The sequence below is a fragment of the Mesoplodon mirus genome (genome assembly GCF_964341445.2).
Source record: "Mesoplodon mirus genome assembly, chromosome: 1".
In the NCBI taxonomy this organism is placed as follows: Eukaryota; Metazoa; Chordata; class Mammalia; order Artiodactyla; family Ziphiidae; genus Mesoplodon; species Mesoplodon mirus.
The window spans coordinates 14,809,005-15,097,362 of NC_138976.1; positions in this window are offsets into that span (position 1 = coordinate 14,809,005).

A 288,358-nucleotide genomic window follows, 5' to 3' on the forward strand; every position below is an offset into this window, starting at 1 on the left:
CGCTGTTAGAAAAACAAAACACTTCACAGTCCTGACTTCAATTCTGGCTTCCTTTCCTAGGGACAGTTCTGGGCCATCTAGAAGGAGCCTAAAGGCAAGGTGCTCCCCATCTGTGGCCCACAAGAAGCCCAGCATACAGCTCCCTGTGTCCTCTAAACAGAGTTGCATTGTCTCCGCCCATCCCTAAGTAAATGCATCTCCTAAACTGAAGGTATTCCTGGACCAAAATAAGGCAGCACAAAGAAAAAGAAAAGACCTGTGCAGAGACCTTTAGGTACCATGGAATATATAGCTGAGAATATCTCAGCAAAGTATTTCAGAACTTCTTATCTGCTTCTGGATGTCTCATGCTCTCAGTCACTGTTCCATAGGCCCTGCCTCTCAGTCTTACTTCCTGCACCTAAGCAGGTAAGGAAAAAATGTTGGTTAAACCTTTATCCCAAGGATGAGGTAATTTTCTCCTTTTCTTCTTCCTCCTCCAACTGCGAAGACTGCCCTGCACTTACTTGATGATTACTTCTACCTTTATTAATACCATCTGATAATATAGCAATTAGGACCCTCATCCCTGTGGCTGTGGACCTTTGGAAATCACAGAGAACTGGTCCCAGGACCTCAATGGATACCAAAATTTGTGGATGCTCCAGTCCCTTATATAAAATGGCTTAGTAAATCTGCCCTCCACATCCGCAGGTTCTGCATCCACAGAGTCAACCAAGCACTAACTGAATTTACAGACGTGTAACCCACGGATAGAGAACCTGTGGATACAGAGGGCTGACTGTACTTGAAAAAATACAGACTGAACAAAATCCTAGGGGATTTTACTGGTTTTATTTGTCTCCCACTCTGTAGAACCAGACTGAGTCCTAGTCCAAGTTTGTCTCAAGAGACATTCTTTTACCATGATTTCTTAAATTAAACTTTTCGAGGCTCCTTTTCCAATTTAATCTTCCTCGAGACAAAATACTAGCATGCTCCTGAAGACAAAAAGATGGGAGTGGAGAAGGCAAATTTCTAAGGAGAGTTGGGATAATAACTTTTTTATTCTATTGTATCCAATGACATTTCAAAAATAAAAGCAATACACCCCAACGTTCATTGCAGCACTATTTACAATAGCCAGAACGTGGAAGCAACCTAAATGTCCATCAACAGACGAAAGGATAATGAAGATGTGGTACATATATACAATGGAATATTACTCAGCCATAAAAAGGAACGTAATTGGGTCACTTGTAGAGATGTGGATGGGCCTAGAGACTGTCGTACAGAGTGAAGTAAGACAGAAAGAGAATAACAAATATCTTATATTAATGCACATATGTGGAATCTAGAAAAATGCTACAGATGAACCTATTTGCAAAGTGGAAATAGAGATGCAGACATAGAGGACAAATATATAGACACCAAGGGGGGGTGGGATGAATTGGGAGACTGGGATTGATATATATATACTACTATGTATAAAATAGATAACTAACGAGAACCTACTGTATAGCACAGGGAACTCTACTCAGTGCTCTGTGGTGACCTAACTGGGAAGGAAATCCAAAAAAGAGGGGATACATGTATACATATAGCTGATTCACTTCACTGTACAGCAGAAACTAACACAACATTGTAAAGCAACTATACCCCAATAAAAAAATAATAAGATTGTTCATGCTAACCAAAGCAATTCATCTCTTACCTAGATTTTGTTCCTCATAGGAGAAAGCACGCATGCTTCCCCTTTACCACACTGTTTTCTTCACCAGGGTTGTATCTGGCTCTAAGGTTGGGGAACATGTCTATTTAATGGAAGAAGTTTATTCAATTAGCTGGGAAAGGAAGGAGCAGAGGGAGAGTTTTTGTATATATATGACCAATCTGAGCCAGAATCATCCTGACCTGAGAAGGGTAGCAGTTCAGAGTCCATTCCTCAAGCTATTAGACCTCCTTATAACAAGGATGGGTCTACAGGATTACTGATATTTTACCTCAAATGCTTCTTCACCTTTGGGGCCCTTTCTTGATTGCAAGAGTTTCTCTCTAATGAGATGGTATAAATAAATATGAAGAGAATTGACAGAATATTCATGTTATACCAAGTATTTACTGAATGCTTACAATGCAAAGGTGTCATGTTACGTAGTGTGTGTAATACGGAAATGATGATCACGTGCTTCCTGTTCTTCAAGAACATACAGTCCCGTTGGGAATACGAATAATGACCATAAATATGAAGTCAAGAAAGTAAAACAGATTCAATGCCATGTGAAAAGCTTACTTGAATCACTATGGAAATTCTGAATAAAAAGAGATCTTACTTAGCAAAAGGATCCTTGATATAATAATGAAGGAGGTAGTTTTTGCACTGGGACTTAAAACACGGATTTGGAGATGTGAAGGACATCCCTGGTTTTAAGAAAACAAACAGACAAAAGCAGCATGAATAAGGCTTGATGTTAGGAAATGCAAAGTTTAGGCTAGTATTTATTTTAGTTTCAACCAGATAGAATAGGAGGTTAGGTTGGAAGTGCAGATTGGGGCTAGTCACCTGATAATGAAGTTAAGGAATTTGAATATAATTCAGCAGTCAGTGAGACCAAAATAGAACTACTGGAAGAGCAGTATGAAAAGATCAGTTTGGCAATACTGCTTAATATGGATTAGAATACAAAGACTGGAAACGGAGATCCATGTTAGAATGGGAAAGGGAAGGAAAGTAATATTCGTGGAAGCCCTACTATGTACTAGGCATTTGGTTAATCACTTTGCTGTGTCCATTCATTTCATTGTTATGACAATTCTATGATATTTTTATTCCCATCTCCACTTCTATATCTGGGACAATTTTGATGCCAACAGAATTCACACAGTCGTAGTCAGTGTAAGAGGTTAGAACTCACATTGGGGGTTCTCGTCTTAAGTTCCCTCTACTATACTGATTTACTGAAAGAGAATAGGCAAAAGGAACTGAGCTCTGAAATAGGGTAGAAACACTAAGATGGGCATATAGCAGTTCTTCTGTGAGATAGAGATGCTCCCTGACCTTGGAGCTAGACACAACCCCCAGTGAACAATAACAGTATGGTAAAGCATATGTGATTTTCCCTATGGGAAATGAAATCTAGGTCACTTATGAATTGTTTTGGTTAGCATGGACAGTCTTATTATGGAGTCACATGAAAAAGACTTGACATTTGTTTGGATGTGAGAGAAGAAAGTAAAAAATAACTTTTAGCTACTAAAATGAGTTTAATCAAAGGAGGAGAGCAGAAATAAATAAGTGGGAAGCAGAGAAAGATGTGCAAGTTTTTAAGTGACTATGATCAGCTTCATTTTAGACATATTTGCAGTATCAGCCACACCCAGCAGGTTGTTGGAAATGTAACAATGGTGCTTAGAAGGATGGTCAAAGGTAGAGAAGGAGATTGCAGAGTCACCAGTACAGAGGTGATGATGGAAACCATGAAACTGGAAGAGATTTCCAAAGAAAAGAGTACTTAGAAGGAGAAAAATAATGAAAATAACATGCTTTGGGGAAGGCAATGAATTTAAGAGGTTAAAATAAGTAAAGGAATGAAAAAAGATGAGGAGGGAGTTGGGGTGAAAGGAAGGATTGCAGATTAACAATGTATATTACGGCTGTGGGAGAAAAAAGCTAAAGGGAAAAAAATTCTGCTACAAGGGACGTAATTGTTAGTGGCAAAATTTCAGAGAGGTCACAAAAAAGACTGGGAAAATGATTTTTGCTGTTGCAATTGGATGACTCTTGAAGGAGTTTTTCAGTCTTTGATAGCAATCTAGATATCTGGAGAATAAACACAATAAAATACTTTTAAAACATCTTATTAAAAATCACTAATTGCTGAGCATGAATATGAGGAGTATGCCATGCAGTGGACTTCAAATACCAGCCAAATTTCTACTGGAAAATGATAGTATTGCATTCATTTTCAGACGTTCCTGATGGAAGGCCAGCTGTTGTCCATGGTGCTAAAAGAGTCATCTGGCATTATAATACTGCAGCAATATGACCAGTATAGCTGGAGTGAATTAGGTGTTTCATTACATGCCTCTATTTGAGGGATTTATTCTTCACTGAGATGAGATTTTTCATATATATTTCCCATCTGGAAGGTTTTTCAAATTCCCCAATGGTTAACGTCTAGAAAGCAATTGCTTTTTATTTTTTTAAAGAAATCCCTTGAAACATGAGTATAAGAAATCGAGGTGAGGGAAAAACAGAAAGTTGAAGACGTGCTGAAAAGGTTATACAATTCTTTCTTCTTTCCAAATATCTGAAATCATTGACCGTCTACTGAATTCTACTCTTCCCAGTAGCACTCTCAAAGTTAAAAAAAAAAAAAAACTTAAACTATATGGAATCTGGGCATTCTACTGATGATCATAATTAAAAAATAAAATAGAGAAAATATAATTGTTATGAATAATCATAAACTATTAAAATGGCTGCTAATGGAGCCACAGTCATATTTCTTGCACATTCCTCCATAAAACACATTTTTGAATCTCTAGAGAAACAGGCAATGCAGTAATATTATTCTCATAACATTCTGGATGAAGTCAACACAGCTACTATTCAAGGTTAGGTAGGATGAACTGGGGAGAGTGGTCAATGAACTTGTGAGTTCGAGGCTGAGTAAATCAACATTTTTTTTTTCTGGTCAGAAGTTCAGAAATTGGACTGATTGGAAGACCAAGTTAATTGTCAAACAAAATGTTCAACTCTCATCACGAAATTGTTAACAACAAAATGTAAACAGTAAGTCCATGATGTGTTCACAATGGAAGGAAAATGATAAATAAAATTCACTATGAACAGTTGTAGGGTGTATTTTTAGCTTATCCAACAAAGGATAAGACTAACAATGAATGCACTAGGCATCCACAGTTGTTCCATCAGTGCTGGGTACTGAGTGTTTAAGGGGATGTGAACAGCTGCAGTTAGAAAGAATAGACATGACTGTTTAGGAAGATATATATGTAAAATTATATACGTTTAGAGAGGGGCTGGTGGTTGAATCAATCACCAATGGCCAATGATTTAATCTTCCTTTTGTAATGAAGCCCCCCAAAAAGAGGGGGTTTGGAGTGCTTCTGGGATGGTGAGCACGTGGAGATTTGGGGAGAGTGGTGCACCTGGAGAGCACAGAAGCACTGAGTCCCTTCCCCACATTTTGTCCTATGCATCCCTTCCATCTGGCTTCTCCAGAGTTATATCCTTTCATTTACATCTCATTTTACCAGCTTCAAACTCCTCAATGAAAAGCTCAAGATACTGAGCTCGGAAGGAAGCAGTTCTCAGTGGGGGCAGGCCTTACCTTGCACAAAGATGAATCCATCAGATGTCACTGGAAGCATCTTGGACCCAAGGAGCTCAGCACCTGCATTATACACAAAAAGGTTAAATATAAGCTGTTACAAGATTCTGAAGTCAAGATGTGCTCGTGGGCCCAGAAGTGCAAGCAAGAACAAGCAGTTACACCCACTTTGGTCAGGGTCTTACTCCCAGGGCATCCAAGATATCAGTGCAGCTCTGTTCCTCCTTCACTTTGCTGGACTCTCTGTGTTGGTTTCTGTGCATTAGGTGAAACAGCACTTCTCCCAGTCTGGAAGGAGTAGATGTAGGAGATGAACCCTGCTCTGCCCCTTGGGTGTCTCTCAAAGCTTTGTGATTGTGTAAGCAGTGTACTTCACCTCCGGTGGTGCCCAGTGATTGAGGGTGTGCAAAGTCCCGAGCACCTCAAAAGGGGATCTCAGTCTGCAGCAAGATTCAGGTTGGAAGCTGGATCCTCAGGCAGAACTATTAAAGTGTGTAAATCTATACAATGCCGAGGGACCCAGGAGCGTGATTCCCACGAGCCCAACAGAATTGGATGACCTACAAGCGGCCCCTGCTGGCAGTGCAAAACCCAGGGGGCCCAGACGTAAACTCGGGCCTGATGTAAACACCCCAGATAGACCCTGGGCCCAGACGTAACCCCACGACTAGAAGTCAGCCCAGGCCCACAGGTAAATCCAGGCCCACAGCTAATCACGGAGACCAGCGGTAATCAACCCTAAACCTCTCAGGCACAAACCCTCCCAGGCAAACCCCGCCCCCGGACGTAAACCTGGAGATCAGACGTAAACAAACACGCCAGTCGTAAACCAGACGTAACCCATGCGTCCAGTCGTAAACCCCTCCCGTCGTAAACGCCCGTGCGGTAAGCCCTCCCGTCATTCCCCGCTACGACGTAAACTCCGGTGCCAGACGTAACCCGGACCTCAGGCGCCGGCGAGACGCTAACGCAGTGCTCCGGAGCCAAGACGGAGCCCGCTAGGCCCAAGCGCCCAGCGCCTTCGTGCCTCAGACCCGATGCCCGGCCCTCTGCCGCCCCTCAGGCATTTCCGTGACAAGACGGCCGCCTGACGGTGAGTGTGCACGTCTCAAGCAGGTCTCAGCTAGATGTGGTGGGGGCGGCCGTCTGGTGTGGGTCTCCTGCGGGTGCGGCCCCTCCCGACTCGGGGTGGAAGCTGTCCACCGTTAGGTCGCTGCCTCTGGCCCCCAGGCCGCTAGTCCCGGCTTCTGGGAGGCCTCAGCCGGGTCCGGGCTGTTCCCGGCGCTGGTCCGCGAGGCCGTGGGTCCAGGTCCTCCTGCGGGGCCGGCTGCACCAGGGACATTGCGCGGGGTGCCCAGGGGGCCTGGCGGGGACGACTCTGTGGCGTTGGCCAGGGTACTGGTTAGGACGCGGACACCGGACCTCTCTGGCTCTGGTTGCTCGGACTTCCTTCTCTGTCCTGGACAGAGGAGTTAAATACTAAAGGCAGCCGTGCCCGGCAGGTTGTGGCCAGACAGCAGCGGGCAGTGTCAGGGCAGGAAGGATGGTCCCAACAGGAGAAGTTGGCTGAAAGTTCACAGTTCTATGATGTGATAGGATATGTCAGAATTTTATCAAGTGAAATCTGTGTCTTGCGGTAGAAAAGGATCCTATTAGGAATCTTTTCTGAAGCTTTTTAGATTGTCTAAAGAATATTTTTGATCCGGATTTCCGATGCCAGTAACCACTCTTTCTGCTCGTTGGTGATGGGGCACTGGCCGTGTAATAGGGACCACTGGCATTTCAGCTGGTGCAGAGTGGGGTTTGGGTTGCCCTTTAACTGCTCGGTCTGCAGCAGGAACGCCGTCCATAGTGTACTGGCGACTAAGTGATTTGGATCAGCACCTGGGCTTACTGCACATTCCCACTTAAGGTCTGACCTATGAAATAGATGCTGTCTTGCATTAAAAATAACGAGGACACAGAGGTTCTGAGAGCTTCAGTGATTTGCCTGAGATCACCCAATTAGCCAGTCAGAACTGCAGCCTGCGAATCTTCACTTAGAGGCCTAACCTTATGGAGAAGGTTTTCTGGCTCAGCTGGGAAGCCATCCCCTTCTGCGGGGACTCCTGCCTGGGTGTGATTCCATCTTCATGGATCCTGTTCCATGTAGTTTGTTTGGAAGCGTTGCATAATGGATCTTTCTCTTTTACCCATCCTGTCATTTCGGAAGTGTGTTTGGATCTTTTAAAAGGTAATACCTGAAGGATTTGAAGATGCGAAGGTGGGAATTAAACAGCTTGTGAGACTTATCTTAGCTGTACTTCCCGTTCCGCTGGGAGCATTTTCTTTCCAAATGGGCTAGTTGGTGAGGGTGGAACAAAACCCTCATCTCTTAGCACCCTGCCCCTTGTGGAGTGCAAATTTCCTCCCAACTTTTTTTTTTTATGGTGGATTGTGGTGTGTTCCTGTTTATCTAGGGAAGAACCCTTAAACAGAAGCATCTGTCAGATATCTAGTTGGGAAAAAATATATTAACATACCTACTCTTTTTTTTTTTTTTTTCTTTTTTTGGCGTTACTTGGGCCTTCCACTGCTGTGGCCTCTCCCGTTGCGGAGCACAGGCTCCGGACGCACAGGCTCACCGGCCATGGCTCACAGGCCCAGCCGCTCCATGGCATGTGGGATCTTCCCAGACCGGGGCACGAACCTGCATCCCCTGCGTCGGCAGGCGGACTCCCAACCACTGCGCCACCAGGGAAGCCCAACATACCTACTCTTAAGTGATGTATTTGATATTGTTTTTTGGTAGGATTATTACAAAGCAGAGTGTGTATAAAGTTGACTGACACATTATTCAAGTGTGTTTAGTGTTTATATGAAACATACCAATTATAACTGTTTGAAAACATTTTTTTTGACACTTGGGGATACATCAAAAATTTTTTCTTATTATAAGATATAAAAAAGTAAAATTATATATGTTTACATAAGTAATTACATGGTAAGGTGGTATGCTATAGGGTGTTATAAGGAGATAATCCCCTAATTCTATAGATTCTTTGGAGATTGCTCTGGGAAGTGATGTTTATGCTAAGACCTGAAGGGTGCAGAAGAAGGCAAAAGAGAGAATATTTTAGGCAGAAGGAACAGCATGTGTAGAAACACAGAGGCCGTTGAGGCATATATACTTAAGGAACAGAAAAATAGAAGGCCATTATGGCTGAAGAGAAGTATTAAATGAAGCAGGAAGGGTCTGGGGGTCATCCCATGCGGGTCCTTCTTTAGACCACATTCATGACATTGGCCTTAATGCATTAAGATAAAATATCAGTCAAGATTTGATCAGAGAAGCAGAATATTTCTTATAGGGATAGGACCTTATGCAATCTTGGGAGCTGGTTAAACAGTTTGTGTGAAGCTCTTCCTTTTGTGTCTGCTGATGGAGCCTGAAGTTAACAGGGCAGGCAGCTGGGAAGTAAAGATGAACATAAAATAGAGGAGGCAAGGACAAACTGAAACCTGTAAGAAAGAGTGAGGCTCCTGGTGGAGAGACTGGAAACCATGTTAGCCTCTCACAGCCCCTAGTCTCCATTTCTGATGGGAGAGGATGACATTCTTTGCCCCAGGTAACACAGACCTGTCCCAGGAATGGGAGAGGCTGGAGAAAGAAATTCATGAAAGCAGGAGGAGCTTGTGTGCCTGTCTGTGACCCTACACTAACCAGGTGAGCTGACAAGCACAACATGTGTGGGCTGTGTATTAGGGTTCTCCAGAGAAACAGAACCGTTAGGAGTATATGAACAGAACCATACGTGTGTATACATACACATAAAATAAGAAATTGAGTCATGGGATTATGGAAGCTGACAGTTCCAAGATCTACAGTTAGCAAGCTGGAGACCCAGGAGATGCAATGATATAGTTCCAGTCTGAATGCCAGCAGGCTCAACACCCAGGAAGAACTGATGTTTCAGTTTGAGCCTGAAAGCAGGAAAAGCCCAATGTCCCAGCTTAAGGCTATCAGGCAGGAGGATTTCCCTCTTACTCACAAGAGGGTCAGCCTTTTTGTTCTGTTCAGGCCTTCAACTGATTGGATAAAGCTAACCCACATTAAAGAGGGCAATTTGCTTTACTCAGTCTACTGATTCAAATGTTAATCTCATCCAGAAACACCCAGAATAATGTTTGACCAAATGTCTGGGTGCTCTGTGGCCCAGTCAAGTTGACACATAAAATTAACTATCAAAAGTTGCAAGAGCACCTTGGACCCTATAATGATCTTCCAAATATAAAAAGAATATGGATACATCTTAAATTCTGCCTCCCAAATTGTGCAAGATATATCTTCTGACCCATGTTCATCCTGAAGTATCCAGTAAAGGGAATTCTGGGAAATGTAGTGCCAGTTAAGTTGGCATAATACAAATCCATCACAAAGAGGTTTATCAGAACTGAGTATAGGAAATGCTATACTACTGGCAGTATGGAGACCTGATTAGAGTGGGTTAAAAGTGGATATCTCCAGAGACGGAGACAAGATGGCAGAGTAGGAGGATGCGAGCTCACCTCTTCCTACGAAAACACTAAAATCACAACTAACTGCTGAACAACCATTAACAAAAAAATGTTGGAAACTACCAAAAAAGATACCCTATATCCAAAGACAAAGAAGAAACCACAACAAGACAGTAGTAGGAGGGGTGCAGTCATGATAAAATCAAATCCCATACCCCCAAGGTGGGTGACCGAAAAACTGGAAAATAATTATACCACAGAAGTTCTCCCACAGGAGTGAAAGTTATAAGCAATTTGTTAGGCTCCTCAGCCTGGGGGTCTGGGAGGAGGAGCCCCCAGAGACTCTGGCTTTGAAGGTCAGGTGGGTTTGATCACAGGAATTCCATAGGATGGGGGGAAGCAGAAACACCACTCTTGGAGGGCATACACAAGGTCTAGTGAGCACCAGGACCTAGGGAAAAAAGCAGTGACCTCATAAAAGACTGGGCCAGACCTACCTGCTAGTACTGGAGGGACTCCTGTGGAGGCAGCAGAGTGCTGTGGCTCACTGTAGGGACAAAGATACTGACGGTGGTAGTCCTGGGGACTACTCATTGGCTTGAGCCCTCCTGGAGGCTGCCATTTTCTCTCCAAGACCTGGCCCCACCCAACAGCCTGTAGGCTCCAGTGCTGGGACACCTCAGGCCAAACAATCAACAGGGCAGGAACACAGCCCCACCCATCAGCTGACAGGCTGCTTAAAGTCTTCCTGAGCACGCAGTTGGCTGCTATACACACCCCTTGACACAGCCCTGCCCACCAGAGGGACAAGACCCAGCTCTACCCACCAGTGCACAGGAACCAGTCCTTCCCACCAGGAAGCCTGCACAAGCCTCATCCAGAGGGCAGACAGCAGAAACAAGAATAACTACAGGGCTTCCCTGGTGGTGCAGTGGTTGAGAGTCTGCCTGCTAGTGCAGGGGACATGGGTATGAGCCTTGGTCTGGGAAGATCCCACATGCTGTTCAGCAACTAGGCCCATGAGCCACAACTACTGAGCCTGCACGTCTGGAGCCTGTGCCCCGCAACAAGAGAGGCTGCGATAGTGAGAGGCCCATGCACTGCAATGAAGACTGGCTCCCACTTGCCACAATTAGAGAAAGCCCTCACACAGAAATGAAGACCCAACACATCCAAAAATAAATAAATTAATTTAAAAAAAAGAATATGTAACAAAGTTGATTTAACATTTGCCATGTCAGATATGTAAAAGGAGCCCAATTAAAAAAAAAAAAGAATAACTACAACCCTGCAGCCTGCAGAACAGAAACTGCAGTCACAGAAAGAAAAATTAGATGGCAGATGGATATGTCCTAGATGAAGGAATAAGATAAAACCCCAGAAGAACAACTAAGTGAAGTGGAGATAGGCCATCTACTCGAAAAAGAATTCAGAGTAATGATAGTAAAGATATCTGAGACCTCAGAAAAAGATCAAGAAGATACAAGAAATATTTAACAAAGAACTAAAAGGACTAAAGAACAAACAGAGATGAACAATACAATAACTGAAATGAAAAATGCAGGAGAAGGAATCACTAGCAGAATAACTGAGGCAGAAGAACGGATAAGTGAGCTGGAAGACAGAATGGTGGAAATCACTGCTGCAGAACAAAGTAAATAAATAAGAATGAAGAGAAATGAGGATGGTCTAAGAGACCTCTGGGACAACATTAACCACACCAACATTAGCATTATAGGGGTGCCAGAGGAGAAGAGAGAAAGAAAGGGCCTGAGAAAATATTTGAAGGGATAATTGCTGAAAACTTCCCTAACACGAGAAAGGAAATAGTCACTCAAGTTCAGGAAGTTCAGAGAGTCCCAGGCAGGAAAAGCCCAAGGAGGAACATGCAAGACACATAGTAATCAAGTTGACAAAAGTTAAAGATAATGAAAAAATATTAAATGCAACAAGGGAAAAGCAACAAATAACATACAAGGGAATTCCCATAAGGTTGTCAGTTGATTTCTCAGCAGAAACTCTGCAGGCCAGAAGGGAGTGGCATGATATATTTAAAGTGCTGAAAGGGAAGAACCTACAACCAAGAACACTCTGCCCAGCAAGACTCTCATTCAGATTTGATGGAGAAATCAACAGCTTTACAGATAAGCAAAAGCTAAGAGAATTCAGTAACACCAGACCAACTTTGCAACAAACACTAAAGGAACTTCTCTAGGTGGAAAAGAAAAGGCCACAACTAGAAACAAGAAAATTATGAATGGAAAGCTCACCTGTAAAGGCAAACATACAGTAAAGGTAGGAAGTCATCCACACACAAATATGTTATCAAAACCAGCAATCTTGAGAAGAGGAGAGCACAAATGCAGGATATTGGAAATGCATTTGAAATTAAAAGAACAGCAACTTAACACAATCTTGTTTATATATAGACTGCTATATCAAAACCTCGTGGTAACTGCAAATCGAAAAGCTGCAGTAGATACACACACAATAGAGAATCTAAACACAACACTAAAGTTAGTCATCAAATCATAAGAGAAGTGAACAAAAGAGGAAGGGAAGAAAAAAGACCTAAAAAAACAAATCCAAAACAATTAACAAAATGGCAATAAGAACATACATATTAATAATTACCTTAAACATAAATGGATTAAATGCTCCAACCAAAAGATATAAACTGGCTGAATGGATACAAAAACAAGACCTGTGTGTACACTGCCAACAAGAGACCCACTTCAGATCTAGGGACACATACAGACTGAAAGTGAGGTGTTGGATAAAGGTATTCCATGAGAATGGAAATCAAAAGAAAGCTGGCATAGCCATACTCATATCAGACAAAATAGACTTTAAGATAAAGACTGTTACAAGAGACAAAAGAAGCACACTGCATAATGATGGAGGGATCATTCCAAGAAGAAGATATAATAATTGTAAATATATATGTACCCAACATAGGAGCACCTCAATATATAAGGCAAATACTAATAGCCATAAAAGGAGAAATCGACAGTAACACAATAATAGTGGGGGACTCTAACACCCCACTTTCATCAGTGGACAGATCATCCAGACAGAAAATCAATAAAGACACAGGCCTTAAATGACTCATTAGACCAGATGGACTTAATTGGTGTTTATAGAGCATCCTGTCCAAAAGCATTCTTCTCAAGGGCACATGAAACATTCTTCAGGACTGATCACATGCTGGGCCACAAAGCAAGCCTTGGCAAATTTAAGAAAATTGAAATCATATCAAGCATCTTTTCCAACCACAACGCTACGAGATTAGAAATCAACTACTAGAAAAAAAACTTTAAAAAAACACAAACACATGGAGGCTAAACAATATGCTACTCTATAACCAATGAATCACTGAAGAAATCAAAGAAGAAATCAAAAAATATCCAGAAACAAATGAAAATGAAAGCATGATGATCCAAAACTTATGGGATGCAGCAAAAGCAGTTCTAAGAAGGAAGTTTATAGCAATACAATCTTACCTCAGGAAACAAGAAAAAACTCAAACAATCTAACCTTACACCTAAAGCAACTAGAGAAAGAAGAACAAACAAAACCAAAGTTGGTGAAAGGAAAGAAATCATAAAGATCAGAGCAGAAATAAATGAAATAGAAACAAAGAAAACAATAGAAAGATCAATGAAACTAAAAGCTGGTTCTTTGAAAAGGTAAACAAAATTGATAAACCTTTAACCAGATTCAATAAGAAAAATAGAGAGAGGGCTCAAATCAATAAAATTAGAAATGAAAAAGGAGAAGTTACAACAGACACAACAGAAATACAAAGCATCCTAAGAGACTACTACAAGAAACTCTATGCCAATAAAATGGACAACCTGGAAGAAATGGAAAAATTCTTAGAAAAGTGCAATCCTGCAAGACTGAACCAGGAAGAAATAGAAAACATGAACAGACTAATCACAAGTACTGAAATTTAAACTGTGATTTTAAAAATCCCAACAAACAAAAGTCCAGGACCAATGGCTTCACAGGTTAATTCTGTCCGACATTTAGAGAAGAGTTAAGACCTATCTTTCTGAAACTATTCCAAAAAATTTCAGAGGAAGGAACACTCCCAAACTAATTCTATGAGGCTACCACCATCACCCCGATACCAAAACCAGACAAAGATACCACACACACACAAAAAGAAAGTTACAGGCCAATATCACTGTTGAGCATAGACACAAAAATCCTCAACAGAATGCTAGCAAACCAAATCCAACAATATATTAAAAGGATCATACACCATGATCAAGTGGGATTTATCCCAGGGATGCAAGGATTTTTCAATATCCACAAATCAATTAGTGTGATACACCACATCAATGAATTGAAGAATAAAAACCATACGATCATCTCAATAGATGCAGACAAAATTCAATACCCATTTATGATAAAACTCTCCAGAAAGTGGGCATAGAGGGAACCTACCTTAACATAATAAAGGCCATATATGACAAACCTACAGCTACTAAATGGTGAAAAGCTGAAAGCATTTCCTCTAATATCAGGAACAAGACAAGGCTGTCCACTCTCACCACACAGTTTTGGAAGTCCTAGCCATGGCAATCAGAGAATAAAAAGAAATAAAAGGAATCCAAATTGGAAAAGAAGAAGTAGAACTGTCACTGTTTGCAGATGAATGATACTACACATAGAAAATCCTAAAGATGCCACCTGCAGACTACTAGAGTTCATCAATGAATTTGATAAAGTTGCAGGATACAAAATTAATACACAGAAATCTGTTGCATTCCTATACACTAACAACGAAAGACAGAAAGAGAAATTAAAGAAACAATCCCATTTACCATCACAACAAAAAGAATCAAATACCTAAGAATAAATCTCCCTAAGGAGGCAAAAGACCTATATTCAGAAAACTATAAGATGCTGATGAAAGAAATCGAAGATGACACAGAGGGAAAGATATAACATGTTCTTGGATTGGAAGAATCAGTAATGTCAAAATGACTATACTGCCGAAGGCAATCTATAGATTCAGTGCAATCCCTATCAAATTACCAATGGCATTTTTCACAGGACTAGAACAAACAATCTTAAAATTTGTATGGAGACACAAAAGACCCTGAATAGCCTAAGCATTGTTATGAAAGAAAAATGGAGCTGGAAGAATCAGGATCCCTGACCTCAGACTAATTACAAAGCTACAGTCATCAAAGCAGTATGGATGGTATTGGCACAAAACCAGAAATATACATCAGTGGAACAGGATAGAAAGCCCAGAAATAAACCCACGCACCTATGGTCAATTTATCTACAACAAAGGAGACAAGACTATACAATGGAGAAAAGACAGCCTCTCTTCAATAAATGGTGCTGGGAAAATTGGATAGCTATATGTAAAAAAATGAAATTAGAACATTCTTTAACACCATACACAAAAATAAACTCAAAATGAGTTAAAGACCTAAATGCAAGACCGGATACTATAAAACTCTTAGAGGAAAACATAGGCAGAACACTCTTTGATATAAATTGCAGCAGTGTCTTTTGCAGTCCATCTCCTAGAGTAATGGAAATAAAAGCAAAAATAAACAAATAGAACCTAATTAAACTCAAAAGCTTCTGCACAACAAAGGAAACCATAAACAAATGAAAAGACAACCCACAGAATGGGAGAAAATATTTGCAAACGATGTGACCAACAAGGGATTAATCTCCAAAATTTACAAAATATGGGGTTCAATATCAAAAAAATGAACAACCCAATCAAAAAATGGGCAGAAGACCTAAATAGACATTTCTCCAAAGAAGATATACAGATTGCCAACAAACACATGAAATGATGCTCAATATTGCTAATTATTAGAGAAATGCAAATCAAAACTACAATGAGATATCATCCCACATCAGTCAGAATGGCCATCATCAAAAAGTCTACAGGGACTTCCCTGGCGGTCCATGGTTAAGACTCCAAGCTTCCATTGCAGAGGGCACGGGTTCAATCCCTGGTCAGGGAACCAAGATCTCGCATGCTGAGTAGCATGCCCCCCCCAAAAAAGTCTACAAGCATTAAATACTGGAAAGGTGTGGAGAAAAGAGAACCCCCCTACACTGTTGGTGGGAATGTAAATTGATATAGCAACTGTGGAGAACAGTATGGAGGTTCCAAAAAAAACTAAAAATAGAGCTACCATATGATCCAGCAACCCGCTCCTGGGCATATATTTGGAGAAAAACATGCTTCAAAAGGATACCTGCACTCCAATATTTATTGCAGTGCTGTCTACAATAGCCAAGACATGGAAGCAACCTAAATGTCCTTTGACAGATGAATGGATAAAGAAAATGTGGGACTTCCCTGGTGGCACAGAGGTTGGGAGTCCGCCTACCAATGCAGGGGACACGGGTTCGAGCCCAGGTCTGGGAGGATCCCACATGCCATGGAGTAACTAGGCCCATGTACCACAACTGCTGGGCCTGTGCTCTGGAGCCCGTGAGCCACAACTACTGAAGCCCACACTCCTGGAGTCCATGCTCTGCAACGGGAGAGGCTACCACAGTGAGAGGCCCATGCACCCCAGCAAAGAGTGGCACCCACTTGTCACAACTGGAGAAGGCCTGCACGCAGCAACGAAGACCCAATGCAGCCAGAAATAAAATAAATGAAATAAATTAATTTAAAAAAAAGATGTGCATATATACCATGGAGTATTACTGAGCCATTAAAAAGAATGAAATAATGCCATTTGCAGCAACATGGATGGACCTGGAGATTATCATACTAAGTGAAGTAAGTCAGACAGAGAAAGACAGATATCATGATATCTATTATATGTGGAATCTAAAAAAAAAATACAAATGAATTTATTTATGAAACAGAAACAGACTCACAAACTTAAGAGATAAGAGAATGAATTTATGATTACCAGTGGGAAAGGTGGGGAGGAGGGATAGATTGGGAATTTGGGACTGACATGTACACACTGCTATATTTAAAATAGATATATGCACTGCTGTATTTAGATAAATAGCAAGGACTTACTGTATAGCACAGGGAAACTGCTCAATTTTCTGTTATAACCTTATTGGGAAAAGAATTTGAAAAAGAATAGATACATGTTTATGAATCACTTTGTGGTATATCTGAAACTAATACAGCGTTGTTAATCAGCTATACTCCAATATAAAAAAAAGTGGATCTCATCATCTTCCAGTGGGAGAAGGGTTGAAGATAGCATTATGGGGTAGTGTTCTCATGTAATGTTAATATGGCAAAGCAAAACCATAAAAGGAGTGTTTCAGTCAGAGATATCAGAGGCAGGAAGTGTCCCATCACTGAGAAGTATTCAAGCAGAGAAAACATCATCTCTTCTCAGAAATGTTTCAAGGTCATTTTTAACTTGCATGGGTATTGGGGCTAAATGATTGCTAGGTATTTTCTAACTTAAAAAGTCAGTTGTTCCTGTTCTTAAGGAAATTTCACATCTCACAAAAAGGCAAAACTATTACACTGAAAAATAACACAATATAAGATAGAATAATTTAAAGAATTGGGTTGAGGAGTGAAAAAGAGAAAAAAAAGGTGCCATGGAAGGTGATAAAGCTGAGATGTATGTGTGAAAAGGAATAGTTTTGGGGCTTCAGTAGGACTGGGGATCCCTAGTTGAGCATTGCACTAGGACATTGTTAAGAAGAAATTCTGAAATGCAATTCTGACCATGTCATTTTCCAGCTTAATTGCTTTACGTGCTCTAAGGGTAATGTCCATAATCATTAACAAGGTCTCTAAGGCTTTGATGGGTATAATCTCAACCTCAGTTGTGCCACTACACCGAGTACCTGCTGTTATCGCTATGCTGATTTCCTCTTATTTCTTGAAGTTGCCATATTACCTCCTACCTTAGAGATTTTCTACATGCTGCTCATGGCCTAGAATGACCTTGACCCCACTCTTGACCTGCATGAATCCTCTTATTCTGCAGTCTCAGGTTCAATATCATTTCCCAGGGATTCTGTCCCTCTATAGTCTCTCCCCACCTCTGAACTAGGCTAATCCCTTAATTGTACACTCTTATTGCCCCCTGTACCTCTCTTTCATCACACTGATCATATTTGTAATTCCAGTTATTTTTTAGATCTTTCATTTGTTTCTGACCCTGCTAAGCTGTAAGTAAGCTAAGCGAGGAGGTCAAGTGTATCCCCATCTCCTTACATGCCATTATAAGGTTGTTAGATATTTTTTGAATGAGTGAATGAAGGGAGAAGAGAAACTTTTTGAACAGCTGAATATTGGGATCCAGATCTTTGTAGATTAATCATTTAACTCAAAGGGCAAGGTGATTTCAGTTTTTGGTGCTGAAAGCATCATTATCTTGCACCATTCTCAGCTCTCTCACTATTGAAGCCAAAGCAGTTTTTATTTTGGATTTGCTAAACGTGGCCCAAGCGTCTGCAGCATGAGAATAAACTGAGCACCTCCCTTGGCATTTCATGTCTTCCTTGGGTTGCGCAGGAATAGTTCATCATTTTCCTGTTCTCATAGCTGAAGATTACTTTGCAAACATCTGCTCCGAATCCAAATTCCTAGGGGAACGGGACTTAAGACAATATTGCGTCTCTATTTCTGTGTTTACATCATTTCCTCACTGAAGACTTTTCCCATTGTGTTCCCATGAAGCTAAGAACATTCTGCAAATCCTCATCTGGGAGTTGCTTGCAGAAGGAATTCAGGGGAGAATTCTCTTGTCTGGGGTATTGAGAGATTGGCCTCACGCCAAGTACTTATGCTTTCTCTGGGAGAGATAGGAGATGCTTTCTGGATCTCTCTGGTTTAATCTGAAGAAAGAAAGTCAGGGAATAAATCGAGCAGTTAGTTGGTGAATAGAAATGTCTGTTCAGGTTTTTCAGGCTCTAATTCCTCTTTCAGCCAAATACAAATATAATATGGCATAGAGCAAGGCCGAGCATTTTGGACTCTGCATGGGGGAGCCAGGGAAGGATTTGCAGAGGAGGTGTCATTTGCGATCTTGGAAGATAAGAAGGAATCTGTCAGATGGCCAAGGGGAAAAGGAAACAATCAGGGTAAGAAGAAGGATGTGTGGTGTGTGTGGGATGGATAGGATGAGGTTATGGGGACAGTGAAAGCAGCGAGGTAAGACATACACATTTCCTATTACGGTTTCTGCATTGGGGATGGCGAGGACAGTTTCCAGTTATTGACACACTCACTGGCCATGTGAGCTTGGCTTGCCGGTAAACAGCCTCAGAAGTTAGATGCAGTCCAGACCCTCTGGACTCCCTTTTCTGTCTCTACTGAGTAAACAGGGAACACTTACTTCTGCAACATCACCCTTTTTCTCTCCTCACTTCCTAGTTTAACTCATTCTCTGATTACTCAGAATCAGATTCTTCCAGCATCTTTCCAGTATGAACAGGTCAATGTCTCTTCTTTTGTCCTTTTTGTTATTGCATTGTGATTGCATTAATTATTTCAAGCGTAAAGAAACACAGTCGGTCCTTTCGTGTTGATGTTGTATCAGGAAATTTTGCTGGGGTCCTTTGTTATTCTAGTGATTAGGTTATTGCATCCTTTGGATTTTTCATGTGAATTGTGAAGATAATCATATTGTCTGAGTAAGAGCAAATGCTTATGCATGCACTTATGTTTCAAGCATTTTATAGGTATTTAATACACACACAAATCTTATGAGTGGGTCCTATTATTATCATCATCAAAATATTAATTTTATAGGTGGAGCAGGTGAGACATAGAGGTTAAGAAACATGCCCAGGGTTTCTCAGATAGTAAGTGGGAGAGCCAAGGTTTAAATCTATTGATAAATGTGGCTTCATCATCCACTCTGTTTACCACTTAGGCCACTTTGCCTCTCTGTTATTATTTTGTCTCCTCCTTTCCAACATTTGACTCTTATTTTTCTCATAGTATTGCATTGGCTAATATCTTTCAGGATCATATTGAATATTAGGGGGTGCAACTAACCTTTAGGATTATTCTTATAAAGTTTCATTAATGATGAACGTATTATGTTTGCTATCCCAGTGGGATAGCGTGCATAATAAAACTTTCCTCAAAAAATCAAAACAAAAGAAGGTCAAGTTTTCTTCCTGATCACTGCAAGATAAGTCCATGAAGGCACTGCCATGGTTAAATCCACTTCTTTTATTTATCATGCTTTTCTGTTCCTCTGTGCCTGTTTTATGGCTTTCTTTTGTACTTAGTGAATATTTTTTAGTGTAATATTTTAAATTTTAAAATATTTTTTCTTAAATTTTTTTCTTAGTGTTTGCTTTAGGGCTTACCATATACCTCTTGTAGATGGCATATTTTTAAAGCCCATTCTTGGTTTAACATTCTCTTATTTAAAGACTATCTTGGTTCTGACACAGCAGGTGTGCAAGGTACAAAAGCACAAGAGCTTAAGGCTGACTGAGGTTCAGTCTTTGTGTGAAGTTCACCCTGATTTTGACTAAGAAAGTAGTCTCTTGCAATTATAAGCTATCAAATGCCACCTTTTAGGTTGGACCTGTAGATCTCACCCACAGTCCTGAGCTAGGACAGGGGATCCAACATCAGTGTTGCAGCAAGCCTGCATTGGGTATGGTAAAAGTTCTTATTTTCACTGTGATAACTAAAGGTTTATAATTTTTTTACACTGCAAGTAAAAGGACTTGCTAAGCAAATTTGTAAAGAAAGTGGCAAAGGAGACAGTTCACCCACTGACATAAACCAATGGCTTTTAAGAAACTGAGTACATGATTAGAAAGTAGATGGATGCTCTTCATTAAAAATAAGTCTTATCTATCCATTAAAGCAGTCTTGGGGGCTGGGGACCTATCTTCTTGGGCAGTTTTTCAAGGGCCTTCTCCAGAGCCACTTCCTCTGTAAAATCTACCATGATTATTAAGGTAGAGAAAAAAACATAGACTCTGGAGTCAGACCTAGGTTCACATCTTGTCTCTGCTCGTTGATAATTGCGTGAGTTTGAGTTAGTCACTTAAAGCCCTTGTTACTCAAAGTGTGGTCCTCAGACCAGCAGTATCAGAATCACCTGAAAACTTATCAGAGATTTGGAACCTCAGGTCCTTCCCAGACCCACTCTATTTTAAAATATCCAGTAATTCATTTGCACATTGAAGTTTGAGAGGTACTGATTTAAGTGCTATAATCCTCATAGGGTAGTTGGGAAGATTACATGATACAGTTTTATATGGTGCCTATAACAGAGGTTGGTACAGAGAGGTCTACCCCCAAATGGTGGTTATAACTAGCATTACTGTTTTCTGTTGTGGTCATTACTCTCAGTCCTTGTCCTCTCTAGTCCCATCACCTGGAGGTATGCCCAGTGGAGACTGGAACCTTACCCAAGCTGTGGCCAAGGGAACTTACAACCTTCTCTGAGCCTGTTTTCAAGCCTGTAAAATAGGAATGATGGTCCCCACTGAGAGGGCTGCTGTGAAGATTAAATAAAGTGATGCACGACATCATTTCCAGAGACCACGTGCTATGCTCAGCCCTTTGCATCCATTTTCCCATTGAATCTTCTTATCATCCCCGTGCAGTGGAAAAATGTTCAGAGAGGTGATGATGTGCTCAAGGACACACAACTAGTAAGTGGCAGAGCTTGTATGCAAATCTGGAGCAAGTCTGAACCCAAAGCTTTTATTCTTTTATTCTACCCAAAGCTATGATTCTGGGCATCTCCTGCAGCATGAAACTTGTGCTGCCATCATCCAGATGTCTTATCAATCATCAGGTGTCCCCTGCCATGAGGAATTATCAACAATGACTGAGTGGTGGGCTTTGCCTTTCCACCCTGTTGTGCTGCCCCCAGCCAGAGGCAGATATTTGCTTCCCTGACCACTTGGCAACACTGATCAACCCAGTTCCCTCCATCGTTCCTACTTTTATGTTTTTTCCTCCAAGGGCTCAGATGGCCAGATTCAGAGTCGGTTGCCTTGGAGAGTCAGGTGTGACCACTCTTGTTAAGGAGCCAGAGGCTGAGCTAATTATAGTAATTAAAGCTTCCTATTTACATAACACCTCTCAGGCAGAAGGAACACAGAGCTCTTTTCCAGGGCCGTGCAAAAGAAGCTGTCCAGCTCCCACACTGCCATGCTGCTGCTTCCCGGGAGACCTGGAGCAGAGACTTGGAAGTAGCATATGTCCTCGTCAGAGTGGACTGCCTCAGATGCAAGGAAGGAGGAAGCACTGCTGATTAAGATGAGCATCAGCCAGACCTCCAGAGAACCTAGAAAGTGACTTCTTCCAGGGCCCAATAAATCCAGTCTGAAGCTACGCACTACCATGGTATTTAGTCGCCCTTGTATAATGGGTGTCTTACATTACAACGACAAACGGTATCAAGTGTCCTATTGTTGCCACGTACCTCACATCTGTAATCTTTAATTGTTATGAGAGCCAGATGAGGTAGTGGTTATTATTCCCATTGTAAAGATAAGTAAAACAAGGCTCAGAGAGGTTAAATAATTTAATCAGTGTCATACAGCTAGTAAGTGTTATAGTTGACTTTTCCACCCAAAGTATGTGAATTACAAAACCCATGAGCAGTTGTACTATATTGCCTCTCTCAGGAACTTCTCCAATTACCTAGTCTTTTCACCATTGCTTACTGTTTATGATATGGGTGGATGTCATCTTCTTTTTGTAGATTAAATACTCATGCATGTGCATGCACACAAGCACACACACACACACACATCAGATTCATCTTTTCCCTGTTCATACCTCTCGAAAGTTGCTTCCATATCTGGATATCTTTCCACTAAGGCTTGCTGCTTCGTTTGGTCTCAATTTTTATTAAATTAGTATGGTCTTTTTAAAAAAATCAATAACTGGTTAGTGATGCCTTTAATAGATGTTGAATGAATACAAATCTGGTGTTATTTATCATGGAGGTGATACTTTAATTATTTATTCCCCTCAAAGTAACACTGGCTGTATCCAACATGCTTGATTTTTGGAAGCAGACCCCCATTACCTGATTCCAGGGTTAGGGGCCAGTCCACGATAACCTCTTACTCATCAGAGAAGTTATTTTTTCTCTGTCACCAGAGGATCATGAACAATTGACATAAACCTACATGTTCAGAATCACATAACTATCAAATGGAAAAGCTGGGTTTCTGAATCCATCTTTCCATTTACCTATATCTGAAATAAATATTAAATTTGATACTGACCTTCACTCAGCCAATAAATAGTTATGAGGGCCTGTTGTGCTCTGGATACTCTGCCAAAGTTTCTTTCTTTTTTTTTTTTAACATCTTTATTGGAGTATAATTGCTTTACCATGGTGTGTTAGTTTCTGCTGTATGACAAAATGAATCAGCTCTACGTATACATATATCCCCATGTCCCCTCCCTCTTGCATTCTGCCGAAGTTTTGTATACAGGGCTAAAAGGATTTGGCAGAGTGCTGACCATCCTGGGCAAGATAGACAGTAAGCAAGTAACCAAACACATATATACAAATCCAAGTTGGAATAAAGACTAAGAAGGAATGAAGGAGGGTTCAGTAACAGAGAATATGGACTATGGGAGAGGGAGCTACTGAGTGTGGTTAGAGAAGGTGTTTCCAAGGAAAGAACATTTAAGTTGACTCTAAAGGTTAAAAGAAGATTGGAGGTAAACCAACCCAGATTTAGGGAACCATATATGTGAAGTCCCTAAGAAGAAGGCTTTGGAAAGTTCAAGGAACTGAAATGAGGCCAGGGTGGCTGGAGCACAGCAAGAGAAGCACAGAGTGGGACAAGATGAGGGAAGGTGGAAAGATGCACGAAAGAAAAATTATATAAGGCCCTAGAGAACATGGCAAGGATTCTACTTCAAAGTAAATGTAAATTACATTTTGAAAAAGATAACTGTGGCTCCTTTTCTCTGGAAGAATACAAATTTCTTTATATTTTATATTTCACAGCAGAGAAGAAACCAGACTTTCAGAGTCAGAACGATCTAGGTTTAATACTACACCAGCCACTTATTTGCTGTATATCCTTGGTGAGTTACTCATTCCCTGCTGAGTCTCAGTTTTTCCCCATCAATGAGGTCAGGCTAAATTATGCTGCAGTAACAACAACAAAAATTACCCAGAATCTCAATGGCTTAATGCAACAAAAATTAATTCTCATTTGAAGTCCCCTGAAGACTTCGTACAGTCCTCCAATGCAGAATCCACCCTTGTTAGCTCAGCCGTCCAGGTTGCTTCCATCTTATGCACATGCACATCAGCGGGCTGTGGAGAGTTGGTCACTATGATTAAAAAGTTTCCTTCAGGGGCTTCCCTGGTGGCGCAGTGGTTGGGAGTCCGCCTGCCGGTGTAGGGGATGTGGGTTCGTGCCCCGGTCCGGGAGGATCCCACATGCCGCGGAGCGGCTGGGCCCGTGAGCCATGGCCGCTGAGCCTGCGCGTCCGGAGCCTGTGCTCCACGGCGGGAGAGGCCACGGCGGTGAGAGGCCCGCGTACTGCAAAAAAAACAAAAAGGTTCCTTCAGTAATGGCATTTATTACAAGCGCTCACATCTAAAGCAAGTCACATGGCCATTCTTAACCACGGCCACCTTAACCTTAAGAAGCAGGGCAAGGTTTCTTGTTTACTGGCAGCCAAGGGCATCCAGACTTCAGTGAATAATGGTAATAATATGTTCCTTGCTCATATGGTGGCAAATGTTAGAAATAATATGTGCAGAATGCCTGTGCCATATCTGGCACATAAGAAATGCTCAATGAATGGTTATGATTATTTGCTTCCTCTCTTAAATTCGTGGTGCTACTCCCCGGTTGGATCTTTCCCAGGGAGCGATATCTAGTTGGCCCTCTATCCACGGGTTCTGCGTGGAAGATATGTGGTTGGTTGAATCCGTGGATGTGGGACCGAGGATTCAGAGGGCCGACTGTATTGGATATGGTGATTGTCCAAACCTGATAGAATAGCCTATTTGGTAGGAGGGGAAAATGGAATCATTACTTACTTCAGATCATGGATTGGCCAACTATAGCCTGTGGGCCAAATCTGGCTGCCACCTGTATTGTTAACTAAATTTTTATTGAAACACAGGCATGCCTGTTCATTTATGTAGTGTCTGTAGCTGCTTTCATGCAACAGTGGCAGAGTTGAGTAGATACAACAGAGGCTGTTTGGCCTGCAAAACCCAAGATATTTACTATCTGGACCTTCACAGAGAAAGTCTTCTGACTGCCTCTCTTGATGATCTTTCTTATTGCTTGGCCCTCCCCAGTCATTCAAACTTTGTCTGGAATATTCTCAATCTTCTTCCTACCTTAGGGCCCTATGACTTTTTACCTGCAGTCCACACACTTGTCCCCATCCTCCCAATCCTAACTGTATTTTCATGTTGATTCTCTGCCAAATTTAAAAAGAAAGAAATCAACAAGGAACTTGAATTTTTCCTGGACTTGTAATTTTTCTTCTCGTTTCATTGGTGTGCTGGCTGTGATTCAAAGATAACATGTGAGTAATCAAAGCCAGTTGCCTCCATAACCAAATCATGCTCCCTCTTGTGAGTGGCTGGAGATAGCTGCCCCTCCCTCTCTTTTCTTTATCCGTGACACCATTTTCTATTCTTTATCTCTTGACATGAGCCCGGTTTGACGGAACATGGCTCCCGCAAAGATCCAGAGAGTTTGTCAGCAACTGTGTTTTGTTTTGTTTTTTTTAAACCATGTTAGTGGGGAAAAAACCTGTTGTAAATCCTGTCCAAAAAATACTTTATAGAGTCTACCTGTTCACAATGGATAAATCAGTTGCTCTAAATTAAATTCTCTAAACCTGAAAGGCCTGGGTCTGGTACTAGATTTATTCAGACTCTAGAAAAACAGTAATTTTCTAAGTCAACAGCCTGACCTCACTTGAGGCAACTACTGATCATTATAAAGCCTTTCCTTACCACTTGCTGCTCCCTTTGAAGGAATTGAACACATGTCCTGGGGAGAAAAGTACCCAAGTCCAAGTGACAGAAACCAATCAAGAAGTGTCAGCCAAGGTAGTAGGCATGCTGCATCACAGATGTTCACTGCCCGGTTCAGCCACTGCTGGACCCTGACCCTTGTGAGGATGTCACAGCCAGGAAGCTGCAGTGGTCCTGGTGGCTTCTCTGCTCATCTAGTACTTACTGATGGGTCATTAATTAAGCCTCATTTCGTCATTCTTTCCACTGGGCTTGAGGATATAATTGTTAGTCCTGTGGATCCCCTTGTGTCCTACTATTCAGTCTCCTTCCTTCCTTTCTTCCTTTCCTTCTTTCCTTCCTTCTTTCTTTCCTTCTTTCTTTCTTTCTTTCTTTCTTTCTTTCTTTCTTTCTTTCTTTCTTTCTTTCTTTCTTCATCTTTATTGGAGTATAATTGCTTTACAATGTTGTGTTAATTTCTGCTGTATAACACAGTGAATCAGCTATATGTATACATTATCCCCATATCCCCTCCCTCTTGCATCTCCCTCCCACCCTCCCTATCCCACCCCTCTAGGTGGTCACAAAGCACCGAGCTGATCTCCCTGTGCTATGAAGCTGCTTCCCACTAGCTGTCTATTTTACATTTCGTAGTGTATATATGTCAGTGCTACCCTCTCACTTCATCCCAGCTTACCTTTCCCCCTCCCCGTGTCAAGTCCATTCTCTACGTCTGCGTCTTTATTCCTGTCCTGCTCCTAGGTTCATCAGAACCATTTTTTGGGTAAGATTCCATATATATGTGTTAACAGCCGGTATTTGTTTTTCTCTTTCTGTTCAGTCTCTTTCTTAAACTTAGCATGGTCTGGCGTCTGTGACACGTGGTGGCAGCACCATCCAGTTCAAACCCTGATCCTTGACTCCAGAGATAAACTTGACATGAGTAGCCACTCATGTGAAATTATTTCAGCTTCCTAAGTGCCCTTACCTCCCACACAAATCCACTTTTCCAGAACAGAATCACAGCTTAGTTGGTAGATTTAATGTTTGATCATCTCCGTCTAAAGCTGGAATGGAGCTCCAAGATCATGTGACTTGCGTACTTTGCTATACAGAGAAGAAGCTGAAGCTCCAAGAGGTAAGGTTACAGTCAGTGATGGAAACATGTGTTTTCTTGTCTCCCTTTTCATGCTTCTTCATCCCAGTGAGTTTAAGTGTAACTGTTCCCCCAGAACTATGACTGTCTTTATCCCAGGGACCTTGAAGAGTGAAAGACTTTCATAGTGATGAGGAATCAAATCACTGCCAGGAACTTTTTAGATCATTTGGGGCCATACTCCTCCAGCTGGAAGATGAGTTCCCAACAGGAATCTGCATGGTGCCCCAGGACGTGGGAAGAGTCACAGGATGAGCTCGTTATGCCTGGGCTCCTGAGAGCTTCAGGGAGACCTGGCAAGGTTTTCTGTTTTTAAGGCCCTCACTCTTGAGGACATCCTAGTCTCTCAACCTCTGATTCAGGGAGTTTTAGGGACTGATGAATTTCCTTTGGAAGCTACTCTTGTGATGCGGTCTCACCTTATTCCCCTGCACAACGTTGCTGCTACACAGCAACCAAAATTTGAGGCTCCCTGGAACTTGAGCACCAGGCGAAATGGTCCTGCTGGTTCCTCCTCCATCACATCTATAGATGCTGGCCACCACTTCCTGAAACATTAGTTTTACTCAGTGCTTTGGGCACTAAGTTGACATATGCAGACTAAGACGTGTATATTCAAACAAGTGTATAGTATAGACGAGATGGCGAAATTCTCAGGGATTTCTTTTTTTTAACATCTTTATTGGAGTATAATTTCTTTATAATGGTATGTTAGTTTCTGCTTTATAACAAAATGAATCAGTTATACATATACATATGTTCCCATATCTCTTCCCTCTTGCATCTCCCTCCCTCCCACCCTCCCTATCCCACCCCTCTAGGTGGTCATAAAGCACCGAGCTGATCCCCCTGTGCTATGCGGCTACTTCCCACTAGCTATCTGTTTTACATTTGGCAGTGTATATATGTCCATGCAACTTTCTCACTTTGTCACAGCTTACCCTTCCATCTCCCCATATCCTCAAGTCCATTCTCTAGTAGGTCTGCTGCATCTTTATTCCTGTCTTGCCCCTAGGTTCTTCTGACCATTTTCTTTTTTTTTTTTAGATTCCATATGTATGTGTTAGCATACAGTATTTGTTTTTCTCTTTCTGACTTACTTCACTCTCTATGAGAGACTCTAGGTCCATCCGCCTCACTACAAATAACTCAATTTCATTTCTTTTTATGGCCGAGTAATATTCCATCGTATATATATGCCACGTCTTCTTTATCCATTCATCTGTCGATGGACACTTAGGTTGCTTCCATGTCCTGGCTATTGTAAATAGAGCTGCAATGAACATTTTGGTACATGACTCTTTTTGAATTATAGTTTTCTCAGGGTATATGCCCAGTAGTGGGATTGCCGGGTCGTGTGATAGTTCTACTTTTAGTTTTTTAAGGAACCTCCATACTGTTCTCCATAGTGGCTGTATCAATTTACATTCCCACCAACAGTGCAAGAGGGTTCCCTTTTCTCCACACCCTCTCCAGCATTTATTGTTTCTAGATTTTTTGATGATGGCCATTCTGACCGCTGTGAGATGATATCTCATTGTAGTTTTGATATGCATTTCTCTAATGATTAATGATGTTGAGCATTCTTTCACGTGTTTGTTGGCAATCTGTATATCTTCTTGGGAGAAATGTCTGTTTAGGTCTTCTGCCCATTTTTGGATTGGGTTGTTTGGTTTTTTGATATTGAACTGCATGAGCTGCTTGTAAATTTTGGAGATTAATCCTTTGTCAGTTGCTTCATTTGCAAATATTTTCTCCCATTCTGAGGGTTGTCTTTTCGCCTTGTTTATGGTTTCCTTTGCTGTGCAAAAGCTTTTAAGTTTCATTAGGTCCCATTTGTTTATTTTTATTTCCATTTATCTAGGAGGTGGGTCAAAAAGGATCTTGTTGTGATTTATGTCATAGAGTGTTCAGCCTATGTTTTCCTCTAAGAGTTTGATAGTGGCTGGCCTTACATTTAGGTCTATAATCCATTTTGAGTTTATTTTTGTGTATGCTGTTAGGGAGTGTACTAATTTCATTCTTTAACATGTAGTTGTCCAGTTTTCCCAGCACCACTTATAGAAGAGGCTGTCTTTTCTCCACTGTATATTCTTGCCTCCTTTATCGAAGATAAGGTGACCATATGTGCCTAGGTTTGTCTCTGGGCTTTCTATCCTGTTCCACTGATCTATCTTTCTGTTTTTGTGCCAGTACCATACTGTCTTGATTACTGTAGCTTTGTAGTATAGTCTGAAGTCAGGAAGTCTGATTCCTCCAGCTCTGTTTTTCTTTCTCAAGATTGCTTTGGCTATTCAGGGTCTTTTGTGTTTCCATACAAATTGTGAAATTTTTTGTTCTAGTTCTGTGAAAAATGCCAGTGGTGGTTTGATAGGGATTGCATTGAATCTGTAGATTGCTTTGGGTAGTTGAGTCATTTTTACAATGTTGATTCTTCCAATCCAAGAACATGGTATATCTCTCCATCTATTTGTATCATCTTTAATTTCTTTCATCAGTGTCTTATAATTTTCTGCATACAGGTCTTTTGTCTCCTTAGATAGGTTTATTCCTAGATATTTTATTCTTTTTGTTGCAATGGTAAATGGGAGTGTTTTCTTAATTTCACTTTCAGATTTTTCATCATTAGTGTATAGGAATGCCAGAGATTTCTGTGCATTAATTTTGTATCCTGCTACTTTACCAAATTCATTGATTAGCTCTAGTAGTTTTCTGGTAGCATCTTTAGGATTCTATGTGTATAGTATCATGTCATCTGCAAACAGTGACAGCTTTACTTCTTCTTTTCTGATTTGGATTCCTTTTATGTCTTTTTCTTCTCTGATGGCTGTGGCTAAAACTTCCAAAACTATGTTGAATAAGAGTGGTGAGAGTGGGCAACCTTGTCTTGTTCCTGATCTTAGTGGAAATGGTTTCATTTTTTCACCATTGAGGACGATGTTGGCTGTGGGTTTGTCATATATGGCCTTTATTATGTTGAGGAAAGTTCCCTCTATGCCTACTTTCTGAAGGGTTTTTTTTTTTTTTTTTTTTTTTTTTTTTTTTTTTTTTTTGCGGTATGCGGGCCTCTCACTGTTGTGGCCCCTCCCGTTGCGGAGCACAGGCTCCGGACGCGCAGGCCCAGCGGCCATGGCTCACGGGCCCAGCCGCTCCGCGGCATATGGGATCCTCCCAGACCGGGGCACGAACCCGTATCCCCTGCATCGGCAGGCGGACTCTCAACCACTGCGCCACCAGGGAGGCCCCTGAAGGGTTTTTATCATAAATGGGTGTTGAACTATGTCGAAAGCTTTCTCTGCATCGATTGAGAGATCATATGGTTTTTCCTCCTTCAATTTGTTAATATGGTGTATCACATTGATTGATTTGTGTATATTGAAGAATCCTTGCATTCCTGGGGTAAACCCCACTTGATCATGGTGTATGATCCTTTTAATGTGCTGTTGGATTCTGTTTGCTAGTATTTTGTTGAGGATTTTTGCATCTATGTTCATCAGTGATATTGGCCTGTAGTTTTCTTCCTTTGTGACATCTTTGTCTGGTTTTGGTATCAGGGTGATGGTGGCCTCATAGAATGAGTTTGGGAGTGTTCCTCCTTCTGCTATATTCTGGAAGAGTTTGAGAAGGATAGATGTTAACTCTTCTCTAAATGTTTGATAGAATTCACCTGTGAAGCCATCTGGTCCTGGGCTTTTGTTTGTTGGAAGATTTTTAATCACAGTTTCAATTTCAGTACTTGTCATTGGTCTGTTCGTATTTTCTATTTCTTCCTCGTTCAGTCTCAGAAGTTTGTGCATTTCTAAGAATTTTTCCATTTCTTCCAGGTTGTCCATTTTATTGGCATACAGTTGCCTGTAGTAATCTCTCATGATCCTTTGTATTTCTGCAGTGTCAGTTGTTACTTCTCCTTTTTCATTTCTAATTCTGTTGATTTGAGTCTTCTCCCTTTTTTTCTTGATGAGTCTGGCTAATAGTTTATCAATGTTGTTTATCTTCTCAAAGAACCAGGTTTTAGTTTTATTGATCTTTGCTATCATTTCCTTCATTTCTTTTTCATTTATTTCTGATCTGATCTTTATGATTTCTTTCCTTCTGCTAACCTTGGTTTTTTTTGTTCTTCTTTCTCTAATTGCTTTAGGTGTAAGGTTAAGTTGTGTATTTGAGATTTTTCTTGTTTCTTAAGGTAGGATTGTATTGCTATAAACTTCCCTCGTAGAACTGCTTTTGCTGCATCCCATAGGTTTTGGGTTGTAGTGTTTTCATTGTCATTTGTTTCTAGGTATTTTTGATTTCTTCAGTGATCTCTTGGTTATTAAGTAGTGTATTGTTTAGCCTCCATGTGTTTGTATTTTTTACAGATTTTTTCCTGTAGTTGATATCTAGTCTCATAGCGTTGTGGTTGGAAATGATACTTGATACAATTTCAGTTTTCTTAAACTTACCAGGGCTTGATTTGTGACCCAAGATATGATCTATCCTGGAGAATGTTTCATGAGCACTTGAGAAGAATGTGTATTCTGTTGTTTTTGAATGGAATGTCCTATAAATATCAATTAAGTCCATCTTGTTTAATGTATCATTTAAAGCTTGTGTTTCCTTATTTATTTTCTTTTTGGATGATCTGTCCATTGGTGAAAGTGGGGTGTTAAAGTCCCCTACTATGATTGTGTTACTGTTGATTTCCCCTTTTATGGCTGTTTGCATTTGCGTTATGTATTGAGGTTCTCCTATGTTGGGTGCATAAATATTTACAATTGTTATATCTTCTTCTTGGATTGATCTCTTGATCATTATGGTAGTGTTCTTCTTTGTCTCTTGTAATTGTCTTTATTTTAAAGTGTATTTTGTCTGATATGAGAATTGCTACTCCAGCTTTCTTTTGATTTCCATTTGCATGGAATATCTTATTCCATCCCCTCACTTTCAATCTGTATGCATCTTTAGGTCTGAAGTGGGGCTCTTGTAGACAGCATATATATGGGTCTTGTTTTTGTATCCATTCAGCCAGTCTATGTCTTTTGGTTGGAGCATTTAATCCATTTACATTTAAGGTAATTCCTGATATGTATGTTCCTATGACCATTTTCTTAATTGTTTTGGGTTTGTTATTGTAGGTCTTTTCCTTCTCTTGTGTTTCCTGCCTAGAGAAGTTCCTTTATCATTTGTTGTAGAGCTGGTTTGTTGGTGTTGAATTCTCTTAGCTTTTGCTTGTCTGTAAAGGTTTTAATTTCTCCATCAAATCTGAATGAGTTCCTTGCTGGGTAGAGTAATCTTGGTTATAAGTTTTTCTCCTTCATCACTTTGAATACATCCTGCCACTCCCTTCTGGCTTGCAGAGTTTCTGCTGAAAGATCAGCTGTTAACCTTATGGGGATTCCCTTGTGTATTATTTGTTGTTTTTCCCTTGGTGCTTTTAATATTTGTTCTTTGTATTTAATTTTTGATAGTTTGATTAATATGTGTCTTGGTGTGTTTCTCCTTGGATTTATCCTGTATGGAACTCTCTGCCCTTCCTCGACTTGATTAACTATTTCCTTTCCCATATTAGGGAAGTTTTCAACTATAATCTCTTCAAATATTTTCTCAGTCCCTTTCTTTTTCTCTTCTTCTTCTGGGACCCCTATAATTCGGATGTTGGTGTGTTTAATGTTGTCCCAGAGGTCTCTGAGACTGTCCTCGATTCTTTTCATTATTTGTTCTTTATTCTGCTCTGCAGTAGTTATTTCCAGTATTTTATCCTCCAGGTCACTTATGCGTTCTTCTGCCTCAGTTCTTCTGATATTGGTCCCTTCTAGAGAATTTTACATTTCATTTATTGTGTTGTTCATCACTGTTTGTTTCCTCTTTAGTTCTTCTGGGTCCTTGTTAAACATTTTGTTTTTTTTCTCTATTATATTTCCTAGATTTTGGATCATCTTTACTCTCATTATTCTGAATTCTTTTTCAGGTAGACTGCCTATTTCCTCTTCATTTGTTAGGTCTGGTGGGTTTTTGCCTTGCTCCTTCATCTGCTGTGTGTTTTTCTGTCTTCTCATTTTGCACAACTTACTGTGTTTGGGGTCTCTTTTTCACAGGCTGCATGTTTGTAGTTCCCATTGTTTTTGGTGTCTGTCCCCAGTGGCTAAGGTTGGTTCAGTGGGTTGTGTAGGGTTCCTGGTGGAGGGGACTAGTGCCTGTGTTCTGGTGGATGAGGCTGGATCTTGTCTTTCTGGTGGGCAGGTCCACGTCTGGTGGTGTGTTTTTGGGGTGTCTGTGGCCTTATTATGATTTTAGGCAGCCCCTCTACTAATGGGTGGGGTTGTGTTCCTATCTTGCTAGTTGTTTGGCGTACGGTGTCCAGCACTGTAGCTTGCTGGTCATTGAGTGGAGCTGGGTCTTGGCATTGAGATGGAGATCTCTGGGAGATTTTCACTGTTTGATATTACGTGGAGCTGGGAGGTCTCTTGTGGACCAGTGTCCTGAACTTGGCTCTCCCACCTCAGAGGCACAGCCCTGTCGCCGGGCTGGAGCACCAAGAGCCTTTCATCCACACGGCTCAGAATTAAAGGGAGAGAAAAAAGAAAGAAAGAAAGAAAGAAGATAAAATAAAATAAAATCATTAAAATTAAAAAAATTTTTTTTTAATAATTATTTTTTTAAAAATTAATTAAAAAACAACAGCAACAACAACAAAAAAAACCAGACACAACCCTAGGAGAAATGGTAAAAGCAAAGCTATACAGACACAATTACACACAGAAGCATACACATACACACTCACACAAAGAGAAAAAGGGAAAAAAACATAGATATCTTTGCTCCCAAAGTCCACCTCCTCAATTTGGGATGATTCGTTGTCTGTTCAGGTATTCCACAGATGCAGGTACATCAGGTTGATTGTGGAGATTTAATCCGCTGCTCCTCTCAGGAATTTTTAATGTAAATAAAACATGAGACTTCAAAGAAGCATCTGTTTGTGGCAGGCTACTTCGTTTCCTGACCTCTCCCCAGGCCCCCAGGAATAGCTTTCACTTATTCCCTGCAGTTTAGTGGCACTTTAAGAGAAACGTGAAAAACCTTAAACTGATGTAATCGTTTTGTTTGCAAATGAGGAAAAGGAGTCTTGGCATTTAGGTGGCTTGTCTAGGCCACGTTGGATAGTGGGGGAAAGCATGGGCTTTGGAATCCAGAAATTGCTCTTGATTTGTGTCTTTTTCAGCCATGTGACTTGGGGCAAAAATTTTAACTTCTTCCAAACAGTTTCTCCAAGTATAAAATGGCTTAAGACAAGATTGTATGGCTATTCAGTAAGATATTGCCTGTAAAATATCCAACATTTGGTAGTTACTTAGTAAATGCCAGCCACCTTTCCCATGTGGCACCGGCAGGGGTACAAGTAAGCTCTTAAACTCCTTTTTCCGTCCACTTAAGCCACGTCTCTGGATGCATATTTCTATATTTTTACATCACACTGCCCATCCTCACATTTAGTTCTTATTGGTTATTAAAAGTGGTGGAGTTTGCATTTTTATTTACCATGTAAACTAATCCCCTCCCTCCTCCTAAGAATTCTGCTACTGGTAAATTTCTAATCCTTCATTCTTTAAATTGCTTCTCAAATTCTAACGCCTTCACAAAATGTACCCCCTCTTTCTCCCTGGCACCAATTCCCCTTTGACATCACCCTCTCAGAGCATTTTATAAGTTTATCTGTTTTAAGACTTAGCATACTGTGTTATAATGGTTTGTTTATGGGTCTGTCTCCTCACTGGACTGTGAGTGAAGACTGAACCTATTTCCGTTCTGAATCTCCAGCTCCTGACACAGTGGCAGGTGTGTGTAGGTGTTCAGTAAACAGATGGCTTCATGAATGGATACACTGATGGAATGTATCACTTTGCCCTCATTCCCTACAAAGGAGAAATTAGTTTTAGATGCCCTCAGTGTCTAAGAGAAAGTGGACCCTTGACAGTAGGGAAAAACCTGGAGTCAAAAAGTAAATGTGCCTATGACTAGCCTCCCTGCCATCTTAGTAGAGAACAGCTCCATCACCACTATTCTTGTGACACATCCAGTCCCAAGTTCATTTCTGTCCCCACCACACACTGACCTTCAAGGTTGTGGCTGCCCGTCTGTCTCCCCTCTGTGTAACCCGCCATCCGCCATTTGCCAATTCACCTCCTCTGCAATTAGTACCGCCAACTCTGTCTCAGAATGCCAGCCAGGACCTGGAGTAATTGCTGCTTGAGATTTCTCCTGACACAAATGTTGACATTCTGTTGGCATAACTTGCAATAATGTATGCAGATTGCATCCTTCCAGGGCCGTAATTATTACTTCTCGTCAAGAAATAGGTTATTCCCTGGCTTGATTTCTAGGAGCCAATTTCACTTTTGGAGCTGCCTTGTTTACAAAAATAAGAAGGAAAAGGAGAGAAGAGATGTTGGAATGTACCCCAGGGAACAGAGCTGCAGGGTGGCCAGGTCTGGGCAGCAGTATGTGGCTGGAAGAGCAGTGGACTGGGAATCAAGAATCCTGGGTGACTCTGCTACCAATTTGCCATATCCCGTATAACTTCTGGAGTTGCATCTGGAATATGCATTTTATACGATCCTTGGATTATTCTGAAACACAGTAAAGTATCCCTTGAGAAGAAGGTCAAGACCCCCAACCTCACTTCACTTCCATGAATGAGGCACTCTGATATGGATTGAAGTCATAATGGAGTCCATAGGGACATAGGGTTGTACTGCAGTGCTAGACTAGAGATTTTTATAGAAGGAGTAAAACATTAGAAAATATTGGGTTTCATTGTTTACTCTCTATCCTGTAGCTGGAAAAATATGTCATCACATGTTGGAAAACATTATCACATCTTGGTTTTCCTCTTCCAGTTAAATCATTAACTCTTTGCATCTTTAGAATAAAGAAGTCTAGACTCTTGTACTCTGTAATTAGAAATAGGCCCATGTTCTGTATTAAAATAAAAAGGCTAAAACAGATCCCAATACTCCCATGAGGTCTGTTAGTATGTAAAATTGTTTTCAGTCTACTTTATGACTTTCTGTCAATATATCCTAGAATTGGAATTTTATTTGAACAAGCTGGACAATTTTTTAATTTTTTCAGCTCAGCTTGGGATTCATTGAGGTCTCCAGATCTCTTCCTAGTTTCTTTGTGCTTGACCAAGCCTTTATTACATCTTTTTCTTTATGTGCAAAAAGGTATGTGATGACATCTGGCTTGGTCCCTGGCGTATAATAGGTGCGCAAATATAAAGCCATTAGTTGAAAGTGAGTGGGACTTTGGCAGGATTGGATGTTAATTCCCTTAAAGGGTGGGACTGCTTTGCCTTTCTGAATTTGCATCCTATCTTGAGGCCTCAGGGAAACAATCTCTGTTTCTCTGTATGGGCAGTGGTGGCCAAACTCTGAATTATTCCTGGAGAAAGGGATCATTTGTCATCCATTCGTATTTTGGCCCCCTTGGGTCTTTGGAGAAAGAAGTGGAGTCCGAGAAGTAAGAATGATAAACAGCACCTGGCCTGTTTCCCCATTCTGGAGAAAATTGTTCCCAGCTGAATGTTTGGGCCACTCTAGTCCAGTAAAGACTTCATGGTTCCACCCATAAGGTGTGTGGCTTCTCCCAAATGGGGACTGAAAGATGGAAGTACATCAGATGTTCTCCTTCCCTTCTCTTCTAATTTTACAGAAAATTCACCATGAACTCTATAGGATGTCTCCCTTGGGGCCTTTTCTTCTCTTTCCACCTCCATCTTCATGCTGGCCTCCTGGGCTTCTGGCTGCCACTGATGCTGATTTGTTGTCCAGATGTGTGAGGCAGGAGGGCCAGAAGCCCTTACTATAGCTGCTCATAAATTTGTTTGATGGGCTGACTCCAGATGCAGCCTGACCCATTAGGAGATGATGGTTCATTTGGTGCTTCAGTCCCTCTGTAATGAAGCAAGAATTCATGGGCTCACATAGCCACCTGGATGGAGAACCAGGGAGTGGACAGCAGTTCCCACACCTCTAAGCCTCAGCTCTCTCCTTGAAATAGAACTGGAACCAGGGGTCCAAATACCTTTTTCTCAGAGTCATGCACATCATACTTCCAGAGAGAAAGACAAGAGTGTTTTCACCATCCATCCTCTAGCTGTGTTTGTTTCATACTCAGATACATCTGGTGGCTTCCCTGACCAACCGGAGAATAAAATCTGAACTACCAAGCATAAGTTGCAAGAACCTTCATGTCTGACTGCAAACTTTCTTTCCAAGCTCATTTGCCTTTAACTTCCACTCTCACTCCCTACATTACAGTCAAACCAGACTCCTTTCCTCCTCTAACACGGGACCTTTGCGTTCTTAACCATGTGCCTTTGCAAACCTAATTTCCTCAACCCAGAGTGCCCTCCCTTGACCTCACCATTTCGGTCTATGAAAATCTTACATTAAAGACCCAGGAAAATGTCATGTCCTCACTATAAAACATTCTTATTTCCTCTAATAGAAAGTAATTTCCCATTATTATTTTCCCTCTTATTCTGTTCAGCCTGGACTTGGAGTTGTATAATTGTGTTTCTTAAAAGTCTCCCATTATGGGATTGTGAACTCCTTGTATAGAGTCACTCCTATTTTATTTATCTCTGTCCTCCATGGTGCCTAATACGGAATCTTGAATATTTGAGGGGCTTGGGAAATGTTTCAATTTAATGTCAGCTTCTGCTATTCTCAGGACCTATTCTATATGATATACCATCCCAGGATTACTCCAAGGACTGATTCTAAACAAGTATATGTTTTCCTTAGGGTCACCACCTCTGAGGTTTGGAATAGGTTTAAGACCTTTCTAATTTCCACTGAACAATTCAATATGGATCACCAAATTGCCTTGAACTTTTTGGTAGACCCAAACTGAACTATCCTGCAGGGGATTTACATCTCATTTTTCAGCATCTTTGTGTGTTCTGTACTTAGTATACTGCTGCCTAATGCCTGAATTGTAGGGCAACACGTGAGGCCCTTTAATTTATCCTCTGCCCTCTACCCTAAGCAGCAGCTAAGCCCCAAAAGACAACCCACATTTATCCTCTAGAGCTTAAGCTACACCACTTATCCTCCCCTTTTCATCCTGTTCCAGAAACTATATATTAACACCAAACATGTTGTATCAGGAAAAATATTCCTGGAATCTCATTTTAATAAATCCATTTGTTCATTTATTAATTCTTGCTTTCAATAAATATGAATTAAACACATATCATGTGATTATTAAGTATCTAGTCTACTCATGCATTACTCTGCAAAAAACTATTTTGTGTCTTTCAATTATACACAGAATAAAATTAATTTTTTTTCTTGCCATCTCTCCAATCACAAATACATTGGCTCCTCTGCAATACACCCTGAACTACTCTCTGTCCCCATATTCTCTTGCCTATGAGCCAATACACTTGACATTCTCCATTCCTGAAATTTGTACCCAACCCATCTATCCCCAGTTTCACCATTCCTATGGGTGATTATATACTACTGTTTAAACTCCTATGACAGATCTTCCAAAAAGCCTCTTCTGAGTCTAAAGACTGGTTTAATGGTGCCTCCTCTGTGTTTCCAAACCCTTCAGATATTCAACGTTCCATATTAGGCACCATGAAAAAGAGAGATAAATAAGATAGGATTGACTCTATGTAAGAAGTATAATAAAGAAAAGATAGTTTCTAAAAATCATAACACTTAACCACAGGGTATTATACTTTCTGTTTACTTGTTTTTCTCTCCCATTGGATTGTAAGATTCCTGAGTCTAGTGATCATATTTTGTTTTTTTTTCTAACATTCTTAGAATTGAGTACCATACCTGTAAATAGTAGATGCTTAAAATATTTATGTGCCAGATGGATGGATGGTTTTAGTGCTATTCTAGCAAAACAAATATGGTAAATATGGTAATATCCTCTGCTTCAGGGAGTTCATATCTAGTGAGAAAGACAGAATGTGAACAGAGCAAGTATAATAAATAGTGGTAATTGCTACAATGGAGCCTGAATGAATGGAGGGCTAGCATGTACCTGACAACTTGTCAGGGACAGGGTGGAGAATCGCGGGTGGGTTGCATTCCAGCTCAGTGAGGATTCAGCACCACGAACAGCAACTCATATTCTTTAATGCAGCAGCCCTCAACCTTTTTGGCACCAGGGACCAGTTTCGTGGAAGACAATTTTTCCACGGACTGGGGGCGGGGGATGGTTTTGAGGTGATTCAAGCACATTCCATTTATTGCGCACTTTATTACTATTATTATTACATTGTAATATGTAATGAAATAATTATACAACTCACCATAGTGCAGAATCAGTGGGAGCCCTGAGCTTGTTTTCACTTGCCACTCACTGGTAAGGTTTTGATATGAGTCTGCAAGCAGTTGATTTATCATGGTCTCCGTGCAGTCAAACCTCTCTGCTAATGGTAATCTGCATTTGTAGCCACTCCCCAGCGCTAGCATCACCACCTCAGCTCCTCCTCAGGTCATCAGGTATTCGATTCTCATAAGGAGCACACAGCCTAGATCCCTTGCATACGCAGTTCACAGAAGGGTTCGTGCTCCTATGAGAATCTAATGCCGCCACTGATCTGACAGGAGGCGGAGCTCAGGCGGTAATGTGAGCGATGAGGAGCGGCTGTAATTACAGATGGAGCTTCCGTTGCTCACCTGCCATTCACCTCCTGCTGTGCGGCTCGGTTCCTAACAGGCCACGGACCGGTACTGGTCCGTGGCCCGGGGGTTGGGGACCCTCCTTTCATGGATGTCTGCCACAGAGCCCTGGTTCCTATTGCAGTTTACGTATTGGTCCACATCCACAGTTTTTATCCCTGTAACCCAAGTCTCCTTATGAGGTCATATATAGCTTTATGTAATCTTTATACACCCAAGGAATGGAATGATTTCCCCTGAATTCTAGTATAAGTGCTGTGACTTCGCCCTCTCATGCATGGACCCTCCTTCCCAGTTGCCTACTTCTATTCTGAGTATCCCCCTCCCTCTTCCAATGTCCAGGTATACAAAATGGATCTGTCCACTTTACTCTGGCTTCAGATATTGTTGTGGCATTTGGGCACTGTGTGCTGCTTACCTGGTTGTAACTCCACTGTTGGCATCAGTTCTCCCAGCAACTGAATGGCCATAGGAGAAGGTTTGGGAAAAGAGAGCCGTTTCTGAAGTGACAGCCAAGGTTTCTGAACCATGGTTTGATCTCATGGCCCTGAGGCTGCTTGTGACCCTGAGGCCTGATGGAATGAACAGCTACTGGTCACGAAGTGAGGATCCCAAAGCTACCACATATCTCATTGTCTGTGAGAAAGCGGATTCTACCTGATGGTAATCAAGAGTCTGCGTTTTAAGTGTTACTGAAATGATAAATCAGTATTTGGGGTGCTAATACACATTTAGCACCCCCAGACCAGTTTTCATTCCGGGACCATACAGGAAGTTCCAAAGCCAGAGATACTCAGTTTCTGCCATATATTCTAGAGAGGGGGAGATATTAAAAATAGGTGATTAAGATATAATGTGTTTATGACAATTATGGGCTGTGCATGGGACATTGTGGAGCACATGTCCTTTTTGTTTGTAGAGTGTATATTTACAGGGAAGCTTCACTGGGAAATAAAGGCAGAGCTAAGTCTGAAAGGATAAGAAGAAGTCATTCTGGCTAAGAGGAGGTAGCTGTTTCTCTATGAAGCAGGAAGTACAGCAGTTAAGGCACAGAGGAAGAAAGCAATGAGGGTGTGTGTGTGTGTGTGTAAAATACAAGGAGATCTGTGATATTGGACAGTACAGTGTGACTCAAGATATGGCAAGAAATGGGGCTGAAGAGGATGCTAGGAGTCAATTAATGGAGGGTCTTTAGTGTCAAGATAATTAGTTTGGAATTTATTCCAAGGGTAGTGAGGAGCCACTGAAGGGTTGCTCCCACTTGCAGGCACAGTGGCCAGATTTGCTTTATAAAGGTCACTAGAGGGTGAGCCTTGTGCTAAGTCCACGTCCCTCTCTTCCCTCTCTGCCTCTCAAAAACCACAGCTCCCTAGAATCAGCATAATCTCTCCTACACCTAGTCCCTAAATCCCCATGGTAGTTCCTCCCTTCCTGAGCAGAGAGGGAGAACAGCTGGTCACCATCCCACTTGAAAACTATTCTTGAGATGTTTCCCAAAATGTGCTATATGTCTCATTCAAATTGGATTTATTCTGGTTTCCACAATTAGTGCCCTAGTTAGCTGTTCCATCAGGGGTTACTTGATAGATGTAGCATAGTCTCGGGAGCTTGGGATGCATTGGATGGTGAAATGCATAGGATCGTTGTCCCTTAGGAATGGAATGCAATCATCCTTCTAGCTAATCAAAACTATCCCCATCATTACCTCTTTAAATTCTCATACGACCACTTGCATTTGTTTACTGTGCAAGAAACTTTCTCATTATCCATATAATACTGTTTCTCAGGGAAGGCAGAGTAGAGATATTATACCTGTTTAATAGGTAAAGAAAAGACACATATAAGATCACTGTGGGCAGTAGAAAGCAGACTGAATTGGGAAGCAGGGTACCTAAGTTCTGGCTCAGGCATCACCCAGCTGTGAAATAGTGGCAAAATGAGAGTATACGTTTATTCTAAGACTGCAAATTAAAGGAGTTTGGTTTTATTCACTTATTCAACACTTACTTATTGAATACCCACTTTGTGCCAGGAATTGTTCTAAACAGAAGTAAACCAAACAGAACTATTCCTGTGGAACATACATGTTAGCTAGGGAGGTAGACAATAAACAGATAAACAAGTGAAAATATAGTATCAGTTGTATAAATACAACGGAAACCACAAAGCATCTGATGGGACATTATGCTAGATGGTGCTATTTTATGTAGAGCAGAGGTCCCCAACCTTTTTGGCACCAGGGTCCGGTTTCGTGGAAGACAATTTTTCCATGGACCTGGGCAGGTGCGATGGTTCAGGTGGTAATGGGAGCGATGGGGAGTGGCAGATGAAGCTTTGCTCACTCACCCGCTGCTCACTTCCTGCTGTGAGGCCTGGTTCCTAAGAGGTACTGGTCCGTGGCCCGGGGGTTGGGGACCCCTGAGGTACAGCAATAAGAGATTGCTTCTCTGAAGAGGTAACTTTTAAACAAAGAACTGATGGAAGACAGACAGTGAGGCATGCATACACCTGGTGGAAAGCTTTCCAGGCTGAGCAGACAGCAAGTTCAAATGTCCTGAGGTGGGTACGTGCTTGACATGTTCTAAGAACAGCAAGGTCAATGTAGAGGCCAGGCCATGTAGGTCTTGCAGGCTAGGGTGGGGACTTTGGATTTTGCTCTAGGGTGATGGGATGTCATTGGAGGGATCTGAGAAGAAAGTTACCTGATCAGACTCAGCTTTTTAAAAACACCACTCTAGCTGCTGTTGGATAATGGGGCATTCATAGGAATGGGGGCAAGAATGGAAGCACAAACACCCTTCAGAGGCAGTTGCAGTAGTCTACGTGAACAGTGAGGGTTGTGGTCCCTTTAGGCCCTAAACTTCCCTATCGTGCTGTAGGCTATGTATGGCCAAGCAAGGATTTCAAATTCTGTTCTAATGTACTCTGTCTTCCATTCTACTCAGTATAGTTCAAAAGAGTGTTTTACTCTCCAACCTATCCTAAGCCATTAAGAGTTTCTTGTTACCAGGCTTTAACTTAGTCTTTTAGAAAAAATCCATGTACGTATTCCAGAGCCCTCATGTGTGTTTTTGGAAAGTGGTCATATGAACGAAGAAAAGCATTGTGGTTCTTACCTTTGCACCTTTGCTCAAGCTGTTTCTTCTGCTCAGAATGGTTTTCCTAATCCTGCTAATGCTTCAAAGCCCAGACAAAATACATTCTACATATTTAGGGAGCCCTTTTCCAATCATTGGAGACCACAGCCATATCTTTATATATCAAGTACCTGCTCTGTATCAGGTTCTAGGTGCTGGTCAATCAGCAGTGAAGGAGACAGGCATAGAATTTTCCTTCTTACAATAATACTGATAATGTGCAAACAAATAAGCCAGATAATAACAGACAGTGATATAGCAGGAGTAAGGAGTGTGTCATGAAAGAAAGTACCTGTAAAGATATCTTGAATGGTCAGGAAGGTCTTTTTCTGAACGAGATTCCTTATCTGTTTAATGAAAATAATATACACAAGGATGCATTGATTGAGAAGCCATGCTAAAGTTCCCAACCAAATTCCTCAGTACCTGGTGTGCAGCTGATAAATGTTATTAGGATCTGAGTGGAGGAGGAAAGAACAGGTAGAAACAGAGGGAAGAAAAAGAGGAAAGAGAGAGGAAGAAAAAGAGGAAAGGGAGGGGAAGAAAAGTGCCTATCTCGGTGTCAGAGGTATCTGAGAAGAGGACATATTGTCAAGCAAATGGATCCTATTTCTGCCTCTCCGAAATGTGTCTCTACAGCAGAGTGACAGTGAAGTGCAGAGTGAGCCCCAGTGCATGGGGCTGTGGAACAGGCTTTCAGTGTGTCCCCACAGGTGAGGTCCTCCTACACACCATGCGAGATGCAGATCAACCTTTGATGGAATGCCCAGGGGCTCTGCTGAAAGGGATGGGAAGAGGTCAAGAGGTCAGTGGCTCCTCAGCCATTTAAATTACCTGGGGTTCTGTATTCCATGGGCAAAGTCGTGGAAGTGGAGACTGATTTCCTCTAACAACGATTCCAGTTTCCAATTAACATGCTAGGAAGAGAGAACAGACACAGGCCTCTGGGGTAACCGTCACTACTCAGTGGCATTTGTTAAAATTAGCTGTTGGGCAGGCTTCTTTTCCTTAGTAGAGACCATGAAAAGCTCACATCCACATTCATCCCTCTGACCCTACCCCTCCCCCAAACCCCTGCCATTATGTTCCCTGGCTGAATAAAATGTGACTCTTCTCCTAAGTAATTGATGTTCTGTTTCTTTCCCTGAAGCAGTATAGGCTTAGTAAAGGAGATGGTGTGTCATCTTCCTTGTTACTGGTTCTAATGAAATCCTATGGTTGACAGCTTACAAAAAGGAGGATGATGATGCTGGGTCCCTGGTGTGCCTTTTGCTTGACCAGCCCTGACCCATGGTACTGATAACGTCTACTTAAAGAGAAGACATGAAGAAAACAGAGGATGGATGGGAAGGGAAGCCAGGCTGCGGCCATATTCACTCACTCACCCATGCACCCACCCACCCATCTATCCACCCATCTGTTTATTTACCTTTTTTTTTTTAATAACTCACCTATTTATTCATTTATTCACTCACTCACTTTATCTGACAAGGTTCTTTGCTTATAAGCAGTCCAATTATGAGTATTTTCAAGAAAACAAAAGAGGGGATATTGGAATGATGCCAAAAAAACTCAGTTTCCAAGAGCTAAAAAGATTGTTATGGGTTGAATTGTGTCTCCTCAAAATTCATGTTAAATTCTTAACTCTTAGGACCTCAGAACATGACCTTATTTGGAAATAGGATCATTGAAGACGTTGTTAGTTAAGCTAAGATGAGGTCAATACTGGAGTCCAGTGGTCCCCTAATCTAATAAGACTGGTATCCTTATCAAAAGGAGACATTTGGACAGACAGACATGCACAGAGAGAATACAACATGAAAAGACACGGGGAGAAGACAGAATCCACAAGCCAAGGAGAGAGGCCTGGAACAAATCCTCCCTTCAGAGCCCTCTGAAGGAAGTTCAGCCCTGTTGACACCTTGATCTTGGACTTTTTGGCTCTTGAACCATCAGACAATGTTTCTCTTGGCTAAGCCACCCAGTTTGTGGTGCTTTGTTCTGGCAGCCCTGGCAAACCAATATAATGATACATACAAGAATTAGCAAAAATTAAACCAAAAAACCCTGGAAGACAATAAGGAAGTTCCAGGGACTTGAGCAACTAGATTTCTGTGGTCTCCCTTGGGTCTTGCCATGGGAAGACTCAGCTTCAGCTGTCTTCCATTACTCTGTGTCTTCATTGTGATTCCCACAGCAGGAATCTAACTGGCCCACCTTTATCAGGTGTCTCTGCCTTTGTATCAGTTAGCCCTGGTCAGCAGAGAATGGAGTGGCACGCACATAGCCAGTGGAGAATCTCAGAGAATTTGACAAAAACGTGAGAGATCTACTGTATTCAAATTGAACACCTCCTCTGGTCCCAGTTCTGGGCTAAATTCTGGTGAAATTTAGATTATTGTCAAGAAATTGTCTTCAAGGCAATTTAACTTTGGAGGGAAAGACAACGCATATGCCCACTTAACTAGCTAAAAAGGGAAGCATGAGCTGTAAGTGATGTGGGCATAGGGACAGGAGTTCACAGATGACCTCCTTAGGAGTTCAGGTCAAAGTTTCACAAAGAGGTGGTACTAGGTTTAGACCTTGAGGTGTGGCTAAAATCTGGACCTGAAGATATTAAGAGAAAGGTTTTCATTTATAAAGAAGAGCACAAGCTGAGACTTGGAAGCAACAAAGGATTATTCATAATGGAGGGCAGGGAAATCTGTCTTGCAGAGACTGAGTGAGACAGAGCTGTGGTACATTCATTCAGAAACACTGGCCAGATCACAAAGGCTTAGGTACTGGCTTGGGGGCTTGAACTTCTCTGAGCTGATGGTGGGAGTCAGCATAGGCTTCTCACAAGGGCAGTGCCATCATTATATAACTGTGCTTTAGAAAGATAAGGCCAGCAGAAGTGGGTAGGATAGATCAGCTCTAGGGAAACTGAAGGCAAAGACATCAATCAGCCCAGGGAAATAGGTAAGATAAGAGAGGATGAACTATCATAATGAGTTCTGTGCACTTGACCCCCATTTTCCTGCCTCTGTGACATTGGTTTTGCTGCAACCACCATCTGGAAAGTTCTATCTCCATTTCTCTTCCTTCCAAGATTCCACGAGTCAACCTTCTCCGTTAAGGATTCTGTGAGTTTCTCATCTGGCAGGAATTTCTTCCTTCTCTGAACTCCTGGTGCTTTAATTGAACCACTCTTCATAGGCACTGGAAACTTTTGTTCAAGGATTTATTCATTAAACAATTAGCAAATGCCTCCCACATGCCAGGCAACGTAATAGGTGGTAGGGCTCAAGAGTTAAGTGGCCAGTCTCTGTTGGTGTATAGAAGCTCATCTTTCACGATTCCAACTGCTCCCATTAGACTAGAAGATCTTTGAAGAGAGAGACCACACCCAGCCCTATGCCCTGTGCCTCATGATGCCCTGTGCCTCACGATGCCCTGTGCACACAGTGTCAACTTCTTATGCATTGGCCAAACCGATGACTGATAGCAACACCTTTTTGTTTCCATCGAGTGCTTTATTTCACATTAAACATATAAATTATAGTCTATGACCTTGAATGCAGCCACTTGTCAATTGCTTGGGCTGAGCTTATAAAACAGAAAGGGTAGGTTCATTGATTCTTTATCTTAATTACAAATCTTTTTATGCTTTTCTGTGCCTTTAATATTATATTATATACCTGAAATGTCTGCATATGCGTATCTCTCAATGGTGATTGAACATTCACCACTGAGCTCGGAGGAGCGGCAAATGGCCTCATTATTCCTTACAGCATCTTGGAGAGACAGCTGAAAGACAGGCATCATTTTCTATGCTTTCTAAGCTAAGAAACAGGGACCCAGGTAGATCTGGTGTAGGAGCTGAGGGCACAGAACTACTTCCACATCGGAACCCAGAACCATTTCATGGTAGATATAGGAAGGTCCTGATAGACATCAAACTTAGCCCTCTATTTACAGATGGAGAAACTAAGGCCCAGGATGAGGGCATAACCCAAGGTCCAGAATGAGTTTTCACAACACCTGGGACGGAAGCTGTTCTCTTTCATCAGTAACGATAAAATCTTACTCCAGACTCTGGCAGTCAGAAGATAATAACTTCATTTCCTCCCAGTGAAAACAAATTGTCCAAAATTGCATCGGCCATAGTGTAAACTACTACCCTCTGTGTTGTTAATCTTTCAGTATCCCTTTACCCCACCCTCAGGTCCCCAGGGGTATCTTACTGCCTCCAGCTCCTAGTGCCAGGGAACGGCATGGAATCAAATAATTGATATTAAAGTATTGATGACCTCAAAGTCATAGAACTTTAAACGTTTAAAACTCTTTCATTCAGCCATCCATCTAGTGAAAGAATTCCTCCAATATCTTTCAGTGATTATCATCCTAGTTTATCATCAAGGTTCTGCTTACTTACCTCTAAGAAGATGAACACACTACCTTTGAATCAACTCATTCCATTAGTGGACAAATCTTGGCTTCTGAAACATTTTGAAGATGAAGCTGCCTCTTAGCAGCTTTTATCTATTGAATCTGCCTTCTCAGAACACATAAGAATGAGTTTGTTTCTAGTCTCCATGGAAGCTTTTAAGGTATTTGAAGACAACTTTCAAGCTATCTAACCAGCCTTTGCTTTTCCAGGCTAAACATTCTCAATTCTTTTAAGAGATTCTTTCTGGGAAAAGGGGTCTGTCCTCTCATTATCTAATTCACTTGTCAAGAACTCATTCTGGCCTTTCACAGTGTGGGCTCCAGAGCTGAATCTGTAACTCCAGCCTAGATATGCCTGTGGTTTCACCTCCTTTGTCCTAGCCCTCTGCCTATATTACTGTGGCCTAATGCCCACTTAGATTGTTTGTCTGTGGATTCATGTTTAGCTAATTATTTGTGAAAACTAGCAGTTCTTTTTCATAAGGGCTACTGCAAAGAGACATTTTCCACTTAAAGAACTTCTCCCAGGGATGTTTACTTTCTGAGGGACATCTGCATAGTTTGGATAATATTACACTCTAAGGAATGGCTTTCTAATGGCAGACATTTAGACATGGGACCCTGAGGAGAGGTGAATATTTTGAGACAGGAGTTGTCCTTTACTACTCTTTCTCCTACTTTTTCTCTCTTCCACCTCCATCCCACCCCCCGTTTATTTCCCCTGTACTCCTGTGGAATGATAGGAGAGCCCAGGAGGCATTGCAGCCTCTAATTCAAGCCTTCTTCTCAAACGTGGAAATACAGATTCCAAAAAAAATATAATTAGCCATAAATCCACGTAACTGTCTCCCAAGTGGCCTCAAGTTCTGCATTGCTTGCAGTCATGGATTTTTATGGATATTTCATTAACACTGGAAGATGGCACTTTTTGCTAATGATCACCTAACACAGCCCAAGAGTTTTACAACCTGTTAACTTGCAAGTGGCAGTGATTAACCAAAAATGGTAAATAATTAAGGCCTAATTACATGGTATCAGTCATTTCATTTTTCCAGCCTGTGCAGTAAGTGGGTTTGAACTGCCAAACAGTGTTCTTTCTCCATTTCTCTGTCATCGTCTGAGCAGGGCCCTGGGAGCACTGAGGCTATACATGCCTTTATGGGGGACATGAGAGGAAAGTTGGCTCATTAGATCAGTAATTGGACTGTTTCCCCGCCATGGCACGTTCCCATGGAATTGTTTGCAAGCTTTGGATTTGGAAGAAGAACAAATGGCCATACAAGCGATCCCTGGCTTCTCTGAGTGAGACTAAGGAAGGCAAAGGCTGTTTGGAGAAAGCAGTCTGTGAGACAAAGAAGAAAAAACATGTCCATGAGAGGCAGGCTATCTGAGCTCTCCTCCAAGAGACCATAGGGCCTCAGGCAAGACAACTTCCCTATCTGGACCTCTTACCTGTGCACGTGTGTGTTTGTGTGTGTGTGTGTGTTAAAACAAAGATGGGGGGGCACTAATTGAAAAGTCCAGAAGATAAACATTTCCTCATGTGTCTTATTAAAGGCTCCCAAAGAATGTCATCAGAATCTCTCTCTTCATCTCTCAAATAGGCCTACTTTGTGTTGACCTCATATACAGATGTCCCCTTGGAGTCACACATGACTTCTATCACCTTCTAGGGTTACATCATTCTAGTGCATATCCAGGGGGAGCTAGGTCAGTTTTCTCAAAATGAATAACAATTTAAATAAAGATGCTAATGGTGATGCTGATGATGGGAAGGTGAAACTGAAAACACTTTCTGAGTACTTCCTACAGTTCAAGCAATTAGATGAAATATATTACAGGCATAATCTTAACCCTCACGAGGAGACTATGAGATACCATTATTGTTCCCATTTTGCAGATGGAGAAACTAGTCTAGAGAGATTCATTCATAGCTACAAAGTGATGGTACTTGAACACCACCCTTGTAGTTATGCTTAGCAGCTTATAGATGTTACTGATCTTCAGGACCCCATCAGGGCCTCGACAAGAATCCTGTAGAATAGATATAAGTGTATCCATCCTCATTTCACAGATGGACCTACAAGCCCAGGAGGTTAAAACATTTGCAGGAGGTTATACACAAGCACCAGGTATAACTGCTTCTGCAAAATAAGGCGTTAAATCAGATCAGCAATTTTCAGACTGTCATCCCCAGGTCCTGAAGTTCCTTAGAGAAAGTTACCCCAGGGAAAAGGGGCTGGGAGCATATGATCCTTGAAGCCTTCACCCCTGAATTAAATCAGGGAAAATCAGCCTTTGTCAAATTTCCATTTTGGGGTTTTGTTTATGACTTTTGTTGGAAACTATTAAAAGAAGAAAAAGGTGTGGATGCCCCAACAGATGAAGGTCCCTTCAGGCTCCTGACTGCTGAGTCCACAGTCATTTCTTGAGCCTCTCCATTAGAGCAGACTCCTTGGGTCCTTGTCCCACCCTGAGAAGCAGCAGGGAAGGACTGTTGAATATCTGTGGTTTCACCATTAAATAAGTGGTATGCAAGCAGTAGAGTGGATTCTGAACTTTTTCCTGGGACACCACTGCAGGCGGAGGAGGACTGGACTCGGAATTCCTGGGGTGGGGGTGGAAGTCTTCCTCCAGGCATTTGTCTGATGATCACAGATGTGCTTTCTCTGAGTCTGTGTGGGGTTGTTACAGCCAACAGGTCAAAGTCTTGGCTCTATTACAGATTTACTCTAGGACACTAAGGTCATCATGTTGTCTCTTTGGGTTTCAACTGCATTATATTTAATTATTATTTACAGTAATTTCATTGAATGCGTCTCTTCCGCTCCTAGACTATGAAGTCCCATGAAGGAGAGGGGCTCTGGCTGTCGTAGAACTCAGTGTAGCACCCATAGTTAGGTAATACATAGACATTTATTGAATACTCATGACAAAGGAAGGGTTGTGTCGTGATGTCCATCTCAGATTCTCGTCCTCCTGGAGAGTGCTTGGATTTTACTGAGTATGGATAGGTCTTAGGATGAGCAGTTGGTGACTGCCAGGTTGGGGAGGAGCCAGACAAAACTGAAGGAGAAACTGGGGGCTCCATTCTATCCTCACCAGACAAAGGAAGAGGAAGGAACCCGGATGCAGCCACTGATGGTGATGCTGTTAGTTCTGTGGGGGAGTAAGAGAGATCAGAGTTCTGATCCAGAGAGGAGCATGTTCTGGGTGCTCCCAAGACTGGTCCCCACCTCCTCTCACCATGTTCTAGGTCAGGCTCAAGGCTGGGTGGAAGAAATTCGAAAGATGAGAACAGGCCTCCAGAGAATGAGACAGAGCATCCATCTGTCCGCTTGCCTCCCTGGGGGTCTTTGGCCCAAGAAATGCAAGGCTCAGTTGCCTATCATGTATCAGGGTTTGGAGGGATTGTGCTGTTTGAAGTAAACAGCGTCTGTTGCCAAGTTCATGTGAGGACTGTGACTCCTTCCTGGGAAAGAGGTCAGGAAATACTTGGCTTACCAAGAAGCTGAGAAAACCCACCACAAAGATCTCCCCTGGTTCCCCTCTCCCAAACATACCCCATCCCATCCCCTTAAGAGAGGACGCTTGGATAATGTAGAGTGGTACAGTTAGAACTGGTGCAGAGAATCCCAGATGGCCCCGGGAATCTGGCTCTGCCTCTATTAAGAAGGTGGTAGGTAACCTTGGGTGGCCTGCTTGACCTCTCTGGTGCAGTATTTGTCAAGTGAGAAGACTAGAGCTCGCTGTTCCTCTACCTTCCGGGAAGCTAATTAATAACTCAGCCTGGCAGAAAAAAAAGAAAACTTCCCCACCCACACCCCTGTTCCCTCACTCTGCTATTGTCAGCCTTAGCTTCTCCCCAGGGGAGTGGGGCTGACAGATGGTGGAAAGAAACAGGGAGCAAGGGGGGCTTAAATCTATTTTTGGTTCCTGTTTTAAAGTTCTTCAAGGAACTTCAGGAAGAGGCATTCTCTGCTCTGCTTTCTGCATGCTCCACACATCACGCAACTGTGAAGACATACTTTTCCAAGGGCTGGAAATATATGTGCACACACAGATGCACACAAACATTTCTCATCAACAAGTATATATTGACTTTAGTTATCATTTATTAATTCAAATTAAAAATCCTTACCTTGGCATTCAGGACCCTTTTAACTGTCACCTTGTAGATTCCCCTTTCATGCCCCCAGGGTTGTCTCTTCTTCTCATTGCATGGGAAAAGCCAAATGAGTAAACAGGTGATGACACTGTCAACAAATCACCCATCAGGATGGGACCTGGAAGCTGCTCCAGGAAGTCTTCCTGATTTAGCCCTGATTTATCCTTGTGCTCCCATAGCTATTTCCTTGTCTAGGTGCTGATTATGCTATTGATAATAGCATGGTAATTTCTGAGTTACAACCTCACTGGCCAATGGTAAGCTCTGTAATCACAGGGCCACATCTATCTTTATTCACTTTATGGTCCTAGCACTCATACAGTCTTGACCATATGATGGGTTCAAGGTAAACAGAAGCTGTTCTTAGAACTTTCCTGAGAGCTGCACCATCTGCTTCTTTCTGAATAGACTTCACTCTCCCAAATCCATATACCTGTAAAAACAATTGGAACCTCTCAAGGGACTGTTCATCTCACCCCACCTAGATTTTTATTTTGCTTTTACTGACTCCCTCAATGGTTACCATCTTCCAGCTATATAGTCTAATGCTGTATTTCAAATAAATTTTAAAGGTGATAATAAAAATACTATGTCTTGTCATTTCCACAGCAGTTTACATTTTGCAAAGCAACTCATCTATTCTTTTATTTAAGCAACCAACCTAGTTTCAAAGGAGACCCAGCATACCCTCAGAGAGATTGATACTTTTTGGACCTGTCTCTACTCCTGTTCCAACTCAATTGTCTTACTGTCTAGAGCATCCTTCCCTCAGCACACTCCCCACCGTTGTATACCTTGATGCTGCTCCATTAAATATTTATGCCAAGATTCATTATTTGTCCATTAAATATTTATCAGCTTGTGAGCCTGTACGAGACAATATGTATTTCCTTCTCTAGGAACAGTCTGATAATTAAGTCTGCAATCCATGAGTTTCTTCTAGGCAGCCTATATTTTTTCTTCTCTCTCCTGTCCCCAGAAGACTGGCCTGTCCTTCACAAAGCCATTTTACTACCTGCCCTAGCTTTTCCTTTCTGCCTGATTATTTCAGCCACCTGTGGATTCTTTACCAAACACAGATTATTTTCTTCTCCAAAGTGGAGTTTGGAAATAGGCAGACTGTGTGACATGCAGTCCCTAGTGTTTTTTGGGAAAGCTTGGAGGTGAGGTTTCTGTTTAAATGGTCTAAATACACACTGCCTTCTATGGGATTTAAGAACAGAGTCCAAAGGCAAGAATCCACAGGGGTTTTTTTGGCAGGGAGGCGGGGTCCACGACAGTAAAACATTGATTCATCTGATGATGAGCTTTTCAGGGAAAACAGGATTTCTCTTGAAGGAAGTCGTTTGGGTGGGTCCCTGCAAGGACTAAGTGGGCCTGAAGTCATCATTCCAATTTGAGGGTTATGGTACTCAGCCTTTATATCACCTCCTTTCCCAACTGTCACTTCATTTATCATACCCTTCTGGATTACATGGGAAAAGAAGATCTGGCCAAAGTCCTCTTCTGAGTGTATAAGATGTGCATTGTGAGTTGTGCATTGGGAAAGGGAGTCAGGATGGTGTGGGCATTCAGGGCATGGATTTGGGGTCGTGGACAATGGGTCACAGACAATGGGATGTTTTCATTGAATGGGTTGTCCCTTGATGAAATGGATTCCTGGACTTTGGATTTGTTCAGGGAGTGTCTATTCAAGATGATCACAGTAATTGGTAGGAGTTTGGTTAAAGACACTGAAGTATTAATCAGAAGAACTTTAAGTTCTCTCAGGCCTATAGTTCTATGATTCTAAGAAAGAAGCACTCAGAAAGTAAAATAGTGTAAGTAATTTTACCTTGGATGCCTTCCAGCAGAGGCAGTCCTCCAGGGAGGAAGTTTGGCACCAGAGCCCTCTTCTCGCACACAGCTACTCTGAGCACTTAAGTTGCCCTTTTTTGACCCAGGACTCTCTTCTTCCCTCCCCCAACCAGCTCAACCCCCTGCCCCCCCACCCCAGCATTCTCTACCCAGGGATCTATCCCTCTGCTTCCATTCCTAAGAAAGAAGAGCCCTCCCGGACAGAGGTTGAGGCTGAACCCTGAAGCCGAATTGATTTTTGAGTAATTGGTGTAATGATGTTAATGAAGTAATACAATCCCTGCCAAGTACTATATTGGGTTTTTGACAGGCATCCTCAAACATAAAGGAACTCATTTGGAAAGGGGGCCTTTAGTCTACCTTAATCACATGTGGATATTTGCTCTGTTTTGCATATGTGGCAAGTCAATTTATTTAGCAGTTTATTGAGTACCTACTATGTGCAAGAAGATACTGTGCTAAGTATTGGGGTTACAACAGTGAGAAATGAAAATTGAGTCTGACCTTCATGAAGTTTACAGTCTAAAGGGAAAGAAAATTCTCAAACAATTATGGACCCCTAGATGGTAACAGTCATGACATTTACTATGAGTAGGACTGCAGAGAAACCAGAGGGCCCAGGGCAGGCTGCCCCAAAATATGCCTCAGTGGCATATTGATTATTTTTTAATTAAAGTTGCTTAAGAAACAGCCTATGCAAGAGGGACACTTTGACCCTCCTTTCTGTCTCCCTAAAAAGTGGGAAATAAATCTCCCAAGTGAAAGATGTCCTCCCTGTACTGGAAGTTAGAGAGACATCCTTATCACCAGAGATAGGAAATTCAGGGCCAGAAGCCTGTATAAACAAACCTTGTTACTTCTTCACTAATTTATTATCTAAGTTCAAACTGTTTAGATTCTCCACTAATTAAGCACCCAAAGCCTAAGTTTCTTTGTCCTGTTAATTCCTCACAAATTTATTGTTTCCTTGTCTAAAAAGTATAAAAGCTGCTTGCTTTGACCACTTCTTAGGTTCCATTTCTGGTACCTCCACGCACGTGAATTAAATTTGTTTCTTTTTCACCTGTTAATCCGTTTTGTGTCAATTTTATTATTAGTCCAGCCTCAAAAACTCAAGAGGGAGACAGGGGGAAATTACCCCTCCCCTACAGTTCAAATGTATTAACGGTATACCATTCCTACTTGGCGAAGTTGTAAGTGGTGACATTATTCTTATCTTACAAGAGGGGTGACCCAGCCTCCTCTAATTACTTAAAATTGAATCTCAGGAAGCATGTAATATATATTTGTTTTAAAAACAAAATTCTCATGCAGATGGGTAGTGAGCATATGATATTTAACTCTTCAGTGAAGCAAACACATCTTTTTGGTTCCTTGGTTAATGAGTTGATTTCACTTTGACACGTGCCAATCTACCAGGTGTGTGTTGGGGTTAAGTGTGACAATGACACTATTAATAAGATCTCAAGCTCCTGGTAAGATCCTGGCTCTACTACTAAGTTCTTAAAAATATCAGTTCAATTCAATCTAGCCAACCCCTCCACCCTCCAACCCTGAAATTGGTGCCTTAACTATTTTCACTTATTAGTTGCCCTTTAGTCGGAACAACTTAAGGAACTGAGAATGTCCACATCAGTGGAGAGTGGTCCTTGGACCAGCAGCATCAAAAGCATGTGAGATCTTATTTAAAATGCAGGTTTTGGGGTCCCATCCTGGACCTACTGAATCAGAAACTCTGCTCTAACAAGCCTTCCAGTGATCCTGATGCAGGTTTGAGGTAAACAACCTCAGACTTATATTAAAAAGAAGTCCATTCCTTCTTAAAATAGATCTTCTTATCCCCTCCTTTCTCCCATCTCAACTACTTTGATCCCTTAAAAAATCAAGAGATTTTTTGGCAATAGCATTCGTGTGCCTTACAGAGGTGATAGAAGGCTCCTGGGTCATGCAGGCTGCTTCTCCATGATCGCATTGAAGAGGGATGTTCATGGAATTCAGAACCACCAGTCAACCCTTCGTTCTCTCTGTCCTTCAGTATATCAGGAAGACATTCATCATTCAGATAATGACCCATGTGTTTTCATTAGCTCTTCTGGCTCCACAAAAATATGAGTTGTGGTTCTAGTACTATATGCTTGGCTTGGGGGTGAGGGTTGGAAGGGAGAGGAGAAGGTGTGGTGGGGCCTTTGTTCTATTCAGCCGAATTTGTGTAGCTGTATCTACCTCATCCCACACAGACTTCTAAACATTGTCTTGATTACCATTGGATCCCAAGCCTCTACCATGATGCCAGACACATAGTAGGCGCTCAGTGAATACATGTGAATAAATGAACTGCACTGTACTTTTTTAACTATTAGCTTTAAGGAAAGACCAGTAGCACACCAAGAAGCTGCTAAATTGTTCTTGAGAAGAAAGGGATTCAACCATAGTAGCTGACCTCTTAAGATAAGTCAACCATTTTTAATAAATTCAGCAGGTGCCTATCACCCAAATAAAATACCAACTCCTGAACAGAAATGTCAGCATAGAATATCATTTACCAACTGTTGATTTATATAACTTATTGTACGTTTATTCTGATAAGGTAGAATTTTATCGTAACTAAGAACTCAACAAGGAATTGCAGATTCCAGTGTCATAAAAACATGTTTCCTTAGGTTCTCTAAGAGCAAAATAATTTAGCAAGTATAATCTGTCATAGTTTAGAAATAGGAAACTAGTGGTAGGAATAAATAGGAACTTTTCTAGTTTGAGAGGTAAAAGAAAGCATCCACCACCACGTGTCTGCACATCCACCTACCCACGCACAAACACACACACAAAGCCCTTTTCTAAAGAAGAGATGGTTGCTGGGAATGGCATTGTTGAACAACCTAGAAATCATATACATTCACAGTGGAATCTCCAGCTGTGATGCCATCAAGCCTTTCTAGCTAGCAAAATGCTAAGATTTTGAGACCCACTGCAGGAAGTCCTCATGGGATGGGAGGGGTTAGGACATGAAGTCACATGGGCTCCAGGGTAAGTAAATGTAAGGAAATGAGATTAGAGGAAGCACTGCAAGGGATGCTCTTGAGATGATGGGCTCACTTCTGACCAAGGACATAGCTGATCAGCATTGTTTCAGTATATTCTTGGGAGCACCTCTTCCTCCTTGAGGTGATCTGCAGCAAAAGGCTTTCTGGTTGATTGGATTTGGGAACCCCTTCCCATGTTGGATAGCCACAAGGTGCAGGTGCTTAATATAGACTCATAAGAAGTCCCATAGTAAAGAGGCTTGTTTACCCAGTGATTTTCAAATGTAATTTGTATCAGTGGAACCTTTTGCTTATGTATCAACCTGTTAACACTCTGCAGAACTGGAAGTCCACCAAACATACTTTGGGAAACAAACTGTATCCTTGAGACACAGATCTGAGTATCCTTGGTGAAAGACCACTTGTACTTGGAAAAGCTGTAGGGTTCCTGATTCACCTGTTTGTATCCTTCATGTGCAGAGACCTCAGAGAGTCAGGGCGGGGCCTGTATCAATTTTATGTTTGGAATTTCAGCATGGATCTCACAGTGCTTGATTCACAGTAGGTACTCGATACAGCTTGAAATGAATTTGGTAAGTGTTGGTCATGAAACAGAGACACTGAAGTTTTCCTTTGCACAGGGGACTAGTATGTCTCTGGAGCTCTGGCTTCTGCTCCCTGATGTGATAGTAAGATGGATTTATCAATATTTTAGAGAACAGGATTGAAATGGCCAAAGGGAGGGAGGGCATTAATTATATCTTCTGGAAGGAGGACACTTGGTTTCAGAAAGATGAAGACTGATAGAGAATAATGATTAATAAAATTGGGGAACACTGAGCACCTGCTCTGTTGAGGCACTGGGAGGGAAACCTAGATGAACAATTGTGTTCCTTGGTTCTCTGTCGTGTGTACTGCCTAGTGTCTATACGATTGTCAAGATGAACAGAGACCCATTCTCTAAATCTTGTGTTATAGTACCTGCTTACATTTGCCCAAAACCAAAGCTTTCATTTAAAAAAATAAACCATAACTGCCATAATTTTTAATATCTACCTTGACTTTATTTCCCCAATAAGTAGAGTGGGGAGAAAGGTTTGCTATGAAAACTTCATAATAGATAATGAGGGGGATTTGGGGAAAGGGTTCTGAGTTCTTTGAGTCATATCAGAGAGTACTTACATATTATCTTTGTGGACCCATCAAGAAAAGAATTCTAGAATGAAGAAAACATGGAACAAGGCTTATGCTCCTCTCATTACTTATCTTATGATAGAAGCAATTGTCATGTCACACCCTCATTAGAACTTCCTATTACCTGCAAATGGAAGGCATACAAGACCCTTGACTTAATTCCCAGAATCATCCTGTGATACCATCCTTTTCTCTTTACAGCTCTCTCTCATTATTTTGCATCCAAGACCCACTGAGCAAATTCCATTTTTGCCTTGACACATGATGTAAGCTTTGCCTGTAAAGCCCATCTGGTGAACTCCCCCCGTCTTCAAGACTTGGCTTAAGTGTCCTCTGCTCCACGAAATTATACATATTTTGTAAGACTCACACCTCTCCAGCCAGAGGGTATTTTTTTTCCTTCTCTGTCCTACTACAGCTCTTTGCATATGCCTTTATTCTGGAGTCATCTCAAGCACTGACCAATCAGAATGGTCACCAACCATACATCTGGAATAGGCTCCTGGAGGACCCATGCTGGTTTGTGAAGTCTGAGGGGGGTGTAGAGAGCCCAGGGTTGGCAAAGGCAGTGAGGATGAGGTTAGTGCTTTCTCATGGGCTCAGGAAAGCAGATATTTACCAAAGGGCTCAGACCCATTTTAATATTTTATCAACCTGTGTGGTCATACCAGTGCCCACCAGCTCAATGTTAGCTCTGCCGTTAGTGTTTCTCAGTACATAGATTTGGAATTATTTACTTGTCTGATTTACCCATTAGACTGAGAATTCTTCCAGGACAGAGACCTTGGGTCTTATTTATATTTGTCTCCAGAGCCTAGCATGGCTCCTGGCATGGAGAAAGCCTATTGATTTCTAGGAAGAACTTAAGGGCTGTCCCTAATGAATCAAGATGAAAGCATTTCCCTCCATCTCCAAGGAGGTGGAGCCCTGAATTTGATTGGTCATATGTAAATTTACCCATTGAGCTGTTTTGGATTTTTCTTTTGTTTTGCTTTGAGTGGGCACTTTTTTTCTACTATGCCTTTTTAAAAAATAAATGATTATGGTTGCGGCTCACTGTTTCATTTCTTCCTTCCCAGACTATACTGCAGGCTCTTCCCCTAGTCATGGGAGGGGTGGGCTGGATCAGCTTTTCTTCACCTCTTAGTGGTAAGATTCAGGGATTGGCTTCAGTAGTCGCAGGTAATGAAATACACAGAGCAGGCCCCATAGTTGGCTTTGATCTAAAACTACTTAGGACTAACAAGATGAGGAAAAAGAAACGACTGGGCCCAGGTTACTAGAATTTTTGACACTGGGGTTTGGGGCTAAAACCAGAGCTAACAGTAGTGTCATTTTTCTTCATATTGTGTCAGGCACTTAGTGATGGGAGCTTTGGGGCAGTATTTGAAGATTCCCAAGCTCCCTGGTCATAATTCCAGTCTAGCACTACTTTAATAGCACACAAATCTCACACCAGTTTTTAACACAGAATACTGAAGGAAGGAAAGAAGGAAGGAAGGATAGCTGAAAGGAAAGAAGGCAGACAGACAGAAGAAGAAAGCTATCTGTCCGTCATCAGTGAGCTAATGAACAGCCTGAAATGATGGTGGTGGGGGGTTGCAGTCTGAAAGTGTCAACAGCTACTGAGCTAGGTCTGATTTTGGAAAACAATGAAATCTGCAGTAGGGAAAAAAGTTTTTTTTTTTTTTTTTTTTTTTCCTGAGAAGCAGAGCATTGGTATTCCTCTCAGAATTTAGGAGCTTTTAGTTCTGTTACAGGGTAGTGTTTCTTTCACAAATAATATTTTCAACATCATAGCCCTTGGCTAACATTAACTGATCCAGATATCTCATTTTCATGTTGGCAATGCAGCCCCTCCCATGAAGAGCTAAAAGCAGGTCTGTTGAAGGGACATTGCAAAACAAACTCAGCCCTGTGGAGACTGGCTAATCTGTTTGCTTTGCAGGGTTGGCTGTGTGGCATGGAAATGCCACACTTCCCTGGAGCTTCATATGGGCAGGAATCACTTGTTGAGTAATTAATAATGAAAAAAGGGGAAAGAATCCAGGTATCTGACAGTGCATAGATGGGAAAGTTGGAAGCTGGGTTTTCATTTAAAGTTTCAAGTTTAGTAGGGAAAGTAGCGAGGCACACACATAATTCAAGGTAAGAAGAGTTACAAGTCATAATATAAATCCAAATAATGTACAAGGTTGATTCAGAGAAGAAGAGGAAGGATCTCACATTTCTGAAGGGTGGGAAGCGAGATTAAGGATGGACTTCAAAGAGGTAAAAGCATTTTGAGTGGACTTAGAAGAATAAAAGGAATTCCATTGAGTGACAGTTGGTGAAAAGGTCATTCTAGGTGGAGGGAAGAGTATGAACTAATGCATGAAGTTTGGAAAATGTAAAATGTGTTAAAACATTCATAATGATGACTTTGGCTTATGCATATGATACATGTTGAAGTGAGCAGGAGCTATTCTGAATGGTTTTTTCTCAGAAGAGTGAATAGGTAAGAACTGTATGTTGGAAGGTCCTTAAGTCTACCCAAGGTGTGAATCTGGAAACCAAAATGAATCTAAGGTAATTACTTGTAATTATCAGGAGATTCAATATTTATATGTTCCATTTATCTCCCTGTCTTTCTCTCTCTTTCTCCCTTTCTCTTTCTTTCTTTCTTTCTTTCTTTCTTTCTTTCTCTCTCTCTTTCTTTCTTTCTTTCTTTCTTTCTCTCTCATTATGGTTTATTACAGGATATTGAATATAGTTCCCTGTGCTATACAGTAGGACCTTGTTGTTTATCCATCCTGTATATAATAGTTTGCATCTGCTAATCCCAAACTCCCAGTCCATCCTTCCCCCCAAACACACTCTCCCTTGACAACCACAAATCTGTTCTCTACATCTTGAGTCTGTTTCTGTTTCATACATAAGTTCATTTGTGTCATATTTTAGATTCCACATATAAATGATATCATATGGTATTTGTCTTTCTCTTTCGACTTCACTAAGTATGATAATCTCTAGGTGCATTCATGTTTCTGCAAATGGCACTGTTTCATTCTTTTTTATGGCGAATATTCCATTGTATATATGTACCACATCTTCTTTATCCATTCATCTGTTGATGGACATTTAGGTTGTTTCCGTGTCTTGGCTATTGTGAATAGTGCTGCTGTGAACATTGGGGTGCATGTGTCTTTTCAAAGTATAGTTTTTTTCTGGATACATGCCCAGGAGTGAGATTGTTGGATCATATGGTAATTCTATTTTTAGTTTTTTGAGGAACCTTTATACTGTTTTCCATAGTGGCTACATGAATTTACATTCCCACCAACAGTGAAAGAGGGTTCCCTTTAGGAGATTCAAGATTTATATATCTCTATATCTCTATATCTATCTGTCTGAGAAGGAGAGGGAATCTATCACAACATAGGGAGATGGAATATTGAAAAGGGGGGCAGGTTGCTGCAGTGTAGCAGAAAGAGGAGTGATTTTTAGAAGATTCATCTTTAAATCCCAGCTCACTTTAACTTAGTAAGATTTGTTTTCTTCATTAATAAAATAAAGATTAAAAAATTTTCAGGATTATTTTGAGAATTTTGGCATGTGTTAGAGGATGACACCTGGAACATAATAGATAATTAACATGCTTTTTGCTTCGTCCTAGTCTAAACATCAGATGCTTAAATCTTATACATCAGGGATTTCAGCATTAGTAAGAGTTACACAAAAATTATTTACCATCCAATTCATTCCATCCATTCTTGGCAAACTAATTGAAGACAAAGTGGGCATTGAGTTCAGTTCTTCAGAGACTCAAGGTACTCCATGAGGAGGCCACCTAAGGAAGATAGGATTCCTGGAGGCAAATAAACTCATGGAAAATAGAAGCATAGAAAATCCCCTGGGTCTGCCTATTTCATGAAGACTGAGTAGACACACACTTTATGCATATAACCAAACTCAAGCAGACACTCGAGTCCACAGATTCATAATTAACATGTCTGGGGCTCTTTTAGCATTATTCAAAATGTCTTTGACTGAAAGACTCCATTTGATTCCATTTTTAGGTCCAGATGTGAGACCTTTCAGCTTTCAACCAACAAAGACCCAGATGCGTCTTTCCTTAATTAGTGTAATGAGGCCTTTGTCTCCTGCTTTATGACAAGTAACTGAATTTGCCCTTTTGGTGACAGGTCCTTCAGGGAATGATCTGAAGACTTGTGTCGCAATGCCTCTAATGTACTAGGTCATTAAGAATAGTTGTCCAGCTATGAAATTAGTTATTGATTAATATTGCAGCAGGAAGATCATTATGTTATAAAAGAAAGGGAAGTAACGTTTATGCTCTGGGCCACATCTTCCTGAGAGCCCTAAACATGGAAGCTGTGTAATTATTGCTACTTGGCAAGAAAAATGATAGTTCAAATACTCACATGAAATGATCATCTCCAAGAGTGATCATCTGAAATCTCAGAAGGGTGTGTGCTTGTGTGCAGACACATGTAAAATACTTAGTCCCATTCTGCCCTACCTTAGAGCTAGGTCTTGGCATTTATTTTAGTACCAAATTCTTTTAGAACCTGACTTTTTCTATCATTCTCTGTACCACCACCAAATAGTGTATCTTTCTATGGTACACTGTGAAAAGTTCTTTGGTCAAGGTTCTAATTTGTAGGATTTGTTGTGACACACAGGGTTCTGAATGTATTTCCATGAGAGCTCTAAAGGAGTAAGAAATAACCTTGTGGGATCAAGAAGGTTTTTCCTAAGGTGGTAACATTTGAGCTGGGCTTTGACAGCAAGTGAGAAAAAAATGCCTGGGAAAGAAGACTAGAGTATTTAAGTAAAAGAAATAGAATTAATCCATTCAATAGATTGTTTCAATAATGTGGAAGTATTACAATAGAAAAAGTACAAGAGCCATGAGGGCACACAGCCAAGGGACTTAATTTAGCCTTGGTTGTTAGGGAAGGTCTCCCTGTGTAGAATCAACTCAGGCAAGGGGTGGTGAGAGAGTGAGACTGCAGGCAGAGGGATCAGCATGTGGAGATCCAGGGGTGAGAGAGAAGTTATCTTGTCTGGGAAAGTGAAATTCTTTTGGCAAGGCTAGAGTATGCCATGTAAGGAAACAAATGATGCAGGATGGGCTGGAAGCAGTAGCTGAATGATAGAGCATGAAAGGTTTTGTAAGTCATATCAAAGAATTTGGATTTTGTCTTAAGGCAATGGTATATCATTGAAAAATTTTAGGCAAGAAAGACATGATTGGTTACACAATTAAGAAAAATACTCTGGTAGCTGTAAGGACAATGGATTAGAGTGAACAAAGACTAGGGGCAGGTTGACCAGTTAAGCAATCCTCTGAGTAATCCTATGAGGTGAGTGATGATGGTCTGGAATAGATGATAACAGTGGGATGGAGAGACGTGAAATATGGAGGTGGAAGCAACAGAATTTGTGTGCATATGAAACAGAAGAGCCTGCTGTGTGTGGAGAATGTCAAGTGGCTCGTTATAGATTGAACACAGGGTGCATGCATGTGTATAAGGAGAGATGAGCTTGAAAAGGCAAGTCAGAATCAGATTGTAAAGGGCCTTGACTCCTCTGAGGAGTTTGGCCTTATCATCAGGATTTACGAGCTCTGCTCTCTAACTTCCCATGTCTTGGTAACCTAAACTGTCCTAAACATCTATTATAGGATTCCAATTTCATTAGCATTTTAACACATTGCCACATTTCCACCCTTGAGCGGCCAAGCATGGTTATATCTTCATATTGGAGAGTAAGTCATAATCAGGCAATCCAATACTTTCCACTCCATAAGGTTTTTTTTCCCGACATTTCCCATTGTGTAATCGCCATCTATCTGCTCAGTTCATGTTGAGGTCTCACTTACCTGCACTGGCAATTTCCATATTGTATCATTGCACAACAGCAGTCAGCGTGGGATTAGAGTGTCAGAGCTGGAGGTGATCACTGAGAACAATCTAGTTCAATCTCTTCATTTTACAGTTGGTGCTCAGGCAGTTGAAATGATTGGTCCAGGCAAACACAACTATTTCAAGCCCAGAAAAGACTCACTTGAGTCTTTCTTCCAGCCACAATTCCTGGTAAAGACAATGTCATACATGCTAGGTCCTGCCTGGGACGGCTATCCACCTCTTCCCCAATTATCCGGGATCAAGGGATAATTCTGGTTGGATTTCTTTGGGCAGTTTTCATCCAGTCTACTTTGTTGTCCACTTTTCTGCTCAAACTACTTAGCTTGCAAACTATGCTCTATTTTCTGGTGATGGAGGAATTTTAAATGGGTAGTTGAGCCCTTCTGGGGGAGTATGGGAAGAACTGTTGAAGAATAACAATTACCATTAACATTTAGTAGGGCACTGAATGTGCCAACCACTGACTTGAAGTGCTTTTAGCTGTTACTAACATACATAATTCTTACAACAACCCTATAAAGTAGGTACTTTTATTTACCCACTTTATAAATATGGAAACTGAGGCACTGTCAACTGACCCCATGTCAAATTGTGACTACGTGTTGGTTCTAGGATTTGAGACTAGACGTCTGGACAGTGGAGCCTTAACCACCCTTAGCTACCACACTGTAGTGTTCTTAACTGCTATGCTGCAAAGCATTCAGATTGAACAGAACATTGAAAACTGAAATGCCAGTGTCATCTCATCATACATTTTTATAAACATTTGCCAATTTGTTGGCTTTTGAAGCTTATTAGGGTAGTATTTATTATCCACGATATTTCCATCTTTGGAATAGTTTTCTTTACCTCTGTGAGCCCACAGTCATAAGTGGGAGGTTTTGCTAAGTCGGGGTTGGGGTGGCTGTGCCTGGGTCAGATACAAGCCAAGAAGATGAAGGCAGTCTGCAGTGAGAGAGGCAATGAAGCTGACCCCAAGCCATGACCTCCTCATGGAGGACAGCCGCCTGATTTCTGATGGCCTTTCACTCTGTGGGTTCAGTCGTTCGTGAAGCCCAGTTGAACTTCCTCTTTGTAGCTTCTTTGGAATGTTGCCTCTTTTTTCTGGAAAGGTTCACCAACTCCTCCGAAACGTTCCCATTTCTAAACAGTGGAGTCAAGTGGGACAAAACTGGCATCAAGAGCCCTCCACAGGGGATTAGGGAAGGGGCCAATTATCTGATAAGGGACTTTGGATTGGGGGTGTCCCACAGTGGCTGCCCCCCCCTCATATGAGAGCAGAAATGGAAGAGAGCTGACATTTAGCTTACTGCCAACTGCTGCTGGAAATACAGATATGGTTAATTTATCTACAAATAACAATAAAAAGGCAGACCTTCCTCTTCAGGCCATACTCTGAATACAAGGGAAATTGATAATAATATTCATCAATTATTCTTTATAGTAGTATTTTAAGTGTTTTTCAGACATCACTTCCTGTTTCTCATGATAATCTTGTGATACAGACAGGTAGTTCTTTTGTTTTACACATGAACTAACCAAGCCTCAAAGAGGTAAAGTAATTATTCAAAAGTCATGAAAATATTGAGAATAATAAATGCTATCCTAAGAATTTTCAAAACTCAACAAATTGGTAGACGATGCCAATGTTAGTACAAGTGTGTACTGACATTGCTATTTGAGTTTTATTTTTTTTTCTGTTCAAAATGTTTTAATTACTGAACACTTAGTATTTCTACAAAATAACAATCAGTTTGGTCCAAACTTTCTTCTTTCTTTTTTTTTTTAACATCTTTATTGGAGTGTAATTGCTTTACAGTGGTGTGTTAGTTTCTGCTTTATAACAAAGTGAATCAACTATACATATATGTATATCCCCATAACTCTTCCTTCTTGTGTCTCCCTCCCTCCCACCCTCCCTATCCCACCCCTCTAGGTGGTCGCAAAGCACCGAGCTGACCTCCCTGTGCTATGTTGCTGCTTCCCACTAGCTATCGGTTTTGCATTTGGTAGTATTTATATATGGCCATGCCACTCTCTCACTTTGTCCCAGTTTCCCCTTCCCCCTCCCCATGTCCTCAGGTCCATTCTCTAGTAGGTCTGCATCTTTATTCCCATCCTGCCCCTAGGTTCTTCATGACCATTTTTTTTTTTTAGATTCCATCTATATGTGTTAGCATACAGTATTTGTTTTTCTCTTTCTGACTTATTCACTCTGTAGGACAGACTCTAGGTCCATCCACCTCACTACAGCTATTTGAGTTTTAAATGCCTTGGTCTGTGGGAAGTGTTAGCACAGCACATTTTGTCCCTGCTTTATTTGTGAAGATAATCATTATTTTATGTTATAATCTCAACTTCTGATCTGCTTTTGCTTAGGGAAATGGAGTTAATAGATTAAAAGTAGATACTTTATGAAGTCACATTATTCATGGTCTGGACATGGCTGCTAGAATTCCAAGCCTACCTGGTAATCCATTACCTCCAAATCTCATGCCCATTAAATAGAGCACGTCTAGTCTCAAATAGCTGACATGTACAAGATATTTATTATATGCCGGGCACTCTTCCTGAGTTCTGTGTCTTAAGCTGATCTAATCCCCTCACCCCCAAAACCACCTTCCCAAATTCCTCCCCTGGGTCATCCAGTATTCCTTATCCACGACTCACAATCTCCTTGATATCCACAATTTCTTTTTGGAATGTTCCTTGCACTCTCCTGCCTTAACTGAAATATGTCTGTTCCCTGAGGGTGTTCTATCCTCCACAGCCTTATTGAGAGGGCTATTTTTTGTCATATGCCACATACTTCCACGCCAGCAATTGGAATAACTAGATTTCTTCTATCCATTGCTGCTCCCTGCCTTTTGCAGAAGTTTATATTCTTCGGACTACACTAACTGCTTCCTGTTTTCTCATTGTGGTTATCTACCAACACTCTCATCACTCTCCAGTTAGGTTCCTGTGTCATAGTGTCTCTCTCTATGCTATGATCTATTCTCATTCCTGGAAATCTCAAAATCCTGATGGCCAACTCATCCAGCATTCTAATCTCTGTTTCTTGATGTTAATTACCTCCAATGAATTTTATTTCCACTCCACTTCAGCCACTTATTCCCATGACCACACCCTAGACCCACATTACTTGAAACCACGTCTTTTTCACAATAGTTAATGCAAACATCTGTTCTCGAGTCTTCATATCTTTCAGTCCATGGACCCCACCGCTATAACACCTCCTAACTTTGCTTCCTTTCTTGGATTCTGTGGGCCATCATTATCATTGCCGTATCACAAAAGCTCTCAGTGTCTCTGCTCCTCACTCCCTCACATTATCTGCTGTCTAGATGAAATTGATCCCGAATACCTCCTCAGTGCCTGTACATAGGCATCTGAACAAACCTAGGGAAAACCAGGCTCTCAAACCTCAAGTGTGCTCCAAACCCTGTGCCCCAGTCCTCCTGTGATTCTCTAGTCAGCTTGCTTCTGCAGACAAGGAGATAACTGCATTCAGACCCTCCATTCCTTGCGATAGAGTCACCCTCCATCTAATCTTCACCAATACTTCATCAATGAAGTGGAAAACATATACCACATCTATAAACCCACCTCTACCTGTGCTTGTCTTCTCCTTCCCTCCTGTTACATCTGAGAAGGGCTTTTCTTCTTTTCACATTAGAGGTCAATCCTTTCACAAGGTATCTCACTCAGTCTTCTCTCACTTCCTTTTTTCTCCTGCCATTCATCCACCTAGCTCCTGTCTCATCAGCCTCTCCTCTAGGGATCCATCTCCTCCCCACGCAAATGTACTCTGCCATCCCCTTTTCTCAGATAACTTTCTCCTGGATTCCACATCTCTCATAAGTTACCACCACATTTCTTGCCTTACTCACAGCCAACTTCAAAAACTGTTGTCTACTAACGCCAACTTTACTTCAACCCCCAAACACTCCTCAGTCTACTCCAATCTGGATTTTCCCCAACAATCCAAGGAAAAGGCTCTTGTCAGGGTCAATTATAACCACCTCAGTAATCCAATGTTAAATCCAGTGGCAGTTTTTCCACCCACATCTTATTAAATCTCTTAGCTTTAATCAAAGTTATTCACTCCTTTCTTCTCAAGCCACTCTTAGTAATCCCTCTTCTCTCTCTAGCTGCTTTTCCTTGACCTTCTTTGTATGTTTTTCTTCCTCTACCTGATCACTAAGTGTTGGAGCACCCCAGATCCATTCTCCTTTCTCCGTATACTCTCATTAGAAAAACCTTTCTTTTTTCATTGTTTGAATGCCATATATATGCTGATAACCTCTAAATGTAAATCTCCAGCACAAATTGCTCCTAAACTCCAGATTTGTGTATCTGCTTGCCTACCTGACATCTCTTTTTTAACATGCCCCAAATCTCCAAAGATCATGTTCTTTCTCTGTCCTTCCATCTCATTAAATGACACTGCCATCACCCAGTTGCTCAAATCAAAACCCTTAAAATTATGCTTGAGTCTTTGCTCTCTCTTTAACATCCAAATGCTTATCAAAAGTTCTGTCATTTCTATTTATGAGAAGTGTTTCAGATCCACAGACTTCTACCTGTCTTTCTTCCACATTCTCCCAAGGGCTCCATCATCTCTCTCTTGGACTACTGCAATGGCCACTGAAGAAGTGGCCTTCACCAAATCTCTTACTTTCACCAAATCTCTTCCTCGTAGAAGAGCCAGAGAATGCTTTAGATACATAAATCATATGAAGTCCGTCTTCTGCTTTAAATGCTCCCATGGTTTCCCTTCACACTTAAAGCTCAGCACCTTCCAAGCCTGCAGACACTATATAATCTAGCCCCTATTGACTTATCCAACATTATCTTGTGCCCTTCCTCTCTTGTTCCAGGACCACAAAGCAAGGGTTTGGCCCCAGAATAAATTTAGGGGATCCACCTGGCAAAGGTGAATCCTGTTATTCCTCTTCATAAACCTTGTCCATTTTCATATGTACTTACAAGTTATGATTTTAAATTGAACATTTGTTTATGTCCTTACTGTTTCCTTCTCTCACTAAATTGTAAGCTCCGTGACTTCAGGGTTTATGTCTGTTTTAACCACTAATACATACCAGCAGGTAGACAGTGAATGCTTTATAAACAACCATTGAATGAATGAGTGTTGATGGACAATAATTATAAGGTATAGATGTAGATAAATGGCATATTTGATATTTAGAGAATCAATATTTAGATTGTACTTTGGGTAACCTTAAACTTCTCAAGTGAATTCTGAGGTCCATGTGGCATGTACTGTATTAAACAAACGAACACTATTACTGGTGGTTTAATGCAGTCATCACCACTGTCGTGTTGTGGTTGCCATTGCAATCATTAGCAGTTTATTAAACATATTTACTGAATTCCAGGAATTGTGCTAGGCACACAGTTGAAAAGAGAGAGATGACACACTCTTTATGGGAGAGAAAGTAGAGAGACATTAAAAGGCAAACAAGTAAATTCAGAAAAGGCTTTGTGATTTGGACTTTCAATCAAGTTACCTTTGTTGACATAGGAATGAAGACAAGTGGTTCCAGGTACTTTTACATGCAAATATTATCTTTATGGACTCAAAGCAGCACTTGAAAACCAGAAAACAGAAATATAAGTCATAGTCTCTTGTCTCAAGGAATTCATATCCTGGAGAAATTAACTCTGGCATTCTTATTATATTAATCTGCACTCCAAATAGAGGACTTACTTCTGTTTTTATCCGTAACATTGTTGCCAGATTAGTAAGAATTTTCAAGACATTAATGGATTGATTTCAGCATAATTGTAACTATATTAATTCAGTGCAATTACCTCTCAGTAAAATTTAAATGCAGCTAAATTGAAGAAATTAGAAATATTTGAAATCTCTAGTTGGAAGCCTTGAGGCATTGTAATCTTGTCTGTTTTCATCTCAGTGTATTTGTAGTTAAGCTCTAGGAAGATGGTGAGTACCTTTCTTGCAAGTTGAAGAGTTTCAAACCCTAGCAGCACTTTAGAACTTGGATTTTGCAAAGCAATCAAAAAGAAATAAAGAAAAAACATACACACAAAGAAAACCAAACCCTGAGCTGCCAACTGGGACCAACGTACCCAATCATTCAGCACATTTTTGAGTACTTCATTACAAACAGTTGTCCACAAGAAAATATTTAGATGTAGGGAAGCTAATAAGGGAGCATAGCTGACGCTACAAGGGGAATTACAAAAAAGTTTTCAAAATGCAACATCTTAGTAAAGAACTCTGGCTTAGAGGGATCAACATCATGTGGTCAAAAAATGCCTGGGCCCAGACTTAGAGGATCAGCTCTGCCATTTATGAGTAGTTCTACTTTGAACAGGCCACTTGATCTCTTGCTTCAGTTTTCTAGTGAATCCTGCTCTTCTAACATTGCAGTGCAATTGTGAAGATCAAATGAATGTGGAAGCACTTTGTCAACTATTAAAAGCTTTGCAAATGTAACTAAAGGGGATGATTGGAAAAGCACTTCAGAACTGTATTTAAACAAGTAGAAGGAATCTGGTAGCAGAACTTCTGAGGACAATGTCCAATTTATGAAGATTGGCTCAAAAATATCCGCAAAGCCTCTAGTTTTATAAATATACTTTGTTCCATTTTTTTTGCTACTTAAAAAAAGAATGTTGACTCAGCTCTTTTAATGTACATCTACCCATGTGCAAGGCTCTGTGATAGGGTCCATGAGGGCTAGTGAGATACAGGATGTTGACATTTCACATTCTATGTAAGTTCAGAATCAGGTTGGAAGAGAAGGGAAGGTAAAGTAATTTTAAATGCTCCCATTGTGGTAGACGCTTTTCTTACTATATCTCATATATGTGTTGCAATAAATCAGGGCGAATTTTTTTTTCCATTTTATAGATGCCCAAAAGGTCCACAGATGCTAAGTGAGTGTCTGAGATTAGGGTTCTTGAAGTTCAGATTAAAGAACTCAAAACGATTTTTTTTAAAGTCATGTTCTTTCTATTATATTCAGTCCCCTTCTGTTAAGTTTAAGAGTTATAAACAAAAATATTTTTAAAATAGCTGTTAACTGTAAAGTTAGTTGTATAAACAGGAAGCTCTCTGAATCTCTGGTACCCCCTCCCGTCCCTTGCACGGCTGTTTTCCAGGTTTCTGCTCAAATATCACATTTTCAGACAGACTTTCCTGCTCACCCTGTCTAATGGCAGGTCACCCTCACCCACCTATTGACATGTGCTGTTGTATCACTGTGTTATGAATACCATGATGCTCACCTTTCTCCTCAATTATCTTTTTATTTATCTCTTTATTAGGAAGGTAATATAGCAGAATGTTTAGGAGTACAGAGTATAGACCAGTGCTCTCCAACAGAAAAATTACCCAAGTCACATGCAATTTTAAATTTCCCAGTACCCACATCCAAAAAAAGTCAAAAGAAACAGGTGAAATGAATTTTAATAATACATTTTATATAACCCATTATGTGTAAAATATTGTCAACACATAATCAGTATACACACATAAGCAAGAAGATAGTTCACACTATTCGTACTGTCTTCGAAGTTTTGTGTGATCTTTACACTTACGGCACACACCAGTTTGAACTAGCTATATGTCAAGTGCTCAGTAGTCAAACGTTCGAGCGGCAGTCGCACTGGAGAATGCAGCTGTAGAGTAAGTCTGCCTGGGTTCCACACCAGCTCTGGCATTCCTTAGCTGTTTAACCTAGAAATTAGACTCTGTTAGAAAAGGGTCATTGTTCACTCTATACATTTCTGTAATCCCAGCGCCTATAACAGAGATTGGCATGCAGTAGAAGTTATCAGTTATAGCAAATGTTCATGGTTAACATGCCGGAACAGGTAAGTTTGGAGTCTAATTTTGAAGTATGAGTTGGATTTAGACCTGCAAGAGGAGAGTGAAGACAGATCTAGGAGTTCAAGGGGCATGGGTATGATTAATGACAGATGGCTTGATTCTTATACAGAGAACAATATACAGAATCATCTTTTATATGAGGAGATGTAGTGGCAGAATGCTGAATAAAATGACTGTTCATAATCGACGCTGAAAATTCTAGTGAGTGATTGTGATTCTTAACAGGGATTTGGGAACCAGACAGACCTGATTTGGAATCCATATTCTATCTGGGTGATCTTGGTGGGCAACTTATTCAGTCTTTCTGTGCCTGAGTTTCCTCATATGAGAAATGGAAAATGTTCATCCTTATACCTTTAAGGATTAAATAAGATACTGTATGCAAATCCTTAGACATGTAGTGTGCATTCAGAAATGTTAATCACTATGGCTGATCTAATTGTCATTGTTGTTATTTTATTAATATTTATATGTTAGATGGGAGAGTAACTTAAAGCCTTGAATTCCAAACTGCAAACTCTGCACTACAGCCTCCGTACTCATGTTGCTATCAGTGCTTATCTGTCCCCATTGCTCCCCCGATTAAACCCTTCAAAAACTCTTCATCCCCTCTGTACTGAGGCCAAATTCCTTCTCAATGCACCAAGGCCTCAACAACATCATTTTCCCCTAACTCTTCACATATTACAGTCTAGCCATACTAAATCATTTAGAATCTCCCGAATAGCTTATACTGGTTCATGCAATTCTGTTTTGGAACATATCATTCCTCTGCTCTTGTTATTCACTTGTGTGTCGGGAAAATTATTGCATGCACTCCAAAATCCATCCCAGATTTCCTATCCTGAGGAAAGACAGGGATATTGGGGTGCGTCTTCTAGAGAGGGTTTTGTAGTGCAATTTCTTATTTACACGTCAGTTTCCTTCACTAGGTTGCCATATATTTGAGGGAAGGAGCCAAGTTCTATTTCTGTGTGTATCCCCAGTGTGCAGCACAAAATAGATGTTCAATAAATACTTGTTAATTGAATGAATGTGCTTTAGGCAATGGGAAACTCTTGAAGACTGCTGGGCTACCAAGGCTTTTGTTAATGTCTGGACTACTACACCTCAATTCCTATTTGCATAACTCTTGAAGTGATTATCTGGGAACCCCATCCTTTCTGAAACAACTGCTGTCAGTGCCTCACATATGAGAAAAAGATTAAAACCTGAACCAGCTTTCCTGGTATTCATCTTCCTCAGCAAAGCTTTAACTGCTGCTGGCTTATAAGGTGGATTTCCTAATTGTGTTTAAATCTCCTGTCTACTGCTGGCCATAGATGTACTAGTAAATGAAAGTTTCTGTGTGTGGTGGAGGTAGGGGGTGGAGGGGAGAAAGTTTTGCCTCTTATAGCAGGGAAATAGTTTGAGGCTATGTTTTAATTAAAATGAATATCTGCACTATCTTAATGTTATTGCCAGTTAAGTGTAACAGGGTGATTTAGAGTTCTATAACACAATTATACTCTGGTAATGAAGCTGTGCAGAATTATCCTCGGAATTTAGGATGCAGAAGGGAGCAGTAGCTCTCATTTGTAACCATGTTATGGCCTTTATTGTTACGGTATTTTCTGTTTTCTTCAAAGATTAACTCAGTCGTATTTAAGTCTCTGGCTACATTACAGAGAGACAGAGAAACGGGGCACTGAGGACTGTTTTACTGTCCCTGCAGCCCATCTTAATGTTCTACTGTGAGGACATAATAGCAGGGAAATTTCACCAGAGCATCACCATTCTTATTGTTCTTGCTCTAGCCCTCCTGACTAAGCCCCCCTTAGGCTGGTCCATGCAGTTCCTGGTTGATTCTCACTTGGGACTGTGGGATGGTCAGAACAGAGTTTAGAAAGCCAGCCAGGGATGGCTGCATTCCAAGAGGAAGGAGAGCAAGACCAGGAGGCTGTGCTGTCTTTGGTTCTGAATTTGAGGTGTGGTGAGGGCTGCTCTGGCTCTGAAAGAGGAGTAATAGTGGTTAAAAGAGTGAATTCTGGGGACAAATCCAGAATCCATCATATATCAGCTGTGAGACCACAGACAAGTCATTCAGCCTCTCTAGGTTGGTCTCAGTTTATTGATCTGTAACATGGGGTAATAGTAGAAACTACCTCATTGAATTTTTGTGACAGTGAAATGTTATACATGTAACTTAGAACAGTGGCTGGTATATGGTATGTGCTCAACAAGTAATAGCTATCTCAATTACTAGAAGAATATTCACTCTTTTTTTTTTATAGTGTTTATTTTTACTTGTTGACAGTTTGCTTTATTTATTTATTTATTTTTGGCTGTGTTGGGTCTTCATTTCTGTGCGAGGGCTTTCTCTAGTTGTGGAGAGCGGGGGCCACTCTTCATCGCGGTGCGCGGGCCTCTCACTATTGCGGCCTCTCTTGTTACGGAGCACAGGCTCCAGACGCGCAGGCTCAGTAATTTTGGCTCACGGGCCCAGTTGCTCCACGGCATGTGGGATCTTCCCAGACCGGGGCACGAACCCGTGTCCCCTGCATTGGCAGGCAGACTCTCAACCACTGCGCCACCAGGGAAGCCCCGAATATTCACTCTTGACCAAGTAGTTTGGAGCTCTGTTTCTCCCAAGTGGCATCATCTGAAGATTGGCAGAAACCAATTATACATGTGTATCTTCCCTAAACTCTCACTTCTTTGAAAAGTTCAAAAACAAATTTTGATTTAATTTAACCAATATTTAACACCTATTATGTATAAGATCTTACGTTAAGCATTTCAAGTAATACTGATGTGAAGCATATGTTGATTCTATCTTCAAGGATCTTAACAGCCCAGTAGGAAAAGGCAGGTATGCAGAATGAGACCATCTAAATAAAAGAACATGGGGAATAGTAATGCGAGGTAAGGAATCATTTACCTTGATTAGGGAGAATTTTAATGATGGAGTGCATTTGAACTGAACCTTGGGGGACAAGTAGGATTGTTATAGGCAGAGAATATTGGGAAGGGACTCCAGAGAGATCATCTGGACCAAGTTCAGATTTAGAAAAGTACAGGGAATGATTAGAGAACAGGAGAAATCTATTATGATTGTAGCATAGCATAGTGTGTCTATCTGGGGAGGGACTGTAACATGGAAAATTTTGCAAAGGTCAAAGTCAAATCACTTTCATTCATGAAAGGCAGGTGAAGGAGTTTTAACATCACTCTGTAGGAAGTTGAGTGTTTCTGAGGAGGACCAGCCCATGATCTGACTACTATACGTGCTTCTGGTTGACTTCTATTCAAGGATACAAGATGCTATAATCCTCTAATGCTGTCCTTACATCAACAGACTCAGCTTTGAGAGATGTGGCAGCCTCCTCTTCCCCTTGCTCCCTACAAAAAGACTTAAACTAAACTTTAAAGTGGCAAAATGTATTTTCTTTTTCTTCTCTTCCATCATAATAACTACCCTTTATTTAGCATTTACTGTATTTCAAACACTGTACTTAACTATTTTATATACTTTAAACTCATAGCAACTCTGTGAGCTTCCTTCTATTATTGTACCCATTTTTCAGATGAGAAAATTTATGTTTATAACGATTCAATAGCTGGCCTACCGTGAAGTCAGCTAGTAAGCAGTAACACTTGGGACAAGGTCTGCTTTCAAACTTCTTGAGTACATTTCTGCCCAACCATGAATAGAGTCAGGTAAATGATAGGTTGTTAGAGACTTGAAGGTAGCATTTTTTTGGCATTGACTTGAGAGCCAAGAGATGTGAACTGTACAGCCAACCAGATGACACCAGATAGTTCCAAGTCACTTGACCTCCCTAGGTCCTCACTTTCTCCAATGGTCAAATGAGATGACGGACCTAAAACTTATCGTATTTATAGACAACTTAGCTGTCTGTTCTTTCATGCCTGTTAATTTATTAGCTTTGACCCTCACAACTATCCATGACAAGGATATGGATTTCACATGTGACAGAACTCAGTCTTAGAGAAGTGACTTTTTCTAGTCCCTGCAGCTAGGAAGTATCAGGGCCAAGTGAGCACAGGTCTTCTGCCAACTAGCACAGTTTTTACCCCACCACTCCAAACAGAAGCTGTTCCCAGACCAAAATGTTTGCCATGCTTGCCCTACTATTCCATGTGACTATTTTTTAAAAACTCTGAATCCTAAATTTTCTCAAATTATTTTCTAAACCCTTGCTGACCCTTTTAAAATCAGCATATAGCACCATCCCTTCAAGTTATCTTTGCATAAGCAAAATAAAGGCACTCTAATGAGTTCATGCAGAATGCTTCTCTTCAATATGTATGCTCTGGGAGGAGAGTTATAACACATTTCTTTCTGCACCACTGAATAGACGGCATTAATAGTAATGCCCCTAGATATTTATATCACAAAGCTCCCTTGTGTCCACCCTCTGGTCAAATGCTATTAAGCTAAGATTCCCCACTGGTTCACAGTGATGTCAGAGGATATGGTCAAGACATAGTCAAATCCTAAGTTCTAAAATATCACCCCCAAACACCCAGGGCAGTGGCTGAGTAGAGCATCTCAGCCACAGAGCTGTCAGCAGCAGCACATGTAAATTCTGTTTCTTACGAAGAAACGTAAGCATTTGTCTGTAAAAATCTCCCTGGGCTCTGAAATGGTCACACTGTAAATAATCAGAACATTAATGAATTAAAGTGAGAATCTATCCAGCTTGTCAGGATTCCACCCCTTGTTTTCTGCCTGAAAATCACTTCCTTTATGGTGATTTGAAGAACTTAATCAAGTTGGTCTTAATTGATATGTAGAGTAGTTTACCCTGCTTGGGGTATCTGAAACTTTCCTCTTTCACATAGGAGGGGTCCTCTCTGCCTGGCTAATATTATATAACCTGGCTGCCTATGGCCAAAGATGATTGGACAAGTTAGGAATATCACTGGGGAACCAACCCAGAGGGTGGGCTGTGTCATTCTGATTCTTTCTCCTGGAAATTCAGAATTGGGATACGGACTGAGTCAGTGAGCTAAGAGTTAGCAGGGTCCTGTTCACAGAAAGGCTGAGACTGTCATTGTGTGGTAAGGTCATGAGGATGGTTGCACAAGTTGAAGAGTTGACCAAGGAAGATGGACTGAAGGAGAAGGGAATGGAGTGAACAAGTAGGAAGAAAAAGACATGAGAAGCCATGTTGGTCTCGAAGAGAAAAACAGAGAAAATATATGTCCTAGTCTGTGGCCCTTCTCTTATGGAAACAAGAAAAGGTTCTTCTTGTTCCTGGGTAAAGGGAGGCATCTTCCAAAGCTTTCCAACACTTCTCATTATTTGTGTGCCAGTTTGAGACACTGGCTTTTGCCCCTTGAAACCTTACAGATCCTCAAAATACAAGTCATTTAAGGTCAGAAATTAGGCACCATTAATTTGCATAACATTTCATGGCTTACAAAGAAATGGATGTTTAATTGGATTTCTATTCAGTTATCATTTGGGCCATGTAACTACACCAACTTGGTTTTGCTTTAGTTATTATGCCTTGTGCAGTGCTCTCTGTTAATAGTAATAGAAAAATTTGTGTTAATAATGTCTAATATTTATTGAATATTTACTATTTTTCAATGACTGGCCAAGTGCTTATATGAATTAGTTCATTTATTCCTTAAAATCACCCAATGAGGTAGGTATTATTATTACTCCAGTTTGTAGATTAGCAAACTGAGACTTAGAGTGGGTAAGTAAATTGCCTAAAAACTCGCATTTAATATAGGGTCTGGGAGTGGGGCAGTGAGACAAATTCAGCCAGACCTCAGAGTATGTGTTTTTAATGTCTCTACATACTGAATTATTTGAATATGTAGAATGGCCTGGTATCCTTTATTTGGGAGAAAAGTATTAGACACAAGTGAAGTTTCCTTTGAAGTGACTGGCCCAAAACTGTGTCCAATAAGAAAGCTTTATATTTAATACTGAAAAATAATCTAATGAAGTTTTTAGGGAAAGTATAAATACAGGGTTTACCACAGAGAGAAAGAATTTGCAAGTAAGTTACTATTCCAAGTGATTTTCAACCACTTTCCAATAAGCTTGTGTTGCATATGGTTAAGGGTATGTATTATTCTGTCGAGAGAATGCTGTTTTTGAATGTTGTAATGAACATTCATTAGCTGTAGGACTTTGGGAGAGTTAGACTGCGCTCCAGTTTACTCATTTATGAAGTGGAGATAATTGTATACCTACTTCAAAAGGTAATCGTAAAAATAAAAGAACAATACAAATAAAGTGCTTGGCACATAGTAGGTATTTAATAATGTGTCACTTAATACTTCATAAATGTTGATTATTGAGATGACTGGGGTCTCGGTGACTGTGCTGCTGATACAGTATTTTTTCTTTTTATTCAATATTCACATATGCCCTTATACTCCTTCTAATAAATAAGCTAAGTGTATGTACCTCCAGCATATGTCCCTGACAGACCAGATCAAGAAAACATGGTCCAACAGCCATAAATCCATTTGAATATTGGAGACAAAAGCCCTGTGAGTTAGAAACCATAATCCCCATTTTACAGATGAAGAATCTAAGGCTCAGAGAGGTCAAGGGAGTTTTCAAAGGTTGAACAGCAGGAAAGAACCAAAAGGAAGTTTTAATCAGGCTGTATAGATTGTTTACAGTCTTGACATCTTGTTAAGAGAAAAAAGCTGGGAGACTGGTGATATCTGGCCATGGAATGTGTGTTCAGAGGGAGGGGGGAGTGAGGAAATGAGGCACTGAGAGAGTGTGTAAGAATGATGGTGACACACTTTATTTCCTGCCTACAGGCATTCCGAGATACTGTCATCACAGAAATAGTTGTCAGCACTTGGGGCTGTCAGAAAAATTGTGAAAGACTTTGGAATGGGCAAAACAAATTATTGAGGGTCCTGTCTAGCCCACCCTTCTGGGGTATGTCTGCCTTTCATTGTCTTTGAGCTATTTTACTACTCGGTAAAAAGAAAACTGGTAATAATGCAAACGATTATTATTCGTAGAAATGAAAATTGTGTTCAGTGGAGAAGAATTGATTATTGCCCTATGGATATTGACCAGTTTTGCATCTATTTGTCATTTCTGTCATCCTTCCCGTTGCCTAAGTGTGTTCTTTAAACTCTCCTTTGAATGGGTTGTAATATCTTACTGGTTCCCTCATTAATTCATGAGTTAAATAAAATATTTGGCACATGTTCATTTCATATTTATATGGGAGTCATGATTTTATCTTTTGAAAAATTTTCATAAATAGGACAAAACTGTCCACTGCATTATACAATAGACCTCATCAGGTACAAGCTAGTGTTTCAGGGGAAAGTCAAAAGCCATCCTTTGTTTAGCATGTACAATCGGGCCAGAAACACCCCATTCATTAGATGGAAGGGAAGGACAGATGAGAGCTGTGAGGGACAAGGAGAAAAGGCTTCACTGTCTGTTTCCTGAGGGGCTGGATACTGAGAAGTAAATGCTCCAGCTGCTTTGGTGATAGCAGAGCAGCCTGAGGCGACGGCATGGGGGAGTAGACAGACAATGGGACCAGGAGTCTGGAGCAGTGGGCTCTAGGTCCAGCTCTGCCATTAACCAGCTGTGTGACCTTGGGCAAGTCACTTAACCCTCTGTCTCTCCATCTGCAAAATGAGAGGCCAGAACTAAATTATCACCAAGGTCCCTGGCTAGGGTCCTGTGATTCTGAAGACACTAGGTGGTCATGGCTCAATGCCTCCTGAATAATTCTTAGCCCAGAAATTAGCAGGCTTGTGATAGAAGCCAAGGACCTGATGGTCTGTGGAATCTGGAATGAACTTCTCCCTTGTAGTCTTTCCTTCCAGACGCCAGGAGTAATGGAGTCTGGCTAGGGAAAGCACATTAGGTAGGAGATACTGAACCATCTACGTAAAAGGACATGAACTTTAAAACTAGGCTTCTTACCGGAAACTAAAGCTGCTTATACCTCAGACTACTGTTGTAAGGGATGTATTTTAATTGTTTCTAAAAGTGGAATTGAAAACCATAGTTGACAGAAAATAATGCTTTTGAGAGCTTTTGCTACTCACTGTTTACTTTTACCTGAAGTTACCTGGAATCCCCCATTCCTAGTGTTTACGTAGGGTTTGGGTACCTTCAGGTGAAAAGATGACAAAAGATTAAGCGCCCACTGGAGAGCTGGTTTAGATGACTTCTAATTCCCCCTATACCACACCCAGACGCAAGTATTATGATTGGAAACAATTACTGTTTCTTCTTCTATTTCACCTTCAATTCAAATGGTTGTACATTATATGCAGTGTGCACGGGACTTAGAATTCGGAGACTTTTATTTGGAAAGTCACGTTATCTTTCTAAGCGTCATTCCTGTGCCTATGGAATGAGGGTATTGGCTTAGATGTTATCGCAGCCCTTTAGTTTCTGAATTAAATAAACTTAATTCTAGTAAGCACCTACAGTGTGCCTATGGTCTGATAGGAGGGCAGAAAACAGAATTTAAAAACAAGACTCTTGACTTCAAGGAGTTCACACTTCTCCAGGAACTAATTTTCCAGGAACGTTTCTGCCTATTGATTTCTGCCTGCAGATTTAAACGGCATGCAGGGTTTTATTTCATTTAAGAATCTACTTCCAGATATCTGGATTGCCTGGAAATTCTCCTTCCCTAATCCCAGGCAGGTATTTTTGAGATATGCAATTGATACATCTCTCCAAATGTTTCCTCCACATGACATTTGCTTCTTTAAGGTTCAGGACTGTATTCTATCCCATTCTGGGAAGTTCACTGGGGTGAAACCTCAGACTTCCCAGGGTACAGGCAGTGATGGAAGAATTTATAAAGTAACAAATGTCTGGTTTCCTCTCAGTCAGAAGCAGTAGCATGATTACAGTGAGGGAATGGCCTTGTCACCCAGTGTTGCATGGTAGTTAAACCCAGGAGGTTTGGAGTCAGCCAGAACCAGGTCACAGTCTCTGCTCCTCCCTCTCCTAGCTGTGTGACCTTGGCCCATTTCTTAAGCCTTGAGCTTCAGTTTTCTCATCCTAGAATTTTCTGTGAATTAAATGAGGGGGAAAGGGGAGGAGGGGAAGAGAGGAGTAGGGGGAAGGGGGAGAAGGAGAAAAAGAAGAAGAGGAGGAGGAGGAGGAGAAAGAAGGGGAGGGGTCTCTGCTTCGAGGTCTCTGCTTGGAATTGGCAATGCAACTCCCTCAACATTCTATCGGTCAGTCGAGTCACAAGGACAACCCAGGTTCAGGGAGTGGGGAAACAGATTCTTCCTTTTGATGGGATGGGCTACAAAGTCACATCGCAGAGTGCTTGGATACAGGGAGAAGCAAAGAATTGTCGTCCTTTTTTGGAATCAATCAACTATAAGGCCGTATAAAGAAAACAGGAGGGCTTCTCTGGTGGCGCAGTGGTTGGGAGTCCGCCTGCCGATGCAGGGGACGCGGGTTCGTGCCCCTGTCCGGGAGGATCCCACATGCCGCAGAGCGGCTGGGCCCGTGAGCCATGGCCGCTGGGCCTGCGCGTCCGGAGCCTGTGCTCCGCAACGGGAGAGGCCACAACGGTGAGAGGCCCGCGTAATGCAAAAAAAAAAAAAAAAAAAAAAAAAAAGAAAACAGGAGTTCATCCCAGACTAAGAGTCACTCCAAAGCCTATGCTTTTAACCATTCTGCTGTGTAGATTTAACCCATTTGCAATTAGTACTTGAATTTCTGGCAAGCCTCTTCCCTTCTGGGTGGGCCTAATTTCTATCTTTTGTTTAAAGCACAGCACAGAGAGTTAACTGTCAGCTCCAGCTACTCCAGTATAAGCCACCTGCTTGCACTGAGAGATTCTCCTCTATGTCTTTACTTCTCCAAGGTAAGAAAACAAAATAAAACAAAAACAATTGGCAAGAATCCCTGTTGTCTGGCGGAGCTCTGTGTGGGAGGACATCTGACATATTAAACTAAGGTTCAGGCATCCATGTAGGGAGGAGAGGCCCATGTGTCCTTTCAGTTGGTCTCTAGATTGAGAAACCAATCATCAGTCAATCTTAAACCTCACCCACTGAACTGGCCTGTCTTGAACCAAAGTGTTTACAGGAAACAGAAAAAACTATTGCCCGAAAAGAACCTTGTTTTTATTTTACCCTTATGATGGAACTAGCCCATTAGGAAGCACCAGATGCCCTCTGCTATAGGAAGCTAGGTTTCAGTGCCTCCGTCTGCAAGTGTTCTTTCAAGGCAGTTTCACTTGCATTATCTCACTTAATTTTCACAAACACTCTTTGAGGTACACAGAATAGAAATTAAGATTCTCACATGACAGTTGAGGAAACTGAGTTATGGGGGAAATGAAAGGGTGTACTTAACCTTGTACCATTAAAGATGAGCTAAATCAAAGAAACTTGTGATCTTAAACCCTAATTGGTGCTTTTCTTTTCTGCCCCACATCACCTAATAAAGATGAGTGACCCATTCTTACTAGTTCTTGTACGGAGACAGCCAGTTGAATAACAGGCTAAAATACCAGCATAGAAAAGATTTTGAACAGAGGTTGCAAAATAGCAACCTATGAGCCATATCTTCCCTGCAGATACTGTATTTGTGCCATACAATGTTTAAAAGTAAATACTTTAAAAATATTTTAAGATTATGAGGTTCCCTTTAGAAACCCAAATTTTGTATTCTCTTGAAAAATAAGGTCTAGAAACACTGGGCTCACAGTCCTATACATATGGTAACAGTATGTCAGAATGCAGAAGAGGCAGCCCCTTGGGATGGCCATCCCTTATCCAGTTTTTCACAGTCTCCACCTGGCCAGGTTTACCCTTATGGTGCCTGTGTGCCCCCCATAGGCATTTCCCTTTACAGCCTTTTGAACAAGTGACACTTTTTTTTTTTTTAAACACAATTATATCCTTAGTTTCCATTGTATTTTCTTGGGGATATACTACCTCGTTCTGTAGTTGAGAATTTCTTCTTTCACCTTAATATGAAGCTATCAGGGAAAATACACTCATCTGTGAATAACAGGTTATGTGTTTTTTTTTCATTTTGATCCTAACCTGAGGTATCAAGAAGGGCTCCCTCTAAGAGATAACCCTTGAACTGGGTCTTGAGAGGTAAGGAAGAGTCAGCTGGGTGGAGAAAAGAAGGTAAAGAAATTCCAGGTAGACAATCTGTGCTAAGTGATGCTTGCAATAAACTGTTATAAGAAGAAATACAAACCAGCTACTTTTGCTGGAGGAAAGGAATAGCAAGAATTGAGGCCTGGGCTTCCCTGGTGGCACAGTGGTTGAGAGTCCGCCTGCCGATTCAGGGGACACGGGTTCGTGCCCCGGTCCGGGAAGATCCCACATTCCGCGGAGCGGCTGGGCCCGTGAGCCATGGCCGCTGAGCCTGCACGTCCGGAGCCTGTGGTCCGCAGCAGGAGAGGCCACAACAGTGAGAGGCCCGCATACCGCAAAAAAAAAAAAAAAAAAAAAAAAAAAAAAAATGAGGCCTGTAAGGTAAGTGGTGTCTAGGTCCTAGAGGCTTTGTATGCCATGCGAGAGGGCGTGACAGTTATTTTATAGACAATGGTAAAATGGTTAAGTTTATTAAGCAGATGATGAATTTCACCACAGGATGACATGGTAATATGTACATTTTAAATAGATTATCCGGCAGCCATATAAAGGATGGATTTAATGGCAGGCAAAACTTGAAGGAGGGAAACCATATTAGAAGCTACTTCTAAAATCCAAGTAAGAAATCATGGGGGATTCATTTGAGAAATCCTATAGGAAGTAAGACAAGGAAATCAAGAGATATATTATTTTGACATCTATTGAATGCTAATTGTCTGCAGAATGCTTTGGGAGAAATTAACTGTCTAGTCCAACTTTCTGTGTAATGCTCCAATCTGCTTTACTGCCTCCCCAAGAAAGCGGTTCTCCAGTCTCTGATTGGTCACTACCAAATGATTCAATTCCCATTTTAGTTACTAGAAACTACTTCCTTATACAGCTTCCTTAAATTGAGTCCAAATTGTCCCCCCTCCTACAACTTCTGGTTCTGTCCTTTGGAGCTGCAGTGGCAAAGCTTAATCCCTGTTCTGCATGACAGCATTTCAGGTATTTGATGACAGGAATCATGTTTCTAAAAAATCTCCTTTTCTGCTAAAAAAAAAACCAGTTCCTTAGTTCTTTGGAAGAGTCAACATCCTCTACCTGCCCCAGAACACATCATGTTCAAATTCTACTCATTGTTAAAGGTCCAGGTTCAATGTCACCACCATGCCTCCAGGTTGTGTATCTATGGACAGACTCCAGCTTCCAGTGGATTTCTTAAAATGTAACACTCAGAATTGCACAGTCTTCAGAGCAACCTAACCAACGCAATTTGAACAAGGTTCCCTTCTCTTCATCTTTTGCATTTCGGGATATAGTGCCATTCCTGATGCACTTACCTACGAGAAAAGGTCAGAAGGTTCCGCTGGGACAGGATTGTCCTGAGACCAGCATCAGCATCATCTGAGAGCTTATAAAAATGCAAATTCTCAGGCCCTACCCTGATCTGATTCAGAATCTCCAGGGCACAAGCCCAGGAATCAGTATTCAGAAGTTTTCAAGGTGATTCTTACACATGCTAAATTTTGAGATGTGCTTTTGTAGAGGGTTTTTGATAGTTCATCTGAGGATCTTTAAAAAACCCAGGCACTTACCTTGAAACAAAATTCTTCTCCTTCTCTTGCATGGGGCCTTAAGCAACCTTTCTGAGTACCATGAGAAGTGTCAGCATAATTGCATGTCTTTAAATGCTTAGGGAGGGGACCTCAACTAGACTAATTAAGTTTTACAATCCAGTGGTTGTAGCAAAGATTCAGGGGGAAAAAAAAGAAGGAAGAAGGGAAGGAAAGAGGGAAGGAGGGAGGAAAGAGAGAGAGAAGGGGGAAGGGAAGGAAAGAGGGAAGGAGGGAGGAAAGAGCGAGAAAGAGGAGAGTGAATGAAAAAAAAAAGAAAAAGAAAACAAAACAGTATGCCTTTGGTCAATCCATTACAAAGAGGACTGAGCCGCTGACCTTTTCATTCTGCCTGTGCTGTGTGCGCAGCAACTCTGTAACCTTTTCCAGCTGGAATAGAAAGTTCAATTAAGTTTGTTGGCTCAGAAATCTGCCCGTGTCCCAGAGAGCAGATTAGGCATTTAGGGGCTGCAATTATCCATCTGCTGCTTCTGCAAAGCCGAAAAGAATGCACACATGCTGTACCTATCTCTGGGCATATGCAGAGGCGGGTACGTGTGTATCTGTATACATGTGCACAGGCAGGGGCGACTGGCAGGCAATGGCTGCAGCTGAGAAATTCATTTGTTTCCAAACGTGGGTTCTTTATGCATTGCTGGTGATGATTTTAAGTTAAACGAGATCCTGCATGTTGGAGCCTGCCCAGGTCTTGGCCACCACATTCATCCTATTTCCATATCTGGGTCTTTGGACCAGCGAGCACCTTGATCCTCTCCCAGGTTTGAGGGCAGAGTGTGGATTTGGTCATGGGTGGGGTATTTAAGAAAGCTACTTTCAATATTCAGGTGACTAAAACCTTGTCTGCCTTGCTTGGGGAAGCAATATGTGTAGTGGTTAAGCTGTAATGCACTATAGAATTAAAATAATAAAATAAAGTACACAATTCTTAAAAAAAAAAAAGAATACCAGCTGTGGAGATTATGTCTGAATCTCAGCACAGGGATTACAAACTGAATAAACTTGAACATGTCCCTTTAACTTTCTGATCTTTGGTTTCCTCATCTGTAGAATGCGGATAACAGTATTAACCTCGTAAAGTGATTGTGGAGATTCAACAAGGCAGCACATTTAATTGTCTGGCACAGTTTATATTTAATAAATGATAGCTGTGTTTTGATGATACTGAGAGTTACTCTGATGTTAGGCTGTGGTTTTGGTGCCTGGCTGTTTAATTTTCCCCCCTGACACTTATCCCATGTCTGGAAACAGGGCCACCATCTTCCTTTGCCTTGATAGCATCCGTAGTGCCTCATTCATTCTAGGACTGCACCTTGTATGGTTTTTCTGTCAGAATCTAGTGTCTTCTCTGAATTTCACATCCACTCTAGCATGTTCTAAAGGTTAGTCTTTGAAGAACAGGGAAGTGAGCTTTTAAAAAATGTAAGTTTGATAAAATCAGTACCTCCTACTCCCATCCCACCCTCCAGCATAAAGCTCTCCAGTTGCTTTACATAGTATTTAAATAAAATCCAGAGTCCTCACAGAAGCATATAAGGCTCAGTGGGACCTGGCTGTAGCCTAACCTCACTTGTATTCCTTGACTTCTGGCTCATAATCCTCAGATGCAGCAGCCTCTTATTCAGGCCCTTGAATATACCCAGATCCTTCCTGCCGCAGGACTTTTGCATGGCCGTTTTGTCTGCCTGGTGCACTCTTTCCCTAGGTCATATCATCAGTGGCTCTTCCTCACCATTCAGTGCCACTTCCCTGGAAGGCCTCCCAGGACTGCCCTTTCTAAATTCATCCACACAGTCACCCTCACCCTCCAGTCACTTTCTTTCCAGCCCCATGCTTTATTTTCTCAGTTTACTTGTTACATATTTACTGTCTATATCCTTGACACTAGATTGTGGAGATCATGAAAGCAGGGACTTGGCTATTGTGTGCAATACTATGTCTCCAACACTAGAACAGTCCCTGATGTTTAAAAGGTGATCAGTTAGCATCTGTTGAATTAAGTTAATGGGTCCAAGTCTGGGGCCTGAAGCCCTTCTTTGATAACATTTGCTTGGGTCTTAGATTGTTCTTTGCTTCTGAATCCTCTGTTGCTTGGCTCTAAAACCCATTGATCAAGGCCTATCAATATTCTTACTCAACCTCCCTAATCCCTACTGCCTCACTAGTTTATTTCCAGTTCTCTGTCATCAGTGCTTTTGGATGCCATGTTTTATGTGCTAGCTGTAATTTTACTTCTCTTCCATATGGGTGTCTGTAGGTCAAGCAGAAGACCAAGTCCAGCTGTCATGTCTGGAACAAAATTCTTAATGAAGTCTAAAATTCTTAAGGAGGTGAGATTTGCTTCTTGTCTACCCCTACAGCCTCACCTTGTACAATGCTGCCTGAGATACTGAATATATAAATGGACAATGACCAGACCATGTAGGACAATAGAACTCTATGAGGCCAAACTACCTCTGTAGCAAGTGGCCCCAAATAATTGGAACTTGATCAGTTACTGCCAGTTTCCTTAAGTTCTGCCTCTGCTTCCAAGTTGAGACCAACCAGAGAAAACCAAGTAGGGTCCCCAAACCAATCACATAGGATGCTCATCTCCAGCTTCCCATGCTAACACGTGAAGCCTTCTCTTTTCTCCACTGTAAGCCTTTCGCCCTCTCCTGTCTGCCTTTGAGTCTCATCAAACACAAGTGATGTTGACTGATTCCCATGCTGTATCAAGTTCTGAATAAACAGCCTCTGTTTCTTCTCATTTGGGTTGTCTCCATTTGTTTCCACATGCGGGTTCTGGTTATCTATTGCTTCAAAGCCATTCATTCCAAAACTTAATGGCTGAAAATATGCTCTTTATTTTGCTCATAATTTTGGAGTTAAGAATTTAGGAAGGGTTCAGCTAGGTAGTCTCTCTCTGGTCCACATGGCGTCAGCTGGGGCAGCTAGATAAAGGATTCACTTCCAATATGATTTTTTTCTTAGTCATGGGTGGGGCACATCTGCCACTTCAGTGTGCTTTGGCTTCTGCTCCACTCCATGGCGTCTTATGCTTCAGGGCCCCAACACATACTGTTCTCAGGGTTGGCACACTTCTTACATAGAAGCTGGCTTCCAAGAGGCAAGAAGCCTAAGTTACATGCAAAATGACCCTCTCTCATAGCCACCACTTGGTCAGATCAGTCACAGAGCCACTCAGATTGTAGTGGGTGAGGAACATCATATTATAGAAGAGCATTTGGGTAGGAGATGGGAGATAATGTCGTGGCCAGTTTCAAAACTACAGTCCATGCTTCCCCTTCCTTTTGGTGCTCCAGCCATGCTGGCCTTTTTTTGTTATCACACATACATGATGTTTCTTCTGTGCCCAAGTTTCAGGATTTTTGCAAACACTGTTACCTCTGCCTGGAATGCCTTCCCTCCTGACCCTTATCCAGTTAAATTTGACTTCCACTGCAAATTTCCGCTTCAGTGTTACTTCTTCATGTGTCCTCAGGGAAACATTTCTTGATACCCCACAAAATCTACACAGAGAATCTAAATCGGAGCTCCCTCATTTTCTTTCCTTCATAGTGTTCGTCAGAGTTTGCCGTTATATTCTTACACTATTCTTAAACTCATCTTCATCCTGCCACCCTTCCCCCTGCCATGGATGTAAGCTGGGGGCAGGGTCTGGGTGTGTTGGTCACTATTTACCCTCAGTGCTAAGTACAGTTCCTTACACGTGGTAGGTGCTTAATATATTTTTGTTAAATAAATCAATGCATTTATTTAAACTTTTCCACCCTAGCATATACGTATAATAAGAGCCTCGTGTTTGAACTTGCTGTTAGGGTCTTGAGCCCCCTGAAGAAATAAATTCATGTGGAACTTATACTTGCTTAGTGATATTAAAATGCAAAGATATTTTTATCAGTTGTTATTTTCCTTTAGTCCCTAGTGAATACCGACAATGCATGCTAAAGGCCCCAGTTCAGCCTAATATGGTAAAATAGCCTTGACTTTGGCTTTAAGAAAGCCTGGGTTTGAATTTCGACCTTTACTAGACTCACGGTGTGAATTTCAGTTGATTTATTTAACATTTCTGACTCTCCTAACGTCACCATCTGTAAAGTAGGGGTAATAATATATGCCTTATAGAATCTTTTTAAAGATTACATTAGATAATAATCACAAAATTGCCCAATTTTAACACAGTAATCACCCCAGTAGTTCAAAGTTTATACAAATAATTGGAAATAGAAACTTTCGCATAACATCTGATTCTTCCTCCTTGATAAGGTTTATTGCCACTGGATGATGTAATTTTTGCTTAATTCTGGTATCCCAGCTTAAGCCTGATTTAAATGTGCCTTTTAAGGTAACTAGAAAATAATTCATTGTTAGACTTTTTTGAAAATTCAAATTGACTTCGATTAAAGTCAGCATAATTGATTTATTAACACTTTAAGAAGAAATATAGGAAATATGTCCTAGATGGTTATATGAGTTGTTAACATATTTATTAACTTGTGATTTTTTTAACATCTTTATTGGAGTATAATTGCTTTACAATGGTGTGTTAGTTTCTGCTTTATAAAAAAGTGAATCAGTTATACATATACATATGTTGCCATATCTCTTCCCTCTTGCGTCTCCCTCCCTCCCACCCTCCCTATCCCACCCCTCTAGGTGGTCACAAAACACCGAGCTAATCTCCCTGTGCTATGCGGCTGCTTCCCACCGGCTATCTATTTTATGTTTGATAGTGTATATATCAATGCCATGCCACTCTCTCACTTTGTCACAGATTACCCTTCCCCCTCCCCATATCCTCAAGTCCATTCTCTAGTAGGTCTGTGTCTTTATTCCTGTCTTACCCCTAGGTTCTTCATGACCTTTTTTTTCTTAGATTCCATGTATATGTGTTAACATACGATATTTGTTTTTCTCTTTCTGACTTACTTCACTCTGTATAACACACTCTAGGCCCATCCACCTCACTACAAATAACTCAATTTCATTTCTTTTTATGGCTGAGTAATATTCCATTGTATATATGTGCCACATCTTCTTTATCCATTCATCTGTCGATGGACACTTAGGTTGTTTCCATGTCCTGGCTATTGTAAATAGAGCTGCAATTAACATTTTGGTACATGACTCTTTTTGAATTATGGTTTTCTCAGGGTATATGCCCAGTAGTGGGATTGCTGGGTTGTATGGTAGTTCTATCTGTAGTTTTTTAAGGAACCTCCATACTGTTCTCCATAGTGGCTGTATCAATTTACATTCCCACCAACAGTGCAAGAGGGTTCCCTTTTCTCCACAGCCTCTCCAGCATTTATTGTTTGTAGATTTTTTGATGATGGCCATTCTGACCAGTGTGAGATGATATCTCATTGTAGTTGTCATTTGCATTTCTCTAATGATTAATGATGTTGAGCATTCTTTCATGTGTTTGTTGGCAATCTGTATATCTTCTTTGGAGAAATGTCTATTTAGGTCTTCTGCCCATTTTTGTATTTGGTTGTTTGTTTTTTGTTATTAAGCTGCATGAGCTGCTTGTAAATTTTGGAGATTAATCCTTTGTCGGTTGCTTCATTTGCGAATATTTTCTCCCATTCTGAGGGTTGTCTTTTCGTCTTGTTTATGGTTTCCTTTGCTGTACATAATCTTTTAAGTTTCATTAGGTCCCATTTGTTTATTTTTGTTTTTACTTCCATTTCTCTAGGAGGTGGATCAAAAAGGATCTTGCTGTGATATATATCAGAGGGTTCTGCCTATATTTTCCTCTAAGAGTTTGATAGTCTCTGGCCTTACATGTAGGTCTTTAATCCATTTTGAGCTTATTTTTGTGTATGGTGTTACGGAGTGTTCCAATTTCATACTTTTACATGTCCCTCTCCAGTTTTCCCAGCACCACTTATTGAAGAGGCTGTCTTTTCTCCACTGTATATTCTTGCCTCCTTTATCAAAGGTAAGGTGACCATATGTGCGTGGGTTTATCTCTGGGCTTTCTATCCTGTTCCATTGAGCTATATTTCTATTTTTCTGCCAGTACCATACTGTCTTGATTACTGTAGCTTTGTAGTATAGTCTGAAGTCCGGGAGCCTGATTCCTCCAGCTCCATTTTTTGTTCTCAAGATTGCTTTAGCTATTCGGGGTCTTTTGTGTTTCCATACAAATTTTGAAATTTTTTGTTCTAGTTCTGTGAAAAATGCCATTGGTAGTTTGATAGGGATTGCATTGACTCTGTAGATTGCTTTGGGTAGTAGAGTCATTTTCACAGTATTGATTCTTCCAGTCCAAGAACATGGTATATCTCTCCATCTATTTGTATCATCTTTAATTTCTTTCATCAGTGTCTTATAATTTTCTGCATGCAGGTCTTTTGCCTCCTTAGGTAGGTTTATTCCTAGGTATTTTATTCTTTTTGTTGCAGTGGTAAATGGGAGTGTTTTCTTAATTTCACTTTCAGATTTTTCATCCTTAGTGTATAGGAATGCCAGAGATTTCTGTGCATTAATTTTGTATCCTGCTACTTTACCAAATTCATTGATTAGCTCTAGTAGTTCTCTGGTAGCATCTTTAGGATTCTCTATGTATAGTATCATGTCATCTGCAAACAGTGACAGCTTTACTTCTTCTTTTCTGATTTGGATTCCTTTTATTTCTTTTTCTTCTCTGATGGCTGTGGCTAAAACTTCCAAAACTATGTTGAATAATAGTGGTGAGAGTGGGCAACCTTGTATTGTTCCTGATCTTAGTGGAAATGGTTTCATTTTTTCACCATTGAGGACGATGTTGGCTGTGGGTTTGTCATATATGGCCTTTATTATGTTGAGGAAAGTTCCCTCTATGCCTACTTTCTGCAGCGTTTTTATCATAAATGGGTGTTGAATTTTGTCGAAAGCTTTCTCTGCATCTATTGAGATGATCATAAGGTTTTTCTCCTTCAATTTGTTAATATGGTGTATCACATTGATTGATTTGTGTATATTGAAGAATCCTTGCATTCCTGGAATAAACCCCACTTGATCATGGTGTATGATCCTTTTAATGTGCTGTTAGATTCTGTTTGCTAGTATTTTTTTTTTTTTTTGCGGTATGCGGGCCTCTCACTGTTGTGGCCTCTCCCATTGCGGAGCACAGGCTCCGGACGCGCAGGCTCAGCGGCCATGGCTCACTGGCCTAGCCGCTCCGCGGCATGTGGGATCTTCCCAGACCGGGGCACGAACCCACATCCCCTGCATCGGCAGGCGGACTCTCAACCACTGCGCCACCAGGGAAGCCCTGTTTGCTAGTATTTTGTTGAGGATTTTTGCATCTATGTTCATCAGTGATATTGGTCTGTAGTTTTCTTTCTTTGTGACATCTTGGTCTGGTTTTGGTATCAGGGTGATGGTGGCCTCGTAGAATGAGCTTGGGAGTGTTCCTCCCTCTGCTATATTTTGGAAGAGTTTGAGAAGGATAGATGTTAGCTCTTCTCTAAATGTTTGATAGAATTCACCTGTGAAGCCAGCTGGTCCTGGGCTTTTGTTTATTGGAAGATTTTTAATCACACTTTCAATTTCAGTGCTTGTGATTGGTCTGTTCCTATTTTCTGTTTCTTCCAGGTTCAGTCTCAGCAGGTTGTGCATTTCTAAGAATTTGTCCATTTCTTCCAGTTTGTCCATTTTATTGGTGTAGAGTTGCTTGTAGTAATCTCTCATGATCCTTTGTATTTCTGCAGTGTCAGTTGTTACTTCTCCTTTTTCATTTCTAATTCTACTGATTTGAGTCCTCTTCCTTTTTTTCTTGATGAGTCTGGCTTATGGTTTATCAATTTTGTTTATCTTCTCAAAGAACCAGCTTTTAGTTTTATTGATCTTTGCTATCATTTCCTTCATTTCCTTTTCATTTATTTCTGATCCGATCTTTATGATTTCTTTCCTTCTGCTAACTTTGGGGGTTTTTTGTTCTTCTTTCTTTAATTACTTTAGGTGCAAGATTAGGTTGTTTATTTGAGATGTTTCCTGTTTCTTAAGGTAGGATTGTATTGGTATAAACTTCCTTCTTAGAACTGCTTTTGCTGCATCCCATAGGTTTTGGGTCGTCATGTCTCCATTTTCATTTGTTTCTAGGTATTTTTTGATTTCCTCTTTGATTTCTTTTTTTTTTTTTTTTTTTTTTTTTGTGGTACGTGGGCCTCTCACTGTTATGGCCTCTCCCGTTGTGGAGCACAGGCTCTGGATGCGCAGGCTCAGCAGCCATGGCTCACGGGCCCAGCCGCTCCGCGGCATGTGGGATCTTCCCAGACCGGGGCATGAACCCGAGTCCCCTGCATCGGCAGGCGGACGGACTCTCAACCACTGCGCCACCAGGGAAGCCCCCTCTTTGATTTCTTCAGTGATCACATGGTTATTAAGTAGTGTATTGTTTAGCCTCCATGTGTTTGTATTTTTTACAGATCTTTTCCTGTAATTGATATCTAGTCTCATAGCGTTGTGGTCGGAAAAGATACTTGATACAATTTCAATTTTCTTAAATTTACCAAGGCTTGATTTGTGACCCAAGATATGATCTATCCTGGAGAATGTTCCATGAGCAGTTGAGAAAAATGTGTATTCTATTGTTTTTGGATGGAATGTCCTATAATTATCAATTAAATTCATCTTGTTTAATGTATCATTTAAAGCTTGTGTTTCCTTATTTATTTTCATTTTGGATGATCTGTTCATTGGTGAAAGTGGGCTGTTAAAGTCCCCTACTATGATTGTGTTACTGTTGATTTCCCCTTTTATGGCTGTTTGCGTTTGCCTTATGTATTGAGGTGCTCCTATGTTGGGTGCATAGATATTTATAATTGTTATATCTTCTTCTTGGATTGTTCCCTTGATCATTATGTAGTGTCCTTCTTTGTCTCTTGTAATAGTCTTTGTTTTAAAGTGTATTTTGTCTGATATGAGAATTGCTACTCCAGCTTTCTTTTGATTTCCATTTGCATGGAATATCTTTTTCCATCCCCTCACTTTCAGTCTGTATGTGTCCCTAGGTCTGAAGTGGGTCTCTTGTAGACAGCATATATACGGGTATTGTTTTTGTATCCATTCAGCCAGTCTGTGTCTTTTGGTAGGAGCATTTAATCCATTTACATTTAAGGTAATTATCGATATGTATGTTCCTATTTCCATTTTCTTTATTGTTTTGGGTTTGTTATTGTAGGTCTTTTCCTTTTCTTGTGTTTCTTGCCTAGAGAAGTTCCTTTAGCATTTTTTGTAAAGCTGGTTTGGTGGTGCTGAACTCTCTTAGCTTTTGCTTGTCTGTAAAGGTTTTAATTTCTCCATCAAATCTGAATGAGATCCTTGCTGGGTAGAGTAATCTTGGTTGTAGGTTTTTCTCCTTCATCACTTTAAATATGTTCTGCCACTCCCTTCTGGTTTGCAGAGATTCTGCTGAAAGATCAGCTGTTAACCTTATGGGGATTCCCTTGTGTGTTATTTTTTGTTTTTCCTTTGTTCCTTTTAATATGTTTTCTTTGTATTTAATTTTTGATAGTTTGATTAATATATGTCTTGGCGTGTTTCTCCTTGGATTTATCCTGTATGGGACTCTCTGTGCCTCCTGGACTTGATTAACTATTTCCTTTCCCATATTAGGGAAGTTTACAACTATAATCTCTTCAGATATTTTCTCAGTCCCTTTATTTTTCTCTTCTTCTTCTGGGACCCCTGTAATTCGAATGTTGGTGTGTTTAATGTTGTCCCAGAGGTCTCTGAGACTGTCCTCAGTTCTTTTCATTCTTTTTTCTTTCTTCTGCTCTGCAGTGGTTATTTCCACTATTTTATTTTCCAGGTCTGAGACTGTCCTCAGTTCTTTTCATTCTTTTTTCTTTCTTCTGCTCTGCAGTAGTTATTTCCACTATTTTATCTTCCAGGTCACTTATCCGTTTTTCTGCCTCAGTTCTTCTGCTATTGATCCCTTCCAGAGTATTTTTAATTTCACTTATTGTGTTTTTCATCGTTGCTTGTTTCCTCTTTAGTTCTTCTAGGTCCTTGTTAAATGTTTCTTGCATTTTCTCTATTCTATTTCTAAGATTTTGGATCATCTTTAGTATCATTATTCTGAATTCTTTTTCAGGTAGACTGCCTATTTCCTCTTCATATGTTAGATCTGGTGGGTTTTTACCTTGCTCCTTCATCTGCTGTGTGTTTTTCTGTCTTCTCATTTTGCTTATCTTACTGTGTTTGGGATCTCCTTTTTGCAGGCTGCAGGTTCGTAGTTCCCATTGGTTTTGGTGTCTGTCCCCAGTGGCTAAGGTTGGTTCAGTGGGTTGTGTAGAGTTCCTGGTGGAGGGGAGTAGTGCCTGTGTTCTAGTGGATGAGGCTGGATCTTGTCTTTCTGGTGGACAGGTCCACGTCTGGTGGTGTGTTTTTGGGGTGTCTGTGGCCTTATGATTTTAGGTAGCCTCTCTGCCAATGGGTTGTGTTGTGTTCCTGTCTTGCTAGTTGTTTGGCATGGGGTGTCCAGCACTGTAGCCTGCTGGTCATTGAGTGAAGCTGGGTCTTGGTGTGCAGATGGAGATCTCTGGGAGATTTTTGCCATTTGATATTACATGGAGCTGGAAGGTCTCTTGTGGACCAGTGTCCTGAACTTGGCTCTCCCACCTCAGAGGCATAGCCCTGACGCCTGGCTGGAACACCAAGAGCCCGTCATCCACACAGCTCAGAATTAAAGGGAGAAAAAATAGAAAGTAAGAAAGAGGATAAAATAAAATAAAGTTATAAAAATAAAAAATAATTATTAAGAAAAAAAAAATTTTAAGTAAAAAAGAAAAAAGAAAAAGAAAACAGACAGAACCCTAGGAGAAATGGTGAAAGCAACGCTATACAGACAAAATCTCACACAGAAGCATACACATACACACTCACAAAAAGAGGAAAAGGGGAAAAAATAATATATCTTGCTCCCAACGTCCACCTCCTCAATTTGGGATGATTCGTTGTCTATTCAGGTATTCCACAGATTCAGCGTACATCAAGTTGATCGTGCAGATTTTATGCACTGCTCCTGAGGCTGCTGGGAGAGATTTCCCTTTCTCTTCTTTGTTCGCAGAGCTCCCGGAGTTCAGCTTTGGATTTGGACCCGCCTCTGGGTGTAGGTCACCTGAGAGTGTCTGTTCTTCGCTCAGACAGGATAGGGTTAAAGGAGCAGCTGATTCGGGGGCTCTGGCTCACTCACACCAGAGGGAGGGAGGGGTACAGAGTGCGGGGCGAGCGTGCGGTGGCAGAGGCCCGCGTGACGTTGCAGCAGCCTCAGGCGCACCGTGCATTCTCCCAGGGAAGTTGTCCCTGGATCACGGGACCCTGGCAGTTGTGGGCTGTACAGGCTCCCGGGAGGGGCAGTGTGGACAGTGACCTGTGGTCGCACACAGGCTTCTTGGTGGCGGCAGCAGCAACCTTAGCGTCTCATGCCCGTCTCTGGGGTCCGCGCTGTTAGCCGCGGCTCACGCCTGTCTCTGGAGCTTCTTTAAGCAGCGCTCTTAATCCCCTCTCCTCGCGCACTAGGAAACAAAGAGGGAAGAAATAGTCTCTTGCCTCTTCGGCAGGTCCAGACTTTTCCCCGGACTCCCTCCCGGCTAGCTGTGGCGCTCTAGCCCCCTTCAGGCTGTGTTCACCCAGCCAATCCCAGTCCTCTCCCTGGGATCCGACCTCTGAAGCCTGAGCCTCAGCTCCCAGCCCCGCCCGCCCCGGTGGGTGACCAAACAAGCCTCTTGGGCTGGTGAGTGGTGGTCGGCACTGATCCTCTGTGCGGGAGTCTCTCCACTTTGCCCTCCGCACCCCTGTTGTTGCGCTGTCCTCCGTGGCTCCAACGCTTCCTCCCGCCACCCCCGTCTCTGCCAGTATAGGGGCTTCTAGTGTGTGGGAACTTTTCCTCCTTCACAGCTGCCTCCCACTGGTGCAGGTCCATCCCTATCCTTTTGTCTCTGTTTATTCTTTTTTGTTTTGCCCTACCCAGGTATGTGGGGAGTTTCTTGCCTTTGGGGAGGTCTGAGGTCGTCTGCCAGCGTTCAGTGGGTGTTCTGTAGGAGCTGTTCCACATTTAGATGTATTTCTGATGTATTTGTGGGGAGGAAGGTGATCTCCGCGTCTTACTCTTCCTCCATCTTCTCAAATCTATTAACTTTGTTTTTGATCATTGTCTGAAATGACAAAAAATTTTTTTAAAATTGAAGGGAGTTTACTTATTTGAGGGGAATAGAATAATTTGGAAAACCAAGCTGTTTATGCAAGAGTAATTCTTAAAGAAAATCTAACTCTGATTTAGGTTTCTCAGACTCCATGGAAATGAGCTTTTCATACATGCCAGGAAATTTATTCATGTGTTCTGTGGGAATGTCCCTATTTTAAAGATGAAGAAACTGAGGGTCAGAGAAAAAATATTGCATAGCCAGTAAGGAGTGAAGTAGGAATTTGGATCCAATTTTGTGTTAGCATTAGCAGGTACTCTTTCTACTCTGAATCCTTTCATAGCTATTCCAGCCATGAAGAGATAGGCAAATCAATAGAGAGGTATCACAGCAGGGAAATTAATTTCCAGTTGCCTTAGTCATTGCTGTCAGACACCAAAGCCCCGACATGGATTAGCAGCCTGTCCACTTCCTCCTCTGAGAGGAACCACGAGTCACGCTCCTGTGTGACCAGGGTGGCACCCCTAGAGCCTCTGCCAGTCCCGCCATCAGACAGGACGTGTCTGGGAAGAATTTGCAGCCGACTACTCTACCATTCAGGTCCCCATCTGTGTCAACTGAGTAATTTATGGATGCACTTTTTCCTGTATTGCAAAGGAGATGCACAGGACCTTTGGAAATAATTCAGTCTCTTTCAAGGGAACACATTTGGGGAAATTATTGTTAATGCATCTGAGTAAGAGGTGCTCAACCCTGACAAATATTTCATGCAATTATAGTAAAGATGAGACAGTGACAACCAGTGACCATCAGTCATTCCCCAAATCAATAATAACCATGGAACATGCAATCAAACCTAATCAGCACCCGGTGATTAAAGAACAGGGCCTCTCTTCTTTGCTTTCAGGGTCATAGTCTCTTGAAAGAATTGGCATCGAGTCCTCCAGACAGCACACAATACAGAAACAAACATCAAAATAGGGGCTTTAGAATCTAACAGATCTGGGTCAGAGTCCATAAACACTGCTTCTCAATCTTGGACAAAATTATATGATAATAATAACACTCACTGCACACTTTTTGGGGGTGTCAAACAGCATGCTAAGTATTTCATCTGTATTATTTAACCTTATAATGTATGTGTGAGGTGTGCACCAGTAGACTCCCTCTAAAGTGAGGAAACTGAGACTCAGAGGGATGGGATGGCTTGCTCAGAGCCACACTGACAGCAAGTGACAGAGCTGTGACTCAGATCCAGTCCTGTAGACCAAAGCTTCGGTAACTTTCAAACTGGTCCCTCATTAAAATCACCTGGGGAGCTTTTTAAAGTAACCAGTGCCTGGGCCCACCCACCCCATAACACCTGAATCATCTTCTTTGAGCCTGAGGACTAGGCATGTATTATTTTAAGTAAATATTTTAATGAATTATAGCAGACATATAGAAAAGGGAACAAATGGAGTGTAGCACAGTGTATTTTCACTAGGTAAACATCCCCATGTGTGCAGAACAAACCCAGCCTCCTCCACACACACACCCCCAAGAAGCCCCTTTGCGCCCTTTTCCAGTCACTACCACCCATTCTGCCCAAGGATAGTCATCATGACTTAAAACAGCAGACATTCCCTTTTTCTGTTTTTGAACTTTATATAAATGAAGACATACAGTTGACATACTTCTATGTCTAATTTCCCGTTACATTTGTGAGATTCATTGATGTGTGTTGAAGGATGGTAGTGGTTTGTCCATTTTTGTTGCTGTAGAGTATTGCATTATGTGAATATAGCACAATGCATTTAGTCAGTTTGCTGTGGTTGGGTATCTTTCCCATTCTTGGGTATTACAAGAATGTTAGTTCTTTAGGTTAGCAAAAGTGCATGGCTTTCTGTTGAGTATCTCCCTAGAAGTGGAACTGCTGGGTCGTAAAGTGTGCATATGTTCAGCTCTAGGAGATCCAGGCATTTTTTACAAGTTCCTGGGTGATTCTGATGCACAGTGAGGGTTGAGAAACCATGCATAACCCTATGTCATTTCCCTTATTTAGAATTTATTGTTGTTGCTTTCTGGAACAATATAATAACGTCATAATAAAGTTCTAGATAGAATCATTTACCATGTTACTAAAGACAGCCTCTCTTCCTCCCTCCAATCCTCCATCCCATTCCCCTGATCCAAGGCATTCTAACTTTTTAATGTCTAAGCCTCAAAGGCTGACTGGTCCTGGAAGAGGAAAGAGCCCGAATACTTGTGCCTCTTATTCTTGAAAATGGGAAGATTTTTGTCATTGCAGAGAAGAGAATAAGCTAACAGTATAATTTTTGGCACTAAATCTTTTAGTTGCTGAAGACCCATGAAAGGAACTGATGGCGTTAAGAGAAATAATAAGCACACAGAATGCATAGTATAGAGTCTGGCACTCAAGAAACTGTCCTGTTATTGTGATTATGATTATTGCCATTATCAGTAGCAGCAATGGCAAAGAAGTAAAAATACGCCAGGGCTGTGGCTTCTTCATGAAACAGATCTGTTCAGTCATTTAAGAATACTCACAGGGCTTCCCTGGTGGCGCAGTGGTTGAGAATCTGCCTGCCAATGCAGGGGACACGGGTTCGAGCCCTGGTCTGGGAAGATCCCACATGCCGCGGAGCAACTGGGCCCATGAGCCACAACTGCTGAGCCTGCGCGTCTGGAGCCTGTGCTCCGCAACGGGAGAGGCCGCGACAGTGAGAGGCCCGCGCAGTGCGATGGAGAGTGGCCCCCACTCTCCGCAACTAGAGAGGGCCCTCGCACAGAAACGAAGACCCAACACAGCCAAATAAATAAATAAAATAAATTAAAAAAAAAAAAAAAAAGAATACTCACAATGTGTCTCCTGGGCCAGACTCTGTATATGGCACAGTGAGCCCAGGGAGGAACAAGCCACGCTGTCCTGAAGACCCTCACTGCATCTCTGAGCTTGTCCTGTCCCCACTTGTTCATTGTGGCAAATGGGGCGCACTTAAAGAGGGAGATGTCTCAGAGGAAGCCCATCCCTGCTGTTCCAGGAACAGAGGACAGCAGATACATACCTGCTGAGGATGGGCCAAGAGCTTTATTTCATACATGGAGGAATCTCTACACAGAGACTTCTTTCCATAAACGGTATGCTTTATTTAGTAAGGGTGGTTTCAGTCTCAAATAGGAGAGAATAACAATTTGGCTCAAGAGGAAAAGTGTAGGAGATCTTTGGTTGAAAGGTTACACGTGCACAGGAGCTTAGGAAAAACTGCACCTCTGGACTTCAGGCAGGGGCATATGGGCAGCTCCAAAGATGGATGGGATCATCTGTTTTGGTCTCTTTGATCTATTTGCTTTTAGCTCTGTCTGTCTGCCTTTATCTTTTTCTCTCTGTCTTTCTCATAGACTCTTTCCTTTCTCTCCATTTCACATGTCCTCTTCATCTCTCTGCCTCTGCTGTTTTCCTCTCTCTTCTAGACTCTCTCTTCTAGACTTCTCTGCTTAACTCAGTTTCTGTTCTCCAGAACTTCAGCTTGCACAGGTCTTTGGCTTGCTGTGGACCTTAAATCAGTCTCAACTTAGCCTCAGGGTCTCTGGGCTTCTCTGACCCCTGTTCTATATGGAATTTCATTCTGCGTCTCTTCATTCAAGCTCCCAAGATGATTTTACTGGCTCACTTAATCTTCTAGGGCTAGCCACTTGAATCGCAGGATGATTATCATTGTATGGAAGGGTGTCCCCCGAATTAGGGCCTGACTCTGATACAGTCTTCTGTGGCTGGGAGAAGACGGCTACCTGATCTGATGCTCAAACCCTTCAGCTGCAATAGGGCAATTCCCTTAAGAGAATGTGTTGAGTGCAACAGGCAATGAAAGATGGTAAGAAACCTCTTAAAATCTGCAGAGTCCTAACATCTGAGATTTGCTTGGTGGTTGATCAGAGGTTCCTGGGGGCCAGAAGTATTGTGTTCTTCCTCTCTGAAGTTCATAAGGCTTAATAGTATTTTTGGACTAAATTAATTCACTTCTCTATACCCTAGCTCTTAGGTGGCTTTTCTTCATGTCCTAAGACTTGGGGTTTCGCTCCTTCATTTACTCATCGATTCAACAGATATTTACAGAGCATCTACTTGTGCCAGACACTGTTTTCTACACTTGAGACTTAACAATGAATAAAATGGGCAAGAAACTGCCTTTGTGGGGCAGACATCTTAACTGCACCCTCATGAGACCCTAAACCAGAAAAGTCCATCCAAGCTCCTCCCCAAATTCTGACCCACAGAGACTGTGAGATAGTAAATATTTACTGTGACTTTAAGCCTCTGAGTTTTGCACAATTTGTTGCACTGCAACAGACGATTACTCCTGGTGGCCAGTCAGTCCAGAACAGAGTGAGCTGTGGGGGATGCTGGAGACGAGGTCAGAGTGGAAAAGCACGTTAATATCACGGAAGACTGTCGCTTATGATAAGGAATGTGAATTTTCTGAATTTGATGGAAAAACATTGGAGGATTTTGATCGTGGGAGTAGTATTAGGTTTTAAAGAGATCATCTAGGCAGCTATGTGGAGAGCAGACCATAAGGGGACAAGGGTGAAGGCAGGGGGACCTGTTAGGAGGCTACTGTGTTTGTCCGGGTAAACCAGGATAATGGCATAGACTCTTCAGCTCTATTTTGAAAGGTAGAATCAGTGGGCTTTTCTGATGGGTTGGATGTGAGAAAGTGAAAAGTCAATGAATTCTAGGTTTGGACATCAGCAACTGGGAAGAGAGAGGTGCCATTTACGGAGATGAGGATCACGGTGGGAGAATGCAACAGTTAGATGCCAACAAGAGGAAGAAAAGCCAACCATGAGGACTGAGAAGCAATGGCCAGGGAGATAGGAGGAAAATCGGGAGAGTGGGAGAGTGAAGAGTCTTAGAAGTCACAGGCAGAAGATACTTAAAGAAGCAGGGAGTGAACAACTGGACCAAATTCTGCTGAGTGTTTTCATAAGATGAACTCTGAGAACTGATGGCTGAATTTGGCATGATGGAGGTTGTTGCTAACCTTGGGGATGAAAACACAACTGTGCAGAAGTGCTTATGAATTCATCAGCCCCAAGTCTGTTTTGCTAGTCTTCCTCTTTCTTGTGCTGTGATAAAATCAACGTGGCAGTACTATTTGTCTCTCATCTGTCAAGTTTACACAGTGGTCTTCATTTTGTGATTCTCTGCACACTGACCCATGAACGCCTGAATTTTCACCTTTGGATAGTTGGCTAGAACCAATCCTGCATTTGAAAGTTGCGAGTCCTAAGTATGTATTGGAAGGAAGACCTGGAGATGAGGAGGCCAGGTGTGGCAGGGATGAGGTAGTGAACCCTTGATTCAATGATATGGGCCACAAGGAACCCCTGAAAGCTGTCCTGCAGATATTTGCCAATCTGCCGGTCAGCAGAACAGAGAGCAGTGGAGGTGAGAATAAGAGGTATGAACTGTACTCTGGAGGCTAAGTGGGATTTGAATTATTACTAAAGATGAAGAAAAGGTTTTGCTGAATTTTAAGGATCTATAAAAGTCCAGGAAAGGGAATAGGGATGGTGTCGTCAGAGGATTTGTTTAGTGAAGTGAAGAATCACAGATTTAAGAATCTCCCTTCTTTCTGAACTGGAAAATTAGAAAGACCTATCGTCAATACTTTGTCTCAGTTTCCCCACCTGGAAGCAGGGACTGCCCCAACACCTGATACTTGATCATAGGCTTCTCTCAGAGGCCCAGAGAGCTCCTGCCTCCTGCATCAGCGAACAGCCATTCATTCCCAGAGAGAGCAGCTGTCTGTGCAGGTGAACAAAACAAACCTGGGAAGGAGGTGAAGTCTGTCTCTTCCTCCTCTGTAACACTTAAGCTTTTGCATCTCTCCTTCAGCACTTCGAAATAAGATCATTCATGTAAGGTGCTGGCACTTAGAAGGTGCCCAGCCAAAGGCACTTACCATTATTGGCATTGTTTGTATTATATTCTAGGTTTCAGTGTATACAATTTATCTCCCTATCTGGCTGGCAGCACCTTGAACGGAGGTGCTTTATATTCACCTTTTATTCCCAGCGTCTGGTGCAGTCTCTGTCACATGCTAGGTACACAGATTAATGCTGAATTTAAATTTGAACTCACCTATTCTCTGTGTGCCTTTACAGTTTGGCACCACACCAAAAAGCCCACTGCCCTTAATTTATTTCTGACTTCCCAGGGGACGCTAAAGCATTGTGATTACTCACTCATCCATCCATTCATTCATCTGATGGATATATATAAGTTGGTCGTGCCAGACATTGTACCCAGATGAAATCAGACAGACGGAGGTCCCGTCCTCTCAGAGTTTACAGTTTAATGTCATAGCTCCCCCCCTCACATTCCCTGGGGGAACTTTAAAAAAATATAACTCCCAGGACCACACTTCCATCCTATTGATTAATACATATTCAGAACAGGGTCTGAGGATTGCCATTTCGATAACTCCTATGTGGTCGTGGGACTGCCTCTTCATAATGGAGAGTTATGACAGAAGGCGTATGTATATTATTTCTGATTCTACAACTTAGTTTGGGACTTTGGAAAAGTCTCTTAGCCTATTTAACATTCACTTTCTCCACCTGCAAAGTGAAAACAAATGTCTCTCCTGCCTACCTCTAATGGCCGATGAGGAGAGAACATGAGATAATCAATAGCAGTGTTGTCTTGGTATGTTTTACATTTCTATACACAAACCACAAATTATTGTTATTAGTCATTAGCCAGTGTTTGAGAGTTACATGTGATGTAGCTGGTCCTTGCTTACTAATTTTAAAAATGCATTACTGGGACACCTACCATGTATAAGGAAGATCTTTTATCTTCCTTGGACTCTTTTTTTTTTTTTTTTTTTTGCGGTATGTGGGCTTCTCACTGTTGTGGCCTCTCCTGTTGCAGAGCACAGGCTCCGGACGCGCAGGCTCAGCGGCCATGGCTCACGGGCCCAGCCACTCCGCGGCATGTGGGATCCTCCCAGACCGGGGCACGAACCCATGTCCCCTGCATCGGCAGGCGGACTCTCAACCACTGCGCTACCGGGGAAGCCCCTTCCTTGGACTCTTAATAGGAGTTCACTAAATTGGCTATAAAATTAGTGGCTGATGACATTTTAATATACTGCCTTTCCAAGTACATTGCATTTAACACCTTGAAGACTATCATAAAATAATACAATTGATAACAATAATTGTAATCATTTTATTGAAATCTTACAGTGTACCAAGTTGCTCAGCACTTTACTAAGAGCTGAAAAGAACTTTTGGAACTGTCTACCAGAGACCACAAACCAACATGTATTTGATCATCTTTTAACCTTAATAGTGTTTTAAAAGGCAGTGTAACCAGGCATAAGACACATTTAATAGAAATATAAAAATCATAATTCCTACTGTTTTACAGAAGATTCATAGCACACACTGCTGCTTGAGACCCCGACTTGAGCTCAGTCCTCCCATTACACAGATTAAGTCTTATGCTCAGAGAGGTTATATGGCTTACATAGGATCATGTGGGTTTGTCTGAGTGCTCTGGCTTTTTCTCAGAATCGCTTCTTCATTTTAGCAGTCATCAGATCCTCTGGTTCAGTCAATTAACCTGGTGCCTCAGCCTGCAACTCAGTTACCACCACAGGCTGAGCAAAACCTCTTCCTTCATAGCCATTATCTGCCATGATCTACAGCCCTTGCCGCCTCTCTAGAGGCTCCGTCAAGCCCTATATCTTTCACATGTTCCCTCCGCTGCTCCTGCGAACATCACAGAGAAATGTTCCGTCAGGCATCAACTCTCATGATCTCCTTCTCACCTCATTAGCCACTTGGTACCCATTGTGTGGAAGACGGGTTTCTGGCACAGCAATTTAAGCAGCCAATTTAATTGGAAGATTAGAAAAGACCTGGTGTCTGGGCCATCATTTGAGAGTAGGCTGAGCAATAGTCCATTTTAAAGCATATTCCCTGCTCCCAATTCTTGCATATTTTCCATTGTTCCAAACTCTAGAAATTCCAAATTGTTTTCGCACCACTGTTTTCTTCATTTGTTCACACCTCTGCCTAAATATCACCTCTGCAGAGAGGTCTTCCTGTCTGTCCTATCTAACGTGGCCCTCCATTGCTTTCTGCCACTCTGAAATAAGATGGTGGATTGATTCTTGGCCTTGAATCTTACAGTAAAGAGATTGAAGCAGACACACTGGAAAGTGGCCCCAAGATCCCACCTCCTAAGCTTCACAAACTTTGTATAATTCCTTCCTGTTAACTGTGGGCAGGACCTGTGACATGATTCTAAACAGTAGAAAATGGCAAAGATGATGGGATGAGAGTACAGTTTGAATGTGATGATGTGGTTATATTACATCATATAGACTCCATCTTGCCAGCAGACTTGTTCTCTCTCCATTGCTGGCACAGAAGCAGCAAGCTGCCATGAAGTAAGCAAATGCCCTGTTGGAGGAGTCCATTTGGCAAAGGACTGTGGGCAACATCTAGGAGCTGAAGTTCTTAGACTTAGAGCCACAAGGAAGTGGATCGGGCCAACTACCTAAGAGAGCTTGGAAGTAGATCTATCGCCTTTTGAGCCTCCAGATAAGAACTGAGCCTTGGCCAACACCTGAATTACAGCCTTGCAGAGAACACAGATAAGCCTTGCCCAGGCACTTGACCCACAGAAACTATGAGATAATAAATATGTTTTTGTCTAAGCTGTGGTTTGTGGCAATTTGTTACAAAGCATAGAAAACTAATACGGCATATCTCCCCACTCCTTTACCTTGGGTTTGGCTGTGGAACTTGCTCTGGCCCGTAGAATATGGCAGAAATATCAGTGCGTTGGTTCTGTGCGTGGGCATTAAGATGCCTCCTGTGTTTCTGTCTTGAATTTTTGTCATCATCATCAGAAGCATGTGCCTAGGCGAGCCCATGGGTTCCAGAAAGAGAATGAGAATCTTGGGGAATAAATAGCCTAGATTGGCCCTTCCCCAGTTGTTCTGCCTATGTGTAAGAAACACATGCTATTACTGTTGTCAGCCACTGAGTTTGGGTCAAAATAATTCAGTGGGTAACTGGGCCCATGTCTTCTGATTCTTAGTATGGTGAATTTTCAGTAAAAATCAAGCCAAACTAAATACTAGTATTTATATTGGCATAATACTTCAGGTCTGAGGTTTTAATCTGAGGTTATAGATAGAAGTCATCTATAACGGGAGTTCTTTAAAACACTTGAAATTATATACTAAATTTTATGTTCGGGGCATTTTGTGGGAGAGACAGTCTATAATAGCCTGTCATATTTTAAATGAGATCTGTAACACCTCACCTGTTTAAGAACCACTGATACCAATAGAAATGACTTTCTTCCTTGTTAAATCCGGGAGATAGTGTTGTTCACTTAAGAAATACAATTCCCAGCCCCAATTCATTTCTCTTAATTATTTGTCTTAAAATTTTAATGTATTGGTTCTTGGTGGCTTTCAGACAAATACTGTTTCTTTATACCCATGCATTTTCTTTATCAGTTAAAAAATATCAGTATTTCCCTAAGGAGATTAATTCTAATAAAGATGTTTTTAAAAATTCCAACACCAAGACCTGTTAAGAATGCTAATTCCCTAAAGTTATTTCAGTTTTATGTGTCTGAAAGTTATTACTTTCATTTATGCGAGTGTGACATATGGATGGGAAGCATGGTGTTTTCAACTGGCAGGAAGAAAATACCAGGGGACCCAAGAGAGCATGGGGTTCAAATCCCCGCTTGTATTTCCTGACTTTATTTTATTTTATTTTTTAAAAATTAATTAATTTTTTTTGGCTGCATTGGGTCTTTGTTGCTGCGTGCGGCCTTTGTCTAGTTGCAGAGAGCGGGGGCTACTCTTTGTTGTGGTGTGCGGGCTTCTCATTGCAGTGGCTTCTCTTGTTGTGGAGCACAGGCTCTAGGTGTGCGGGCTCAGTAGTTGTGGCACATGGACTCTAGAGCGCAGGTTCTGTAGTTGTGGCGCACGGGCTTAGTTGCTCCGCAGCATGTGGGATCTTCCCGGACCAGGGCTCGAACCTGTGTCCCCTGCATTGGCAGGCAGATTCTTAACCACTGTACCACCAGGGAAGCCTCCATTTCCTGACTTTATAGCCTTGCAAAAGTCACTCCATCTCTGCACTTTAGTTTTCTTAGTTTCTAGTTTGGGACAAACATATCTAAATTCACAGGGTTGCCATGAGAATTAAATGAAATAATATGTGAAAACGTGCTTGGCACATAGCAAGTTCTCAATAAATTATGAAAATTCAAATATATCACACATCCTGCAGTTTCTGCTCAACTTGGAACTCTTCAAAGTGGGAAGAGCCACTTGTTTGTCTCAAAGTGATCATCAGGGAAGTAGAAATGGGTTGTTTGTTGATTGTTCAGTAATGCTCCTCCCTTTGGGAGACAGGGGCGATGTAAATATTAGTATTATTATATTATCGATCTGGTACTGTGACTCTGTAGTGTAATTAGCTATTGTGGTAAATGCATCGAAGAAAGAAGGATCCAGGATGGTTTAACAATAATAGTAGCAATTAGCATTTTCCTTGTTTTGTTAAGGATGTAGAGTTTATGAGGCATTTTGAGAATTTCCAAATATTAAAGGGACTTAAAGATAATCGATACACTTTTCTCCACTCTCATTGCCACCACCCTAGTCTCAGCCATCAATCCATCTCTTAAAGTACACATGTAAAATAAATAAGCAGCAAGGTTCTATTGTACATTGCAGGGAAGTATAGCCATTATTTTGTAATAACTTTAAATGGAGTATACTCTATAAAAATACTGAATCATTATGTTGTACACCTATAACTAATATAATATTGTAAATCAACTGTATGTCAATAAAAAACAAGAAGATTGTTCCAACAGCTCCTAACTGGTCTCCCTCCCTCTAGTCTTGCTCTCTTTTAATTCATTCTGTACTCTGAAACCAGAATGATCTTTCTGAATTACAAATCAGATTATGTTCTCTGTGAAGTTCTTTAGTGGCTCTTCAGTGACTTTAGGATGAGGCCAGACTTTGTAATGATGTGTCCAAAGATTTCTGGGCTGGCCCTAGCCTCCTCAGTCACCATACTGTGCCCCATTCTCTGTACTTGCCAGATTAAATTTTATTTCATTCTTCCAACCATTCACAATTCTATCCAGTGTTGCTGGTCGAGGGAGTTTGATCCATTGTGTACCTCTATCCCATGCTGCCTGGCTTGGAAGCCAGAATAAATTGGCACAGGCTATTGGCATATCAGCGTTTTAACTGATGATGCTGTAGGAGAACATGGCTTTGGTCCACTAGCCAAGGGAGCTTCTACCCCTTCATCCCTCAATCTTACAGACTTACCTGCTCCCATCCCTGGTAGAGCAAACAACTGCATGCCTTCAGCAACGGGCAGTTGTCCCACTGAAAATTAGGGCATGGAGGAGCGGAGCAGAAAGTCTTCAGCATGCTAAAGTTTTCTTGGATAGGACACAAGAAGCACAAGTCATAAAAGAAAATAAATCATAAGCTGGATTTTATGTAGACTGCTGCTCTTCAAAAAGCACCATTGAAAAAGAAAAGGCAAACCACAGACAAAAGACAATAGTTGCAAAGATATAGCAGATAAAGGACTTGTATCTAGAGGTTTTAAAGAACTCTCAAAATGCATTAATAAGAAAATAAACCAATTAAAAATGGGCAAAAAAACTGAACAGACATTTCGTCAAAGAAGAAATAGGGTAACAAAAAAACCATGAAAAGAAGCTCAACATCATGAGTTACTAAAGAAATACAAATTAAAGCCACAATGAAATATCACTGCACAACTATTAAAATGGGGAGAAGATGGGGAAACTGAGATTCTTCCATTGTTTATGGGAATGTAAAATGGTACAGCCACTTTGGAAAACATTTTGGCAGTTTCTTATAAAGTTAAACATGCAATTATTATATGTATTAGTTTGCTAGGGCTGCCATAGCAAAATACCACAGGTCAGGTAATTCAAACAACAGAGATTTATTTGCTCACAGTTCTGGAGGCTGGAAGTCCAAGATAAGGTGTCAGTATGTTTGGTTTCTCCTGAGGCCTCTCTCTTTGGCTTGCAGGTGGCCACCTTCTTGCTGTATCCTCACAAGAACTTTCCTCTTTGTGTACACATCCCTGACATCTCTTTGTGTATTCAAATTTCCTTTCCTTATAACAACACTGATCAGATTAGATTACCACACACCCTAACCACCTTTTTACTTTATTATTTTTATTTTTTGAATTTTATTTATTTTTTTATACAGCAGGTTATTATTAGTTATCCATTTTATATACATCAGTGTATACATGTCAATCCCAATCTCCCAATGCATCACACACACACACACCCATGCCAAGCTACTTTCCCCCCTTGGTGTCCATACGTTTGTTCTCTACATCTGTGTCTCAATATCTCCCCTGCACACCGGTTCATCTGTACCATTTTTCTAGGTTCCACATATATGTGTTAATATATGATATTTGTTTTTCTCTTTCTGAATTACTTCACTCTGTATGGCAGTCTCTAGATCCATCCACGTCTCAACAAATGACCCAATTTCTTTCCTTTTTATGGCTGAGTAATACTCCATTGTATATATGTACCACTTCTTCTTTATCCATTCCTTTGTCAATGGGCATTTAGGTTGCTTCTATGTCCTGGCCATTGTAAATAGTGCTGCAATGAACATTGGGGTGCATGTGTCTTTTTGAATTATGGTTTTCTGTGGGTATGTGCCCAGTAGTGGGATTGCTGGGTCATATGGTAATTCTATTTTTAGTTTTTTAAGGAACCTCCGTACTGTTCTCCATAGTGGCTGTATCAATTTACATTCCCACTAACAGTGCACAAGGGTTCCCTTTTCTCCACACCCTCTCCAGCATTTGTTGTTTGTCGATTTTCTGATGATGCCCATTCTAACTGGTGTGAGGTGATACCTCATTGTACTTTTGATTTGCATTTCTCTAATACTTAGTGATGTTGAACAGCTTTTCATATGCTTCTTGGCCATCTGTATATCTTCTTTGGAGAAATGTCTATTTAGGTCTTCTGCCCATTTTTGGATTGGGTTGTTTACTTTTTAATATTGAGCTGCATGAGCTGTTTATATATTTTGGAGATTAATCCTTTGTCCGTTGATTCATTTGCAAATATTTTCTCCCATTGTAAGGGTTGTCTTTTCATCTTGTTTGTAGTTTCCTTTGCTGTGCAAAAGCTTTTAAGTTTCACTAGGTCCCATTTGTTTATTTTTGTTTTTATTTCCATTACTCTAGGAGGTGGATCAGAAAAGATCTTGCTGTGATTTATGTCAAAGAGTGTTCTTCCTGTGTTTTCCTCTAAGAGTTTTATAGTGTCCCATCTTACATTTAGGTCTCTAATCCATTTGGAGTTTATTTTTGTGTATGGTGTTAGGGAGTGTTCTAATTTCATTGTTTTACATGTAGCTGTCCAGTTTTCCCAGCACCAGTTATTGAAGAGACTGTCTTTTCTCCATTGTATATCCTTGCCTCCTTTGTCATAGATTAGTTGACCATAGGTACATGGGTTTATCTCTGGGCTTTCTGTCCTGTTCTGTTGATTTATATTTCTGTTTTTGTGCCAGTACCATATTGTCTTCAGCATTGTAGCTTTGTAGTATAGTCTGACATCAGGACTGATTCCTCCAGCTCTGTTTTTTCCCCCCAAGACCACTTTGGCTATTCGGGGTCTTTTGTGTCTCCATACAAATTTTAAGATTTTTTTGTTCTAGTTCTGTAAAAAATGCCATTGGTAATTTGATAAGGATTACATTGAATCTGTAGATTGCTTTGGGTAGTATAGTCATTTTCACAATGTTGATTCTTCCAATCCAAGAACATGGTATATCTCTCCATCTGTTTGTATCATTTTAAATTTCTTTCATCACTGTCTTATAGTTTTGTGCATACAGGTCTTTTGTCTCCCTAGGTAGGTTTATTCCTAGGTATTTTATTCTTTTTGTTGCAATGGTAAATGGGAGTGTTTCCTTAATTGCTCTTTCAGATTTTGCATCCTTAGTGTATAGGAATGCCAGAGATTTCTGTGCATTAATTTTGTATCCTGCAACTTTACCAAATTCACTGATTAGCTCTAGTAGTTTTCTGGTAGCATCTTTAGGATTCTCTATGTATAGTATCATGTCATCTGCAAACAGTGACAGTTTTACTTCTTCTTTTCCAATTTGTATTCCTTTATTTCTCTTTCTTCTCTGATTACCATGGCTAGGACTTCCAAAACTATGTTGCATAATAGTGGTGAGAGTGGACATCCTTGTCTTGTTCCTGATGTTAGAGGAAATGCTTTCAGTTTTTCACCATTGAGAATGATGTTTGTTGTGGATTAGTCATATATGGTCTTTATTATGTTGAGGTAGGTTCCCTCTATGCCCATTTTCTGGAGAGCTTTTACCATAAATGCGTGTTGAATTTTGTCAAAAGCTTTTTCTGCATCTATTGAGATGATCATATGATTTTTGTGTGTGTGTGTGTGGTATGCGGGCCTCTCACTGTTGTGGCCTCTCCCGTTGCAGAGCACAGGCTCTGGACGCGCAGGCTCAGCAGCCATGGCTCACGGGCCCAGCTGCTCCATGGCATGTGGGATCTTCCCGGACCAGGGCACGAACCCATTTCCCCTGCATCAGCAGGCGGACTCTCAACCACTGTGCCACCAGGGAAGCCTGATCATATGATTTTTAGTCTTCAATTTGTTAATATGGTGTATCACAGTGATTGATTTGAGTATATTGAAGAATCCTTGCATCCCTGGGATAAATCCCACTTGATCATGGTGTATGATCCTTTTAATGTGTTGTTGGATTCTATTTGCTAGTATTTTGTTGAGGATTTTTGCATCTGTATTCATCAGTGATATTGGTCTGTAATTTTCATTTTTTGTAGTACCTTTTCTGGTTTTGGTATCAGGGTGATGGTTGCCTCATAGAATGAGTTTGGGAATGTTCCTTCCTCTGCAATTTTTTGAAAGAGTTTCAGAAGGATGGGTGTTAGCTCTCCTCTAAATGTTTGATAGAATTCACCTGTGAAGCCATCTGGTCCTGGACTTTTGTTTGTTGGAAGATTTTTTTTTTTTTTTTTTTGCGGTATGCGGGCCTCTCACTGCTGTGGCCTCTCCCGCTGCGGAGCACAGGCTCCGGATGCGCAGGCCCAGCGGCCACGGCCCACGGGCCCAGCCGCTCCGCGGCACACGGGATCCTCCCAGACCGGGGCACGAACCCGCATCCCCTGCATCGGCAGGCGGACTCTCAACCACTGCGCCACCAGGGAGGCCCTGTTGGAAGATTTTTAATCACAGTTTCAATTTCATTAGTTGTGATTGGTCTGTTCATATTTTCTATTTCTTCCTCATTCAGTCTTGGAAGGTTATACCTTTCTAAGAATTTGTCCATTTCTTCTAGGTTGTCCATTTTATTGGCATAGAGTTGCCTGTAGTAGTCTCTTATGATGCTTTGTATTTCTGTGGTGTCTGTTGTAACTTCTCCTTTTTCAATTCTAATTTTATTGATTTGTGTCCTCTCCCTTTTTTTTCTTGATGAGTCTGGCTTATGGTTTATCAATTTTGTTTATCTTCTCAAAGAACGAGCTTTTAGTTTTATTGATCTTTGCTATTGTTTTCTTTGTTTCTGTTTCATTTATTTCTGCTCTGATCTTTATGATTTCTTTCCTTCTACTAACTTTGGGTTTTGTTTATTCTTCTTTCTGTAGATCCTTTAGGTGTACGGTTAGGTTGTTTATTTGAGTTTTTTCTTGTTTCTTGAGGTAGGATTGTATTGCTATAAACTTCCCTCTTAGAACTGCTTTTGCTGCATCCCATAGGTTTTGGATCTTCGTGTTTTCATTGTCTTTTGTCTCTAGGTAGTTTTTGATTTCCTCTTTGATTTCTTCAGTGAACTCTTGGTTATTTAGTGATGTATTGTTTAGCCTCCATGTGTTTGTGATTTTATGTTTTTTTTCCCTGTAATTGATTTCTAATCTCATACTGTTGTGGTCAGAAAAGATGCTTGATATGATTTCAATTTTCTTAAATTTACTGAGGCTTGATTTGTGACCCAAGATGTGATCTATTCTGGAGAATGTTCCATGCACACTTGAGAAGAAATTGTAATCTGCTGCCTTTGGATGGAGTGTCCTATAAATATCAATTAAATCTGCTGCCTTTGGATGGAGTGTCCTATAAATATCAATTAAATCTCTCTGGTATCTTGTGTCATTTAAAGCTTGTGTTTCCTTATTAGTTTTCTGTTTGGATGATCTGTCCATTGGCGTAAGTGAGGTGTTAAAGTCCTCCACTATTTTTGTGTTAGTGTTGATTTCCTCTTTTAGAGCTGTTAGCAGTTGCCTTACATATTGTGGTGCTCCTATCTTGGGGGTATATATATTTATAATTGTTACGTCTTCTTCTTGGATTGATCCCGTGATCATTATGTAGTATCCTTCCTTGTCTCTTGTAACATTCTTTATTTTAAAGTCTATTTTATCTGATATGAGTATTGCTACTCCAGCTTTCTTTTGATTTCCACTTGCATGGAATATCTTTTTCCATCCCCTCACTTTCAGTCTGTATGTGTCCCTAGGTCTGAAGTGGGTCTCTTGTAGACAGCATATATATGGGTCTTGTTTTTGTATCCATTCAGCAAGCCTGTGTCTTTTGGTTGGAGCATTTAATCCATTCACATTTAAGGTAATTATCGATATATATGTTCCTATTACCATTTTCTTAATTATTTTGTGTTTGTTTTTGTATGTCCTTTTCTTCTCTTGTGTTTCCCGCTTAGAGAAGTTCCTTTAGCATTTACTGTAGAGCTGGTTTGGTGATGCTGAATTCTCTTAGCTTTTGCTTGTCTGTAAAGCTTTTGTTTTCTCCATTGAATCTGAATGAGATCCTCACCAGGTAGAGTAATCTTGGTTGTAGGTTCTTCCCTTTCATCACTTTAAATATGTCATGCTAGTCCCTTCTGGCTTGTAGAGTTTCTGCTGAGAAATCAGCTGTTAACCTTATAGGTGTTCCCTTGTATGTTATTTGTCATTTTCCCCTTGCTGCTTTCAATAATTTTTCTTTGTCTTTCATACTTGCCAGTTTGATTACTGTTTGTCTCAGCGTGTTTCTCCTTGTGTTTATCCTGTATGGGACTCTCTGTGCTTCCTGGTCTTGGGTGGCTATTTCCTTTCCCATATTAGGGAAGTTTTCGACTATAATTTCTTCAAATATTTTCTTGGGTCCTTTCTCTCTCTCTTCTCCTTCTTGGACCCCTATAATGCGAATGTTGTTGCGTTTAATGTTGTCCCAGAGGTCTCTTAGGCTGTCTTCATTTCTTTTCATTCTTTTTTCTTTATTCTGTTACACAGCAGTGAATTCCACCATTCTGTCTTCCAGGTCACTTATCTGTTCTTCTGCCTTAGTTATTCTGCTATTCATTCCCTGTAGTGTATTTTTCATTTCAGTTATTGTATTGTTCATCTCTAGTTTGTTTGTTCTTTAATTCTTCTTGGTCTTTGTTAAACATTTATTGCATCTTCTCGATCTTTGCCTCCATTCTTTTTCCAATGTCCTGGATCATCTTCACTATCATTCTTCTGAATTCATTTTCTGAAAGGTTGCCTATTTCCACTTCATTTAGTTTTTTTTCTAGGGTTTTATCTTGTTCTTTCATCTGGTACATAGCCCTCTGTCTTTTCATCTTGTTTGTCTTTCCATGAATGTGGTTTTTGTTCAACAGGCTGCAGGATTGTAGTTCTTCTTGCTTCTGCTGTCTACCTTCTGGTGGATGAGGCTGTCTAAGAGGCTTGTGCAAGTTTCCTGATGGGAGGGACCGGTGTTGGGTATGGCTGGCTGTTGCTCTGGTGGGCAGAGCTCAGTAAAACTTTAATCTGCCTGAGTGCTGATGGGTGGGGCTGGGTTCCCTCACTGTTGGTTGTTTGGCCTGAGGCGACCCAACAGTGGAGCCAACCTGGGCTCTTTGGTGGGGCTAATGGCAGACTCTGGGAAGGCTCATGCCAAGGAGTCCTTCCCAGAACTTCTGCTGCCAGTGTCCTTGTCCTCATGGTGATACACAGCCACCCCCCGCCTCTGCAGGATACCCTCCAACACTAGCAGGTAGGTGTGGTTCACTCTCCTCTGGGGTCTCTGCTCCTTCCCCTGGGTCCTGATGCGCACACTGCTTTGTGTGTGCCCTCCAAGAGTAGAGTCTCTGTTTCCCCCAGTCCTGTCGAAGTCTTGCAGTTAAATCCCGCTAGCCCTCAAAGTCTGATTCTCTAGGAATTCCTGCTCCCATTGCTGGACCCCCAGGTAGGGAAGCCTGACGTGGAGCCCAGAACCTTCACTCCAGTGGGTGGACTTCTGTGGTATTTGTGTTCTCCAGTTTGTGAGTCACCCACCCAGCATTTACGGGATTTGATTTTATCATGATTGCGCCCCTCCTACTGTCTCATTGTGGCTTCCCCTTTGTCTCTGGATGTGGGGTATCTTTTTTTGGTGAGTTCCAGTGTCTTCCTGACAATGATTGTTCAGCAGTTAGTTGTGAATCCGGTGCTCTTGCAAGAGGGAGTGAGAGCACATCCTTCTACTCCGCCATCTTGAACCAATTTGTCCACCTTTTTCCTTTAAAGGACTTATTCCAGATACAGTTGCATTGTGAAGTAGTGGGGGTTAAGGCTTCACCATATGAATTTTGGGGAGATGCAGTTAAGTCCATAACACCATACAACTCTGTGATTCCCACTTCTAGGTATTTATCCAAGAGAAATGAAAACATATGACCACACAAAGACACATACGGGAATGATTACAGCAGCTTTACTCATAATCATCCCAAACTGGAAACAACCCAAATGTCCATCAACTACTGAATGGATAAACATATTGTGATACATCCACAGAATAGACTGTTCCTCAGTGCTGAAAGAAAGCAAACTACTATTATAAGCAACAACATGAATGAAACTCAGATGCATTATGCTAAGGGAAAGAAGTCAGACACAAAAAGCTATATACCCTATGATTCCATTGACATTCTGGAAAAGGCAACACTATAGGAGCAGAAATCAGATCAGTGGTTGCCTGGCACTGGGGGTTGGGGGAGGGAATGGAATACAGAGGTCATGAGGGAACTTCTGAGAATAAAGGAAATATCTACTATATACCTTGATGGCAGTGGTGTTTATAGGGTTGATTCTATGTTTGTCAAAACTCATCAAACCATACACCTAAAAAAGGTGAATTTTATTGAATGTAAATTTTATTTAAATAAATAATACTTAAAAAGAAAAAGAGAGAAACTGATAAGACCCAAAGAGGCTTATGAGCTCAAAATCTCTCAGGAAGTTATTCATACAGATTCAACTTGTACCCAGCATCTTGTCTTAGATATAATGTTTATTGAGATTCTAAGGAGAAAAATAATTACCCCCCATTAAAACAAAAAAGACAATGATGAAAATCCAGTGATGAAACCACTGCCCATCCATGTCTCCATCCTTATTGGACACAGTCTTGCACAGCTGTGTGATCACTTTGCAGAGAGGAGGGCATGTTGATCTAAGAACTTCTGTGGCCTTGGATTTCACTCTTGGGGGAGTCACACACATTCTACTGCTAAGCAGTCTCATTTCTCTAAAGGAGTCATTGGATATTTTGGGGCCTTAGTTTCCAAGTATACACGTCTTGGGTTTCTCAGAGAGAGATCCAGTGTCTGTTGAAAAAGAAATGACAGTCAATATTTTTTAGATGCTTACCATATGCTGCCCAGGCTGCTAACAACTTACATGTGTGATGAGTGCTTGTTTAACTTCCTCAGCAACCCCCGTTTTGTAGATCAAATAGCTGACCCTTACAGATAGGCTAGAGAAGCAGGCACACAGTAGATACTATTGGTGTCCTGCCCATTTTCTGTCACCCTGACTACTTCAGTGCTCCTGGCCTGATTCCAACTGCCTGAGATCTTTCTCTGTTGAAACCTACTTCTCGCACATACGCAACAGGATGGAAAGACCCCACTGCATGATACTCAGCAGGAGTCAGTATATAATTATCCCAGCTCTTTTGCCCCTTGGGTGGGATAACTCTGAAGTCTGCTCTAAACCAGCTTCCTGAATGCCCCAGGGAGTTTACTCCCTCGCTGCTCACACATTATTGGCTGCCTTCCTTTCCCCCTTCTCACTTCCCATTCTTCCCCTGTGTTTATTTCCCCACAAAAATTAACTACCTGCACTCCAATCCTTACCTCTTTGTCTGAATCTAGAGTAACTCAAACTAAGAGCCATAAAAGCACCTTGGAGAGTTACTGCTGCCATGAGCATGAGAACTTGTTCTCAAAGGAGGCTCGGAGACCACATGTAGAATTAAAATAAATTCTTTAAAAAGTAGAGAGAATGTCCTAGAAGGTCAGAAGGAAGAGATTCCATGGAGAATTGCCATGCTGAAGAAAGGCTTTATGGAAGTGTTTAGAATTGAGTTCAGCATTTAATCATGAGTGAAAATTAAGGTGTCTCCTTAGGTGCACAGTACAAACATGTGGCTGATTGTCATAGATGAGGGAATAACACAGCAATGACACTGGTCAAAGAGAACTGCTATAAGGTATAAGCTCAGGCCCAAGATAGACATATTGAATCCACCTGGATGTTTCATTTCCTTCCACAATACCACCTCTCTGAAAGCCAATCCTCCTCCTGAAGTGGAAGAAAGCAAGTGGATTGTGTGGCCAGCTCATGTGATGACATCTGACAGATGGTTCCAGATCCCTGAACATCTCTGAGCTCCTGGCCCCCAAGCCAGGGCTGGGTGAGCAACAGTATCTGGAAAAGGTAGTGGCCCAGACTCTAGGAACAACTTCATCCTGACTCCAAGAAGATAATTTGGCATGATGACACCTCAAATATGACTACCTTTGTGCTATCTTTCATGTGTGGGCAATAATATTTATGTCATGGGACTGTCATGAGTAGTAAATGACACAATGTCTGTAAAGCTCATCATGGTGCCTGGCATATAACAATTAATGCGACCCCAATGAGCAAAATGTCTTGGTGCAGAAAAGAGACTGAGTCCTTGGTCTCAATAATGCTAGGCTTGGTTCTTGGAGGAGTGATGTACTTCCAACATTTCCATAGAGTTCCTATAAAGTAGAAACCATGATCTTCAGCCCCCAGGAGCCGGGGAGCTGGTGCATGTAGAGTACCAAAGTGATGCTCTCAGTAAGTACCATTAAATCTCAGTCTACAGTCATAGGAGGAGGTGTCAGTGTTGAAGAGAAATGGAGCATAGTTTTCTCTGAGTGGTCTACGCCTACCCAAGGCATAACTCCAGAGTGGAGTAGCATTTTACCCTGAAGCTAAGGAGCTTGTATTTCAGGGTTCCTCGAGGCCCAGCGTGGTACCTCAAGGTTCCTGCATGGCCCTTCCAAGGCCCAGAATTCCTTATCCATACTTTGGCTTAGTTTTGTTAAATAGAGCTCCCTCCCCAGCTGAAGAAGCTTCAGTCCCGACTACCAGCCGAGGGCAAGGGTCCTTGATGGGAACATTGTCTGGGCTCATAGCTGGAGTCCAGGTGAAGCTCAAGAGTTAATCCAACCAGAATCTTCTTCCTAGGCTCACTGTGTGTTCTTACAGGTCTTCTCTTCTTTCATCCATCCTTTCTCTCCTCCCTGCCTCCCTCCTGTAACAGGGTCGCAGACTGTCCAAATGTAGAGAGCATCAAGTTTTACCACCTGATCTCTGGAAGAAAGGAAGGAATTTGATCAGTGGCTGAGTTGAGCTAGAAATTAGGTTTCCTGTTCTCCACTTTAGAGCCTTTTCTCATACTGCTCCCTCCCTCCCTCCCTTGCTCTCTCCCTTCCTCCCTGCCTTCCTCTTACTTCCTAGAAATAAAGGAGTCTCATGTTTTCTCTAAAAGGAAGTCACTTCATGAAATTGGCCAACAAGGGACAAAGAACGTCTGATTTTTTTGGTGTCCAGCTCTGGGATTCAATTGTTTTCACTGGCCTTTTGTGCTCTTAGTTTATAAAAAAATCAATAGCTTAATATAGGAAAGAAGTCCCCTGGCTATCTCTTTAGAGTTGTTTTACCTTCATTGCGAGCTCTGGCTCTGCATGCCTGCCTGCTTGCTAAGAATCCCTAACTCAGGTTATTTGGTGCAGCATCAGCCCAGCTTTCTAGAGTTGGTCCACCAGAGGCAGGATGATGATCATAGTAACACCAGTGACAGAACTCAGACATGTGTCCAGGGCATTCTCAGAGACGTCTCATGTATGATAACACTCATATACATAGTCGACACTTAATAAATGTTTAACCAAACTGCTTCAAATAAATAATTACAATATCCAAATAGATAGGCTAGACAGCATTATCCTTACAATGGTAAGAGAAGCAGCTATGCAGTGAGGATCTATTGTATTTCCCACTGTTGGTATTAATTGTCTCCTCTTCAGCATACTCACATGAGGAAACAATTATCCCCATTTTATAGATGAAGAAACTAAAGCTTAGAGAGTTTATGTGACTTGCCCAGAGTGCTGAGGGAAAGCACAACTGGATAATAGCATCTCCCTCATCTTGATAAAGTGCATCTTTTCTCTGCTTGACCTTAGGTCCTCTTGGAATGTGGGAAAATACAATCCAGAGGACTTTGTGATGATCTCCTGAACATCCATGTCTTGGCCTTAACCTTTTCCTTTGTTCTTTCCCCAACTCTAGATGACAAAAGATTGGATCAAGCCAGGGGGACTCTTGAATGAAAAGCAACACATTCTTAGCTCCACGGTGACGCATGATCCATGCTCTGACTCAACATGAGGTGGGCCAATTGGGTTCTCTCCTTGGGAGTTAACACTTGAGAAACTCAAGGAGTAAACCAGTTGGTCGTGATTTCTGGTGTTGGAAAATCTCGCAGATACTGTGGCTGGGGGATCCCTTATGGGTTATGCTCAAGATGAGACAGGAGATAATTCACGTGAAATTCTCGTATAGTGCTGTCCTGGAAAGTACTCAAGAAAGGACAAGTAAAATCACTGTATTCATTTCCCTAGGGCTGCTTAACAAATTACCACAAACTGCTTGGCTTAAAATAACAGAAATGGATTATCTCACAATTCTGGAGGCTAGAAGTCCAAAATCAAGGTGTCATCATGGCCATGTTGCCTTCAAAGGCTCTAGGGGAGAATTCTTCCTTGTTTGTTCCTAGCTTCAAGTGGTCACCAGAAATCTTTTGTGTTCTTTGGTTCGTAGATGCATCACTTCAATCTCTGCCTCTTTCTTCACATGATGTTCTCCCTTTGTGTTTCTATCTTCATGTAGCATTCTTTTCTCTGTGTATGTTTCCAAACTTCCGTTTTCTTATAATGGTACCAGGGATTGGGTTTTGTCTCACCATAATCCTCTATGACCTCATCTTAACTTAATTACATCTAGAAAGACTCATTTCCAAATAAGATCTGAGATAAGATTCTGAGATTCTAGAGGGGGAATGAACTTTGGGGGAGAAGCACTATTCAACCCTATGCAGTCATTGTCATCATCATCATTATCCTCATCATCATTATATAAAAAGTGCAAAATTCTGGTACAGAATAAGTGCTCAATAAAAGATAGCCTTAAATAAAAACAACAATAGCAGCAGCAAGAATAATGATACTAATAAATAAGATAATGTGTATAAAATAGTATCATGCTTAGCATATAATAGGACTGTTCATTCTCTTCTTCCCCAAAGCACCTAGCACACAGAGGTATACACAGGGTGCTCCATAAATATTGGTTGAAAAAACAGCACATTTCAATTTCTTAGAAAAAGCCCCACCATTTGTCTCCAAGAAATTGACATCGGACATGGAATGGAGCAGCCTGCGGGGCTGTCACCTGAGAGTGGGAGGTGTGAGTGGATGACAGGCCAGCTCTCGGCTGTAGGTGCCGATGGCCTCTCCTAATGAGACAGAGTGAGAAATGAGCTCAGTCCGTGGAGCTATAGTTTAATCCTTCCTGAGCCCACGGGGGCCCAGCATGGTGACACCAGTTGTTTACAGATTTCTTTCTGGAAAAAAGCACAAGCTGTTTTTGGTTTAATGGTGCAAAAGGTGTCTTCAGGACCCCTCTAACCCTCAGCACAGTTTCCAATACCACCTGGCAGAGAGCAGAATGGGAGGGCATGGATTCCAAGCCTGACTCTGCCCCAAGGATCCAAGTGGTCATGGGTTGGTTCTTTTCTATCCATGACCCTGTCTTCTCATCTGAGAAATGGGCATGATATACACACCACTGAGCCCTCTTGAGGATTAATGAGATAATGGGTCTAAAGAGAACTTAGTACCCTTAAAAGAAATGCAAGCATGTTATCTGTCTAGCTGTCCCACCCTACCAGATCTAAGCTTCTTCTCCCACCAAACACCTCTCCCTGCTGATGTGGATTGCTTGTTCTCTCTTCATCAAACTGAATGCTTAGGAAAACATTTGAAACTGACTTGAATTCTGATACTGATGAGTGATGACAACTTCAAGAGTTACTTCCTTAGGCATTTCTTCCCAATAGGGACCAATACTTTAAGCTAGATGAATTTATTTATTAATTCATTCATCCATTTATTCATTCCACTGTGCATTTATTCATTTGATCTTAGATCCATCATCCATTTGACTATGATTTATTGAGCATTTGCTCTGTGTCAGTCATTTCCTAGGTATGAAGATGAATCCAGCAAGGACTCTAGTTTCATGGCACTTGCAGACTCAGGAGGGAAGTATATGAACACAAATAACCAAGGCAAAGTCATTATTTATGAGTTAGGGCTTTCCTTCTCTCTGGACCTCAGTTTCCCAGCTATAAAATTAGATACCTGGACCAATTGTTCTTAATTCGCTCCCCCTAACAATCTAAGAAATGACTGTACTATTGGAAAGAACACTGAACTGGGACTCAGGACATTGTACTTTGGGTCCTAACTCAAATCAGGAAGGTCTGAAGCCCTTTTCACTCTGTGCACCTCAGTCTCCTAGTGTACATGATGTATGTGTGTGTACATGATGAGACAGGGTGAAATAATAGCTAGGATCCTTTCCGTTTAGAGTCTTTTACTTTATAAGATCATTCAACTCCTTGTCTAGGGTGCCAGTGACACAGCAGTAGCAGCTGAGCAAAGATTCAGAGGAAGACACCAAAGAGAAGGCTCAGGAATGGAGCTCCTAGAAGCCTCTATTGATTGTCGGCAGGTGTTTTCCTGGGATTCTCGGCATCCTGCCACAGCTGGTGATCTCTGTCTTCTGCTCTCATAGGCCGAATGTGGAAATGTCAGAGGCAGAGAACAGTCACCTCCTTTTCTCACTGAGGCCAGCCTGCCACAAAATGTCTGTATCCTAACCCAGGTAGTATGATTACGTGAGAGGCATGCTGGCACCTCAACACCTGGGGGGTGTGGGAGTGGGCATGGAGAGGGCAAGGTCTGGCTGAATCAGCCTTTCAGGAGAGGAGGTTTTTGTGGTGATCAGCCCGCCATTGATTTGTGTTTTGTTCTGGCAGCTTTGGGTAGCCCAGGGGACCCAGTCGCAGAGGTGGGGCAAGAGACTCTGCCGTGGTTGGGGATGCTAGGGCATCAGCAGACACACAGCTGCCAATGATCAGAGCTAAAACAGCAGTTCTTCAGCCAGTGGCTGAACTTCAGAGATTCTATATGTGCTCCCTGGACTACTGAGCCTTTGAGATATCTCAGCACAGTCCATTGGTGATGAGCACACCCAATCTGCCTGCATTTGAATTCTGCCTCTCCCACTTCCCAGCTGTGTGCCTGGGGCAGATTTCTTTACCTCTCCATGCCTGAGTATCCTCATCTACAAAATGACAACAAATAATTGAAGTTGTGAAGGTCATTAAATGGGTTGATGCTTAGAAAGCATTTAGAATAGTGAATTATGACTGGAACATAGTAAACAACAAGGAAGTGTCAATTCTGTATAAAGTGGAGAGAGAAAATAATACTACTAATAATACTGACAACAACAATAATAATAATGCCCTCTTGGAGCTTCTCAGGCACAGCAGCATGGCTGGGGTTTTGGGAAGTCTTATAATACAGAAACTTGATCAACTTTCTTTAAATGAGAGATGCTAACAGCCCCTACCTCACAGGGCTTTTGGGGAGTTAAATGGGATTATGGATGCAAGCACTCTGCATAGATTCTGACACACAGTTAGTGATCAGCAAAACGTAGCAGACATTGTTGTTGCTGAATTCGTGTCCAAGTGAGGGTTAAAGTGGCAGTTGCCTGTGACTTTGGAAGGTGATTTATAGAAGCTAATGGTTCTTTTCAGCAGGCAGGAGAAGGATATCAATTGGTGAAAGTAAGCTGTAAGTGAAAATTGAAACTGTCAGATGGCGTGGACTTCCTGCTCAGTCTCTGGCAGTTTTTTCTCTCTTCTTTTAATTAAAAGTTTTTGTCTTCTGATGTAGAAGTGAAATAAATCCCTTCTGACCTTAGCATGCTCAGTGCTTACCTGGAACGGAAGCCTGCCCTTGTAGGCAGGGATGTCTTCCTTCTGGGGAGTCCAGCGCTGGGACCTGCTCCTGAAATTCACTCAGTTAGCAGGACATCCAGCACGATGCTCACAGTGGCTTTGGATCCTGACCTGAGTTTAAAACCCAACTCTGTGACTTCCTGGATGTCGGATTTTGGCAAGTTATTCTGAAACATGTTTCTATCTTTTGTTTAGTGAAATGGTGTTAAAAATGCCTGCTTTAAAAGGGTTTTTTCCAAGAATGAAATCAGGGAAAGTATTTCTAGCACAGTGACTAAACACAGAATCTCCTTGATAAATGAGAGTCCTTTTCCCCTTCTCCCTTCCTCACTCTGGGCTCTGATGCCTTGTTCTCTGGAAATGTTTGACTTTCCCAACTCAATTAACCAGCGTTCTCCATTTAAGGAAACAGTATGGGCTCCATGGTTAAGAGAGCAGACTCTGGGTTCATACCACCTGGATTTGAGGCTCAGTTCCAACATCTACTGTGTGACTTTGATCAAAAGTTAATCTATCTGTTCAGGTTGCCTGTTACAGCATTTTAAAAAATCTCTAAAATTAGTGGTTTCCAATAACCATTTTATTTTGACCACAATTTAGGGGATTAAGAATTCAGGGCTCAGCTGGGCAGTTCATCTTGGATCCATGTGGCATCATCTGAAGAATCCAGTTCTAAGATGGTTATTTCACTCCCATGCTTTGTGCCTCAGTGCTCCTCAGACTGTAGCTATTTCCACGTGGAATCCCATGCTCCACAACCTCTCCCCGTGGTTTGTGCTTCTCATAGGTTGGTTCTTGTAGAACCTTCTCATAGGTTCTCAAGGTTGTTGGACTTTTTACAGTTTCTCAAGGCTCTAAGAGATAGAGAGTATTACAAGAAAGGCTTCTTATGACCAAGCTTCAGAAGGTCCAGAACATCATTTCTGCTGCCTTCTCCTGGTTGAGTAAGTTATTAAGACAGCCTGGATTCAAAGAAAAGGGAATTTGACTCTCTCAATGGGAGGAACAATAAAAAATGTACAGCCATTTTTAGCATATCACATCCTTGGAGCCTCCCTTTTCTACCTCAAGGGACTTGTGAAGAATTAATTGAGATAATGAACAAAAAAGCATTTAGCACAGCACCTGGCATGCAATAATCACTCAATATAAAGTTAGCTTTATATAAAGTTACGATTAGTTGTCTCTTCTCCATCCAAGCCTTCTTCCTCATGGCCACTGCCTTCTTCCTCACCACTTTCCCCCTGAATACACAAACACATCAGTTTTTCCCACTTTGAAACTAAATATGAAGGATGGAAATCTGGGGAGAAATGGGAAAGCCCTGGGGAACCAAATTATGCCCAGGCTATAATTCAAGCCTGGACAGCGGTAGCAGTGGAGGGAATAGAAAATGTAGAAAAGTTCAGGAGCTATTCAGGAGTTACACTGAAAAGATCTCAGTGATTGATATATTGATTATTTGATGTAATGGGTGTGTAAGGAGAAGGAAAGAGATGAATTGAGGGTGATGCCCAGGTTGTTGACCGGAGTGACTGATTGGATGATGTTTTTCACAGACAGCAAATACAACATTGAAGTCCTGCTGGCTGCCGCCTCTTTACTTATACCCTTGTCTTCCTCACATCTGCAACATGCAGACCTCCTAGGAATTCAGACCTTGCTCTTTCAGTAACAGGGAACTCTGGAAGCTTGTTGATCAGAGGAGTGACATGAAACAAGTTGTTCCTTAGAGGGATTACATGGTTCATAGCAAGGCAAGACAGATGACTACCTTGTATCCGTTTTGGTCTGGTCATATTTAAGACTTTTCACTGTATTAATATAGCCTTGTCTTTTGCACAGAGAAACGGCAGTCCTCTGGTGGAAAGTTGTAACTGCAGAGAAAGTGCAAAAACAAACAAAGCTGCTCTGTTGGCTTTCCAACTTAATGAGAACATAGGCTACTCAGATTCCCAGGGGGTGCATGTGAACTTGATTATTATCCAGAGGTCCTATCCGTTTGTATCTCCATCAGCCTGAGGTGGTATCCCAGATGAAGTCTGTCTATCACCATGCCTCGTACACCCCCTCCAGCTCGACCCTTCTTTATGATCTTTGGCTGAAGTCAGAGCTCACAGCTCTATGCACAGCTCCAGGCCTCTCCAAATACCCTCTGACCAGGGAGGGGTCTTCTGTGATATCTGATCTGCCTTGTGACTCCAACTGGTGCCAAACAAGTTTAGTTTTTCCCCAGAGTAAAATGCACTACAGAGAAACCCTATAAAAATATACATATCATGATGACATGGTATCCGCTGTTACATGTCATATCAGGTATAACATGGTAGGCAATTCTCCTCTTCTTCATAATAGCCTTTTAGTTTTTTCCTAAATTTTGCAATAATGCGATCCCACATTGTACACAGTTGAATATTTAGACCCTATTTGGAGCATTATAATGGAGGAATACTGCTATAATAGTAACAGCAACAATAAAAACAGCAATGAAACTGATAACAATTAGAGTAACAACAACAGCCAACTTTAAAGTGAGGCATCGCGCTAAGCATTTTATATATGCTTATCTCATTTAATCACCATGAGAATCTTATGTCTCAGATGATTTTTATGTCCGTACTACAGATAAAATTTAGAGAGGTCAAGTAATTTGCCCAAACAGGTAATAAGTAGTGAAGCTGAAATTCAGATCTGGGTCTTTCTGACTTGGTTTCCCTGGTGAGTGGGGATAGTCACATTATACAGCCCTGGAAGGTTGCTTGGATGCATTGGGTTTGACCTGAGCTTTGTCTCAATGAAGGGGTTGCAGTCTAGACTGGTTTCCTTTACTGAGTGCTGTACAGAGGGCCCTGACATCCTGCTGGATGGAAGATGATAGAAACATATTAGGCAATCAAAATGTAGACGTTTCCACTTAAAGAGCAAATTGCAGAACACGTAGGGGACTTGAGATCCATCACATTGGAATTCAGCAGCAAGGGTAAAAGATCCAGGGTATGGTAATAAGTTGCAGAGCAAGAGAATGTCTGGAATGGTGATTTAATTAAAGATAGTGGGATAGGTTTCATCTCCCCCACTGCTACTGACACAGGCAAGTGGCCAGGGCTCTGGAGGACAGGTGACAATCAGCGCCATTCATGGGGACTCCAGGGGAGATTTGCAGAGACTTATTGTCTGAACTGTCTTCTGGCTAAAAATCTTAGACCTGATTCATGCATTTATGATGACATAGACGCCAGACTAGAAATGTAAAGAGTGGAGAGGGCGAGGTGTGAGAGTTCTGGGAAATGGGGCGACCTGAGAACACATGCTCCTCCTGAAGGAACAGCCGCCATTGACCTCCAGCTAATAGTGGTGTATGGCTCTTTTCATCTTTTAAGGGAGGCAGGACATCAGAATGTCTACATGAAATATGCAGACTTATAAATACTAGGAAAAATACAGAAAGAAAAAAATTCTCTGGTCCACGTCTGTTGGGCAAATAAATCCTGTGTTTCTGTTTGGAAATACAGAACCTATTCAAATGTCACTTCCTCTAGGGAAGCCTCTGTATTTGTTTGATAGGGCTGCCATAACAAAGGACCACCAACTGGGTGGCTAGAAACGACAGACATTTTTCCTTTCACAGTTTTGGAGGCTAGAAGTCTGAAATCAAGGTATTGGTAGAGCCATGCTCTCTCTGAAACCTGCAAAGGAATCCTTCCTTACCTCTTCCTAGCTTCTGGTGGTTTTCTGGCAAGCCAGTGTAGGACTGAAAGTTCAAACCCTCTAATCACTGGATTGGCTGCACTGGCATCCAGCCCCCATCTTTAGGTGTATTCCAAAAGTTGTAACATAACGAAAGTCATCTTTATCACCTGGAACATCACTTAGGACGTTCCAAGGGTTTAGGAGCTCTGTGCCTTGGGACTGTGGATGAAGACCACATTTCTTGTAAATTACAGTATCACAAATACCTGGGGAGAAGGAGCTCTGGACGTCTTCACAGAAGAGTCATTTATGTCAGAGGGGTGTGGTCATGAAGGATAACTAAGATGTAATAGGTTGGGAGGGAATGGGGAATAGAGAGGCCAAAGCAAATCCTCAGGGAAGAGTTTTAAGGATGGATGAGAAGATGAGGAGACATTCAAGGCAGAGCATAAGGTGCAGGCCAAACCATGGAGTATCAGAGAACACAGTGGCTTCAGAAGCTGTAAGAGATGGGGTGGTGGTGCTGGGATGAATTGAGAGATTGGGATTGACATATATACACTAATATGTATAAAATAGGTAACTAATAAGAACCTGCTGTATAATAAATAAATAAAATGTAAAAAAAATTTAAAAAGGAGCTGTAAGTGGCGAGGAGTGATGGGGGCGTGTCGGAGAGAGGAGTGAGAGGTGAGGCTGGGAGATCAGGAGGAGCCATGTGGTGAGGGGTGTTGAACCGGGTAAGAGACCAGGTTAGTGAAGTGGCCATGGGATGGAGAGAGAGAGAGAGACCTGGGAGATTTGCTCAGGTGGAATATATAAGAGGCAGCATTTAGTTCACAAACTTGGGTGTGCAAGTATAGGGCTTTTATTTTCCTCCTGTAATTGAAAGTAATTTCTATTTTAAGCCACGCTTCTACTATATGGGAGGCATGTATTCATGCCTTGGTAGATTCTCCCCTTTCTGTGGAGTTGTATCTAAGTTCTGGGGGATATGCATAGGGATAGGTGTGCGTGTGTGGAATCTGTTAAGATCTACTCCTTTTATGGCCCCTGGCATGAGCTTAGCAGGTAACTGCTGAATTCCCCCATCTTCTCCACTGCAGCCCTCTCTGAGTGGTCTGTCTCTTCACACATGTGTGCTACCACCCAGGAAACATTGTCTTGACTTTTGGGTAAACTCTAGGAGACCATCTCAGTCCTGTCTGCCCAGACACTGGGGTCTTGTAAACTTCTAAACTTCTACCCAAGAAGTAGGAGCATATTAACTCTCTGTTCTGCCATAACAAAAGAATGAAATAATGCCATTTGCAGCAACATGGATGGACCTAGAGATTATCATACTAAGTGAAGTGAGAAAGATAAAGAGACAAATATCATTTATCTCTTATATGTAGACTCTAAAACATGACACAAATGAACTTATCTACAAAACAGAAACAGACTCACAGAGAATAGACTTGTGGTTGCCAAAGGGGAAGGGATAGGGGAGGGATGGATTGGGAGTTTGGGATTAGCAGATGCAAACAGTTATATATAGAATGGATAAACAACAAGGTCCTACTGTATAGCACAGGGAACTATAGTCAATATCCTGTGATAAAGCATAATGGAAAAAATATGAAAAAGAATGTCTATATACATGTATAACTGAATCACTGCTGTACAGCAGAAATTAACACAACATTGTAAATCAGCTGTACTTCAATGAAGTAAATTTTAAAAAAAGAAAGCAGGGTGGGGATGGAGGAAGCAGAAGCGTCATCTAAGACTTCAAAGTCATCTAACCATTATCCTTTTTATCTGACAAGAAAAGGGTCTAGAGTGATATGAAGAGCTTTGTCTAAAGTCACTGTAGAATTCTAGTCACTATTTCCCACAGTCTGTATTCCATAGGGCATTCTGGGGTGTTCCCAGTCCACATTCTTCAAGGAAGGAAGAGCTACAGAAAGGCAGTTACAGACAGCATCTTTGAGCGCCTGGTTGTTTAGGCTGAGCTGGCGTTTGGCTTTTTATTGTAGCTGTCATTCTACTCAGTAGGGCCATGGCAGGGAAGTGTCAAGCTGGTTCCCTATTGTACTCATCAGTGTAGCTGTGTTGTTGCTGGTGTGTATGGGTTTTTTTTAATCACAAGTCTGGGCCTCCTGGTAATAGACTAAACATGAGCTGCTGCTTGCCTTCTTCCCTCTGTGGATGTCATCAATGTAATCAGGGAACAGGTGGGTACAGGCGATTAATAGGGCGGGAGGGGGTGGAGGGGAAGGGATCTACTCAAGGGGGTGGGGAGTTAATTTGACCCTGCAGCTCAGATGCAGCATCTCCTCTCAGCAAGCCTGCCACAGCAGTTATCGGGAACAGCCTTGCTCAAGCCTCTCAGTCTCATTTCCAGTCTGGGCATGCTTGAGAAGCCATTACCATATTTATAGAGCTACCTAGCCCCAGGGCACACGCATGAGAGGGTAAGAAAGACCTATCTATTTTTCCAGCTGTGCTGCTATCCTTGGCTGTGAGGCTGGCGGGGGAGGAGGGCGGGCCCCATCCCAGCATTAGAAGGGTGGAGAGGATTAGGCTGCAGAACCTGGCCGGAGAGAAAGTACATACTGGCCTCTTGCTTGCCTCTTCCAGCTGGTTGGGCTGAGCCAGTGTGGCTATCCTTGCATCTGTCAACCCTGAGAAAAGGAGCATGCATGGTGGACCACCAGTTAGGGAGAGCATTGCTGGGGAGCTAGTCTCAATGTCTGTTCCTTCTTCACCCTCAGCCTAGTTCCCTTACTGAAATTCAAAGCAGCCCATGGATGGGGGGATGTGGAAGCAGTGCTGGAAAGTGGACAGAGCATGAAGTTAAAGAATCAAAGAAATCTTGTTTGTTGTATAACCTTGGGCAGATTATCTACTTTCTCTGAGCCTCATTTTAGTCATCTGCACAAAAGGGATAATGGACTGTTGGATGGATTTAATTACAGACATGGTTGAATGTGTCTTGATAAATGCTCCTCTTCCTCGATCAGGCCATTCTGTCTTACACTTCAGTTTTGACTTACATCACTGCACTCTACGATGCTTTGTTTTAGCGGTCAGAAATGCCTGTATAAATTTATGCACTCCTCACTACCCCATCCCCATGAACACATGTGCACTCTTTCAGTTTCTCTGTCTTTGTGTGTGTCTCATACATACATACACACACACACTAACATACATACACACTAGTATTTTTGTTCTGATCAACTGTGGCATATCTACCCTGTTCTTTATACAACTTAGTGGGTTTTGCAACCAGAAAAATCATTCTAAATCTCAGGATAGTAGTCCCAAATAAGGGTACTGTGACATTTCTGATTGTTTGTGTCTCTTGGCACCCCATATTCCCATGACCATCTGGTTATAATATCAAGGTTGCAATGAAAGCAATTGACAGCATGCTTTACCCCCTGCCTTCCGTCCAGCTAAAAGCCAAGTATACTGGCAGCAGTTGGAGAAAAAATTTACCGTGTGTTCTGATGGGCTAATGAGGAAAGGATAGCAAGCATCTTGAAGCAAACTCTTAGTTCCACGAAAACTTGAAAACTAAACCACAAAAGAAACTGTGGACTCACCAGGTTGGGACCATCTTTGAGTGCTATTTATAGTCTCCCCTGCCTCTTTTTCTCTTCCAAGGAGAACAGATTCCAGAAGGGAGCCTTTAATTTGCTGATTAAAGATGCTGAGTGAGGAAGCAAAAAGGAGAAGCCAGGCTGAGGGAGAGCTAAATATATTTTCAGAAGGAAAGAAATGGTGACACCTGGAGAAGAACACACACAGGAAGAGAAGGCATCCAGGAAGGGTAGGGGAGAGAGGCTGAACAGAAAGGTGGTGGTGCGGGTGATGTGATAACTATGGCTGGGAAAATAGCGGGAAAGGGAGAGGATCCCAGTGACGGTTGAGGAAGTCTTGCTATGCAGTATGCAGTGTAACCATCTCATCTCTGTCTCCTGTAATCAGGAGTCGTAGTCTATATTTCTCATCAATCCTTTGGGAGCTGGAAGTGTGAGTGTGAGTGACTGTGTGTGTGTGTGTGTGTGTGTGTGTGTGTGTGAACTGCCGAGACTGGACCCGAGGAGGTTGGGTTGTAGTTGGGTTACAAGTACCTATTACCAGATCAGCAGAGCCCTAGCCTTTGATGACTTATCTGAATGGACTCTGGAAGTGTGATGTCACATCCTACATTCACAGTAAAAGGAGAGAGAGAAATATCCATTTCAAGGGCAGCAAAAAGTCCTCTGCCTACAGCTCACAAAAACTGTGTCTCTGCTACATTATAGTATTTTTGTTTAACAGAATATATTTAGGTTGGTAAGCAGAGGAGACATAAGAAGTGCTATTTTGGCTTCTGGAGCAGCAAATCAGACCCGGCTCTGTCTCTCAGCAGCCAGGCAGGAGGTGAACAGGAGACCTGTGCTTTGAGAGTCCTTCTGATTGTCGTGAATCCATTTCCATCCACTCCCATGATATACATATGCAGCTATAATGCCCTGTCTATCCAAATATATTTGTTTTTCTCAGACTCTGTTCAAATCTTCCCTCCCCAATGAAGAATGTCTGGGATACCAAACCCTCACCAAGCTTTTGTTTCTCTGAACAGCTATAGAAATGATGGTCATTAGTACAGCATTTGCATCTCACGTGATCTGACCCTCTCCTGTGTCCATCTATGTCCTAGATTCAGTCTGACTTCCCAGCCTCACGTCCAGTGACTATGCTGCGCACAGGTGATAATTTTCCCTCCAAGTGCTACTTCCCCCAAAGAGGAATTCTGCTTATATCTTTGTCTTTACACAGATTCTCTTACTAGTTTATTTTGAATAATGAATCAGTGTTTGAATAAGACACATTTTTTCTAAAATAACCTCAAATAACATTAATTGTGCATGTTTATAGCAGTTTATAGAGGTCATGTGACAGAATTAGTAACAAATGAGGCAAAGACCTTTAGCAGAGATTTGGTGATTATTCATGGGAATGTGGCAATTGCACATTGGCTGTCATTGTAAATGAGTCTTTTAAAGATCACTCCTAAAGGCAATACAGCAAATTCTGGGAAGATGACATTGATGATACAGTTTTTGCATCTCCCTAAACCCCCCATAAAAACTGAGCTAGGATATGAAAACCAAACACACTGACAGCATCTATTTTTCAAAAACCTGAGTTACAAGGTATCCTCCAAACCTCAAATTATGAGCAGATGTGGACAACACACTGACACTTTGAGATCTGCATAGTATCAGAATCTGTGAGGGAGGATACAGAGCAGTGCAACAGATTCTCTGATAGCCCTAAAAAGAGGACAAGGGCCAACTCTACACCAGACACTTAATAAAAAGCAGGCAGAAGGATTTGGGACAGCAACCTTAACTGCTGGGTTTTCATACACTTCCGCACATAGTAAAGTGCAGTTATCCCTGCTACAGTCTGAAAGGACTGGAATACCTGAGTTCATTGAACTCTTAAAAGGATGTAGCTAACCTCTATTCTAGGGCAAAATCCCACATTGATGGGAAACTGCTGGAAATGGAATCCAGATTAAGCTGGACAGAGATGATACAGCAAAAGAAGGATAAGATCAGACAACAGTGGGAGAGAAGCAAGGAGATCTCAGAAAGCACAGGTCATATTATGAAGCAACAAAAGAGTGCTCTCGAGCCATGAAGCTAGAACATCTGTCGTGAACCACTTATTCCTCCCCAAAGTTCAGGAAAACTAATTTCACATAACAATAGGCAGAAAGGGATGAAGTCTGAGCTCAGTACAAATTTACTAATAAAGAATGAGACAGAGGAGGCTAATATCATCTCCACTGGTGATGAAAACACACCGTGAAACATACCTGTAAAACAGACGAAAACTGTAGCCTAAAATTTCAAAAGGTACTAAAAGAAATTAAAATAATGATGGGGAAATGAAAACATCAACCTGTAAAAGAAAAACATAGTAATGAAGTTGTAGAACTCAAGAAAGAATTAGAAATGGAAGAAAAAAACTCAAAGATAAAGATTAAACTAGAAAGAACACAAGAGTGAATGAAAACATCAGAAAATATCGTGAAGTAAAAGTGAAAAGGAGTAAAATTTTAAACATCAAACAAATGAGGAAAGAGATGAAAAAAGATTTGAAAGTGACAGAAATGAAAGGTAAAGAATAACATATATATTATATAATAAAAATTCAGAAAGAACACCAAAGCAATGGGATAGAAATAATAAAAAGTGTAAAACAACTTTCCTAGATTAAAAAAAAAAAAAGATTTGACAGCACATACTGAAAAGAAACACCATGTACCCAAGAAAAATGACCCAGGCTGACCAATACTGAAACATTCTAAAAAGTACTTTGTGCTCCCAGGCAAAAGGAGTAAGCCACTGAAGAAGGCAAGAAAATCTGATGGTCATCAGACTTCTTGACAGCAACACTTTATATTAGGAGACAATGGAGTGGCATATTTAAGATACTCAAGGAAAGATAATATAAGCCATATATTATAAATCCAGCCAAACTTATATTCAGGTATAAAGACTGCAGACAAACGGCTATCAACAAGCAAGAACTCAGGAAATATTGTTCCTAGGAGGCTTTACTGAGTAAACTACCAGTGAATGAAAATGGCTGGAGAGACATTGACATAAGGCCTGGTGGTGAGCATTAAAGATATATCTACCTGTAAAACTAAATATAAGTGATGGTTATAAGGGAGAAAGTGCCGGCTGTAACAACTATAGCACTGAGGTTTTAGGAACAGTGCCACTACTTTTTAAAAGGGAGAAAAGCATAAAAATACAGGTTAAGCTCATGACTGCTTTAGAGTTATTAACTAGAAATAAAAGACATTGTTCCAAATCAACTCCTGGGATAGAAGGTGGCGAAGAAAGGGTTACCAGCAAATTTCAGTATTATTTACAGTAGCAAACCAATAGTCAATTGCCAAAGGAGGATACTGGGGTTCGTATATAAAAGTATTGACTTAGAGGAGGCAATTTGAACAAACATAACTAACTTTCCTAAGTACTCCATCCTCAAAAAAAAAAGTAAAAAGATAGAAATAAATAAAAGAGACCACATTATAAAGGGCCATTTGCATAAAACAGTATGTCAGGGGGCAAATAAAAAATCATATCAATAAATGCAATGGGCTTAATTCACCTATTTTATTTTATTATTATTTTTTTTGCGGTACGTGGGCCTCTCACTGTTGTGGCCTCTCCCGTTGCGGAGCCCAGGCTCCAGACGCGCAGGCTCAGCGGCCATGGCTCACGGGCCCAGCCGCTCCGCGGCATGTGGGATCTTCCTGAACCGGGGCACGAACCCGTGTCCCCTGCATCGGCAGGCGGACTCTCAACCACTGCGCCACCAGGGAAGCCTCTTCACCTATTTTAAAAAGAAGTTCTCTATTCTGCTATAAAAATGATATAGAGACTCTGAAACTATATGATGTAGACAGGTTAAAAATAAAGTAAAAGGATGGGCAAATATATACCAGCAAAATGAAGATAAAAATAAATCAGAGGACATTTCCATTATCCCCCCAAAGAAACCTGTATCCATTAGCAGCCAACTCCCATTTTCTTCAATACCTCCAGTTTTAGGCAACCACTAATCTACTTTCTATCTATAGATTTGCCTAACTTGTATGTTTCATAGCAACGGAATCATACAATGTGTGCTCTTTTGTGACTGCCTTTATTCACTTATAATCTTTTCAAGATTCACCCATGTTATAGCATGTATCATCTTCAGTCCTTTTGATTGTCAAATAATATTCCATTGTGTGGATAATTCATTGCCTTGATGGTTGCACAACTCTAAAACCATTGAATTCTAGACTTTAAATGGGTAAGCTGTTTGGTATGTGAATTATATCTCAATAAGTAAATAACTAAAATAAATCAAGGTTCATAATCTTTATATCAGAAAAAGCAGAATCTAGACAGGGTGACCAATGTGTCCAGTTTGCCTGGGACTTTGCTGGTTTTAGCACTGAAAGTCTCACATCCTGGGGAATCCCTGGGCAAACTGGGACGTTGGTCACTGTAAATTTAGACCAGTGATATTTAAAGGAGACAAAGAAAAATATTTATAATGTTAAGTTCTATAAAGCTCAGTGAAGATAGAGTCATTATTTATATTCATGCATCCAAAGCCACAGCCAATACACAAAGCAGAAATGATAGGAGATGCAAGAAAGAATAGAAACTCATAGCAGTATCTAACATACGTGGCTCAACCCAGGACACATGAGGTGAACAAAATTTGATAGAATTTAGAAGGCCTAAACAGCACAATGAATAAAATAGATATCTGAATCTCAATAATTCAGAATACAGATTATTTTCAAGTGCACATAGAATATTCATGCAATTGTCCATATTTTAGGATACACACACATGCACACAGACATACACACACATATGCCCCTCAGTAAATTCCAAGGAATAGGAATAATAAAAATTTATGAGGGTATTTATTTATTAATTATTTTTAAGGCCGCCACTGTGCAGCATGCAGTATCTTTGTTCCCTTACCAGGGATCATACCTGTGCCCCTTGCATTGGGAGTGTGGAGTCTTAACCACTAGACCACTAGTGAAGTCCCTAGACTGCCAGAGAAGTCCCTGTGAGGATATTTAATAAAAGGAGAAACTATTTAAAAAGTTGTAAAAAGTTTTCTCTACCAAGAATTTTTAAAAAAACTGTTACTAAAAATACCTTGGGAAAAGTAAAACAAAATTATAAAATTATTTGAAAATAATGAAAGTATCATGTAAAATCTATAGAATGAAATATTTATCAGAGAAAAAAATCAGAGCATGAAATACCAATATCAATAAAATTAAAAAGATAAAAATAAATGAATAAAATAATAAAGCTAGAAAAATCAATAAAGTTAGAAAAACTAGGACAAAGTAAACTAGAAGAAATTAGGAGGAAGGAATTGATAACAATGTAAGTAGGGGTTAGTGGAATAGAAATCTTAAACTAATAGGTAAATCCAAAAGTTGGTACTTTGAAAAAACATTAATAAAATAAGCCACTAGCAAATCTGATCAAGAAATTGGTGGGAGAAAACATAGACACATAAAAATAGTAACCCCAGAAATCCCCTTGAAGACTTCCCTGCCTCCTGAGATCTAGGGGAATTCCATGGTTTGAATAAAGCTGAAGCCCTCCCTCAGATTTCTGGTAATTCAAGATAGGAGTGAGATGGGGCGTAGAGAATGGTGTTTAACTTTGTCGTGCCTCTATAGCTCTTAGAGACTGCATGGATTTTGCTTCTGTTTCATACTACTTCACATTTAATGTAAATTTAACCCCTTCTTCATAATTAGCAACCACTGCTACCATCATGATGAAAATGATCTATTCCTAGTATTTGAGAGTACACTATATTTTACAGAAAAATTCAGAGGAATCGTATCAGCCAGTACCCAGTACTCTGCTTTCTCCATTTTCCAAGACTCCCTTTTTCCACCCTTCTTCTTTCTACCTTTCCTCCTCCTTTCCTTTTTTGTTGTCTTGAGAGCTTCAAATTCATCTCCCTGTATGACAGAGTAGCATCAACTTTCCTCTTATGTCTTCATGCCCATCATATAATGCTGACTTGTCAAATTTACACTTATTTTCTCCAAAAATACAATTTTCTCTTTAGTAGCTTCGGTTATGTATATAAACATTGTTATGCTTATAAGATGCGAGTCACTAGTGGGCCACAGAGGTAAACAGGACAAGGTCTAGGCAAGGTACAGTAGGATAAAAATTGCTGGTAGGGATATGCTGTGGAAAATAGTTTGGTCGTTTTTCTAGAAGTTAAACTAAGAATTATCACGTAAATTAACAATTCCTTTCCTCAGTATATATCCAAGAGAAATGAAAACATATATCCACACAGGAACTTACTTGCAAGTGCATGTTTATAGCAACATTATCATAATAGTCAAAAGGCAGAAACAAACTCCCATCAACAGAGAAGAAGATTAATAAAATGTGGTATATCCATACAATGGAATATTATTCAGTCATAAAATGAGCAAAGTACTGATCCATACATAGATGAACCTCTAAAACCGAAGCTAGACACAAAAGCTCACCTATAATATGATTCATTTTACGTGATATATCAATAATAGGTAAATCTGTAGAGACAGAAAGCAGATTAGAAGATACCTGGTGATAGAAGAGGGAGGAACAGGGAGTGACTTGGCACAGGGTGTTTTTGTGGGTTAATGGAAATGTTTTGAACCTAGAGAGACCTGCTTGTGACACAATATTGTGGATACCCTAAGTAACACTGAATTGTACACTTTAAAATAGTTAATTGTATGATATGTGAATTTCACTTCAATTTTTAAAATACACAAAACAAAAATAGCCAGTGGTCAATGGTATACATGGTATTACTTGGGGATCAGTAGGAGAGAAAAATCAAACCCTGGGTTTCTTATCTTGGATGCTCTTGAAAGGCAAGCCTGAGATGACAGCTCGCTTGTAGGTAATGATCCCAGGGAACAGGAGTGAGGGGCTGGGGAGTGATTAGGAAGGTAGGGAAAACATACCAGATGTGTCATCCAGTTGGCTACTGCTCCAGAAGCTTGATGCTCCAGTTCACCATAACTCTTGAAAAATCTTGAAATGAACCCGAGAACCTCAGATTGAGGACAAGAAGGGAGGTGTTTATCCATCCAGTGGTTAAGAGGGCCCTTCTGTCACTAATTCACCTGTACTTCTGGGTTGCACATATTTGAGTATCCATCAGGTTCCCAAGGTTGTCCCATTGCTTGCTTGGTGACAAAGAAGCCCATGACTGGGAATTGAGTGGTATGTGACACAGGCTAACAGGTCTCACTGCACCTGCATTCAGCTGTAATGAGATGAGACCAGGATGAGGCTGGTCTCTGTGGAGGAAGAGGTGTGGCTAAAAGGATTTGATGCCCAAGTGATACTAAATCAGGTATTTAACCAGGTATGTTGGGTCAGGAAGCAACAAATCATGCTGCCACCACCCCATTCCACCTTTCAGAATATTTTGACTAAAATCAGTATATGAATATCTAAGTGTACTCTCCTTTAAGGCTCCTTCATCCTTAAAATTAAAGGGGCTCCTTAAATGCTAACACTTGAGATCTCTGGCTTTAATAGCCTGGCTTGACTTGAGAGTTAAGAGGACCAGAGGCTGTCATTTTCTTTTGTGACGATCTAGTGATAATCTTTCTTTTTTCTTTTTTTTTTCTTTTTTTTTTTTTTTGCGGTACATGGGCCTCTCACTGCTGTGGCCTCTCCCGTTGTGGAGCACAGGCTCCGGACGCGCAGGCTCAGCGGCCATGGCTCACAGGCCCAGCCACTCCGCGGCATGTGGGATCTTCCCGGACCGGGGCACGAACCCGTGTCCCCTGCATCGGCAGGCGGATTCTCAACCACTGCGCCACCAGGGAAGCCCTGATAATCTTTCTTAATGTGAAAATTTTCACTAAAAACATCCATTACACTCATGTGCATTTACAGATGAATATCATGTTCCCCTCTATTTGTATTTTTGTACTTTTATCAGTGTTAAAGGATATTCACTCTTTCAATAAATATCTGTGAGTCATCCACTGGGTGCCAGACACGGAGAAAAGCAGTGGCCAAAGCAGGAGACAGGCTGGATATACTTGATAGTACTGAAGGAAATTTAGAATTGGGCACACAGTTCCAGGTGCCAGGAGAGCTGTGAAAAGGCAAACATGACAAGCCATGGGGGTACCTCAGTGGGACCTACTCAAGTTTGGGGAGTCAGGAAATCTGGGTAGACTCTTCCAAGAAAGTGATGTCTTAGATACATTTTGGAGGATAAAGTGGAGGTTGACCAGAAAGCCTGAAAGGGCATCCAGGCAGTGGGGACTCTACCAGGTAAGCAGGACAAATGTTACCATTGCCATTTACAAATGAGGAAACTGAGGCTCAGAGAGGGGAAGTGACTTACTCAAGATCACATTGGTAAAGTGACCCAGTTTAGCAGAAAACTCAAGAGAATTTTTGCTTTATGAGAGCCTTCCAACCAAACAGTTCTCAAGATGAAATAGGATTTAATTACACTTGCATTAGATTCAGAAACTGCCTCCTGGCTAATTGAGCTGGGGGCCTGATTATGATAGCAACAGCAGGACACCTGGGTACAGCATACCATCTGGGGCTAAATCTGGTGGGTGAGTCTGTCAAGTTTTTGATTGAAATCCTCTTTCCTTGCATTAGTTTCCATTATCTCTATCCATCGGAAATTCAAGCCATTAGTAAAACCCAATTTAATCTTCAGAAACTGAAATATTCCTGCACTGACCTACAGGAGGCCACAGCTTCCCAGAAAATAGTCCGCCTGTAATCTTGTACATCAGCACATTTACTTCCCTTTAATGGCCATCAATCCAAGAAAGACGTCCTTGTTGGCACGCTAGTTCCTGGGTGAGAGAAACTAATGCTAAGAGTGCCCACAAAGAATGAGAGGCTCATGGTTCAAATGTAATTGTACAGGAGCAGTGTTCAAATGTCTTTTTTAAAAAATAATTACGGCAGTGGGGAAGAAAGAATGGGCTCATTCAGTGGGTCTCAGAGGCAGAATGAGACCAGTGGTAGAGTTTCTGGGAAGTCAGTTTTGATTCAGTGTATCTAGGCACCCATTGGAGCTGCTTGGCACTATCCCTCACTACTGCCGTGTGGGATGCAGGTACAGTGAGCTCTCTGTTTTGGAGAAGGTGTAGGAGAGAATGGGTTATCAGCATCCAAATACCTGTGAAGGCAAGTTTTATGTTGGATAGAAAGTGAAACTAGAAATCCTTTAAGAAAATTTCTAACCTAGTAGTTATCTTGTCTGTGGAGTGATTGGCCAAAAGACAAATATACTAATACAACCTCCATCTATTTTGTTCTCCCTCCAGATTAGCTCATTGTGACCTTCACACAGAGTTCCCTGAGCCCTTCCTAGGGCATATCACAAATGCCTCTATTTCTGGAAATTGCCGCAGACTTTAGACACTTCTCTTCTATGTATTAAAATTTGTATATCCTGTATCACATCATCCTGAAATCTTTAAAAATGCCAATATAAGACAAAGTATGATCTTGTGGGTTAAACAAATGATAATATTTGTGCTCCCAGGGACTGTATGGTAACAGAGATTTTTTTTTAAGATTTCAAAGCACAAGCTTTTATTTTTGTAATCAGTTTCTGTTTATTTTGTAATTTTTTAAAATTTATTTTTAAATTAATTTTTATTGGAGTATAGTTGATTTACAGTGTGGTGTTAGTTTCTGCCGCACAGCAAAGTGAATCACTTATACATATACATATATCCACTCTTTTTTATATTCTATTCCCATATAGGTCATTACAGAGTATTAAGTAGAGTTCCCTGTGCTATACAGTAGGTCCTAGGTCCTTATTAGTTATCTATTTTATATGTAATAGTGTGTATATGTCAATTCCAATCTCCCAGTTTATCCCTCCCCCCTTCCCCCTTGGTAACCATAAGTTTGTTTTCTATATCTGTTTTGTAAATATCTCTATTTCTGTTTTGTAAATAGGTTCATTTGTACCAATTTTTTAGATTCCACACATAAGCGATATATGATATTTGTCTTTCTCTGTCTGACTTACTTCACTCAGTATGACAATCTCCAGGTCCATCCATGTTGCTGCAAATGACATTATTTCATTCTTTTTCATGGCTGAGTAATATTCCATTGTACATATGTACCACATCTTCTTTATCCATTCCTCCATCGATGGACATTTAAGTTGCTTCCATGTCCTGGTTATTGTAAATAGTGCTGCATGTCCTGGTTATTGTAAATAGTACTGCAATGAACATTGGGGTGCCTGTATCTTCAAAATTACGGTTTCTCCCGATATATTCCCAGGAGTGGGATTGCTGGATGATTCAGTAGCTCTATTTTTACTTTTTTGGAGGAACCTCCATACTGTTCTCCATAGTGGCTATACCAATTTACATTCCCATCAACAGTGCAGGAGGGTTCCCTTTTCTCCACACCAGCATTTATGGTTTGTAGATTTTTTTGATGATGGCCACTCTGACTGGTGTGAGGTGATACCTCATTGTAGTTTTGATTTGCATTTCTCTAATAATTAGTGATGTTGAGCATCTTTTCATGTGTCTCTTGGCCATCTAACAGAGATCTTTAATGCCTTCATCCCCAAAGGGAGAAGCACAAACTTAGTTATCAAACAGCGCAATGCTCTCAGCGAATATGTGGGGAAAATATTAAGTGAATAATCATAGGGAGTAGATGTTAGGAGTCAGGATACCTGGGTTTCAGCTCTAGATCTCTGCCCCCAAAGCTGTGTGATCCTGTGAAAAAAATCAGCTCTGCTGGAGAAAGAGTAAAGGACAGGCAGAGCTGCAAGAACAATGCACGTTAGGAATGAGAACTTCTTCCAGTGAATGGAGAAGAGGGAGTGTCATGGAGACTTGCTGGAAATTAGTCTTGAGAGGTGGATTGGGGTCAGAATGTGAAAAGTATTGACTGTCTCATGAAGGAATTGGACCTTGGTCTGTTATAAAATGTATTTTCACTGAAGATTTTCTAGCAAGGGAACAGCATGCTCAGAGGAGCACTTAACAAAAAGAAAAAGGACACGTACGAAGTGGAGGACAGATTTTCTTTGATGAAGACTGAGAGTTCACTTAGGTGCCCCCAACCCGGATGAGGGGTGATAAGAACCCAACCTAGGACAGGGACAGTACAGGAGACAGTGCCAATGTATTTGGGAGTGAGAGTTCACGGAACTTGGAGCAATTGCTCAAGGGAGGCAAGACCCAGATGACAGTTAAATGCCACTCTGGGATGGTCAATCTAGATTTTCAGGAACATTTCAGGAGGAAGTAGAGTAGACTGGCTAAGAACACAGTGTTGGCATCAAACTCATTCTTAGTTTACTCCTGGCTCTGCCATTTAATAAATACATGAAATTAGCTGTGTTCCCTCTCGGAGTCTCCGCTGCTTCATCTGTAAAATGGAAGTGGCAATAATAGCAACTTCATAAGATTACTCTGAGGATTCAACGAAAAACACCTAAAGGAATTTAGCAAAGTATTCAATACATGGGAAAATGATCAATAAACATAGCATATAATTATTAATTATTGTATAATACGTGGAGGATGCAAAGTAAAATGGATTTGAAGGTGACATTTTACAGAAGTCAAATTTTGCTTAGGTAAAATCAGGGAGCCTTCCTTCCTTCCGTCCGTCCGTCCGTCCGTCCTTCCTTTTCCTGTTTTTGCAACTAAAGCAGTGTTTTTGTTGCTCCCATGGGATGATAAAACCAAGGTTCGACGGTTTGAACCTCTTAAGGTCTTTCCATCTTTGCTTCTGCTTTTCTCTTTGCTAGGGTTTTGTTCTCTCTGTTCAGGTTTTATTCTCTTGGAAGGCTTTATCCTTATCAGAGAAGCAGGGTTGGAAGTGGTCTGTGACCAAGCATCTCAGCTTTATCAACAAAGACAGACTGGCTCCCTGTAGCACCATTTAAGCTTTATCAAGAAAAATTTCTGATTAGCTTCATTTGGCCAGGTCACTCCTGGGACAATCAGCTGTACCCAGGAGCTGGGTAGTGGGATTAAACCTTCATTCCTACTATTTGGTTGGAGTGGGGGAAGGAACATTACAAAAATAATAAGTCTATTTGCAAACCTGTTGATTTTGCTGAACTGGCTTTATAATTTTGCGTAAGGGCTTTTCTCATGCCATGAGGACACACTTGTCTATGCTTTCTTTGCTGGGCACAGAAACTGGAAAAGGTGGGGTGCTGCCTCCCCTCCTCCTCCACCTTGCCCCCTCACAGTGCTCCCATTATGGGCTCAGTTGGCCAGATAACATCCCAGATACTTGGGCGTTGAGGGTCCGTGCTGGTTGGGGCATGCTGTCTTTGCCTGGGCCAGCTGCCCTTCCACCACTTGAGATTCCGGGCAGATCTATGAATGAACACATTTCAAATGCTATCAATATTTTATGAATTTCCATCCACTTACTTTAATGGGGAACTGTAAAAGCATTTAGCCATATTACACCCCATCTCGCAGGCACTGCATTATTCCAACAGAGCTGTTTTATTAGCGTCACCCACCAGGGTTATTGGGATGGCTTTATCCCTCCCCGCCAAAATTTGTCCATCTGCATATCTGTAAGTCTGTTTGTCCGTCTTCCAGATTTTCTCTAATCTATCTATTAAATGAAATCAATCATTAGCAAAGAGAACACAGTTTTGGTAATAGTGCATGTGTACACATACTCACACGTGTGCACACATTCATATGCACACACACTACTGCACTAAGAAAGATTTCATCTCCTGGCCTTGCATGACTAGACTTAAGCTTTAAAAAGACCTTTGGTTTTATGGACTCCCCTGGGTTCTCTGCTGGAGCATTTACTCCCTTGTCTTCTGTGAAAAAAATTCTCGGGGAAGCCTCTTACCTGAAGTTTAAATATTTGAATTTGATGGTGAAGTGTCCAGGCATTAAAGTCAGAGGGCCACTGGTTTCACAGCTCAGCTCTACCACTTACTTTTGTGATCTTGGGCAAATCGCTTGGCTTGACAGAGCCCTCTCTGTAAAAGGGAGATTTCAGTAGCCACCTTTCAGGAAGTGGTGAGGATCAAGTGAGGGAGCCTGTGAATGAGCTCCGTGAAGTACCTGCATGGCGAGGGGGTGATGGCAAACACATGATTCCTGAAACTGAAGGGCTTGGGGATTTCTCTCTTTCCACTTCCTGGATATTGAGAATTCCTGGGCTAGTACAAGCATTTGTTTCTGGAGATAGCATCAGCCTGAAGGGTATACCTGAGCACAGCTTCCCTCCCACCACAGTTCATCACCCCACCAAAAATCCCACTCCTTCCGGACCTCACCCCATCCCAACCCACTCTGAGAAGCCTTCCTTGGTCCCCCAAGACTGGATTAGGGACCTTTCTCTGAGCTTTCCCATCACCACCCACCTTGTCTCCATATTACAGCATTTACCTCACTCTGTTATAATTATCTTTCCCCTTCTGGATGATAAGCTCTTTGTGGTCAGAGTTCAGGTATTATTTCTTAGCACAGCTAACAAAGCTCCTGGGGATCTGAGCTCTGCCAACTTCATCTCTCAGAAGGCTTCTAACCACCCCATCTCCTCTGTCCATTGAGTCTAGCCACCATTTTGTTCAGCACCTACTCTGTGCCAGATAGGGTTCTAACCACAATATATGCAATAGCTCATTCAATCCTTATATCAGCCTTAAGAGATAGGGACTATTCTGATCCGCATTGTACAAATGAGGACGCTGAGGCTCAGAGAAGATGGGAAACTTAAACAGGGTCACAGCTAGTAAGGAGCAGAGCCAAGGTTTACCCTCTGGTCTCATTCTGGAAACTGCACTCACCACTATGCTCCACCCTTTATTCATACTCGTTCTATCCCATGGCTTTAACAGAATTGACTGCCACATAGTCCTCTTCTCTATGCCATGTTCAGTGTCAACTCCTTGCCTTTGCATATGCTACCCTTCTCCCTGGAATTCCTGTCTGCCTCCCTGACTTTTCTTCCACTTGCCCTTGAGTCAAAACCCCTTCCTCAATGCCCTGGCTGTATGTGTACCTAACATGGCACTTGTAGATCAGGTTAGACTGGTGGCTTCTTAGGGCAGGGGCTGTCTGTGCCTTGTTGAATCATGGTACCTAATATAGTTGCTGGCCCCTAATGGAAAATTAACCCCTATTTGTTAAATAAATTTTTTGACATTTCTGGAATCTGAAAAGGCTTTCCCAATATTGTCATCTCTTTTAACCCTGACTTCCACATAAATTGTATATGTAAATCTCTGTCTTTGATAACATGGTTATCTGCATGCATAACTAACTTAGATGCCAGATCAAATGAAGTAACTGTGAGGTAAAGGTACGAGTAATGTATGTCTGTCTGAATTGCTTAAGGACCAGCCAAATGAGTCCTAGGGCTCCAAAGCTAGGTTGGTGCATGTACAGAGTGTTTAGGGTAAAGATTGGGGGTCTCATGCTGATCTCTCTGGGACTCTTTGAAGAGGAAACTGTGCCTGCACAAGGAAAATGGAGAAATGGAGGAACAAAATACAGACTTTATGCCTAAACATCTGGGCCCATGTGGCTCTCTCCAAATGCCAAGCATCTTTGGTAAGTGGTGCTGGTATACAAGGTTTATGGTCACAAACTTAAGTATTTCCTACATTTATGAACATAAATGATAGGGTCTCCAGAATGGACTTTGAGTCTACTTACCCAAACAGCCTCTTGGACAAGGAGGGCTGCCTGCTAATTCACCCAAAAGGGTGGTAATCCATAGTACAGAATGAGCATAAATTCAGATATACTTCGTCTTTTAAAGCAGTGAGCCTACTCTCCATTGAAATGAGGCCCAAAGAATGTTAGATTCTGCCATCCAGATTAGCATCTTTTCTGAAGGGTGTCTGTGGGGTCTGTCCCTTCTAGGCTAAAGTACTGGACGTGGGGCAGAAAAGTTCTTCTGCATAAAGCATCCAACTTAAAATGTGTAGCAGTGGAGAGTGCCAAACAATGAGTCTGAGACAAAGTTCATAGATGGGCAGTGTCTAGTTTCACTGCAAGGAAAACCAAGCTAAGACGTCAAGTGGCAGAATCAGAAGACAGGTAGACTTGGGATTTAATGGTGGCAGATGATAGTGAAAAGAGGAAGGTTCTAGATGTTTGTTACAATCAGAGATAGAACTTGCTTTGTCAGCTTTCTGTCCAGCAGGTCAGGGTCATCAACAAGCATAGGGCTCACTGGAGCACACCAGGGAAGTCATGATCTTCTGAGTAAGTGGTCAAAGGGGATCTTGGCTGGAGCTAATCTTCTTCTCATCTATCTCAGTGGGTCTGGTGGTGCCACCTGGGTGAGATCGCCAAGCTTCCTTCCCTTCCCCAGCTCCCTAAGTTCTTCCATCTTTAGCACAAGAATGAAGATCATTTCTAACAAGGAAATGATATCAGCTGCCAAGCCCCATCAGCCACCTGTGTTTCCCCTGGCCTACTGCCAGCAAAACCTTTCTCCTGAGCAGACAGAAAACATTTCAGCCTCGTGACAGCCCCCTGTCACTCTGATGACCCATGTCTCTCTGCTGACATGATAGCTGAGTGTGTGAGACAGACAGTGTTTGTGTGATGCTGGCAGCCTTGTAGTGGAATCACCAGACTGGGATGATGGGGGCAGGTTGGGGCTGGGAGATCTGGGAAGCTGGGTCTTTTCCTCTTCTGTCCATCTCCTACCCAGCAGGTTGATGAGATAGCAAGAAGCCTTCTCAGTCTAGAAGCCCAGTCCGTTGTTCAGAGAGCTATAAAACTCCACCTCCAGATCTGATGGTTTTTAGTACAAACCAGCTCAACTCAACACACATTTACTGAGATCCTGCCTTGTGCCATGCAAAGTATTAGATGCTGAGGGACTACAAAGAAGAAGAAGAAAAAAAATTATAAGGGCAGCTCCCATTGAGGATATGCTGAGTGTCAGGTTTTGTGTTTACTGTTATATAAATGTACATTTAAACATCTCAGTAACACTATGAGTAAGATATTATTAATAGCCCCATATTCCCGATGAAGAAACTATAAGAACTCAGAGAGGGTAAATAACTTGCTAAGGTTATACCAGTAATGAGTAACAGATCTAGAATTCTGATTTAGGCCTCTTTGGTTCTAAAGCTTATATTGTTAACTTTTATGTTCTATTTTCTAAAATGACTGCTTTTAGCAGGCTAGAAAGTTATATGTATATATATCTGGTATAATGCCTATCAATAAAACAAAACCTTATTGTAACTGAAAGGAGGAAATGTACCATATAACATTCATAGGTTTCTTAAAACATATTTATTTATTTTCCTCTTTTTTTTTTTTTTTTGGCTGCATTGGGTCTTAGTTGCAGCACACGGGATCTTTGTTGAGGCACGTGGGATATTTTTCGTTACGGCGCGTGGTCTGCTCGGGCTTCTCTCTAGTTGTGGTGTGCAGGTTTTCTCTCTCTAGTTGTGGTGCGTGGGGCCCAGAGCCCATGGGCTCTGTAGTTTGCGGCACATGGGCTCTCTCGTTGAGGTGCAGGAGCTCAGTAGTTGTGGTGCGCGGTCTTAGTTGCCCCGTGGCATGTGGGATCTTAATTCCCCGACCAGGGATCTAACCCATGTCCCCTGCGTTGGAAGGCAGATTCTTTACCACTGGACCACTGGAGAAGTCCCAGCATTCACAGGTTTTTAAGTAAAACAGAACTGGGCTTGAAATCCTCCATCTCCTAATAGCTGCGTGACACTACTGACCTCTCTGGAGCTCAGCATTCTCATCCGTAATATGGAATAATAATACTTGTTATTTTGTGTAATGATGATGAAGGTTAAATAAGAAAATATATGTGAAGTCTACATAGTTAACAAGTGTTGAGTCTTACTCTGTACAAAGCCTTCTCATGCGATCCTAATAACAACCTTGAGCAAGACACCATTATTATTATTATTAATTATAATTCTCTTTTTACAAATGAGAAAACCAAGCCTTAAAGAAGTTAAATAACTTGTCCAATGAAGTTAAATGGCAGTGTGGGACTTGAACTCAGTGTATCTGACCTCAAAAACTACTTCTAGGCAGACACATTGAGCTTCATTGGTAGACAGAGTGGCCTAAGATCTGTCTGAAGATCATTCAGGACTACAGAACATGCTCTTTCACCGTATCAGGCTGCCTTTTTTTGATAGGACAGACTATGGGGAACCTATATCATTCTGTTGAGTCTGTAAGAGCATTTTATTATACACAGGCTGTTGTTTGGAATTTGCCCCAATATTCTCTTTTGAATGACTGATGTATGTCAATGGCATATATATTGAAAGAAAACAGAGCTTTCTTTTTGGTATTCGTGGATGTTTCTGTAACTCATACCTCAGAGTATAGCAAGTTCAATGATCAAAGATCTTTTTCTAAAAGAAGTAGATTAATACCAATTAACAGGTCGAGGTAGGAGTTGAGACCTTAGCTTGTTCACAGAATGAGTTGTGACTTCATGTCATCTGACACGTGCATAATTACACACACCAGGAAGCATACACCAATGCATACATCACAATAAATGTGTGCTTAATTATAAGTCACCATGCATATATGCTTAATTATACATCCTGCTACCTGCAGGATTAATAACGTAGTGTTACATGGGCACAGTCAGAAGAGGTGACATTTGATGACTTTAAAAGAGCTTGGAGAACATAAAGGAGCAATTTTTAAACAGTTGCATAATGTGTGTGCTTTCTTTTCTCTCCACAGAAGGCATCAGACACTAATTTCTACTCAATCAATCAAGAAGCATTTATTGAACAAGTCCTGTCAATTTTGCTTTTATAGTATCTCTTCCATCTTTCCTTTCCTTTACATTTTCATGATTGCTAATGTCATCCTCTCTCGCCTGACAGTCTAAGGTAATTGGAAGGACGCTTCATTCAAATCTCTCTCCCTAACCCTTGGCCAGCACCTTGGCCCAGGACACCATCATTTCTTCTTACCTGCATTTCTGTAGAGGTCCCTAACAGGTCTCCTGCTTCCTCCTGGGTCTTAAACTCTCCAGCACGAACCAGGGAATCTTTGGAAAACTCAATTCTTTTTTTTTTTAATTAAATTTTTTTAATTGAAGTATAGTTGATTTACAATGTTGTGTTAGTTTCAGATGTACAGCAAAGTAATTCATTTATACATACATTCTTTTTCAGATTTTTTCCATTATAGGTTACTACAAGATACTGAAAATAGTTCCCTGTGCTATATAGTAGGTCCTTGTTGGTTATCTATTTTATGTATAGTAGTGTGTATATTATTAATCCCAGACTCCTAGTTTATCCCTCCCTTCCTTTTCCCTTTGGTTATCATAAATTTGTTTTCTATGTCTATGAGTCTATTTCTGTTTTTTAAATAAGTGCATTTGTATCATTTTTTTTAGATTCCACATATAAGCGATATCATATAGTATTTGTCTTTCTCTTTGTGACTTACTTCACTTAGTATGATAATCTCTAGGTCCATCCATGTTCTGCAAATGGCATTATTTCATTCTTTTTTGTGGCTGAGTAGTATTCCATTGTATATATGTACCACGTCTTCTTTATCCATTCATCTGTCAGTGAACACTTAGTTTGCTTTCATGTCTTGGCCATTGTAAATAAAGCTGCTATGAACATTGGGGTGCATGTATCTTATCAAATTAGAGTTTTCTCTGGATATATGCCCAGGAAAACTCGATTCTGGTCATCTCAATCTTTAGCTTAAAACTCCCCAGTGACTGCATTTATCCACAAAAGCTTGGCATTCTGAGCTTAAGCTACAGGGCCCTGTTCGTCCTGGCCCCTGCCCACCAATCCAGCCTCTAATCACTCTTGCCTTTCCCCTCTGAGGTCCAGCAACACTGCTTTCTCTCCACCCTTTTAGCAAACCATAATTTCTCCTTCCTCAAGATCCTTTCATACATATTGATCCTTTGCCTCCCAAAGTTCTTCTCCAGTTCTGTTTATCTAATTAAATCCTACCTAACCCTCAGATCTCCACTCAAATATAACTTTCCTAGGAAAGCTTTCACTAGTGCCCCAGACTAGATTAGTTCTCACTATCAAACGCTGTACTGTTCCTTCATAAAAAGTTGTCACTATACACTATTTAGGGTCATCTTTGCAATATTTTGATTAATTCTTGCCTCAGTCATAGTAAGTTCCACAAGGATGACGTTTGAGTGTATTTTATTTTCCATTATGTCCTCAGCTCCTGGTATAGTTCCTGGCACACAGCCTTTTAGTAAGATTATCAGATTTAATGAATGAAAATATAAGATGCTCAGTTAAATGTGAATTTCAGACAAACACATTTCACATTTTTTTTTTAGTTTAAGTATGTCCCATGCAATATTTGGGATATACTTACACTAAAAATTAAGTGTGTACCTGAAATTTAAATTTAACTGGACAGTCAATATTTTATCTGGCAACCCTACTTCTAAGCACTTAATATTTGATTATTGAACGCAAAAATGAATGAATAAATAAATTAAAGATTAAATGAAGATTCAGAAGACCCTGGTTCTACTTCAGCCATCATTCCTGGTTTCCCTTCACCAGTCACTTGATTTGTCCTCACATATACAGTGAAGGTCAGTGATACGTAACTAAGACTCCTATCATATTGGCATGAAATAGTGGAAAAATATGGCAAAAGCCAAATAATGATCTCTCCTCACCACAGTCCTCTCAGGCCAGTTCTTTATTTCTAGAATTATCTGACAGGCTAAATTATTCCATTCTCCTCCTCCAAATTCTAACTCTCCCTCATGGCCAAAAAGAATCTTAAATACTCCTTTTTTGCATGCTCTTCTAGGCCTTTTGTAATCTGATACTATCACATTTTAGATCTAACATGCTAGAAATAATATTTAATATTAATAGTTAAAAAAATAAAAATCAATGGAAAAAATCCATAATGAAGAAAACTTCAAAAGTTTAAATAAAAACAGAATCAGTATTAGTGATTTTTCCTTTGGCCTCAGGCTCCAATATGGCTTAGCACAGCGCTTTTTATTTAAACTTTTGATATTTGCTCATTGTGGATTTATTTGCATTTACCGTGATTTTTAAAATTTTTGAATTAGAGTATCTGTTATTGTGATTACGGAGTGTTTTGGCCTCCCCTTCAGCTCTGTGCCTCTTCGTAGTCCCAGCCCTGGCATGTGGAGACAGCCTTGGAAGGCAGCATACAGGGAAGAGGCAGTCAGGAGCAGACAGAGCAACATCTAAAGCGCCATATGCTGATTTATCCTTTGGGCCATGGGAATAGAAAGGGTTTGAGCAAGAGAGGGCCAGATTCTGATTGAGTTTTGGAGAGATGTTCTTTTTTTTTTTTTTTTGCGGTACGCGGGCCTCTCACTGTTGTGACCTCTCCCGTTGTGGAGCACAGGCTCCGGATGTGCAGGCTCAGCGGCCATGGCTCATGGGCCCAGCTGCTCCACGGCATGTGGGATCCTCCCGGACCGGGGCGCAAACCCGTGTCCCCTGCATCGGCAGGCGGACTCTCAACCACTGCGCCACCAGGGAAGCCCAAGAGATGTTCCTTTTTAATTGAAGTATAGTTGATGTGTAATATTATATAAGTTACAGGTGTACAATATAGTGATTCACAATTTTTAAAGCTTACTTTCCATTTATAGTTAATATAAAATATTGGCTGTATTCCCCATGTTGTGCAATATATCCTTGTAGCTTATTTATACCTGATAGTTTGTACCTCTTAAGCCCCATCCCTATATTGCCCCTCCCCTCTTCCCTCTCCCCACTGGTAACCACTAGTTTGTTCTCCATATCTGTGAGTCTGCTTCTTTTTTGTTACATTTAATAGTTGATTTTATTTTTTAAAATTCCACACGTAAGTGATATCATACGGAATTTGTATTCTCTTTCTAATTTATTTTGCTTAACATAATGCCCTCCAGGTCCATCCATGTTGCTGCAAATGGCAAAATTTCATTCTTTTTCATGGCTGAGTAATATTCCGTTGTATATATGCACCACATCTTCTTCATGCATTCATCTGTAGATGGACACTTAGGTTGCTTCCACATTTTGGCAATTGTAAATAATGCTCCTATGATCATTGGGGTGCATGTATCTTTTTGAATTAGTGTTTTTATTTTTTGTTCAGATATATACCCAGAAGTGGAATCGCTGGGTCATATGGTAGTTCTATTTTTATTTTTTAAGAAACCTCCATACTGTTTTCCACAGTGGCTGCACCAGTTTACCAATTTACACTCTAACCAACAGCATATGAGGGATCCCTTTTCTCCGCATCCTCAGCAACACTGGCTATTTGTGTTCTTTTTGAAAATAGCCATTCTGACAGGTGTGAGGTGATATCTCTTTGTGGTTTTCATTTGCATTTGCCTGCTGATTATCGATATTCTGGGTGATGGTCTGGTCCAGAGAGCTGATTGGAGGGATGGTGACTAAAGCAGGGAGACCACGGAGGAAGGTAGTGCAATGAGCGATGTGTGAGATAAGGAGATGGGTGGATGTGATGAGCACAGAGGGAGACAACATCCAGTGCAATGAAAAGGGACTAACTAGATGTGCCTGGAGGGAACACCCTCTCCTTCACCTCTGTTTCTTGGCTTTTCTTCTCTGCTGTCTGTCCTCTGTTCAGCTTAGCATGTCTTGTTAGAATAGATCAGGGAGGCAGGGTGCACAGGGGGCTGGCTTGTTAGCGTCAGTGACCATGACTCTGACTACATGGATGCTCCCTGATTTATTTGCAGACCTTCTGGGCATTTTCCCAGCCCCTACATAAATTAGTTCCCCAGAGATTCACACGTTGAATATCATACTCATTGTTCCCTGCATCTAGGTTCCCAGAGGTGGCCAACAAATTCACTTTCTGAAATGGTCTGGAAAGGGACCGTGTTATTGACACTCTGTCCCCTGGTATTTGTATTTCAAAGAGCAGTGTGCTCAGGAATTCATCATTTCAATTAAAACTCATCTAGGCCTCCTAGGAAAAAGGAATATCAATATTGCAGAGACCCTGACACCGCCATGGACTTGCTGTGTGGTCCTGAGTACCCTGCATGGTTTTTCTGTGCTTCAGCCTCACCTTTGGGAGGCAGCTTGCAGTAGATAAATGACCTGAGCTATGGGATTTCAATCCTGATGTTGCTACTCACCAGTTGTGTGCCTTTGGTCAAATTCTTCAGCCTTTCTGAACAACACTTGCCCTCTCTTCCTGTCAGAGAGAGAGACTGCTGCCCTCCCTTGTAGGGCTGTGATGAGGACAGAAGGTGTCCATGCGTGGCCAGTGCTTAACCCTTAACAGGTGTCCAGTAAATGTTAGCCATCCCCTCCCTGCAATGGTTAATGGAGACGGGTAATGAAAAAGAATGTGCCCAAAAAGGGTGGAATGCCATTATTTTTCAGCTGGCAAAAAACTGAACACAATTACATGCCAAGATTTGCTGATACAATGAATAATTTCAGAGTAATCTTACAGTTGTGTATACAGGATGCCAAAATTCAATATGAGGGTGGGTTTTGGTAAAGTGGAGTCATTCAAGCTAATTGTAATGCCATATTGGGAAATGCTGCTGTATTTGTGTCTTAGTAATATTTTTTAACAGAGTACTTAAAAATAATCATTTTCCATCATTGATCTCTTTTGATAATTTCAGAGAAAAATGAGGCATACTTATACTGGAGCCAGACCATCATAAATTTAGATAATAAAAATAGGCATGCATTGTAAGTCTTTTTCTTGTCTATTCAGCTTAGGTATTCCTTTAATATATTTTTAAGTTGGGTCCCAAGTCAACATAAGTGTGGTCTCACCCTATAGTGCTATTTAACAGTTAAAGTTTAAATATTATTTTTCTGCATCTGTAAGATGGAACCCAAACCTGATTCCTAGGTGTGGTGTAAAGACTAAATAAGAGAATCTACGAAAAGAGCTTAGCTTAGTGTCAGATATAGAGCAAGGATTCAATGAGTAGTTATTGGGACTGCCATCACTGTTACAGTAGCGATGAATACATAAAATATTCTATTGATTTTTTTCAAATCTTTTCTGATTTTATATTGAACGTTTCATCCAACAATGTAAGTGGGCCTCCTTTTTTAACATTGTGGCCTTGTCATGTGACTTCTGTTGTACTCTTCTTTTAAAAATATGCCATAGAATAATTAATTTTTATTTATAAAAAATGAATAAAATCATCTTTTACCTTATTAGAAATGCACTTTTCCACAGAAAAGTGAGGTTTTGTAAGACTCCCACAACCTGGATTCTTGTAAAAAGTTTATTGATTTACCCAGAGTCACCAAGCAAGATCTTTGATCCAGAACACTTTCCACTATCCTGGAAATTTGAATTTAATGTTTTCTTAGTGGATTTTCTTCCAGAATATTTAAATTTGAATTTGACCTTATATCCTTTGGAATATGGTTGGGATACTCCCTTTCTTTTCCCTCCCTTTCATTCTGCCATTAGTTGGCATGTTCTCAGTGAATGCAAATTCATTTTTATATCAGCAAAAGCAAAATTGAATAAGGAAGGCCATCTGATATGCAGTAAATCAAACAAAGCCACAATGAATTTCAAAGCCAAGTATAAATTTAAGACATAGCATGATGTATAGGAAAGAGAAATGAGCTCAAATCAGGTGATTTGGAGTCGAGCTTAGACTCTGCACTGACTCACTGCATGACCTTGGGAAAGTCACTTAGCTTCTCTAGGTTTCTGATTTTTCCTTAGTAAAATTAGGTGTAGTGCTAGATAATCGTGAATTAATCACTGATTTCAATTAAAGGCATTATAATTCTCATTGGTCAATCTTAAAAAATTAAGCCTGAACTCTATCAAGTATTATAAAGTAATTTGAATTTTTACCAAGATTAAGTTATATATTAAAGTAACCTAATTTTCTCTTATTATGGAGTCTTAGATTGCAGAATCCCAAGTATGACATGTCTTGATTTCTGCAAAGAACTTGGTCAAATTTCTCCTTATAACCTTCTGGACAAGTTTGAACAATGTGGATGAGATCAGTAGTAAATAAACCTGAGAGATGATGGGAATCTCCAGGGGAGTTACGTCAACATACACATTTCTGAGTCCCATCCTCAGATACTCTAATCGAGGTTTTGGGTGAAATCTGGTGATCAGTGATCTCCAATTGATTCTGAAGGTCATCTTGGTTTGGAAACTACTGGACTAGATTATAACTAGGTGCATTAGTTAGTGGCTGAAATACCAGTGTAACCTACCAGGGTAAGTTACAGAATTCCAACCTTGACCTGGTGCTTGTTAATTCATGTATGCATGATTTGGCTGACAATACAGAAGGGGTGCCAACCAGATGCACAGATGTTGCAGACACACTTGATGACAAGATAAAGACTTAAAATGATCTCAGTGAGTGGAATAATTAATAGAAGTAGCCAAAGTGAAATTTAAAGGATGCATGAACTTCTATCTTTTATTTACAAATTTTTTTAAATTAAAAATGTAATATCAAATGGGGTATACCTGACTTGTGAGCATCTCATGTAGAGGCCTAAAGATCTTTTTGAGAATAAAATAATTCTCCTATGAAAACGTTTTGTATATGGTAGCTCTGTTTAGTTATTTGAGGAACCTCTATACTGTTTTCCATAACAGCTGCCGCATTTTGCATTCCCACCAACAGTGTATGAGTTCCCTTTTCTCCACATCCTCACAAACACTTGTCTCTTACTTTTCTGGTAATAGCATCATGACAGGTGAGAGGTGATATCTCATTTTGGGTTTGATTTGCATTTCCTTGATTATTACTTATCATATGATCTGACAGACCCACTTCTGGGTATTTATCCAAAATGATTGAAGTCAGGATCTTGAAGAAATATTAGCACTCCTGTGTTTATTGCAGAACTATTCACCATAGCCAGGGTGTGGAAACAGTCTAAATGTCCACTGACAAATAGATGGATCAAAAAAATATGGTATATACATACAAAGGAATACTATTCAACCTTTAACAAGAAGGAAATTCTACAATATGTAGCAATATGGTTGAACCTTGAGGGCATTACGCTAAGTGAAATAAGCCAGTCATAGAGAGACAAATACTACGTGATTCCACTTATATGAGGTATCTAGAATAGTCAAATTCATAGAACCAAAGAGTGGAATGGTGGTCACCAGGGATTGGAAGGAAGGGGAAATGGGGGTTGTGAATCAATGGGCATAAAATTTCAGTTAAGAATGGTAAACAAGTTCACGAGATCTACTGTACATGTTGTGCCTATGAGCAACAGCGTTGTACACTTAAAAAATTGTTAAAAGGGTACATTTCATATTAAGTGTTCCTACCAAAAAATTAAATTAAAACAAAACACTTATATTAAAGTGTAAAACATTATAAACATTGTGAAATGACAGCAGTTGATGTCCGGCAGAGGCAGAATGGATTGGCAGTTAAAAGGAAGTCCTAGATTCAAATCCTGACTTTAAAGACAGTGGTGTGGTCTCAGGGAAATTATCTAATTATTCCGTATGTTGGCTTCCTCATCTATAATATGGGGATAATACCTTCCTAACCAGGGTGGTATTAAGGATTAAAACATGTAACATACTGACCAGAGCACAGTGACACTCAATAAATGGTTTATGTTATTTGAAGAATCATTGTATAATGTCCAGAATGGAGGAGGAACTGGGCTAGCTGTATTCTGTAATTGCCAGGGGATACCTGAAGTATTTTGTCCAGTTGAGGGAACCATACTTTAGGAGACTTATACAAGGAGTGTGTTCAAAGCGGGTGGTGGCACATAGAACCAGGAGGATGGGTGGCTGTTAAGTACAATCAAATAAATTTGAAAGTGTTGAGAGTGTTTTCTCTTGAGAAGAGAAGCCAGAAGACAACATCAAATTAGCTAAAGGGAAAATACAAGAAAGCTGCTTTGGTTTTTCGACTCCATAACACAAAGTTTCACTTGGGGGTGAACATACAGGTCTGGATAGCATATCTCAGGAGATACTTTCTATGATCAGAAGAGCATGAGTTTCCTGGGGCAGGAGGAGCGGGGGCAGGGGGGGTCCCTTACCCGCTGCTGTGTGCTCAAGCCACATGGTCAAGGTCTTTGTGAAGGGCACTCCTTCCTAAGGTCAGGGTTTGCTTAATTAAAGACCTCTAAGACCCTCTCGAATGTTAGGATTACATGGTGGGCAGGGTGGCTGCATCCCCAGTGCCTTCCTGAAGGCCGTCATGTGCTGAGTGACTGTACCTAGAGATGGGTAAGGTTGCCAATGACTTGCTGCTCCAAAGATAGAAGGTTATTTGTGTTCCCATCTAGTTTAATGCATCTGTCTTTTCTCCCAGGGCATCAGCCAAGTGCCTACATATTGGACCCATCCGTCTTTCCTAAACTACAGAATTGGGGGGTTGCGTTTGGCTAACGAACCTTTTCAGAAAAACATACTTCCCCAAATTAGGTTCTAATTGCACTGGGAAGCAGCAATTGCCTGGAACCTGTTAATATTTCAGGAAGTTGCATCCACCTGAGCGACTTGAGAGCTTTGTGGAGCCCCATGGAGGGCTGGACTGAGAGACTTTTGGACTAACCCCCACCCCACCGACCTACCCTGTCTTCCCACCATCAGCCTCCCTCTGGCTCACCAAAACTGGATACTGATGAAATCTTAATAGCAAAGGATCTTACAGTTAAGTGGGATTAGAGTTATGGAACCACAACACTTGGATTCTCAAGACCAGAATAGACCTATGTAGCCCCATCCCCCATTTAATCAGTTAATCCACTTGGCAGTATCCCCGGGCAGTAGCCTTGAACCCCTCCTTAAACATCTCCCACATTGGGCAACTTGCCACCATCAGTTATCCCATTCTATTTTTGTACAGACTTGAGAGCTAGAAACATCTTATGGAGGTCAACCCAGTATGAATTACTTAGTTCCTCTGGGGAATAATACTAACGAGGAGGATCATAGCAGTCTACATTACTGAATGCTTACTACCAATTAAACACTCTAATAAGTACATTTTCTGGTTTAATCCTGGTAATTTAGGATGCTTTAGGATTCATGGTATACATCCTATTCTGTGGATTAAGAAACTGAGGCCAAGAAGGTTCTTGTGATTTGCCCAAGGATCAGAAGTGAGTTTCAAACCCAGATTTAAAAAACAAACAAAACAAAACAAAAAACCCCACATTCATAAGACTGAAAAAGCTCTTCTCTTAAGCTCTTCCCTATACTCCAAATACAGGTCTGTGGGTTCTCTCCATAGTGGGGCACCTCTTTAGAGTACCTCCCTCCATCCCCATCCAAAAAGAGAACTCATCTTACATCTGCGCTTTATCTCAAACCTGTTCCCAGGTTTGGCTCCAGTCAGCCTGAGTATTACTGCCCCAGAGCAGAGGTTTTCAAACCATGCTCAGGAAAGCTTTGCACTTTGGATAAAGGGACCCTGGGGGCTACTGTGGGGTATGAGAGGGGCTGGCATGGTAGGGCCCTGGGACCTTAACTTCAGCCAGAGTCCTTTTGCATCTTATGTACTGGACTTCTGTATAAGATCTCCGTTGGAGAAAAGATTCCATGGCTCATAAACATTTGAAAACTACCACACTGGACTAGGGTAGAGACATCAAATCTAAATGTTAAGGGGGTATCTTAGGCCAGTCTCATATGTTGTAATACCATCCCCTCGTCAGATCCAACTCTGAAAGCATACACGACTAATGTTTGTTGAATAAAGGAAGGATTTACATGTCAGGCAGTAAAGCTTCCTAAGTATTTCTTTACCTGATCTGTTCTTTCTCAGATGTTCCACTCCTGTGCTACTACCATCTCTGTCACCATGTCTCTCTGTCTCTCTCTCGTTCCTTGAAACACAAATACGCTCACTCACAAGCATATCCATATTCTCAAGTCTATGTCTTCTCTCCTTCCCTGCATCTGCACCTTTGTTTCTTCCCCACTCCCACCCCACCTAGACTCTCACCCTTTGGAGCTTGATGTCTGTATTGATCACACCTTTTTAGTATTTTTGATGCTTTGACATTTTGAGGCCTTGCTGACTCTGAAAGGGCTGCCTCTAATTCCCAGAGATAGTAAAGTCCTTGCCTATAAGTGCATTTTTCATATACAACAATCCAGCCCAGACCCCGCCTCCTTTATTTGGCTTTTACATTCTGGGCCACTATTTTCCTGCCCTAATCACCCAAAGGACAGGTTCCAGGTACCAGGTAACTAAGGACAGCTCCTATGCCCACTGAATGTAAACTAGACAATCCTGAACCTGCTTACCCTGCCTCCCCTGTTCCCACCCATGGAAACCACAGTCAAGGCTCTTGTCCATGTTTGCCCCACCCGCTTCTGCCCCCTGACTGAACATGATGCTTCCCCTGTAGCCCCTTCCTCTTGGAATTTGTGTGTATGACAGCTTTTCTGTTCAGTGGCACTCAGCTCTTGCTCTGTTGGTTTGCCATAGCTGAATAATAATCAAACCTATATTTTAAAGCATCTTTTTCTCAGATTTTAGCCCTCTTGCTCTCTGCTTCTCTGATCTGCATCTTCGACAATTATTACCCTCAACGCAACCAGATCTGCTTCCCAGGAGTCTTCCTTCTAGGAGAGTCTGAGAAGGGCAGCTGCATGTGGTTTCTGAACAGCTAACACTTTTTTCCAACAAACACATATACATACACACCCGGATATATCCTAGCCCTGCCCTTCGTGACTGTCCCAGCGCTTAGCTCTTGCTCCAGCCCTGGGCCCTTCATGTCCCTCCCATGTCTGTGGCCAGCAGGCCTTCTCGAATTTCACCCTCCTCTTTTCTCCTTACACAGAGCTTTACACACGCTCTTTTTGGCCTGAGCTGCTTCAACCATTCTAAGAAATAATCCCAAGGCCACTGCTTCTGCTGCATGTCCTTCATCTTCACTCCTTGTGTGACCGCGCTCACTTACAACTTCCTGGTAGCTGCCCAGTCCTGTACCAGCCTGGGTACTCCTTGAGGGTGGTGCCAGCACAGCACCTGGCTTGCAGTGAGCTCACATCAAATATTTCATGAAGGAATGAATGAAAGAATGAATGAATTTGACTTGTGCTCTCTCAGCCTTTTTTTCCTCCCTTTCCTCCCAGGAGCCATCTTGCGTGTGCGCGCGCGCGCGCGCGCGCACACACACACACACACACTCTCTTTTACCTTAAAATGGTGCTTCTGTTTACCTATGGGCAAATACACACTGAATAGCTCAAAGGAAGCCATTCAATTTCTTTTATCATAAGTTGTAGGCAGTATGTCTTGAACTGAGTGGTAAAGGCAGAATTTAATTTTTTTAACCCAGGAAAAAGATTGGAACATGTGGATTTGGATTCAGGCAAAGGGAAGAGAAAGAGGCAGAGAAAAAGAAGAGGAAGCAATGAGTGAAAAAATAGAAGGAGGGAAGGAAGAGTGGAGAAAAAGAAGGGAGGAAGGAGGAAGAGAAAAATCAGTTGACCACTGGCTCCTGTCCGGACTGATTCCTTGGTTGGTGTACTCCAGGAGGGTGGGATATGGGGCCTCATTCCCTCAAACCTTAACCTACTTCCCTATCAATACTATCTCTGCATAATCAAGTTATTCTTGGGACCCTGTCAGCTCGTAGCGATAAGGCTTGTCTAATGGCTTGTCAATTGTACTTGGATGCGAATTACTGGAAAGACCCAAAAAGGCGGAAGATGCTGATCTAACACCTTTGGGAGCCATTGGGATGGGAACTGTCCTCTGTGCTATGCCACCACCCCCTGCCTTGTTCCCCAGATTCAGGACAGGTGCAGGTCTGGGGGACCTATTGCCTTCCACTTCTTTCTCCTCATCTAAAGAAACAAGACAGATAGGTACAAACTCAGGATTAAAATAATTAGTGTGACCTGTCTAAGCTCCAGGAAGCAGATGGCATTGGAACAACTAGCAAGCTTTGGACGTGCCCGACTGAGCAGTGAGGGAGCTAGTCCATTCAGGAGAACCATAAGACATTCCGGGCGCTTCTCCCCACCTCTGCTGCTCATGCCTCCGAGACTCCTCCCCTGGGCCTGTGCCCTGTTCCCTGATGAGCCACTGGTAATTGCTACCTGTGTAGAGACGCGGAGGAATTGCTCCCTCTGTAGAGATGCCCTGTACCCTGATGAGCCACTGGAAATTGCTACCTCTGTAGGGACATGGAGGGCTCCAGTTCAGGGCGTAAGGAGATCTGGGGCTCCCAGTCTGTCTGCCTCCTTGAATGGTGCCGCCACTCCCCGTCTCCTTCTGACCCTTGTCTGTCTCCTCCTTCCCTTGTTCCCTGCTCTGTTTTGTTGTAATTTTAGCCACGGGGGAGGGAACAATAAAGTCCGATACGGAGATATCACTGGAGTAAATGGCGTTTACTGTTAATGTAGCAGCAAATGGCCTCCTCCCTGACTTGTGATGTTTTAACTCTCTTAGGGAAGGGAGTGACACCGGCCTCTTCTCCAGGCCCAAAGGCCAGGGAAGATTTTTCATCTGGATCATTAACTCTAAGGCATGATTTTAGCAACCACACCATTCTGTGGAGTGTGTGCACTGTGGGAAAATCGTGACACCCCAGCACTTGCCAGGAAGAGCCCAGGGCTGAGCATCAGGAACCTTGGTTCCTGTCCACATCCACGGCTCACAAGCTACACAGGGTCCCTGAGTTAACTTTCCTGAGCCTCAGTTTTCTCATCTGTCAAACGAAGATAGTAGCCTGTTCCTTGGCTGCTTTGAATGGTGATGATGAGAATACCATAAGATGGTGTGAATGTCTTTGGAAGCTAAAGTACTATTTCAATATTAGTTATCACGATGGCTATTTTTTATTCGTTTGTTTTTATGACTGCAGATTGCAGATGTTTTCCTTCCCAGTACCAACTGCACAACACACTTCCATCTCTAGCTCTCCCTGGATCAAATCTTCCTTTCAGAAAAGTTTCTGATATCAGTCATTTTTACGTAATATCATTCTGTCTCCTTATCCCAGTTTCTGCAGGCCAAACCGTTCTCCGCCATGCCAGGAGGGCGATCTTTCTGAAATACATGCCTGATCCTTCTCGCACACCCACCCTCTCAGTAGCTCCAACTGCCCATGAGTTGACTTCGTACAGTCAGGCAAAATTTAACCATCACCTACTGTACGTTCCAGGCACTGTTCCAGGGAGGGAACTGCTATAGTTATAGCAGTAAACGAGACAAGAAAGGTCTCTGCCTTCCTGAGTTTTATGTTCAAGAAGGGGAGACAAAATAAACAGGAAGATAACAAAGAAGATCATTTCAGATAATGATAAGTTACATGAAGATAGTAAAACCAGGGGATAAGATGAGAGTGATAGGAGCATGGGCAACATTGGATATTTGCACTCCAACCCAAGTAATGGAAGGAAGCAGCTGTGTGTAATGCTGGGGAGAGGTTAACAGGACAAGAAACAGCAATTACAGAGGCCCGATGATGAGATGGGCTTGGCAGGGCTGCAGAATGGAATGGGGGTTGGTATTTTGAGCAAGGGAAGAATGGCGGGAGGTATAATGAATGGGAAAGGCAGAACCCTGTAGACGATTACAAGATTCTCAGCTGTCTCCTAAGGGCAAGGGGAAGCCTTTGCAGGTTATAAAGCAGAGCAGTGACACGATCAGATTTACCTTTTGTAAAGATCACCCTGGCTGCACTGTGGAGAATGGAATTTTTGTGGATGAAATTTCAAAATTGGCTTTCACAGCCCTTTACCAGTTGGGTCCAACTTACACCTCCAGCCACATGTTCTATTACGGTCACACATGCCTGTGCTCTTGGTAAGCTCGACTACTTACTGTTTTCTACATACCATGTTCTTTCGCTCTTTTAATTTTGCTATTGCCATCCTTTCTTCTGGTGATGCCCTCCCTGCTGTCCCCAGTGGTCTCACACCTGTGATCATCCATTCTGCATGCTTGGATGTGGGCCAGAACCGGAGCATTCTCAAGGGTCTGGAACAGATCAGGGAGAAAATCGAGAAATAGATATTTAGTGCTCACCCACTATGAGCCTGGCAGTGTTCTGGGCTCCTAGGATTCAGGGGGAATGAGACAGATATAGCCCTTCCCTCCTGGAGCTTATAATCTGAAGGATGAGGGAGGGTAAAGATGAAATATGAAACACGTTAGGGAGCCTATGCCTTGAAAGATAACCCAGCGCTATACGTGGTCATCGTGGAGGCACAGAATCATAGATTTGTGGGCGTGTGGAATGTCAAGCTTATAGAATCAAATCATACCAGGAGAAAAAAAATTCCGTAATTAGAAATGAATATCAAGTCTCTGGAGGATGGGGTGGCTGTATAAGCTCAGAAGTGATAGAAGAAACCACAAAGGAAAAGACAAACTGGAAAAATACCCACAGCAAATATGACAAAGGATTACTATCTTTATTATGTGAAGAGCGCATGCAAATGAATTAAATTCACTAAGACCCCAGCAGATAAGTGAGCAGAGGGCAGAAAGAGACAATTCTCAAAAGAGGAAATACATATAACTGGTGAACAAACACAAGAAAAACATGTCCATTCTCTCGAATAATCAAAGATACGCTTATTAAAACCATGAGATAACATTTTTCTCCTACTGAATTAACAAAGTTTAAACAAAGAAAGAAGAGGATAGCCAGTGCTTTGGAGAATGTGGTGATAAGAGTCTCTCATGCATTGCTGGTAGCTGTGTAAACTAGGGCAACCGTTTTGGAAAACAATTTGGCAACGTGCATGAAGAGTCTCAAATTATGATTTAATTTTAGTAATTTAATTTCTGAGATTTTTTTTCTAAAGAAAGATTCCAAAAATAGAGAAAAGTTCTATGCATGAAAATATTTTTTTCCCTGAAGCATTATTTATAGTAGCCGAAGGAGGGGTGGGGGGAAAGGACCAAATAGCGAACTAGAAGGGTACAGATATCCATATAAGGAAACATTCTGTGGCCCTTTAAAAAGATGTTTATAAGATGCTTATTCTCTGTGCTAAAGTTAAGTGAGAAAGGAGGGTGGAAAAAGGAATTACATATTCAGTATGATTGTACTCATAGAGAGACAATCATAGACAGATTGACTTAAAAGTTTCCCACATTGTTAGATAGATAAGAGCATCCCTAGGGATGTTGGTTTGGGGACAGGGATGTGGACTGGGTCACCTAGCTTGCATCCTCTAAGGTTGGAGACTTGGTAAAAGAAATGGGAGCAGTCCCAGGCTTCCTTGGGGGAACTTGATTTAGTCCCCCAACTTCTGAGTGAGCTTCCAAACTGTATGATTTTAATTAACCCAGCTAGGTTCCATTTCACAAATGAGGAAGCAGATTCAGAATGGTTTATCACTTGCTCAGAGTTGCACAGATTTGTGGTAGGGCTGGTACTGGAATTCTGGCCATCTGAATTCAAACCAGTGCAGCTGACTACCTCCATATACATCTGCATTAGTGCATAAGCATTTTCGTTGACTTGGTGTGTGTATGTGCTTCATCCATATGCATTGTGGGTGTACACACCTTGTATGTATATTCAGTGGACAGGTAACCAACCACCGTGGTTGCCTGGATTGTTCCAGTTTTATATCTAAAAGTCAGGAGCAATTGTTGGTCTCCCTAAATGTTTGTGTGTTTCACCCTGTTTTGTGCGCACATGCTTCTTGATGTATGCTTTGCATCTCTTGGTAAGTCTGGGTTGGTTTTTCTGCTGCAAACAGGCTGCCCCTTTGGCTACAGCCACTCAGTTGGCTTCACAGCATCTCTAGCCCTGGGCCAGACTCTCTTGTCCTGTTCGAGGGAGGAGGGACTCGTGGGAAGCCCCCCGGGTTTGGATCCCACGGGCCAGTGTTCTGTTGCAGGCAGCCACCATGGCACCGTCCAGCCGGCTTCTTGGAAGCGGATAAATGTCCCTCCTCGCTGATCTCCCTGCTTCGCTCAGCCCAGGAGTAGATCTGTTTGCTTTCATCAGACAGAAATGTGCTTGCCTCTTGCCTCTCGCGGCTTAATTAGCTCTAATGCGGGTGGAGGCTGTCCTTGGACGGCTTCCCGCAGCTGCCCTCTGCTGGCCGGCAGCCGCATTGGCGGCTGCACCTGGGAAACCAGAAGCTGTGGTTTCCGCCTGAGGCTGAGGGGTCAAGAGGTTTGTGTTTCCCAGAGAGACCCCCGAGACGGAGAGGCAGTTATGACAAAAGACCTTATGACTAGTCCTGGCACGCGGAGCAGCCCTAATCTCTCCCTCCTAGAATAAATATGTACGAAAATGCTTCCCTGTGTCCCCGAGGAAGGTGAGGTTATTAAAATTGACCTGTTTTTGAAAACACAGTTCTAACCTTTATGAACTTGAGCAAGCAGCTGCCCTTCTCTGAGCCTTGACTTCCTCATGTCATCTGTAAAATGGGCACCACCATGGCATTTTCGTTAGGTTCTTGAGATCCTTAATTAAGAGTGTCTGCAAACCCTTGACCAGTGCCTGCCACACAAGAAATACTGGTAAATGGTGAGTATTATTATTAATAATGAAGCTATTATTGCAACTGCAGCTAGCAATGGGACTGTTCCGTCTTCTCTGCAGTGATAGGAGAAGGCTGAGCTGATTAAATGCTTTTCGAATTGGCTCTTGACACACTGCTAAGATTTGACAAACTTTTTTTAAAAATTATTACCATGTGCCAGGTTTTGTCCAAGAGATGAGAGGGCTATAGAAATAAATAACTCACTGGACCGAAGGCAGAGTAACTGCACTAAATCTGAAATAAAGTATAGAATTCTTCTATTCAAGTGTGTTTTTAAAATAATAATGATAATAACACAATCTCATATTTGTCTAGCATTTTTCAGTTTTCACAGTCCTTTTCCAGGCTCCTCAGAGAGATAATGGATATGAGCGCTGTAGAAAATAGACAGCTTTCTGCAAAATTAAGGTGATTTGTATTGAGGAGTAAAGTTTGTCTGTATCCTTCATTGACTAAACAAATCATTCGCTCCTGTTAGATTGATAAAGACAATCACAGAATCATAGGGTCATGGACCCTCAGAGCTAGGAGAGACTTTAGTTGTTGCTCTCTCTATCCATTGCTATCTACAGCTGTCAGGCAGGAATCTATACTCTGTTTGAATGCTTCTGAGGATGGGGCACTCACTTCCTCCCCAAGTAGAGGTTGATCTGTCAATAAATAGGCAGAAACCTGGAGTATTCTGCCTCTCTTTTCCTCTTACCGCCTGAATCTAGACCACCAATTATGTTCATGTTCCCTCTAAATGTCCCTCAGCATCTTCACCACAACTGCCCCTGCACAAATATCACTTCCATTGCAATCATAGTACTTTTCTAATTGGACTGTCAGTTTAAACTTCCCTCTTTGCCCTAACCCATTCTCCTCATTGCTTTGCCACATGCAAATCTAATCTTGAAGTCCCTGTTTAAACCTTTTGCCTCTCCCCTGCCTGGAGAAGCCGAGTCTCCTTAGCAAGGCCTATGAAAACCTTACAAGCCCAGCCTTTGGCCTTCTCCTGGAGCAGGAGTTGGCAAACTATGGCCTGCAGGCCAAATGCAGCCCACATCCAGTGCGCACCATGAACAAGGAATGGCTTTTACATTTTTAGAGGTAAACTGAGGCACAGTTAGCCTTCTCTTGAGAAGGTTGCTTGAAGAGTTGAGGACATTGTCTCTTGGGCTACAAAGCTTAAATACTTACCATCTGACCCTTTACTGAAAACGTTAGGTCAGCTCCTGACACGCCCACACACTTGACTTTCCAGCCACCAAGGATAACTTCCAGACTCCACGCATAACAGCCCTCCCCTGCTTGTCTCTCGGATACACTCATATTAACCTTTCAGTGTTGATGCTGCTGGTAAGAGTTAATGGGCTTGGCTACTTACTCTGTGTCAAGCACCACTGTAAGCACTTTACATGTATTAACTCACTTAAGCCACACAGCAAGCCTGCGAGGGAGCCACTATTATTTTTCCCATTTTACAGAGGAGGAAACTGACATCCCAGAGATCGATTCACTTGCCCAAGGTCCAGAGATGTGAAGGAGCTGAGCTGATTGAAGACTCAGCTCCGATGTTCTCTGGCAAGCCTTCTCAGAACTCCTAGAGGCAATTTGCTGTTCCCTTTCCTCAGATAACTTCATGCCTACCTGGATTACAGCATATTCCCTGGAAGGTTGCCACTACTTGTGTCCGTGGCTTCCTTCTTCCCACGTGGGAGGGAACCCACTAGGGGCCATGGGTCATGTATTTTTCATTTCTGATCTTGTCCCCTGTGATGTCACCAGATTGGCTCACTATTGGTGCTGGAAACACTGTTCAAGTGAATCAAATGGCAGGGTTTCCCACAGGCAAGCCCAATGGGCTATTTTAGGAGTGCATTGATAGTGTGGGCCCACTAACCTCCTGCTTCAGAAGAGGGGTTGTTGACTTAAGAGGCAACAGATGAGTCAGGACCCCAGAACTTGAAACTCTTACTTTAAGGTTTGATTGACCTAGGGGTGGAGATGCTACAGATTCTTCCAGGATTAGGCTCCCTGAAAAAGATGGAGGTTTAAGCCAGGAAGGACAAGTGCATCTTATAACTTCTATAAAAGTGACAAAAGAATAATGCCTCCAGGTAGGGGTCTTATAAGCCTCCTCTATAATAAAGAGCACTATAAAGTTTGAAATGCCATTGAATTGTAGGGAAAAGTGTATTACTTATGCTCTTAGGTTTAGGATTGAAGGCCAAGTCAAAGGGAGGTGGATATGAAAGCTCTATTAGAAATTCCTCATCTCTGGCTTATTATCCAGGGATCTTGAAAGGCCCCCTTGTCCTTAGTTCTTGGGGTCCCAAGATGAGAGTACGGAAGGTATTTAGTCCACATTCAAGAACCACCACTGGTTAAGGGATGAGCAGGACTTAATGACCACCCAGTTCAATCCAATGGGCAGAAATGCTTAGGCAAGAAGAGACTAATTCACTAGAGGACACTGGGGCATCTTGCAAGCCTTGGGTGAGAGGTGTATTTGGATCACAAGGACACCAGGAATCAGGGGCTACACACAGCCGCATTGCCTCTTTCGTGTCTCTCATTTCTGTAGGTCACTTCCGTTCTCTTCTGGCTTCCTCTCTGAGGCACAGAACATGACAGCTTCCTGTGGTTCTCATTGCTCATGTTCCATGACTCCCACCAGAGATGGGAGACTGGTGTGAAAGTCCCAGGGAAACCTCTGACTGACCCGGCTTATTTGCTGGGCTTACCTCCGGGTCAGTTAGCTATGGCTTGGGACTAAGGCTGAGCAACAAGGCATGACCACCAGGGTCCTATCTCTGTATACTAAGGACCTTCCCAGAGTTGGGGAGGAGCAGGTTGTGAGCTAGGTGGCTGCTTCAGTTGTTATCCACCGCAAAAGATGAGAGTAGGGGTCCAGCAAGACTGTTACGTACTCTCCACCCAGAAGTCTCATTGTTTTCACAGAACCTGGGACTAAGGAGTACTATTTAGAGTCTTGGATCCTTCCTTTAGGGAGAAAAGTTACGGAAGACCTCCTACATGCTAGCTGTTTTATGTTTAATCCTCAAAGCAACTGTATGAAGAGGTTATTTTTACTCCCATCATACACATGAGGAAATAGAGACTCAGCAGTTTTGATGATCTACCTGAGGATGCCTGGCTGGTAAAGGTCCAGCCTGGGAGGGGAATCTGGATCTTGTGGTATCCTAAGCCCTTGCCCCTTTCTTTACACAGCTTTATACCTTACACCAGCTGGAACATTATTTTACCCTTTTGTTCTTTAGTTTCTTCTTCTCAAAAGGTGATCCTTTCCAATTTAAAAATTCATCTTTTCTATTTAATTTTCACATTTTTTTTTCCTGTTTTTCCCATTCTCAGCAGACATCTGTGTCTCTAATTCTCTGATAACTGACACATCCCCCGTAATCACAGAGGAAAGACACTCTTGCCCTGTGAATTTCTGGGCGGTAAAGTAGTGGCCTCATTAATCTCTCACTCCAGGTTTATGAGGGAGGGAAAGTGTATGGGGCTAAAGTAGACAAAATCCAGGATCTAAGGACTAGGCTCTAAGTTTAGCTTCCAGGCTAACTTGTGTGAACTTCAGTATGATGCTTCCTCTCCAGAACCTCAGTTTTCTCATCTGTAAAAAGAGATACCACCTGTATTACATAGACCCAGGGAATATGTGGTTGGGCTACTAAGGAAGCTTCTTAAAACCAATTCACGTAGGTGGACTTTCAGTTTTACAAGCTTCCTCTATCCCTGTTCCTCCAAGTCTTTGGTTTTCTCATCTGTAAAATGTTGGGAGTTGGACAAAATGCTTTGCCACCTTCCAGCTCTCAAATTTAAAACCTCTAGTTTCTATGCCCATGAAAATGCACACCCAACCCTTGTGTCTCCCCACCTCACCCCACGTCTCACCCCTACAGGGATTCCTGAGCAGGTCCCCTGCCCCTCCCCTGCCTCCCTCTCCCCATCATCCCAGTGACTCACTCACCGCCCAGAGAGCCCAGAGATAACTTCCAGCAGCAGGCTCTCTCCTCTCAGCTCTTAAGGTGGCCACACACTGGGCTGAATAAGCTGCTTACTAGCATGTGAAGGGATGGCATTTAGAGTGCCACATCTTTTTTTAGCTTTGTTTTAAAGGGAAGCTGATTTGGGAATATGTTTGGAAGATGTCCCTCCAGTTTGGTGCTCGGGGCTTTGTGAAGGTGGGAACACAGAGAGGGAAGTTCTTCCGTGTCTCCTTTGGTGCCTCCTAATGGTTCAAAGATCAGTGGTGTTTTTCTCATCTCCCAAGCCCCTCAGGAAACATTTGGCTCCACCTGGAGCTGGCTGTGTCTGTGGTGACAAGACAAGCTGTAAAGCTCTGGACATGGAATTAGAAAGTCTGATTGGTTTTGTGACCTTAGGGAAGTCATTTCACTTCTCAGTTTTTGGTTTCCTCATCCATAAAGTATTAACATCATAACTGCAGTTAATAAGACACACAGTAAAAACAATCAGAGCCAATATTTACGGAGTGCTTGCTACATACTAGGCACTAAGATGTCTCATGCACGATCTCCTTTAATCTTCATAATAGTCCTTGGATTGAAATACTATCATTATTACTATTTTTCATGTAAGAGAAGTAAATAAAGCTCAAAGAAGTCCAATAACTTACGTAGTCTAGAAAATGGCATAACATAGAATTCAAACCCAGTTCTATGTGACTCCAGAGCCTGTGCACTTAACTATTATACTACACTACTGGACTAGATCATGTAGATGGTGTTCCAGTTATCCACTTCTGTGTGACGTGCCAACCCAAAACTTAGTAACATAAAACAACAGCCATTATATTATGCTTGTAGATTCTGTGGATAAGGAAGTTGGTGGCACAGTGAAGATGCCTTTTCTCTGCTTCACAATGTCTGGTGCCTCATCTGGGAAGATTCAAAAAGCCTGGAGCCTTTTTGTTTAGCACCTGGGCTGGGATGACTTGAAGGTGGGCTCATTGTGAAACTGTTGACCAGAGCGCCAACATTTAACTCTCCATGTAGATTGGCCTTCCTCACAGCATGGTGGCCTCCAGGTATTTGAACTTCTTACATGTTGGCTCAGGGGCTCCAAGAATGGATGAAGCTGTGTGGCTTCTTATGATCTAGTCTCAGAAATCACATGGCAACACTTCTTTCTACTCTCTTGGTTAAAGTAGTCATAAGTCTACTCACATTCAAGGGGTCAGGACATAGATCCACCTCTCAATAGATGGAGTTTTAAAGATTTTTGCAGCTATGTTATAAAACCACCATCAATCGGGCCAGCTGTGAGCTGCGCTGGGGCATCAGACTAGGTTGATGTGGAGACTGAAGAAGCTGACAGGATCAGGGCCAAAGGGCACTCATTAATTATATGATTGGCCTAAAAATGAGCTTTCCAAGAGTCTAAAGTATAAAGGTCAGTATGGTGGAGAGAGCCCAGTCTTGATCTGAGTCAGGGCTGTTATTCAAAACAACCTAATCTACCGTATCCTGTAATGCTGCAGAGTTCTCCAGGCAGTGGTGATGGGTGAAGCTGGTCAGGGAGCAGATTATGACCATATAATCTAGTTTCCTGATGATAGATCATGGTTGATAACATGGGCTTTGGGGACTTCCGGGTAAGATGGCGGAAGAGTAAGACGCGGAGATCACCTTCCTCCCCACGGATACACCAGAAATACAGCTACACGTGGAACAACTCCTACAGAACACCTACTGAACGCTGGCAGAAGACCCCAGACCTCCCAAAAGGCAAGAAACCCCCCACATACCTGGGTAGGGCAAAGCGGAGAGATCCCCACACAGAGGATCAGTGCCGAGCGGCACTCACCAGCCCGAGAGGCTTGTCTGCTCGCCCGCCGGGGCACGCAGCGCTGGAAGCTGAGGCTCGGGCTTCGGTCAGAGCGCAGGGAGAGGACTGGGGCTGGCGGCGAGAACTCAGCCTGAAGGGGGCTAATGTGCCACAGCTAGCCGGGAGGGAGTCCGGGAAGACTCTGGAGCTGCCGAAGAGGCAAGAGACTTTTTCTTCCCTCTTGGTTTCCTGGTGCGCGAGGAGAGGGGATTAAGAGCGCTGCTTAAAGGGGCTCCACAGACGGGCGCGAGTCGCGACTGAAAGCGCGGAGCCCAGAGACGGGCGTGGGACGCTGGGGCTGCTGCTGCCGCCGCCAAGAAGCCTGTGTGCGAGCGCAGGTCACTGCCCACACCGCCCTTCCGGGAGCCTGTGCAGCCCGCCACTGCCGGGGTCCCGGGATCCAGGGGCGGCTTCCCTGGGAGAACGCACGGCGCGCCTCGGACTGGTGCAACGTCACGCCGACCTTTGCCGCTGCAGGCTCGCCCCGCACTCCGTGCCCCTCCCTCCCGCCCGGTCTGAGTGAGCCAGAGTCCCCGAAGAGGCTGCTCCTTTAACCCTGTCCTGCCTGAGCGAAGAACAGACGCCCTCCGGCGACCTACACGCAGAGGCGGGGCCAAATCCAAAGCTGAGACCCAGGAGCTGTGAGAACAAAGAAGAGAAAGGGAAACCTCTCCCAGCAGCCTCAGAAGCAGCGGATTAAAGCTCCACAATCAACTTGATGTACTCTGCATCTGTGGAATACATGAATAGACAACACATCATCCCAAATTGAGGAGCCAGGAGTCAGTGCTGTGCCTCTGAGGTGGGAGAGCCAACTTCAGGACACTGGTCCACAAGAGACCTCCCAGCTCCACATAATATCAAACGGCAAAAATCTTCCAGAGATCTCCATCTCAACACCAGCACCCAGCTTCACTCAACGACCAGCAAGCTACAGTGCTGGACACCCTATGCCAAACAACTAGCAAGACAGGAACACAACGCCACCCATTAGCAGAGAGGTGGCCTAAACTCATAAAAAGTCTGCAGACACCCCAAAACACACCACCAGACGTGGACCTGCCCACCAGAAAGACAAGATCCAGCCTCATCCACCAGAACACAGGCACTAGTCCCCTCCACCAGGAAGCCTACACAACCCACTAAACCAACCTTAGCCACTGGGGACAGACACCAAAAACAACGGGAACTACGAACCTGCAGCCTGCAAAAAGGAGACCCCAAACACAGTAACATAAGCAAAATGAGAAGACAGAAAAACACACAGCAGGAGAAGGAGCAAGATAAAAACCCACCAGATCTAACAAATGAAGAGGTAATAGGCAGTCTACCTGAAAAAGAATTCAGAATAATGATGGTAAAGATGATCCAAAATTCTATTTCCCAGATCCAACATCTTGGAAATAGAATAGACAAAATGCAAGAAACAGTTAACAAGGACCTAGAAGAACTAAAGATGAATCAAGCATCGATTAAAAACACAATACATGAAATAAAAAATACTCTAGATGGGATCAATAGCAGAATAACTGAGGCAGAAGAACGGATAAGTGAGGTGGAAGATAAAATAGTGGAAATAACTGCTGCAGAGCAAAATAAAGAAAAAAGAATGAAACGAACAGAGGACAGTCTCAGAGACCTCTGGGACAACATTAAACGCACCAACATTCGAATTATAGGGGTTCCAGAAGAAGAAGAGAAAAAGAAAGGGACTGAGAAAATATCTGAAGAGATTATAGTTGAAAACTTCCCTAATATGGGAAAGGAAATAGTTAATCAAGTCCAGGAGGCACAGAGAGTCCCATACAGAATAAATCCAAGGAGAAATACGCCAAGACACATATTAATCAAACTGTCAAAAATTAAACACAAAGAAATCCTATTAAAAGCAGCAAGGCAAAAACAACAAATAACACACAAGGGAATCCCCATCAGGATAACAGCTGATCTCTCAGCAGAAACTCTACAAGCCAGAAGGGAGTGGCAGGACATAATTAAAGTGATGAAGGAGAAAAACCTGCAACCAAGATTACTCTACCCAGCAAGGATCTCATTCAGATTTGATGGAGAAATTAAAACCTTTACAGACGAGCAAAATCTGAGAGAGTTCAGCACCACCAAATGAGCTTTACAACAAATGCTAAAGGAACTTCTTTAGGCAAGAAACACAACAGAAGTAAAAGACCTACAATAACGAACCCAAAACAATTAAGAAAATGGGAACAGGAACATACATATCGATAATTACCTTAAATGTAAATGGACTAAATGCTCCCACCAAAAGACACAGATTGGCTGAATGGATACAAAAACAAGACCCATATATATGCTGTCTACAAGAGACCCACTTCAGACCTAGAGACACATACAGACTGAAAGTAAGGGGATGGAAAAAGATATTCCATGCAAATGGAAACCAAAAGAAAGCTGGAGTAGCAATTCTCATATCAGACAAAATACACTTTAAAATAAAGACTACTAGAAGAGACAAAGAAGGACACTACATAATGATCAAGGGATCGATCCAAGAAGAAGATATAACAATTGTAAATATTTATGCACCAAACATAGGAGCACCTCAATACGTAAGGCAAATACTAACAGCCATAAAAGGAGAAATCGACAGTAACACACTCAGAGTAGGGGACTTTAACACCCCACTTTCACCAATGGACAGATCATCCAAAATGAAAATAAATAAGGAAACACAAGCTTTAAATGATACATTAAACAAGATGGACTTAATTGATATTTATAGGACATTCCATCCAAAAACAACAGAATACACATTTTTCTCAAGTGCTCATGGAACATTCTCCAGGATCATATCTTGGGTCACAAATCAAGCCTTGGTAAATTTAAGAAAATTGAAATTGTATCAAGTATCTTTTCCGACCACAATGCTATGAGACTAGATATCAATTACAGGAAAAGATCTGTAAAAAATACAAACACATGGAGGCTAAACAATACACTACTTAATAACGAGGTGATCACTGAAGAAATCAAAGAGGAAATTAAAAAATACCTAGAAACAAATGACAGTGGAGACACGACGACCCAAAACCTATGGGATGCAGCAAAAGCAGTTCTAAGAGGGAAGTTTATAGCAATACAATCCCACCTTAAGAAACAGGAAACATCTTGAATAAACAACCTAACCTTGCACCTAAAGCAATTAGAGAAAGAAGAACAAAAACATCCCAAAGTTAGCAGAAGGAAAGAAATCATAAAAATCAGATCAGAAATAAATGAAAAAGAAATGAAGGAAACGATAGCAAAGATCAATAAAACTAAAAGCTGGTTCTTTGAGAAGATAAACAAAATTGATAAACCATTAGCCAGACTCATCAAGAAAAAAAGGGAGAAGACTCAAATCAATAGAATTAGAAATGAAAAAGGAGAAGTAACAACTGACACTGCAGAAATACAAAAGATCATGAGAGATTACTATAAGCAACTCTATGCCAATAAAATGGACAACCTGGAAGAAATGGACAAATTCTTAGAAATGCACAACCTGCCAAGACTGAATCAGGAAGAAATAGAAAATATGAACAGACCAATCACAAGCACTGAAATTGAAACTGTGATAAAAAATCTTCCAACAAACAAAAGCCCAGGACCAGATGGCTTCACAGGCGAATTCTATCAAGCATTTAGAGAAGAGCTAACACCTATCCTTCTGAAACTCTTCCAAAATATAGCAGAGGGAGGAACACTCCCAAACTCATTCTACGAGGCCACCATCACCTTGATACCCAAACCAGACAAGGATGTCACAAAGAAAGAAAACTACAGGCCAATATCACTGATGAACATAGATGCAAAAATCCTCAACAAAATACTAGCAAACAGAATCCAACAGCACATTAAAAGGATCATACACCATGATCAAGTGGGGTTTATTCCAGGAATGCAAGGATTCTTCAATATACGCAAATCAATCAACGTGATACACCATATTAACAAATTGAAGGAGAAAAACCATATGATCATCTCAATAGATGCAGAGAAAGCTTTCGACAAAATTCAACACCCATTTATGATAAAAACCCTGCAGAAAGTAGGCATAGAGGGAACTTTCCTCAACATAATAAAGGCCATATATGACAAACCCACAGCCAGCATCGTCCTCAATGGTGAAAAACTGAAACCATTTCCACTAAGATCAGGAACAAGACAAGGTTGCCCACTCTCACCACTCTTACTCAACCTAGTTTTGGAAGTTTTAGCCACAGCCATCAGAGAAGAAAAGGAAATAAAAGGAATCCAAATCGGAAAAGAAGAAGTAAAGCTGTCACTGTTTGCAGATGACATGATACTATACATAGAGAATCCTAAAGATGCTACCAGAAAACTACTAGAGCTAATCAATGAATTTAGTAAAGTTGCAGGATACAAAATTAATGCACAGAAATCTCTGGCATTCCTATATACTAATGATGAAAAATCTGAAAGTGAAATCAAGGAAACACTCCCATTTACCATTGCAACCAAAAGAATAAAATATCTAGGAATAAACCTACCTAAGGAGACAAAAGACCTGTATGCAGAAAATTATAAGACACTGATGAAAGAAATTAAAGATGATACAAATAGATGGAGAGATGTACCATGTTCTTGGATTGGAAGAATCAACATTGTGAAAATGACTCTACTACCCAAAGCAATCTACAGATTCAATGCAATCCCTATCAAACTACCACTGGCATTTTTCACAGAACTAGAACAAAAAATTTCACAATTTGTATGGAAACACAAAAGACCCCGAATAGCCAAAGCAATCTTGAGAACGACAAATGGAGCTGGAGGAATCAGGCTCCCTGACTTCAGACTATACTACAAAGCTACAGTAATCAAGACAGTATGGTACTGGCACAAAACCAGAAAGATAGATCAATGGAACAGGATAGAAAGCCCAGAGTTAAACCCACGGACATATGGTCACCTTATCTTTGATAAAGGAGGCAGGAATGTACAGTGGAGAAAGGACAGTCTCTTCAATAAGTGGTGCTGGGAAAACTGGATAGGGACATGTAAAAGTATGAGATTAGATCACTCCCTAACACCATACACAAAAATAAGCTCAAAATGGATTAAAGACCTAAATGTAAGGCCAGACACTATCAAACTCTTAGAGGATAACATAGGCAGAACACTCTATGACATAAATCACAGCAAGATCCTTTTTGACCCACCTCCTAGAGAAATGGAAATAAAGACAAAAATAAACACATGGGACCTAATGAAACTTCAAAGCTTTTGCACAGCAAAGGAAACCATAAACAAGACCAAAAGACAACCCTCAGAATGGGAGAAAATATTTGCAAATGAAGCAACTGACAAAGGATTAATCTCCAAAATTTATAAGCAGCTCATGCAGCTCAATAACAAAAAAACAAACAACCCAATCCAAAAATGGGCAGAAGACCTAAATAGACATTTCTCCACAGAAGATATACAGACTGCCAACAAACACATGAAAGGATGCTCAACATCTTTACTCATTAGAGAAATGCAAATCAAAACTACAATGAGATATCATCTCACACCAGTCAGAATGGCCATCATCAAAAAATCTAGAAACAATAAATGCTGGAGAGGGTGTGGAAAAAAGGGAACACTCTTGCACTGCTGGTGGGAATGTGAATTGGTACAGCCGCTATGGAGAACGGTATGGAGGTTCCTTAAAAAACTACAAATAGAACTACCATATGACCCAGCAATCCCACTACTGGGCATATACCCTGAGAAAACCATAATTCAAAAAGAGACATGTACCAAAATGTTCATAGCAGCCCTATTTACAATAGCCCGGAGATGGAAACAACCTAAGTGTCCATCATCGGATGAATGGATAAAGAAGATGTGGCACATATATACAATGGAATATTACTCAGCCATAAAAAGAAATGAAATTGAGCTATTTGTAATGAGGTGGATAGACCTAGAGTCTGTCATACAGAGTGAAGTAAGTCAGAAAGAGAAAGACAAATACTGTATGCTAACACATATATATGGAATTTAAGAAAAAAAATGTCATGAAGAACATAGGGGTAAGACAGGAATAAAGACACAGACCTACTAGAGAATGGACTTGAGGATATGGGGAGGGGGAAGGGTAAGCTGTGACAAAGTGAAAGAGCGGCATGGACATATATACACTACCAAACGTAAGGTAGATAGCTAGTGGGAAGCAGCCGCATAGCACAGGGAGATCAGCTCGGTGCTTTGTGACCGCCTGGAGGGGTGGGATAGGGAGGGTGGGAGGGAGACGCAAAAGGGAGGGGATATGGAAACATATGTATATGTATAACTGATTAAATTTGTTATAAGGCAAAAAATTAAAAAAAATAAATAAATAAAAAAATAAAAAATAGAAAGAAACAAAAAAAACAAAAAAAACATGGGCTTTGGAATCAGACAGACATGGGTTCAAATGCAAGCTTGACTGTTTCTTAGCTTTGTGAACCTGAGCAAATAACTTGACCTTTCCAAGTTTCAGTTCACTCTTATGAAACAGGGTAATAAAAAATAGTACCTCTCTCATAGGGCTCTTGTGAGAATTAAATTTAAGAAGTGCTCAACATGGCACCTCAAACATAGTAAGCACTTAACAAATGTTTGTTATAATTATTCATTCATTCAACCCCTTATGAAACAAATACTTATTGAGTGCTTACTATGTGGCAACCGCTGTCCTAAGTGTTTATTATTATTGTTATTATTATTGTTGCTGTTGTTATCTGCAGACGTCATCTATTGGCTGTTTATTCAGGGGAAAGGTTGAGCCAATAGGAAAGTAGGTGAAGCAGGCTGGGGTCCAGGGAACCAAAACCAACAGCCAGTTGTACAGATTGGGTAACCCAGGGGAGTAAAGAAAGCCCAGAGTTCCATTTGGGCACTTAGGTACTCAGAGGTCTCCCCGAGTATGTCCGTATACCATTTCCCAATTCTAGGGCAGATGTACTTTACCTGATGGACTTGGGTAAGGTGTTGTCAGTTTCTGAGACTGCATGCCTACATGGCTGGGGTATGGGGGGAGAAACAGGGACCACATTCTCCTTCTCAGAGTCGTGAACCTCAAAAGAGACAAAGGGTGAGACTGTGTGTTGCACACAGGGAAGGTGTGACAACACTAAGGGTGATGGGGACAATGCCCCTCTGTAGCTGGCCATGCTGTTTGCAGTTTTCACCACTTTTTAACGCGTTGCATAGGAAAAGAACAGGCTCTGAAGTCAGGCTCTGCTTCTTATCAGCTGTGATGACTTTCACAAATTTTTCTTTTCTTTGAACCTCAGTCTTCCCATCTGTTAAATGTGAATAATAACAGCAATAACCATCTTAATTGGTGTGAGTATTAAATTAAATCCCCATGTAAAGATTTTGACATAGAGTAAGCCTGTGTTTTTCAGTGTCCATTAGATTCCTGCATTAGAATCCCCCAAAGTACCTGTTTAAAGTAGACCCTAGATCTCCTTCTATTACAGTCTCTTCACCCCTTGTTTTGCTCCATATTTCCCCCAAACTTTTACCACCTGATATACAGTATACTTACTAATTTCCATACTGTCTGTTTTCTCCATTTCCTTTCCAGTAAACTCCATAAGGGCAGGGACTTTTTGCTGCTACGCCTCCAGCCCCTGGAACAGTGCTTGGTGAGTAGAAATAAAAGAACACAATGAATGAATGAATGAATGAATGGGAATCTCTGGAAGTGAGTCCTCGGATTAGCCTTTTCTAAAGTCACCCCAGGGGATTCTTATACACACTCAAGTTTGAGAACCACCATAGAAGGTACCTAATCAACATTGGTTGTTTTATCCCCTTCCTTCCTCTCTATGTGTCTTAAATTTGTTTAACTTGCTTAAAGAATCAAATTACCAAGAAGAGATAACAAAGTAGCTCTAGGATGGACAGGGTTATCTGATTAACCTATGAGCCTCCATCCTCTGTTGCAGAGATATGAAAGCTTTGAGGGGAGAGGCTCTGATTTGGTGGGTTGTGGTGAGAGAAAGGTAGGAGTCCCTTAGGCGCTGACCCTTTGCGACTGGGTGCCTGAGAATGTAAAGATTCTGGGAGTTCTGGAGAAAGCAGTCTGCCTACCTTCTGCTCAGTTTGCCCCAGCGCCTTGCTCGCTTGATTCCCATTGCAGTAGACTTGGGAAGTAGCCTAACTCTTGACCAAATGGGGCGTGGCCTCAACACCAGCAAGATGGACCAAGGTTCAGAACTGGACTCTGCTTCTCGGGCTGAGCTGGCTCTGGCTTGCGATGATAGATCTAGCTGCCAATCCTGGGAGAGCACCCAGGAAGGCAGGCTGACCGGAATCCAAAGGCCATGGGAATAGATGGAGGCTTGAGGTCTCACAGGGCACACAAGGGACTGAGGAAGATGGGGAAGTGAGCTGGCATCATGGCATACCTGCTACTCTGTTGTTCATAATTACATCTCCTCTGGTTTTGAAGGTTTTGGCAATTACTGGCTGTGTGATGTTGGGTCAGTGGCTTCCCTCTCTGAGCCTTGGTTGCATCATCCATAAACTGGGGGTGGTAATAACAGCATCTCCTGGGGGTGGTCATGAGGATTTAATGAAGATCAGAGAACTCCATCAGGAGTAGAGTAGGCCCTAGACGTTTTTCTTCTTTCTTTTTTAACTTCTAAAATTACAAGTCATTTAAGGGAAAACAAAGGAGGACCTCAGATTAAGGAGGGTGGCTGCTACTGGAAGCGGAACATGCAATTCGGGGGACAGGAGCCAAGGGGAGGGATGTGCACACTGGGGGAAATGTTGGAGCCACTTGATTTAAGAGGCCGGAGCTAATCAACCCCTCTCAGCTCACCACGGGCCTTGCAATCAGGGCTCCACCAGCTCACCTGCTGCTCTGCCCTTGGGGAAGCTGCCAGAGTCAATCATGGCGCATAGTTCTCCCAGCTCTCCTCCTTGGAGGAGCACTCTGAGCTTAGCCAGGAGGGCGTGGGAGGACACAGAACCCCAGGGCTTTAGATCTGGACTGCCGAGTGCAGCACCTTTAGCTCTCTCATAAGGCTTAGGAGGTGATGTGACTTGGTCAAGGTCACAGAGAAAGCCAGATCTGGAGAAAAAAGGGGTTTTGTATTCATTCCCATGGACATCTATTCACTCATTCATTGCTTATTATGGGTGCTGGACCTCATATGCTACACAAGGCCACATTGCATTCCTGATCCTGCATTCTTTCCAGTGCTTTCTTCTCTAAAGACTGAAGGTATTCACTCCAGTGGTAACTTTACTCAGACTTGGATGGAGGCCATGGACAAATTTCTGCCCACCCCTCCTCCCCTCATCTCAGTCCTAGATTCTCAAGGCCTAGAAATTGCTAAGGAGACCAGGAAGTCATGGATCCAGTTGGAGTCAGTGGAATTGAGTTTATTTGAATTGACTTGAACTGAATGAAATGGAATTACTCAACTAAATGGAGATAATTGAATTGAAATATAACAAATTGGATTGAATTGAGATTAATTGAAATGAAATCAATCGAGAATGTATTGAATCATGGTGCCAGAAGAGGTTTGGACATCACCTCCCTGACCCTCTTCATTGTCTAGTGAGGGAATTGAAGCTCAGGAAAGGGGAGGGTGAAGTGTGATGGAGGGTCAGTGACTTTGACCAGGTCACGAAGGTGGCAGGACCAGGCTTCAAAACCAGGTTTTCTGACTCCCAGGCCAGCACCTATCCCACTAGGACACATTTCCAGGATTGGTGGGGCCTGAGGCTGTGTTTCTGGAAAGCATACAAGGAGTCAATAGAAATCAGGGAGTGAAGAGGACTTTGGGAAATAATTAGGCAACCAGTTTTAATAACCTTCTAGACCTTCTAATGAATAACCAAGCTTGTCCTCTCTCCTCTGTGGTTGGCTTTCTGTGGCACTTCCTGTCTGGACTATGGTGGATAATAAAGAACCTGAGACTCTGAGCCTAGTGACAGAAGGTATGGCAGGAAAGTTTTGGGGGGATGATTCTTTATGAAATTGGATTTACTTTGAGGACTAAAGGTATTATACTTGTAGCTGGTTACCTTCCTTGAATTCCCAATCATAGATCATTGTGCTTGAAAGCCTGCTCTTAGTACCATTCCTTGTTTAATGTTAAAAAAGAATTCTATTAAAATATACACGTGCTAAGTGGAGGAGACAGCATATTTAATATCCACGTATTAGTGTAATAACCTTATCCTATCAACTATCTAACCCAAGAATGAAGACTTGTGTGGAGGGTGGAAAGAAATATGGTTTGAAAGAGGGAAGTTGGATCAGTGGCCAATGCTTTTATTAGAAACTGGTATAAATTGCTCTACCTGGGAACTTAAATCTGAAAGTCTCTATAATAAGGAGACATTATTCTTATGAGGAAAGTGTTATGTAATAATATTAGTTTGGATTCCCAAGGAAAAGGCAAATGGCAGCCCATTGACCTCTCATGCCCTTATCCCCCTGCAAATAATCACAAATGATAATCAACAGAACATATAAAGTTTCATGAATAATCTTCACAACAACTTGGGGAGGTAGGGCAGGCACCCTTGGCCTCACTTAACAGAGGAGAAACCAAGCCCAGAGATCTTCAGTAACTCACCTTAGGTCACACAGTACATCAAAGGCAGAGGAAGGGCGAGGTCCCAAATCTTGGTCCCCCAAATCCAGAGCTCTTTCAGACATAGTGCACACTGGTGATTTTACGACTGAAATTCATTTTCATATAGTTGTTCCTTGGTTGTGTGGGATAAGGGTGGCTGGGAGTCCTGGGGTGGGGACCTCAGAAAGCCAAGGGTGGCTCCAGTCCATTTCACAGACTCAAGCCACCACGGGGAGCCCCTGGAGCGTGTAATCGTCCTAATGAGCCATGGCGCTTGTCAAGGTATGTGGTCTGGATGCTCGTTGCTGTGATATGGAGATAATTGGGCCTGCCACCGTAACAGCAAACTGGCCGACAGGCTCTTAGCAAACTGCAGGGTGGGCAGAATGACACACTAAGGGATGCTGCCAGCTACCTGGCTCTGGTTCCTCTGATGTTTATGATCACAGTCATCTCATCACCAAGGTCTAAAACCAGAAGGAAGGGGGAGATGGGAGGAGATTGGAGGAGATGGGTGGGGCATTGGAGGTAGATTATTGGCACCAGGGTGGATCCTCCCTCCACCCCCTCAAAGGTTTCAGATGAAAGTGAATTGAATTTGGGAAGCTCCACAAAGGAGAATCACACTCATCCACCTTAGACCCACACATCTCCAATCCAGGGAACTCTAGGGCCCATCTCAGGGCTTGGCCAGACCCTGAGCTCCATGTAAAATCCATGGAAGGAGCCTCAGACCAGCCACTAAGTGGCATTCCTTTATGTTGGCTTAATTTCAGTTTCTATTTTTACCCCTGTTTCAGTAACTGGGTTGTTTTTATGTTCCATTATGATCAAGCCCCTGCTTTTACCTGTTTCTGCCACTTGACTAACCATCATTCATTCTACGAATATGTAATGAACACTGTTTATGTGATAGATACTGTTCTAAGTCTTGGGGATATAACAGCTAAAAAGGTAGGCAATGTCTTCATCAAGAGTATATTCCATTGGGAGACAAACAGGAAAACAAATGTACAGGGTAATATCAGGCAGTGGTAAGTGTTATGAAGACCATAAACTAAGGAAAAACATGAGAGGTGCTAATTTGGATGGAGGAGGAGGTCAAGGGCAAAGGCACTGAGATCGGGACACATGGGGAATGTCAAGGAGTCATTAGAAGGCCAGCAAGGCTGTGGTGCAATAGGGGTGAGGGAGAGTGGTAGGAAACAAAGTCGGAATGGAAGCTGGATGCAGTTTCCTACAGAGCCTTGGAGGCCAGGGTAAGCTTGTTGGGGTTCCCTGTATTCTGCCAGATTCCTCTGATGTCTGTGGCATCTGCTTGTGGTCCAGGATAGCTCCCTCTTTGCTCTTGTCCAGTGATCCCCAAGTTGGCTGATTCCAACTGTGAGTTTCTTTCACAGCCTCACCATACAAGCCAGAAGCAGCAGTTAATAAGGCTGAAGGACACATAGTGGGCTCACAAGTTCTCGTGTTTTACTCCTGGGTTATTTTCTTTCCCCCGAAGACTGAGTCAAATTCCATTTCAGCCCCTGCTTCCTTCTCGTTGCACCAGTGGGTCTGTGTTACTGTTGTTCATGCTGACAGTCTCCAGAAATACTCTGGAAGCTGGCTTTGCTATAGTAAAAATTTTTGCTATAGTAAAAGGAGCCCTTTGTGATAGAGATTGTAATTGGAAAGAAGTTTGAATAATTGATGAATTTCTTCATTACTGTTGGTGAGCAAAACAGATCCCAGACGACCTTTCAGGCTCATTCCCTGCCACTCCCTCTCCATATCGCTTTCTCTCCAGCTACATTTCCAGGCTGTGATCATTTGCACATGCTGTTCCCTCTGCTAAGGATGTGCGTCCTCTACTCCCTCTCCGCTTTACCAACATGTACTCACAAGAGAGCCTTTTTTTTGAGAAGTCTCTTGACAACCCCACATTGCTATGCAGTCCTCTGATGGGCTCCTTTGGCACCTTCCTGTGCCCCACCCACAATTTAGGTCATAGTCTAGTTAGCTAATCCCAGACCTACTGTCTTCCACTAGAGAGGGTCAACCTCAAGGGCTGGGACAGACAGTATAACTTGGTGGTTACAAGCTTCACTGCTGAGTCACACTGCGTAAGGTCAAATTCTGGTGCTTACTAGCTATGTGATTTGGGGTAAATTATTTAACTCCTCTGTGCCCCTATTCATCTCTAAAACTGGGATGGTAATAATGCTTACCTATTAAGTTTGCCTTGAGGTGATAAACACTGTCAATTGACCTTCTTACTTCTTTTCTCACCCCTCTACATAGCAACCACTGTGTGTTAAAAAAATTGTGCTCTTTCCACAGACTTTTCAAATGCTTATGACCTGTTTCTTATCATTCTAGTCTCAGCTCCAATAACTTCTCAGAAAAGCTTTCTGTGGCCATTTAAAGTAAATCCCCTATTCAAGTCACTCTGTCCCATTATCCTTCCAGGTAGTGAGCAGTGCTATTTACCACATGTTTGCAGTTCTCTCTCCTGCCGTAGACTGGATAAGATGACACTCTTGGTTACTTATTGTTAGGTAAGACCATGCACCTAGTTCTAGCCAATGAAACGTGGACAAAAATCATGGTAATTATTCTGAGCATTTAATTGCCAATGAAAGACCTTCCAGAGATCTCTTTCCATCTGGCATGATAACTGGCGTACTCAAGATGGGTTCCTACATGATGATGATGAGAAGAGATCCCCTTATCCTCTAGAACCACGATGCAGCATAAGCAACAATAAATCTTAAGCCACTAAGATTTGGGGGTTGTTTGTTACTGTAGCATCACTTAGCCTAATCTGGCTGATAAACCCTTTGTATTACTTATCATTATCTATGAAAATGATTGCTAGGTATTCCTCAATATCTACTTTTTCTTTCTTCTATAGTAATAAAACTTTTAATTTTTTGCTAAGGAGTGGCTGCCTACATTTCCCAGGCATTCTGGCAGGTGGTATCACCATCTGACAAGCTTTGGCCAACGAGACGTGAACAGAAGCAATGTTTGCCACTCTGAACCTTACTCTTAAAGAGAAAAGTATGCCCTTTCTTTCCTACTAGCTAGAAGGTGGAAGTGATGATTCCATCTTTCACTAAGAAAACAAGTGAAATGCCCTAAAGATGACAGAGCAACAAGAAGGAAGGAACCAGTTTTCCTGACGCTCTGGAACCATCATACCAGCTCTCTGGATTCCGCATGTCTGAGCTCTTATATGATTAAAGATAAACTTTTTATCTTATATAAACTAATATGATTTGGGGTTGCTATCATAGCAATCAAATCCATTTGTTCACCACTATCCTATTTCAGGTCATCTTGCTCATTTATTCAGTTGATTACTATCTATTCCCACTGCCCTGACATACATGCACACACATAGGTTCTACAAGAACAGGAATTGGTTCTGTCTTATTCATTGCTATATCCACAGAACTTAGCACAGTGCCTGCCATAGAGTAAGATGTTGAATAATAGAGTGTAAATGACATAAGTAATCACTGAATAAATTATTATTAACTGTTGTTAGATATTACTGTTTTTTTATATCTCAGAACAGGCTTTTCTACTGTCCATCATAAAGGTTTAATCATGTGATAATTCCTGAGGCTTCTTGTGTTTCTTCTGCTTGGAAGAGCATTTCTTTTCTTCCTTATTTACAAATTCCTTCAAGAACGAGTTCTGGACTCAGAGGCAGATAGAATGTTACAGCTAGAAGGGACCTTAGCTGTCACAGTGACATGACTGTCAGTTTACAGGTGTGTGAGCAAGCTCAGGGGGTTAACTTGTATCTTAGTCAGTTTGAACTGTTAACAACAGGTAGGGTGGCTTGTCAACAACAGAAATTTGTTTCTCACTGTTCTGGAGGGGGAAATGTAAAGATGGACTTGCTGGTAGATTTGGTGTCTGGTGAGGGCCCACCTCCTGGTTGCAGAATGATGACTTCTTGTATCCTTCACGACAGAAAGAGGGCAAGAGAGCTCTCTGGGGTCTCTTTCCTAAGGGCACTAATCTCACTTTTGAGGGTTCCACTCTCATGACCTAATTATCTCCCAATGGTCCCACCTCCCAATACCGTCACATTGGGGATTAGGATTTCAATACATGAATTTTGAGGGGACACATACATCCAGTCCATAACTATTTGCTACAAGTCACACAGTTAGTTGGTGAGAGGAGGGCCTAGAACTCAGGATTATTGCCCTTTTTGTGTGCTTATTGTCACAAGAAGTTTCAACTCCTCTTGGGTAAGATATTCTTGGATCAGCCTTAAGGGATATATATAGGTAGAGTGTATTTCTTAATATTTCCTGCACTGGGACTTCATAATCACTGTGCAGCAGTGTCCCCAGTTTTACACCTTAGGACCTGTCCACATTTAGAACCCAAGAGCGCAAAGACCATAAGGTGACTTAGAGGTGAGTTCCGTAGTTCCTTAGGTTTCCATATGAGGACACTGAGGCCCAGCAAGAGGAAGGAACTTCAGTGATCACACTTGGTCCCTTTAGAAACATTGGGAGGAACTTCTGGCATTTTCTAAGAAAATGTTGCCCAGAAGGGAGTGGGTAGTTTTGGAAGATAAAGAGTTCCATGCCCCTGGAAATACTCCAGCTGACGCTGGACACCAGATAACAGGGATGTGGCTGAGAGGCTTAGGGATCACGTGAGTTTCAATAAGCTCTGCTGAGAACACTGAGAACATACAATTCAATACAATAGATACAGTAAACAATAGAATCTAATACAATAAAATCAATTAGGTGTCTTAAATACCCTTTCTCTTCCAATTTTACTTTCTTTGAATTCAGGAGAAGTGAAGGAGAAAGTAGAAAAAATAATGCCTGGCATAGGGTGCCCAATAAATTGTCCCTGAAATCAGTTAATATGACCCCATTCAGCTTTTTGCAGTTTTCTTTCTCTAATTCCCACTGATTCTTTATAGTTACAGGCAGGTAAGTGTTTGGAAGAATCTTCAGCATTATCTGGTCTAGCAGTTCCAGAAGATTTGATCAACAAGGTCCTCCATTTTTATTTTTATTTTTTTTTTATTTATTTTTTTTTTTGCGGTACGCGGGCCTTTCACTGCTGTGGCCTCTCCCGCCGCGGAGCACAGGCTCCGGATGCACAGGCCTAGCGGCCATGGCCCACGGGCCCAGCCCGTGGCATGCGGGATCCTCCCGGACCGGGGCACGAACCCGCGTCCCCTGCATCGGCAGGCGGACTCTCAACCACTGCGCCACCAGTGAAGCCCCGGTCCTCCATTTTTAAAAGTGCCTGTTTGATCAAATACTCATAATGCAAGTTAACATTGATTGAATAAGCTCAGCTGATTCTGAGCTGTCCCACGGTAAAACAAAAAAAAAAAAACAAGCAAAAAAATCTTATTGAACTTCTCAACCCCAGATTTCTCCACAATATTTTATCATGGAATCTTTAAAAAATTTGTTTTGCAAATCATGAATATGTCAGCACACCCTTTGGAAATACCAGTCTAGCCCAAACCCCTCATTTCATGCACGAAAAAACTAGAGGCTCAGGAAAGGGAAAATGGTCAGAGTGAGGACATGAACCCAAGTCATCTAATCCCGAGTCCACTGCACGCATAGTGTCTCGCCGTGAGTGAGATAGCACATTCCAAAAGCAGTTCTGAATGGTCAGTATTTCATTTAACAGCTCATCTGCCAACGGATTGTGTTACAGAAATATGTGACTAGGACAATGTTTTGTGAAATGAGTGGATTTACAAACTAGGGGACCAGCCCTGTGCCCTGCTCATTAGGAACGATTTGCATGCGGAACATCAGTGTGACAGGCCCAGCAAGGGATTTGTTTAGCTCATTTAGAGTAATGGAGAAAGAGATTAATCACTTGAACACCAACGCGCCTTGCTTCTGCAATCCCACCATGCAAGCCCACCCAGCTGAACCTGATCTGATGCTGTCTTGTCTCTGATCTTGATGCTCTGTCCGTACTCTCACCTGTATGTCTCAAGCGTCCAGGGTCTGGCCCAGGGCTTCCATCCACAGAACATGGACCCACCACATTGCCTGGAGGAGTAACTCCTAAGGCAGTCACATTTGTCTCAGGTCTCCCACAGTCCCCTTCTTGATTTTTCATACAAACTAGATTTAGAATCACAAGTGTCCTCCCAGGCCAGATTTCTGTGCACTCACATAGGAAACCTCCCTGTATCTGTCCCCATCCTTGACATCTTTCCTCCAATGTAAGAACAGTCCCTCCCTGTCAAAGGACCACTCCCCGGCCTGTGCTCTGTACTCCCTGACTTCCCACCATCTCCATTTGTCATCCGACCTCTGTTCTGCATCATCTCCATCATCTGTGGTTCATCGCAGCACAAATAATAGAATATACAAATATGTTCTGTTATTTCCCTTTTGCATGTATGTATAAACCGAGTTAGTTGACTTGCTCAAGGTCACACAGCAAATGTAGCAATACCAATAAACTACTGTTAAATTTCCCTCTAGCTACTGACCAATTTTTCTACCCTCCTTCACATCCAAACTTCTCAAAAACATTGTCTAGCATGCAGTTTCTTTTCCTCCCCACATCATTCCGTCTTCAACTCACTCCAAACAGATTTCTGCCTTATCACTCCATCCTAAATTCACCAGCCGCCTCCATGAGGCTAAATCTAAAGCATATTCTGAGGTCTTCATTTCAGTTGACCTCTCTACTGTTCAAAAAACATTAACCACTCTTCACGGAATCCTCTCTTGATTCTTCTCCCACTTGGCTGTTTACTCATTCTCAGTTTCTACTCTCAGCGCCTCCTTTCTGTCTAAAATGCTGAGGTCCCCAGAGCTTGATCCTGAGTCTCCTTGTCTCCTGGATTCTCAGCTTTGCTTTACTGTGCTCTGCTCTTCCCACTGTTCACTTCCTCTGTAGGAAATCCAAACCATTCCCATGACTTTAAGAACCATCTATATCTGATGGTTCCCAAATTTATCTCCCCAGCCCAGACTTCCCTTTGAGGTCTAAATTCATGACTTATTGACCTAACCATGCCACACATCCCAGACTGAATTCTTCACTTCCTACCCAGCCTCAGACACATGCCCTTTTGCTTCTTTGCCTCTGGTGTTTCTTATCTCTGTTCATCACTTAATTTCCTATGCCAGAAGCTTGGGAGTCATTGTTGACAGCTTTTATTTTCTCTTCCCTCTGCCACCCCAAGTCATCAATCACCAAATCTTATTGCATCTACATCCAAAATGTAGTGCAAATCTATCCACTTTTCACCTCTCTCACTGCCTCTTCACTAGTCAAAGACAGCCACCCATTTGCTTGGTGCCCTTCTGCTCTCTTCTTGACATTAGAGGAAGAATGTGTTGTTTAATTTTTAAATCACAGGACTGATAATTTTGCTCAACTCTTAAAATCTTCAGTTGCTTCCTTGGATTCCTAGAATGAGAGTCACAATCCTTCTCTGACCCAAGAAAGACCTGCCATTTGACCCTACCTAACCCCCATCTCATCTCACTACCCCCCCCACACACCTTATCCTCAGTGTTCCACTTGCTCTGGCATTTTGTCTGCTGCTCTAATGCAACTTGCTCCTTCCTATGTCAGGACATCTACACCTGCTGGTCTCTTCTTCCCTCTAGGGAACACTCACACTTCTTTCCAGAACCCCCAAGAGAAATGTTTCCTGACCCATTAGAAAAAGTCAGTCCTCCTCACCAACAGCATGAAAAGCTCTTATGACCTCCTATGTTTTTTTTTTTCATTCCATTTATCGGTATTTTCATTGTATAATTACTTCTATAATTATAGACTTCATGTCTGCTTCCTTGGTTAGAATGTAACACCCATGAGGGCAGGCACCAAGTCATGTGTGTTTTATTATGCTAGCACCAACATGGTAAATGGCACATAATCCCATGCAATAAATGCATGTAGGATATAAATATCAGTGAATCTCACTAAGCTTCCTTTGAAAATGAAGGGGTTGGTTTCTCCATGATCTCTAGCAACTGGCTCAGATCTGGAGTATTTCAATCCAAGGTACTTTATCTCTCTGGTTGTCCATCACCTTGTCTGGGAAATGGAGAAACAAAAGCCCACCTTGTCTGTTTCACAAGGGGAGACATAATTAGAGAGGGGACCAGAGAGGGTTTGGTGAAGCTCTATAATACAAGCTTTTTGTAGTACTTTTTGCTTCAGACTGGTGCTGTAGGGAGGGTAGTGGGCTGCTGTCATGATATGAAAATCCAAGTTTGGGTTTCTAGTACAGACTTACCTGCATGGCCTTGGGATCTCAGTTCTTCCAGGTATAAAATTAAGCAGTTGGGCCAGACACACCTCTAAGGTCCACTCCTCCCTTGTTACTGCATGATCAAGTCATGTATAGCCAGGTATAGAGATGGCTTAATCAAGTGCTCTGGCAAACAATTTGCATTTTCTCCGAGGCCCACTAGGAAGGGGCAAAGCTTATCTCCAAAGGAAGGTCACATGACAATGGCATCTCAGGGGCTGTCATGCCATGTGGCCACTCATCATGCACAAGTCCCTGGCTTGGTTTCAGGAGCCAGGATTTTAAATCCACATCTGCTGATTGTCAGTTGTAGAGCCAGAAGCCACTCTCTTACGCTCTCAGAGCCTCAGTTTCCTCCTTGGAAACATGAGGGTAATAAAACTGACCTCCCTGAGCTGGAGGGAAGAGAAAATGAGTTGATGGTTGGAAGAGTCGGTGGTCATGAATTCCCAGATGCTCCATAGGGAGGGGATGCTTCTTCCCGACCATTTTGAGGCGGCAGGCGTATGCACATCTCCTGAAAAGTGGGAGTGGGCCTGTTATCCTTCTAGGCAGAAGCCTGCTGTAGAACTTTGGAAACAAAGGATGACACAAGAAACCTGAGCACTTTAAAGCAGCAAATTGTTCCCAGCTCTCAGCCTGCAGCACAGAGCAGTTTTTATCCAGAGATGGCAAAATTGGGCCTGGAGTAACTTGATACCGCAGGCTGTTGTCTCACAAATGATTTATGAGCTGAGGCTGCTCTGAGCTCGGAAGTTTGCACACTGCCCAAGGCCCCTCTCCCCAGAGGGGAATCTTGCCTTCCCTGGGGAATGACTCTCTGGAGATGAATATGAAAACTCTGTCCCGTGACACTCTTGTGGCAGCTCCATTTTTGGCTATGTCCTAAGATTGTTCTAATGTCCACCCAAATGCGTTGGTTAGAGAGGGACAGGACCTCCCGGTAACAGGTATGTATTAGACCGTGTCTACTAAAGAAATAGCATTTTTGATGTGTGTGAAAGAGGACATCCAATATAAGTTGTTTAAAATCCAAAGTCTGCCATTTACCATCTTTATATACTTGGGAAGATTGCTTACTTGTTTGGACCTCTATTTCCTATCTTATAAAAGGGATACATTAGTGCCTCTGTGATAGGATCATGTGAGAGTCAAAAGATAAAATGCAGGTCACATTACAGGGGTTTACTGGGTGTCAGTGATTTTTCTTCCTTTGAGAGAGGGCAGGAGGTCAACCAGTCCATGCAGTTGGAGAGGTAGTGCCTTTATCAGATATTTCTCAGTTTTGTTGCTGTATCAGTCACCTAGTGCTGTATAACAAGCAATTACACATCACAGAGACCCTGTGATGAGCATTTATTTATCAGATAGCTCTGCTCATCTTAGCTGGGCCCCACTGCAGTTGACAAGGGCTGCTTAATATGCTTCTTGTCCTCCTTGGACCAACAGGTGAGCCAGGGATTTTTCCCATGGAGATGATAGAGGTTCAAGAAAGCAAATAGGAACATGAGATGACTTTTGAAGCCTAGATTCAGAAGTGACACCCTGTCATTTCCACCCCTGTTCCATGGTCCAAAGCAATTTATGTGGTTCAGCCCAATTTTAAGGGGTAGTAAAATGGACTCTGCCTTTCATGGAAGGAAGTAAAATTCACTTGGCAAAAGTTATGAATACAGAAGAGGTAAAAAAATTGGGGCCATTAATAAAACCTACCACAGATGCTATGCATCCAGATATTCATATGTGTAGAGAACCTACCATAAAAGGTTAAGGGAGAATTCCCCCTTTCCCCTCCCATCCCTTCTAAGCAGTAGGAAGAAAAATATCTTCTCCCCCTGTTTCTAGAGGCTGAAGCATGAAAAATAAGCTGAACTGTCATATATTCTTGCCCAGATAGTGATTCCTTTTTAAATTATATTTATTTTTGTTTTTAAAAACTCGCCTTAAATTCATCTTTTTATTAGGTAATATACACACAAAATTCAGAGGATCTAAACAGTCACATACAGTAAAGGAGATATCTCCTTCCTCCCTGTTTCCCAATCATGGTTCTCTTACTTAACGGAAACCATATAACCATGGTAGTTTGCAGGCTTCCAGGGAAATCCATGTAGATACATGCACCAGCATAGGCATACGTTTTTTTGCTTTGCTCCGCGGCATGTGGGATCTTCCTGGACTAGGGCTTGAACCCATGTCCCCTGCATTGGCAGGCAGATTCTTAACCACTGTGCCACCAGGGAAGCCCTTTTGTGTGTGTGTGTGGTTTTAAAACTTTTTACTGCAATATAACATGAAGTAAACAGTCATTAGACACCTACCAATTTTCCCCCCAAAACAAACCAAAAAAATATAAACTACCATACTGATTTTTTTCACTTAACAATATATCTTGTAGATTTTTGCCAAGATATGAGCTACCACTTTCTTTTAAGCGACTGCCAATTTTCCTTTACAAAGGAGAGGATTTTTGAATCTTGAAGGAGTAGCCCAAGTTCAGGTTTGGTAGAAATTATTTGTGAGGCTTCAGTGTGGTTAGGGGTTTAGCAGTGGGACAAGTAAAAGAGGAGTATAGGGGGAGAACAGGACATCTGAAATGAATCGTTCCAGTGCCAAGAGCTTAGCTGTGCTCTCTCTCTCACTTTTGCTCCCTACCCACGCCCACAGCTTTCCTGTCAGTTCTGTAAGCCCCCAGACCCCACCACCACATTTCTTCTCTACTGAAGTTTAAATGAAGTTGGTTTCTTTCATCTGCCATCAAGAACCCCAAGTAATACCAAAGGAAACTGGGAGATCTGGGATGAGTAAGACAAATGTAGGGCTGAAGACAGCAAAAATCGGCTGCTGTTGAACTGTGGGAATCTCAGAAGTGTGTGTCAGGATTAGAAGAGACAATGGATGGAAAAACCGTGGCATGATATCTATGCAGTTGGGCACCAAACATTTCCTGAGCCATTCCACGTGCCTGGCATTATTCTGGATGCTGAGGATACAGTGAAGGGAAAGCAGACAAGGTCTCTGGCCTCATGAAACTCATATTCTAGTTAGGCAGAGAGAGAGTAAAGAAACAAATTTATGGCATAGTGTCAGGTAGTGATAAGTCCTATGAAAAGAGGATAGAGAATGAAAGGGGTGCTGTTTTATCTGGAGAGAAGACAAGATCTTTGGAAGAGAGGCCATCAGGCTTGGCTAGGACAAGATTCTGCTCAGTGCCTTTTCTACCTTCAGTCTGATGACACAGGCAAGGCAGAGAAGGCAGTCGTCTGGCCCATGGAATTTAAGAGGTAGCTCCCTTGTTATTCATTCTCTAAAAATTTGCTATGATGTTTGAACTCTCCACCATTGTTGAATATTTCCAGTAAGGGTGCTTTCTGCAGGGTGTAAGGCTCTCTCTACCCGGGTGGCAGCATTAGTTAACAATGACCACTTACTAACACTGTGTGACCTGGTTAACAAAGGAGCTCTGAGGAGATGGGACAGAATGGGTGAGATTCAGGCTTCACATTGGAAACCTCGGTGACTCCATGTAGCTTGTAGGATCAGGTTCACACCCTTTGGCACTTAGGGTGCTCCATTATGACTCTAATTTATCTTCTCAGGGCTCATTCTCATCACTCCCCTTGGTAGATTCCACGCCATAATGGTGATAGATTAGAATATTTTCCAGCAAATGTTCACTCCCCTCCCTTTCCCCCTGTGGTGGGGTATAATTTCCTGCTTCCACTTTGGGATTGGCTGTGTGCCTTGCTGTGGACAGTGGAAGATGGGGAGAGACGTGACATAATCAAAGGTTTTAAATGTACATGTGGAGCTTGATTTGTCCTCTTGAGATTCTGTGAACCACCATGAGAAGAACAGTCCCAAGTAGCTGCTAATCCAAGGAGGATGAAAACACGCGCGGATGAGACATGCACCAAATAATGTCTGGTGGAAAGAAATATATGCAAGCTTGTTTTAAGCCACTGAGTTTTGAGGTGGTTTGTTACATAGCATATCTGCAGCAATAGCTAACTAATACAAAAATTAATTGAATAATTCACTGCTACCTCTGTAGGTCTTATATATGACATTTTTGCTCAGAGCATCCCATCCATCTGAGATAGCCTCTCTCCCCCTAACCATTGTGTCTCCATGTCTAAAGCATAATTGCTAAGAAGATGTAATCTGAAGACAAGAAAACCTAGGATTTAATTTCTGTTCTGCTACTTGTTAGCTTTGGGGAATCATTAACTTTCCTATGCTTCAATTTTCTCAAGTATAAAATGAGATTAATAATATTTACCTTTATAAGCTGTTACAAGGATTCAGGATATCATATATGTAAAGCTTGGCACTTACTGTGTGCTCAGTAAATGTTTCTGATTTTTTTTACATGTTTTCTTAGATAACTTTACAACCCTTTGAGACAAGTTCTGTTATTATCGTTATTTTACAGATAAGGAGACTGAGGCTCAGAGCAGTTAATTTACTTTTTTTACAGTTAATAAATGGCAAGATTAGGATGCCTGCCAGGCTGCTGGATCCAGAATCTGTACCTTCGTCCCTGTATTACATTGCTCGGATGCTCAGTGAGATTTCTTTCAGCTTCCCTGCTCTGTGTTTCCTTGGTCAGAAATGTAAGTGTCAGAGGCCTAAATAACAGAGATGTCTCATTCTAGCCCAGCATCCGAAGTGTGAGACATGCACTGTTGATGGTCCAGGAGGTGATTTAGATGGAACAGGACACTGAAGACACTGAATCATATTGTGAGAAAGTCATTTCCTTTTCAATTATCTTTAAATGTCAAGGGAAAATAATCTTAGTTGGATGCTAACATCTTTAACACTTCTAACACTTGCTAATCTCCCAAATTCCATCCTTTTTTTTTTTAAATAAGAAAGTAAGAGCATGTTCCAGACACAGAACCTCTGATAAGTAACAGTATCCTGTTAGAATTCCATTAACAGCGTATGTTTCCAAGATTATTGTTGTTGTTGGAAGGACCATGGAAAACCATTGTCTTCTATTTAAAACTTGTACTGTGGCTTTCCATTTACTATGGTAATTTAAAGTCCCTCTGTAACATGCATTTATTTCACTTAAAAAGTTGATTTAAGAAAAAAGAGTTAAATAAATGAATAGTATAAATGGTCTATAAATAACAAAAATCATGAAGATGGTGGTTGAATATAGTAGTTTAGAAGATACTGTTTCATGAAAGAATTTTGCGTTTTGCCTTTGTCTATATGTCTGGCAGCCTTCCTCTTGCCCCTCAACCCCACCCTGTATGTTAGTCCCCATATAAGTCCAAAAAACTTATAAGAATTAACTGATTACAAAACTGGATACAGTTCTAAACATTTGAAATACAAATACTAAGCCTGTTTGAGAAAAGGTAGCACAGTAAAAAAATCCGCTAACTAGACAGCAGGAACCCTGGGTTATCTTCTGGTATTCACCACTGATTCGCTGTGTGACTGTAAACAAATTGCTCCAGCTCTCTGAGCCCCAGCAGCCCCATTTATAAAATCAGGAGTTTTAACTAGACGATCTCTAAGGCCCTTTTCAATTCAAAAGTGTGCTAATATTTTCAATATTATTTTTGTTAAAAGAATCACTTTACCATTGAGAATTTCAAATGTTTTTATAATAAACCCTCAGAATCAAGGGCAACAATATATTTGCAATAAAAAGTGCATTAGCATATTTTGATTGTTTTTGATCATTTTTGCATGTATTAAAATGAAACATTTGGTAAAAATTAAACATTATATGCAAATGAGTACAACAAGCCTACTTTTTGAATAATAATTCATTATGTCCCTTATAATATACGTGAGTGGCTTCTTTTTTTTTTCAGTACACCATAGCTATTAAGTCAGCATGTTGGAAGTTTACCAAGAAGTATAACGGAAGACCCAATCTTTCATTTGCATAAGTCCCAGAATTCCACTTGTCGAAAATTGTATGCTATTAATAGGTGACAAGACTGTCACTCGATGTTCATTTATAATGTTTTCACTAGAACCTAATGAACATTTAGGACATATTACAGGAATTGTTGTAAATTTTTTTTTTTTTTTGCCACAGAGAGGAAAGTGTGTTTATACTATAGCAAAAATGTTTTACACTGGAAAGGTACAGCTGGCAGGGGTGTTGAATCTTCTCTTGTGCATTTTCCCTTCTTCACTTTTTCAAATACAGAATCACATAATTACAAGAATAAGCTGGAGGAAATTTGAGGATCTTCTGCTTTGTGGCATTCTCATTATAGGTGAAGAAATTTTAGCCCAGAGAGGTCCAGCAACTTGCTCATGGTAACACAGTTAGTGGCCATGCTGGGAGACTAGAATCCAAGTCTCCTGACTTCTTTTTCCATGTGTTTATGTGTTTCTACATATGTTGGTATGTAAGCTATAAATACAGAGACTATAAATATACATGAAAATATAACAACCATTATGCATGCAGATTTATCTCCAAGGTCAATTTTAGAGAATCATGAAGTTGGTCAAGTTTCTCATCACTATCATAATTCTACTTTTTTTGGAAATTAACTTTTGCTGCCCTGTGGCATTGTTTTCTTGAAATTTTAATTCAGATAGTTTTTATATCTATTGCAGTAGATTCCTTGAGGAGTAAGACTGTTTATTCCTCCCCAGGTTTTCATGCTCCGTGACACTAGCCAAGGGCTAGCAGGTAGAATGACTAAAATGTATTAATGGTCTAACCTACTGCTTTTTACTGAAATTAGTGGTCTCTCTAAGATTGCACCGCTAGGTGAGGATGGGGTTCTAAAAAAATATATACAGCCTCCGAACATTAATAGTATAGAGCAATAAATTGGCACCAGAGATGGATGTATTGCACATTTGTGACTTTAAGGTAACTAAAAAGTATGCCAACTCTATTTAATTAAAATAAACCTTAATATCAGGTCAATAGATTATGCATATACTTTACTGTGACCATGTAAATAGTGATATATTTACAATTTGTCTGGGAAATTTATGGCCGCCATTCTCCAAGCAACATGAATGTAGAGTTACTGGGAGATACTCACAAAGGTAGAGTCTCAAGGTGGTCTGGAGTGTAGACTCTGAGAGTAGTGAAGACCACATGAAGACAGGTGAACAATACACCATCTTTCTTAACTTGCCCAGCCCACGTAGAGAAACACCATACTTTTCAAAGATGTACAGTAGGATTGCCACAGGTTCCAATGAGATTTTAAGCTTTGGAATCAAAACCACCTGGGCTTGACTCCTGGCTCCTCTCTACTAGCTATGCAAGTTTGGACAAGTTAATTAGTCTTTATGAGCTTTACCTAATTTGTAAAATGGATCTAATGATACCTACTTCATAGGATTGTTCTTAACATTAACTTAAAGGTGGAAACATAGTAAAGTATTTTAAACAAGTGACTTTCGTATGGTAAGTGATCAGTAAAGAGTGGTTATTGATAATATCAGTGACATTCACAATTGTAGTATTTAACCAATATACTAGGAAAGCAAGACCCTTATGGCATCTAAGAACACTAACTATGAACTGCCTTGCTCTATAACCATATGAATAGTCTTATCCTCTCTGGACTGTAAGTTACTTAAGGGCAAATGCATCTTAATTACATTATGGATATGAAAACTGAGGCTCAGAGAGAGTATTGATCCAGCTTCCAACAGTCATCCCTAAGAAATCCCAAAATTTGAGTAATATCAACTGATACAGATAATTTTCACCTATTTTTTTAGACAAAAAAGCTCATTACTCCTTTGCTTATCACATCATTGTGACCAGTTTCTTTCTATTTAGTGTGATATTCAAGGCCCTTCACAGACGAGCCCAATCTACTCTTTCAGTTTCATCTCAATCCACTCCCTTACATGAAGTATATATTTCAGACCCTCTTATCTTCTCACCAGTCCCCGAAATTGCTCTGTTATTTCCTTCTCCCATGCCATCCTATTCACCTTCTTTTCTGCCTGGAGAAATACAGCTTAATATTCAAGAATCAGCTGTGAAGCTCTCTCCAGCCACATCAGTAAGATGGGAATGATAATGATGGTCACCATTTACTGATCCCTTATCCATGCCAGACACCTTGTTCCTGGGAGTCATGCCGTGCTCTTTGATTCCATGACCACAGTTGTCTTGTTGATTGTGTACCTTGTAACTCTCCGACCTGTCATCCTCCCAACTCTACATAACCACTTGAGGACAGAGACCATGATCCACTCATTTGTGCAGTCCTAGCACAGACCCCAGGGTAGGTTCTCAATCACTATTCATCACATCAATGAATGGTAAAGTTAGGGTTCTAATTAATAAGTATTTGTTGAATGAAAATACTGCAGAGAAGATTCAAATATCAGATTGGAGATAGTCTACTGGCTCTAAATTTCCTTCCAACTGTAAGATTGGTGATCTAGCTACCCCCATGTTCAAATAAATCCCCTCATGCTGGGAGTTAGGAATAAAAATAAAAAGCAGAGACACCGAGATCTCATGCATATTTGAGCTCCCAGGCCTCCTTATCCAACAAAGGCTCAGACGTGGCTTCACATGCACTCACACATCTGGAGTTATTCTTTCCCCCCTGCCTTGGCAGAATCCCTGTGTCTTCTCAACAGATCGTGCATGAGGGTATCTATAAATAATCACCCAAATGTAATGCCACCCAGCCCGCCGGGTTAAATATAGACATTGAATTAGCTCCAGGGAGGAGGGGACAAGTGATTCCCAACTCAAAGAAATAGTTATGAATTCCATTCGCTGTGCGAATATGTACAGTGGATGTTTCCTTCCATAAGGACACCAAAATAGCAACTAACTCAAGGCTAATGTTATAGCTGCTACTGTCTCCCCTGCTTAATCTTTCCCCATCTGGATCCCAACACAGATGCTGATATGTCTAAACGTGTGTGTCAAATGACAGCTCTCTCCACACCTGTTCTACGTATACCTGCCCCGCCCCCTGCTTAGCGCCTCTGCTTCCCTTTGATGGGAGAAGGTGTTGCAGGAGTTACAGCGCACCATCTTTCACTTTTATATCTTGGATCTCAGTAGGATAGTGGAAAGAACTAACCCCTGACTTCAGTCAGAACTAGGTTAAGTCCTTGCTTCACAACTTACTAGCTCTGTGGCCTGGGAAAGCTTACTTAACCTATCTGAGTCTCATCCATTTTTGTATTTATACAATGGAGAGAATCTTGTGTACTTGATAGCGCATTTCAGATGCAGATGGGCAGATTTCACAAGATATTCCACGTAAATTTTCTGGCCCACCAATAGACTCTAGGTAAAATAACTCATCTTCTCACCTCATAATCTCATTTTATAGACCTCTAGAGATGAAATGGTCATTAGTGATTATCTGGTCTACTGCTTGCATCTAATAGGTGAGGAAATTGAGGGTTAGGAAGGCAAATAATGTGTTTCAGAGGTGTCAGATGGACTTCGAGATTGAGCTAGGACCAGGATTCATGTGTGCTGCCTTCAGAGCCAGGGTCCTTCCCAACATCATTCATTTATTCATTCATGCTATACACGTTTTAATATTTGTTGGCATCTATCAAGCAGCAAGTATTGAGGATATGAAAATGGACAAGCAAAAAGGTGCTCCCAGTTGGCATGGAAAAGAGCTAATGATATTAGGTAACATTTTTGAGCTCTCTTCAGACTCCACCAAGTGCTGGGAATTATTTAAAGCACTTTACATTCTTAACTCTTTTAATCCTTCCCAAAATATGTGAGATACGGATACTATTGTCTTCCCAATTTTGCCTATGAGAAAAAAACAAGGCTCAGGAAGGTTAAGTGATTTGCACAAGTTTACACAGCTAGTAAGTGGTTGTTATAGAATTCTACCCCGAGCAGTGTTATGCCCAAGGTCACATTGTTAACCACCATATTATACCAGCTCTTGATGAAGAAATAAGACCAGTGATTTTAACCCACTAATCCAGGGAAGCACAGGGACTGTAGGAGTTCAACACTCTACCATTCCAGCCATCCAGGGGGAGACCAAGAAGGTTTCCTAGAGGGCCTGATTTGGGAAGTGATGTTGTCCATCTGATATTGTTATTGATATATGATATCTTAACTCCAGAAGTGAAAATTTGATAGAATTACATGGGACCAGGCAAAAGATTCCAAGTGAACTGCAGAAACACAAGATAGAGGAGACCAACCTTAGGTTTTGTAGCACTTTACACATATTTGCTTGAGCTTCACAGTAATACCTTTGGGATGAGGGCAGGGAATGGATTATAATTCAAATTTTATGAGTAAGAAAACCTAGACTCAGAGATGGTGGCTTTGATCAAAGATACTAAACAAGATGGTAGAAGAACTGGGAATACGATATGATTCTCCTAGCTATTCAGGGCAATTTCTGCCCTTTACCCTGCTCCTACCTCTTTTTTTCTTTTTCTGGTTATCTAACCTAAAAATGAAGGAAGACTCACTAATTTAGAAAAATGAATAATTAGTCTGCCCTTCAGACTGTCTCCTCAAACATCAGATGTTGTAATCAGGGTTTAGTATGATTCTTCATCTCAGACAGATCTCAGTGAAATCCTCAAACAAGAACCTGCAGGGTAGATACTCTGCATTGCTGGCTAGAGTGAAAAGCCTTTGTTGCCAGAAGAGCGAGGCTATAGGAAATGATAGACTTGTATTCTTGCCCTGGGAGAAAGACTTACCAACCCTGTAGTGGGTGTGAGCAAAAGTAGGACACAGATAAGCCCATCATTTTTTAAAGAAAATGTGCTTTGGATCATACAGAGGTTCTGCTCTATATGACAAGGAAGTGATAATGTTATCTGTTGGAAGCTTTTTTAAAGACAGCCATAACACTCTGATCGTCCAACACATAAACCTCAGTGGCCTCTGGCAGCATATCGTTTTGAGGACAAGTTTCTGATTGGATGAGTCATCAGTGAAAATAGACTGGACTGCTTGCCATGTAAGTGTTGGGCAATGTGAACAGGCTTAGATTTGATGATCATCCAACAGTTCTCAACATCTTCTGGGTCACTTATCCCTTTGAGAACATGATGTAAAACCAAGGGCCTTCAGCTAAAAAAATGCACATAGACAGACACATGCAAAACTTTAATACATTTTCAAGGAGTCCACAAACCACCCTGAGGCCTCAGCATAGACACCCCAGTGATCTAGAGACAAAGTATCAAAATCTCAGGGTTTTTAATTGCTTAGTAACCCTTCAGAGGCATTGGATTGTAAATTTCTATGAACAGGGACTGTGTCTTATTCATTATTATACCTCCATTGACTAGGAACATTGTAGGTATTCAAAAACCTTTGGTTGCATTGAACTGATCTATAGTACAGTTAACTGCTGTATTAGTTAGCTATTACCGCATAACAAGCAACCCTAAAAGATAATGGCTTAAAACAATAGCCACTTATGCAGCTCATGATTCTGTGAGTTCGCAGTTTGGACTGAGCTCAGGTAGGTCCTTTGGTCCCAGCTAGGTTCTTTCATGTGTCTTCAGTCAGTTGTGTGTCCACTACAAGTTGTTTTTGCTGATATTGGTAGGGCTTTATGACATATTTGGGATCTTGACTGGGACAGTTGGATTGACTCATCTGTGGTCCAAATGGTCTGTCATCTTTAATCAGTGTGACATGAGCCAGGTCACATGATAAATACAGGGAGACACATACCTTTATGCTCAGGGTGACTTGACTAGTTTCAGATGCTAAGGACACACTCTCTGTCAAGGGTGTCAAGGGTACTGTCAAGGGTACCTTGCTGTCAAGGGTAACATCACCTGTGGGTGGCATGGAGGTGAGCAGTCCAGAGAGATTGGCAGTGGCATGGTCACTGGGATGAAAAGGAAGCTATGAATAGCAGAGGAACAGGGGTAAAGCATGGAAGATCAGTGACCATCAAGCTGACCAACTGCAGAGTTTTAGGCTGTAGCTCCAATTATATGTGAGGGCAACATTCTCAGTTTTCCACTATCACCATCAGGATTATGCAGCCTGGAATTCCTGAAAGCCAGCAGGATGAAGCATTGAGATATAGGGTAATACTATTGATGTGATGCGTGTATACCAAAGAGGGTGAACACAGGAAGCCTTCTCACCACCCTTCCCCCTGACCAGAATAGAAGATCCTTCCTTGAGCTTCCATGGCCTTTGTACATGCCCTCATCTGTAACACAATTGCCTATTTAGCTGACCATATTTCCCATAGAATGTAAGTTCTGTGAGGGCAGAGACCTCATCTATACCACTATAATTCTCATATGCCCAGCATACGGTAGGGGTCCAGTATGTAGTTGTTGATCCAATTTACTTACTACTCTCTTTTATGGATAATGTAAGAATTTGAGGACAGAAAGAAAGTGACAGGTCTAACAGAGCAAGATGAAATAGATCTGTTTCCCCATCATCCCACAATCATCCATAAGATTTATCCCATCTCTAAAAGTCTCGGAATCTTCTGATTCAACTTCAAGGCCAGGTGTTTTCAGGGGGTGTCAGCTTGCTTATGATGGATCTACCAAAATGTAAGTGATTTTGATGTAGGTGGAAGGACAATGATAATCATCATAAAGAAGATGTGTTGTTCCTTTCAACTTGGATTAACCTGGATTTTGTTTAAGAGATTTCCAATTAGCTTCTTGAATCTGCACAGTTAACCTTTACTGAGCTTTTCGCTTCAGACTCTTTCTCTCTCCAAGCCCTCAGCCCTCATTTCTGCCCATGGAGCCTCACAGGAATAGCTGGAATCTAGCCTCCTGAACAGCTCCTGAGCATAGGATAATTGCAATATAATTAATGAATTAAAAAGAATGAAATGTTTTAAATGCTTTCAATATTCCCTTTCCTATAATTATCTACAGGAAACATGTTCATTAACAGTCTTGTGCTGACAGCCCCCAGGCTCTGGATGAGCTAGCTCACCTTCCAATAAGAAAATGAATTGATGACCTCTCTATCACAGGCCTCCAACTTCCATGGGGAGAGGAGAGGCCAAAGCAGAACCATCATTTGGAAAATGGTTGGCCAGATCAGACTCCCTCCCTCACCTTCAGTCTCAGGGCACCTTGACTAGTCTCACATGCCAAGGACATTCTCTCTACCTGTGTCTCCCCAGATCTGTTTTGCAGAAACACAATACTAGTTGGTCCCTAGTAAGTATCTTATATCTCCTAATGTCTTCCCTTTGCCTTCAGCTGGAAATGAGCTGAGCCATTAATTCACAGAAATATATTAATGACTCAGATCCTTTAACCCTGTGCCTTGCAGTCAAGGGTAACATCATCTATGATAGAGAGCCAGAAAGTATTCAGATCCACAGGGCATACCTGGCATAAATGCCTGGGGCATTTTGACCATTTATATTAAATAAAATATTGGTATCTTATGGAGTAGAATTTAAAACACACATGAATTTCAAAAGATAAAGCATTATACTTTGAAAAATCATGCTGATTGGGGGCTGCTTCAGACTGGGTCCCCAGTTGCTCCAGGGATACTTGGCCACTGACCACATCACTGGAGACATTTGTTGTTAAGTATGGTCTACTGGGATATCCCTACAGTAGTACTTAGTTGCCAGCCCAGGGCAACTAATCTTACACTGTGGAATTTCCATCAATATGACAAACTGTAAGAGGGACATTTTGGGGTAGGGTCGCATCCCAGAACTGCATCAGTTTATTTATTTATTAGATATGTGAGTTTCCAAAATGTGCAAGGTACTAAGCCAGGTCCGGTGTAGAATATGTTGATGAATGACACAGGGACTGTATATTCAAAGATTTTATAGACTAGTGGGGGGAGATAAGATTTGTACCTATAAATAACTATAATAGAGAGAGGGCTAGGAAGTGTGAGAGAGGAGCAATAAAAGTGCTATGGAAGTCCAGAGGAGGCAGATACTATCTCCAGTCGAGGGGATGTGAGTCTGTGTCGTAGAGAAGGAAGATTTTCAGCTGGAATTTGAAGGATGGGTAATGTCTGGATGGGCACAGATGATGCAGGAGTATGGTCGCTACCACAGCAGGAAACAATCCTTAGCAAAGGTTCAGAGTCTGAATTCAGGGAACAGGGGTCTCTCCAGGGTAGACCAGGGCTGAATATACAGTTGGGGTGTGGCTGCAAGGAAGCAAGGCTGGAATTAAAGTTTAGGAAGAGTATGTGGAAGAGTTCACGTGGCACACACAATAGGTTGAACTGATAGCAGGTTTTCAGCTTATGAGTCAAAGAATCTTGATGTTTCAGAAAGACAGCTGTGCAGCATGGAGAAGCATGGTTTAGGTGTGTGGAGTGAGAATGGAGGTAAGAATTCAGGTTAGGAAGTTGGTGAAAGAATTCATGCAGGCAACAAAGAAGGACTGATCAGACAACACCGGATAAAATTCTGCCATCTCCGTTGTACACACAGGAGGAATCAGGCTGCCATTGCACCTTGGAACAAAAACAGATTGAAGAGTAGAAAAGTTGTGATATGCAACATACTGAAAAGGACTGAAAGTTATTGAAAAAATCAATCTGTTTATATAAACAAACTATCTGAATATATATTTTTGAGATGGGGGAGATTGGTCACTAATAAAATATTTTTTGGGGATCTTCGGAATGCCTACAAAGTTCTGTTTTTGGTACAGGCACTTAGAGGCAGGCTGGTGGGGGATGCTGATTAGATAAATTGGACAGACCACAGGTTTGGGCAGCTGTCAGTGTAACCAAATGAGTTGAGACAAGTGGGCAGTTTAAGAGTTTGTTGATGTCAGGGCAGGAAAGGATCTGGGCATGCTACCATCAGGTGCCTTTTTTTTTTTTTTGTGGTACGCGGGCCTCTCACTGCTGTGGCCTCTCCCATTGCAGAGCACAGGCTCCGGACGCGCAGGCTCAGTGGCCATGGCTCATGGGCCCAGCTGCCCCGCGGCATGTGGGATCTTCCCGGACCGGGGCAAGAACCCGTGTCCCCTGCATCGGCAGGCGGACTCCCAACCACTGCGCCACCAGGGAGGCCCCATCAGGTGCCTTTGTCAGGGGTCCCTGACGTGGGTGCTGCACAGAGTTCAAGGCAGGCAAAGATGGTCAGTCAGCCACAGAGACAGAAGCAGTTATTTCCAGACCCTCAGACAACTCCAGAAGGCTCTCACCACCCTGCCAATTTGAAGTCAGCTGGAGGCTTCTTAATCCTCTGAGCCCAGGCCAAATTGTGTGATGAGTTTTCTTGCTTCTCCAAAGGGCCCATATTTGTTCCTTTGTTTGAATCAAGCACCATCTTCATATCCTCAAGATGATGTGGTCTCTGAATTAAAACAGAAGGTCAAGACTTCTGATCTCACAAGGATAACAGAATATGGCTTCTGGAGTCAGGCCAATTGGATTGACTTTTTCCCCCCTTTTCTTCTTTTCTTGCTGTCTTTTACTGCGTTAGTAAACTTGGGTAAGTTTCTTAAAAATGTCTGAGGTTCAGTATCTTTATCTATGAGCTAATGTTATGATAGTATTTGCCTCCAAGAGTCATTTGTGGATTAAGTTAGATAATGCATGTAAGTCTTTAAGCAGAAAGCCTGATATTCATTGACTACTCAGCAGTGGTTCCTTACTATTCTTCTAATTATCATGGTGGTTTTTGGTGTGCTATTCTCAGATTGTCTGGCAAGTTAGTCCTTATGGAACTATATCACCATCTCATTATTTTCCTGTTTGGTCGTTGTCTCACAGTTATGACTTCTTGGAAGTTTCTTGTTTGTTTTTTAAGGGACTAAACCCACACTCTGTTCTTGGGAAGTTAAGTGAAGTGTATGTATTACGCTGGATTATTTGGTTGCAAGTGACAGAAATCCAAGTGGCTCAGGCAAAAAAGAGAATGTGTGGTCTCATATAGCATCCTTCAAGGATGACTGGAGAAGCTCAAGTTGAGTTTCAAGAAGCTATGTTTTGCATGTCTGTGCTCTGATTTCATCTGTTGGTATAGTCATCAAGAGATGCAAGATAGCCCCCAGTGGATTCAGGCTCCCATTCTACCAGGTGAGCAACCCTTGAAGAAAGATGTCCATTGGATGGACCTGGTTCTCCTGCCCATCCCAAGTCATCCTCTGTGGCTAGGTGGTTTGAATAAACTAATTAGTCAGGCCTAGGTTGTGTTCCCACCTTTGGAGGCAAAGGCTGAAATGAACCTCTTAACCCCACAGACTGAACATAAAAGGGGGTTGGTTTCTAGCATTGTGGTTCTCAAAGAGTGGTCACCGGGACTGTAGCAGTAGCATCACCATCCCCTGGAAAACACCTAGAAATATAAATTCTCAAACACTATCCCAGACCTTTAAAATCAGAAACTCTGGAAGGAAGGTTCAGGAATCTGTGATTTAACAAGCCCTCCATGTGATTCTGATGTATGATCAAATTTGAGAATCATCATTCTAGAAGAGAATGTATGAACAATTTCCAGAAGAAGAAGGGACAAGCAGAAACAACTGATGCCTAGCTTGCATGCTAATAAATCACCATGCCCATTTTATAGAAGAGGAGTCTGAGGATCCAGGAAATCATGGAAGTAAACCAAGACCTCATGTCTAATAATAAGCCCAGAGCCAGACTCAGATATTCTGGTTCCTAACCTAGCACTCCTTTCACCAAAGCACTGTAAAAGAAAATGAGAGAAGAAATTTCCTTGCTCTGAGGCATTGCACCTGATTGTGTAGACTGTTCATTTTTTAAGGAGCCTTTTTCACCTAAGTAAACACTACCTAATAGTGGATTGTCCAAATGTATCTTTAAGACATAAGCTTCTCTCCTGCCCTAGAGGGAATAAGCCCCTGTTAAGTGATGGGTACGTCAGGTATCAGTTTCCATTCCACGTCTGCTCACATCCCAGAATACTTCCCCATGCCCACAGGTTCTGCATAGCCAGATGACATGATTATCTGAAGATGTTACTGACTCTAGGGCTGAATTATTCATATTTTACATTTGAAAATCATCTCCCAGTTAAGGTCAAATGAAATGACCTTTGCAGAATGAACTAGACTGAAGTCAACAAGAATTTATTGAGCATGGAGTATGTGGCCAGTGTCATCAGTCATGGCTGAGCTTATGAGGGAGGGAGAAAGCACAGGCACTTCCCCAAAGGAGATCCCAATTCAGTCTGGCAGATGAGATGAACACAACTCAAACAATTAGAGAATTTTACAGGCAGTCTTGTCCTTCAGTTGTGTTGTTGTGTGCCCAGCACCCAATCCTTCTTTCTATGTTTGGGGAGTTTTCCACCTTATAAATCTTGATGAGAAACGGTCTGTCCTGCTATTGAAGTGGAAAAAGCCCAATGTAAACTTCCTTATTAAACCAGAAAATGAGAGCATGCTTGACCAACCAGAGGTGCCTACCTGAAGCTAGTGGCATAGGAAAAAAAAAAAAGACTGGGATAAAAATTCATCATGGTGGCAGAAGTGACATCTGCCTATTTCCAGGGCACTGGTGACAAAGGTGCCAGAGGTGGTACCCGAAGCCCTGTGCTGGGGGTGGGATGATGCTAGCTCTGAAGCCCAACGTTAAAACAATGGGGCTATCATCCCTATCAGACTGCTGATGTTTGCTAAGGGTTTTGGAGGTGTGGACTCCTTTGGTTTTCTAGGCCTTCCTAGTAAGACTGTGAATTTCTCAATATCCTTCCAATAATTTTCTATTGGGCTTCAATTTCACCAGAGTTCAGTTTCTGTTGCTTGCCCCTATGTGTCCTGGCTGAACAGGGCCTCCTTTCTTTTCCTCAGTGCATCATGCCCTCTCCCACCATGGGCTTTGTGCAGGGTATTCCTTCAGCCCAGGCCACATTTCTCCCCTTATCTCCCATTTCCTGCACCTAGTTAACCGCTCCCTACCCTCTAACCCTTCAGACCCTAGCTTGAGCACCGTTTCTTCATGGCAGCCTTCCCTGTGTTCCTGGAGTGTTTCTCCTCTTGTCCACCCTCAGCACCCTTCACTCTTCCTTTGAAACACTATTCAAGTTTGTAAATGCATGGTTCTTCCCTGCTATCTGTGTCCTCAAACTAGATCTCAGCTACATGAGGGTAAAGGCTGTGTCATTTCTCTCTGTTGTATCACCATTGCCTTGCATAATTTCAGGCACACAGAAGCTGGGTACCATCTGGGGTTGTCGAATGGGATGAGTAGATGAAGATTGTTAGGATAGGTGGTATACACTGTAAATAACGCAGGGCTTCTGAAAGCGCTGTAGAAACCAGAGTAGCCAGGGAAAGTTTCCCAAAAGAGATGGAACTTGAGTTGAATTTTGATATCTTTGTGGAATTTGGACTGGGGAGGACAGGGGGAGCACATCCCAGACTGACAGAACAGCATGGTGGCAAGAGTAGGAGAGGGATTTGTCATTGCTCACTCAGAGGACAAGTGAATGATTTACCAGCTGAGACAAGGGGTCTGTGAAATAGAGGAATAATAGGTTAAGTTATATAGGTAGAAGAGGGTAGATTTTGATAGATTTTTATTAAAGGAGACTAATCCTGGCTCTGCTGTTTTTAAACTATTTGGTTCTAGGTAGGTGCCTTATCCTATCTGAATCTCAACTTCTCCATTTGTGAAACAAGAATAACATCTAGTCCATGATTTCCTTGGAGTGAAGTATATGGTAAAGTCATTTCTAATGTTCCTTCTGAAAATCAAACATGATCATCTCCTGCTAGGAACCCTTCAATGGCACAGTTTCCTACAGAACAAAGCCTGAGATCCATAGCCAGGTTTCGAGGTTCTTAATCATGGGACTCACACCTACTTCTCCAGCCTGGCTTCCTCCTGATCCATCTTCAGGCATTATTTACATTTCCTGAAGCTTTTTCGCACCTCCTGTGTTTATACGTGCTCTTCCCTCTGACTGTAATGCCTTTTCCTTTCAGCCATTTCCCTTTCTAGCCCATCTGATGAACTTGTATTAATTATCCATGTAAAGCTAGTTTATGTCATCTCCTCTGCTATTCATTCACATTTAATCATTTTGACTCCCTTCATAGCCTACATTCATGTTGATGATTTGCTTTTTCACAATTTTTTGTACTCTAGCACCATCGTTATACCTGGAACATAATAGGTACATACCAAATGTGTATTAACTCAAATCCAGTGTGAAAAGCACTGAAAACTAGACACATTCATCTACTAAACACTTGGCACGTATCTATTATGTTCTGATTAAACATTAGGCATCAATAGTGGTGGTGGTGATTTTAGTAGTACCACTAAAATCACCACAAAAATCACCACCACTTTGTGGTAGAACCACAAAGACTTGTGAAATCCTGGTGATGGAAGAGACTTGGGGAGTATCTAATCCAATTACCTCCAATGTTAGAGAAGGCAACAAAGATCCAGAGAAGTTAGGAGTTTGTTTAAGGTCACAAAGTAATTCATAGCAGAGCAAGAGAAGAATCCACTTCATATGATCCCTAGCTTGGGAATAAGTCCATATCACAATCTGTTTTCATGCTTATTATGATTATAATTATTCTGCCTCTTAGCCACATTGGTTAACTCCTATTTTTATAGCTCTAGCTAATGTTATAAAGGATTAATATTCTTTTTTTCCTTTCTTTATTATTATATTATGTGGCTGCGACTAAGTCATATAGCCTGTGCTTTCCCCTGTCTTTAAAATAAGGATACAAAGAGTGACTTCCTAATATTTGAAGAGTTCATAAATTATAAATTCAGAAAATTTCCATTTTCTCCCAGCTCCTTTCCTGCTGCAGCAATTCTGGAGCCATTGGGTGGTGAACCTGTAACAGGAGAATGGATAATTCTAAGTGTGCATCTGAAAGAAATAGTTTGCCTCGTTTGGAACAATGATCCATCCTGTAATTGAATAGAAGACTTGAGACAGCATGAATGAGATCATGTCTGTAAAATGGTCTGAACCCCTCACAGGCAGCCACTCCATAAATACAAGGTTGTTCCAGCATTTGTAACACCACATAATATGAGCACTACTCATTGTGAGAGGAAAAGAGTCTGCACAGGGTTTCATAAATAAAAGCTTGTGTGCTTGCTTAGCTCCAGCTTTGCTCTGGCTTCTGGGCCAGTACTTTACCCTGTTTTCCATCTTCCCACTAAAAGTAGCATGAAAATGTTGGAAAGAACTCAGCAAAATGTGCCATTCATTCAGTAATTCATCCAGTGTTTATTGAGCGCCTACTACGTGGGAGCCGTATGCTAGGTCCTTGGTAGCTTGATGAAGTCTCTGACCTCAAGGTCTTATCCCCATTCCTCCCTCTGTCCCCAAGAAGCTCTGACCTCAAGTGATTACTTCCTCCACACTGAACCTCTTCCTTTGTGCCATGAATTCTCAGAGCCCACATTTGTGCAAATATTTTGTAGGTCATTTTGGAAGAGCCTCAAAAATAGGAACCATTTCCATTTTTTGCCACCCCCTCCCCCCCCAAAAAATGTCTTGTTGGTGAGAAACTGCTGTGATACAGGGATAAAGTAAAACCATTCGCTCAGTCACTCATTCAACCGATATTTACAGAGCTCAGGACGGTATTCAGAAGTCCTTGATTTCAATCCCGGTTCTGAGCATGTCCTACCTAGGAAACTTATAGTTTCCTCATCTTTGAAATGGTGGCAATATATGTCTCTAATTGTGAAGCTTCAGAGAATTGTCATTGGTAGCCATCCTTCTTTGCTCCTTCTAATAACATGTACTAAGTAGCTATTTACTACCAGAAAACTTCACGTTCACTAGTCCACTATACATGGACGGGTTACCTGTAGTCCCTGTCATCATCAAGGAGCTTGTATTATGTTTAAGAAGACAAGACATATATCCAAAGACATGTATCCAGAAAGCCATAATATTCATCAATTTATGATTAACGCCAATATAAGACCTTGTACATAAAAATGCTAAGCATTTATGGATGATTGACCAACTGAGTTAATCAAATAATCCAAGAAACATTTGTCAGGCATTACTGAGTTCCTGGCCCTGCATGCTGTAAAAATTATAAGAAGTTGGACCACTTCTTAACAGGATGACCTGAGAAGGCTTCACTGAGGAGGTGATGTTTGAGACGAGTCTGAAAATACCAGGTTCCATGAGATCAGGGACTTTGTTTAGTTTGCTACTAAACTAGTAGCAAACTAGTTTGCTAGTATCCCTGCACCCAAGACAGTAGTTGGCACATGTGGACACACTCTGTGTATTTGTTCAATGAATGAATGAATACAATCACAATGGCCAGGTGACAAGTGCATGTGATGGGTAGGTGCTGGGCCAGCTTTCTCCTAACGCAGCCACTACTCTGAAAGTCCAAGGAGCTCCACTCAGCTCCAGGACCACACATGCAGCCCTTCACCTTGCTGACCTTCAGCAGCATTGTTTGCAATCCTGCATCTGCAGTAGAGACTCTCCTGAGATGTCTCCCAGGTTTAGTGCCCTATATTCAGAGTCTGAGGGATGGGGAAGGAATTGGAGACTCATGATTGGATCATATCCCCACAGCCCAGAATTTGCCAGCATTTGTCCAGGACACTAATGGAACCGATCTTGAAACATGTCCATACCTCTCCAGTGGCTTTTGGCCACCTCCACCTTTCAAGGTTCCCTAGGCCCTGATCGGTGTGAGCAGATGCTACAACTCCTTTCTATCATGACTGACTGGGTGGTCTTGGGTGAGTTACTGCTCCCCACTGGGGCTCAGTTTCCTCAATAGGAAACTATTGAGGCTGGTCTGGACAGTCCCCAGGGGCCTCCTCCTTCTGCTGTTGTGTGTCATATCTTCGAGTCAGCAGTAGTCATCACCATGACTAATGTGTTCTCAGGATGGAGCATTTCTGCTTAGCAAGGGCCTGCAGGATGGAGTGGGTTTCTCTGTGTGTTCCTACCAGCGTGGAAAATGCCCTTCAGCTCTCAGAGACGGGCTTCAGTGTGGGAACCTGCCCGTACTAGGCATGATGGGCCCAGCCCCAGGAGATGCAGGCTCATGAATTTCATGGCAGTGCTTGGAACCTGAAGCCTGGGCCCCATCCAGGCTCTAGGTGGGAGGATGTTGTCACTCAGAAGTCAGTTTCACTCAGTAAATGGAAAATTCCACTCCACCCGAGCGATAATACTACAAGGATCCAGGAAAAGGCTTTGGTTTGAAAGATCCTGAAACAGAGCTCATCGAGAGAGGTTCTCCAAAGTCCTACAGATGCAGGACTGAGAAATATTTTACTGCATGGCATCGGAAAAATTACTTACCCTCCCTGCTCCTTTCCCTGTCTCTCTCAGAAAAGGTGCTAGGGAGTTACAGAGGATTTGAGATCCTCTTGGACACACTGGAGTGAGCTTGATGTTCATCAAACTCTGTGCCTTTTAGACTCATAGCTGTGTCCTTGAACGTTTATGTGACAGTGGATAACCATTGTTGTCTCTCCAAAGTTCTGTTTCTCCCTCTAAAATGGATACAATGTCTCCTGCCTCCCAAGGCTGTTTTAATAATGAATAAATTAATACCTGAGAAATAAAATACTAAAGGGGCAATGGAGTAGCATAGAGGAAATAGTAAAGACTTCAGATTCTCATGGGCCTGGGTTCTAATACTTCCTCCATCCTTCTAAGATGTGTAACCTTGGACGAGTTACTTGACCTCTTGAGCTTCAATTTTCCAATCTGACAAATGGAAATGTATTGCAATATTATTGTGGGGATTCAATGAGATGCTATAAAAATGAATAAAGAGTAAAGTGTTTAGAACTGCATGATTAAAAAAATGAGATGCTATATGAGAAGTATCTTACGTGGTGCCAGGCACATGGCCGTCACACAGCAAATACTATTTCCTGTCTCCATTTCTCTCTGTACAAACATATGAAATCATAGACCTATCAGTAAGATGCACTGTGCAATGTATACTGTTTGTGTCTCTGAGGCGCTGAGGATGCTCTGGGCTTACTGGAGGTTTTAGGTAAATAAGAGAAGGAGAAATTATTCTGGTTCATGGAAGCTGATGAGGCCTACCAGGATCATGGGAACATGAAAAGCAGTGTCTCAAGCCTAACCCTATGAAGAAAACTTACTTTCCATTATTATCATTTAAAAAATTTTTAGCCTTTGGTGCTGTCCAGAGAGCAGCAACAGTCCCAATTCCCCTCCTCCAACTCAGTTGTTAGGTTATCAAGATCAGGCAGAAAGATAAAGCTCTTGTTTCCTTTCATCAAGAACTCCTGGCTTCTTCTTGTGGATCTCAGCATTTTGTGCATTCAGCCCCTGTCAAGTAGTATCCCCAGGTGGAGAAAGGTGCCCCTGCAATGCCAGCGTCAAGGGCATCCCTGGTACCATGTGTGTTTTCTCCAACGACCAGCAACCAGGCATCAAGATAAAGACGACTCCAGACATGCAAATCCCAAGCAATGACTAAGATTCATGTCTACTATGCTTACTCCTTTGCCATACAATTAGCATAGATTCTGTTTTCTAATTGACAAAACAATATTCGACTGTAGGTCACTTTATTATCCCCATTATATAGATGAAGACTTGAGCTTAAATAGGTCAAGTAAGTTGCCCAAGCTCAACACACTAGTAAATGACATGGTTGGGATTTGAGTCCAGGCTGTCTGGCTACAGAGTCTGTGCCTTTGACTTCTACCCACTCCTGCCCCTCACCTCTGTTCTGAGAGTAGCCACAAGGGTAACACAACAGCCCTTGGAGCTAGTGCTCAGCTGAGGTTGACTTCATTCCATTTGGGTGAGCTCATCCTGAGCTTGCTTGTCATGGGCGCTCCTACTTTTTGACCAAGTTAGTTCCTTCCTTGATGAGGGCTTCGGATGAAAATTCCGTGGAGGAAGGGCATGGGATCTGCAGCATACAAGGAATGGGGGCCTGCCACCCTGGCAAAGAATGAGCATTTTATCACTGACGTTATCTGGAATTGTCTAGTAAGAAACCAGTCGAATTTTAGTTGATCTTACTGTTTTGTGTTTATTGTTTATCGATTGTATTATTGTTTTAAATTCTGTACAGACGCTCTGCCCTCTTATTGCCTATACCTAGGGTGGACCACTCCCCACTGCTCCACCCTAGGGACAGAGAGTAAAGATTCTAGGATTCACTGCCCCTCTTAACCCCAGACCCCCGCATTAGCCAAAGATCTCTGCTTTCGTGAGGTTTATATATTGGGGTTTGGACAAAGCTTTGGCTGGGAAACAGGTTCTACTCCTAAAAGAGAATTTGAAACCACTAGCCAAGATATTTTTTTTTCCTAGAGTTCTATCCAGTCTCAACATTTTATGGTTCTAAAACTGTTCTCTTCTGGGAGGAGGGATACAAAGCCCTGATTTTACGTGAATGCACAAATCCCCCTGAAGATACTTTGGGAAGGATTCATGGATATTTTACATTTTATGACAGTTATTCTGATGTGGGTCTCCATGACCCTACTTTCCCCTTAAAAAATAAAAAATAAAAAGATCTTTTACTGGGTGTTTACTATCTGCCAAGCACTGTACTAGGGGCTGGCGTTTCAGGGAGGGAAGGGATAAATATGATTCTTGGTCTTATGGAGATTGGGAGTAATGGGGGGACGAGAACAAAAAATAATCCCAAACAAGTATAGAGTTACAAATTGAGGTAAGTGCTAAATGGACAAAGATGATGTTATGATGGTCAAGAATATCAGAGGGTGTCGTAATTTAGATTGGGGAGGAGTAAGAAGATCCTTTCTCTAAAGTCATACTTAATCAGAGACCTGAAGGAAGATTAGTGATAGATGGCAGAGAAGTGCAGGGAACAGCATTCCTGGAAGCAGGAACAGCAGTTGCAAAAGCAGTGAGAAGGGCATGAGTGAGGGTCCTCTGGGAATGGTGGCAGTGGTGCAGGGGGAGAGGGCTGGGAGTAGACCAGTGGGGCAGGCAGAGGCCACATTGAACCAGACTCTAGAGGCCACAGCAAGGATTGTGGGAGTCCCTAAAAATTTTCTTTTAAGCAAGAAAATGCCGTGGCCCAATTTTTGTTTTAGAAAGACCCCTCTGGCTGTACCATGGAAAACTGAGTCACTAGAACTTGCTGAATAATCCTGAAGTAGCTTTGTCACAAAAATAAATCTCAGTTTCAGAGTTGTAAATTCAAGCCTTTGGGTTTGCCTGAGTCAGCTTCAGCCCTTTTGTACACGGAGGCCCAGGGCTTAGAAGGTCTCAGATACATCGCCCATGGAGTTCCATGCTACTGGCTGATGGATCTGCCTCCTTCCCTTCCTCCACTGGGTGAATCATAGCTTTTGTCCAGGGTGGGCGGATCCTTCTGCCAGCTCCCACCCTCCCCATCCCCATCAGAGGAGGCAGCTCTGCCAAGTTCCCCTCCAGAGTCAGGGACACCACCTGTCATGCTGCATCCTCCTCCTACTCGGACATCTGACAGCCTCCGTGACTCGTGAGCTGGGGAAGCACAGATCACTAAAGCTGAAGGGACCTTAGTAACCATCCAGATCAGTCACGCAAATTACGAACTCAGGTTAAGGAAGGGTACCCTTAAGGGCCACGGTTAGCTAGGGGCAGAGTCAGGACCCAGGGAAGCTGCAATGGAGTTATGTGATAAATGCCTCCATCAAGGGCTGGTGCTGGAATCTGAGTTGAGACACTGTAGGTATTGAAATGTGCTCTGGAATGGGAGTCTAGTGACCTGTGTTCCAGACCCAAGCTCCAGAGCTTGACCTTGGACAAGTTTCCTTCCTCTCTGAGCTGCACTGCTCTCCTCTGCATCATTTAAGGGGATGGTGCTGCGGATGTCTGAAGTCTGTTTGAGCTCTCACACTGCAAGACTGCAGGGCTCTGGCAGGGACCTAGAAAGGGGCAGACCTGGTGACAGAGGATGTCTGACTAATCTCTGCAGTGGCTCTCCTCCCATCAAGCTTGAAGAAGCTAATGGAACTGCTGCTGTCAGAGGCCATTCGTCCCCACATCCACATACACGTGAGGGTACACCCCTATGTCACCATCAACTCAGGGGCCCAACTCAGCTCTGCTTTTCTTGACAAAATCACCCTCATCCCTGGAAGTTCCCCATTCCCTCTCCTACATCAAAACACATCTGCCCATTTCTCATCTCCCATGGTACTCAATCCCAAAGCTGGTCAATCTGTGACCACATCTTACATAGGATATGAATGACTGGTGATGATGGCAGTGATGGTGATGATAATGATGATGGTGGAGATGATGATAGCACTGACTGAGGCATCCCCTTCACTTGCATCTCCTCATTTAATCCTCCTACCATACTATAGTTAAAAGCAACCATACGTGCACCCCAGTGTTCGCAGCAGCACAATTTACAATAGCCGAGACATAGAAGCAACCTAAATGTCCATCGAACGATGAATGGATAAAGAAGATGTGGCACATACATACATACACACAATGGAATACTACTCAGCCATAAAAAAGAATGAAATAATGCCATTTGCAGCAACATGGCTGGACTTAGAGATTATCATACTAACTGAAGTAAGTCAGACAAAGACAAATATTACATATCACTTATATGCGGAATCTCAAATATGACATAAATGAACTTATTTATGAAGCAGAAACAGACTCACAGACATAGAAAACAAACTTATGCTTACCAAAGGGGAGGGGGAGGAGGGATAAATTGGGAATTGGGATTAACAGATACATACTACTATATATAAAAGAGATAAACAACAAGGATCTACTGTATAGCACAGGGAACTATATTCAATATCTTGTAATAACCTATAATGGAAAAGAATCTGAAAAAGAATATATATATACACACACACACACACATATATATATAAAACTGAATCACTTTGCTGCACACCTGAAACATTGTAAATCAACTACCCTTCGATAAAAAAAAAAAACCCAAAACCAAGGTAAACATTTTATACATGAGAAGGTGGAAGCAAAGAAAAGAACAAGATATTGCTAAAATCACTCGGTGATGCCAGTGGAATTCAACCTCATCTCTAGGCTGAGGTTGTAAATAACTCACTATACTGATAAGGAGTTCATAAATAAATATCTCCCCTACCCCTGCCCAAACATGAGATCTTTGTCATAAACCCAAAGAGGGACGTGTGGGAAAAGATCAGTGTGCTGAAGGAGACTTCATGGCAGAGGGGAGATCTCAACCATGCCAGACAGGCAGCTGCCCAATCTGTGCTCTGAGTCTGGCCTTGAGGTTGCACATGGTGAAAGGCATCCTGGCCCCTAATCACAGAGGCTTTGCTTCCCGGCTGTCTCTCTCATTCTCTCTCCTATTTTCTCTCCCACTCAATAATGTTTATTGAGGTCTTTAAAAAAGTCCATTACTTTCATGTGTATCTCTGAAAGAATCATTCAGATGGCCCTCCTCGGAGCCCCTTCCTCTACATAAATGCATATACATAGATGCATGCACTCACACACACACACACACGCACACATGCACGCACATGGAGACGCTAAAAAAATCAGCTAATGTAAAAAAGTAAATAATGGAAGTACTGTGTATAACTGAGTTCATACGATTGTGCATTTGTGTATAAGGGCATGGACCTCATACACAATAAACCTATTTTTGTAGGTTTATGAGCTGTGTCTATGGAGGTGCTTATGGAATATGCAAGCTTCCCTCCTTCCAGTATAGCCTCTCTGTGCCCTGAGGGTGGAATAAGTTTTAGCAATCAGGGGAGGCAACAGACTTCAGTTTGTTGCTCAGTTGTGGGTGCCATGTTCCCTGTAGAGTTGGTCCTTTGGCTCTAGGGGTTGATCCTGGCCTCCCCTTTCCAAGGCACAGCTATTCCACAGGGCTCGGAGGTGCTGGCATAGTGGTCTCCCTGACTATTGAGAGGCGGCGGCTCTCTACTTTCCCTACTCCGGGTGTCCTCCAGGCCAGGGTGTGCCACTCAGCTGCATCTCCTGTCCAGGCGGGAGAAGCTTAGTCTCTCCGCCCCCTCCCTCCAAAAAAATAGACCGCATCCCTCCTTCCTGTAGTCTTCTAAGATGTTGTAGCATAACCCCTCTCGAAGGCCCAAGTAATAAACGTCAACGCCTTTCCTGGGTTATGTTGGGGAAAAGGCTATCAATGTAAAATAGCATAGTTTTTAAGTAATTTGTCCTTTTCTATAAATTTGTTTAAAAGTCAGAAAAGAGGGCTTCCCCGGTGGCACGGTGATTGAGAGTCCGCCTGCCGATGCAGGGGACACGGATTCATGCCCCGGTCCGGGAAGATCCCACATACCGCGGAGCGGCTAGGCCCGTGAGCCATGGCCGCTGAGCCTGCGCGTCCAGAGCCTGTGCTCTGCAACGGGAGAGGCCACAGCAGTGAGAGGCCCGCGTACCGCAAAAAAAAAAAAAAAAAAAAAAAGTCAGAATAAAATAGAGCCTGAAAATGGGGAACTCTATATTTTTGGTCTATTGTTATGGAATATGCATATAATAATTAAGGAATAATCATAAGGGGCTTTTGTAGGGATGAAATAAGATAGTGCAGAAAAACATTAAGTGTCATGCTTGGCACATAATTAGTACTTGGTAAAACGTGTGTGTGTGTGTGTGTGTGTGTGTGTGTGTTCACACACTCCTGCAAGGCTCTGGTTGGGCCCAAGGGATGGGACAGAATGGGTGACAGTGCTTTCCTTTTCTCTGAGACAAGTGATTTTCAGACGAAGCACTTCTCATGACTCTCAGACCCAAGCTGAGACTGTAATTAATAGCTCTTCCTCACTCAACCTAGATTTCTTTCTCTCATGCTCCAAAACGCTGGCAGCCTGTGCACTACATTTTTTGTTTGGCCTGAAGGGGCCATTTCCATTGGCTGAGGTGCCAAGTGCCCCTCTGCCGTGGCAGAGCTCGTGAAATGCGCGGCCTGTCCTGGACAGGTGCTTACGGAGGCCTGAGTGCTCAGTGCTTCCAGGGGCCTGGCTTCAGCCCAGTGCAGGCAGCATGGGGGAGAGGCTCCAAGGTCTGCCAACCTCCCTTGTGCTTCTTCACACAGAGCGTCACAGCTAAATGTCCAGTGGGATTTAGTCAAGATGTATCATGTGTTTTCAGAGAGTTTACCAAAAATCCAAAGTAACTGCTTGCATAATATGGTGAGATGAAAAGCATGTGAGTTTCAGATTAAGGCACACCTATATAGATTTGAGAGTTGGCTCTGACACACTCTGGTTGTGAGATCTTAGGTAAGTTTCGGACCTGCCATAAGAAGGATTGGTGTTTTGTCTTTGCTCTTCCAAGCACTATGGGCTGACCCATAGCATAGCACTTTCTCCACTGAACTTAATCATCCACTTACTCAACTGTATCTCCATTAGCCTATAAATTATTTGAGAGGTGGGATTGTGTCTTGTTCACCAATGTAATCCCAGTGGCTAGCAAGGTAACTTCATTGTAGGTGCTCCATAAAATATTTGGTGAATCAATCAGTCAACTAATGGATGGATGGATGGATGGATGGATGGATGGATGGATTTCTCTAAAGTAGATATTCCCTCATTTGTCAAATGGCAGAAATACCATCTACTTTGTAAAGATTTTATGGAGATTAAATAAAATGAGAATCACTAAACCCTTGTCACAATCCCTGGTATATAAAAGATACTAAGCAAAACCTGGCTCCTTTCCTATATTCATCCACACTTGCCCTCAGGGTGACATGTTAACTTCAGCAGATCTTGCTAGATACCAATTACCCATTTGTGAGCTTTCAGCATCCTGGTTCTTTCCTCATGGCCAGGACAATCTTTAAAAACTGCAAACCTAGTCATTTCACTTTTCTACTAAAATCCAAAAAATCATGCCCCCAAATCAGTGAGTAAAGCAGATTGTCTATCCATCAATCATCAAAATTCTCAGTGTAGCCTACAAAGTTCTGTTTAAGTTGATTCTCACCTGCTTTCCCTGCCCTGGATTGTGCCACTCTGTCCCGCATCCACACTGGCATTTTTTTACACACTGGGCTTAGAACACATGGGACTACTTTCTGTTCTGGACCTTCACGTGTCTTGTCTCTCCTGACTGCAATAGCTCTGAACCTATAGGCAAGGTCAGGACTCCTTTTATAAATGCTCATAACTCCATTGGTTTTTTCTTCATTAAACACAGTTTAAAATATATACATTTATGTGATCACGTGATTAATGCCAGTCTCTGATACAGATTCTGTCTGCTTTGCTGTATCCCTGCCAACTAGCATATTATCTGACAGATAAAAAGGAGTCAAAGGACATTTATTGAAGAATGAAAACCCTAATCTTCCCCAAATCCTGCTTTCTTGCTCCTCCCCTGTCACATACACTCACCAACAAAGGTGTGTATATCACCCTTTCCATTCTACACTTAGGGATCCCCTGTTGTACTTTCGCCCCTCATTCTGATATGCTCACTGGCAAACTGAAACAGACCCACATATTCTGATGGATACTCAGCCTTCATAAGTCCTGGGAAACTTTTTGATATGCTTGCTTTTTCAGATCCAGTCTCCTGCCAGGGCACTAGTCATTTGCTCCAACCTACCTCTCTGAGCTCATTTTGCCTGTTTCCTCTCTCCAGCTTATAGCAGTTACATCCCAGGAGGCTGAAGTGGAAATAAGCGGCAGACACGGGAATTATGGAGACGCCAAAGAGGACCTTGCTGCATCTCAGTAGATCACCAGGTTCGTGGCCTTTCAGGTGCTGCAGGTCAACAGATGATGCCCTAAGAGAGGAGTAAGGCAGAGTTCACTGAACCCAGCTATGAGGTGAGTCTTCGCATAAAATCCCCCAGGGACAGTCAAGGTGAGGGTCAGGACATGCATTCATTGAGGGAAGAAATGCATAAAGGTGACTGAGGAACTGGGCACATGAAGTCCGGAAGAAAAACTGTGCACATCCTTAACAATAGCCCTTGGAACAAAAGCTTCTTTTCAGACTTTATCTTGGAACAAGTCACACTACAGAGAGGAATCCTGTCCCTGCAGGAAACTTCCTGGTCGTATGATTTTTTTTCACTTTATTTTTTTAACTTATAAAGACTGTTTGGGGCCTGGGCACTCGAAAAGAGAGAGTTATTTACAGCATGTCACTTTGAATCAAAGAATAAAAATGCCCTTGGGTCTGGGAGCATAGTTCCTGCACAGTGTAGAAGGAAAAGTGTGTTTGGAGATAGACAGATTGGAACCCCAGTGCCGCCATCATCTGGCTGGTGGCTCTGCCTGAGTCTCGCCTTCTTCCTTCCTTCCTTCCTCCCTCCCTCCCTTCTTTCCTTCCTTCCTTCCTTCCTTCCTTGAGTCTCACCTTCTTTCTGTGGCTGTTTCTTTGTCATTAAGTGGGAAGCGTTGTGCACATATACACAAGGTTGATATGAGAAAAGAATGTGACAATGTATGTAAAATACTTAGGGAGGCCCTCGGGGAAAGGTCAAACCCTTTCTCATGCTATTCAGATTTGGTGAATTTCTTGAGGAATTTTGAGAAGGAGGACCTTGCCAAATTGGGTGAGAACCATCCTGAACAACTTTCTCTTGGGTTTTGTTGGAGTTCCTGCCATTGGCTGGAGCAAAAGCTTGCATTAGAAAGTCAGTCTTTTAATCCTCGTTGCTTAAATTAGACCTGAAGTGAAATCTAATTCCAAAGTGGAATTATATATTATTTTCCCTGAGAAAATTATATAGAAAGTCATTAAAGGTACACGTGTACAACTAGAGAGATCTTTCTTCAGATTTTTCACCTGTGTATCCAATTCATGATTGAGTTGACATCTGTTCATTTGAATTGTCTCAGATGACATTTTATCTCCATTCCTGCAGCCATTCCTCAATCTAGGCTTCATCCATTCAGTTTAAGGCTATATTTGAGCATCTATCCATATGTTTAGGTCTTTAATACCCCTGGCTGGATTTCTGCAACAATCTCCAAGCCAGCCCCCTATGCCAATTCTTCTTTCATAAGCCATACGAATTATCTTCTTAAAATCCTGCATTTGTACTGCCACCCGCCCCGTTCCCTGTTGCTTACCAATAAATCTTAACGTTGACTGTGACTTAAGTCCGAACTTCACAGATTTGAAGGTCCTCCAAAATCTAGCTCCCCTTGACCCATCCAAATATCCCCCAATGTTCCTTGATCACCAGTCAAATCAAAATTATCTTTTTCATCCCCAAACAAGTCATGCTGAGTCCCAGTTCTGAGCCTCTGCTTTATGTCCTTGCCTCTCCTGAAACAGATTCTCTCATTATTTGCCTATTGTTGAAGTGTATGTGTACTCACATCCTACCCCCTACTTTGATAAAGCATATTACTGTCTTATTCCTTTCCATTCTGCAAGGTCAATTCAAAAGCCAGCCTCATCTAGGAGGCCTTTGCTTATCTCTCCAGTTCATACTGACCTTTCTTTTCTGAACTCCAAATACATTTATAATTAGTCAGAAGAAGATTACCATTTAGTTATTCTCAAATGCTTCATATAGTGCTTTGTTTTGGTGGTGGTTGTTTTACTGTGCTTTCAAAAAAATAGATGACTGCTGAGTTCAGCCCTAATATGCTAAGTTCTTGGGAAGTTACTGGCTGGACCTTGTGAGTTTGGGGAGATGTTTTAAAACTGGCTGGTGAGGAGGGAGCTACCTCTTCTTCCTATGCCTCTGTCCATCCTCTCACTCTTTTCCCAGTCCTGCCTGGAAAATTCATTGCAGCACTTTTGCTAGTAGATGAGGTCACTCTGTCAAAAATTCTGTGCTCATGTATGGCTCTCCCTTTGACCTTTCTTTGTACTATGGTCAGTCGCCTGCTTACTGTCCCAGGTGGCTGATTCTGAGGTTAGCTCCTGAGTAGATCCAGCCATATCTCTGTTTTTATTCCATTTCCCTCCTGCTGTCAACTGGGTGAGTGGCCAGAATTCTTGACTGGTACTAAGACGGTGGCTTGAGGCAGCTTTCCAGTGTCTGATTCCAACCTCTGGCCCCACCCTTCACTCTCCACAGAGTTATCCTTTTTATAGGCATCACAGAAATTGATGTCTGAGTAGCACATAGAAATCATCTTCTCCACCCATCTCACTGGACACATGATAAAATGATGACTCGGAGGAAATGTGATTTTTCTAAATGTCTCAGAGCAAAACAGAAAAGGGATCTCAACCCAGATCGCCTTCTTTTTTTTTCTTGCCTAACTCACTTTCAGGGATACCGTATTCCAGTGCACTCAATGGGAAATCTACCTTCTTTTGACCCCCAACCTGAATCCTAACCATCTTTGATGCAAATAATGACAAATTAAATTTATTAATATCACTTTATTTGCAAGTCACTGTGTCGTTGTAAAAAGGAAAATGTCATGTTTCAGGGAAGGCGGTTAACACTTGATGGTATGACAATGGGTACATTGTGAGACAGTGGAAATCCTCCCCTGTCCATGGAGCCTGGACTTGGATCCCAGCCCCCTGAAGTGCACAGGGATGGGGTGGGTATGGTATCATGCATAGCATGAACTAGAGGGCCGTGAAATGTTGCCTTAGAGGAATTAAGGAAGGAACCTAGAGATCAAGTTTGACAAAAGCTTCCTCGACTCTAATAACACCAGGCATAAAGCTCACAAAGTCCGAAATGAAATGCTGGATTTGAAAAAGAAAAAAAAAGAAGGACACAAAATTAAATGGCCAAAAGCTGCTGGCAGTGTTGTAACTTCGACTTGGATTCCCAAATGATTTAATTCCATTTAAAGCCCAGCTCAAACTTTGCCACCTCCATAAGACCTTTCTCAGTCCTCACTGTCAAGATAAGTTATTTCCCCCCTCCAACTGTGGTCATAGAATTTGTTAATATTTCACTGTTGGCTTGTGTGTCTTATGTTTTAGCTAGTTATATATTTGTCTGTCTTTCCAATAGATTGAGAGACTCTTTGGGACAGGGGCTCCCTTAATACATATTTATATCCCTTAGAGCCTATATGGCAGGTATACAGTGTGCTACCTCTCTCTAATTCCTTGCTCCAGGAAAACATTAATAATCAATCACAGCATTCCTTACCATACTGCTTGGAACAGGCCTCAGGATCCTTCATAACAAAGCCCCTTAAGCTGACTTTATTGATTAACCAGATTTTTCATGCAAAAGAAATCTATTCAGTGTATCTATTTATTACAAGTAGCATAATGGCTTACACAGTGTTGTTCAGTTAATATTTGTTGATATGAACCAACTCCTGAAAGGTATATCTTAAAAAAAGGGCTTAGGAGATTGGTAGGTGGGGCAAGCATGGAATGAGCTGGGGCAGAGAGGGACCTCAGTCATTAGGATCTAGAGTGTGGGTTATGGGAGGAGAGTCACCCAGGACACAATTTTCTGATGGTATAGCAACCTCGGTATTTAGGGTCATTGCATCGGCTATGCATGGCAAAATCAGGTCCAGGCAAAGATCTTCAAATCATTCACAGACAGACAGTTGGGCTGCTTTTATCATGGTGGCAAAGACAAGAGATATTCTAGAAGCATTTGTTGTAGGCCTGCAAATGAAATTGGCAAGCTCTATATCTGGGACAGATTAAATGAATGAGTAATCCAAGATGGCTCCAGGGACCTACTCTCCAAGTCTCACGTGTCTTTGTCATGTTGGCTTTTCATCTCTAAACCTAATGCTTCATTCATCTCTTGTTTTAGATTAACCAATCACTTCAATCTTCTTTCCTGATAGTTTGTTTAGCTAATTAAGTGTATTCCTATTGGACAGATTCTTGACTTCATGATAAAACAGGTGTCGTTGGCCACTTATGAAGGGACTGACTTTGGGTCAGGTGTTCACTATGCAAGCAACATTTTGATGCAAAGAACATCCAGTTACCACTCCTCTTGGTAGCTTGGTGTGGGCAGATTAGTCCTAGTTAGACAGATATGGAGGTATTGGCAGCTTCCATGATGGACTTCTTAGTATAGTCCAGCACCATGAAAAAGTCTGAGAGGAACTAGTAGGGGGTAAAGTCAGGAGGTCAGTCCATGGGAGTCAGCAGAGGGAAAACAGATCCTGGTACAGGGGAAATTACCCAGTGCTCATATCTGGCACTTTGAGATTGGTTAGGATTATCATCAACCAGGTTGAGTTTCAGAGAAGAAATAGATTCTTGAATCTATGATTTGGTCTTTTTCATCAATTTTGGAAAATCTTTGGCAGTTATCTCTTCTAATATTTCTTCTGTTCTATTCTCTCCTTCTGGGACTCCAGTTACATCATATGTTATAGTCTTACATGTACCTTTTTCAATATTTTTTCTCTGTGTGCTTTAGGTTGTATAGTTTCAATTGATTTGTTTTTTAATTCACAGTTCCTTTATTCAGCTATGTCAGGTCTGCTGTTAAGCCTAGCCAATTAATTCTTTCTTTCAGATACTGTACTTTTCAGTTTTATAGTATTTATTTGGAGTTGTTTTAGAGAATCTTTATTAAATTTCTCAATTTTTTTGTCTATCTTTTCATCCTTATATTATTTTACCATATATTTTTAATTTTTAGAAGTCATTGTCTATTAATTCTAGTGTCTGGGTCACCTGTGGGTGTGCTCTTATTGACTGTGATTTCCTCTTGCTTATAGGTAGCAGTTGCCTGTTTTTTTGCAGACTTGAAATTTTATTGTATCCAGATATTGTGTTTTAATCAACCATAGAGACTGGAGTAAATATTATTTTACCCCAGAGAGACAAACCCTTTGCTCAGTGAGGAAGCTAGAATAAGGACTTAGAATTTCAATTAAATTCAGTCATGAGTTGGGTTAGGTCACATCTGAGTTTCAGTTTTATTTCGTTTCAGTTCATCTCTGGTTTCAAATGTCTAAGGTCAAGATGTATCCTGTGTGTATTATTGGCTCTTCTCCCTAGCTGAACTTTGAGCTCTGAGGACCATTAGTTGAAGGAGACTGTTCTTTTTCCAGCCCAGCCATCAACCTCCTGCAAGTTCCCCGTGCACTCAGCAAACGTCCTGTGGGGAAGAATCAGTGGGTTGGGAGAAGGAGTGTTGCGTTTTGGAGGTGAGATCCTATAGATTTCAATTCATCATACTAGGTCATATGACAATGAGAAGCTTTGCTGGCTTATCATTACCATACAAGACTCTCTGCCTATGACAGACATAACTTTTTACTTTCTCTTGCCTAAACATGGCAGATGCTGCCAGACAGGAAAGCAACCACTATTCTCTGCTCATGTGTGGAAGGGCTCAACTCTCTCTGGAGTTTAATTCTCTTAGACTTCTTTGTGTCTATAGCCCTTTAATATCTTTTAAAGATGTATGATATTTTCTGATAGTTTTAGTTGTTGGAGCAATAGCCTGTCTTGACCTCCTGCATCCTAATCAGAAGTAGAATTCTCTCTGGCTGTCATTATGGTCATAGTCTAAGACCTCTTCATTGGAGGGGCTGGGATGCTTATATTTATTCTCTTGTGAGGTTTGGCTGCAATAGATATTTTTGTTAGGCTCTGAGACGGTCTCATTTTGTTATTGTTGATAACACACATCAGACTCTAAGTGGCTTACAACAGGTATTTATTTTCTTACTCATGAACCTTTGTGTTGGCTGTGGTTCGGCTGGTGTCATCTGGGCTTGGCTTTAAGCAAAGGATTGGATTCAAGTATGATCCACAGACTCCAACATTCTCTTTGGCTACCTGGGGTATGCTCTTCTTATGGTGGGTCTAAGATGGTCAATAGAATGGTGATATATTAGCAAGTTTAATATACTTGCTAATGTCACATCTGCTTACATTCCATTGGTCAAACCAGGTCACTATGCCAAGGTCAACATTAATGGGACCTTAGGGAAGTAGATTCCACCAACAGAGGGAGGCACTGTAAAGGCAAAGTATATGGATGTAATCCGTTTACAGGAGAATAAAGAATTTGAAAACATATTTCAATGTACCATGTTAGGGTAGGAAAATCAAGGCACAGCTGCATTAACAAGAGCCTGAAAAAAGCTCTAAGCCTCTCATATCCATAAGAGGAATCCCTGACATTTTTGCATTAACCTTTTTATACTGAGAACCCATATAGTAACTCCCACCCAAGAGAGAGAAGAAGAATAGACTTGAGACAGATAAAGCCAAGATGCTGACCTTGCTCCAGCTGGAAATGTTCCTCTCACCTGTTCTTCCCAATTCAGATGCTAATGGACAAGTGAGTCTGTTAAGAAAAAGGAAAACCAGGTGCCTAACGAAACAAACAACCCAACCAGAGTAGCCCAGAAAACTCACAGAATTGCTGCAGTTGGTAGCATGCATCTCTTTCTGTGCCTTAGATTTTGCGCATGTATAGTAGTTCTCAAACTTGAGCAAGCAGCATAATTACTTGGAAAGTTCATTAATCAGAGTCCTGGACTATAACCACAGAGTTCCTAATTTAGTTGGTCTTGGGTGGGACCCAATTTTCATTTCAAACAAGATTTCAGGTGATGTTGATGCTGCTTGTCTGGGAACTACAGATTGAGGATGACTTCCATAGGTCATACATCCTCCAAAGCAGAGGCATTTCATGAATTCTCCTGAGAATTGTGGGAAGGCTCCTTCATCCTTGAGTTGCCTTGATGTTCTGCCAGGGCTCCTGTTGGGCTGAGGATATTCATCAGGCAAAAATGTATGAAGATGCAGTTTGGCATGGTAGATATAAGCTTGTGTTAGGATTGCTGAGTTCTAGTCCATTTGTGCTATTGACCTATTTTGTAAAAAACCATTTTTATTTTTTATCTTCCATCCTTGGCCCCCTTTGCTTTTTCTTTTTTTTTTTTTAACATCTTTATTGGAGTATAACTGCTTTACAATGGTGTGTTAGTTTCTGCTGTATAACAAAGTGAATCAGCTCTACATATATATATATATATCCCCATATCTCCTCCCTCTTGCATCTCCCTTCTAACCTCCCTATCCCAGCCCTCTAGGTGGACACAAAGCACGGAGCTGATCTCCCTGTGCTATGTGGCTGCTTCCTACTAGCTATCTGTTTTACATTTGGTAGTGTATATATGTCCATGCCACTCTAAGTCTAGGTTCCTCATATGCTAAAGAAGTCTAAGCACTAGATAACTGGTTGAGTTAGTTGGACTTTAAGAAATCCTTTATTCAAAAATAAATAAATAAATAAATAAATAAATCATTCAAAAATTACATAATTTTATCATCATACTATATGTAACTCCATGACCTTGGGTAATTTCTTAAACTCTGCAAGTCTCAAGTTTTTTTCTTTTTTAATTATCCTTCTCTCACCCCCCTTTCCCCTTTGGTAACCATAAATTAGTTTTCTGTGTCTGTGAGTCTGTTTCTGTTTTGTAAATAAGTTCATTTGTGTCATATTTTAGATTCCACATATAAGTGATATCATGTGGTATTTGCCTTTCTCTTTCTGACTTACCTCACTTAGAACGATAATCTCTAGGTCCATCCATGTTGCTAGAAATGGCATTACTTCATTATTTTTATGGGCGAGTAATATATATATATATATATATGTATATAACAGACATATATATATATATATATATATATATATATATATATATCTCACATCTTCTTTATCCATGCAAGTTTCAGTTTTCATCTGTAAAATAGATAAAACAATTGTATTTACCTCAGAGGACTGTTGTCTGTGAGAATACAATGAGATGATACATGCACCAATAAATGTTTGTTAAGAGTGTGTTATTATTGTTTTTAAATTATTAATCATATAGAATTGCTATGGTATTTAAGGAGAGGAAGAGAGAACACTTCTGGAAGAAAGATAAAGTTTCGGGCTTCCCTGGTGGCACAGTGGTTAAGAATCCGCCTGCCAATGCAGGGGACATGGGTTCGAGCCCTGATCCAGGAAGATCCCACATGCCTCAGAGCAGCTAAGCCTGTGCACCACAACTACTGAGCCTGCAGTCTAGAGCCTGTGAGCCACAACTACTGAGCCCATGCGCCACAGCTACTGAAACCTGCGAGCGTAGAGCCCATGCTCCGCAACAAGGGAAGCCACTGCAATGAGAAGCCCGCACACTGCAAGAAGAGTAGCCCCCACTCACTGCGACTAGAGAAAGCCGGCATGCAGCAATGAAGACCCAATGCAGCCAAAAATAAATAAATTAAATTAATTAATTTAAAAGAAAGTTTCAAGGAGAAAGGAGCACTAGAGCTGGGTCATAAATATCAAGTAAGATTTGGGTTCATAGATATTTCAGGTGGGGAGGGAAGGGCAAGGTAGGGCAAGGGAAACAGCATGAATCTGGATATAAAGGTGGAAAAATACAATTTGTGCCTAGTGAACAGGAAGAAGCTAAACTTGGTGGGAAGTTACATGTGTAAAGCCATGTAGTGGAAAATAATAGAAGACTAGAACTAAAGCAAAATAAGGGAGACCTTAGTTTACAAGGCACAGAATTTTGGACTTTTCTGGGGAGTCAATGAGGAATAACAGTGTTTAGAGAAGAAAGTGATAATTGTATGTGGGTATAATCTTAGCCCTGCCACTTAAGATATTTATGATCTTGGGTTGCCACTTTGACATTCTGAAGTTCAGTTTCCTTGTTGTAAAATGGAGAATATGTGTACACGCACGCGCGCACACACACACACACACACACACACACAGTGCTGCTGTGAGGATTAAAGAAGGATATTTACATGAACACATCTTCAGCAGTGCTCTGCATAAACCCTAATTCTTTTTTTAAAATTATTTTATTTTATTTTTTATTTTATTTTTTTAAGATTTTTAGGAATTTCATGTAATATCTGAAGCATTTATATTAACATATTTCCATACAAATAACCCAAAGAAAATTTAGTATTAGTTTTTTGTTTTGTTTTCTTTTTTTATACAGCAGGTTCTTATTAGTCATCAGTTTTATACACATCAGTGTATACATGTCAATCCCAATCTCCCAATTCAGCACACCACCATCCCCACCCCCCCGCAGTTTTCCCCCCTTAGTGTCCATACGTTTCTTCTCTACATCTGTGTCTCAACTTCTGCCCTACACACCAGCTCATCTGTACCATTTTTCTAGGTTCCACTTGCGTGCATTAATATACAATATTTGTTTTTCTCTTTCTGACTTATTTCACTCTGTATGACAGTCTCTAGATCCATCCACGTCTCAACAAATGACTCAATTTCATTCCTTTTTATGGCTGAGTAATATTCCATTGTATATATGTACCACATCTTCTTTATCCATTTGTCTGTCAATGGGCATTTAGGTTGCTTCCATGACCTGGCTATTGTAAATAGTGCTGCAATGAGCATTGGGGTGCATGCGTCTTTTTGAATTATGGGTTTCTCTGGGTGTATGCCCCGTAGTGGGATTGCTGGATCATATGGTAATTCTATTTTTAGTTTTTTAAGGAACCTCCATAGTGGTTTATCAATTTACATTCCCACCAACAGTGCAAGAGGGTTCCCTTTTCTCCACACCCTCTCCAGCATTTGTTGTTTGTAGATGTTCTGATGACGCCCATTCTAACTGGTGTGAGGTGATACCTCATTGTAGTTTTGATTTGCATTTCTCTAATAATTAGTGATGTTGAGCAGCTTTTCATGTGCTTCTTGGCCATCTGTATGTCTTCTTTGGAGAAATGTCTATTTAGGTGTTCTGCCCATTTTTGGCTTGGGTTGTTTGTTTCTTTAATATTGAGCTGCATGAGCTGTTTATATATTTTGGAGATTAATCCTTTGTCCATTGCTTCATTTGCAAATATTTTCTCCCGTTCTGAGGGTTGTCTTTTCGTCTTGTTTATGGTTTCCTTTGCTGTGCAAAAGCTTTGAAGTTTCATTAGGTCCCATTTGTGTATTTTTGTTTTTATTTCCATTACTCTAGGAGGTGGATCAAAAAAGATCTTGCTGTGATTTATGTCAAAGAGTGTTCTTCCTATGGTTTCCTCTAAGAGTTTTATAGTGTCCGGTCTTACATTTAGGTCTCGAATCTATTTTGAGTTTATTTTTGCGTATGGTGTTAGGGAGTGTTCTAATTTCATTCTTTTACATGTAGCTGTCCAGTTTCCCAAATTATTATTTTTTATTATTTTAAAATAATGTACATCTATGGAAGAGTTGCAAAGCTAGTACCTAGAGTTCCCAGATACCTTTTCACCCTGCTTCTTCACCTAATGTTAATGTTTTGTATACTGATGCTGTATTTATCAAAACTGAGAAATTAACATGTGTTACTAATATGAATACTATTAACTAAACAACAGACTTTGTGTTTCACCACTTTTTCCCCTAATGTCCTTTTTCTCTTCCCGGATCTGATCCAGATACCATATTGCATTAGGTTGTCATATGGCCTTCATCTCCTCCGTTATTTGCCAGTTTCTTGACCTTTCCTTGCTTTTTATGAACACACCTGGATGCATTTAAAGAGTATTCAGGTATTTTGAGAATGTCTCAAATATGAGTTTATCTGACTCTTAATTATGATTAGAGTAGAGCTAGGTATTTAGGGGAAGAATGTCAAAGAGACGATCACATAAAATCAGGGATATGCAGGATATATGCAGGGCTGGCTACATAATTTTGGGGGACCAGTGTAAAATGAAAAGATGAAGCCCCTTGTTCAAAAAGCAGGAAAAAAATGCTCAAGGTACTAAATATAAAGGTTTTCCTTTCCTCCACAATTTCTCTCTCAACTTTTTATGGTGTTTTTTATTTGCTCTTTATTTAATGTCATTCCACATAAAGAAAAAAATAACATTTTAGATTATTGTCATACATTTTATTGTTTATCTTTCTGTTGTGCAATGACAGTTTTAAGTACAAATATAAGAACATTCCACTTGTATGCAGAATCATCAAAATTACACAATTTGTATTTTGAAGCTTACACATGCATACGTTTTGTTCTCACCAAAATGGCAGAAATGCTGCACAAAACAGTTTTTATTTCACTTCTTGATATGCACACATTCTTCCAACACTTGCTACCTTCTGCTCACTGATGAATAAGAAAAGCCTGAAAGAAAAAGGAACATGAGTGGCCGTATATTTCAGTTTCCTTCTGTTATCATTTCTAGCATAAGTACTTGGCTGAAACAGGGAAGGATCATGAGTAAGAAAGGATAATGATAGGGTTTATTGGGGATTTGTTTCACAGAACACCATTGCTTTTCTTCTCTGTTCAAAGCAAGTTCTGGTTCTAAGGGGACATGTGGCTTCTAAGGGCTATCGGTCTCCCTGTTTACTGAGTCATAGATGTAATACATTTACCTGGTACTTGCTTTCAGTCTTGCTGAACTTCCATGAGTCATGGGTCCACTGGAATCCTGTGCTCATGGGGCATCCGCATGCTCTATGTAAATAGGGTGGCAAGGAACGGTGGGTATGCAGATTGCATTTATCTCTTCTGCTCATACCCATGCCTCATTCCCTGTCAGACTTATAAAACACAACTTCAAAGATTAAATCACTAAGAATTTCAGTACACCAAAAGCAGAGCATTAAATCAAGCGTGGGACCCTCCTGAGTTTGGACCCCTATGTGACTGCACATCTATTGATACGTGATATTAACGTCACGGCTGTTCTTAACCTTAATCAGTTGGTTACGGGGGTGTCTGCCGGATTTCTCCATTGCAGGGTTAGCATTTTTCCCTTGCCACAGTCTATTTGTTAGAAGCAAATCACGAAGTCCAGCCCACACTCAAGGGGAGGGGAATGGATCTTCATTTCCCAGAAGGAGGAGTCTCAAAAAATTTGTGGACATATGTTAAAACCACCACAGTAGTTAATAAGCATTTTAGAGTAGCCAGTGCTTTTTGAATCTCATAACTCAAGGGCCAATTTTGGAATCTCATGACCCACATCTTGCCTCCAGTTCTGTGATACTATGAGTCTGGCAGAAACATTGTAAAAGAGCAAGATAAATCTCACTGCACTAGGAATGCTAATCTCTTACCCGTAAGAGATCCTAGGTCTTAAGACTGACCCAGACAATAGGTAAAGTGACCCTCTACCCAGGAACTGCACTGACTTAATTTCCTTGGAAAATCTGTCCCTTTGTAGGCTGTGGGCAGCACGTGGTGAGGCGGATTTCTATTCATAACATCCTCTCCAAGTGAATGACTGGGAGTAAGTAATTATCAGCCTATGGAGCAGGGAGCTCCAAGCCCCCTCACCCTTGGCGTGTACACTATCTCCGCCTGCCTGCAGTTCCCCTCTTTTGGCAGATGCTGCCGGCACAAGACGCTGAGTGCAGGCAAATTATTTCCACTACTTCCTGAAATTAGCATTTCAGTACTGCATTCATCCAAGGCTCTTCAAACTCTTAATCAACAGGAATATGCCAACCTGAGACTGGGTCACAGAAGGACAGCCTAGAGATCTGGGTAGATTGGTGACAGCTGCTGCCCTCTCTCTGAAGAGGATTGGTGTAGAGATCATCGTGCTGGGTGACAGGAGGAGGGATGAGATGGTCTTTTAAGGTCTCTTGCAATCTGGGAAGTCTATGAATATCCCTACCAGCTGAGAGTGATTCTCCATGCTTTATTCATCACGAAAATGACGCAAATCCAGAAAAGCAGCTCTTTCAAAGGTAGGTGGCCACTAAACCAGGCATCGAGACACTTAGCACTCTGAAAATACTTGCTGAGGAAAGTCCTTGAATTAAAAAAAAAAGGGTCATTTCAGGAATGGATGGAAAAAACATAGTGTGCTTGGTAATACATGGGAATAGACTAATGGATTTTAAGTTCAAAACCAGTGAGCTGTGGTTGCCTGGAAAAGGTAATTCTAAATTGTATTAATAGAAGCAAAATGTTTTAGATGGGGAAGAACAATTCCTCTCTGTGGTAACCAGACTAACTTGAGCCACACTGTTCCATTCTTGTTATAACTGGGGAGTTAAGGAAAAGTGAGGATTTTCAGAGAAAGTTACCCCAGATAGTGAGGGGTCTTTGAATCATGCAAATGGTTAAAAAGCCAAAAGGACGAGTCATGTAAAGCCTGAAAAACAGGGCTCATCGACTTATGACTGTTATCACAAAGGTTGGAATGAAATGTGAAAGAAGTTCCAAGAAGCTAAGAACAAGTTCTAGTAAAGAACTGACAGTGATTTTTGTTTTAGTAGCAGATAAGGAAGATCTTTCTGACATCCACAGCTGTGCAATTATGGAATAGTGCATCTTGTCACACACTCATCAAAGATGGCCTGAGATAATAGATATAAAGAATTCTGAAAAATAGTTTAAACAGAGGTCTGTTCCTAAAGGGAAAGACTATTGTACAGATACCAGTTTTGTTCATATCAATCTCTAAATTTAAGACATTTCCAATCAAGATCTTATTAAGATCGTTTTATTTTAAAAGTTTTCAAATAGACAACAAACTTGAAATAACTTTACAGCGAATACCTATATATCCATCACCTAGATTTTATCATTGACAAATTTAATGGTAGCTTCATTAAGATATGATTCATATATCATACAGTTCACCTATCGAAAGTATATAACTCAGAGCTTTTTAATATATTCACAGAATTGTACAACCATCACCACAAATGATTTTAGAATATTTTATCACTCCTTCCAGAAAATACCATGTCCATCCTCAGTCACTCCCCTTCCCACTCCCATCTCCCATGTCCTTTCCACCATCTTCTAGCCCTAGGAAGTCAATAATCTATTTTCTGTCTCTATAGATTTGCCTATTATGGACATTTTATGTAAATAGAACCATACAATACATGACCTGTGACTTAGCTTTTTACACTTAACATAATTCTTCAAGGTTCATCCACCTTGCAACATGTATTGATACTTTATTGCTTTTTATTACCCCCACATACTCCATTATATGGGTATAACATGTTCCTTTTATTTATTCATCAGCTGATGGCCATATGGGTTGTTTCCACCTTTTGACTACTATGAATAATGCTGCTATGAACATCTGTATACAAGTTTTTGTGTAGACATATGTTTTCATTTCTCTAGGGTGTGTATCTAGCAGTGGAATTGCTGGGTCAAATGGTAACTCCATGTTTAACCTTTTGAAGAACTGCAAGACTGTTTCCAAAGTACCATTAACATTTTACTATACTTGTTTTGTAACATATCTGTCCATCCGTTAATCAATTCTTTTTCCTTTTTTTGCATTTCAAAGGAATCTGCAAACATCTGTAGAGTCACTCTAAAAGCCACAGCATTCATATTAACAGGACTCAATATTTATTTATACTTTTTCCTCCCCTTGTAAAATTTACATACAGTTAAATGCACAAATCTTGACATATGCACTGAGATTTGACAAATGCATCTACCTGTGTAACTCAAACCCCCTCAAGATATAGAACATTCCCATTTTCCCAGGAAGTTTTCTCATACCCATTCCCAGTCAATCACTGAATTTATCCTCTCCCTAGATGCAATCGCTGTTCCAATTCTTTTCCAATATAGGTTAGATTTACCTGTTCTAGAATTTCATATAAAATAACCCATGCAATTTGTGCATTTTATTATTTATTTATTTATTTATTTATTTATTTGCGGTATGCGGGCCTCTCACTGTTGTGGCCTCTCCCGTTGCGGAGCACAGGCTCCGGATGCGCAGGCTCAGCGGCCATGGCTCACGGGCCCAGCCGCTCCGCGGCACGTGGGATCTTCCCGAACTGGGGCACGAACCCATGTCCCCTGCATCGACAGGCGGACTCTCAACCACTGCGCCACCAGGGAAGCCCCAATTTGTGCATTTTAAAAGTGAGGTTTCTTTCACTAAGTCTAATGTTTTGAGCTATCAACACAGTTGGCCCTTTGTATCTACGGGTTCCACATCCACAGATTCAACTAACCATGGATCAAAAATATTCAGAAAAAAAAAATTCCAGAAAGTTCCAAAAAGCAAAACTTGAATTTGCTGAGCACTGGCAACTATTTACATAGCATTTACATCGTATTAAATATTGTAAGTAATCTAGAGATGATTTAAAGTATACAGCATAATGTGCGTAGGTTATATGCAAATACTACACCATTTTATATAAGGGACTTGAGCATCTGTGGATTTTGATATCCTGAGGGTTCCTGGAACCAATCCCCTGCAGATACTGGATGCTGAGGGATGACTGTAGTTTATTCTTTTAATGGCATAGTTTTCCACTATCTGGATATACATTGTTTTCTTTATCCATTGACCACTTGATGTACTTTTGGTTCAGTTCTAGTTTTTGGCTGTTAAAATTAATGCCACCATGAACATTCATGTACAAGTCTTTGTGTTGACATATTCTTTTATTTCTCTTATTTTTGGATTTGCTATATCATAGGGTAGGCATGTACTTTATCAGAATCTGTCAGAACTTTTCCCACAGCAGTTGTACCATTTTATCTTCCCACCAAGAATGTAAGAGAGGCTGGTTGCTCCACATCATCGTCAATATCTAATGTTACCATTATATTATACCCATTTTGGTAGGTGTGTAGTTATATCTCATTGTGGTTTTAGTTTGCATTTTCATGATGACTAATGATGTTGAGCACTTTATCATTTGTTCATTGGTCATTTGTATGTTTCGTGAAGTGTATACAAATATTTCAGCTACTTTTTATTGAGTTGTTTGCCTTTTCATAATCAAATTAGGAATTATTTACATACCCTGGATAAAGTCCTTTACTGTGTATTTATGAATATTTTCTCATAGTCTCTGGCTTGCCTATTTATTTTTTTAATGGTGTCTTTTGAAGAGAAGAATTTTTAAATTTTGAGGAGGTCTTATTTATTACATTTTTTTTTTACGGTTATGCTTTCTATAACCTGTTTAAGAAAAGTTTGCTTATCCCTGATCATGAAGATCATCTCTTATATCTACTTCTAAAATATTTATGGTTTCAACTTTTAAGTTTAGGTCAATGATCCATCTCAAATAAATTTTGGGTAAGGGTTGAGATTCAGTTTTGGGTTTTTTTTCATATGAATATCCCATTACTTCAGCACCATTTGTGGAAAAGATATCCCTTTTAACATTGGATTCCCCTGGTGCTTTTGTTAAAAAACAGGTGACCATGTAAAGTGTGGGTCTATTTAGGGACCTTCAATTGTTTTGATCTATGTGTTAATTCCAGTGCAAGTACCACAGAGTTTGATAATTTAGGTTTTCTATATTTTTTCTCAACAATAATTTTTAGGTTTCAGGGTAGAGGTCTTGCACATGTGTTGGTAATTTTTTCCTTAATATTTTATATTTTGATGCTATTGTGAGGGGAATTGTTTTTTTAATTTTATTTTCTAATTACATACTTGTGTGTATAAAAATACAATTTTAAAAATGAAACCTTGTATTCTACAGCCTTGTTAAATTTACTTAATCGCTCTTGTGTAGCTTTTTAGATTCTATATCCTTTTCTTTGTAAACAAGCATGTCATTTCAAATAGTTTCGTTTCTTCCTTTCTGATTTTTATGCTTTTTACACCTTGTTATTGCAAATGGTTAGGATTTCAGTACAATGTTGAATAGAGGTGGTAAGAGTGGGAATCCTTGTCCAGTTTCTGATCTTAGTGTTTAATATGACACCATTAAGGATGATGTTATCTGTAAGTTTTATAGATGCCTTTTATCAGATTGAAGAAATTTCCCCATATTCCTCATTCTCTGTGAAACTTTATCATAAATTGCTGCTGGATTCTGTAAAAATGCTTTTTCTGCATCTATTGAAATGAATGTAGGGCTTTTCCCTCTTTTTCTGTTAACATGGTGAATAACATGCATTGATTTTTTTAAAATTGAGATGAAAGCTCACATGCCACAAAGTTAGCCATTTTTAAAGTGAACAATTCAGTGAATGTAAAACCAACCTTGCATTCCTGGTATAAGCCCTTCATGCTCATGACAAATTATCCTTTTTAGGTATTGTATTTAATTTACTAATATTTTATTAAGGATTTTTGTTTCTATGTTCATGTAGGGAATTGGTCTGTGATTTTTTTTGTAATGTCTTAGTGATTTTTGATATAAGGTTTATGCTAATCTCATATAATGCATTGAGATGTGTTCCCTCCTCCATGATTTGAAAAACTTGGCATAATATTGGTGTTATTTCTTTCTTAACTATTTGGTAGAATTCACTGAAGAAACACTTTTGAGTCAAGGGTTTCTTAGTGATAAGGTTTTAGATAAAAGATTTAATCTTGATAATATGCTATTCATATTTGTTTACAATTCTCATTCTGGTCACATTAAGGAAATGAAATCTGAAACACAATTGAGTTATTTTTCATTAAGTTGAGTGGGCCTTCATATTGCATTGGTATCTGCTAGGCAGATGATAGTGGCAAAAATAGTGTAAACTGACCTCTTAATCCTTGCAGCAAATACTGGTACATATTCTATGGTTGTTGTCAGTTTCTTGTATGTGGAGGATAAGCAGGAGGGTAGCCTATATCTCATTAAGAAAAAACCTAAAAGAGATAATCACTGCCTCTTGCCCCAATACACGAACAATGAGGATGGCTGTATTAGATTTCTATTGTTAGTGTGTGACAAATTACCCCAAACCTGGTGGCTTAAACAATACAAATTTGTTGTCTTACAATTCTGTAGGTTAGAAATCTGACACAGATCTCACCTGGCTAAAATTAAGACATTGACAGGGCTGAACTCCTTGGAGGCTCTAGGGGAGAATCCATGTCCTTGCCCAATCCTTGTCCCATGACCCCTTTCCCATCTTCAAAGCCAGCAGCACTGAATTTCTTTGACCATTATTCTGCGTACATAGCTCCCTGAGATCGCACCTGGGAAAGGTTCTCTGCTTTTAAGGACTCATACGATTAGATTCAGCCCACCTAGATAATACAAGATAATCTCTGCCTCCCAAGTCCTTAACTGTAGTCACATCTGCAGTCTCCCTTTTGTCATGGAAGGTAACATATTTAAAGGTTCCAAGAGTTAGGACATGGACATCCTTAGGGGACCATCATTCTGTCTACCACAAGGGAGCCTCTTGCTGGCTCAGTAGGACTTTTACTCTGTTTGGATGGTATCACCTGCAAAAATGTTTCTTCGTGCAGGCTTTAAAGATGACCAAACTTGCCCTTATAGTGAGAACACTGCCTGTCTCCTTGTCGCTCTGTCTAGCCATCCTCATGCAATTAAGTTTGTATTCTTTACTAACATTAAAGGGATTCATATCCTTTTCCTGTGCCTGTTGACATCTGCTCATCATAATAGTCCTGTGACAACTGTGCAACCCATTAAAATTAGCCCAAGAAAAGTTAAAAATTAATGATATTCTGTGTTGGTAAATATTTGGAGAAATTCTGTTTCTATATAATGTTGATGAGTTTGTAAATTGGATCTGGCTTTATTTGAAGAATGGTATGGCAGTAATCTATCGAAATTTCAAAAATGTGAATATTCTTCAACCCAGCTATTAGGTGTCTGTTCTACAGAAAATATTCTCACATTGCACAAAGGCAGGTACAAAGATGTTCTCTTCAACATTTGATATGGTAAGGCGTATCTGGAAGAGTTCCTGTGATCATTAAAGGAGCAAATGTTAAATATATTCTGGTAGATTCACACTTGGGAAAGTGACAGATTTTTTAAAAGGATGAAATAGATCTACATAGACCAAAATGAAAAGATCAAGATATAGCAAAGTAAAAGAGCAAGATACAGTATAAAAGAATATGATCATATGTGTGAGTGATACATGTATATATATAAAGTCATGAAAAGATCTGGAAAGATATAGGCACAGTTTCAACAATGATTTCCATTGTGAAGAGAACTGAATATGGAATTGGGTATGCAGGTTTTGAAAGCAGTCTTTCATTTTTACTTATAATTTTAAAATTGTATTATAAAATGCATTTTTAAATAACAGAATTGTTAAATGACTGAATAAAAGAGCAAAAAGAAATCCATCTTTATTTTCAAGATTTGATGACTCTGTGGATTCCATGTTTTCTTCCTAAATCATAGAATCATGAAAAGATCTAATCCAGCTGATCTTATTCCAGGGATAAGCATTGTTATCCCCATTTTCTGGACAAAGCATTATGAATTGCCTTTCCCTAGGCCAGATGCAGGGAAGCGGGTCTCTGGGAGCAGCCCGAGGTCAGTGGGTCCTTGAAGAATGAGACAGATAAATGGAGAACACACCTCTTCGCTTTGTTGTGTGTTGCGCCATCGTGTGTGGTTGCTTTGAAATCTGATAAACCTTGAGGCAGATGTGGGTGGGAAGGTAAAGTGCAGCGGGATGGAACATGCAGGCATAGTTGGGACAGAACCTGAAGACCTCTTCGGGAATGAGGAAACACAAAAGAAGAAGTGCACGAGAAGATGATCCAGAGCAGCAGGAAAGAAATGCCCATGCAGTAGAGCCAGCAGTGAGACAGTCAGTGTCAGGCCTGTGCCACAAGCCTTAACAAGGGCTCCCTGGAAGGATGGCTGGGGGAGTCTGGTGACTTCCTGAGAGCCAGAGATGTGGACAGGGCAAAAGTTAGAAGGTGGCAGCACCCCAGTCACAGAACAAAGGTCCAGGGATAGAACTCCCATCCCATCACCAAGTTAAGACGGAGGGAGAAGGAGCTTGCCCTCATGCCTTGGATGTTCTGGAGGGGACTGAATACCACTGCAGGGTAGACTGCATGCTTTAGGAGGGTGTGAAAATCTTAAATGTTTTGTTACCACTCCAGCACTAGCATGGTACACTGCAGGACCTAGAGTCGTCCCTCAAAAAACTCTCCTATGGGTGAATGAATATGTGTCATAGGCTTTGGTATAGAACATCTTCAGATGTTTCAAAACATCAAAATTCCAGCTCCATCACTAATAGGTTATAAACCTTGGGCAATTTATGTGATTTGTCTTGGCCTCAGTCTCTTTATCTATAATATAGCAATACAGTCATTCAACTCGTAGGGAAATGGTGCAATTGTAAATGGTAGAGGATACATTATGAGTATCTGGCTCATAATGAATAAGATTCCAGGAGTGTGTTATTTTCCTGCCTTACTGGTTAGAATCTCAAGTCAGGGATCTGAATATAATCAAAGGACATAGATATCAAAGCTAAGGTGTCAAGCAAGGGCTTGGGTGTATAAAAAACCCCAAGGCAGAGGTAAAGGAAGAACCAGGAAGGGAGCTGAGTTGCCTTTGGGGATCCTGAAGGTTAATTAAGGACTCAGGTAAATTCCCCAGCCCCTCACCCCCAGGTCAGGCTGGCCCCAGAAACTGGAGCAGGTTTGGAAGCAGGCAGGTCTGTGCGGGTTCCACACTCCAGAGCTGTCTGCCTCTGAGAGCTGGGGCCCGAGGGGAGGTGGTGGGCTGAGTGCACACCATGATGTGGTGGGGCTCAGAGCAGAGAGCAGCTAAGAGACTGGCAGGTGATTTACAGCCTTTAAGTGGCTCTCTCTCCCCTTCTGCAAAACTCTTAATTTAATAGACAAACATCTTGGGAAAAGGGATCACTAGAGACAGGACTGATGGGCTAAATGCTGGAAGATTAAAGATCTGCAGAGGGGAGTACATAACTCTATTATGAAAATGGGAAAGAACTCCCATCCCCTCCCCCAAATGGCACACCTGAGACATGGCACCAACAAAGGAGGTGGGATGGTGAATGTTTCAGGGAAAGAGACTCAAAGTCATCACACTTGAAAGGGACCTTAGTCTCTGTATTGTCTAGCACCTCTTCACCTGAACATTTTGCAGGTGGGGAAACTGAGTCGCCAGGAGGTGAGGTGTCTCAGCAAGGTGAGTTTTTACAAAGTCAGTGCTAAGATTTGGTGTCTAGGCTTCCACTGCATCATTTGTTCCACAGTGGAGAGTAAACTCCTGGTTAGGGCCAGACACATAGTAGACTACAGGTAAAATATCATCAGAATTGGCAGTTATGTTACAACAAATAAGATTAAGGGAACTGGAAACATTAAATATGTAGAAAACCCAGACAAGGCTCTTTGGAGAGGAATCTGAGGACTGTTGACCAACTTCCACAGGGTTCTTTTATTGATCTTTAAGAAACTATATTTTGGGTCTTGATCTGACAGTATCTTCCCCCTTGTATTTAACTGTGGATTAACCACAGCCAGTGTTTCAAAATGTGTGAGAGTGTAGGAGGAAACCTCTTTAAGTTCACATACAGATATTTGTGTACATTGGTAGCAGTGATATACAAGTTTAAGTCCCATGTCTACTTCTGTATTTGAAAAAAAAATACATTATGTTTAATGTCATCTTTCAGAAGAAGTAAACATCTTCAAACTAGCTATTTAAGTTTTAGGAATTCAACCTTAGAAATCATCATAAAACTGTGCATACCTTTTTTTAAATTGAACTATAGTTAATTTACAATGTTGTGTTAGTTTCAAGTGTACAACAAAGTGATTCAGCTATACATATACATATCCTCTTTTTCAGATTCTTTTCCATTTTAGGTTATTACAAGATACTGAATATAGTTCCCTGTGCTATACAGTAGGCTCTTGTTGCTTATCTATTTTCTATATAGTAGTGTGTATTTGCTAATTCCAAGTTTCCAATTTATCCCTCCCCCTCTTCCCCCTTTGGTAACCGTAAGTTTGTTTTCTATGTCTGTGAGTCTGTTGTAAATAAATCCATTTGTATCATTTTTTTTAGATTCCACATATGTGATATCATATGATATTTGTCTTTCTCTGAGTTTCTTCACTTACTATAATTTCTAGGTCCATCCATGCTGCTGCAAATGGCATTATTTCATTCTTTTATATGGCTAAGGAATATTCCAGTGTGTGTGTGTGTGTGTGTGTGTGTGTACACATATATACCACATCTTCTGTATCTACTAATCTGTTGATGGACATTTAGGTTGATTCCATGTCTTGGCTGTTGTAAATAGTGCTGCTATGAACACTGGGGTGCATGCATCTTTTAGAATTAGAGTTTTCTCTGGATATATGCCCAGGAGTGGGGATTGTAGGATCATATGATAACTCTATTTTTAGTTTTTTAAGGAACCTCCATACTGTTCTCTATAGTGGCTGCACCAATTTACATTCCCACCAACAGTGTAGTAGGGTTCCTTTTTCTCCTCACCTTCTCCAGAATTTATTTGTAGGCTTTCAATGATAGCCATTCTGACTGGTGTGAGGTGATACCTCATTGTGGTTTTAATTTGCATTTCTCTAATAATTAGTGATATTGAGCATCTTTTCACGTGCCCATTGGCCATCCCCTATGTCTACTTTTGACTGCATGCACAACCTAGAGCAATTTATGTAACTAAATAAGGTCCAGTTTTCTGCTTTATATAGTGGGCATGATCATAGTATCAACTAAAGTGCGTTGTTGGGAGACTTTCCAAGACTTAGTGCAATGCCTGGTCCACAGTGGGTGTTCAGTGGGAGTTAATTAATATTATTGTATACAGGTGTGGAGGGGAGGCTTTATGTTTGTCTGTTACTCCCTCACGTTCATCAGACATTCTCAGAAGCTATCTGCTTGGAGCTACTTCTGGGAAAGGACCGTATGTACCTTCTCATTTTTAGATGGTTAGTCTCATTTTGAATACTGCTCCGCCTCCCGGCTTTTGACTTTCACTGAGAATTGAATTTATCTTTATCACTTTGTATTTCCTCTCATCAACCTCTGTGTGGAGGAACTTCATATTTTTTCTGTGTACTTTCTTTGATTTTTGTTCTTCAAAATCAGTTTTGGCAGACCTGTCCCTTGGTTTTGTCTACCCAATAGGTGATAGGTAATTATTGAACACCTATTACGTGCTAGATGTGATATCCCTTACGTGCTTTACAGTGCCTTACCTTTATACCCTGCAGTGCTCTTTGACGATTAAAAAAAGGGAATGAAAACAATCCAGGTTATATTCATTCTTCCTCTCCATTTGCAACATGTTAACTAACAGCAGAAGTACATGAAAGATTTACTGATTAAAACAGTCACTCACAGGGTAACCATCATGACCATCAGGTACTACAGAGGGTGCTGAGTGTCACAGAGTGTGTTGAAACAGCATTGCATAGAGTGAAGGACCATATCGTAGGCATTTTATATGCATGATAAATATTTATTGAATGCAGAATTAATACATTTCTTCTTTGAATAACTGATAAGATTAATTTTTAAAAAGCAGAGTTTTCACTAGCATGGAGAGATGGATTTTGAGAGAGTTGATTAAAATTGGAAGGGGGATGGATAAAGGAAAGTAGTTGCTCACCAAATTTGAAGTTGTGAGACATACCATGACTTTTGAAAGAAATAGTGCTGATTATATACTCACATAGAGCATTTCAGAATTTATAAAACACTTAGCCCCATGATTTGTGATCTAAGCCTCACCAACGAAAGTGATATATAAAGGTGTTACCGCTTTTACCATCCCCATTTAACCGATGAGGTAACTAAGGCTCAGACAGGTCAATGGATTGACTAGGGTATAGAATTGGGTTTCCAAGACCAGGTTTTTAAAATTTCAGATCCAAAGGGTCCTAAGGTTTTGTTTTTTTAACTGTATCCCACTCCTGTGGGACTGAAAAAGGAATAGACATAGGAAAATAGAGAGGTTATTACTTTAAATATGGTGTAAGCTGGAAATATAAGTAATTTCAAGACCTGTTTTTAATTTTAAAAATAATAAAAATGAAAGAGTATCATTCCAAGCAAACAAAAGCTAAGAAACCTTGAGGGGGAAAAAAATGAAGTATCTTTGTAAAGAAAGACATTCAAATGGCAGCTGCACAGACCAGGGAGCAAAGCTTTGATGTGGGCTGAATTCTCGTGTGTTTGCTCCTTCCTGGACTTGCGTAGCCAAGTAAACAGTGGGGTTGGAAAGAAGAGGAGGAAGAAAATGATGTTTCCTTTGGGAGCCAGGCATTATTGCTTTGCTGTAGTGAACAGGTAGTTTTGAAAATTATACACTAAGGTGGCAGGTAATTTATTTTTTTATAAATGGTGAGTCCTGAGTTGAAATTGAGAAGGGGAAAAAAATGGTATCTGAAATGATTTGGAAGGAGTAATATGGGCTTGCCTGCATGTGGCCAGCATGATTAGTACCCAGTGTTACCTGGAGGGGGCAATGTCCATTCTGCTCTGAAGAGCCAAACGTGACACTGGCCAAGAGCTTACCTGGAGATGGTTTATGCCTATATCCCTGGATGTGGCCGGTCCCCCACCGTGCTCCTTTAGCACCTTCTACTCTCATTATTGTAACACACATCACAATGTACTATAATTACACCCTCTTGGCTTGCCTGCTCTGCTCCATTGGAAAAACCAGAACTCAGACTCAGCAGGTTCTGGAGATGTAACAATGGCAAGTACCAACACTATGCTGGAGTCTTGGTGCCTAAAAAGATGAATTGTGAAAAATGAATCCCTAACATGATAGCTGGAAATACAGAAGCTCAGAGAGGAGAACCGAGGATCTGAGGAAGATCAGGGAAAAATATTTACTGGGTGTACTATTTCATTGTACATATTATACAGGGCACAGCATGGACCTTATCCCTCGGAGCTTACCATCGAGTGGGGAAGACAGACATTAAATCAGTAAAGCAAAGCGTAATCCCATATGTACATCATGCTGCAGGGAGAGTAGGGTGGTGTGGGAAGGTTTCGTGCAGGCCTGGAGGGTCAGGTGATCATTCCTGATCCCACACAATCCGTTAGTGGCAAAGCCAAGGCTAGTGTTCAAACATCCTTACTGTTATGCTAGTCATTTCTTACTGCTATTTTTTGGAATAATTTTTTAAAAATTCTATTTTCCCTGAATTCTTTAGAATTCTTTGGCCCATAGAGCTGAGAATCTGATGAAAGTTATGAATCATCTTTAAAAAAAATAATATATATATGTTGGGTATATATAAAAAAATATATATATATATGTTGGGTATATATATATTGGGTATATATATATATTATACACACCCAATATGTAAATTTGGAAGTAATTTTGGGACTATACATGGATTCCTAGGTTTTGATTTCCTGTTCTGAGCTTTTTCTGAGGTGACGTCTAGCTCTCCTTTCTTTTGGATCATTCCCAGCCTGTATCTCCAAGCTCTGGTATCTCCCTTGCAATCCAGATGCCCTAGCAGCTGTCTGCTGGGCAGCTTCCTAATAGTTCCATCAGGCTGTACTACAATTAGGATGTAGCAAAAGTTGCACTTGGTAAACAACTGTATGCATTGGGGTTGGAAGTGATAGTGGCATTCAGAGCCTAGGAGAGAAGACTTGTGTTGATAAAAATCTTAGTGCACAGGTAGAGATGGCTAATAGGCAGTTGTAAAAATGTGCCTGTTCTCAGAAAAAGGCTAAGGAGGAGACGTCAAGCAAAGAATTGTTAAATTTAGGAGTGGTAGTTTAAGCCCTGAGTTTGTGGGATATTACCCCAGGAGAGAGTGTAGAATGGGGAGAGAAGTAGAAGGAAGAAATATAAAAGAAAAGAAAAAGAAAAGAGGAAGGGAGGGAAAGAGAAAAGAAGGAAAGTAAATGGAATGAAAAGAGAGAGGGTCAAAGAGGATTCTGGGTAAAACCAGCATCCTTGGAAGAAATTGTTTCAAGGAGGAAACATAAGAAAAGATGACACCCACCTACTGTATAGCACAAGGAACTCTTCTCAATACCCTGTAATGGCCTCTATGGGAAAAGAATCTAAAAAAGGTGGATATATGTATAACTGATTCACTTTGCTGTACAGCAGAAACTAATACATTTTAAATCAACTACACTCCCAATAAAATTTTTTTTAAATAAAAATAAAGAAAAGAGACATAGACATTACATAAGAAAAGAAGCTAAAAATGTTCATTGGAGTTTGTTGTTCTCCTTGGCAGGAGAACTGTTGAGTGAACTTTTGGGAGAAGAGGTCTAATTTCATTGGGCTGGGGAATTCATGCAAAACAAGAATATAAGAACAGTCAAGGTAGAGAACCTCTTCAAAGGGCTCATCTTTGAAGGACTGAGGAGGTTGAGGTGAAAGAAGGAAAACATGGCATCCAGATGGAGCTGCTATGGAAGAGATATGATTATTTACAAGAAAAGGAGAGTTAGGCAACTTGTAAGCGGAGGGCCCAACTGATGGAATAAAGTCTTAGAGGGGTTGTAAAGAGATAAATTCAAAGACATGGAACAGAAGAAAAAACCTTAGGTAATAAAAGATCTTGAAGTAGGAGAGAGGGAAAGGAGTAAGCATAAATGCAGTTAAGCGTGTAGGTAGGACCTGGGCCATGCATTGAGGGGCTATAACTGAGATCTTCCTGCTGTCTGAATGGCTGGAGGCCATGCCTTCCTCTCTTTTCCCCCACATTCGTTGCAGCCAGAAGTCACAAGGCTGGTTTTAAATGGCCCTGCAGTCTGTCTCAGTCTCTGACTCACCAGGAACTCAACCTTTTCAGAATACAACCTTTAAAGAAAGTTTAAACATTAGACATCAAAAACAAAGGGAAAAAATGTTTTCCCTAATGCTATTTGCAAATGTCATTTTAGGGCTGAGGAGTCTGGTTGGAAAACTGAATCCTGTTTCACTTTCTGTGGCTCACTCTAAAGTGGAAAAATGAATATGCAAACTTCTGGAACCTTCCTTCAACCCCTGATGGGACTGAAAGAGCCATGATTTCTGGTCCTGCGTTTGCTGTCACTTCCTTCCTCTGGGTCTCAGTCTCATCATTTGAGTAAAGTGAGACTGGGCATGACAATCTCCATGGTTTCCTTCAACTCAGAGAAAGATTCTAAGACTTGAAATCATACAGATTACTTGGTACCCAGAGTTTCCATTAAGTGGCATATTTAGCTATGAATCATATTTCACAAGATGGAGAAAGGAGAGAAAATGAAGGGATAGAACCCTGAGCAAGAAAAAAAAAGTAAAAGCAGATGTTGTATCCTGATCTCATCTTTCCAGGAAAGTTCAGCCCCTTTTCAAAAGCCCTCAGCACAGATATCCTGCCACGTGTCACTGACTCACAGGGGCAGATCAAAGCGAGTCTTACAGCCGTTCCTTCAACTTGACCTGAGAAATAAAGAAAGCTGAAGGCACAAGGGATGAATACACAAGGCATCAGGCAGTGATATTAGGGAAAAATGAAGCTGAGAAAACCCAAGGAAGCCTGCAGATAATTTTTACACTCGCCACCATTCTAGGGGACTTGAGGTGGGGACCCAGTACTTCACTGCCCCTTTGCAGAGTTGTCTTCCACGGTGTATCCTTTCCCTACAGGAGGAATCGTGACGAACTGAGTGCCTTTGAGCTACATAAACTCTTGAAATTTCCATTTTGTTCATTATTCAAATTGATGATATATTTAGCTTGCTGGATAATTTTAAAACCATATGTTTTTAAAAGAGAAGTTTGCTGTTGTTGGAGCCTAATGGGCATGGTTTCGAATTCTATCACATTTCCCTAATCCATTCATCATGATGATTTCATTTCTTCCCAGTTTTCCTCACATCTCCAGCACCTCTCCCCCACTTCGCATCCTTTGCTCAGACTTTGCTACCTGTTTCACGAGAAGATCAATGAGAATTCCCACATATCCCACTGCCATACCAGCCTACTGCGGTTTGTACCCATACAATTTAGTTCCCCTCTTGTTAGTATAGATTAATTGTTCATATTTTTATCTAACGTCCATCTGTCCACTTCTGCCTCTAGATGCCACCCCTACTTTTCCCCACCTTCCAGTCCAACCCCTGCTCAAGGTCACTGCTCTAACAATCTAGAAATCACCCTGGCTTCTCAGAATCATATTTTTGGCCTCTCTGGATAATCTTACCAATTAACATAAAAACATAAAGCAATGTCTCCCATGATTAAAAAAAATTCCCTCGACCACAGGCCCACCTAGATGTCCCCATTTATAGTAAATGACAGCTTTATTCTTCTAGTTCTTCAGACCAGAACTCTGGGCTTATCCTTGACTCTTTTCTGTCTCCCACCCTACATTCAATCCATCAGCAAATCTTGCTGACTCACCTTCACAATACATCTGACAGGGGCACACTTCTCATAACTTGTGCTGCCAGCCATCATCTCTCCAGGAAAACAACAATAGCCCCTCACTGGCTCCCTGTTGTGACCCTTGCTCCCCTAGACTGGTATTGGCTGCCAGTACCCAACTAATTCTTTTAGAATATGAACCATATTTGTCTTTTCTCTACTCAAAACCTTCCTCTGATTAATAGCTTCTCATCTTATTCAGAGTAATAGGTCCTTCCAGTGACCTACACTGCCCTGTCAATCTGGACCCTCTGGATCTGATAGGGCGAGATATTCTCACCTGCTCCAGCCAGATTTGTCTTCTGCTGCTCTTTAACCCCACCAAGCTCATTCTCTCCTTAGGACTCTTGCTTGTGAGTTTCCCTCCACCTAGAATGCTCTCATTTCAGATGGTTCACATATTGATCTCTCACTTACTCAATGCTTCTGCTCAATGATGTTTTTCAGAGAAGTCTGCGATAGCCATCCTATAAAAAAAAAATAGCACATTCTACACACACTCCCTGCGCACTCTCTCTTTAAACTCCTTTGTATTTTTTTCCCATAGTACTTGTTATCTTTTACATAATCAGTTCCTTTACTTATTGATTTGATTATGATCTTTTTCTATGAGAATGAAAGGATGCTACTCTGTTGTATTCCTAGCCCCTGGAACAGTGCCTGACCTATAGTGGAAGCTTAAAAATTATTAAGTGAATAGATAAAGTGACTTTAGTTAACGTTCCTCAATCTAGGTTTCTTCAACTCCATTTCCTACTTTGTAAGATTGCTAAAAGGAACAAGATAACAGATATGAAATGCATGGCACAGAGCAGGAGTACAATAAACAGCACATATTGTTATAAACGTTGTGCAGATTAACTGGATAGTGTATGCAAAGGCCCTGACGTGGAGTAGGAGCTCAGGAAGTTGTAGTTCTCAGTACTCAGAACACATTTGCTGATGATTTAGAGAGAGTTACTATTGGCAGGAAGTTGGATGACGGCAGCTCAGGTTTTAGTTCAAATTCTCATTCTACACTTACGAGGAGCTAGACTTCAGACAGATTACTTAACCTTGTCTTAGTTTCAGATTTTTCATCTGTAAAATGGAAATAATTGTATCCTATCATTACTAATATGATTAATACATTATTTTGCATGACAAAGGGGAATTAAAGTTGCAGATGGAAGTAAGGTTGCAAATCAGCTGACCTTAAATGGGGAGATTATCCGGATCATCAGGGTGGGCCCTTAAAAGTGGAAGAGGAAGACGGGGAATAGAACTGGGAGATGGCAAAGTGAGAAGGACTCATCTGATATGGTTGGCTTTGAAGATGGTGGAAAGGGCCACCAACCAAAGAATGTGGGTGGCCCATTGTGATACTGTGATTTATAAGAAATACATATTTGGTCATTCAGATGACCAAAATATATTTAACATACATATTTGGTCTTCTTCCACAGTTCCTGGCTCACAGCTCCCAAAACCCTTGAAATTTTAGGAGATATAAGAGCATGGGAACATCTTTTGCTATAATATTTGGTCTCTTGTCCTCAGTTCCTGAAATTGCTTCAGAACCATAAAGGTGAAATGGGTGCCTTGTTATTCATACAAGTCCCTTTCCACCACAACTGGGTTTATATTCATGATGTGACTTTTGGAAAGCACCTAAGTGGGGAGGGGAGACTGGTTGCCAGGGATACCAACCTTGAATAGAGGGTTGGAACTTTCAGTCCCCCCCGACACCACCTCCAGAGGGGCTGGATTGAGTTCAGTTACTAATGGCCAGTGATGTAATCAGTCCATAACAACCAAAAAGAGACAGGGTTCAGAGAGCTTCTGGGTTGGTGGACAATTGGAGGTGCTGGGAGTGTGGCGCCCTAGCGGGGACATGGAAGTTCCATGTGTGTTCTATCCCCATGTATTTCCCTATGCATCTCTTTTGTCTAGTTGTTCCTGAGTTATATTCTTTTATAATAAACTGATGATTTAGTAAGTAAATGGGTTTCCTGACTTCTTTGAGCCTCTCTAACAAATTACTGGAACCCAGGGAAGAACTCTTGAGAGCCTCTGACCTATAGCCAGTCAGTCAGAAGCATGGGTGAAAACATAGATTTGCAGTTGGCATCCCTGAGTTGGAGGGGTTCCTTGGAACCTTCAATTTGTTGTCAGTTGGCCAGAAGCACAGATAATAACCCTGGCTTGCGACTGGCACCTGAAGTGGGGTGGGGTTGGGGACAGTCTTGAGGAGGAGCCCTTAACCTGTGGAATCTAACGCTATCTCCAGGTACATAGTATCAGAATTGAGTTGAATTGTAGGACACCCAGCTGGTGTCCAGATAATTGCTTGGTGCTGTAGAAACTCCCTCCCACCACACATGTTGGAATTGAGTACAGAACCCCAAAGACCTAGTTTCTGAAGAAACTAGAAAGGGCAAGGAAATGGATTCTCCCCAAGAATCTCTACAAAGGAATGCAGCCCTTCTGACTCCTTGATTTAAGCCCACTGAGAACCATTTCAGACCACTGACCTCTATAGAACTGTAAGATAATAAATCTGCATTGTTGAAACCACTAAGTTTGTGGTAATTTGCTAAAACAATAATAGGATCCTAGTACAATTACTATACAGCTATAAAGTAGATGGGACAAATAGGCTTACCTCTAACAAGACAAGATTAGAAATCTAGGTTCTTGGCCTATAGCCCACCTTCCTTCTCTCTCCACCCCAGCTCTTTCCTACATCAAGAGGGTCCTTATGTACCTGTGTGTAAACCCCAGCCCACAAGTCCAACCTTTCCATCTAAAAGGTGCCCCTTAGGCAGCTTTTAGACACAGAGGTGTGATACCAGCAGCCGAGTCCATTCTCAAAAGGACAGATCCATAGGTGAGGCCTTGCAGGTGGACTTGGAGCAGGCCAAGCACATCATTCTGGAGCACTAGGTTTCTGACATGTGGCCTGAAAGTTGGGCTGGTAGCTCTAGGTAAGCCTGTTCCTTTTGCTCCATATAGCCCTCACCTCCTCCCTCACCAAAGGAGAATCAGGAGGCCTTCTAAACAGTGCGCTCAGTAGATTTTTCTGTGATGCTAGAAGTGTTCCCTCTCTGAGCTGACACATGCGGCCAGTGAGCATTTGAAATGTGGCCAGTGTAACTGCAGAATTGAATCTTAAGTTTTATTTACTTTAATTAATTAATTCAAATTAAAATAGCCCCATATGGCTAGTGGCTACCATATTAAACAGCATAGCTCTAAAGCATAGGGTGCAGGACAGGGATTCTAACTGATTCAGTCTTCAGGCAGTGCTGATGATAAAGTACATGAAAAGAACGAAAAGAACGATGAAGTTTTGAAAATAAATAAAGAAGTTATTCATCTTCCAAGGAGAAAATCCTTAAGGCTTAAAGGAAATTAGCTTTTCACTTAGGGTCTATTAGGAATTCTGCTCTTTCTCTTCCCTTTAGATCTTTCTGCACATTTTGTCCTCTTCTCTGGGTGAACTCCTCCTGGCCCTTGAGAACTCAGCTCTAGCTTATTATGTCAGTCAGCCTTTGCTGTGTAACAAATCACCCCTAAAATCAGTAGTTTAAAATAACAACCAATTATTTTGGTTTATTATTCTGCCCGTTGTCAGATTGGGAAGGGCTTAGCTAGATGGTTCTTCTGGTCTTGGCTGGGATCAATCCTGTATCTTTGGTCTGCTCTTGGGCCAGGTTGAGATGACCTCAGCTGGGATAACTCATCTTTGTACTACATGGTGTCCCATTCTCCAGCAGCCCAGCTTGTTCACTTAGTGGTCACAGGCTTCCAGGAGAATGAGCAGAAGCTCTCAAGGCCTCTTGAGGATGAAGCTCAAAGTAACACACTAAGGAACTTCAAAGTCACATTATAAAGATGAGATACAGCCTTTGTAAGAACTGTGTGCAGTTTTGGTAATCTTCCTCATTCACCTCTTGTTGAGAGTTTTCTGATCCTTCCCACAGTTCCCAAGTCATTTGGGTGTCCCGTGGTTGCCCCTACATGCCAAACACTGGATTTTTTTTTCTTTAACAAATCTTCACATTTATTTTCAGTCTGTTTATTGCATCATGAGGATTACATCCTTTGCTTAAAGATTATATAAATCAATAAATGATCTCTTTTATGTTTTACTTCAAAGCCTCTTCTTTTCTTATCACCTTCAGCTCCTCAGCATAACCCAAAACGCAGGTCATATTTCTAGCATTACCAACATTGAATTATCTTTTTGTTTAATGAAGATGCAATCAAAGACGCTGTAAGACCATTTTGCCTGCATATTTTAAAACATGAGATTAGCAATCTTAATTCTTATTCTGAGCAAATTTTACTATGTCAAGTTTACTTTGACATAATATTTGGCAAATAGAAATTGTGAAAATATTTGGCAATACTCCAAGATAAAAACCCCATTGAGAATGTCTTGATATACAATACAGTTGTCAAGATTCTATAGTCTTAAAATCTCTTTAGATTCCTTTTTTTTTTAAATTGTTATTGGAGTATAGTTGATTTACAATGTTGTGTTAGTTTCAGATGTACAGAAAAGTGAGTCAGTTATACATATATCCACTCTTTTTTTTTTCTTAGATTCTTTTCCCATACAGACCATTACAGAGTATTGAGTAGAGTTCCCTGTTCTATACAGCAGGTTCTTATTAGTTATCTATTTTATATATAGTAGTGCGTATATGTCAGTCCCAGTCTCCCAATTTATCCCTCCCCCCATTATCCCCTGGTAAAGGTAAGTGTTTTCTACATCCACAAACACTGGATTTTTAATATTTGTCCTCTCAATTTTTACCAAACTTCACAAATTCGGGACCTTTATGATTATTAACCCCATCTTAGAGATGTGGAAGACAAGGACCAGAAACTCCTCCCCGTGTTCATAAAACTACATGTGGCAGAGCTGGAAGTTGAGTCTAATGCTATTTGACTGCAACCCACAGTTTCTCAATCTTGGCATTACTGACATTTTGGGCTAGATGATTCTCTGTTATGGAGAGCTGTCCTGTACATTGTAGAATGTTTAGCAACATCCCTGGCCTCTACCCAGTAGATGCCGGTAACATCCCCTCCAGTTGTGACAATCAAAAATAGCTCTGGACATTGCCAAATGTCCCCTGAGGTGGGGAGGGGCTGGGAAAAACCACTTCCGGTTGAGAAACAGTGCTCTAAACCATGCTTCCCACCCCACCTCACAATACTGTCCCTCCTCGAGTGAGAAAGTAGAATCTTATTTAGAGCCAACACTCAGTATATGCTTTTAGCCTGAAGAGGAAAGTAGAATTGAGGCAGAGCCGGGGCAGAGGTAGAAGCCAGGACCACCTTTCCAGCAGGCTTCTCTCAAAGTCACTCTTCAGCACTTAGCCTTTCCCCTTTCCAAATGCTTTCAACTTTTCATTTTGAACTCAGCATCCTCGACCAGGTTACAGTCAGTGAGAACCAGCCAGTTTCCCCAGGATGTGAAGAGATGGCCCCAGAACAGGCTAAAGAGATAGCTCCAAGTTGGAATGGCTTTGCTGTTGGTGGCGGGGAGCTAAATATTTCATCTTCATAAAATAAACATAGATTATCTCATCATGAAATATACATAAAAATGTTTAAACATGTTAATTATTAAACCAATATTGATTCATATTGGATGAGGCATTAAGGGAAAATTAGCTAATGTATTTAATATCTCCTCCACAGTTGACCAGTATCAGAATTCATCATATCTAACCACCAATAATCATAAAAGTGGCAAGCAATATTTACTATTGGGGTGAGTGAGTGCTGGGCAGGAAGTGATGGGGACAGAGGAAATATGAGGATCTAAGAGACAGTCTTTCAGTTGTCACAGCCCATCATTGAAATTTCAGACATAAATCACTGGATGCAGTCAGATCATTAAAGTTTGATAAACCTTTCATATTGGGACAGTTATTGAACACCATTTGGACCTGGCTTTCTTCTCAAAAATGAAGTGGGATGGCAGATGCAATGTAGAGTTAGAAAGAGAACGGGAACAGGTCTTAAAAACCCTGGGATTGAATTCTGTCTTACTGATTTTTATAGAGCCTTAGGCTCTACTTACTCATCTGCAAAATGGGGTAGTAATGATATCCACCAGGTGTCATTTTTCTCATATCATTTTGCTTGTTTTGATCTTATCTCACTAACCAGATTTCAAATTCCTTAACGAAAGAGATTTTTCCCTGGTATTTTTTTTCCTGTGTCCTGAAAGTAGGCTAATTTAGTCCTTTAAAAATCTGCTCTGGAATCAGAAAAACATGTATCTGAATTCTGGATCTTGAGCAAGTTACTTTCTGTCTGTGCCTCAGTTTCCTCATCTGTAAAATAATTTAGTTACCTGATAAACCTGCTATGAATATAAACTGTTATGAAGTGTAGAAAGTGGTAAGAATATAGTATGTAAGAGGTAAATACTTAGTGATTGTTATTACTCTGTTTTCCTAGAGCAATGACAAAGAACTAAACAGTTGGCAAATTTTCAATGAAATCTCAATGGATTTTTTTAAAATCAGTAATTCATGAACTTTTAACACAGGAAATAACTTTAAATATCAGCCACAGTAGGTAACAGTAGGGTCATGCAAGCCAGCTTCTAGTGTAAATTCTGCCAGGGATGGGGACAAATCTTGGGAAGGAACTCAGCTTGCTGTGCCTGCAAGTTCAGTGTCCTTACACCTCCCCATGGGTTTTAGTGCCAGGAAGGGAGAATTTATCTTTAATGTGAAGACGTGTTTGGGAAGAGCTGCTTAGAATGCAACTTCTGCCATCAAGTCACTTAGAAGATCACTGTAAAAAAGAGATCAAAAGATCTAACTCACAGTGTCATGTTGGAAATAAAAGGAAATGGAAAAATTAACCCAGCCACATTTTGCCAACTTAGATATATCAGATACCATATTTTCTCAATTTTGAGATATATTCTTTTTTTTTTTCATTTTTAAAGCACTTCTGAAATCGGGATATGTCTTACAATTGACATACATTACTGTAGTGCTTCTCTCTTTTTCCCAAGGAGATCTTATTAGATCAGTAGTGTGTCTTATAATTGGAAATGTCTTCAAATCAAGGGAAAGCACTGTTATTATCCATCCCACCATAACTAAATAGAGCCTCCTAAGAAACAGTGCGGCTTCACCCTGGATCAGCTATTATGGGGTCAGGTAGCTGCTAATAAGTGAAAAAGAGTAGGATACACCTTGATGTATTCTCGTATTTTCTTCTGCAATGAGGTTCATTGAGTTGTCATGGGGTATTCCTCAGCTCAGAGGTGGGGAAAATGGCAGACACATGGATATACCACAAACACATTTTCCCTGGATGCATTTTGGCATCTGAGAAAAGTTGATGAGAAATGGCTTACTGTTATGTACCAGGACCCGTCAAACTCTGAGATTGAAAACCTCCAGAGGTATTTCTTACCTACCAGATGTTACACAGATGCACTGCAAATTGTTATCAGAGCTCAAAAGAGAAGAAAAGAGAGGATTGTTGAAGCCATTGAAGGCATATGACGCAGTAAACGGTGCATTTAATTTCAACTTAATGTGAGAGAGAGTATGCACTAGATTAAATACCATCTGATCATTAGAAACATATTTATGGAAGTTTAGCAACTTTGTCAGGGATGTGTGACTAATAATATAGAGTTATGAGGCCTCACAAACATATTTGTCTCAATCGACTGGTGTTTAGTTTGGATTATTGACTGTCAAATCAAAATAAAAGTTTTCACTTGAAATTTCACATTTCATTTGTGATGGATCTGTCTTCATCCAAACACTCATACTGGAGACCCAGTTTACCCATAAAAAGGCCACTCTAATAGAATCATAGAATTTCCATGTTGGGAAAGTTCTTAGAAATCCAATCTCCTTCCAGTTCTTTTTGGTGTAAGTGGTATCCATCTGTTTTGAATTACAGCTATATTTTCTGAATAAATGTAGTATTACCACACGGGGAAAAGAAAAATTTGGAAAAGAAAATGGGAAAAAAATGTCAGCTCTATTCCCTTTATCCAAACAATTCCTTCTTTTTCATTTTCCATATATCTGTGTGTGCTTTGTACACAGTAATAATTGCAGTATGCATGCAAGTTATTTTTAATCTTCCTTTTTCATTCTTCCTATTTAGTTTGCATGACCACTGTGTTTAATAACATAATACTGTTCTACAGAATGGTTATGCTGTAAAATACTGAACTATTTCTCAATGTTGAGACGTTTAAGTTGTGTCTAGTGGATCCAGATTGCCTGAGTATGAATCTTGCTTCTACCCACTGAACAACGATGTAACTTTGAGTGAGTTACCGAAAATTTCTCTATCGCTGCTTTCTCGTCTATAAAATATTATAGTATTAGTATTACCTCATAGAGTAGTTGTGAGGGTTAAATGGATGAATCTATGTTAATAAGCATTTAAAACTGGCACATAATGAGCGCTCCATAAGTGTGAGTTATTATGTTGATAAGTGAGTCAACTATGAATATTCTGATATATATTCTTTCCCAAAATGTTGAAACATGTCCTTAAGGGGGATTCCCAAGCCATTTTCATAAAATCTCATGCAGATGGTGACGCACACCCTTTTTGAAAATTTCCAAATCAAATAATCTATTACCTCCTTAGATCACTTCACTTTGGAATGACTTTAATTATTGGGAGTATCTTTTTCATGTTTAATCTAGACGTGCCTCCCATTGAATCCCATGCAACGATTAGATTCGATTTTTGTCATAGTGTAAATTATATCAATGCATTGAATCTCAAAACATGTTCCTTGGGACACTAGTGACCCCCAAATCCAAGCCATCAAAGTCATATTGATTCCACCTCCAAAATGCTTCTTTTTTTTTTTTTTTTTTTTTTTTTTTTTGCGGTATGTGGGCCTCTCACTGTTGTGGCCTCCCCCGTTGCGGAGCACAGGCTCCGGATGCGCAGGCCCAGCGGCCATGGCTCACGGGCCCAGCCGCTCCGCGGCATATGGGATCCTCCCAGACCGGGGCACGAACCCGTATCCCCTGCATCGGCAGGCGGACTCTCAACCACTGCGCCACCAGGGAGGCCCCAAAATGCTTCTTAAAACCATCTACTTGTCTCTCTTTTCCTCACCACCACCCTAGGCTAAGCCACCATCATCACCTCCAGCCCTGGTTATAACAGTAGCCTCTTAATTGGTTTCTACCGGTGGACATGGCCACCAGTCTGTTTTTAAACCAAATGCTAAACTGATCACAAAATTTGTGATGTAAAACCCTTCTATAGCAGCCCATTTCTTAGCCTAAAATCTGATCACCGTCTACAGACTGAATCTGAATCTTCTCCAGTCTCTCCCCTTATCTCTTTCTTCCTTGTCCTTTGTTCTCCACAATCCAGCCATGCTGTGCCTCCTCAAGTATCCCAAGCTCTTTCACGGTGAGGGGCATTTGTAACGTTGTTCCCTCTGCCTGGAAGTCTCTTCTTATCCTCAGCCAAGCCAACCTTTCCTGTCCTTCAGGCCTCTCCTGAAGTGTGTCTTCCTTAAGGAGGCCTTTTTGGAAACTTCTATAAAATATGCTTATCTTTTTTTACTCTGTCAGAGTACCTTGCTAATTTTCCTTCCAAGGGCTATTTAACAGTATGTAATAATATGTTTATTTGTGTATTGGTCTGTACAATCCCTCACTGAAGTAATGATTTACCAGGTCAAATGCATTTGTGAACTGATCCTATTAGTCATACCTGAAAGCAAGTTCAGACAAACAATGGTCATAGATAATCTACCATCATCTCTTCTACGTGCCTAGAGTTGGAATAAAATAATCATGGTAATGTTCATTGAACACTTACTGTGTCCCAGGCCCCATTCTAAGAATTTTATGTGTACACTTTTATTACCTAAGAGGCAAACACTAATACTGCCCCACTTTACACCTAGAAGAAACTGCAAAGTTCCCAAGGTCACAAAGCAGAAAGGTGGCAGAGCCAAGATTTGAACCCAGGCTAGCTCTAGTGACCATCTTCCTACTACCTCACTAGAGAAATATACTTTTGAGGACCTTAGCTTTGATTTAGGAAAGGAAAACTCACAAAGCACATGAAGTACTCTACATTTTGCACAAAATATGAAAATAAATCATTCAGTGATGCAATTAGAGACTAGGATGCCGAAAGGGACGTTAAATGAACCTTTTCGAGGTAAAGTATTACATGATTGAAAATGATATTATCATCCCCCCAAAAAGAAAACACAAGGAGATCAACATGTCAGAAAGGGAAGCAAACACTGCTGAATGTTTTATGAATGACTTCATGGAAGGTTTGGCTGCAATGATTATATATAGTGTGTGTTTATGTGTGTGTGTATCTATAGCTATATACACACACATATACAACATGTATACATACCTACCACATATGTATACATATATATGTGAAAAGTGCTACTAAAATGAGGAAAACATATACATATTCAGCAAATATATACATATTTGGTACTTTCCCTCTTTTTAATAGCTGTTTTTTCTATTCATAAAAACACTACATGCTTATTTAATTGATCAAAAAGTTTCCAAATCTTTGATCCTCATGTCCTATCAGCTGCTAGACTATAGGAAGAACTATCATTGTTTTAGGGTAAGAAATCTGAGGCTCAGAGAGGTGAAGGAACTTGCTTGAAGTGAGTTCAATGGGAGAACCAGGACTAAACTCTGAAGACACAAGAGGCAGAGAGATAAAGCACATACGGGCGGACTTCAGAATCAGAGTGATCTGGGTCTGTATCACACATGCCAACCATAGGACCTCTTTAACCCTTCTGACTAGTTTCCTCAACTGGACAACTGGTTTTTAATGCCTAATTGGAAGAACTCTTGTGAAGATTCAATCAAATAATGTCTGAGAGGCACCTGACTCAGAATGTAGCATATACTCTTAGCTGTTCAGCATGTGAGTTTTTTTCTCCCCGCCGTCCTGGCCCCTTTCTCCTTTTCTTCTGGCTCCTCTTTCCAAAACAGTTCAACTGAGGTGATGTAATGTTTCAATTGCCTGACCCGGTTCTGCTGTGGGATCACAGCCATGGCCTTGCTTCATAAAAGCACTACATAAATACGCCTCCTGGAAATGCTGACATAACCTCAGTTACCATCAGATGACACCTTGGGAGGAAAAAAGGTGGATATCTTGATCTCAGCTTATAACTCTAGAAGAAACTGGACATAGGCACAGCTTCTTAACCTGGGCATCTCTGAACCTGGTGTGTTAGTTAAACTCAAGGCCCATTGCATCACATCCATAAGATAAAAGCTCTCTGTGGATGGATCTACCCTTCAGTTCATCCACAGTTCCTTCCTTCTGACCCCTTTTTATTCCCTGGGCATGTTTGGAGAAGGAAAGAAAGAACAGGGTCTGGAGGGAAGGTACTCAAGTTCGAGTCTCCCCTTTGCAACTTGTTGACTCAGTGACCAAAGTCAAATCAGCTTCTTTCTCTAGGCCTCAGTTCTCTCCTAATGGAGAATGACTGCCTGTATCTTGGGATTCCATCAGGATTAGACTTGAAGCTTCCTCTGGAAAAGAAGGTGGAGAGTTACTCTCTTACTCCTGTGGTTTTATCAGGAAGGTATCCAAGTTGGGTTGATCCTGTGAATGCCCAGGTCCTTGGGCCTTTCTGGACAGGACCTGGAGGCCTCTATCCACCAGATCTCTGAACCCATAGCATCCTTAGACCCTCTGAGAGAGGGCCTGTGGGGCTTCTGCCTTTGGATTCTACCTGTCTGGATAGGCCTGGACACAGTTATGCAGATGCATCCTCTATCAACCATACCATCTGGCTGCAGCTTTCTTGGCCTGGGGCAGGGAGGAAGCCTAGACATGCGGGAAGCCTTAATCAAGACCCCTGAGGGTCTAAGGTGCCACATGGCAGGATGCATCTTGTCTTGGCTGTGCCAGCAGTAACAAGCTTGAAGCAAAATCCTGGACTCAGCCATTACCTTTCACCGTGGATGGGGACCAGGATGGGATGATGCTGAGTTGCAGGAAGGTACAGCAGTTGAGAGAATTCATACTAGAGTCAGCCTGAAGGGGTTTGAACCTTGATTCTCACATCTTAGCTTTGTGACCTTGGGCTAGTTGTTTCATCTCTTTGATCTTCAATTTGCTTTCTATAATATAGGACTGAAGATACACCCTTAAGTTTAAGATCAAGTATCAGTGCATAGCAACCTTTAGGATAGCATTTGCATCTAGGACACTCAGTGAATATTAGCTCATAACTAAGAGTTACCACCTACTGGATGGGCCCTGGGTACCAATTTCTGGGCTAAGCCTTCAAATCACGTTGTCCCCTTTACTCCTCATAACAAGTCCATGAAGTTGGCTATCACCAGCCTCATTTTACAGATGAGGAAGTAGAAGACAAGACAGTAAAGACTGCATCCCTCTCCAAGGTCACGTAAGCCCACTTCTTGGTCTGATTCCAGAGCCTTGGCTCTGAACCCCCTAAGCCATATGCAGTGGGACCATATATTTTCACCCATAAAACAGTATTAGTAAACATCTATTGATATTTTAAGCCCTTCAGATATATTCATTTATTTAATCTTCATGACAGATCTTTGAGGTAAGAGGCATTATCATTCCCATTTTTCTTATGAGGCAGCTGAGAGGATTGGAAAAAGTCATCTTGAAGGTTTGGGCCTTTGTTTTGTTTTGTTGATCTATAATTTATTTAATTAAATTCAGTGTTTTCCAGGTGTGTTCAGTGGAGTACTAATTTTTAAGTTCCTGTGGAAAATAGGAAAGGCAAACATGTTTTGCAAATTCAGCCCAGGAAAGTCCCCTGCTGGAGATTCGTAATGTATATTTGCATATCAAAGGGATGGAGGAGCACAGTAGGGAGGAAACCTGTTAAACTTTGTTTAACTCAGTGTTTCCCAAATGGATTTGACCTGAGAGACCTGCCACCCCCTTCCCTCCTGCCTCACATACCTGCACAACATCTGTCAACATGCCACAAAGCCTTTTGGCAAAGTTCATTCAAATTCAACTCAACCTACATTCCTAGAAGGTCAGGTCTGCGCCCATCCTATCTTTACTGAGCTTTAAAGGCATGCAGGAGAAGTTCTTTTTTTCCTGCAAGTTCATAATCTTGGTAAGAGAGAAAAAAAAAAAGCATGATAAATATTTAGGGAATAATCCAAACATTAATTTAGGTGGTTGATGCAAAGATACCAGAGAGACAGGAATGTGGTAGAGGAGAACAAGAGCAGCCTGGATGCAGGAAGGATTTAGGCTGAACCATCAGAAGGAGCAGCTCAGACTGATTTGCAAAAGTAAGACAATTGGGCTCCTGAGAAACCTCCCCTTATCAGACAGACACTAACTTATCAGTGGTGGGGAAAGCCCATTCCCAGGACTAGGTTGTTTCATGCTTAACAATAGCAGTTATTTTTCTTACAAGAATTTCAGTCATATGGGTTACATGTTGTTATTATTTGGACTGTGGTTACTGTTATTACATTAGATGAAGGTATGGTTCTAAGACCTGAATATCTCTGAGCAGATCCTGTGTTTGATTTCATCCATCTTTTACTAGCACCACCTCCAGCTCTGTGGCTGTAGGCTTCTTACCCATTTTCCTCGCTTTTATCACCCACTGTTTTGATAAACAAAACAAACTCTCTGACAAGAAAGATATGTGAATCACACAATCACCAGCAACCTCCCCCTTTTCTTTTCAATGTTCTGATTCCTCATCCTTATTGCTTCTGAGCTGCCATCACTTTAGAACCATTGGCCATTTCATGGAAATCTTGTTTCCTTATTAATCCCTCACACATTCAATTTTATTTTTCAAAACTCCGAAGGATAAATGACTCTATTTGGTTAGGTGACCAGGAGAAGGAAGGGTGCACCAAGCAGTGGGTGGAGTAGAAGCAAATGCTGGGGGGTGTGAAATGAGCACGTGTACAGGAGATCTGAGAACAAAGACCAGACTGAAGTTTTGGGTGTGTGTGGCCCCAGGCTGGGATGCCCACTTAGCTTTGATGAGCTGCTGAGTTTATAGCAACATCTCAGTGCCTTTCACTGCTTCCTTGTCTTTGCCTCCCTCTCTGTCAAATGGTCCCAATACAGCTGCTTTCTCATAGACATAGGAAAGCCAGACATCCCCCTGGCTTTCCTGTGGGTGTTGGTTTCAGAATCAGGCTCCATAACAGAGCTCCAACCATATCCTGTCTCATTTTTCCTTGTTAAGCTTACTGACTCAAGTATTCTTTGGAACTTTGGAACTAAATAGCTAAAACTTTGGACCAAGCTGCATGGCTTAGAAGTCATAGTCCTTATTTATTCAGCAATTACAGAGTGTCTAAAATACAGCATGTGTAATATATATCCTGTATTGAGTGCCTAATATGCATTCTTTTGGACACCAGAGACTTGAATGAGGGTTTCTGCCTTCAAGAACCAACAACTACGTAGGAAGTTAGTGCATGTTTCTGACATGATACGGTAAATATAACAGAAATACACATAAGATGAAATAGGAAAATAACACAGAAGGGTTCTGTTGGGATGGATGTTGAAATTTATGCAGGAGTTCAGATTGAAGAGGGAAAGTGAGTGTCAAGAAACATACATAAAATGTCTGCTCAATGCACCTCCTTGTGTAGGGGATAGAGAGTGAAGTATAGTCCTTAACACCCAGGCCTTGCAGCTAAATGTCTGAGTTCAGAATCCTGCTCTGTTATTTATTAACTGTGTAATCTGTAACTGGGGGTGATCGAACTCATGGTTTGATCAGACCTCAGTTTTCTGACCTGCAAAATTGGGATAGCAATTATATCAACCTCATAGCATTGCTGTAGAGAATAAAAGTGGGTAAATGCACATAGAGCAGTTAGAACAGTGTCTGGCACATAGTAGGTTTTGAATGAATGTTAGTCAAGACGGTTAAATTTAAGAATTTAATAAAAGTTCTGACTATGTGCCAGTTACATTCTAGGGGCTAGGGATAGTGCAAGGAATAATACATAAAAGGTCACTGATCTTTTGGTGTATATATACTCTTGGGGAAAGAGAAAATAAAGAAAATATTTAAAGGTAATTTCAGGTGATGTTAAGTACTATGAAGAAAAACAAGGTGCTGTGTTGGAGTGGTTGTTCAGGTGCATCAGGGAAGGTCTCCCTGAAGACCTGACATTTGAACTAAGACCCCACTATTGAGAAGGACTATTGAAGATCTGGGTACAAAGGTTTCTAGGAAGAGAGACCACAAGGGCAAAGGCCTCAAGTGAGGCCAGTCTTTCCATGTAGAAGGATGGCAAGGAGGCCCAGGTGGCTGAGGTCGAATGAAGGGAGGTAGGAAGGATATGGTAAGAGATGAGAGTGGAATAGTTAGCAAGAGCCCACGAAGTAGGGCCTGCAGCATACAGTAAGGAACTTGACGTTTACTCCACATTACAAAGTCAGCTATTTGAAGAGCTGAAGGAGAAATGGGACTGGAAGGAACAGGAGACATGGCTGTTTCTGAGTGTTAATATATACTAGACCTAAGGCATGAATACGTTGTCTTCACTACTTGTTGGACCACTTTGAACTAGAGGCCCTGCAGAATTCTCTCCTGCTTCCCCAAATGGGCCCCTTCCCTTAATTAAAATGAAATTATTGGTAACTATTGCTGTCAGTTTAGCCCTGATTGTATACCCTAGACAGAGAAGAAAAACAGGAAATTATTGTTGAAATAGAACCATACCTTTCACTATTCTGTAGCCACGGTTGCTATTCCATTGATTTAGCCAAGTGTGAGGTAGGGGAAAGACCTAGACTTGGAAGATGTCTCCTCCATCCATCAGCCAGGGTCCTGGCAAGCAACCGACACCACAGTTAAAGGAGGGACTGAAGATGACTTAGTGGGAGGATTGTTGACAAAGTTATGGGGAGGGTTAAGGGTACCACCCAAGGTGGTAAAGCAGGCTGGGCCTAACAACAAAGGGGAGCTGTTACCATCCCAGCCCTGAAGAAACAAGGGCAGGAAGTGGTATGGGACCCAGATAAAGTCTCAGCTATAGGAAAGGGCCACCTACAGAGCTCTGGCTTTAACAGAATGATGTGGCCTCTGCAGAAGTACAGCCCAATAAGGAGAGAACAAGGGGAATAAATACCTGGACTTCCCTCTCTTCCATTTCTGATCCCCTGCCAGGTTCCTCCGCTGGGAGAACCCATTAGAAGCTAAAAAGCAAGAGAGTTGTGGCAGGCAGAATACTGCTCCTTAAAAATGTCTGTGTCCCAGTCCCCAAATGTGTGAATATGTTAGGTTGCATGGCAAAGTTTGTACGTAGAATTAAGTCGCTAATCAGCTAACCTTAAGGTAGGGAGATTATCCCTGTCTTATTATCTGGGTGAGTCCAGTGAAATCAGAAGATTCCATAGAAATGGAAGTAGAAAGCAGAGGAAGAAAACTAGAGAGATAGTAGCATGAGAAAGACTCTTCTTAAATTTAAGGCTTTGAAGGGAGCCAAGAAATGCTGATAAAAACTGGAAGAAGCAAGGAAATGGATTCTCCTCTAGAGCCCCCAGGAGGAAAAGAGCCCTGCTGACACCTTAATTTTAGCCCAGTGGGACCCATTTCAGAATTCTATCCTCCAAAACTGTAAGAGAATAATTTTTTGTTGACTTTAGCTACCAAATGTGTGGTAATTTATGTGGTTATAGCAGCCACAGAAAATTAATACAAGAACCTAGATAATGCATTGCATAAAAGAACAGAGCAGGGTTAAAGAGGGTAGAAAGAATATCTGAGGGTACGATGGAGAATATTCTGCACACCTGGGTTCACGTTTTGGGCCTTCCCTTACTCTGTGGCTTTGGTCAAGCCACTTCCCTTGCCTGGGACTTCATTTCTTCACCTGTGAAATGAGGGCCAGCCTACCTACTTCACTGGGTAGTTGTGAGGGTCCAATGGCATAACATATGTGAAAGCGTCTTATAAACTAAGGTCGCACGGAAGTTAGGCATCTGAAATATAATGGCCACAGGAAAAATGATTCAATACAAAATCTCCACTTGAGACATTCCGGAGTTTAAAGCGTTGTACCTCTTGCTTACATGATTTTCCCATTATGACTTTCTTCAATGTGCAAAATTAGGGCATGTCTCTAAAGCATACTTCCCCATGGGGCCTGGAGCCATCCTGGCTGGGTTATAAATCTTTTCTTTCAATGTAAAATTTATGGCTCTTTTTGGAAAAGAGAGGTTGCAACATGCATTCATATAATCATGCATCCAGACACACGTTGCATGTTCTAGAAAATGAGGCTGCCCAGGGAGTTCATGACTTTTTAATCACATATCCCACAAACAAGTCTAACACCCCCTTGTGCATACAGACATCACACATGTTCATATTAATTTTTCCTGTAAAGGGCACCCAAATAATTGAACCTGCCAGCTCTCTCTGAAGCCTATGGATAACAATACCGTAAAAGCACATACACCCATACACCCTACACTTCCCTTGCCCACTGGTGGGCCCACAATGTGTCTCAAGGCCAAATAAATGCTTGACACCAGCAGAAATACGTCTCCTGTATGACAGTCAGAAGGAAAAGTCAAATTACTTTTCATGACTTTCAAAATGGCTCAAGGAAGACAAGTTGGTTTATATATTAAATTTATCTGGAATTTACATTTTGATTGGCCAACAGTCTGGGCAAATTCCACAGTAACCTATTGATCTGACAGAGACTTTTGACAGCTCTGAACAATTGCTGAAATGGCTTTCAAAACCCAGACAGTGAGAGCTGGGGAAATTTTCCCAGTGAGCCATCTCATTCGTCTTCTATCAGCTTCCCCACCTACCCCCCACCAGCCTCGAGGTGGCTTTCAGTAAAGCAAATGGAGTCATATTTTCAGAGATGCAAGATGAGAATCCTCCTGGGGTCTCCCTCTGTTGCTTCTCCTTCTCTTGGCTACCCATTTGCTTCCTCTCACCCTTGATTACACTTGCCGGCTCTCTTCCTCCTTGTGAAATCCACAGTCGGTTTAGGGCCTGCTTGCTTGAGAGCAATGGAGATGATAAGTGTGTCTCCAGGTTACCAGCCTGGCACCTTTCTACAATGTGCCCTTACCTCTGCAACCCAGCTTCAAATGCTGGCCCAGGAATCATCCTGATTTCTCTCCTCCTGTCTGAAACATAATCTATCATCTAAGATTTTTTTTATCCTTCCAAACCAATATGACCTGTTACAGTATTGTGTCTGTATCAGTTATTTCTCACTTATCATATCTTGTCTTGGATCGCTGTGGTTTAACTCAATGAAAAATAAGCACCTACTGTGTTCAGGCTATTGCTAAAAGGAATGCCCAGATAAAGAGGAAGCCTTCTAGGAGATTATAATGTAATGAAGCAGTGGTTCTCAAATGTGGTACCCAAACCAGCAGCCATCAGCGTCACCTGGGAACTTGTTAGATATACAAATTCGCAAGCTGTACCCCAGATCTCCTGAATCAGAAATTCTGGATTTGTGTTTTAACAAAACTCCCATGTGGTTCTAATCCAAGCTGAAGTTTGAGAATCAGAGCTATATAGTATTTGAGACATGTACACAAAAGCTGATACTGATTTCTGTAGTAAAAATGACAACATAGTGCTGAATAGGGATTCAAGAGGAAGGCTTGATAAGCTCCATGAGACAAGGTCGGGAGAATTTGGAGGACAACAGGAGGGCTTTAGAGAGGAGAGACCCTTATGTTGTGCTTTGAAGGAGGGTCAAGAGGACATCTGGACCAAGGGCACAGGTGGAGCAAAGGAATCATACCAGCATGGCAGATGTCCAGCACTGGAACTGCCCCTTTCAATTTCCTGCTCATGGCAGACATTACTAATAGGTCATGCTACTTTTTCCTGTTGAGAACTGTAATGGTCTCAGAATCTTTCTAAACACATTTCTCCAGGTAGCCAATAGCAGTCAGTTAGAGTTGGCGGAGTTTTGCTTATTTCCTGTTTCTGGAGAGAGTCAACAGACTAAAGGAATGCTCAGGCAGTTGACCTCCTACTGGGGGCAACCAGGGGATTAACGTTCATTAGGTGCTAGATTACATAGGGCCTTGAATGCCAACTAGGAGTTTGGACTTGTTTCCATGTACGATAGGGGAGCATTAAGGATTTGATCTAGAAAAGTGATATGATCAGAACTGTTTAACGATTAGGCATTTTGCCTTCTACTCCCTTTACATAGTAGCTTCCAAACTTGCCTGCCCATTAGAAGCACTTGGAGAGCTTTTAAAACTGTGAATGCCCAGACCGCACCCAGGACCAATTAAATTAGAATCTCTGGGTATGTGATCTGAGCATCAGTGTTTTTTAAATCTCCCCGGGCAATTACAAGGGCAGCCAAGTTAAGGACCCAGTAGTTTCGATTATAAATTTATTGAAGTGGGGATCCTTTGTTATCCATCCATTTCTGTATCTTGCATCAAACTAGTACAATGTCTTCCATAGGAAGAGGCTCAGTATATCAGTACCCGGTTGCTATGTGTTCTGTGTAGAATCGCCTGCCCTTCTCAAGCGGGAAGCTTTCAAAACAGGCACAAGCCAAGCATTTTGAAATCACAGCAGCATTTTCACCCTAAACTTAAGTAGTTGGATACCCTGCTTAGAAAACCAATAGCCCCATAGTTTACCAGAGGTGAACAGGTCATGCTTCTCTTTCTATCCCTGCTGGAATAGCTCATGGAGAATGTGAAATACAGCAGAATTGGATAAAGGGTCAGACGGGTGAATGTATGTTAATGTAGTCATTAATAATAATTAGTGTATATTAGTACATGGAAAAGATTACATGAGTGGACTAGTTAGAAGGAGGAGAGCTCTGCTGGGAGCTCAATATTATTTCCTCTGAGTTATGTTTGTTTGTTAGTTTGTTTGCCCTGTTTTCCCATACCCCAAATCTCATGGTTTACTGCTAAATGACTCATTTCTCCCTTACAGCTTCTTTTAATGCTTTTCTCCCCAAACAGATTATTCCACCGTTGTGACTCTCATAGTAGTGTTTAACTCTAAATTTGTATTCCTCTTAGGGAATTTGGCCCTGCCCAGAATGCTCATCTGCCAGAGCCTATTTCTATAAACCCCAGTTGATATGTTTCCTCCTTGATACCCCAAGACAGATTTGGGGACCTGCAAAGCAATGACCTTTATCAAAGCACTTATTATAGTGAGATGATTTTTCTGGTTTTTCTCTCCCTTTCTCAGTCCTGACTGTAAAAGCAATATGTTTTCCTTTACATGTATTTTATGTATATATATATATATATATATATATATATATATATATATATATATATATATATACACACACACACATATGTTTTGTTTTGTTTTTTAAGTGTAGAAAGAAGTTTTAAAATTCTGAAAATCTTTCGTAAATCTGTCTTGCAGACAAAATTACTGACAGTGGTTTAGTGTTCAAAGTGTTTTTGGTATATGTGTGTTAACTTATTTGAGATCGTAACTTATATGGAAGGGTATTTCTATTTTTGAAAATATGGTAGCTATAGAGACATTGTAAATGAGGCTTGGGGAGGATTTTTAATTTAAAATGACTACATTAATTTCCATCACATGGATGTACCACAACTTTAATGAATCAATCCTCTCTTTTTGAGTATATTTTTGCTTCTAATTATGCTACTATTAAAATATGTGCACACACACAAATCTCTGTTATTCGTATTTTTGTGTGTTTTCTTGTCTGCATTACAAATTCGTTTCTTTGGATCTTATAAATGGGAGTACTGCTTTAAAATATTTGAATATATTTAACTCTAAATAGAATAGGTAAATTGCTTTCTCAAAAGACATACAAATTTATATTCCCAGCAGCAGAGAAGAGTGCTTATCTCACAGGTCCCTTGTTTGGAAGAGAATTTGTTTTCCAGTTTTGCTAATTTGAGAGGTGAGGATAATAGCTCATTGTTTTAATTTGCATTTATTTAATTGCTAGTGAGGTTGCCTTTTTAAAACGTATGTTTATTTCATTTAGCATGTTCATTTTCTCTTTTATGAATTGCCTCTTCCTGACATTTTATGGCCAGTTACCAATTGGAATCTGAATATTTTGTATCATGTATTAAGGATAACTCCTATTGTGTTACTTTAGTTTTGAATTTTTCTAGTTTTTCTCCCTAGTATTTCAATTTTGTCTGTGATGTTTAAGTTTAGATTATTTTATATTTTTATATAGCAACATCTAGTTTTTCTTTTTATGAGTAATTTCTTCCTTTTTTAAATAAAAATAACCTCTTTCTCCTTGTCCCTCAGTTTGAGCAATTGTCACTACTACTTATATTTTTGTTTAAAAATTTTTTAAGCATTCAGTTTGTTTTATAATTCTGTAATTCATTAAAGTAGACAGTGCTGATGAATGCTTCCCTGCATTCCAAGACTTTTAACCCATTGTAAAAGGGGCTCATGACCATGTATTAAAAAGAATATTTTCCTCACAAATATGTGATACCATTTCAATGATATGTTAAATTTCTGTGTATGTGTGAGTGTAAAGCCCACTCTTATTTTCCAATACCTATTTTGTCCATTGACATGTCTATTATTACACCAAAAACATAATGTTTTTATGATTTTTGCTGTATAAAAGGGTAAGTCTTTCCAATAATTCTTTGTTTGTTTTTAATTTTATTTATTTATTTTTGGCTGCGTTGGGTCTTTGTTGCTGAGCGCGGGCTTTCTCTAGTTGCCATGAGCAGGGGCTACTCTCCTTTGTGGTGCACGGGCTTCTCATTGTGGTGGTTTCTCTTGTTGCAGAGCATGGGTTCTAGGTACGCAGGCTTCAGTAGTTGTGGCACACGGGCTCAGTAGTTGTGGCTCGTGGGCTCTAGAGCTCAGGCTCAGTAGTTGTGGTGCATGGGCCTAGTTGCTCCACGGCATGTGGGATCTTCCTGGACCAGGGACCGAACCCATGTCCCCCTGCATTGGCAGGCGGGTTCTTAACCACTGCACCACCAGGGAAGTCCTCCAATAATTCTTATTTTTCAAAAATGACTTAGCTACTTTTACTATCATTATTGTAGATGAATTTTGAAATCATCTTGTCAAGTTTTCAAAAATCTTTTCAAGATTTTGATTAGAAAATATGATAAACCTATAAATTAATTTAGGAAAAGCTGATGTCATTACGTTATTAAGTCTTCGGCCCAGAAAATCTGTCTACCTTCGTCAAGTACTTTTTGCATCTCACAGTAAAGTTTTGTGGTTTTCTTACATATTTCTTGTTAAAGCTGTCCATAGGCTTTTTATGTTTTCTGTTGTTATTGTGAATAAGATATTTTAAAATCTTATTTCTCAACTCGTTATTACCAGGAAAGAAGAACACTATTATTCTGGTGTATTTACTCTTAACCAGTCTCTGCTAAGCTTTCTTATTAACTTTAATAGTTTTTTAGTTGATCCTCTTGAATGTTCTTTATATCAACATATATCTTGTGCAAATAATGATTACTTGTCCCTTCGTTTTAAGCCATTATTATTCTAGCAAAGCTATCTTTATTGCAAAGAATAAAAACCTGTCCAATACAGCATAAGAGAAGTTACTGTGTCTTGGTGGGGATTGTAAAGAGGCTGTTACTGATGGACACGAACAGCCAACACTTTGGAAACAGGAGCCTGATACAGCCCTATCTCATGGGAACTGGAGCTAGGGAGCTTACTAGAAACCCAGAGTCACTCTCTCTATCTCTTTGGAACTACATGATATTTTGCTTCCCTCTACTTCTTGAGGCTGTAATATCTCCTTTTCTCTACGCTCTCTTTCTTAGAAAACTTTCTCTGCTGGTACATGCAGCTAAATGTATACTTGTCCTCTAAGTGCCAACATCCAACGTGGACCCACGATCTTCTCTCTGACTTTATGTCCAACAGGCCACTAGAGACACTCTGATTAGCTACTGACCAGCTAACAGACTGATGTCAGTTCAGAGGTTCACACCTGGTCCCTGCAGTAGTGCCTAGGTTGGGGCTGGTCATACGGTAGAAACATGGCCTCTGAAATAGGTTTCTCTTCAGATCTGTGAATCCTGTTTTTGGCAAGTTTTGCTGGTTTCATGCCATGAGTGAAATAGCTGTTCAGCTTCTCTTCTGCTCTTGGGGTAGTTTATAAAGTACAAGAATTATCTGTTTCTTGAAAATCTGAAAGAAATTACCTGGAAAAAAAACTTGCTGGGGACAAGCACCTTTCAGGAAAGTAATTCTCTGATAACTCTTTCCATTTCTCCCATAGCTATTGCTCCAGGGAGGTCATGAGTATTTCTGTTTGTTTCTTCACTAGACCATGACCTCTTGGACAGCCAGAACCATGTTTCATTTATCTGTTTGAGCCCAGTTCCAACCCAGGGGCTGGCCCTAAACAGACCCTTGATTTGTATTGAGTTAGAGTGATTCCAATCAGAGGTAGCATAGATAATAAAAAGAGGGCTTGATATGGAGTCAGAGGACTAGAGTGCCAGTGTTAACTGTTTTTTTACTAATTGTGGGGATTCAGGTCATTTGCTTCACTCTGAGTCTCACTTCTCCAACATGTAGAGTAGTGAAATTTGGAATGAGAGTGTGTATGGAAAAGATCCTCCACAATCTCTACCCTGCTTTAACATTCTCACTTAAGCTTACATGTAAAAACTAAATTTCTACCAGGGAAATTAAAAAAAAAATACTGTTCAGAATTTTGTGTTAAACCTTGTCGAACCATGGGGGTATTACTAAACAAGTAAATAAAGTATACATGAATTTGGTTTTATTTACCCTCTTACAGTGGAAGATAATCATTTGTTAGCTCAAGCCCCGAGGCATTGCCTTCTTGACAGCTTATGAGGTATGCGTGTGAAATGTAAACATTTTCGTGAAAAATTCCAACATACTCTCATTGTACGTACCCGCTGTTTTAATGGGGGCCAAAAACCTTTTTCTGACAATTTATTGTATTGGAAAATATAAACTGAACCCCTAACTCATACATTTTCTGAAAATGCTGCCTTGGTGTTGACATCTCCTAGTCCTCTTGCCCATATTGATAGGAGTGTGTGTGCACATTCATAATCTCTTCTGATTTGGATCAGTTAGAGGCAAGAAGGTCTGATACACAGTTATGGATCTTTCATGTGCCCTTTGTTTTCTTAATCACATAGGGTATTTTGATTGATTGCTGTCAGACTGTAGGAAGGAAGGAGAAGAATGACCCTCACAGGCTGGAATAATTGGGTATCTCTCTTGCCCCCTGGTAATGATCAAGAGCAGTTCCCATCAAGAAGACCTAAATTCAAAGATGTCAGCCTCCTGCTGAATAGAGTCCTAAGATCGGGTCACATCAAACTCCCATTTCTAATGTGCATTTCAAATATGAAACACAAGGACTGATTGCAAATCTGAAGACATTTTCATTTTGCCCCAGGCCAGGATTTTTAATTTAAAAAAAAATAAACCTGTCAAGGTCTAAAAGAAAGGCTCTTAGATATTCTGGCCAATGGTTTATTTAAAAATCCAATAATGCAATTTCTTCAGCAGTAGGAGGCAAGAGACCTTCTCTCGGCTGAACGTCCCATAAATGGATGGTAGTTAGATTCCCAGTCTGTGAAACAGAAGGGACTTTAGAAAAGGGAATTCTATTTTGTGGACCCAGGACAGGATACTCTGAATGCATCCCTGCACAAAATAACTGTATATATTGGGAGCAAGAAGACCTGGTTTTCTGTTTCACTTACTATCCAATGGACTTGGACATTCACATGAATGTTTAAATACAAAATTTAAATTTTAAACACAAAATTTAAATTTCTAACAGACATGCCAATTGCCTCCTCAGCCCCAGCCATTTATAGCCCCAAAGCAGAGAAAAGGTTTTTCCATGTACTATATAACCCGAACTTGTTGGTTACAACTGATTGGCCCAGAGAAGCACCACTGACCCACTGAGACTATAAGACTCCATCTCTCTGGAATTTGAAATCATTAGCTACAGAACGGACTCAGTTAACTCCAGGCACTGGAGCTGTAGGAACCAGTTATCTCCAGGGTTAAAACAATCATTTTGACATAGCCATGGTGAACTATGGTTAATCTGAAGAAGCTGGTCCTTAGACAGGAGACTAGAGCCCATGGGTAGACAAAAGCAGAGATATAGCCTGAGAGAGAGAGACAGGGACAGGAGAAATAGAGTGAGAGAAGAAAGAGAAAGTAGACATCTGATGATGTTCTAGTTCCTGTGAAGCCTGGAAGCTGAGTTCCATGAGAGTTTCTCACTTCCTTTTTCTTGAATTCCTTTGAATGAGTTTTTATTACTAGAAAACTATAAGAGAATTCCATAACTTTGTATCTGAGCAGGCTTTAGGTACCTCTTGTCTTACCAGTTCATTCAATTAACAAATATTTATTGAATGTGTTTTATGGACAAGAATCTATAATGGAAGCTGAGAAAGAACAATAAGCAAGTCAGGCGTGTCTTGTGACTTCTTGGAGCTTGCATTTTAATAGGGAAAAAAGAACAGAAGCAAGCCAGAAAGACAAAACTCATAAATAAGCACATAAATGGAAGCACTTTGACAAACTTACTACATGAAGAGATGAAACAAATAGAATTCTGAGAAATAGAACAATGAGATGGGCCTCTTTTAAGAAGAGTGGTCAGAGAAATTCTGATCAGAAGTGATATAGAGGGTATGACCCAAAGAATGAGGAGGCACTGACTCTGCAAAGAATTGGGGAAACTGAGTTTCAGACATGATCCATGTTGGTGTATTTAGTGGAAATGAACTCAGGTGTAATGACTCCATTTTCTTGTCCTTTCTCTGTTCTTTCTTTGTGTGGGGCAGAAACAGCACCAATTTTTAGCCATACAGAACTGGATATAATAACTAGTTCTGCTGTGTAGTCTTGGGCGATTCAATTTGTTCCTCTGAACCCCAGCTTTCTTATTTATAAAATTAGGATGAGGATGCTTGACCTTCAGATTTGTTATAAAGTCTAGCAATAATGTATGCAAATGTCTAACCCACTACACACCCAATAAATAGTGGCTATTACTATAACGACTATTTTTATCTTTGAGCCTATGCTCCAGCAAAGTGTATGGGCAAGAAGTAACTTCCTTCACACCTTAAGACACTGGAAAAACAAGAGAAAATTAAATCCTATTTGAGCACAACAAGGAGATACTAAAGATTAAAGAGGAAAAATACAATGACATAAAGAATAGAAAAATAAACTAAACCAAATATTTGTTCTTTGAAAAGATCAACAAAGTTGACAAATCTTTAGTTAGACAGGCCAATAAAAAAAGAGAAGAAAAGCCAAATTACTAAAATCAGGAATGAAAGTGGGGACATTATTACTGAGGTGACAGAAATAAATAAATTTTAAAAAATCATAAAGGAACACTATAGATAGCTGTATGCCACAAATTAGAAAACCTAGAATAAATGACCAAATTCTGAGAAAGACACAAGCTACTAAAACTGACTGAAGAAGAAATGGGAAATCTGAATAATAAGAGATCAAGTTAATAATATTTTTTAAATCCCACAAAGAAGAGCCCAGGACCTCATTCACAGTTGAATATTACCAAACTTTTAAAGAAGAATTGACATCAGTCTTTACGTAGTTTTCAAAAAAATATAAGGAGAGGAAATATTTCCCAATTAATTCTGTAAGGTCGGTATTATTCTGATATCAAAATCAGACAAAGACATCAAAAGAAAAAAAAATAAAATAAATACCAGTATTTCTTATGAATATAGATGCAAAAATACTTTTTAAAATACTAGCAGACTGAGTCCAGCAAAATATAAAAGTGATAATTAACCATGACCAAGTGGGATTTATCCCAGGAATGTAAGGATGATTCAACATATGAAAATCAGTCAATGTAATATACCATAGTAATAGAATAAAGGATAAAAATTACCTGATAATTTCAATAGACACAGAAAAGGCATTTGATTTAAAAAATCCAACATTCTTTCATGATAAAAGAGGTCAACAAACTAGAAACAATTCCTCAACCTGATAAAGGGCACCTCCAAAAAACCCACAGCTAACAACATTCTTAATGTTGAAAGACTGAAAGCTTTCTCTCTTAAGATGAAGAACAAGACAAAGAATGTCTACTCTCCCCTTTTCTATTTAATGTTGTACTGGAAGTTTTATTCAGAGTATTTAGGCAAGAAAACAATATAAAAGCCATTCTAACTGGAGAGAAAGAAGTAAACTATCTCTGTTTGCAGATGATACAATCTTGTATGTAGGCATCCCAAGGAATGCACAAAAAATTATTAGAGCTAATAAGGGACTTCAACAAGTTTTTAGGACACAAGATTGATATACAAAAATCAATTGTATTTCTATATACTGGCAGTGAACAATCTGCAAAGGAAATTGGGAAAACAACACCATTTATAAGAGCATTGAAAATAAAATTGTGAATAAATCTAACCAAAGAAGTTTAAAACTTGTATTCTGAAAAAAATATAAAGTGTCATTGAAAATAATTAAATAAAATACACCTAAATGAAAACACATATCATACTCATGGATTAGAAGACCTAATATTGTTAAGACTAATCTATGGATTCAAGGCAATCTCTATCAAAATCCCATCCGACTTTTTTCAGAAATTGACAAACTGATCCTAAAATTCATATGAAAATACAGGCGACAGCATAGCTAGAACAATCTTGGGGGTGGAAAAAGAACACATCTTGGGAATTCACATTCCTGATTTCAAAACTTACCATAAAACAACAGTAATCGGGATAGTATGGTACTGGCATAAAGATTTAAAATATAGATACATAGGATAGAATTGAAAGCCCAGAAACCTCACAGTTATGATCAATATATCTTCAACAAAGATGCTAAGACAATTAATTCACTAAAGGAAAATAGGTTTTTGCTAACAAATGATGCTAAGACAACTGGTAATCCACATTGAAAGGAATAAAGTTTGGCTCCTTACACCATACATAAATCTTAACTAAAAGGGATTAGACCTAAATATGAGAGCTAAAACCATAAAGCTCTTAGAAAAAAATCATAGGAGTAAATCTTTGTGACCTTGGGTTTGGCATTGGTTTCTTAGCTATGACATCACAAGTGACAGGAAAACAAAGAGATAAATTGGATTTCATAAAAAATTAAACTTTTTATGCTTCAAAGAGCACCATGGAGAATGTGAAAAGGCAACCCACAGAATGGAGAAAATATTTGCTAGTATTTACTAAGAGATTTGTATCCTGAAAAAGAACTCTTTTTTTTTTTTTTTTTTTGCGGTACACGGGCCTCTCACTGTTGTGGCCTCTCCCGTCGCGGAGCACAGGCTCCAGACGCGCAGGCCCAGCGGCCATGGCTCACGGGCCCAGCTGCTCCACGGCATGTGGGATCCTCCCAGACCGGGGCACGAACCCACGTCCCCTGCATCGGCAGCATCGGCAGGCAGACTCTCAACCACTGTGCCACCAGGGAAACCCTATAAAGAACTCTTATAACTCAATAATAGAAACACAACCCAATTAAAACTGGGTAGAAGATCTGAATAGACATTTCTCCAAAGAAGATACACAGATGGCCAATGAGCATAAGAAAAGATTCTCTACATCATTAGCCCTTAAATAAATGCAAATCAAAACCACAATACAATACCACTTTATATACCCTATGATGGCTGTAATCAAAAAAACAGATAATAACAAATGTTGGCAAGAATGTGGATAAATTTGAACCCTTTTACACACTGCTGTTGGAAATATAAAATGGTACAACCAACTTGGAAACCAGTCTGGCAGTTCCTCAAAAGGCTGAGGGAAAGTAGAGAGTGACTACTAATGGGTATGGAGTTTCTTTTAGGGGTGAGGTGTATATATATGTGTGTGTGTGTGTATATATATATATATTATACACACACACACATACACACACACAGAGTGGAATACTACTCACCCATAAAAAAGAAATTTTGTCATTTGTGACAACATGGAGTGTATTGTGCTAAGCAAAATAAATCAGATGAAGAAAGACAAATATCACGTGATTTCACTTATATGTGGAATCTGAAAACCAAACCAAACCAAGACTCTTAGATACAGAGAACAGATTAGTGGTTGCCAGAGGGAAAGGGGTTTGGTGGAGCAAAATGGCTGAAGGGGATCAAGAAGCAGAAACTTTCAGTTCTAAAATAAATGTCACGGAGATGTAATGTACAGCATGGGGAATATACTCTGTAATATTGTATTAGCTTTGTATGGTGACAGATGGTAATTTAAATTTACCATGGTAATCATTTTGCAATATACAGACATAGCTCAGAGCTACTGCAGATCTGCTTCCAGACCACCACAATAAAGTGAATATCACAATAAATCAAGTCACACCAATTTTTTGGTTTCCCAGTGCATGTGAAAGTTATGTTTACACTATATGCACTGTAATCTATTAAGTGTGCAATACCATATGTCTATAAAAACAATTGCATACCTTAATTAAAAGATACTTTATTGCTAAAAAATCATCTGAGCCTTCATCAAGTCATGATCCTTTTGCTGGTGGAGGGTCTTGCTTCCATGTTGATGGCTGCTGACTGATCAGGATGACGGTTGCTGAAGGCTGGGGCGGCTGTGGCAGTTTCTCAAAATAAGACAACAATGAAGTTTGCTGCATCGATTGACTCTTCCTTTCACAAACCAGTTCTCTGTAGCATGCAATGCTGTTTAATAGCATTTTACCCAGAAAAGAACTTCTTTCAAAATTGGAGTCAATCCTCTCAAACCTTGCCTCTGCATTATCTACCAAGCTTACATAATATTCTGAATCCTTGGGTGTCATTTCAACAGTCTTCACAGCATCTTCACCAGGAGGAGATTCCATCTCAAGAACCACTTTCTCTGCTAATCCATAAGAAGGCACTCTTCATCTGTTAAAGTTTTATCATGAGATTGCAGCAATTCCATCACAACTTCAGGCTCCACTTCTAGTTCTCTAGCTATTACCACTACATCTACAATTACTTCATCCACTGAAGTCTTGAACCCCTCAAAGTCATCCATAGGGTTGGAATCAATTTCTTCCAAACTCCTGTTAATGTTCATATTTTGACCTCCTCCCATGAATTATGAATGTTCTTAATGGCTTCTAGAATGGTATATCCTTTTCAGAAGGTTTTCAATTGACTTTGCCCAGATCCATCAGAGGAATCACTATCTATGGCAGCTATAGCCTTATGAAATATATTTCTTAAATAATAAGACTCGAGAGTCAAAATTACTCTTTGATCTACGGGCTACAGAATGGATGTTGTGTTAGCAGGCATGAAAACATTAATCTCGTTGTACATCTCTATCAGAGCTCTTGGGTGACCAGGTGCATTGTCAATGAGCAGTAATATTTTCAAAGGAATCTTTTTTTCTGAGCAGTAGATCTCAACAGTGGGTTTAAAATACTCAGTAAACCATGATGTGAATAGATGTGCTGTCATTCAGGCTTTGTTGTTGCATTTCTTGAGCACAGGCAGAGTAGATTTAGCACAATTCTTCAGGGCCCTGGGATTTTTGGAATGGTAAATGAGCACCGGCTTCAGTGTCAAGTCACCAGCTACAGTAGCCCCTAACAAGAGAGTCAGCCTGTCCTTTGAAGCTTTGAAGCTAAGCATTGACTTCTCTTCTCTAGCTATGAAAGTCCTAGAAGACATTTTCTTCCAATATAAGGTTATTTTGTCAACACTAAAAATCTGTTCTTTAGTGTAGCCACCTTCATTAATTATCTTAGCTAGATCTTTTAGAACACTCGCTGCAGCTTCTACATCAGCATTTGCTGTTTCACATTGTACTTTTATGTTATAGTGATGGCTTATTTCCTTAATCCTCATGAACCAGCCTCTGCTAGCTTCAGACTTCTCTTCTGCAGCTTCCTTACCTCTCTCAGCTTTCATAAAATTGAAGAGAGTTATGGCCTTGCTCTGGCTTGGGCTTTGGCTTAATGGAATGTTGTGGCTGGTCTGATCTTTCCAAACCACTAAAACATTCTCCATGTCAGCAGTAAGGCTGTTTTGCTTTCTTTTCACTTATGTGTTCACTGGAGTAGTGCTTTTAATTTCCTTCAAGAACCTTCCCTTTGCATTCACAACTTGGCTAACTGGTTCAAGAGGCCTCGCTTTTGGCCCATCTTGGCTTTCAATATGCCTTCCTCACTAAGCTTAATCATTTTTAGCTTTTGATTTAAAGTGAGAGACATGTGACTCTTCCGTTCACTTGAACACTTAGAGCCATTGTAGGGTTATTAACTGGCCTAATTTCAATATTGTTGTGGCTCAGGGAATAGGGAGGCCCAAGGAGAAAGAGAGAGATGGGGGAATGGCCAGTTGGTAGAGCAATCAGAACACACGCGTTTATCAAGTTTGCTGTCTTATATGGGTGTGATTTGTGGAGCCCGAAAACAATTGCAATAGTAACATTAAACACCACCATAACAAACATTAATAATAATGAAAAGTTTGAATACTGCAAGAATTACCAAACCATGACACAGAGACATGAAATGAGCAAAAGCTGTTGGAAAAATGGTGCCAACAGACTTACCACAAGCCTTCAATTTGTTAAAAAAGAATAGACAAAATGGTAATACTTATCTGAGAAGTACAATAAAAAGAGGTATGCCTGTATACAAATGTTGAATTACTATGTTGTACACATGAAACCAATATAATACTGTATGTCAAATATATTTCAATTTAAAAAAAGGAAATGGGACATCCCTACAGATGATATTCAAAATGAAGGAACATTCTTGGGTACTGATATCAGGAACTTCTGAATACAAGGTGGAATTTTTGTCATTTCTTCCATGTTGACATATATTTTTTAAAATCAAATAAAGCATTGATGATGATGATGAATGATAGTTACCATTTTCTATCTATTTATTGTGTGCCAAATATATGCAAAGCCCTGTACAGACATTGGTTTCTTTAATCCTTGCATCCACCCTCTATGATTTGTTTTATCGCCTCCATTTTTAGATGGGGTAATTGAAGATCAGAGAGGTTAAGTAACTTGTCCAAAGCCACACAGTTCATAGGGACAGATCTGAAATCTGAAAGCCAGGTGTGTTTGATTTCAAAATTCACACTCTTGGGCTTCCCTGGTGGTGCAGTGGTTGAGAATCTGCCTGCTAATGCACGGGACACGGGTTCGAGCCCTGGTCTGGGAGGATCCCACATGCCGCGGAGCAACTGGGCCCATGAGCCACAACTACTGAGCCTGCGCATCTGGAGCCTGTGCTGTGCAACAAGAGAGGCCCACGCACCGCGATGAAGAGTGGCCCCCACTTGCCACAACTAAGGAAAGCCCTTGCACAGAAACGAAGACCCAACACAGCAAAAATAAATATAAAAAAAAGAAATTAATAAAAAGAAAAAAAAACCTTAAAAAAAATTCACACTCTTAACCTCTAATTATGATGCCTCTTAACCAGCATGATTGCATTTTTGGTTTGTTTATTCTATTTTTCACATTTTTAAGTATATAATTAATGCATGCTCATTGAAGAAAACCTGAAAAACATACAAATGTGTCTTAGGGGGCATTTGGGGGCAACTGGGTGTTTGAAATGAGGAAATAAAATCACTAATAAAACTATGATATAGATTAATATTTACTGCTATTAATTGATGCTTATGACATATTAAGTGAAATATGTGTTATAAATTGAATCATGTGATCTCTTTACATGTGTATTTATATTATTTAACTATATGTAAATTACATATTGAAAATATTTGTGAAGAGAACGATCTAGAAGTACATATATCAAAATGCTAACTGTCGAAGATGCCAGAGGAGTAAGACGTGAAGATCACCTTCCTCCCCACAAATACATCAGAAATACTTCACATGTGGAACAACTCCTACAGAACACCTACTGAACGCTGGCAGAAGACCTCAGACTTACCAAAAGATTTATATATATATATATATTTCCTTTTTCTCTTTTTGTGAGTGTGCATGTGTATGCTTCTTCTGTGATTTTGTCTGTATAGCTTTGCTTTTACCATTTGTCCTAGGGTTCTGTCTGTCCATTTTTTTGTTTGTTTGTTTGTTTGTTTTTTAGTATAGTTTTTAGTGCTTGTTATCATTGCTGGATTTGTTTTTTGGTTTGGTTGCTCTCTTTTTTTTTTCTTTCTTTTTGTTTTTTACTTTTTAATAAATTTTTTTTACTAACTTTATTTTGTTTTACTATTTTTTTTCTTTCCTTTTTTTCTCCCTTTTCTTCTGAGCCGTGTGGCTGACACAGTCTTGGTGCTCCAGCCGGGTGTCAGGCCTGTGCCTCTGAGGTGGGAGAGCCAAGTTCAGGACATTGGTCCACCAGAGACCTCTCGGCTCCACGTAATATCAAACGGCGAAAGCTCTCCCAGAGATCTCCATCTCAATGCTAAGACCCAGCTCCACTCAACAACCATCAAGCTACAGTGCTGGACACCCTATGCTGAACAACTAGCAAGACAGGAACACAACCCCACCCATTGTCAGAGAGGCTGCCTAAAATCATAATAAGGTCACAGACAGCCCAAAACACACCACTGGATGTGTTCCTGCCCACCAGAAAGACAAGATCCAGCCTCATCCACCAGAACACAGGCACCAGTCCCCTCCACCAGGAAGCGTACACAACCCAGTGAACCAGCCTCAGCCACTGGGGGCAGACACCAAAAACAATGGGAACTATGAACCTGCAGCCTGTGAAAAGGAGACACCAAACACAGTAAGTGAAGCAAAATCAGAAGACAGAGAAACACACAGCAGATGAAGGAGCAAGGTAAAAACCCATCAGACCAAACAAGAGGAAATAAGCAGTCTACCTGAAAAAGAATTCAGAGTAATGATAGTAAAGATGATCCAAAATCTTGGAAATAGAATGGAGAAAGTACAAGAAACATTTAACAAGGACCTAGAAGAACTAAAGAGCAAACAAACACTGATGAACGACACAATAAATGAAATCAAAAATCCTCTAGAAGGAATCAATAGCAAAATAACTAAGGCAAAAGAACGGATAACTGACCTGGAAGATAAAACAGTGGAAATAACTACCACAGAGCAGAATAAAGTAAAAAGAATGAAAAGACTTGAGGACAGTCTCAGAGACCTCTGGGACAACACTTAACGGACCAACATTAAATTTATAGGGGTCACAGAAGAAGAAGAGAGAAAGGAACTGAGAAAATATTTGAACAGATTATAGTTGAAAACTTCCCTAATATGGGAAAGGAAATACTCAGTGAAGTTCAGGAAACACAGAGAGTCCCCGTACAGGATAAATCAAAGGAGAAACGTGCCAAGACACATATTAATCAAACTATCAAAAATGAAATACAAAGAAAAAATATTAAAAGCAGCAAGGGAAAAGCAACAAATAACATCCAAGGGAATCCCCATAAGGTTAACAGCTGATCTTTCAGCAGAAACTGTGCAAGCCAGAAGGCAGTGGCAGGACATATTTAAAGTTATAAAAGGGAAAAACCTACAACCAAGATAAGTGGTGCTGGGAAAACTGGACAGCTACATGTAAAAGAATGAAATTAGAACACTCCTAACACCATACCCAAAAATAAACTCAAAATGGATTAAAGACCTAAATGTAAGGCCAGACACTATCAAACTCTTAGAGGAAAATATAGGCAGAACACTCTATGACATAAATCACAGCAAGATCCTTTTTGACCCACCTCCTAGAGAAATGGAAATAAAAATAAACAAATGGGATCTAATGAAACTCAAAAGCTTTTGCACAGCAAAGGAAACCATAAACAAGACTAAAAGACAACCCTCGGAATGGGAGAAAATATTTGCAAATGAAGCAGCTGACAAAGGATTAATCTCAAAAATGTACAAGCAGCTCATGCAGCTCAATATTAAAAAAGCAAACAACCCAATCCAAAAATGGGCAGAAGACCTAAATAGACATTTCTCCAAAGAAGATATACAGATTGCCAACAAACACATGAAAGGATGCTCAACATCACTAATCATTAGAGAAATGCAAATCAAAATTACAATGAGGTATCACCTCACACCGGTCAGAATCACCATAATCAAAAAATCTACAAACAATTAATGCTGGAGAGGGTGTGGAGAAAAGGGAACCCTCTTGCACTGTTGATGGGAATATAAATCGATACAGCCACTATGGAGAACAGTATGGAGGTTCCTTAAAAAACTAAAAATAGAACTACCATACGACCCAGCGATCCCACTACTGGGCATATACCCTGAGAAAACCATAATTCAAAAAGAGTCATGTACCACAATGTTCATTTCAGCTCTATTTACAGTAGCCAGGACATGGAAGCAACCTAAGTGTCCATCGACAGATGAATGGATAAAGAAGATGTGGCACATATATACATGAAATATTACTCAGGCATAAAGAGAAACAAAGTTGAGTTATTTGTAGTGAGGTGGATGGCCTAGAGACTGTCATACAGAGTGAAGTAAGTCAGAAAGAGAAAAACAAATGCCATATGCTAACACATACATATGGAATCTTAAAAAAAAAAAAGTTTCTGAAGAACCTAGGGGCAGGACAGGAATAATGACGCAGATGTAGAGAATGGACTTGAGGACACGGCTAGGGGGAAGGGTAAGCTGGGACGAAGTGAGAGAGTGGCATGGACTTATATATACTACCAAATGTAAAATAGATAGCAAGTGGGTAGCAACAGCATAGCACAGGGAGATCAACTCGGTGCTTTATGTCCACTTAGAGGGGTGGGAGGGAGATGCAAGAGGGAAGAGATATGGGAACATATGTGTATGTATGGCTGATTCACTTTGTTATAAAGCAGAAACTAACACACCATTGCAAAGCAATTATACTCCGATAAGGGTGTAAAAAAAAAAAATGCTAACTGTCTCTGAGTGGATTTGGACAAGTATCTTTCTTTTTGCTTTTCTGTATTTTCTAATTGTTTTAATATGATCATCCTTGACTTCTGAACTAATCGATTCTCTGGATTAACTGATGCTTTCCACTTCCTTTGAGAATTTGCCTAATGCTCACTGTGCGTTAGACCCCCCTAGCTAGTAGACTGCTCTTTGATACTCCAGCACTCTTTTCCTTTCACTGACTTTCCATTAACCTACAATTACGGATCCTGATCTCAACAGATAAGAGTGACTTTGCTGTAATGGGAGCAGGAGAAGCACCCAATGTCAGATAATCAGTAAATGGACTCTAGTCACACAGTTGAGTTGCTTTTCGGAGTGAAAGAACCTCACACATAAACTTCAGAATGACCGTTCTACACATTTACAAGCATTGTTTTTTTCATTTTGTTAGTCTGTGAGATTCTCCTCTTTCCTTGTCACCTCCTTCATATGTTTAACTATCATTCTCTGTCAGAGGATAACAGCAAAAACAGCCAACAAATCAACCTTTGGTTGGTTAATCGGTTCAGTTGTAAAAGGAGAAGGGGTGGTTAGCTATTTGGAGGACAAACCCTACAAAGTGTTTTCCTCAACAGAGAACACATTGGCAATATTTGTATATTTTTGTCTCATTTTAATTATTCAGAATAACATGGGAATCCAGGAAAAGGCAAGAAGGCTGATGGCAGGTTCATCCGTTTTTATTAATGATTACAAATCGCATTCCTTAGAAAAGACAACACACATCTACCCCTCTCCAGGGGGTTCAGACAGTGATGTTGCTTTTCTAAAGAAGGTCATTCGAGTGAGTTTCTCTGCTCATGATAATAGGTCTCAGAATGCTAGTGCAGAAGAAGCCCTTAGATATTGAGTCCAGCACCTTTATCTCACAGATAAGATGCTGAGGCTGAGACAGGGGAAGTTGGCCAAATGGAACAGAGCAAATCACTAGCCAGATCCAGGAGCAGAACTGAGTCTCCTGACTTTTGGTCTAGGGCTCTTTCCATACAGCATCAAGCAGTTAAAGTATAGGGGTAAAATTTACAGGGAAGGCAACAGGGAATGGTGTAGACAGACTATGGTGAACTAGAAAGAATATCATCTGCCATTTTGCTGAAAAACATACACACACCTCTACAGGATGGATTTAGCTCCTGGCTCTTAGTATGCATACCCTACTATATTAAATATCTCATTTAGAAACTCCAACACATTTATAAATGGCTTACTTTATTTACATTGAATGAATGACTTCCTGGTTTCAATGAAAGGGCTTCAGAGATCACTTAACTGAGTCTCCAGTTAAAACACCTTTTGCAGCCATTAATCTCAAATCAAATCCTTTCATTGAAGGGGAACTTGCTATTATACTATTTAGGACACTTGATTGGCAAACAACCCCAGTCATTAGAATTCTCTTCATCAAAACAAAACAAACTTCTTTCTACTAGTAAAACTTTTACCTTTGAAGCCAAACAAGAATAAGTCTTATGCATTTTAAAACTGACAACTTTTGAAATACATGAAGATGGTTTGCATGTCCTTCCAAATTTTCTCATCTCCCTTAACCATTCTTCATATGATATATGATATTCAGCTGGGTGGTGTGTTCAAAAAGGTGAGGGAAAGTCCCTCCAAACCAAAATAGCTTTTCAGATAGTCCATCATCGTGCCTAAAAATTAATCCAAGGTACTAAAGTATTCAAAGAGATGTCAAAAGAAGTGGAAGAAAGATTCCGAAAGGAAACATGGGGAGGGTATTTGAATTTAATATTAATAACAATGACATCTAACATTTATCAAAATCTTACAATAAGCTAGGACTCTGCAGAAATCCTTATATATATTATTACGTTCAGTTCTCATTGTTACCCCAATAGGTAGGTGTTTTATCCCCATTCTATAAATGAAGAAATTAAAACTCAAGGAGGTAAATTGACCTGTTCAAGTTCACTTAGCCCCAAGGTGGCAGAGTTAGGATTTAAACCACATCTATATAATTCTAAAATCGGTGCTCTTACCTGCCACCCTGGTGTGAAGTACTGGAAAGTGTACTGGAATTTGAGTTAAAATACTTGGGTATGAGATCTATCCTCGCCTGCTGACCTGAGCAATTCACTTCACCTCTTTGAGCCTCTGTCTTTTCATCTGTTCTGCATAATTCTTTCACTTCTGTTTCTTCTTTTCTATTTATTATGATACAATTTCCAGATGAGAATCTAACATCCTCTTATTAAGAAGCTTTTATGGTTCCCATTGACTAAGGGATGGAAAAGGAAAATGTGTAAATTCCTTTGCATGGGATGAGGTCCCTTCTCTCCAAGCTCCAGCTCACCTTTCCAGCTTTTATTGTAATTTTTCATTCAAGCACCTGATAGGCATACTGCTTGTAACCAGCCAGCTTGATGTACACGCTCCTGAGTTTGTGCTTTTCTCTCTGTCGTGAGTGGCTTTTTCTACTGGGAGAAATTGTATCTAATTTTCAAATTGGAGCTCAAATTACCCCCAATCCCTTTTGCTCCCTGGTCCCACCAGAGTTAACCCATCCTTCCTCTGGCTCCTTAACCCCTTGGTTCATATTTTTATCACCATAATCCCCTGTGTTATGGTGTGAATGTTTGTGTCCCCTCAATTTTACATGTTGGACTCCTAACACCCAATGTGCTGGTGTTAGAATACGGGACCTTTGGGAGGTGACTAGATCATGAGGATGTACCTCCCATGAATGGGAATTAGTGCCCTTATAAAAGAGGCTCCATAGAGTTTCCTAACACCTTCCACCAGGTGAGGACACAAGGAGAAAGAAGTCTGTGATCTGAAAGCGGGCCCTCATCCAACCTTGCTGGCACCTTGATCTCAGACTTCCAGTCTCTAGAACTGTGAGAAATAAATAAATTTCTGTTGTTTGGAAGCCACCCAGTCTCTGGTATTTTGATACAGCAGCCCAAATGTACTAACGCACTCTGTTTACATGCTACGCTTCAAATGTGAATTCCTTGAAAGCAAGAGACATTTTATTCATTAAATTTTTATTCACAACATACAATACAGTGCCATGCATTACTTTAAAAAATGAGGTTAGCACCTACTATGTGCAAGATGCAACACACCCTAGGTGCTATCCCATCATAGTGCTTGACACGTTCTTTAATAAAGAAACAAATGTACAAAACCAGAAAGACTAGGCTTCCTTCCTCCACAACAATTAACATTTTATTAAATGTGATGAATTTCATTTGCCACAAAACAACAGCCCATAAATGACTTTCATTTGGATATAGAGATATGTTTTCACGTTCAGAGAGCAGAAGATAAAATCAGGTGCCCTGTCATTATCACCACCACTGTCATTACGGTTATGATGATGAATATGAGATTATTATTATTTTTATTATCTTTAGCAAATGAGTTTCTTTCTTTCCCTCGGAGATTCCAGGAATGTTTCTCATGTGTTTCTAGCTGCTCTGTCTTGTTTTGACACTTCTGCCAGGGAGTTGTGTGGAGAGGGGAGAGGGGAAGAGGATCCAGAGGCTGACCTTGGACTTGGGCTGGCCTGCTGGCTGCAGACTGCCCCGCGGCTGCCGCCACCACTTTATCTCTCCCTCCGCTGTACTCAAGGCCACCATTGATCAGCTCAGTGAGCGCTTTACAGCTGCAGCCTTGGACAGGCCTTCAGAGAAATTGATTGCAGTCAATTCCCAGCAGATTGAGCCACATCGACTTGTCTCCTGGTCCCAATGAGCACCTTGGCTCCCCTTTTTAATTACTCCAGTAAGCCTTCTGCATATCAGCCAACGCACAGGTTGGGGAGAGAGAGAAAGAGAGAGAGAAAGGGAGAAAGGCAGAGAGAGAGAGGGGGCTGAAATTAAACAGAGTGGGGTGCTTTCTTCATTTGTGCCAGGAAACTAGGTCAGTCACGTGTTCATTTTGAATTTATTATCGGAGAATTTGATTAGTGAATGAAGAATCAAGTTGAGTGCAAGACCCAACTCAGCCAACTAATTTGGCAAACTTGGCAAGCTATTTCACATAGCTGGGACTCAGCTTCATATCTAAAATGGAGAAAATTAGTAAGACAACCTTAATAACTATAAACATAGGTAAAAATAGATAAAAGCATAGCCACTACTACAAATATGATGAACACAAAGATGGTGATGAGAGCTGGTGTTTATTGATCATTTAGAGTAGCTAAGCACTGTGGTAAATGCTTTACAT